Source organism: Ahaetulla prasina, chromosome 2, assembly GCF_028640845.1.
Source record: "Ahaetulla prasina isolate Xishuangbanna chromosome 2, ASM2864084v1, whole genome shotgun sequence".
Classification (NCBI taxonomy): domain Eukaryota; kingdom Metazoa; phylum Chordata; class Lepidosauria; order Squamata; family Colubridae; genus Ahaetulla; species Ahaetulla prasina.
Genome location: NC_080540.1, coordinates 231,163,976 through 231,452,333, shown reverse-complemented (window position 1 = coordinate 231,452,333; position 288,358 = coordinate 231,163,976). Strand labels below are relative to the sequence as shown.

At 40.7% G+C, this 288,358-nt stretch overlaps 5 protein-coding genes and 1 pseudogene across 7 annotated transcripts; 3 read left to right on the top strand and 3 right to left on the bottom strand.

The window, feature by feature from the left end:
- Window positions 1-19,149: 19,149 nt before the first annotated feature.
- LOC131193294 (neo-calmodulin-like) lies at window positions 19,150-33,373 on the bottom strand (annotated as a pseudogene).
- Window positions 33,374-78,777: 45,404 nt separating this feature from the next.
- Window positions 78,778-95,907, bottom strand: ANXA1 (annexin A1). The gene is made up of 13 exons (XM_058170498.1): window positions 95,724-95,907; window positions 91,826-91,905; window positions 89,346-89,439; window positions 88,241-88,335; window positions 87,255-87,368; window positions 85,466-85,556; window positions 84,368-84,447; window positions 84,212-84,268; window positions 82,475-82,568; window positions 81,579-81,674; window positions 80,452-80,510; window positions 79,506-79,628; window positions 78,778-79,056 (listed from the first exon to the last, which is right to left on the bottom strand). The coding sequence occupies exons 2-13, from the start codon at window positions 91,889-91,891 to the stop codon at window positions 78,997-78,999; spliced, it is 1,029 nt and encodes a 342-aa protein (XP_058026481.1). The 5' UTR covers window positions 91,892-91,905; window positions 95,724-95,907; the 3' UTR covers window positions 78,778-78,996.
- Window positions 95,908-98,075: 2,168 nt separating this feature from the next.
- On the top strand, window positions 98,076-149,984 carry LOC131191621 (uncharacterized). The gene is made up of 9 exons (XM_058169954.1): window positions 98,076-98,149; window positions 103,404-103,454; window positions 130,745-130,843; window positions 137,632-137,823; window positions 138,980-139,081; window positions 140,498-140,610; window positions 142,143-142,223; window positions 149,243-149,365; window positions 149,856-149,984. The coding sequence occupies exons 2-9, from the start codon at window positions 103,409-103,411 to the stop codon at window positions 149,961-149,963; spliced, it is 864 nt and encodes a 287-aa protein (XP_058025937.1). The 5' UTR covers window positions 98,076-98,149; window positions 103,404-103,408; the 3' UTR covers window positions 149,964-149,984.
- A 4,091-nt stretch (window positions 149,985-154,075) lies between these two features.
- LOC131190704 (uncharacterized protein K02A2.6-like) lies at window positions 154,076-160,503 on the top strand (the record flags this gene model as incomplete). The annotated part of the gene is made up of 5 exons (XM_058168061.1): window positions 154,076-155,482; window positions 155,588-156,155; window positions 159,246-159,298; window positions 159,828-159,911; window positions 160,327-160,503. Coding segments are annotated over 5 exons (2,289 nt in total), but the record flags the coding sequence as incomplete, so codon positions are not given.
- Window positions 160,504-175,761: 15,258 nt separating this feature from the next.
- On the bottom strand, window positions 175,762-254,886 carry LOC131191569 (cytochrome P450 1A1-like). Of its 2 annotated transcripts, XM_058169833.1 has the most exons (9): window positions 253,306-254,886; window positions 244,726-244,823; window positions 220,661-220,783; window positions 186,370-187,198; window positions 185,168-185,291; window positions 179,532-179,621; window positions 178,758-178,878; window positions 178,191-178,277; window positions 175,762-176,749 (listed from the first exon to the last, which is right to left on the bottom strand). In XM_058169833.1, exons 3-9 carry the CDS (start codon window positions 220,762-220,764, stop codon window positions 176,467-176,469), a joined length of 1,638 nt encoding a protein of 545 aa, XP_058025816.1. In that variant the 5' UTR covers window positions 220,765-220,783; window positions 244,726-244,823; window positions 253,306-254,886; the 3' UTR covers window positions 175,762-176,466. The 2 variants fall into 2 exon arrangements, with proteins under 2 accessions (XP_058025816.1, XP_058025817.1); XM_058169834.1 differs by lacking the exons at window positions 220,661-220,783; window positions 244,726-244,823; window positions 253,306-254,886 and adding an exon at window positions 188,947-189,043.
- On the top strand, window positions 223,949-287,277 carry ALDH1A1 (aldehyde dehydrogenase 1 family member A1). 2 transcript variants are annotated; one of them, XM_058169836.1, is made up of 14 exons: window positions 223,949-224,066; window positions 239,026-239,099; window positions 254,903-255,007; window positions 260,563-260,703; window positions 262,270-262,399; window positions 266,390-266,451; window positions 268,729-268,857; window positions 271,848-271,961; window positions 273,087-273,189; window positions 273,272-273,456; window positions 277,292-277,456; window positions 280,460-280,617; window positions 281,618-281,692; window positions 286,816-287,277. In XM_058169836.1, the coding sequence occupies exons 1-14, from the start codon at window positions 223,964-223,966 to the stop codon at window positions 286,886-286,888; spliced, it is 1,617 nt and encodes a 538-aa protein (XP_058025819.1). In that variant the 5' UTR covers window positions 223,949-223,963; the 3' UTR covers window positions 286,889-287,277. The 2 variants fall into 2 exon arrangements, with proteins under 2 accessions (XP_058025819.1, XP_058025820.1); XM_058169837.1 differs by lacking the exon at window positions 268,729-268,857.
- Window positions 287,278-288,358: the final 1,081 nt, after the last annotated feature.

Genomic DNA, 288,358 nt, shown 5'->3' with positions numbered 1-288,358 from the left:
TTCCTGTGGTCTTTCGGGTGCGCTTCAAGATTTTGGTTACCACCTTTAAAGCACTCCATGGCTTAGGACCCGGGTACTTACGAGACCGCCTGCTGTTACCCTATGCCTCCCACCGACCCGTACGCTCTCACAGAGAGGGTCTCCTCAGGGTGCCGTCCGCCAAACAGTGTCGGCTGGCGGCTTCCAGGAGTAGGACCTTCTCTGTGGGAGCATCGACGCTTTGGAATAAACTTCCCCCTGACCTACGTCAAGTGCCTGATCTTCGGACCTTCCGTCGTGAGCTAAAAACACACTTATTTATTCAAGCGGGACTGGCATAATAGTTTTGATTTTAATTTGGGGTTTTATTGATATTTTTAAAATTTTAAATTCAAAATTTTAAATTATCAGTCTTTTGCAATTTGTTACGTTTTAATTGTAGGTTTTAATTGTATATATTCTGTGTCTTATCTCTGGCTGTACACCGCCCTGAGTCCTTCGGGAGAAGGGCGGTATAAAAATTTAATAAATAAAATAAATAAATAAATAAATAAATACCGCCCTTCTCCCAAAGGACTTATGACCATTGCAGCATCCACATAGTCACGTTATCAAAATTTGGATGCTTGGCAACTGGCATGTATTTATGACGGTTGCAGTGTCCCAGGTTCATGTGATCAACGAACTAGTCAAGGGGGAAGCCAGATTCACTTTCCAACCGTGCTACTAACGTAACAATTGCAGTGATTCACTTAACAACTGTGGCAAGAAAGGGGCAAATCTCACTTAACAACTGTCTCACTTAGCACTGGAAATTTCGAACTCAATTGTGGTCATAAATTGAGGACTACCTACCGTGTTTCCCCAAAAATAAGACCCTGTCTTATATTTTTTTGAACCCTGAAATAACCGCTTGGCCTTATTGCCATGCGCTCAAAAGCCCAATTGGGCTTATTATCAGGGGATGTCTTATTTTGGGGGGGGAAAGGGTATACTGATTCTTTAGATCTAGATTAGAATCTAGATCTGAAGACTAGATTAGAACCAGTAGCAGAAATTTTGAGTAGTTTGGAGAACTGGCAAATACCATCTCTGGCTGGCCCCAGAATGGGGTGGGAATGGAGTTTTTGCAATTTCCTTCTCCCAGGAGTGGAGAGGGAATGGGGATTTTTCAGTATCTTTCCCCTGGAGTGGGGGGAGAATGGAGATTTTACAGTATCCTTCCCCTGGAGTGGGGAGAGAATGGAGATTTTACAGTATCCTTCCCCTGGAGTGGGGAGGGAATGGAGATTTTACAGTATCCTTCCCTGGAGTGGGAAGGGAATGGAGATTTTGTAGTATCCTTCCCCTGGAGTGGGGAGGGAATGGACATTTTACAGTATCCTTCCCCTAGATTGGGGTGGAAATGGAGTTTTTACAGTATCCTTCCTCTGTAGTGGGGAGTGAATGGAGATTTTACAATATCCTTCCCTGGAGGTGGGAGGGAATGGAAATTTTGTAGTATCCTTCCCCTGGAGTGGGGAGGGAATAGAGATTTTACAGCATTCTTCCCCTGGATTGGAGAGGTAATGGAGATTTTGCAGTATCCTTCCCATGGAGTGGGGTAGGAATGGAGATTTTACAGTATCCTTTCCCTACCACATCCATCAAGTCACACCCACCAAGCCACGCCCACCAAGTCACGCCCACAGAAGCAGTAGTAAAAAAAATTGAATTTCACCATGGTGTGAACCCTCAGAGAATTGCACATTAGCTAAACAGCATCCAAGATCAGTCTTTAAATACTAATGATTGAGACCTCGTGTTATTAAACCGAATGCCAGAAATCAAGAAATAGAGAAAGCAGTTTCCCCCCCAAAAAGGATAAATCCCTACTATCACAGGGTAAAGATGTGGACATGTGACTTTCATCACTCTCCAAAATTAAAGAGACCCGAGTAGTTTTGCTTGCATCAGTGATGGCAACACTGTGGGATCACTGGAGCTTCTGGCATCTTCATAAGAGCCTGCTGATCTAAGCACCCAGGCAAGTGCTCAGCAGGATAGACAGTCCCACAGATAATTAGAGCCCCTAAGATATTTTTTAAAGGACAACATCATTACAGTAAATTGTGCCCAGCAGGCATCTAGTAGCCAATGCAAATCTTTCTGTGTTATCATCTCAAGCTTATCGTGTTGTACAGTCTGCTGGTCAGCAGCCATCCGTTTGGTACCAGTTGCAATTTCTGGATACTTTTCAAGAGTTGTAACCAAGGTGTAGATGACAGTTATTAAGTGTGACTGATTTAGGAAATCAATTGACTTTGGCATCATGGCCATACTTCTGCAAATATATTTTTTGTCGCAGTCTGCAAAGCCAATGATAGTTGAGTTGTTAAGGAATATTCCTAGCATACAAACCTGCTCTCTGTGGCATTGTACAATTCCATTCACAAGCTTGACCTCAATCCCAAATTCCAGGGTTTTTTTTAATAGTCTTTTGTCTGGATTAAATTTCTTCTTGTTTTCCATCACATCCAGCCTATTTACTGAGCTTCCCTGTATCTACTACTGTGGAGCAGCTATAGTCCTGGAAAGAGGGTCCCATTTCACATTTGTCTGTTTTATCTTGAGAGTTCCCACTCTCTTTCTATCCACTTCATTGCTTCAATTCTCCAGGAAGTAAGGGGTTAACTGTACTCTGCTACTGAGAGAGACCATACATAGGAACAGTACAGGTTGTCCTCAACTTGCAATCACAAATTTTCTGTTGTTAATTGAGACACTTGTTAAGCAAGTTTTGCCCCATGTTACAATTTTTCTCGCCCTGGTTGTTAAGTGAACTACTGCAGTTGATAAACTACTAACCCAGTTGTTAAGGGAATCTGTCTTCCCCATTGAGTTTGCTTGTTAGAAGATCAGAAACGGGGATCATATTGTTGTAGTCCGTCAGAAGCCTACGGAGTTGGCAACGGAGTCAGACAGCGATGAGGCTAAGGTGAAGCCAGGACCATTGGGAAGTGAAGTGCAGACTCCAGAGCCTCCAAAGACTGATAGTAGTGAGGAAGAGGAACAGGAGGAGCCTATTCCTAATGCACACATGAGAAGAGCTGCCAGAAGGCAAAAACAGCTCAAGCAAAAAAGACAATTCAGGAGTAGGGCCAAGAGATGATTGGCCTCTCCCATAAGGCTTAAAACAGACCAGCACTGTTTGCCGGAAAACAACGTTGGTAGCTTCATCTTCTGCTTTGTCTTCTGCTTCGTCTACATCTTGCCTTTATTTTTGTGACTTGTGAATGTTTGCCAAGAAAGGCCTTTGGCAGTTTGCCTAATTGGACCAAGGTTTGCAAGAGAATTGAGGAATTTGTGTTGGGAGGCATTTGTTTTAATTTGAGTTGTTCAACTCTGGGAATGAAGTAATTCTCAGCTGTTTGAATAAAGTTTGTTTGTTTTTTCACGGATTAAATTTCTTACTACCTACTTGGGCCTGGGTCACAATACACATGACCTTGGGACAGAGCAATGGTCATAAATATGAACCAGTTGCCAAGCATCTGAATTTTTTTAAAGAACAACTTTTTAAAAGGATAACTGAAGAATGGTCATACATCACATTTTTCAGTGCTGTTGTAACTTTGAACGGATATTAAATGAACTGTTGTAAGTTGAGGACTACCTATATGGCAACCATCAAAGCTATCTCTATACTCCCCAGATCTACCAGAACTTGGATGAAGCTTCTGGTTAGTGAGAAGAAGTTCCTAGAGTGAAGCCATTTTTCCATCCTCATGCTATGCACCCTTGAATATTCCAGGGAACAGATCAGAAAAAGGTTGATTCTTCCTCCTCCTTCAGCCAGGTTTTTTGTAATACCTTGTTTCCCCAAAAATAAGACCCGACCATAAAATAAGTCCTAGCATGATTTTTCAGGATGGTTGTAATATAAGCCCTACCCCCAAAATAAGATTGTCAGCCAGATGGATGCATTTAGTACGGTATTTCCCCCAAAATAAGACCTAACCAGAAAATAACCCCTAATGCACCTTTTGGAGCAAACATTAATATAAGACCCGGTCTTATTTTTGGGGAAACATGGTAGGTGGCAGCTCAGAATTTTCATCCAGGATTCAATTCTTGTAATGGAGGTTTAAACAGCAACAGGTATATGAAAACAGAGCATCAAAGTTGAAATGTCCATTATTTTGGTCACTTAGAAATCTTTAGTTTAACGGCAACCTGAACGGAAAAGACCTGCCTTTTGATCAGTAGATAGTTGGAGTGCTCTGAATAAAATATATCTTGCTTCAGCAAAGCATTTAATGAAGGAGCCCACTTCTGATTAACAAGCAAATTAAATGTGGTCTGGATAATATGGCAATTAATTGGGCTCACAGGAAGCTACAGGACTGGAACTAAAGAGAACAGAAGCGGATTAATGGATTTAACTTATAGGAAGGCAGGTCCCAAATAAATACATAAATGTTAGAGGGGAAATACCTAACATGAGTGTAGAGCAGGACAGCCAATTACCAGCAAGTAACCAATAAGAAGTAATACAGGTAGTCTTTGACTTATGACCAGAAGTGGGCCCAAAATTTCTGTTGCTAAGCGAGATGGTTGTTAAGTGAATTTTGACCCATGGGATGATGTTTCTTGCCACAATTGTTAAGTGAATCACTGAAGTTGCTAAGGGAGTCACACGATTGTTAAGTGAAATTAATTTTGCTTGTTAGAAAGTCGCAAAAGATGACCACACTTGATCCCAGGACACTGCAACTGTCAGAAATATGAACCAGTTGCCGAGCACATGAGTATTGATCATGTGACTACTGGGATGTTGCAAACAGTTGTAAGTGTGAAAAACGGTCGTAAGTCTCTTTTACCAGTGCCATTGTAACTTGGAACGGTCACTAAATTAATTGTTGTAAGTCAAGGATTACCTGTCCTGTTCCAGTTTACTATTTTAAGATATAGCTTAACAATTCTGTTGAAAGCTGTCATGAAATGGCAAACAAAATGATTAAGAACAGAACTCTTCCAATTCATTTATATTTGCTAGCACAAACTCTGAATTGGCGATAGGTTGTGATATGCTGCTGTATCTACTCAGTAATCATGCCACAAACAACTTAAACTCTAAAATTTCTAAATCATTCTGAGACACATTTAAACTGTAAAACTACTTTACAATTAAGGGTATTGCTATTTTTAATTTCACAAACAACGGATATGCATCAGATGAAAAATTAAATCATTTGGCCAAAAAAAATTAGTTTTTAGTCTCTATTTTTCTTTCCAGAAATACTACAGGATAAAACCCAACTTATGTTTCTTCCCCCAACAAAATACACACGCACACACATGCACACTCCCCCCCCAAAAAATCCAACAACAAAAGTTTGCAAGCATGAGACATTTTTCCTTCTGCATATTTTTCTGTCTTTCTTTTTTACTGTGAATAGTTGCTTTTACAACCGCTAAAGGCTAGAATAAAAGATAAAGTGTCTCACATCAAACCCAAATCATCTGCAAGCCTTCATTAGACATTGAAGACTTATCGTATGATCCCAAGCTGCTCAGATAAAACCAGTCTGCTCAGAAATGGCATCTTGTCACCTTTTCTCCATATTGTGAAATTGAAATCGGTGAAATGAGTATTCCCCATTCACTGGCGAAGTGTAATTTAGTGATTCATTGTAAGGGGTAAAGTTCTTTGCCTGCGATCCAAAACTCCAATTAGAATCCACTGACACCAATCCCTTTTGTACTGTTCTGACCCTTTAGTTCATGGTCTTACCTCCCTTTATGCTACTACGATTCTGCAAATGCTACAGTTCCCAGAGACAGAAGGCCTTCATTATTGTCATGGTACCGGGACCAGCACAGTGTCCTAATTCAGTCTTCCCTACCTGATAAGTCTTCCCAACCTGAGAAATGAAGGTGGTCGTGTTGGCTAAATATTTGCAAAATCGTGCCTGATGCCATATGTCCAGCATCAAGGGTAGGACAAGTTGAAAGTTGGGTGAAAGGCTAATTATACAGGTAGACTTACAACAGTTCGTTTTGTGACCATTCGAGAGTACAACAGCACTGGAAAAGGGCCATAGGACTGTATTTCACACTTATGACCCTTGCAGCATCCCCTATAGTCACATGATTAAAATTCAGATGCTTGGCAACCGACTCATTTTTATCACCACTGTAGTGTCCCAGGGTCATGTGATCATCTCTTGCGACCTTCTGAGAAGCAAAGTGAATTTCTGAAGGCAGATTCACTTAACAGCCATGTTACTAACTTAACAATGGCAGTGATTCACCTAACAATGTGGCAAGAAAGGTCGTAAATTGGGGGCAGAACTCACATAACAACTCTTTCACGTAACAACTTAGCAACTTAAATTTTGGGCTCAGTTGTGGCCGTAAATTGAAAACTACCTGTACATGTTAAAATATTACCTTTTGTGTGTCTTTTTACATGCAGGTGTCCACACATCCAGAATCATCAACCTGTTCTCATGCCCTCTTTCTCTTTCTTCTAGTGTTCTTGAGCAAGGTTACCAGGAGGAAGCTGGTCAGCTGGTTTGCTGCCCGCTTTTTAAATGAGCATTTCCATATGAACACCTTTGCCCTCAACCTAAATCACCTGCCTTTCAACACTATGACTATGGGGGTAGTCCAAATCAGCCTGTCTTTCTTCTACCTACACTCTTCTTTCATGTCTTTGCCTTACTGTATTTGTTTCAAGCAAGGACAACAGTAGAACTACAAGAGGCCATGTTCTGTCCCCACCAACCACAACCGAGCAGACACGCGAGCTGACTATATCTGCCAGCAATTTACTCCGACGACAGATATCAGTTCTGGCAATGAACCTGCGGTGGCCTGCCAAGTTCTCTTATCTCCTCAGACCAGCGTAACTGCAGTTCAGAAATAAATAGAAGCCAAAGTCTTAGTCTCAAAATATTGCAGCCAAAGTTTCCAAGAGTCAATTTTTGTCCGTCACAAGAAGCTATAGAGCAGCTCCTCCTGCTTTTATACCCTGTGAGGTGTGGCTCCGTGACTCAGCACTCTCTAGGCCTGCCCCACCCCTTCTTTTGTTGTTCCCGCCTTTCCTTTCTGCGATGCCTGGGATTTAACCAGGACTGATTGTCAGCAGCTGCATCTTGAGGCATTTCCTGGGAGGGGGAAGGTGTGGGAGAAACCTCTGGGACCTGGTGCGGAGTCAGATAGGAAGGTCCTGCAGAGGGAAGCCCTGTTGGCTCTTCCCCCTCACTCCCTGAGTCATTCTCTGCCAGGAGGCCAGGCTCGGGGGCTGAAGACACAACAGGCCAGGAGTGTAAGGGTGCTATCATGGGAGGGAAAGAGCCATGGAGCTGAAGATGGGGATTACTGGGTGCTTCTGTCAATGGGAAAGATGCCTGCCACCCAGCCCCATAGAATTCAGGTGATTCAGAACAAATGTTTGGAGGATCTGAAATCTGGGACATCCAACATGAGAAATGTCTAGTCAAAATGATTAATGTGGAAATCTACCAGCATGGTGGCTATTAATACATGAAAACCTGAACGTATCCTGTTTCATGTCATGAATGTTGTTCTCCATGCCAATGCCTATTAGCTGATTGCTTCTCTATGGCCATAATTTTTTTGATTGCCCACCAATATTCCACAATCACTGATGATGTCATTCTAATTTTATGATGTTTACTGCTATATGCTATATTCTCTGCTGCTTCATAGGGTTATATTATTCATGAGTTCTCTCTGACCAATCTTTGGCAATTTTAATTCACCATACAACTAAAGTAGAATTATACAGTTCTAATTGGGATAAAGCTCAGTAGTATTCATGGTGATGAAACCAACGTATTTGTATTTCCCATAAAACAGATGTATCTGACATTTGTTTTGTGAATTTTGCCCCATTTTATGACCTTTCTTGCCACAGTTGTTAAGTGAACCACTGCGATTGTTAGTATTAGTAACATGGTTGTTAAGTGAATCTGACTTGCCCATTGTCTTTGCTTATCAGAAGGTAATCACATGACCCCAGGACACTGCAACGGTCATAAATATGAGTCAGAAGCCAAGCATCTGAATTTTGATCATGTGACCACGGGGCTGCCACAACGGTGATAAGTATGAAGAACAGTCATAAGTCATATTTTTCAGTGCTGTTGTAACTTTGAACAGTCAATAAATGAACTGCTGTAAGTCAAGGATTAGAAAACGTTTAGCATTGGTTTCCTTTGAGGTTGCCTGTTTGATATATGGTTTGAATGGGTTTTGTATCACTCTAAAACACATTTTCTGCCTGTTCTAAATAGATAACATAATTTCTTTCTGCATCTATGATAACTATGACAAATTATATAGACAACTTGTGTATCACTTTCACTGCCTTGTCTAAAGATATTACCTGTAGAGTATCTACAGTACTGTTCAGGGATGAAATGCTACTAGTTTGGACGGGTTCGGTTGAACTGGTAGTAAAAAATGCTACCAGTTTGGGCGAACCGGTATTCTGACAATCAGCTGGCCGACGATCAGCTGTGATGCGCAATTTATAGCCAGAATCATCAGATTTCCTGCTTTCTAACTAATCTAAATCATGTGGAACAGCGGATTCCCCCCCATCATTGTTCTACTTACCTTTGCAGACTCGGAAGCCTTCAGTATGTTCCTTTTTTAATGCTGCGCGGGCGCGCCTCAGGCACGCATGTGTGCACAAAGCGCTCACTCGGTAGCAGACTCACAGAACCAGTAGCAGGCTTCAGAGGATTTCACCCCTGGTATTGTCCTATAGTCCATGCAAAGAAATTCCAAGAACAGAAGTATATTTATCTTTTCTCCCTTTTCAACTCATGTTTGAGAGCTCAGGAAAAAGTCCGAGCAGGATGGTAGATAATTGATTCAAATGCTTTTTCTCCATAAAATTGATCTCACTCCCCTCATGCAATCCCTCTTGGTAATTCAGGCTATATATTTTTCAAATAAGCAAACAAACAAAAAGTCCTTGATTGTGTGTCTGTGAAACAGCTTATCTCTAAATTACTCGTTAATTAAGAAAAATGCTGTATTTTGATGAAGAGGGTTTGATTTATAAACTAGATAGATTAATCAGATTAACCAGAACTAGAGCAGATTTATATTTGTTTATTAAAAAGTTGAATATTTCTTTAAGCCTGACAGTAAGTCATCAATTCCTGTGGACGTGAATCATCTGAACATCAATATCTGTTTACCTGGAAGATCTGAAACACCTTGACTGTTTTCCCAATAGCGCCTTATAAATACTCAGCCTGTGCTCATTATTGGTATTTTGGCACAGTGATGGTTGGATGATCGTAGAAGTAGCAATTCATTGCTAGTTGGGAAAGGACCCAAAAACCACATACTCATCATTTAAAAAAAGTTTCTAAGTAATGGAGTGATTGTTTGGCATTAGATTTATACATTTGGACTACAAAACAGCCAAAATTTGACCTATCATCTATCTATCCATTTATCTTTCTATTCACATATTCGCCTAGCCAGCTATCCCTTCAGCTATCCATCCATCCATCCTCTTAGTAATCTATCATCTCTTTATTTTCTACCTCTTTGAACAGAGGAGGCCAAAATATTTTTTTTAAGTAATAATAGCAATAAACTCAATGGAGGCTCCAATTAGTGTAAAATAAATTAGCTGAATGGATGTTATGCTCATTTTGTAGAAGTATAAAGTTGGGGCTACTTAGACCCTTTGCTCATATAGAAATCTAATGTGAAGTATCCTCAACAGATGTTTGTCCAGCATCTGCTGGAATACATTGAACTGAAGGAGAATTCATCATCTGAGACCTTGTACTCATTTTACTATGCGTAATAATATAATATGCCTATTGATATAACTTATCCTTTTTGCTTTATCTTTTTCTATCATCTTTCTTTACTGAAAAGACACTTAGATGCCTTCTTGAATTATTTCTATTCCATGGCACTTTCTTCAGGCATTCACCCATAATTCAGTCCTATCTCCTTTCTATATTAATATGCACTTTAAACACACATTCACACACATGCACAAAGACTGATTTGAATTTAAATATGATTTTAAAGTATTTTTATTCAAAGACGGCATTTCTAAACACACTTGTGCTAAAAATACACATTTTTAAGAGAACTGCGATATGCATTTTCAAATAGGACACTTTGGAAAGGGAGAAAGCTACAGATATTGCAAAATTATAAGAAAAGTCCTATTGATCTGGGAAAACATGGTTCATTTTTGAGCCAAGCAGTTTAAATGGTCATGAGAATATGGCGCTTGCAAAAATACAAATAATTACCCATCTGAAATAAGGATAGAACCTGGGTTTGCCAGAAAGGATCTAGGAATTTGTAAGGGATAGAAGACTTGGGATCATCACAATTTAATCTGAAATGTTAATTTAGAGAAAAATTTAGCTAAGAGTCTGCTTTGATTCTCTACTGCTTCTGTGTTTTGATTTATCATCAGTAGAGAAGTTAAATGTGGAGTTGTGCTGCAGCGACATCAGCCATCAAATACTTGTTTCCATTCAGGAACCAGCACAAAGCCAGCCTTCTATTCGGCTCCCAGCTGTTGAGCATTATGTTCCAAATCAGACAACTTGTGAAAGACTGATCAGCTACCATTTCCCAAGTTTAAAGATAAATTACCTGCTTCTGACAGGTAACTTAATTAATTATGCACACTTTGGACTGTCCCAAAAGTGATTTTTCAAGAGGCCACTGGACTTTCTTATTTTTCTTTGAAGTCGTTTTGCTTCTCATCCAAGAAGCTTTTTCATCTCTGACTGGAGGGTGGAAAATGGAAGGATTTATATTCCTTGCAGACAGCTGGTCATTTCCATTATTTTAGAGAGTCTTTGAGGCCTCTTGGACATTTGTCTATGTCAATGATGATTAACCTTTTTGGTGCTGAGTGCCCAACCCCCAAAATGCAATGAAAGCACCCCCCATCCATGTGCCCCAGGCTCATTTATGTGCACGCATCCCTGCCCCTGTGCCCCAGGCCCGGCACATGCGCCCCGGGCCCATGCGCATAAGCGTGTGTGTCCATGTGCCCCGCCCCCTGCACATGCATGGCAGAGACCCAAAGACCAGCTGATGGGTGGGAGGTACATACACATGCATGGTGGACTTGGGCTGGGGCAATGGTTGGCATACCCGCGTGCCATAGATTCACCATCACGCGTTTATGTCCTCAGGGTCACCTGACTAGTGCAAATGGGTGTGGAGCCTTCTTGGAACTGCTGAAAGGACTGTGTTGTGGAGCTGTGCTTTCTGCTTTCAGCCCTATGTCCCTTCAATGTTGAACACAGGTCCTGTGTCCCTTCACTGTTTTCAGCCCTATGTCCCTTCACTGTTGAACACAGGTGCTGCTCAGTTATCTGTGTTAATTACTAAACAAAGAGCACTCCAGCTTAGTTTGTCAGCAAGAGGGAGAAAAAAAAATAATGCAAAGGCAGAAATCATAAAATAGAGCAGGCTGAAAGAGTTTCTCAGAGGATGGATCTAATTATCCACATGATCAGGTTGATCTGGGTTGGTGAGGAACCCACTTGAACTATTAAAAGTTGCTTTAGATCTTTCTATCTATCTATCTATCTATCTATCATCTATCTATCTATCATCTATCTATTTTTTGTATCTCTAGACCAACCATCTACCTCAAAGAGGGATTTTTCAAAATGGAAAGTAACAAGAATTGGTCGTTTCTGAGAACAGTATAAGAGACAGGTTTGTATAAATAGATAAACACTAAATTTAACCAGTTTCCCCTCCCAAACACACAAACAGAACACATTACAAAAACACACAAAAGTCCTTCATAATGCCCCCTTGTCTATCAGGAATGTTTCTTTCTCTCTTAAGCCAAGGTCAACCTCTGATGACTTCATAGACAAGTCCTTTACAGGCTACAATACAAAGGAAGAATCCCATTCCTTCCTTCCCCAATGATTTTTTTTTTTACTTCCTGGTCTAGCTTGGCATTTCCTATATTCTACCACCAAATCCAGTTAGACTGGGCTTAGCATTTTCAGCTTTCATTTAACTTTAATTTAGACACCAAAAATAGATTAGCAGGGGTGAGCCTCCTTACACAAAAGCACATCTCTGGATTCCTAGGGTTTATGACAATGCCCTTTTCCCTGCTCTTTTCAGGATTTTGGAGAAGGGAGAACCATCTCAGGATCATTGCCTCCACTGGGCATGATCACCACAAAAGGCAATTGCATAGGTTTATTGAATCCAATCATGACCCTTTAGTACATTTCTCTGTTCCAGCACAACTAATTAGAAGTGCACATAGCAGATCAACATAGGTTTTTCCAATTAATGCAAACAGAGAGATTATCTAAATTAGTAGTCAGTTACCAAAAGTTTTCTTGCCACTCTTTGATTCCTAAAAGATTCACAGTGTGAAAAAACATACGAGAAGAAGCTAGCAAAAAACAAAAACAAAACACAAGATTAAAATAGTGTGTTATATCCGAAGCAAAACAACTAGATTGTGTGTCTCTGTGTGTGTGTGTGTATAGCATATGTATATGTATGTACAAATAGGTGTATAGATATGCATTTTTTTTCTTTTGAGAGCAGGCATCAGAATTTCATTTTTTTAATGTGTGCCAGGGTGTTCACAGAAAAAAAGTGACAATAAAGGTACTAAAAGCATTGGATTCTAACTAGTTAGTTGTCATCTTGTCTATATATATGATTGTCCAACCATGGAATACTATTACAATTTTAGAAAATTAAGTTGGGTAGGAGGTCTAGCTGTTCTTGAGCAGTTCTTGATGTTGGAAGTTCGTGTCCTGACATTTCGTGCTTTTGACCGTCAGTCATACTTTAATCTTTTGCTTGCTGCTTTGGCAGATCATTTTTTCTGTCTGCCCTAAATGCTGAAATATTTCCATGGACTTGTGCACTCAATAGGTGCATTTCATTAGGTTACCTGTTCATCAGTTCATTAAGCCCATTATTCATATTGCTGACAAGAAATGGTCATTTGTTGGACAAGCATATAAAACAGTTCCGTTCCATTCCAACCTGAATTCTCTGTGGTCCAGATACACCTTGCTTCTATATATTCAAAGCAGAGGTGGGATTATACCGGTTTGCACCTATTCGCTAGAACCGGTAGTTAATTTTCTAAGCAGTTTGGAGAACCGGTTGTTAGAAGAAATCTCCTTTTGTTTTTTTCCACTTTACATGGTTAATCCTGTAAGGAATTGCAACATCCTGGTGTTGTTTCTAGCCCTGGTTACAGAAACTGCCTCTCCATTAACCCTTATTACATTCTTGGCAGTATACCTAGACTTACTGTCGCCTGAGCTTCTCCTGAGGTTTATTTTTCTTGCTGGTACTTTGCTTGACTTTCTTAAAGGGGAAGGGTTGTTTTAAGCTTTTTACACTACTGTTGGGAGGAAATACTCCCTTGTTGGAGTTCTTCCAGCTGGGATGCAAGGATCAGCACTTTGAAGAAATAATTGAATAACAAAGCAGAGCTGCTGGAAAGAAGCTTTTAATGACAAGGAACCAAGATGAGTGACATTCAGCAAGGCTTCTTGGCTAGCTAGAAAGATTGACATTCAAATGTGAGTTTACATACCCTTTCTGACTTTTGGTCTAAAACTGGTTTTCAGTGAAGTTTAATTCTGTGCTTGGTGATGTTTAATCCTCTATTTATTTATTATTTATTATTTATTTATGTATTTATTATTTACAGACCCCTCGCATCCTGGACATAAACTGTTTCAACTCCTACCCTCAAAACGACGCTATAGAGCACTGCACATCAGAACAACTAGACACAAGAACAGCTTTTTCCCGAAGGCCATCACTCTGCTAAACAAATAATTCCATCAACACTGTCAAACTATTTACTGCACTACTATTAATCGTTTCATAGTTCCCATCACCAATCTCTTTCCACTTATGACTGTATGACTATAACTTGTTGCTGGCAATCCTTATGATTTATATTGATATATTGACCATCAATTGTGTTGTAAATGTTGTACCTTGATGAACGTATATTTTCTTTTAAGTACACTGAGAGCATAGGCACCAAGACAAATTCCTTGTGTGTCCAATCACACTTGGCCAATAAAAATTCTATTCTATTCTATTCTATTCTATTTATTGATGGGATAATTTTCCCTATTCAGCTTTGTTTGGAAGGGGAAATGTTAATCTCTGTTCCTGAAAAGAAGCAGCTTCAGAAATCTAGCTAATTCCTGTGTCTATTTGTTCTGGCAACTGGTTTAACAAGCTACAGCTACTGTGTTTGCTCCTTTGCTTCATTCTAGTGTTAATTGCTTTCTTTATAGTTAGGCTTATCTCAAGTGCTTTTTCTATCTGGGGAGGGGCTCTTCCTTCACTACTTTAGTGGTTCTTGGCACTGTCCTTTTGAGATGTACTTCCAAGAGGCAGGATGCAAGCTTGGCACTGATATTTTTACTGCCTGGGGGCATGTGATCTTTCCCTAAAATCTGGATGATTTCCTTAGGATATTTTATGAGGTGAGTGAGACCAGCTGGTACCTTTAAGTGGTGCAAATGGATCTAAGGATTGATTCTCCTGGGTGTGCTCTTTCTGGAGAGCTTAAATGATCTCTCTGCTAAAGGGTTCCACTTTATGAGCAAGAGTTGGCTGTTGATAGTTATTGCATTTTAACTATTTTAATTCCTCAAGGTGCTCTGGCACCCTACCTGATTTGTAACTCCGGCTTGCAGTTTTTTCTAATCTAATGATTGGTATTTAGGGCAGCTTTTTGCAAGCAATGAAGCTTTTTGTATTTTTTACAGGTAATCCTTGACTTACAACAGTTCATTTAGTGACCATTCAAAGTTACAATGGCACTGGAAAAAGTGACTTATGACTGTTTTTCACATTTATGACCATTGCAGCATCCCCATGGTCACAAGAGGCGAGGTGAAGTGCCCCTCCACATGAGTGACATTTAGTTGGCCACACCCACCAAGCCACGCCCACAGAACCGATAGTAAAAAAAATTAAATCCCACCACTGATTCAAAGAAACCTTTCAACAAAGTTGGGACAAATTATTTTTCAGAGCCCGTTTTTGGAATGTAATATACACACTTTCTTCAGAATAGGAAGTTCTGCATCAACACCCAAGGATTTGGAGGGATGTATTTGGCCCTTGAGGTTCAGGTGGAACATTCCTTCAGCTGTGTCCTATTCCTGGTTTGGTCCTTACCAGCAGTGCAAGTCAGTTTTAGATCTTTCTAGATCTTCCTACCTCAAATTTTCCTCCAATCAAATAGTTTTCTTTTGAAGCAGTGGTGGGTTGCTACCGGTTCTCACCGGTTCAGGAGAACCGGTAGTAAAAATAGTTAGTAGTTCGCAGAACCGATAGTAAAAAATGGCTGGCCATGCCCCCGAACCGGTTGCCGGTCGCTCGCCCTGGCCGCCATGTTTGTTGCCACTCCGGCACCACCTCTGCCGCCACCACTGCTGCCCCCATCGCCCCAACCACTGCTGCTGCCCCGCCGCCTCCAGGCATCGTCAAACTTGCCTCTTTTAAGACTTGTGGACCAATCAACTCCCAGAGCTTTGCTGGCTGAGGAACTCTGGGAGTTGAAGTCCACAAGTCTTAAAGGAGCCACCCACCCCCCGCCGCCTCCCTTGCTCTTTCTCTGCCTCGCTCACTTGCTGCTCAGCCAGAAGTCGCTTGCTATGCCGGAGCCAACGTGAAGGGCAAACGCACCATCATGAGGTGTCGCTCGAGCGGGGGCTGCCCTTCTGAACGGTCAGGGGGTTTCCGGGGAGGGGGGCCCGTGGGGGCGGCACTGATCCGGGAGACGCACACAGCGCTGCTCCCCTTTGCTCAAACAGCCAGCCAGGGCGGGGCGGGCGTTGGGCTGCGGGGAGTGGCTGGCTCTGGAGGGCATCCCTGCCTCTTGCCCCACCGGGTGTGGGGGGGAGCGCCGAGCGAGTGAGAGGCTCCGGGAGCTCCTGGAGGCTGGGCAGAGCAGAGCCAAGCTGGGGGCCCATTGGGATGTGGCAGACTCTGGTCCTGGGTTTGGTCTTCTTCCCGGCTCTCTTCGCCACTTCCATCTGCAGCCTGCGGTGGCTGGCGCTGGAATGGAGCCTCAAAGACCGGATCCTTCACAGTGGCAGGTACCGGCTGGCACCGGCCCCCGAGGGGAGGGAGAAAGGAAGATGGGCAGCATCCCAGAGGAAGGCGGCAGGAGACACCCCCCCAGCCCACCTCTCCCTCCCCCGACCCAGATCTGCTCAGGAAACTGGAAAAGGAAGTCATGCAAAAGGAGCCAGTGGGGGCGGCAAGCGCAGCCAAGAGAAGGGTCAACTCCGAGAGCGCTTTCACGGGAATAGAACCTCTTGCTTGTGCAAGAAAGGCTGAGTTATGGAAGGGTTAAGGGGGTGAGGGGCGAGGGGCTGGGGGCCTGGGGGCTGGGAAAGACAGAGCCCCCCTCCTCTGACATCTCAAATCCATTGCTTCCTCTGACCTCCTCTGACGTCAGTGACATCAACCTTTGATGTGAGTGACATCAAGTTGGCCACACCCACCCAGTCACATGACCACCAAACCATGCCTACCCAGTCACATGACCAAGCCATGCCCACTGTCATATGACCAAGCCACGCCCACAAAATAAGCCACACCCACAGAACCGGTAGTAAAAAAAATTAGAACCCACCCCTGTTTTGAAGGTACCTGTTCTGATCCAGGCCTAAGTAGGTAGTAGCAAACTCAGTCAGTTTAAAAACAAACAAACTTTATTAAAACAGCTGAGAATTAACTCATTCTCCGCGTAGTCCAAAATAAATCAAAGCAAATTCTTCCTAACACAATTCCTTGTCTTATCATCAACCTTGGTCTTAATTAGGCAAACTGCCAAAGGCCTTTCTTGGCAAAAGTTCAAAAGCAGAAGATGCCGATAAGAAACAAATGCAGCAAGACAAAGATATCAACGTTGTTTTCCAGCAAAGAGCCCAAATGCCATTGCTGGTCTTTTAAACTTTATGGGAGGGGCCAATCATCTCTTGGCCCTACTCCTGAGTTGTCCTCTTTGCTTTAGCTGCTCTTGCTTTCTGGCAGCACTTCTCATGCATGCATTAGGAACAGGCTGTTCCAGTTCCTCTGCCTCACTACTGTTAGCCTCTGGAGGCTCTGGAGTCCACACATCACTCCCCAACGGCCCTGGCCCCACCTCTGCCTCCGATGCAGAGTCCTCATCCGGGCCTTCCCCAGCCTCTAGGACTGGCCCATGTTCTTCCTCAGCCTCATCGCTGTCTGACTCTGTTGCCAGCTCCGTAGGCTGCTGGAGGACCACAACAGTACCTAAGTGGCACAGTTGTTGTTATTGTCATACTCCCAAAATGTTCACATTCATAACTATGATCATTGCAGCCTGATTCAGTACAAAGGAAACATAAAACGGAGTTCCATCTAGTAGTGAATTTGCTATAATTGCACAGACTTCTACTTACAAAGGTCAGAGCATCCAATATTACCCAACCTTTTCTTTCTCATTACAGTTATAATGTAACCCCTTAAAGCCTCTTCCGAGAATTGGGAAAGTATTGGATGAAGATGAGACATATTACAGAAGGCTTCAATAGACAGATGGGATTAGAGGGCAAAACTGGATGATCAGCTCTATCTAACTATAGATATTTACCTGGTAATGCTATTTGATAGAGCGTATTGTTCATTAGGTCAAAATGAAAAAACAAAACAAAAAATTCCACACCCCTGCTTTAAATTAAAAACACTCATCTTGTTTAGTAGAGCACTCATGGCATATCTATCTGGTTTTAGCATAAGTGTCCTTCTTTGTTCTTGTTAATTGAAAACAATTCTCAATCACCCTCCTGTGTTTAAAACTCCAGGATTAAGATACTTTTTCCGCCACTCTATCAGGGGTTTAAAGACATATAAACAACATCATTGTTTGAAGAGTTGACAAATAAATTCAGGCTCCCCGGGATACTCTTGTTTAGGATTTTCTCAATTAGGCATTTTATTTGATCTTAGGGTCTGGGTGAGCCACAATTCTTTAGAATTGAAGACGAGATTAATGGACCGGATTCAAATGGCTAATTCATCTCCTGGGTTTTGTTCATTGCTTCTCTTTGCTAATTTAATAGCGCTACAGCCCAAGTCAAATAAATCAAAATGCGAATTAGGCTTAGAGCACTCCATCTTCAGGAAGAAAAAAAAATACTTATCCTTTTCAAATAACATTGCATAAAACAAAGTCTGGTCTAAGCACTAGACTTTATAGAAAAGATGTTTATCAGGATATCCACCTCAATTTGCTAGATTCTTCTTCTTTCTTCTTCGTCGTCTTTTTTTGGCACAAGAGAACGTTATGAAACGGACAGGATTTCAAAGAGCAAAAACAGATATTTTCAATAGGATTTGGGAGGATAGGTCCCAGGGACACATCCCAGAGAAGCTGATGCAAAGTAGGGCACACATAAAAGAGCAAGCAGGTTTTTCTTAATGGCTTCACTAGAATCTGAAATTAAGCACAGCAGGTAAGAAGACACTGCAGGGAGTTTAAAAGGTATCACACATCTGTATGCTAACAAAGTTTGTAAGAGACCTCACACTGTTTGTATTGACAAGGGGGAATTGTGTATATTGTGCTGTTTTTTATGTTGACCCACTCTCCAGAAAATGCAAAGGGTACTCCTTATCAACTTCACATGGCTCCCTAGCAGCAACTTTTCTCCTATTAATTTTGCTGAAAGAAGTGTGAACTATTTCTCTTTTACTTTTTCTCAGATATTCTGAATTCATATCATACTCAGATATGAATTTAGGCCCTTCCAGGGCCTTGCGCTATGACTAGCTTTGGGGAGCAAGTTTGGGGGAACAAGTCTGAGGAACAACTATTGGTAGGTTGACCTGAACATTTATTTCACATTGACATTTCATGGTGGTTCTCAGCAGTGGTGGGATTCAAAAAAATTTTTGAGTTAATTATTTTTTATTGGAAAACAAATATACAACTTGGAATGGATTTGAGGCAAGTTGTGCCATAAGTGGATTCTTTTTAAAATAAGTGGCTGAACAAAAGTTTTTAAAAGCATAGTAACTATGTCTTAAATGTCTGCTGGTACATGACCAGGAGTACAAAAAATAGTGTATGAGTACCTGGATAATACACCCGTTTTGCAATAGTACAAACTTTTTAAAGTTCCATGTTGTTGACTGTCCATAGTCCACAGAGTTAAGACTACATTTCAACAACATGCTAATTTTCCTAAAATAACTAATTTCAACAGGCATAACCTAGATGATCCCTCATTTAACCAATACCATCTAACTTTAGAAGTGTGGAAGAGCTTAAATATCCAGAGTAAGCCACATGCAAACATTTGTTACTTTGATCATTTTCCCAAAATATCAGGATGACAGATAAAGGGGAAAACATGGAGGAATGGGTTTGTTACTATACATGTATCTCTCTCAACAGAAAGGGAAAACCTTTTACAGATAAGTTACAAACAGAGAAAAAGGCAAATAAACAATTTGTACAAGAAATTTAACACGTTTTGGGCAGTGTCTTCACTTTGCTGTCATCATTTGTACAAACTCTTCATAGTTTATGTTATGTATTTTTGTCTGTACCTTTAAATATTTGAGCGGGAAATCAGCACGTTGCTGATTGGACGAAGTCACCAGTAGAACTGTATAAAAGGAGAGGTTTTTCCCCCAGCCAGTTGCTGGGTTCACCATATATTAAAGAGCTGTTGTCACTACCCTGGTCTCCAGCCTCGTTACTTCCAGAACTTAACACTGGCGACGAAGGTGGGATCTCGAGGCTAAGGAGAACCAGAACCGAGCTGAAGCACGATAGACCCGAACCCAGCAAACACAGGGCAGAAAAGCGGAGATGGCCAGTTACACTCCGCCCGCACCGTTTGACCCGGCTAAAGAGAAATGGGGAACGTATATGACCCGTTTCGAAAGCTTTCTAGAAGCCAACGAACTGCAAGGAGTTCCAGATAACCGCAAAAGGGCTTATTTCTTAAGCCACTGCGGTCCGGAGGTCATTGATATCGCGGAAGCCCTGGCAGAGCCAACGCCGTTACAATCGGTGTCGTGGCCAACTCTACAGACTTTACTAAAGAACCACTTCGCACCAACGCCGTCCAAATACGTGCGGCGGTTTGAATTTGGAGAGCGAAGGCAGATGGAGGGCGAATCCATCGGTGACTACATGGCCGCCCTCAGGAAAGCGTCCAAGGACTGCGGATACCGCGACCTAGACGAGGTGCTCCTCGAGCAACTCATCCGAGGGGTCCGAGACATCCGTTTGCGGCGGCGGCTGCTAGCAAAGAGCAACCTAACGCTGGCCAGCGCTCTGGACGAGGCCAGAGCACATGAGATGTCCACCCAGGCGGCGGAGACTCTGCAGAAGCCGGTCCCACCAAAGGCGAGCGCGAGGCCAACCCCAGTGCACCGGGAGGAGGTTCAGACCGAATCCGACGGTGAAGATGAGGAAGGGGTCTGCCGAACCGAGAAACGCGACAAGGGGGACCGAGACGAATGCGGAAGCTGCGGGGGTCAACACCAGCGCCAGCGCTGCAAGTTTAAGGACGCGACATGTCGGCGGTGTGGGAAGAAAGGGCACCTAGCTCAAGTTTGTCGAGCGGCCCAACCTTCCCGCCGAAAATTCAAATCGGCCAATCAGAGCGCGGAATCGGCAAGGCGACCCGCGATTGGCTCAAGCAAGAAAGGCGCGGATTCAAACCAAACAACCGTGGTCATAGGCCGCGCCTCGACCCGAGTGGAGAAGAAGATCTTCACCAAACCAAAAATAGAGGGAGTACGGTGCCGGCTCGAAGTAGACACGGGATCAGCGATCACCATCATGTCCTGGGACACTTTGGCGAAGTCACTGCCGTCAGTCGCGAAGCGCCATCTGCAAGCACAACGGCTACGAGTCCACGACTACCAAGGGAATCGCATCCCTGTTCGAGGGACCACCTCCGTCCGAGTCGAGTACGGACCACACAAGAAGACCCTGCCCATCACGATCGTCGAAGGGACCCTGCCCAGTCTGTTGGGGCTAGACTGGTTTCGTGCCCTGGGCATGGGAGTGACTGGCATCTACAGAAGTGACTGTAACCTGAAAGACATTCTCTTTAACGAGTTCGAAGATGTCTTCAAGGACTGCCTGGGCAAGTACAAGGGGACCCCTATTTCCTTCAACTTAGACCCCCAGGTAGCTCCCATTAGGCTTAAGGCGAGGAGAGTCCCTTTTGCCCTTAAACCAAAAATCGATAAGGAGCTAGATAAGCTCATAAATCAGGGGATTTTGGTGCCAGTCGATCACGCAAAGTGGGAGACGCCAATCGTCACCCCGATAAAACCAGACGGGTCAATTAGAATTTGCGCTGACTACAAGGCGACGCTTAACAAAGCCTTACAGAAAAGCGCTTACCCGGTTCCCGTGGTGCAACACTTGCTGCACTCTTTGGGGCGAGGGCAAGTCTTTGCGAAGCTAGACTTGGCCCAAGCCTACCAACAACTGCCCGTAGACGCCCGCACAGCCGAAGCCCAAACAATTGTAACGCACAGGGGGGCTTTCAAGTGCACCCGATTGCAATTTGGGGTGAGTGTGGCACCAGGGCTGTTCCAAAACCTAATGGAACGACTTCTGCAAGGGCTCCCCGGGGTAGTTCCCTACTTCGACGATGTCTTGATTTCAGGGGAGAACCTAGAGGAATTGGGGGAGCGTTTAAGAAAGGTTCTGGGCATTTTCCGGACAGCCGGATTAAAAGTCAAGGTAAACAAATGCCAGATAGGGGTCGAATCCGTTGAGTTCTTGGGCTACCGGATAGACAAGAAAGGGATTCACCCCACTGAGAGCAAAGTCAAGGCAATAAAAAAGGCTCCAGCGCCCAAAAATAAAGCAGAGCTACAGGCATTCCTGGGGCTAGTGAATTTTTACGCGGTCTTTTTAAAAAACAAAGCGACCGTTGCTGAACCGCTGCATAAGCTTTTAGGAAAAAATACTGTTTGGTCTTGGGGAAAGTCGGAAAATAGGGCTTTTGAAGCAGTCAAGAACCTGCTCTCAAGTGATAGCCTGCTCATCCAATATCACAACTCATTGCCCCTAGTGCTGGTTTGCGATGCTTCCCCTTATGGGGTGGGGGCTGTACTCAGTCATAGACTTCCAAACGGCACAGAAGCCCCTATAGCTTTTTACTCTAGAACGATGTCCTCCCCAGAGAGGAACTACAGCCAATTAGATAAAGAAGCACTAGCCATTGTGTCAGGGGTTAAAAAATTCCACGAATATGTCTTTGGGCGGGATTTTGAAATCGTGACTGACCACAGACCGCTACTAGGGATACTGGCTGGCGACCGCCCAACGCCTGTGGCACTTTCGCCACATTTGACCCGATGGACTATTTTCTTAGCCGCTTATTCGTACAAGCTGCATCATCGGCCAGGGAAAGAAGTGGGGCATGCAGACGCGTTAAGCAGATGCCCACTGCCAGGGGCCATCGAAGACCCCACGCCGGGGACGCCTATCCTGCTTATTGACTCCTTGGACTCTGGCCCAGTCACGTCTAAGGAAGTGGCTCGGGCATCATACCGGGACATTATGTTAAGGACTGTACTCGGTTGGGTACAAAGAGGGTGGCCCGCTGCGCCGGGCGAACGTTTTAAGGAGTTTGTTAAAAAAAGGGATGAGCTCTCGGCTCAAGGGGGGTGCCTGTTATGGGGTGATCGGGTGGTAATCCCCGATAAATTAAGGGGAAAGGTACTGGACCTCCTCCACGAGGGCCACCCAGGGATCGTCCGAATGAAGGGGCTAGCAAGAAGCTATGTGTGGTGGCCACTCATGGATTCAGAGATTGCTGAGAGGGTAGGGAAATGCCAGGCTTGCCAAGAGTCCAGACCCCTACCTCCAACGGCCCCAGTCAGGGAATGGGAAAAACCCCAAGGGCCCTGGTCAAGAATACACATTGATTTTGCTGGCCCTTTCCATGGCCAAACTTTCCTAGTGGTTGTCGATGCATTCTCTAAATGGTTGGAGATCATACTCATGAAATCCACCACGGCCGAGGCAGTAATCGCAGCCTTGCGCCACTTATTCGCAACCCACGGGTTGCCTGACACTCTGGTGTCCGACAACGGGCCGCAATTCACGGCAGCCCAATTCGAAGAATACTTGGCAGAGGAGGGCATCCGACATGCCCTCTCTGCGCCTTTCCACCCTGCGTCGAATGGCCTTGCAGAGCGTTCCGTCCGGAGCGCTAAGGAGGCATTGTCCAGGCTCAAGCCAGGCGACTGGCAAACAAAGATAGACTTCTTTCTGGCCGTTCAGCACAGAACCCCAAGCACTGCTACAGGCAGAAGCCCAGCCGAATTACTGATGGGACGGAAGCTCCGGTGCCCACTAGACCGCTTGAGTCCCCTTTACACACCAGAGGGTTACAAGGGGGAAATAGACAAAACAAGGGAATTTGACATAGGCGACCGAGTGTGGGCCCGCAACTACGGGGACGGCCCGAGTTGGCTTGCAGGGCAAATAATTAAAACAACCGGCCCAAAATCATACTTGATCGAATTACAAGACAACCGAGTATGGAGGCGCCACATAGATCAGATAAGGAGACGAATAACTGAACAAACTAAGCCACAGGAAACAATTTATGACCCCTCCTTATTTGAACCCACAGCTGACCATGACCCGGGGGAGGCGCAAGACTTAGCTGAGGTCCCGGAGGTCCAGCGACGCCATCAGGTTCCCGAGGGAAACGACAGGGAAAATTACAAAAGTAATCCAGGGCCGGATGGCCAAGAAAAAGAATCTGTAAATAATCCAGGGCCCGACGGCCTAGAGAAAGAGCTGGGAGGAGAAAACAGACCCTCCGAACAGCTCAAAACACCACCCAGAACTGAACCGCGCAGGTCTGAGAGAACTAGGAGACGCCCAGGTTATTTGCGTGACTACGTCGAAAAATAACATGTAAATAAAATGTAAATAGAGGCAAAGTGTTTTCTGGGAGGGGAGGAGTGTTATGTATTTTTGTCTGTACCTTTAAATATTTCAGCGGGAAATCAGCACGTTGCTGATTGGACGAAGTCACCAGTAGAACTGTATAAAAGGAGAGGTTTTTCCCCCAGCCAGTTGCTGGGTTCACCATATATTAAAGAGCTGTTGTCACTACCCTGGTCTCCAGCCTCGTTACTTCCAGAACTTAACACTTTACTTGACCATCACCATCAATATCTGCTTCTCTAATCATCTCATCAACTTCTTCATCTGTTAGCTTCTCTCCGAGATTTGTCATCACATGGCGAAGTTCTGCAGCACTAATATAACCATTACCATCCTTATCAAATACACGGAATGCTTCCTCACTGTCTGTGTCCTTCATTTTCCTTGCCACAATTGTCAAAAATTCTGGGAAGTCAATTGTGCCATTACCATCAGCATCTACTTCATTGATATGTCCCGTAATTCTGTTTCTGTGGGATTCTGACCAAGTGACCTCATCACTGTCCCCAATTCTTTTATTGTTATTGTGCCATCTCCATTTTTGTCGAATAGTGAAAAGGCTGCCTTGAATTCGATCTGTGATCGAATCTGCTCTTCTGTCAATTGATCAGCTCTTCTGTCAATTGATCAGCCTAAGCTGTGGCTGCACACAGTGTCGGAGGCAGCAACTGGAGGCGCAGACCTGCAAGGCCAGCGCATCTCTCTCCCCGCTAGCCTCATTCTCTCAGCGCCGCACCAGCTCCCTCCTGGGTCCCGGCATTACCTCGCGGCATCTCGGCTCAAGCTCCCTCCTCCTCCTCCTCCGTCCCTTGCCGCAAAGATAATCGGGATTCAAATTTTTTTATGGGTGTGTCATGGCTTGGTGGACATGGCTTGGTGGGCATGGCAGGGGAAGGTTACTGCAAAATCTCCATTTTCTCCCAATCAGCTGGGACTCAGGAGGCAGAGAATAGATGGGGGTGGGGCCCGTCAGAGATGATATTTACCGGTTCTCCAAACCAGGGGTCTCCAACCTTGGCAACTTTAAAACTGGTGGACTTCAACTCCCAGAATTCTTCAGCCAGCAAAGCTGGGTAAGGAATTCTGGGAGTTGAAGTCCACAGTTCTTAAAGTTGCCAAGGTTGAAGACCCCTCCTCCAAATTACTCAAAATTTCTGCTATCAGTTCTCCAGAACTGGTCAGAACCTGCTGAATACCACCTCTGGTTCTCAGGCATTCTGGGTCATGGTTGTCCCAAAGGTGCTTTTTGAAGAGGCAACTGGACTTTCTGGTTTTTGAAGACATTTCACTCTGTGCTGAAGAAACTTCTTGGATGAGAAACAAAATATCTTTCAAAAAAATAATAATAATCAGAAAGTCCAATTGCTTCTTTAAAAAGCACCTTTGGGACTTCCATGTCAACAGTTCATGTCAATATTTTATGTTAATATTGTATGGTAACATAAAATGCAAATTCAGAATTTTTTTTTACTTCCCACTCCATCTATAGAAGTAGGGTAGTAATGGTAGAAACTATGAAGTTTTCAAGTGGAAACTATGGAGTTCCCTGGTAGGATTTCCTTTCATTCAATACTACTCCATCTGATCTGCCAAGCTTTTTGAGATAAGCCAAGGTCATCTGGTTTTTTTTAGAATATTGCTATTCTATTTGTATTCTCTGTTTATGAAGAATCCATTGTCATGTTATCATAACCCAGCATTCTCTTCCTCCTGTTATTATTTCCAGAGTTTACTTGTTTTTTTTAAATATCCCAACTGGTGATATGACTGATCTTGTCATTCCATAGCTATATTACGCTGGTCCTAACCTCAGTAGGTCTACGTGTCAATGTTATCCACAATGGTGGAACTAGCAAAGATTAGATCAATAGATGCAATCTACATAGACTTCTGCAAACCTTTCGACTCAGTAGTACACGATAAACTTCTCCTAAAACTAATATCCTATGGCATCTCAGGACCCCTCCACAAATGGATATCTGCTTTTCTGTCTAACAGACAACAAGAGGTCAAAATTGGCAATGCTCTATCAAATCCTGTTCCTATCAAGAGTGGCGTTCCTCAAGGCAGCATTCTTGGACCAACACTCTTTATACTATACATTAATGATCTTTGTGACCATATCTCAAGTAATTGTGTTCTCTTTGCTGATGATGTCAAACTATTTAACATCACAGACAATACTTCTATCATTCAAAACAACCTTGATCATCTAATCATCTAGATGGTGGAATCTAGTCTTTGCTAGTTCCACATTAGATGGTGGAACTAGCAAAGACTCTACCATGCCCTAAGTAAGTTGGAATTCTCTTTTCAGGCACTAAGTAAATTATGTTGGATATTTTGAGCTCCTGTGTCTTTAACCGAACATTTCCGGGGGTATTATTGAGCACACTGCATTTTTCTCAGGAATTAATGATGAATTATTTGCCTTCTTCAGTTGTCTCTCTTAATTGCTCCAAAATCACTTTACTGTTTCCCTGGGGTGGGTTTATTACTTCTTTCTTTCCACCCTTTTTTAAAAAAAATAAGAAGAAGAAGAAACATGGAAGCCTCTTCCCATAAAAATGATGAGAAAGATGAGAAAGACAAATTATGAATAAATAAAATGTATTTGTGCAAACTTCATTAAAGTTGAGGGCTATATGTTTATTTTCCTTTGCTAAATGTGGGTTTAATTTGTGAGTGTAGGAGAGAATGGTCATTACGAAGCATGTTGGTTAAATTGTCTTATGTAAAGCCAATGCTTCATGAATTAAATTTAATTGCTCCTTTTCTCACCCACTTTTCTCATCCTTTAAATCTTTAAACCATATTCACCTTAAACCATATTCCCCTTAGCCCCTTTTTTGTGCGACCGCAGGATGCTGTTCCAAGACTGGTATTACCCTTAGATAATTAGCTGTACAAAACCAGGAAATAAGCTTGTTTTGATAAATAGTAATAAATAGAAAACTAGATGGATAAGTTTTAAAATATCCAGAAAAAAAAGGAGAATGCATGTCCTAACATCACCTAAATACAACATTTGTAAGGACAGGCTTCTATTTTTGCAAAGGGCATTTCCTTTCTTATCCACTGTAGATCCTTGAGCTGGCAGATAAGGGGGCAGAAGGAGCTTTGGGTCCAGTTCCGTGGATGAAAGATCATCTCTGGATTCAAAACTAATCCCAATAGCAGCAAGGGTAACCTTGGTAGGTGGCAACAAATATGACCTCCTGAATTAAGAATTCACCACTCATGCTAAGAAATGCCAGGCTCCACCAAAACAATTTGATGAATTCCACAGGAACCTTCTTAGATACTTGAGCAAACACAACTAGAGCCTGTCTCTTTATTTTTAATTCAGGGGGAATAGCTTCTGAACAAATGAGAACATTCATTCAGAATGTATATCGTGCCAGATTCCACATCTGTCATGCTTTCTTGCAATGCTGCCCACTGTAGAAGAACCATCTTAGAGGTCCTCTCGACTCATCAGAAGCCTCTACTGATGACGGGTGCTGATGTGATTCTCTGTATTCCTGCTGCAATTCTGAAACATCTTCCTGTTAGCTGGGACTATCCAGCTATTAACTGAACCTTTTTTTTTATTTAATTTGTCGCAACAGAATATACAATCCTCAACATAAACAATAACCATCATGAGAAAAAAAGTATATATAAGTAAAAGTATGCAACAACTATGTTAATTTGATATAATGAAGGGAACAATAGGACAGGAATGGTAGGCACTTTGTGTTCTTATGCACGCCCCTTATAGTCCTCTTAGGAATGGGGTGAGGTCAATAGTAGACAGTTTTTGGTTGAAGATTTTGGGGTTTTGAGTAGAGACTATAGAGTCAGGTAGTGAGTTCCAAGCGTTAACAACTCTGTTACAAAAGTCATATTTTCTGCAATCAAGTTTGAAGCGTTTGACATTAAGTTTGAATCTATTGTTTGCTCTTGTATTGTTGCGATTGAAGCTGAAGTAGTCTTTTACAGGAAGGATATTACAATAGATGATTTTGTGTGTTAAACACAGATTATGTCGGAGTCGGTGGAGTTCTAAGTTTTCTAATCCCAGGATTTCAAGCCTGGTGGTATAAGGTGTTTTGTTGTTTTTGGAGGAGCGAAGAACTCTTCTAGTAAAATATTTCTGGACGCGTTCGATAGTATTAATGTCAGAGATGTGGTATGGGTTCCAGATGGATGAGCTGTATTCAAGAATAGGTCTGGTAAATGATTTGTATGCTCTGGTTAGTAGTGTAGAGTTTTTGGAAAAGAAGCTACGTAAAATTAGGTTTACAACTCTTAGAGCTTTTTTTGCTATGTAGTTGCAGTGGGCTTTGGCATTTAGGTCATTTGATATGAAAACTCCAAGGTCTTTGACAGATAGGGGGTCATCAGTAAGGTAATGTCCATCAAGCTTGTACTTGATGTTAGGGTTCTTTTTACCAATATGTAAGACTGAGCATTTGCTGGTTGATATTTGAAGTTACCAAGTTTTAGACCAATCAGAAACAAAGTCAAGGTCATCTTGAAGGGTAGAAGTTTTGTTAGTGGTATTGAATAGTTTGACGTCGTCAGCGAAGAGAACACAATAACTTGAGATAAGGTCACAGAGATCATTTATGTATAGTATGAAGAGCGTTGGTCCAAGAACACTACCTTGGGGAACGCCACTTTTGACAGGAACAGGACTTGATAAGCGTTGCCAATTTTGACCACTTGTTGTCTGTTTGATAGGAAGGCATTTATCCAATTGTGAAGAGGTCCTGAAATGCCATAGGATTTTAGTTTTACGAGAAGTTTATCATGTACTACTGAGTCAAAAGCTTTGCAGAAGTCTATGTAGATTGTATCTATTGTTTTTCCTTGATCAAGATTGGTAGTCCATATGTTTTTGCAGTGGAGAAGTTGTAAGTTACAAGACAATTTTTTTCTGAAACCAAATTGTTTATTAGAGAGTAGGTTATTAGTTTCAAAGTAGAGTGTAATGGATTGGTTTATGATAGATTCCATTACTTTGCATGAGACACAACATAGAGAGATAGGTCTGTAATTTTCAACTAGGCTGGGATCTCCTTTTTTGAAGATAGGGATGACTGTGGCTAGAGACGAGAGTTTTGGAAGGGAACTAGTCATGAAAGCTTTATTAAAGATTATGCTTAGGGGTTCTGCTATATTTATTGAAAGTTTTTTTTAAGAAGGCGCATAGCCCATCAGGACCAATTGATAATGATGGTTTTGCGAAGAGCTTTTTCGACATTATCTTCTGTGAAGTCTATAAGAGTTAAGTCGTTGTTATCATTTTGATTGAGGAATGTCGGATATGAGCCATCGCTGTTTACAAAGACTGAGCCGAAGAATGTGTTAAAGAGGTTTGCTTTAATTGTTTCGTCAGTGCATTCTTTGCCATTAGGTTCTTTTAGTGGTGGGATGGATCTTGTTTCTTTAAGTTTATTGTTCACAAAATTATAGAAAGCACGATTGGAATTTGTGCGTAGAAGGTCTTCTTCTTGCTTGGTGTGGTAAATGTTACATTCAGTTTTAATTTGGTTGCAAATATTTCTGTAGTGGTTTTTGAAGTTTGCTACATAACCTTTTTCGTTTCTTCTCCAGAGGGATTTTTTTTGGGATTGAAGCCTTTTTATTGATATGGGTAATTTGTTTCTTTTTTTGATTTTAGTGGTGATTTGTGGTACGTATAGTTTGATGATTTTATTGATTTCAAGTAGGAATACTTGACTCTACTGCTTGACTCTTAATACTTGACTCTGCTGCTCCAAAACTTTCTTAAACCTGAATTTAAAACTATTTTAATTGTTGCAGCTGAGGACCTTTTCTTGGCATCTTAATTATTCTGGCCTTTTATCTGCTTTTTTATTGTTTCATTCTCTTGAATGTCTCAGATACAAAACTTCTTTAGGGCTATAGGCCATGTTACATGTTGCACATCTTCTGATTCCTATTACTATAAAATATAAATTGATGATATTGACATTAAACAGTAATATTTCATTATGATCTTGCTGTTATTTTGCTAATAATAGAAAAAAAGCCTAAAGTTTTAGTTATAACGATTTCTAGAAAAGTGACTTTGTATAGCCACAGAAGATTTAAAAAGATTTAAAAAGATTTAAAAAGGATGTAACTAATTAACTTACTGTATTATGACATTTAAGAACTGTTTTGGCTGGCAACTAAGAGGCTGTTTATATAGCTTCTGTAGATCCAGATGCTCTTCATACTGTCGTTCTCAGTTCCCTCAGAAATATTCTTATTAAAAATCTGAATTAAGTGCCAAGAGCAGTCAAAACAGGAAAACTACTGGTCCTTCTGGTATCTAAGCTGTGTGGATCAGTGGTGGGTTTCAAAAAAATTTACTACCAGTTCTGTGGGTGTGGCTTGGTGGGCGTGGCATGGCTTGATGGGTGTGGTTTGGTGAGTGTGGAAGGGGAAGGATACTGTAAAATCTGCATTCCCGCCCCAATTCAGGGGAAGGATACTGCAAAATCCCCATTTCCTCCCAATCAGCTGGGACTTGGGAGGCAGACAATAGATGAGAGTGGGGCCAGTCAGAATTTTTAGTACCGGTCCTCTGAACTACTCAAAATTTCCTCTACCGGTTCTCCAGAACTGGTCAGAACCTGCTGAAACCCACCTCTGGTGTGGATGTATGTCTGTGTGTTTTTTGATTACATCTGTGGCAGTTAAGCAAATCAGTAGATTTAATACAGGTCAGTGGGCTCCAAACAAGTTAAGCGCTACCCTGTTTCCCAAATGAAAATCAAGGGAATTCAAACTATTTCAACTGGTGGTAGGAAAAATGAACATCATGAAGAGCGTTCAAAAACAAGCCAGTTTGGTATCACTCTTGGCAGAATAAAACAATTTCTGGCTATCGGACACTTGCTCTCAGATCTGTGAGATTTGACACTTAATGCCAGAGGGGTCTCAAATAAAAATACGATAGCATTGCAGGTGATTGATAGCCTTAACATACCAAAGTAGGAAATAAGCAAGAGACTGGAGCTGCCAACAGAACAGCTGAATCACCACCTGGGCAAATGATCCACCCACCAATAGTACCTTCATCTGATCTGAATTCATCTTTATTTATTTAATATCTGACTTGGGCACCCATTTGATGTATCTATAGTTTCACATGGCTTATTTGACAAGGAGAAGTAAAGCTTATTGATGACATTTCAAACATTATCACAAGAAGGAATTGTTAGAGGAAATTCCTTTCCTACAGTTTGCTACTTGCTCCAATCAAAACATCAAATGCTATCATTCAGAATTCAGAATTTATCTTAGCCCATGAGATAAAAGCATTGAATGCAACCAGCCCCATGCAAGTTATACAAGACTTTTTTTATATACAGGTCTAAACAACTGGTTGTTGTTTAGTTGTTTAGTTGTTGTTTAGTTGTTGGTTGTTGGCAGGGACACGGTGGCTCAGGGGCTAGGATGTTGAGCTTGTCGATCGAAAGGTCGGAAGCTCAGCGGTTCAAATCCCTAGTGCTGCCGTGTAACGGGGTGAGCTCCTGTTACTAGTCCCAGCTTCTGCTAACCTAGCAGTTTCGAAAGCACGTAAAAATGCAAGTAGAAAAAATAGGGACCACCTTTGGTGGGAAGGTAACAATGTTCCATGTGCCTTTGGCGTTGAGTCATGCCGGCCACATGACCACGGAGACGTCTTCGGACAGCGCTGGCTCTTCGGCTTTGAAACGGAGATGAGCACCACCCCCTAGAGTCGGCAACGACTAGCATGTATGTGCGAGCGGAACCTTTACCTTTTAAACAACTGGTTTGGGCATGCCTAGCTCCAGAATATTCAAATTTAACTTTCCTAATAAGTCATAGTCTGGTCTCTCATTATTTTACATGGCACACCTACCAACACTGTTGCTGTTGCTAGGTGTGTAACATTGTCCACCCATTCCTTTTCTTATCTATGTACATGACTTTCTTACTTCTGTGTACTGACAAAACATGAACTTCCCTTCTAAAAAGGATGTTAATTTACAGAGGTGGGATTCACCTCTGTACATTTCCAGCACTGGAAATGTGTGTGCACACCATCCGCGTTTGCGTGCAGCATCACAAAACACGGCAATTTGCTCTCGTGCACCATTCGTACATGCATGTGACATCAAAAACACAGTGATATAGGATGGGATCGGGCCTGGGCAGACGGGCAGGCCCACCCTCAGGTCGGCACTACCAGTTCGCTCGAACCAGTCCAAACTGGTTGAATACCACCTCTGTTAATGTAGCTTTTCAATAGCCACTTTCTAACAATTTCATTCAGCATTTTAGCGTAAATGTTATCTAGCATGGATAATAAAATTTAAGGAAAGAATGATACAACAAAGCAATAATCTCCTAGAACTGTACTCTAGTAGTGGCCTATCAAGTAAGAGAGGAGCTACTTAATGCAACTCCCAACCTTTCCAATATGACGTATTTTTCGTAATATAAGACGCACTGGAGTATAAGATGCACCTTAGTTTTTGGGGAGGAAAATAAGAAAAAAGCTGATTGGCAGGTGGATTGGCCTTCCAGAATACCCCCAATCAGCTGCTCCCAAAGGTGAATTTTAGCAACAGGTTCCTTGGTTGTGAGCTCTGTGGTTTTTTGGTTTTTTGGTGGGGTTTTGTTTTTGTTTTTGTTTTTTGTTTTTGTTTTGTTGTTTTGTGCCTCTGAAACTCTATTTCAGAAAAAACTTTTTTCTGCCTCTGAAAGCCTCCAAAACAGAGCTTCAGGAAAAAAAAAAACCTTTGAAGCTCTGTTTGGGAGCTTCTTTTCTGAAGCTCCATTTGGGGCTTTTTTCCTGAAGCTCTGTTTGGGGCTTTTTTTCTAAACTCTGTTTGGGGCTTTTTTTCTGAAGCTCTGTTTCTGATGCTTTTTTCATCCTCTGAAACTTCCATTTGAGAAGCTGGGTGAGGCTACATTTGGAGTATAAGACGTACCCAGATTTTCACCCTCTTTTTTTGGGAAAAAGGTGCATCTTATACTCCAAAAAATACCGTAAATGTCATTCCAGAAGGACACCATGACCATTAGATTTAGGAGAATCAATACAGGTTAGGTATAGGGGAATCAATTTTCCTTTTCTTCCAGAGATCACTCCACCAAGTAACCAAGAATGAAAATATCTATAACTTATGGAAATTAGACCAGAAAATCAGTTTCATCCGAATATAATTTGGATTCATTTTACCCAAGAAGATGTCAGCAACTGGACCATAGATTCCCCTTTTTTTCTTTTTTTAATTGATATACTATGATTACCTTTTTGAAAGATATTGCTTCCATTTCTTCTCCTAAAGAAGAATTAATACACTTCTGGTGTAAATTGTCCATATGTCTTTATTATATTTTGCAAGCCAAAAAAGGCAAGAATTATTAATGTACTGTAAGTGAATTCATCCAAATATTGTATTTGCATCCTTTGGTTTCAACAACTGAAATTTATCTAATAGAACTTGATGAAGATGTTTTCCTATATGTAACTAGTACCTTTACAAATGCATGTGAATTTATTGAAGAATCAAAGTCATGCCAAATACCAGTGCTTATGTCTTCAAATGTCATGCAGATGTATCAAGAAGACAGTTTTCTTCCAGCATCAAATTCAATTAACATTTTAGTACCTTAAATAACAATTTGAAGCGACATGGTGAAAATGCAGTTGCTTTGCAAGGATTAGATTTATATCATCTTCTTCCACTTGCTCTCAAACTTCCTTCCTATTTGCAGCAATGCCTTCAAAGAGAAGGTATACTTCAACGGTGGGATGTTGAAAGTAATTGTGTCAGTGGTCAAAGTCACTGAAATAAGAGATCAGCAGAAATACCAGCCATACCAATAACAAAATTTCCCTCAGGAAACTATTAAGATCCATCAGTTCTGGGGTCACTGAAGAAAGAAAACTCCGCTGAGAATCCAATCTTCAAGCATGTAGGAGTCTGACTATTGCAGTGGGGAGGTGTTAGAGCTGCTACTTTCAAATCATCAACTTCCAATTAAATCAAAACAAGTAAGTCCATAATGCTGCCTGCTATCAGGACTGATGATATGTTAAAAAAGATTGTCATAAGATCCACAGAATTCTAAGTACTTGATTAAAACATTCAGCCCACACAACAGGGTTTCCTAAGATCAGCAATGCCAAGCCATTTTCTTCAGCAGACTAGACATTATCTGAGTAAAAGACCTAACCTGTCTCAAGATCCACCACCTAGAACAAGGTAGCATTTTGGTGCAAAGTCTGGAGTAGGAACTGAAAATCTTATAGACTTGCAGCAACCTTTCTCCTTGATGCTGGATCTGAAGCTTGTGGCATATCAAATACCTCAATGGACACAGATAGATAAGAGTGAATTCCCTCTGAAATCACCTAGCCAGATCTCAGCTGTACCTGTCAGGTTGTCTCCTTACCCACCGGTATATCACAGATAATTAAGGTCTTAATCTAGACCCATGATGGCGAACCCATGGCACGCGGTTGGAAGTGTCACCCAGAGCCATCTCTTCAGGAATGCAAGCTGTCACCCGTTGCTCTTCCGGGAGTGCTGGAAACCAGAAAGGCAGCCATCTGGTGCACATGCGCTTGCAGGGAGACTGCTCTTCTGTTTTCTGGCATACATGCACACCAGCTGGCTGGTGCACATACGAGCGCCAGAAACCAGAAGACCATCTTCTCAGGGCATGCATGCACGCCTAGCGGCTGCTCTTCCAGTTTTCAGTGTGTGCATGCACACCAGCAAGCAGGTCTTCACATGCGCATGCATGCCAGAAACCAGAAAACCAGGTGGCCGGTGTGCATGCGCATGCCAGAAACCGGAGGAGCAGCCACCTGGCACATGCATTCACACTGAACAACTGTTCTTCTGGTTTCCAGCCTGCACCCGCATACACGTGCATGCTCCCGTTTCAGCACTGGGTGCCAAAAAGGTTCACCAACACTGACCTAGATCAACCTAACATTTAGTACCATTATTGAGTATAGTGACCAGACGTCCCGCTTTTGGCGGGACAGTCCCGCTTTTGAATAATTTGTCCCGCGTCCCGCGTCCCGCTGCAATTCCAAAAAGTCCCGATTTTTGTTTTGTTTCACTCCCATTCTGAAAATGGGAGGCGGCAACACAAGAGGAGGAGGTGGAGAAGGGGGAGTGGCGGAGAAGGGGGGCACGAGAGGGAGGAGAGACACCGCTTGACTTCACCCGAGAGGAAGAGAAGAGCAGAGAGGAGAGCCGAGGAGAGCCGAGCCTGCCTGGAAGAGCGGAGAAGCAGCAGCCGCTCCTCCTCCTTCAGGCAGGTGGCAAGACTCAGCACGCATGCGCAGCCCCCTCCCCCCCCGGTCAATGGTGTCCCGCTTTGCCATGGCTGAAATCTGGTCACTTTATTATTGGGGCAAGTGCAGTCAGAAGGGGAGAGAACAAGTAGATGTCTGATTCCTCTGTCTACAAGAGACATATTGAACCAAATCATGGTTCCCTTTGTTCATAAGCATTTTCACGATTGTCCCAAAATATCTAAAGCAACTACAGGCACATATCCAAATTGCAATAGTTCCTCTTGCCAGAATCGTTCCCTCTTTTAATATATGAGGCTCAGTTGTGCAAGTTAGGCTCCCCAGGTATCCAGATTCCCTGTAGTACAGTCCAATTAATTACTGAATTGATTGAAATAGTTGGCCTGTTATATAACTTTGGCATGAAAATTAGAAATGATAAGGTAATATTTCAAAAGCTTACATGAAACTAGCACATGATAACTTGCCTATACATGCTTAATTCTTGCATAATTCTCACACTTACTTACTTCTGCTTCCACACAGAATTCTGGAAAAGGTCATTAATTCTAGCCTGGTATAAGGGGTAGGAATCCAAATAAAACTGAATTAAAGATTAAGACAGTTAGAAATTAAAGGAAGGAATATAAAGCTGGTTTATTTGATCAAGCTTAAAATAAGGCTTTTTTGTAATGTTCTAGAAACTCTTTATGAACCTTTTACTAACACAAGGATTTTAAAGTTGATGTTTTATTAATCTTTATTAGGTTCTCATTCCTTTTTCTTCTTTCTTTTCTCTTTTCTTGTCCTTTAAATTCTTTCTTTCCGACGTCTTCTCTTTCTCCTTTCTCCTAGTATACAATAGTTTTTACTATTGTAATCAGTGGTGGGTTGCTCATATTGGACGATCTGTGCATGCGCAGAAGCATCCGCGCGCACACAATCGAAGCTAGCACACGTGCCCGCTCCTGTTGCAAACCGATAGTAAAGGTAAGTAGAACCCACCCCTGATTGTAATTATATTCTTAATTTTAATAAAACGAATACAATTAAGACCATTCCCCTTCCCAGACATTTTAGTCAACCTTTGCTTGGATCTGTTCCACATGTGATATCCTGGTTGTTTCTCCACAGTGTCATTGAAAAGAGAATTAGAAAAGAAGACACACAGATGGTCAGTTCTGAAATCTCAGGATCTAGCATTCCAGGAATTCCTAATGTTGAAGGATAAAGAATCAAACAAAAATTGATTATAATTGATATTGTCGGATTCAGGGACCTATATGAGGTAAATAGTGCCACTTACCGTAAGTGTTTCTTTTAAATAATCCACTTTTTATCTTGTTTGTCAACACAGTGCTTGGGCCCAGGAAGATTTATGCAAAGTGCAAATATTATCAGATACCTACTGTTCTTCTGTAGTACCACAGGGGAATTCAAAATCAGCTAGCTTAGATCTCTGCACTTCAAAGGATTCTCCCTGAAACCTTGTTTACAGCATGAGCAGAAAAAAACAAGGATTCAGTCCCCCTTTGTACAACTAATAAAACCACATTAAAGCACAACACTGCTCAAAATTCCTTTTTCCCAGATGCAGCAATATCTCTGACAGCTAAAATTGGTTAACTGCTTCAATTTTCACATGCTAATTTAACATTACCAAACAGAAAACTGGTGAGGGGAGGGAGGGGGAGAGGGAGGGAGGGAGGGAGGGAGGGAGAGAGAGAGAGAGAGAGAGAGAGAGAGAGAGAGAGAGAGAGAGAGAGAGAGAGATATTCCTAAAAATCATTTTTGGCTCTCTAAGTGATCTTTGTTTTTTATTATTTTTCACCTTGCTGGAACTTCCATAGCAAAATTACTTTACATAAAGAGATTTTATTTTAATCCTGTGATGGATTGATGCCTACATCTTCAGAGAAGTATCTAGATTGGCGACGCTATGCAACACATCCGATTCTTCCAAAATGTAATCTGTGGGTTGATACAGTAATTGTTAAAAAAAAACCCAAAGAGGCAGGATAATACACAGTGGTTTTGTTCTAGCAGCTGGCATGACTTGTGCAACACTATGTATCTAATTTTCACCAATTTTCCTACGGCTACAGTTCATAGTGACAGCTCATAAGCTGTCCACAAGCATCCTGGAAGCCAATGGATATGATACTCAAGGTATCAGGCACATTCTGAGAATTTCAACTATGGGCTGCATTCTCCTTTGATGCTAAACCATAGTTTGTTGAAGAAACATTGTTCCCAAAGAACAATGATTAGTTTTACAAACCACATTAAGAAACCATTGTGTGGCTTACTGCAATATATGAATTCAACCATGGAATTACTAACCTACCAGTTTCCTCATTTACCCTTAGATGAAATAAGCCAACCACAATGAATACTAATTAACATGTTTCTAAAATTAAATTTTGTCTAGAAAATGAACTTTGTATACTTGTATTTACTAAAAACAACATAAATAATTCTGTCCATGCTGTATTTTATCACTTTTATTAAATGCAAATTCATTTAGCTAAGAGTGACATGCCACTGAAGTCAATGATGTCTACCTTTGAGGAATTATGCATTGCTTTCAAAAATATAGCTTTTTGCATGATCTTCTGCATGCATAAAACTGCATGCTAATCACACTTAGCATTTCATTTAAACTATACATGATAGAAATAAGAGATTTTTATTTTCTTTTTCCTTCTTTTTCACTGTTTTCTCTCCTTCCATCAGATGCACTTCAATTATTCCAAGTATTTAAGGCCAAGCAAGTATGGATAAATCTGCAAATATTCCATGTGCCAGTATAATGTTGTTCTATCAGGAGACACACCTTGTATGTAGGAGTTGAGAAGTCAGAAAAGGAAATTCTCACCTTTTAGAATACACTTTCCTTGTTCCCTTTAATCTGCACTCCTAATTAAAGAATCAGAAATTATTTTAGTGAGACCAGAAAACCTATTTATAATTCTACATTGACTTCCTTTTTTTTTTTAACCTAATTGATTTCATCACTATTAACACAACAGCTCGCCTACTTTTTTAAAAAATACAGTGCAAAGTATAACTTCCCCATCACATCTGGAGACCAAGGAAGATTCAAAAGGACAGATAAAACAATTAGATGCTGTGCAAAGTATGCACCTACAGAAAGAGAGCTGTTTCTATGCTGACTCCTGACAAAACCTGTAAGATTATATAATCTACAAGAGGTTATAGAGTACTATGAGAAACAAAAAGGGCACCACAAGACCCCAAGCTGAAATAATTCTTCCATATCACTACAGTAACTCTTAACATAAGAATTAACCTTCCTATCTTAATCATTTCTGTTTTCAGTGAGAAATGTCCATTTTTCTAATTCTGCTGTCCTTAAGATGCTGTTGAACTTTGACAAAATGAAGTGACATTTCACCAGTCTCAATAACATCTAGCAACGGCCTCCTGTTGACACAGTAGCACTGTGTTTTAATGAACAAATAAACGGCTTATCTACCATTCTTGGCAAGCACCCCCAGCTAGTGAGGCAAAACACCAGCTCTCCCAGTGTTCCTTGGGCTAATTGACTCCTTGGATAAAGTTAAATCACACTACCCCCAGTGGGATGCATGTTTGCCAGTAATCAATAGCTCAACAAGATGCACATGGCAGGTAATTAAGTGGAAAGTAATTAATACCCATCAAATGTTTTATTAACTGTTTGCCATTCCTTCACTCAGAAGTCCCTCTGAACTGTAAATAAAGTTGTGATGAAAGCAGGAAGAGAAGTCTGGGCTGTAACACATCACGGATTCTTTACAGGTTTGCCTTTAAGCCTTTGAGCATGACATTAGGTGGCTCAAAAACTAAACAGGGCAACCTAACAGGAATGAAGACATGGCTGGGTTGGGCTTTTGCAAGAAATCCCACGAATGTATGATACCAACTGTACATATAACAACCAGGAAAGTTGCTATTCTTTTGGTTCAGTCTACAAGCAGTCCTGACATTCATTGAGCATACGCACCCATTAATATGATGGTCAAATCATATCCTTATGATACAGGTATCTTAGCCACTCCCATTACAGATGCTGATTGGAATCACTTCTGGGATTTCAGAAGTCAAAGCAGATTTTCAGGTTGTTCCTTAGGAGTTTTTGGAATTTCTGGGGAAGCTAATACAATTCTGATAAATTCAGATAGGCATATTTCGCAAACATTTGTATATCCCTATTTGGCCTAAAGTACTATTGAAAACAAATGTAATTTTTTGTTTTATTAATTGTTATCTCATCTTTCCTCAAGGACTGAAGGTAACAAACATTGCATTTCTTATAATATTTTTCCATAACAACCTTGTGGAGTAGGTTAGGTAGAGAGTGAAATATTGATCCCAACTCCCATGGTGAGCTTTTGTGGCTGAGGATGAAGCCAAAATATGGAGATGATATTCATCTATCAAAAATAATATCCACAGATGTTAAATGCTTTATGAGTTAAATTCAGAGAGTTTAAACCACCCTAGATGGTGGTTATAAAGACATCCAGATTGAACATGTGACATTAGAAAAAGGAAACATATGGAAGACTAATTGTTCTTCCCAGGAGTTGGAAGCAAGATGTCCAAGTTTGATGTTTAACCATATTGGTGTTTGCTTGACAGTAATCAGTCTGCAGTCAAAGAGAAAAAGGTTGCTTGAACTGACGAGGAACTACCAAAGTTTGTTCATCCTTGGCCCATTCTGCAGAAGCCTAATTTCTTGAGTTGCAATTCCACTTCTCACTTTGATTTGTAGGTAAGCTTTGTAGTCATGTGCAAAAAAGTCAAGGGCCAGTGGTGATTTCTTTAACCTTTTTCTGAAATAGATGAGAGAAGTTCAGCTATTCTAGAGGACAAAAGCTCTAGAGGAGAAGCATGAGCCAAGTGTAATAAACACTGCATAGAGTGCGTTTCCCCCTCTCCCCATGGGCGAGACAAAAAGGTCAATCTTGCAACCATAACCACACAATCATAGCCTTGCCCTTTTATGCCCTTAGAAAGAGGGCAGAGCTTCAATTGTGCACTATGGTGCCTGATTTTTCTGACCTCCCTCGGAAGCTGCCTCTGATTATTACTGTCTTCAAGATACATAAAGGCCAAGGCAGAAAGACAGAGCTTTTTTAAAAAAACGTGTGAATTTTAATGTACATCGGTATGCTAGGAAATGTTTGTGCAAAGCATGCTCTCTTTAGCTGAATTCTGAGCCACATTTGCCTCACATTTCATGATTGTGTTACTAAATTCGATTCCAAAATTAATAGCTTATTTTCCAAGGCAAGAGGGACCTTTCTTTTCCATTTGTCCAAAACACCTAAAAGAAATCCCAAAATATTTATCCCAATTTCCTAAACCAGCCAACCCCAACCTGTTGGGTACTAAATAAATAATTCACCTAGGTTGGGAATTCTGAGAGTTGTGGTTTCCACATATCCCTGAGCCCCGTTGTCTAGGCCAGGGGTGTCAATCTCATGGCCCACGGGCTAGATGCATCGTGCACTGGTCACGACCACGCCCAGTTTAATGAAGGGGAAAAAAGTTGTGATACGTCACATAATGATGCCATGACGACGTGAGTTTGACACCCCTGGCCTAGGCAAACCAAGTTTTGCCTTTCAATTATCATTGGTCTCAGATTTGTCTGGTTTTTACCCAGAATTTTATTCTTTCCACTATTGCTTTAATCTGGCAATTTTTTTTAAAAAAAAAAGAAGCAAATGTTTTACAATACATATTTAAGCATATCTTTTTTCTTGAAATACACATTTATTTTAAGAGTGCATTTTGATACACATTTCAGCCCCCAAGAACTTACTTGCAACGTTCTGAAAAGTGTGAAATTCAGCAAATAGCTAAATTCCAAGTTGCATTTTATTCTAAGTACTGTGGGATCCTGCCCAAAGGAAGAGAACAAGAATATGAGCAGTGAGGAAGTAGAAAGCCTTTTCTAATGATGGCATCGCTTTAACAGCCACTTAAAACATGGAGCCGTTCCTGAAAAGGTAAGGCTGAAGAAGCACGAACATTTTGCCACCATGAGGGTGGTTTAAAATGGAGGCCTTAATATAATATAACAACAGAGTTGGAAGGGACCTTGGAGGCCTTCTAGTCCAACCCCCTGCCCAGGCCTACACCATCTCAGTCAGATGGTTAGCCAACATTTTCTTAAAAATTTCCAGTGTTGGAGCATTCACAACTTCTGCAGGCAAGTCGTTCCACTTATTAATTGTTCTAATTGTCAGGAAATTTTTCCTTAGTTCTAAGTTGCTTCTTTCCTTGATCAGTTTCCACCCATTGCTTCTTGTTCTACCCTCAGGTGCTTTGGAGAACAGCCCGACTCCCTCTTCTTTGTTCAGCTCATGATGACAAAGGCTGAACTACCTTATTTTGTGTGAGAAACTTCTTTTGACCATAGAGAAGGGAATGGAGAAGAGAGAAAGAGAAAAGTTTAGAACCAAAATAAACAATATTGCAGTCAATATTTTATTTATTTAGTTTTGTTTTAGTTTCATCTGGAAGTGACTCTGGGCTGCTTACAAAGATTAAAAACCAGTCAACATTAAATTGATAAAAGAATAACAATAATTCTTCTCAAATCAAATCTTCCAAGTTCCAGTTAAGGGAATAAAATGTAGGAAGGAATAACAGCTCAGAGAAGGCACCGATCTTTTAACCCAACCCAGAACATAAAAGTGGCTTGTGAAATCCAATCATCCAGAGGGGATGATCTATGCCATAAAGTTTATGGTATGGGTGTTCAAAACAACAGTTCTCCATCTTAGGAATTTTCAGACATATAGATTTTAGTTCCAAGCATGTGGTTGGGGAATTCTGGAAATTGAAGTCCTCGTGCCTAAAAGTTACCTAGGCTGAGAAATACTGGGAAGCAAATTTATCCGACTTCTGTATGCAGCAGGATTTGCCCAGCAAGCATTCATGGGCACGTTTACTCCTTTTATTGTACAGACCTGTCAAATAGATTTCCATAACCAACTTGCACTTTCAAAGGAAAAAAAAATCAAAAATGTTTTGAGGTTGGCAGCCCCTGGATTTCTTAATGGCAGTGCTGGAGCTACTGTGAGGTAACGGTGCTCTTGCCGGCAAGCGATTCAGCATTTAAATTATGTTCTTGTCAGAGGAGCTCTGTCAGATGAGGGACGAAAAGAAAGAACAGCTCAGTTGCTGACTGGTCGAGAGGATCTCAGGTTCACTTTTATCAGCGTGAAACTTTAGCCATAACAATCAAATAGGAAACTTGATCTTCAGATCAGGAGTGGCTAAGCTGAATGGAAGGAGTTTCAAGTACCAGGTATTGTTATCTGTAAGACCGGCCATCAAGAAGCTATCTGGGGTTTTGGAAGATTAGGTGGTCATTAGCATCTAGCATCTCCCGATTCTTTTTGGAAAGGCAAACAAGAAGTGGATGGATTTTGCATTGCTGAGATTAGGGGTTGGCAACATTAATTAATTAATTTATTTATTTATTTATTTTGTCACAACAATATATGTAACTATCATACCGAAAGGTTATATAGTATATAAAGGTATAAGCATATATATATAGGAAAAAGAAAAGAAAAACAATAGGACAGGAACGGTAGGCACGTTTGTGCGCTTATGCACGCCCCTTATGGTCCTCTTAGGAATGGGGTGAGGTCAATAGTAGAAAGTTTTTGGTTAAAGCTTTTAGGATTATGAGAAGAGACCACAGAGTCAGGTAAAGTATTCCAAGCACTGATGATTCTGTTACAGAAGTCATATTTTCTGCAACCTAGATTAAAGCGGTTGACATTAAGTTTAAATCTATTAATTGCTCTAGTATTATTGCAATTAAAGCTGAAGTAGTCTTTGACAGGAAGGACATTACAATAGATGATTCTGTGAGTTAAACTTAGGTCTTGTTGAAGGCGACGGAGTTCCAAGTTTTCTAAGCCGAGGATTTCAAGTCTGGTGGGATAAGGTATTTTATTGTTTTCAGAGGAATGGAGAACTCTTCTTGTAAAGTATTCTTTCTGGACACGTTCAATTGTATTGATGTCAGAGATGTGGTGAGGGTTCCAAACAGGTGAACTGTATTCTAGAATTGGTCTAGCAAATGTTTTATATGCTCTGGTTAGTAGTGTGGTGTTTTTGGAAAAGAAGCTACGCAAAATTAGGTTTACAACTCTTAGAGCTTTTTTTGCTATGTAGTTGCAGTGGGCTTTGGCACTTAGATCATTTGACATGAAAACTCCAAGGTCTTTAATGGGATGGGAGTCGTCTGTAAGGTAATGTCCATCTAGTATGTATTTAGTTTTTGGGTTCTTTTTTCCTATATCTAAGACTGAGCATTTGCTGGATGAAATTTGGAGCTGCCAAAGTTTAGACCAAGCGGATAGATGATCAAGGTCGTTTTGAATGATAGAAGTATTGTCTGTGGTGCTAAATAGCTTGACATCATCAGCAAAGAGAACACAATTACTTGAGATGTGGTCACAGAGATCATTAATGTATAGTATAAAGAGTGTTGGTCCAAGGACAGGATTTGATAAAGCATTGCCAATTTTGACCACTTGTTGTCTGTTAGACAGAAAAGCAGATATCCATTTGTGGAGGGGTCCTGAGATGCCATAGGATGTTAGTTTTAGGAGAAGTTTATCGTGTACTACTGAGTCAAAAGCTTTGCAGAAGTCTATGTAGATTGCATCTATTGATTTGTCTTGATCGAGATTTGAAGTCCATATGTTTTTGCAGTGGAGAAGTTGTAAGTTACATGATAATTTTTTCCTGAAACCAAATTGTTTATTGGAGAGTAGGTTGTTAGTTTCTAAGTGTGAGGTAATGGATTGGTTGATGATAGATTCCATGACTTTGCAGGTGACGCAGCAAAGGGAGATCGGTCTGTAGTTTTCGACTAAGCTGGGGTCTCCTTTTTTGAAGATAGGGATGACTGTGGCTAGTGACCAAAGTTTGGGAAGAGAACTGGTAGTGAAAGCTTTATCAAAGATGACACTTAGGGGTTCTGCTATATTAATGGAAAGTTTTTTAAGAAGTATGCACATAGTCCATCGGGTCCAATAGAAAGCGATGGTTTTAAGTTGTGAAGAGCTTTTCCAACGTTGTCTTCTGTGAAATCTATATGAGTTAAATCATCATAGTCATTGCTGTTTCGTTTGTGGAATGTCGGATATGTGTTATTGGAGTTAACAAAAACTGAGCCAAAGAAAATGTTGAAGAGGTTTGCTTTGACTGTTTCATCATTGCATTCTTTGTTGTTAGAATCTTTTAGTGGTGGGATGGATCTTGAGTCTTTAAGTTTATTGTTGACAAAATTATAAAAGGCACGATTGGAATTTGTGCGTAGAAGGTTCTCTTCTTGCTTGGTGTGGTAATTTGTGCATTCAGTTTTTATTTGGTTGCATATGTTTCTGTAGCGGTTTTTGAAATTTGTAACATAGCCTTTTTTGTTTCTTTTCCAGAGGGATTTTTTTTTGATTGAAGCTTTTTTATTGATATGGGTAGTTTGTTTGTATTTTTGGTCATGGTAGTCATTTGTGGTACATATAGTTTAATGACTCTATTGATTTCAAGTAGGAAAACTCTATAGTGGTCTTCAGCAGTTATGCAGTTTGCAAACAGATTTTGCCAGTCCAGAAATGAAAGATCATTGTTTATAAGGTCGTAGTTGGCTTTTTTGAAGTTGTAGATGGGGATACTATTGTTATGACGATTTGAGTATGGACGTATATTAAACACTCAAAGAGCCACTTGGACCAGTTTCCTACAGGAAAAAAACACACTGGGAGACACAAAACCTGGGTGGGCGTGGCCAACTCGATATCACTCACTCCCAGCCAGTCACATGACCATGAAGCCATGCCTACCCAGCCACAAAACCATTATCAATGTCTCTCTCCCCCTTTCCCTATCTCCCCCTCTCTCCCCTCTCTGTGTCTCTCTCCCTCTGTATCTCTTTATCTCTCCCTCTCCCCCTCTCTATTTATCACTCTATATGTTTCTCTCACCCTGTCTTATATTTTTTTGAACCCTGAAATAAGCTCTTGGCCTTATTGCCATGCACTCAAAAGCCCAATTGGGCTTATTATCAGGGGATGTCTTATTTGGGGGAAACAGGGTAGAGGGTTCTGGGAGAATGAGAACTTGCTCACCATGAGCAATAGAGAAGTGACACTTTGTCCAGGGGACCTAACAGCTTAACTATTGTAAATCTGGAAGCATTCTGGAAGGACTTAATGGTTCACTGTGAATTCTATGGGGTTTCAGCTTCATGTTATGTAAGTTTTCTTTATGGTTTCCAGGAGAGATTTCTGCCATATTTTATTTCCTAGAGTGACCTATTGGGAAGAGCCCATGAAAGAAAGAAAGAAAAAACCCATGGTTTTTTTGCCATGTGCCCATGTTTAGGAATTCTGTCCTTGTTATCAGGAGGCTTGTCCCAACACTGCTGGCCTTTTGCAACTTATTCAAACCTTGGCTTTTTTTTTTAATATATCCTGTGCCCTGCCGAAATGGTGGAGCTTGTTTCAAGGTTACTTAGATTGGAATATTGGAAATGGTCTCAGCAGCTGTTTAATACTGCTGATGATGTCATTTTAATTTGGATATTTATCTTAATTTTGTGAACAGTAGCTGTTCAGAAACATATGTATGTGATGTTTGGCCACATGCATTTATTAAGTAAAGAAATAAATAACATATAAGGTTAAAAAAAATCTGCAGTAAATTCCCTCATGCCTCTACTAAAACATTCAGTGACATACTTCTCCCTCAACTCCAGAAATCAATAAAAACCAGGTCCTTTTTCACAGAAGTTGGGTGACATTTTGGCCTTAGCTCCTCTCTCTCTCTCTCTCTCTCTTTTTGACTTAACTGTGATGGTGGCTTTTGAAGTCTCTTTAGATGTGTTACAAGTGTGCAGGCTGCAACTCTGAATTTCCAATCAACATTGTCACAATGTTGTCACATATACAGAAAGATTTCCTCAGCATCGACCACCAATACCACTCCTGGGGGAGGAGGATTAGATTGGTCTTTTCTAATGCAAGGGCGGGAGTAGCTGGACCAAAGCTGGAATGTTCAACTAGTCTTTGACAAATGTTTGGAAATGGGGAAATCCAAGCTATCAAAGCCAAGAAAAAAAATCAGTTTTATAAAAAAAAATGTTATTCTTGTAGAAATAGATTATTTCAGAACAAAGCAGTGTTGGCACATGTAATATCAGTATTACATGAGCTGCACTGGCTGTCCATCTGCTTTCAAGTACAATTCAAAGTGTTATCACCTCTAGGCCAGGGATCTCCAACCTTCGCAACTTTAAGACTTGTGGACTTCAACTCCCACAATTCCTCAGCTAGCATGGGAGTTGAAGTCTTAAAATTGCCAAGGTTGGAGATCCCTGCTCTATGGCATAGGTGCAGGAAAGCTGCAGAGCCATTTTTCCCCAATGGAATTGGCCTGCCCCACCCATGCTGGCAAAGGCACCTCGTGTAGATAGATCCCATCAGCCAAGGAATTTTGGGATCTAGGAGTAGAGCCTTTTTTGCCATAGTCCCACCCTTTGGAACCTCTTGCCACAAGAGGTGAGAACCACTCCCTCTCTTTTAGCATACAGGAAATGCCTTAAACTTGTCTATGATGGCTTGGAAAACTGAAGGACAAAACTGTTTGCTGGAGGTGGCTGGTGCACTAACAGAGAAGGTATCCCCACCTCTCCCCTCCAAACCCAGGTTCTTTGTTTGAATTTTATTTATTTATTTGGTAATTTTAACCTGTTTTATATTTATTATCGTTTTGATATTTGTATATTTTATCACCTTGTAAGCTACTCAGAGTCACCTTGAACCTTGAGAGGGGCAGGAAATAAATTTAATAATAAGTAAGTAAAAATAACACTCTAGCCAAGAATCTGTGGTAGGGTTAACTTCTCTTTTTTTACTGTGCTTGTGCTTCAGTCTCTTGTATTTTATTTCTCTGTACCACCTTGGAATTTTCTGTGAATTCTCAGCCTTTCTATTCTTTAGGTTGGGCAGGAAGGTACCACTTTTCATCCGAAGTCTTTTTCTGATCTGTAATAATAAATTGGAAACCTTCTCCAGTGTCTTTGTATAGTTTGAGGTAATAGCAAGTGATTTGTGGCCCATGGCATCTTACTGTCTATTGGGAGCATTACATTCTCTTTTGGACATTTTCTTTTTTGATCAGGCGGTTCCATGGAGAAGCAAGCGGCTTTTAAGAGCTGCTTACCCTTCTCAGCAATAGACACTCTAGCAAAGAAATCTTTATCAAACCTCACGCTGCGTTCACAGTTTCCTTCATGGAGAAAGCACACAAATTTTCTGGGCTTCATGCCTTTGATGGCTCCCCGAGCAAGGCACTCCCGAAATTAATGAATGGGTGGCTCAGTATTTTATTTACATTTACCTAAAAGTCAATAGTTTTTAATACGATGACTTTTCAACCAAGTCTATTACAATTTCTCTCCTCATTTTCCCACCACACTCTCTGCCCCTAATTTGGTGACAGCTTTTGAAAGTATTCGGAGGTTGAAGCCAAGATTTTAAGGAGGCACAAAACTGACATAATGTTGCTCTAAGAAAATCCATGGTCTTTGGGAAACCCTGTTAAAATGGGTTTGAGAATACAAATTGGGGGGGTGAGGGAAAATCATTAAAAGGTTTGTTTCAGTACAGTGTGCAAAAAAAAATAATGGACAACTTTGGATTATTTTTCTACACTTACCCTGAGGTTACATGCTATTAAATGTGGGTTTTGAAATGAATAAAGTTAGTGATGGGGAAACTATCCCAAATTACGGTGAATCTGTGTTCTGGAAAGCATAATTTGGTAAGAACATGGGTGTCAAACTCAAGGCCTGGAGGATGGATGCGGCCCCCGGGGTACTTAGATCTGGCCCACAGGGCTGCCCTGGAAACAGCGAAGGACCAGCCTGCATTGCCCCTGCCAGAGACAACCAAGCTTTGGAAGGCTGCAGATGGAGGGTTACAGGAAACCATTGCAATCTAAAACGGAGCTTGGGAAGGTTGCAAGTGCCCCCGACACGAGTGACGTCGAGCTGGCCATGCCAATCCTGGCCATGCCCACTCCGGCCCACCGAGGTCAAACACAGCCCTGATGCAGTCCTCAATGAAATCGAGTGTGACACCCCTTGATAAGAACATTAAATTTCTTTGGTTTTTTCATTGTGGAAAAATGTATTTTAAGGGGGTCTGTGGTGAAGAAAAAGTTGAGAGCCACTGAGATAGATCATAATTATCAAGGTTAATATCAGCAAAAAGAAGCATCTTTGAAATGAAATGTCTTGTTCTCCAATAGGCATCTCTAGCATGCCATCAACAATCCATTTCGATGCATTTGGTCGCTCTCATCACAATTTCAGTCTAGGGCAATGGTAGTCAACCGGATCCCTACTGCCCACTAGTGGGCGTTCCAGCTTTCATGGTGGGCGGTAGGGGTTTTGTCCGATACTGGAGCACTTTCCTTTTTTTAAAATTTAAGTGACTTTTTAAAAAAACTTCATAGCTTTTTTTAAAAACATTTTCATTATGTTTTCATAAAATTCCCTGTGACAATTTAAATTTGTGAAAATATACTATTTGTATGACCCGCGCATAAGTTTAGTTCGCATTACGTAAGTGAAACTAAATGGTGCTATAGTGCGACTGCAAACAAAAGAGCCTTGTCCCAGAATAGCTCACGCATCTCCCCCCACACTATCCAGCTGTAACAGACAAGCAGAGCTGGTAGCCGGTGCCCCCACCCCAAACCCAATCTGTGGAACCAGTGGGTGGTTAGAAAATTTTACTACTAACAGAGATACAAAAATGGGCGGTAGGTATAAAAAGGTTGACTACCCCTGATCTAGGGTTTCTCTGGGTATCATGTAACCCTGTTCCATCAGCACAGAAAAGATGAGTTTATACTAAACACTAATACAAGTTTTAAAAAACACAGCTGACTGGTTCATACCAATGCTAAACTATAATGGGGGCGAGTTCATGCATTAGGCCAAGCTAAATGCAAACAGGCGACAGTGTGACATCAGACTCAAAAAGAGGAAGAGGAGAAATCAGAACTCAATTCCTTTAAACCAAGACCTCTTTTTTCCCGATTTTCCAGCACACAGTGTAGAATCAAGGTGCTGATGGGATAGTGGGAAATAACAAAGAAGTGGGCAGTTCACAGTTTGTGTGCTACATTTGTCCACCTAAAAGTTAGACACAGGAAAAAAATTGATTTAGGGGGCAAAATGAGTGCTTCAAATGCCTTTGAGTCCCAAAATATAAGACTAGTTTTCCTTCTTTGAAATACACACCAAGACAAATTCCTTGTGTGTCCAATCACACTTGGCCAATAAAAATTTCTATTCTATTCTTGATCAAATAGCATAATTCTAGAAAAGTGCTGACAGCTATTGATACCTAACATATACTTGGGTACCAAAGTATTTGCAACAATACATACTGCCCCAAATAGTCAAAAAGAAATAAGGTATTTTTTCCCCTGAGTCCTGAGAGCTGAGCAACAATATGAATATGATTGCAAGGCAGCCAGCAGCATCAGAGATCCAGCTTCCTCTTTTTGCCAGAGTGTTTTGCACGTGCTTTTATGAGCACACAGCACATCAATAAAGTCTTTAGCCACAACATAACATGAGCAGGAAGCATCAATATTACATTTATGCTAAGTAATCCTTTATATTTGGGGTTTTTTTCTATCTGTTCTATAAAAACAAAAGAGTGCTGTAACAGGTGTTAGTGTGGTATCTGGTTTGTTTCAATTACCTCTTGAAATGGTCACAGAGGATATGTTTGCTCTCCCTGCTTTCTTTGGGGAATACAATCGGTTAAACATTATGCTGTATACCACAAAACTGGTGATTAATAACCCAAGAGAGCAGAGCTCAGAGAAGAACAGGTTTAGGGGACTAAGAGAAATCATTGCTTGGAATCCCTAGCATTTCCAGGGATGAAATGGCAAACAGCAAATGGCTCTGTTAAAGTGGAAAATAAGAGCAGACTGAAGAGCAAACAGACAGCACTTTGTAATTCCTCTCTGGACAAGGAGAGGACTTGAGATTGCCCACAAGTGCTCCCGATGGTTGTTCCTCACAAAGAGACCACAAGATAATGGTCAACAGCAGGGGTCTCCAACCTTGGCAACTTTAAGACTTGTAGACTTCAACTCCCAGAATTACTCAGCCAGCTTTGCTGGGAGTTGAAGTCCACAAGTCTTAAAGTTGCCAACGTTGGAGACCCCTGGTCTACAGAGCATTTAAATCTATGGTTGATAAAAGAACAGCCATCTTGCTGAAACCACAGTTGGCACTTTCAGAAAGGACTGGGGCTCAACTGGTTTTTCTAATCACTTTTGGATATTGCTTGTTAACTTTTTTTTTTCCAGCTCTAAAGAACTTTGGATTGACAAATTTTACATCACTGAGTGAGTTTCCTTCAATCCATAGCAAAAGACATTTTAAATAGAAGGTTAAGAACTTTTAAAAAAACTGTTTTGGAATAAATAGCAAATGAGTGGTTAGAACTTTGATTCTGGAGCTAAAGGTCTAGATGGATTTCAAATAAGTTTTTGGAATTAATTATAAAGAATCCTTCCCATAGAAAAATGCCTTAAAAATGTAATAATGAGACTTTGAAGGTTGGGTGCTAGAGGGAACCAGAAGCAACTAAAGATTACATTAAATGAGAATAATATTTAAATTTGACTTACAAATGCAGACTGGAACAAAATATTTTAACACTGGACATACTGAACAATATTTTTGAAAAATGGACCCAGAAAAGTGTCTGCCTCTATAGATGCACTGTATTTAAAATGTTATGGAAGAAGAACAAGTTTCACTAGACAAGACTCAGTCTGATGTGAAAGTAGATTAAAAATGACAGACTACAAAAATAATATGGCAAAGATTGCTACACTGGGCACACAAAACGAAATTGGCTGAAGTCTTAATAATTAAAGGGATATACACAAATAAACCAAGAGAGTGACCTGGATAACTCTCCTATGCTGGATTTATGAAAGAGTCTTATTAAAGCTTTGAAGAATTTTGTGAGAAGAGACAAAGAAAAGAAATGAAAAGAAATCAAGTTCTAGGACATTATTTGAATGGACAAAGGTTTACGATTGTTATAAGTAAAAGAATATAAGGTTGGTTTATTTGATAAAGTTAAAATACATATGTTATTTGCTGAGCAGAACTGAATGATGAGACTTTAAGGCTTTGTTTATAGATAAGAGATAGAATTTGGATAGAAGAGATCATATGTTGAATTTTAAGAGAAGGCGATCAGATACTAAAATTGTTTATACTTATTGTGATGAAAGGGGATGTCATTTCTTTATATATTTCTTTTTTTCTTTATTACATTCTTATTTTTTCTTCTGTATTTTTTTTTATATTTTGTGCACTTTGTACTTTTTCTTTTTATGCTTTAATTGTTTACATTTGCATTGGTTATTATCTTTTTAATTGCAATTTTTAACATACTTACTATAAAAAAAGAGAGAAATCACTGCTGGAAGAAGAACCAAGATTGGCAGCTGGAAAAAGAAGGAGGGAAATCATGCCATAAAGTCATGCTAAGCCCTACATAGGCAAGAGACTCCAACATCTGAGGTTACTTCAGAAAAAGTCTGTGAAAAACCCAAAGCAGCCGGAAGAGCTGAAGGCAGAGAAATATATTACATGGCGTATGTTCTTCTTTGGAAAGAGTCACGGTGCCTTCCCATCATCAGACAAATATTGGTTGAGAGAAAGGCAAAAGTAACTTGCAAGATTATTCTTTTATAAATGTTTATCTTAATAAATCTTTTAATTAAGTTCAACTGGGAAGGTTTCTCAGTTATAATGCCCCTTCCACTTGTCTGCAATAAAAGTCACAGTTTCAAGACCACAGGGATAGAAGTCTATTTAATTCAAGGTGTCTAACCTTGGCAACTTTAAGACTTGTAATATCAGGTTTCCAATGTTTCCAGGTCACATGTCCAATTGTGTGGGGAATGCTGGGAAAACTCACTGCTGGGAGGAAACAAGTTCCTACTCCTGTTGGAAAATATATTTTGGTGGCAGTATTTGAACACCATATAACACAGGAACAGCATTTCCTGTGGAGTATTTATTACAAATTGTGACTGGGAATTTGTATTTCCATATCTCAGAATTTCAAAACTAGGGTAACCTAGTCAGCAAACCAGTGTATTATATCACACAGAACACAATATAGCACAATAACCAGCATGGTTCTGCTTCATAATAGACTCTAGTTTTAAAATCGGTAGGCAGCATTCTTCCAACAGTAGCATTATCATCAGGAATACCAACAAGAGAGTTGGAAGTAGGATCATCTTTTTGCTTAGATTTGCACAAGAGTCTTTTAAAAAATGTAATGCTTATGCCAGTTATAGATGTCTCTTTCTCTGTCTCTGTTTTTCTCTCTGTCTCCCTCTGTCTGTGTGTGTGTGTGTGTGTGTGTGTGTGTGTGTGTGTGTGTGTGTACACTGACACAAAGAGAGAGATTAATACATCTTTCTTTTTATGTTAATAAAAAAAAGTAACTTCTTAAACATGCACTAAAAACAACTTTCCAATTTCTCAAGCATTTTCATCCTCAGTGAAAAGAGAATTCTGATTCCACTCCCTTCTCCGGGTGATGCTTTTGAGTTGCTTTTGAAAGTATTTTGAACTTCTTTATTGTTGTGAGATGACAGTGGCTACAATTCTTGTTGGCTTTCTCTGTTTCGCATGTCTCCCTCATTCGGGGCCTGCCATGGCTCCTGATCTGAAAAGCCCAACGGGAAGTGTTTCGCCATGATGGCTTCCTTTGGGATTTCACTGAAGCCTGTGAAGGAATGAAGGCTGCAGTCATGTGTACAATCAAAGGCAGAATGACGCTCCTATATTCTTTAGAACTGCTGCATGCACAAGAAACTCACACTGGGAATTTCTCCAAGATTCTGTGTGAGTGTTTGTGGATGTTTAGGTGTTTGCCAGGGAGGGGAATAAAACACATTACTTTTTCAGGATCAGAATCGGTAATATTCTTGATTAGAGCAAATCATCTTTTATCCTCAGGGATTACATCGGCCAGCAGTTTAGAAATCAGGATCTGTAAATTAGAGTTGTGCAAAACATTTGAATTTAAAACAGCTCAAGCTCAACATGCATACTCCTAAACCTTCTTGAAGCATTCCGTCATCTGAGTTAGGCTGGTTTTGAACATGAAACGTTTCTGGGTTTGTTGAAACAACCCTTTTTGAATTTGAATTGTTTTGCTTAGTGCTAACACATCCTCTTTCATATGGGGAACTGAGATGACAAGTCTTGTTCACAGTTCCATCATTAAGCCTAGAACAGGATTCTGGTCCAGTTTGATTCGATGTACATTATATTGTCATAGCAATCAATCCTGGTTGAGTCTATTTTAGTGTGGACATTTCTACCACTAAGATTGTTCTGAAATGGATCAAATTCTATGCCACACATTGTTTGCTTCCACTAACAACCTCTTTCCTAACACTCAACTGTTCCATTCACAAAGCTCTTTATCAACGTCCGATGAAATTGCAAGACTCATTTCTCCAAAGGTAGCAAAAATATTTGCTTGCATTTTGCCTAGGTTCTCAAATGTAGGTAGATAGTAGGAAAAGAGTGCATGAGAAGCTATCACAAGAAAGAGACGGTCATGAATTTTGAAAAGCATTGACAGCCTGAAGACATGAAACTATCATGTTTGCAACAACAACCAATCAAGTTTTCTTAATTCATGAAAAGGCTTGTAAAGAAGTCACTACTGGTCTACTTTAAAAATCATGACAACACTTAAGGGCTTGTTGAAAAAAGACTGAAGAAAACTCCCTTAAATGTAGACTCTAGACCTGAAAATATTGCCTCAGGCAATCAAGTATCCAACTATTCCACGAGTATTATAAACAATTCTTGCCTAATCATACCAGATTAATTTTGGAGGCAGTTGCAAAATTATTGTGCTATCTGCAGAAAAGAAGAACATGAATTCAGTATCATTAAATATCAGAAATTATTATATTGATATAATATTTAACTGATGTATCTGATCTTGAAAGGTTACAGGTCAGACCTGGGTGTTACTTCAGTGGGAAGACCTAGCAACTGTGAACTGTTCCTTAAAAAGATAAAAAAAGAAGAAAAAATAGCAAAAGAAGGCAACGTCAAGTCACATTTGTTTTGTTTCCAAGGAAAACACACATGAATCAAAGTTAACTTAGGAAAATTTACCGTATTTTTTGGAGTATAAGACACACCGGAGTATAAGACGCACCTTAGTTTTTGGGAAGGAAAATAAGAAAAAAACTGATTGGCAGGTGGATCTCCCAGAATACCCCCAATCAGCTGTTCCAGAGGTGAATTTTAGCAACAGGTTCCTTGGTTGTAAGCTCTGTGCCTCGCTTTTTTTTTGCTTTTTTTTTCTGCCTCTGACACTTCTGAAACAGCTTCAGAAAAAAAGCCTCTGAAGCTCTGTTTGGGGGCTTCTTTTCTGAAGCTCTGTTTGGAGGTTTCTTTTCTGAAGCTTTTTTTCTGATTCTTTTTTCAGCCTTCTCCGTTTGAGAAGCTGGGCGGGTCTATATTCGGAGTATAAGACACACCCAGTTTTTCACCCTCTTTTGGGGGGAAAAGGTGCGCTTTATACTCTGAAAAATACAATATCTAATTTATCTTAAAAACTATATATAAAGGGCAGGAAAAGGGGTAGTTGGACCAATGCATTAGCTTTGTCCTTTCTGACATGTCCTCACGGACCTCCACATAGAGAGGATGGTGTGTTTATTGGGAGCCTTCTCAGTGAATATTTTTTGTGTAAATACAGATATAAATAAGTTTATTGTTTTAACCACAGGTCATAATATATAGCTATCTTTGTGTATGAGCAATTTTGAAATTTGGAAGAATTCCTTTTTAATTAAAGATCTAATTTTGGATTAAAATTCAGCCTAGAAATGATGTCTTGAGTTCATAATGCGTATATAAGTATATACCCACCGTACTATTTTGTTTCAGGATAAACAATATTATTAAAGTACAGGAAAGAAAAGGAGTAAGAAATATAAATTAGGTAAATTAAAGGCATAAGAGAAGAAACCAGAGTAAATGAGTTTAAACCAACAGCATTCATTATACTATAGTTTTCCATACCTTTCCTTGCTTCTAACATATCCATTCACCACTTTTGCTCTTAACTTCTTTTCCCTAGAGAACCTCGTTAAAGCTATCCAGGGACAATTTTCTTGGTTTTTTTCTCTTGTCTTTTATGCCATTTGTGCTTTCTTTGTAATTGTGTTTTGCAACTCAGTCAAATTGCAAATTCATAATTTTTTCTCCTGATGTCAATCTCCCCAAGCCAAGAAATATATACAGTTTCTTCTTCCCAAAATGAAGAAATATGCACTTTCCTTTGTTGTGCCTCACCTATAGACAGAAATCTTGCCAAGCGGCTACTTAATTAAAAATATACCCTGAGAACTTCTAGGGATGAGCTGTTTTGACTCTTTTCCTCCTAACTAAACTATCTAAACTTCTCTATCTTTTGGTCTTCTGAGATGCAGCCCCACCCCTCCTTCTGGGAATCCAGACTACATTTCACTACATGATGTGACCAAATATCTTCCACATAGTACTGGTTTCACTTGTGCATTCAGGTATATTCATTCAGCATCCATTTCTTAATATGATCTCTTCTTGTTTTAGTGCCCACTCTTCTCCTGGTTCCCACTGCATTCTACTTACTTTGGATGCTTCTGATATTCTATTGCTTCCTTACAAAAAACTAACACGGATTACTCACGTCTCAACCAAGCCTTCATTATCCTGCTGTCCTTTGGGAATGTTGAAACCAACCAAATACCAAGCATAGCTGGCATGGAAAATTCTGCAAGTTACAAACTTAACAATTCGGCAGAGAACCAGGTTTGGAAAGGCTGTTTTAAGCAAAATGAACATAGACTGTTTTCATCACATAATATTTAAAAAGTTATAAAACGAACAAAGTTTTAGTCATGAATATGATGGGAAGATCTCAGATATTTTTGTGGTCAATCAATCCTCCACCAAAGTAGTGCGCATAACTTTCCTCCAAGTGCTGATTTGACATTTCCTATTAGTACCAGAAGTATAACTTAATCAAAGCAGGAGAACAGAATCCTGCTGGAGAACAACTTTTAGGATACTGTATAAAAGGTTGGAGGGTTGTAGCTCTCAAAAATTCTTTTCAGTGTTTCCTTTGGCTTGTCCTTTAGATCTGCAGCTAATGGCTTCCAGGCTGGGGGGGTGGGCTGGAATTGGGAGAGGGGGGTAACTTTTACAAAAAATACTCAATTCAGAAGCAAGATGTAGAAAGCTTTCAAGAAGTTTCCATCTTAGTAGTAACTTATTTTTCCCTGAATGAGCTACTTACATTTCATTCATTTATAAAATATATTTACTGTTCTGTAGTTTTACCTTCAGAGTGTTAATGTATTACTATCAGCCTTGAAAATTAAATATATTTCTATTAATCTACACACACACACACATAGACAAACCCAATTAAATATGGACATTGGTTTAATTTGAGCTGTTCTTTGGGGTGAGTTTTCCTGGAGAATTATAATAAAAATTTATTTTCATTTCTTTTCTGAGAAAGCTCACAGAAAAGAAAGTTAGTAAGAATAGGTGAACTCACCTTATCAGTGTGCTATCTTCCAAAGAAAATGTTTATCAATATTTCTCAATCTGAGCAGCTTTAAAATGAGTGGACTTCAACTCCCAGAATTCTCCCAGCCGTGGAGTTGATGTCCATCCAAATTAAAGTTGCTAAAGTTGGGAAACACTTTCCTAGAGTAACCAGGGAGTAACTAACTTCAAGATACAGTAGCTTACTTACAATTGGCCACTGCTAACTAGGATATCTCTAGCCCAGTGGTGGGTTTCTACTGGTTCATCCCGGTTTGGGCGAATCGGTAGTGGCGGCGGGAGGCTCTCCCCACCTACCCGCCCGGACATAATCATGGATGCTCTGCGCGTGTGCATGCTCACAGTTCTGAACTGGTAGCACAGATAAGTGGAACCCTCTACTGCTCTAGCCCTAAATACATTTGTCTTATTTGTTGCTGAAAAACTCCCAAACTCACTAAAAAGACAAAAATAAATCAAAAGGAAAGAATGCCATTTTTTCTTCTCCACACCCTTTTACCTAAAGCTGAGGAACACAATCTTGATTCCAGGATCTTCCTAACTGTAATTAGTGTTCCTCTTTCACACCAGTAATTTTGCCAAAATACTGGGACAGAAGCCTCTGTTATAATGCCTATTTGAAGAGACTGGGTTTAGTTCATAGTTAAATAGCAAAGCTTTTTTAAAACCAGGAGAAATCCCTTTGTTCCAAATTGGCTCATCATTTTTCTCAGATGCTGTAAACTCATCCAGAGTCCTTTTCAGACTGATGAAGATTCCATCCACCCACCCACCCACCCCCTTCAATTCAGCTGCACCAAGCAGAAGATGAACACTAAAATCTCAGGAGCCCCTATCGTTCCAAACTCTATAGTCCATAACCATATCAAGAAAAGCGCAGTGAGAAATCACTCCAAAATTAAAACAGAAAGGCTGGAATTTTAAATATTTCCTGCAAGGGGGGTTGGAGAGCTAGGAAACTATTATAGCAAAGATCAGGGGGTGGATGGAGAGAGGATTAAATCCTTGAAATCAGAATGCAGATCTCGCTCTAAAAATAAAGATCATATTTTGTATTTGTATTCAAATCTATTCCTCTTGAGTATTTTCCTGATTCGTCACCAACTACTCATCAAATTCATAATCCAGACAGATTACCCTTGGATGCTATTCTTAGAGCTCCATCTAGTATTGTAGCAATTGCTGTTGATCGGATTACCGCTAGATCCTCGCCATGCAAAATGCATTGATGCTGCAATAGAAACCTGCATTTCTGAAACCGTCCTGTAGTTACAGTAACAGTTTGATAGCTGAAACCTATAACCTAATTTATTTTGAAACACCCGGGTACTGGTGCTGGTTATTAATTCATGAAAGCTCTTCTTATCTATTCAGACTTGGCACTTTAGTCTTCAGCACAGGGGAGCCAGTACAAGAATTTTCAGTAGTTTATTTTGGAGGCAGCTAATATACTAAGTTTATGTGTCTTACACAAGCTACATTAGACCCTTCGCACGGGAGCTTTTCAGGAGTAAGTAATTACGATCAGGTTTCAAAAGGAGTTTGCTCAAAAATCTGGAGCGCCATCTAGTGATACTATGTCACAGTACAATTTCTTCTTAAAATTCGTGTTCTTCGTTCAGGTAGGAGCAAGAACTGACCTTTTTTAGGTGGTTAGTTAATGGCCATAAAGTTGAAGAAAAAAAAAACAGCCAGGAAGAAGGTAGGAGAAGACTATTTATATGTTAATGACGAGAAATCTAAAGTCAGTAGGAACTGAATTGAATTTGTGGGAGGCTTGTTTTAATTTTAATATATGCTTTTATTTGAAAAGAAAAAAAACTTATTAAAACTAAAACCTGGAGAATATAGAACTTTAAAATAAAAAAGAGAAAAAGTAAACAAAATACCAAAAAAATGGTCTTTTTTTCCCCTCCTTATGAAAACGAGCTTATGACCTAAGTCAAATTCTTCCAAATTCTGCAGTGTGAAAAAGTACACACCACACACATCCATTTCATCCTTTGGTTCCAGAATTTGACTGAAAATGACTTGGACAATTCCCTCCAGTTTTCTTTGCAAGGTATTTCAGAAGTGATTTGCCATTGCCTTCTTCCTAGGACTGAGAGAAAGTGACTGGCCCAAGGTTACCCAGCTGGCTTTCTGCCTAAGATGAGACTAGAACTCATAGTCTCCCAATTTCTAGCCTGATAACCACTACACCGGTTTGATAACCTGATAACCACTACTCTGGTTTGGCTCTATGTATAAGGCCTCCCAGTTCACCACAATCCAGAGCAGTAGGCAGATTAAAAACAAAGGATGACACGTTACATTAATTTAAAAAAATTCCATAGCAGAGGAAGAGAAATACCACAAATATATTAAACATAATAATAGTCCAAATGGCTAATATGGAGTACAGTGAAAGAGGCAGATCTTCAGACTGCTTCAAAAAGATCATAAAGATGGAGTTATAAGATTTTCAAGAAGGTGGTATTCCAGGGAAGGGCACCAGGGTAGAGAATGGTACCTACTTCCTAGGTATTTCATCATACATACTAGGTAGTTCATCAGAGAGCATCACTTAATAAATGTGAACAAAATCATGGATCTCGCAGAATTTGCAGAAACAATGAGGGAAGGTGGAACAGCAGATGGGCAGTGCTTAAGCCATAAAGGTAATGTACCTTGAATTGCACCTGGAAGGTCACCGGTATAGTTTGCATAGCAGAGATGTTATATAAATACACCAAGACATGCCCATAACTGCTCATGCCATTGCATTGTGGATCAGCTGTAGTTTCCTAGTGATCTTTAGTAGTAGCCCTAGATGCAGCACATTGCAAAAGACATGAGTTGCTGTGCCAAGACACTCTTAGTCCAAGAGGTATACAATTGATTCAATACTCCTCCCTTGGAATATTGCACGAAGTTCTGCACGCCCAGTTTAAAAAGCATGCATCAACTGGACCAAGTCCAGGAGGTGCTAGTAAGATGATAAAAGACTGGGAATCAAGTCCTACAAGGAAAAGTTAAAAGTTCTAGGCAGTGGTGAAATCTTCCTCGGTTTGCCACTGGTTTGCCACCGGTTCACTGCCCACGCATGGGTGGTGGGTGCCAAGCATGTGCATGAGCAGTGCACACAAAATTCACACTGTGCGCGTGCGTGTTCACAATGTGATCAAACACATGCTGTACATACATGCTCAGCGTGACCAAATGCACCTTGTGTGCATGCATGCGGAGTACATGCTAAATGTGCACTGCACACGGAAAAAGGAGGCTTGTGGAGGTAAGTAGACCAGCGAGGGGAGGAACAGCTGTGCTGTGCAATTTAGATTCACTAGAAAGCAGGATTTTCTGCTTTTTAGCAAATTTAAATCACACGGCACAGCTGATCGTCGGAAATACTGATTCAGACCAACCAGTAGCTTTTTTTTAACTACTGGTTCACCAAACTGATAGCTCTTATCACTATCGGTTCACCTGAACCGGTGTGAACCGGTAGGATTTCACCACTGGTTCTAGGCGTGTTATCTTGCAGAAGAGAAAGGAGATATGAGAGGAGATATGGAAGCTGACTTCAAATATCAGAATAATTGTCACATTGCAGAAGGTTTAGACTTATTTTCTCTTGCTCCAGAGAACAAAAGTAGAACTAATGGGATGAAACTTCAAGAATGTAAATACATATTCCACATTAGGAAGACCTTCCTTACAATATTACCCTTCAATCAATGCAATAAGTTACTACAGGGAGTGTTTCTTCATTGGAATTTTTTCAAAGAGATGTTGGATAGTCCTCTATTAAGAACGATATAATGGATTTTGCAGTATGCAGTAGAATGGACTTGATAGTTTCTTAGGTTCTTCCAACTCTATGATTCTATGACCCTTTGTTAACAGAGGACCTCACCCAATAGCTTCGTATAGATGTTGAACAGGGGGGATGAAGCAGGGGTGAAATCTAAAAATTTTCCCTACCGGTTCTGTGGGCGTGGCTTAATTGGTGGGAGTGGCTTGGTGGTCAGATGACTGGGTGGGCATGGCCAATAACAATAAATAATAAAAATAATAAACAAAGTATAAAAAACAATAAGAAGTATCAAAAACCAACTTTCACACTTTACACACACACAACACAACACAACTGACTCACACACAATGTAAAAGCAGCTGCACTTCACACTTCACGCAGCCACAAAAAGCTCAAAAACCAACTTTCACACTTTACACACACACACACACACACACAAAATGCCACATACAGCTTTCTGAGATTTTGTGTGTTTGTGTAGTTAGAGTGAAACACTACAGAAACACACCAAATCTCAGAAAGCTGCACAAATATTTTATTTTATTATTTTATTATTTTATTTTATTGTGGACTTTAAATCCCAGAGTTCCTCAGCCAGCAAAGCAGGAAGTCAAAGCAAGCTTTTTTTTTCCTTCAGTAGCTGAAGAAAAGCATGCAGTTGCAGCCGGAAAGTAGTAATTATAGGTAAGTGAGGAGGGGGAATTGGCTGGGCATGGGTGGGGGCTCTTGTAAGTGGGGGCTGTTAAAAAGTGAGTTTAAAAGCCTGTGAGGATCAGGAAACTCCTCTGGGATCGCCAGAGGAGGCTTTTAAATCCTGGGGTTTTTTTATTGTTTTTTTTTCCCTTCAGCTGAAGAGGGTTTTTTAAAAAAAATTTTTAAAGGGTTTTGATCTTTGCTCAGCCCCACGATCATCAAAGGGTTTTTTTTTTAACTTTTAAAGGCATGTTTCGGCTGAAGAAAAACTTTTAAAAGTAAAAAAAATACCTCTGCTGATGGTGCGGCTGAGCAGAGGCGGGGGGGCGGGGCCAGGGATTTTTGCTACCGGTCCTCCGAACCAGCAGCTGCCATCGCTACCTAATCGGGTGAGCCTGTGCGAACCAGGACCATTTCACCCCTGGGATGAAGCAATGAGACTTAGAAAACAAGTGCTTTGGGCTCAGCATCTGACCTCCTGTCAACACCAACTGGAACCAGACCCAGAAAAGGGACAACTACTTCAACAGTGGTGGGCTACCCCTGGTTCAGACCAGTTTGCAAGAACCATTAGTAAAACCAGTGGGAGGCTCTGCCCACTATGATGACATCATCATAGGTGATCTGCGCATGCGAGTGAAGGGAACATGCTTGCACAGGCGCGATGCAAACCGGTAGTAAAGGTAAATAGAACCCATCCCTGCACGCAATACTATTCCTCCCATTCCCATTCCCCATAATTAGTCAAGATGGACAGCACAATGAATTATATCAAAAGTCATTGAGATCAAGTAGATCCATCTCCATTCTGGGAATCCATTACAGGTTATCAGTAAATGTGAACATCTCTCCTCTGTCCCAGCCTAAAACCTGACTAGAAAAAGTACAGATAATCCTGAAGCTGCAAGCTGTATACTTCTCAACAATGTTCCCCCAAAAGATAAATTGGAAACTGGTCAAAATGATCCACAAATGTTGAGTCCCATGAAAGCTTCTTTAAGAGGATGTGCACCAATGTCACCTTGATCCTAGGCAGAACACTGCCTCACTTAAAGATAAATTTACCACCAGATTGATCCAACTACATATAACCTGCTAGGAGATTCTTGCCAGCTAGGTGGGTCATGGTTCTAAAGGAAAGGTGGCCAGATTAATTGTCCCAAGGATTTTAACCACTTCCTCAGGAGATACAGAATCAAATACTTTCCAGATAATAATACAACACTATACCACAGTCAGCTCAATGCAATCTGCCCAGTTGGAGTCTAACATTTAGCAAATCCAAGCAATTGTATACAATTAAATACCAAGTTCCTCACAGCAGCCCTGGCGATGTTCTTTTGAACCTTTCCTTCCTAGAAGGGACTAGATTTTCTTTAAGGACCTGTTCACCAACTACTGCAGTTAGAGCTGAAAACTAAGTATTTGTTGCTGCTGTTATCACCACAATCTAATCTCTAATATGGATTTAGTCAATGCTTTGTTAGACCAGTCAGGAAACAGACACCACAAGAGATTAGAGCTTTACTTGATTGATTCTTGCTCTAATAACAGAATATTGAAAGCATGATAGCATTTATTTTTCCCTCTCTCTTCCGGAAGGGGGGGAGGGGGAAGGGGAGGGGGAGGGGAAGGAGAGAGAGAGAGAAAGAAAGAGAGAGAGAGAGAGGAAGGAAGGAAGGAAGGAAGGAAGGAAGGAAGGAAGGAAGGAAGGAAGGAAGGAAGGAAGGAAGGAAGGAAGGAAGGAAGGAAGGAAAGAAGAGTGGTCTTGAGTTTGTTTCTCATTTCTTCTTCTCTTTCTGGACTAAGGTCATATTTGTCACATATTTTTGTGAAGGCTACCTATTTGATCTTTTTCCAGAAGCACTTTAGGTGTCTCTAGGTCTGTGATGGCAAACCTATGGTATGCGTGCCACAGGTGGCACGCGGAGCCATATCGGTGGACACGTGAGTTCAGCTCCGACACACATGCATGTGGTGGCCAGCTGATTTTTGGGCCTTCTGGGCCCACTGGAAGTCGGGAAACAGACTGTTTCTGGCCTCCAGAGGGTCTCTGGGGGGTGAGGGTGGAGGAGGCCCATTTTTTTGCTCTCCCCAGGTTCCAGAGCCTTTCTAGGAGCCTAGGGAGGGTGAAAACAGCCTTCCCCACCCCCTGGAGGCTGGAAATGGCCTGTTTGCTGACTTCTGGTGGGACTGAAAAACCCGTTTTTCACTCTCCCCCACACCCCAGACTCCCAGGGGTAAGATCATTTTCAACCTCCCCAGTCTCCTAGAAAGCCTCTGGAGCCTGGGGTTGATGAAAAACAGGCTGGCCCAATGTGCCATCGTGTGCCAAAAGGAGGCGGAGCACAGGGGGGTCATGCGTGAGGGGGCGGGCACATAGAATTATGGGTGTGGGCACATGCGCGTGTGACCTCCCCCACACTCCCCCCACTTTTGGCATGCAGTGGTAAAAAGGTTAGCCATTACTGCTCTAAGTGTTCCTTCTCTCCAAGATCATCTCTGAAAACTAGGCAGTCAACAAACGGGAAGGCCACATAAGAGCAACCTGATCCAAAGCTCTCAAGGGCCATCCATTCCATGTGGAGATTAAGGCCACAGTGAAACTGCTCACTGGTTCCCTAAAAAAACCAAGCTCTGTATGAAACTCATTAGTTGCTGGGGCTGGATCGATAACTCCAATCTCCATGCAGACTGAAAATCAACCCAAAAAATGATCTGATCTGACCATGGTGAAAGAATAAAAACACCTCCCACTTTCAGATCACGTTGCAAATGCCCCAAGACAAAAGAGAGATCTAGTTTGTGCCCCCTACTTTTGTTGGAGCCTTGATCTGGGATAGGTCATTGGCTCTATGGTGGCTATGGGCTCCTCAACCATACTAGCTTCTATGCTACATGACGGCACCTAGGAACTGGTAGTCTTAAGAGATTCTCCTGCCATATAGCTATGATGAGCAGCTCAGACTGTCACTATATTTAAATGTTACTGCCTACCCTCTCCACCATCAGTCCTACCACCACCATCCCACACATATGCGCGCGCACATGCACACCAGTAGTGGGTTTCAATTTCAGCCGCTACCAGTTCATTCATGGGGGTGCACTTGTGCATGACGCTTCTGCACATGCGCAGAAGCTTCTGCACATGCGCAGAAGCTTCTGCACATTTGCAAAGATGTCCAGACGGATGGCCGGAGCCTCCCACCCACCGCCGCTAGTGGTTCATCCAAACCAGGGTGAACCAGTAGCAACCCACTAGCAACCCATCACTGATGCACACACACACTACCAACCCTCTCCCACCTCCCAAGTATTGTCTAAGCCAGGGGTCTCCAACCTTGGTCCCTTAAGACTTGTGGACTTCAACTTAATCTCTCTCTTTGGCTGAGGGACTCTGGGAGCTGAAGTCCACAAGTCTTAAAGGGACCAAGGTTGGAGACCCCTGGTCTAAGCTATCTATCTTCCAACAGTTGCTGCAACCTAACCATTATTCAGTAGTATATCCCTCAGGATGCTTATGCTTACCACACCTACTGGTAGCAACTGCAGGGCATCTCTGCTACTGTTGGCTTTGCAATTCAACTCACCACCTCCTTTGCACAGAGAAGGACAGAGAAGGACAATATTCCTCATTCAAAGTTCATTGGGATTCTGGAATAAGGAAAAGGTTTAAGTTCTTTTTTCCCCCCATTGCAGTTGCTGTTTACCTGATTGTAATAAAAGTGTACAGCGTATAGTGATACTTTGAAGGTCGTATTGTTATAAGTCTTTAAGGGGGAAAAAGCCTGATTTCTTTTATGGCTGCAAACCACTAGGTGGCAATGAAACCAAGAAAATTGGAAAAAAGAAAACTAAAGGGCATTCCTACATCTAGAGATTGTTTTCCTCAAGCCACAGATTTCTAGGAAAACTCATAATAGTGTTTCTCAACTTTGGCAACTTTAAAATGCCAGGATTTCAACCCCTTGAATTTTAGCAGTTAAAGTCCAGAAACCTTAAAAGTGCCCAAAACGGTAGATTGTAGGGGTGATACTGAAATATAATTTTATTTTATTTACCTATATATTAAATTACTGTATTTTATTCCAAGTTCAATTTCATTTTAAACTGTATTTCTCGCATTTTAGTAATAATTTGTGTTTGGAACTCTGCACTTTGATATGGCCTATGAGCTAATCAGTAAATTAAACTCTGACCCAAAATGGAGAATTACCTTAAAGAATAGTTATTTGGAATGAGTGGCATGAGTATTATTTAAAAACTCCTTCAGTGAAGAAAATAAAATTGCAATGGTTAAGTATGGTGCATATGGTTTTACTTTAACCAATGAAACCATCTAATACTAATACCATTTTAAAAAGAATGAAATAAGATTGATTACTTCATTATAAAATGCATAAGGTCCTTTAGAGCACATTTGTAAGTATGTGCATGCATGTGTACACATGCATGCACACACACATACACACAAACCTGATTAAAGATTTGATAGCTGGCTTATTTAACATGGGACACGGTGGCTCAGAGGCTAGGACGTTGAGCTTGTCAATTGAAAGGTCGGCAGCTTGGTGGTTCGAATCCCTAGTGCTGCCCTGTAATGGGGTGAGCTCCTGTTATTTGTCCCAGCTTCTGCCAACCTAGCAGTTTCGAAAGCAAGTAGAAAAAATAGGGACCACCTTTGGTGGGAAGGTAACGGCGTTCCGTGCGCCTTTGGCGTTGAGTCATGCCGGCCACATGACCACAGAGACGTCTTCGGACAGCCCTGGCTCTTCGGCTTTGAAACGGAGATGAGCACCTCCCCCTAGCGTCGGCAACGACTAGCATGTATGTGCGAGGGGAACCTTTACCTTACCTTTTATTTAACATAAAATATGAAGGGGTTCAAAGGGATTTTGCAGAGAGAGCCCAAGAGAACTCAGTTCCTGAATCTCAGGTTCAGTTACTTTCTTAAAGGAAGAACTAATATTCTTCGTTTGGAAAGAACTATTTTGCAAAACATTTTTCTTTGATCCATTTCACCAGGGAAATGAAGTTGTTCAGAACTCAGCCAAGCGAGATCCTGTTTGCAAAAGGAACAAGTCCCAGGGGAGATTAGCTCCAACCCATTTTGGGGAACCCATGGAAGTGGGAAGGCCGTTAAATAGTTACATTGTGTAAAAATGTAGCTCCTTCCCCTTCTCCTCTTCCTCTTCCTCCTTCTTCTTCTGTTTTTAATTGGTTTTAAGGGTGAAATGTTGGGATTGTTAGTTGTATTTTAACTGTATACTGCAGAGTCGCATGCAGGGGAAATGGACAGCAAAAATCAATCAATCAATCAATCAATCTGCATTCCATTTCTTTGTTGCACGTTCAGTTGCAGTGCTGTATCCATGCTTGCTCAGCCCTTCATTAAAGTCAGGGGAAAAAGAGAGGCAGGATTACATTTCTCATTGACCAATCGGCTGTTAGCTAGGTCCTCTTTGCAAAAGGAGCAAATGTGAGGTAAAACTGGCCCCAATTCGGCGGACCTTCCAGAAGGCCCTCAAAACTAAAATGTGCCACCAAGCTTCAGGATCCCATGGAAGTGTGGAGCCCATTCAATTTATTTAATCAATATTCCGCTTTATTACTATTTTGAATAAACAAGGCAGCAGAAATATCTAATAATAATCCTCTTATTTTCATCACAACAATCCTGTGAGGTGAATTGGGCTGACAAGATAATGACTGGCCCAAGGTCATCCAGCCAGTTTTCATACCTAAAGCGGGACTAGAACTCACAGTCTTCCAGTTTCTAATCTGGTGCCCTAACTAAAATGGTTGCACTTCCTTTGCTAAGAGGGATGCCTCAATAAGGGCTCTTGTAGAACACTGAAATTGTAGCAGAGGTGAGTTTCAGCAGGGGGTCTGACCAGTTTTGAAGAACTGGAAGCAGAAATTTTGAGTAGTTTGGAGAACCAGTAAATACCATCTCTGACTGGCCCCCGCCCCCATCTATTCTCTGCCTCCCGAGTCCCAGCTGATTGGGAGGAAATAGGGATTTTGCAGTATCCTTCCCCTGGAGTGGGGAGGGAATGGAGATTTTACAGTATCCTTCACCTGCCATGCCCACCAAGCCACTCTCACAGAACTGGTAGTAAAAAAATGTGAATCCCACCATTGAACTGTAAATAAGTGTTTCTCAAATTTGGCAAATTTAAGAAGTGTGGACTTCAATTTCCAAATTTCTGGCTGAGAAATTCTGAGAGGTGAAGTTCATAAGTGAAATTCAACAGTGAAATTCAATGAAATAAAATTCAACAGTGAAAAAAGTAAGGTTCTACATTTAGGCAAAAAAACACAAAATGCACAGGTACCGTATATGTGGTACCTTGCTCAATAGTAGTACCTGTGAGAGGGATCTTGGAGTCCTAGTGGATAACCATTTAGATATGAGCCAGCAGTGTGCAGCAGCTGCTAAAAAAGCCAACACAGTTCTGGGCTGCATAAACAGAGGGATAGAATCAAGATCACGTGAAGTGTTAGTGCCACTTTATAATGCCTTGGTAAGGCCACACTTGGAATATTGCATCCAGTTTTGGTCGCCACGATGTAAAAAAGATGTTGAGACTCTAGAAAGAGTGCAGAGAAGAGCAACAAAGATGATTAGGGGACTGGAGGCTAAAACATATGAAGAACGGTTGCAGGAACTGGGTATGTCTAGTTTAATAAAAAGAAGGACTGGGGAGACATGATAGCAGTGTTCCAATATCTCAGGGGTTGCCACAAAGAAGAGGGAGTCGGGCTGTTCTCCAAAGCATCTGAGGGTAGAACAAGAAGCAATGGGTGGAAACTAATCAAGGAGAGAAGCAACTTAGAACTAAGGAGAAATTTCCTGACAGTTAGAACAATTAATAAGTGGAACGACTTGCCTGCAGAAGTTGTGAATGCTCCAACACTGGAAATTTTTAAGAAAATGTTGGATAACCATCTGACTGAGATGGTGTAGGGTTTCCTGCCTGGGCAGGGGGTTGGACTAGAAGGCCTACAAGGTCCCTTCCAACTCTGTTGTTATATTATATTATATTATAAGTTTGAAAAACATTGCCATAGATGGGAATGCATGATTGCAAGCTGCAGGTAGATGGGGCAGCAGGGTGCCCTAAATGCTGTCCTCTGTTAAAAACAAAACAAAGTTGGGAAACAAACTCTGCACCAAGTGGAAGATCCAACAGGTTCCTAACAAACCTAGCAGACAACTTTGTTTCCCAAAAAATAGAGAAGGCGACAAGGGGATCAGCCATACTGGACTTAATTCTCACTAACAGAGATGAAATGATAGGTGTTGAAGCTACAGGAACCTTGGGGGCAAGTGACCACGCAATATTGGAATTCGACATTAAGCAAATACAAGTAGTAGAACAAAGTCAAACTAGAGTCTTGGACTTTAAGAGAGCTAATTTCAATAAACTTAGAGAGAGCTTGAGAAGGATTCAATGGATGAGAATCCTCAGAGGGAAAACAACTCAAGAAGCTTGGGAAATTTTGAAAAGTGAGATTATAAAAGCGCAGTCTAGCACAATACCAATGAAGAAGAAAAATAATAGATCTCAAAAGAAACCAGCATGGATGCATAAAGAACTATCTGACAAATTGAAAGACAAAAAGGACAAATATAAAAAGTGGAAAGAGGGGCAAATAACTAAGGCAGAATATCAGCAAATAGCCCGAGCCTGTAAAGATGAAGTGAGGAAAGCTAAGGCTCACAATGAACAAAGGCTAGCGACAAAAGTAAAAATAACAAAAAGCTTCTTCCAACATGTTAAAAACAAGAAAAAGTCAAGGAAACAATTGGCCCATTGCTGGGAGAAAGTGGCAAGAAGATGACAAGCAACAGGGAGAAAGCAGATCTACTTAACTCATATTTTGCATCTGTCTTTACACAAAAGAAAAAACAATCCAACCTATCAAAAACAGCACTACAAAAAACAGATTAGAAACACAAGTTAAAATAGGGAAGAAAATGGTAAGTGAACACCTGTCTACCCTAGACGAGTTCAAATCACCAGGACCGGATGGATTACACCCCAAGGTTCTGAAGGAACTGGCAGACGTGATCTCAGAACCACTGAACTATATCTTTCAAAGATCCTGGAGCACAGGGGAGCTGCCAGAGGACTGGAAAAGAGCTGATGTAGTTCCCATCTTCAAAAAAGAAAAAAAAACAGATCCAGGAAACTACAGACCTATCAGTCTGACCTCAATACCGGGGAAGATTCTGGAAAAGATAATCAAGCAACGAATCATCGAACACCTAGAAGCAAACAAAGTAATAACCAAAAGCCAACATGGGTTTGTCAAAAACAGATCATGCCAGACTAATCTTATCGCATTCTTTGACAAAATGACAAAATTAGTAGACCAGAGGAATGCTGTCGATATAATTTACTTGGACTTCAGTAAAGCATTTGATAAAGTAGACCATAACCTACTACTAGATAAAGTAGAAAAATGTGGGTTAGACAGCACCACCACCAGATGGATTCGTAACTGGCTGACCAATCGCACTCAACGTGTAGTCCTCAGCGGAACTACATCCACATGGAGGGAAGTATGCAGTGGAGTACCCCAAGGCTCTGTTTTAGGCCCAGTACTCTTCAACATCTTCATCAATGACTTGGACGAGGGGATAGATGGGGAACTCATCAAATTTGCAGATGACACCAAGCTGGCAGGAATAGCCAACACTCCAGAAGATAGGCTCAAGTTACAGAAAGATCTTGACAGACTTGAACATTGGGCGCTATCTAACAAAATGAAATTCAACAGTGAAAAAAGTAAGGTTCTACATTTAGGCAAAAAAACCAAAATGCACCAGTACCGTATATGTGGTACCTTGCTCAATAGTAGTACCTGTGAGAGGGATCTTGGAGTCCTAGTGGATAACCATTTAGATATGAGCCAGCAGTGTGCAGCAGCTGCTAAAAAAGCCAACACAGTTCTGGGCTGCATAAATCAAGATCACGTGAAGTGTTAGTGCTACTTTATAATGCCTTGGTAAGGCCACACTTGGAATATTGCATCCAGTTTTGGTCGCCACGATGTAAAAAAGATGTTGAGACTCTAGAAAGAGTGCAGAGAAGAGCAACAAAGATGATTAGGGGACTGGAGGCTAAAACATATGAAGAACGGTTGCAGGAACTGGGTATGTCTAGTTTAATAAAAAGAAGGACTAGGGGAGACATGATAGCAGTGTTCCAATATCTCAGGGGTTGCCACAAAGAAGAGGGAGTCGGGCTGTTCTCCAAAGCACCTGAGGGTAGAACAAGAAGCAATGGGTGGAAACTGATCAAAGAAAGAAGTAACTTAGAACTAAGGAGAAATTTCCTGACAGTTAGAACAATTAATAAGTGGAACGACTTGCCTGCAGAAGTTGTGAATGCTCCAACACTGGAAATTTTTAAGAAAATGTTGGATAACCATCTGACTGAGATGGTGTAGGGTTCCTGCCTAGGCAGGGGGTTGGACTAGAAGGCCTCCAAGGTCCCTTCCAACTCTGTTGTTATGTTATGTAAAGTTCATATATATTACATTTATATGCTCCCAGCAACTCTTTTCTTTTGTGGTGGTTAAAGTTTCCACACAAAAAAGTTATGTTTAGCTAAATGGAACCAAATTGTCTTGCTTTGGTAGTGTTGGTAATATTGGACAATCAGACAGAATTAACTTTCAATATGCCTACCACATTCTGAGCCCCCAATAGGGGTGTTTTTTTTCCTCAAGTATGTAAATTTAAGTGTGGAGTTCATATGTGATTTATTTTAATGACACGATGTGGAAACTTCTGGCTTCTACATCACCCTTGACCATTCTCACTTTAAGGTTAGGTTCACACATCAACCTAATCCAAACTGATTTGTTTAGCTTTGGTTGAGAGCGTTGTATGAATCTAGCTACCGGTTTTCCTATCACCTAACAGTTTCCTCACCCTTTTTCTATGGGGGGAAAAAAAGTTTGGGTAGATATGTATGCATGCAAACATTCTGTTTTTCAAATATGTTAAGAGGATTTTGCAAAGTGTTGAAGTGCTTTAATTCAACAGAGCTGTTTCCATCAAATTGCCCTTTGCAGCAGATTCACCAGCTGAAGCCAAGACTCTTGAAGAAAATCAAATTAGACAGCTGTGAAGTATTTTCAATATTGCACATATCTGGTGTTTTTTTCTGCTGCTTCCATAGTGGCTGCAGACAATGTACATGGTGCAACTTCATTTCCACATATAGTAAATATAGAGCCCTAACAGGGTCAGGAACCTTGGACTGTTGCTCGTGAATGGTTGACAGAGTTTACCATTTCTTTAACCTCTCTAGCCATTGGAACATTTTCAGGAGGCAAAGCTAATGTTGCTTTGGGCTTCGTTCATGTTTGCCTCTCTCATTCTAATGGAATGTGCTATGATGATCCTAACAATCCAATTTGAATTTCAACTCAGTTCTCAACACTCAGAATGTGGATTCAACAAAGGGCAGCCAATCTTGTTCCTTTGATCAAACCCTTCTTCTAAATTCTACATGACGAGGGCAGCTTAAAATCTCCTGATTATCAGGAAACAGATGCCAGGCTAAACACAAAAATGTATTTTTTAAAAAAAAAAGCAAAAGAGGAGACTGCAAGATTATGAAACCCACTTGTATTACCTCTATGGCACTGCGTCTGACTATGCCTGCTTGTTCCTACTGAGTTTCCTGAATTAACCAGAAATATTGCTAACAAACCACACAACCTTAAGACAATGGAATGATGCTTGGAAATATATTGTGCCTTACCTTCTCTGGCACACTATCACAGCCAATGGTGTGGGGGGTTTGCCCATCATCCAAACCAGCAGACACCCAATAAAACCCATTGATCAGAAGCAACAAATTTACACTACTTCACAAGAGCACTTTGGTGGTCATTTTTCAGCGTATTTATTTTATTTTTATTTTATTTTATTAAATTTTTATACCGGCCTTCTCCTGAAGGACTCAGGGCGGTGTACAGCCAGAAATAAAATACAAGATATATACAGTTAAAACGAATTAAAATGTAGCAAAATTACAAAAACGGCTGATAGTTAAAATTAAATTTAAAAAATTTAAAATATTAATAAAACCCCAATTTAAAATCAAACTATTATGCCAGTCCCGCTTGAATAAATAAGTATGTTTTTAGCTCACGACGGAAGGTCCGAAGATCAGGCACTTGACGTAGGCCAGGGAGGAGTTCATTCCAGAGCGTCAATGCTCCCATAGAGAAGGCCCTACTCCTGTAAATACTAAGCCTGCTCTCACAAAACAGTAAGAGCAAAACTGAGGGCTTACTTTTTCTCAACTGTTTTGGATAAATTCTGTTGACTCTAGGGCATGGCAGTTTCTGCATTTTCAGCACAATTTCTTTGTAGTTTGCTGGGCAATTTGGAAGCTGTGATGTTCTCTTTGCTTTGTTCCTACTACCTTTATCTTCAAAGAGGTGCAGAGAGGATTTTATTTTTTTAAGTAAAGTGAAAATTTTGAAGTCTTCAACTCGAATTTTGTTGGGTTAAATGCCTCTAAAGGTCTTCTATTCCTACTATTTTCATGTCCCCCATCCCACCCCAATATAACATATTCTCAGTTATACCTACAAATTAATTTATTTTTGTATATGTATATGCATATGCACATGTATGTATATTTTGTAAGCTGCCCAGAGTGGCTTGTGGTGAGATGGGCAACAAATTAATAAATAAATAAATAATTAATATGTATATGCATTATATTTTTCAGAGTAAACCAAGTTCTGCAAAATGTAGAAAAAGAGGTGTAAAATCAATAACCCAAAGAAATTAAATTCAGCAGCTAAGGATACATAAGAAAGACTAATTTCCATCAACCCCATTCAATATACCTCTGCATCCCTTTCGACTACTGCAAATATCCTTGCTTCCAACACATCCATTGAACACTTCATAAGTTGCCTTCTATTTTTGGAACTTCTCCAACTTTTTCTTCCTGAAGCTATTCGACTTTCATTCTTGCTTCTTTCCTTTTCTTTTACTCCCACTTTAACCCAGGATCCAGCCTTCTCATTCACCCGTCTCTCAAAAAAAGTCTCTCATTTTAAGTCTCTTAGCACCCACCTATCCTTCGCTAATTCTCTCTCTTTCATCTTTCAACTTAAACACTCAAATCAGTCATGCTTGTTATGGATTCATTCATTTACTATGCATGAATAAACCACATTTTCAAAACAAACACAATCTTTTCTAAGCAGATATTCAATCGCTCATTTTCTCATACATTCTAGGGTCATCAAACAGCCTATTTATTTATTTATTTATTTATTTATTTATTTATTTATTTATTTATTTATTTATTTATTTATTTATTTATTTATTTGATAATCTCTTGCCTTGCTCAAGCTAATCATTCACAGTACCTAACAGATTTTTATTTTCCCTGGATAGCGTTCATTCAGAATTGTACATTTTTTTTTCCTATCCTGGACTTCCAGAGGAGGCATGGTGAACTAAACACATCTCCCAAGAAATGGAGATTATGATAGTAGTAAAGACCAATAAACCAATGAGTAGACTGATTCTTTGAAACTTCTCTGGAGTTTATATCTGCAGTATTACTGTACATCTGTAGAATAACTGTTTTCTGCAGGTCTAAGAGGAAGGAATCAACTATCATGATCACAACCGCAGTAGAGCCTTTTAAAAGACACTGAATTTGTTAACCTCACTTTCTAATCACTTTTGGAAATTGCTTATTTAACTACCCTGAGGCTATTAGAGATCTTCAGAACAAAAAGTTTGAAAAGCTACCTGGCAATTATACCTTTTTTCCTGAACAAAAGAAAAATTAACCACAAATTTAAGAATTTAATGAATTCAAACTAATTAGTGGTTAAAGTACCAGGCCAGAAATTGGATGACTAAGAGTTCTAATCTCACCTTGGGTACAAAACTAGATGGGTGACTTGGGCCAGTTACTGTCTGTAGCCCTAAGGTAGGGGAAATGACATACCACTTCCAAAAAACTTTGCCAAGAAAACTGCAGAGACTTGTGCAGGCAGTTTCCAGGAGTCAACACTCACTCAAGGCCACACATATACACACAATCATTATCATATTATAATAACCATTTGTATATTACATGAGCACTAACATAAGCCAGTATTGTTAATTTGTGTTGAAACAGAAGTCCGAGGCTTACATATAATAGTTTTCCTAAAATCAAATAATGAAATGTGATTAACATTTGAACCAGTTACTCCCATATTCTCCTAATTTCCTACCCAAAATTCTGAAAACAAAAGCTGCTAAATGTCATACATATTAGTTTCTGGATGTGAAGTCCCTATATTGTAAGGAATTGTCATCTGAGACACTTTATTCATAGTAGATTATGCATATAGTTTATAAATCATAGGGAGAAGCATCTATTGTAATTCATGAATATTTGCCATCAATTTCACAATAGCAAGAAAGTTTATATTCCTCATCCTGAATAAACAAAGGACAACTTGGCAAGTAATGTTAATAAATCAAAAGTCCCTCAGTTCTTTGTTCATGGGCAAGCATAGGCATGAAACAAAAATAAATGTTTTGAGTTTGCTCACTGGAGAAGAAATAACTTGAATTTAGGTGTGTGCGGAGAAAAAAGAAGACATTCCAGAAAGGCAAATACCAATGAATGAGATGTACTAGAATTTGGGGTTATTTGCTAGAAGTGACCTCTTCTGAACCCTAAAGTCTTGAAATAGGGCTGTATGCATGTTGCAATCAAGGTTGTAAGAAAACATGCAGAATATTGCATTAGAAATTGAATTCAGCTTTTTGATAATTTTTTTTTTTCTTAAAGCAGATTCCTAGGCGATGTGGCTAGGGCTAGCTAGCAGGTCTACGCTGCAAAAACCCAGAGGCATTTCACGGCCATTAACCAGGTTTTTGCAGTCCTAGTTGTGCTCAGTAGCAACTTTACTACCACACAATTAGTTAACCATAGTTTTATATGGTTAGTTAGTTAACCAAACTAACATAGTTGTTTTTTTCTAACTGAGGTCTCCCTCCAATGAAAAGGAAAGAATGCTACTCTTAAAGTTTAATATATTTAGCTTCAGAGGGCATGCTGTAATTAATTCAGGAATGTCATAATTTAGAACTGTTACCATGACCCAAGAGCTTTAAAAAAAAAGGAAGTAAAAAAAGGAAGTAAAAAGGAGAAAAATTACTTTGGGGCCTCTGGGAGAAGCTTTTATGGATGGTATAATTGTTTCATTTTAGTCACAAAAGTGGAGGAGGGCTCCATTGCAAAACCACACAGGCCTTTCCTGCAGGCCTTGATAAAAGAGGACAGCCTACCTACGTACATGCATACAGTATGTACTTCTTCCCTTCAGTAATGTCCTATTCTCAGGAGGTTGCCTGGAGAAGTCACTGCAGGTTTTTTGGCAAGATTTTTCAGAAATGGTTGGTCATTACCCTCTTCCTAGAGCTGAGGGAAAGTAACTGGCCCAAGCTGGTTTCATGCCCAAAGTGGCATGAGAACTCACAGTCTCCCAGTTTCTAGCCTAATGGCCTTAACCACTACAGGAAACTGTTTTTATATTCATTCATTCATTCATTCAATTTGAATGAATAATGAATAAATTGTGCCCATAACAAACAAGTGACTCTGGGCAGTGTACCTAATGAAAAAGTCCAGATGCATAAAAAGTATTAAATACAATACAATTAAATTAAAAAGGTTTTTTTTAAAAAAGCAAAATGGCGAAAAAGAACATATAGGAGAGTTCCAAAGCACTCTTCAAAGAATTATCTCCAAAGATAATTCCAAAGAATTATCATATAACCACCTAGTAGGCTTCACTCTGTCATGGGATTCCCAATCAGAAGGCTAACAGGGTTGGCATCAGCCTTACCTTGGCAGGAATGATATTCCACAGGGCAGGGGCCATGACAAAATGGTTGTCCCTCTAAGTCCTAGTTGACAAAATACCCTGGCTGGTAGGAACCGCAACATACCTGTCCAGCTGGATCTTGTGGGATGGATAGATATAACTAGGGAGAGACAGTCCCTCAAATTACCTGCTGTGCTGTCATGCCATCTGGGACTTTAAATGTTGGGATTACACACTGCATTTGATTACATAAATACATACAATTGGAATGAAAACATTTATTCCAGGTTCTTTAATCTTTGTTAATCCAAAGTAAAACATTGATGAATCCACTAGAATTGGGCAGCCAATAAATTTAAATAAAAAATAAACAATAAAGTTTTAATTTCAGCCCAGAATATTTTAGAGGAAGAAACTAAGTGTGATGCTGAGACAGCAAGGTAAACTATAGCCAAATATACCTTAATTTCTTGTGTGAACTATCATTGTAGTTTGTAAACTGTAGTTTACAGCTTGATGTGTGATCCCAACCAGTGTAATGTATTCAACCAGACATAGCTAAAAGAACACATGATGCTTAAGCATGATGTGTGAATCAGGCTGTGGTTCAACCCTCTTGTTCAAATTCTATTTTGGAGGGTTTGTAACTAATGTTTAGTATTCCTGATTTACATCAGTATTTTAATATGGAGACAAGGCAACAAACAAGGCAAGAGAAAAAAAAGTTACAAAGTTTTAACTGCAATACAACAGCCAATTTAATGGCAAGACCACAGATCAGGGCTGTCAAACTTGCGGCCCATGGGCCAGATGCATCACACACTGGCCACGCCGACACCCAGTTTAGCGAAGGGGAAAAAAGATATGTCACGTGACACCACGAGTTTGACACCCCCACCATAGATGTTTAGTTACCCACAATATTAAGAACACATCTTATTATTTAGCAAAAACTGAATGAAGCTGTTCTTCATTCCAGATCTCATGAAACTTCAAGTGACTTAGTCTTTTATGTTTGTTATTTTTAAAAGTATACCCTGATTTTTCAATCAAGTGAGTTGGGTTGGGCAGGGTGGAACTGTTTGGGAATTTGATACTTGGTAGATCATTCTCATCCTTTTTTATAAGAAAACTTTTTTTTTTAGGAACCCCAGCTGATATCCTTTGGTATTCCTTGTTCAAAAAAGCATAGAAGTTGATTTTCTGTCTGAAACTTCTTGGGTCTCAAATCCACAATCATTTATCTTTTAAATGATCTTTTTACAGAAGAGAGAGAGAGGCTTACCCCAATTTTTTGCTGTAGCACTGGATTTCTTGTTGCCTTACCAAAAAGCCAGTGATCTCCTTCTCAATATGGACAATGAATCCTACTTCTGGAAATACCCCTTTGCATTGTGAAATTTGTAAAAAAAAAAATATCTGTCTTTGATGAGCAGACATCCTAATCATTAGTTGGTTTGCCTGAAATCCTAAACCCTAGAATTTTACCTGGGATAAAAGTTAATGCAATAGAGCACTTCATCAGAAAGATTTAAGAACTTATTCCATCAAGGTCTAAACATCCTGTTTCATAATTGCATACCATAATGTTCAAGAGAGACTTACATCTGTACAATGCCTATAATTGTAGCAAATCAGGTGGCCTCTGCTTCTAGATTTTACCTGAGCCAATTATTAATTTAAGCAAACCTAACATGTTTCTTCTTGGTGCAAAGTTATCTGTAAATATTAGAGGTTTCTTAAGCATAGTCTATGAGAAAGTTTTGTTTATAGCCAGAAATACATCCATTGCAATTGAATGAAAAGGGGAATATTGGCTTTACTTATGCTACAGTAAGAAATGTCTAGAAATACAGCAGAGAGACTCAGGAATTGGTGGAGTCTTTGGTGAAAGAGTTTAAATAAATGCTAGATGATAATCTGTCAAGAATATTGTAGTAGCAGATTCCTGCAATGGTCAAGGAAAGCTAGCTCATCTTTAAGATCCCTTCCAAACCTTGTATACTGACAAGTAAGTGCTCCTCGAATAGGTGACCACTAATATTTCTAAATGGCTTGACTATAGTGGAATCCAACAGGATCTCTTTCAGGGTAAGTTATCCTATCTCCAGCATGCCACTAGTACTCTTCCCTTGAACTTTTGAAAGTTCCCATTGTAGGACAACCAGAATGCATGTCTAAGGATGGGGGGGGGCACACTCACTGTGTTGAGATTGTTGTCACTCTACTGAGCTCCTTCCTGGAATTAATATTTAAAGGATTTGCATCTTCCTTTCTTAAAGGCACAAAATCAACATCGACAAGAGAAAATAAATCATCACACTGGATAACAGATTTTATTTTATTTGGAATGTTAACTAGGCCTGAGTAGACAAACACTATGCTTTATATATCTTCATCTTGCAAAAGCAAACACAGTGGTTCTTTCTATGCTCTTGGCTTTGGATATATAAAAAAAAGACTTTCTTCAAAGATTCCTTTAGTTAAGGAAGATCGTATTCTCAACTATTCTCAAGGAAGTAATTGGAATGTACAGGATGTAGAACTTAGTCATCCCCGCCGCACAAAGCCACCAAAATCTTTTCATAATCTCCCTTTGTTTCATCCTGCATGTGGAAAAAAAATGAAAAGAGTTCATATCCAACAAAACCAGAGTAGTGCAATCATGTCCCTCCCGTTCATCTCACCCCTACTTATATTCTAAAGCTAGGTTCATGCACTATACACAATCCTGTCTCCACTTGTTTGGCTGCAACCACACAAAACAAAAACTCATGTTATACGTGCTGAATAATTACTTTAAAAACTGAGTGAAGGTTAATAAAGATAATTTTAAAAAATCAATCTTAATTATAATTAATTATATTACTCTGAGCCCCCCCCCCATCCAAATACAATCACAATATGTGTGATTCTGTCAATGGAAATAAAAATCGTGGAGTCTTAAGTCTCATTGCAAACTGCACAGCTACTTAGTTCTGGTTCTATTTCCTTAACCACAAGGTCTAATTCCTTAAACCCCTGTTAACCGCAAATAAAAGCAGAAATAACCTACCAAAATTGCCTGGCAGAGAGACACCCCATATTTTGCCTTGTAAAAACCTTTGATCTCATTCATGTCAATTTCAGCCCGTGACACCATAATTCTGTTCAGAGTTCTGTGGCGTGTTCCGGAACCCTGTGGGAGACGGGGGAAAAGAATAGAAATAAACTCTTTTCCTAATTCTTGAGTTTAAGTGGCTTCCCTCTGCTTGGTGTATGAGATAATTTAAACTCCTTTTGCCTTTATGAAAGGTCTCCAGACTTTCAAGTGACGACCCAGAAGAGGACAAAAGAGCTATCTGTAACTCGGAAAACACCAAGGATCCCACACCAAAGCGCCACCTCAGAGAAACAAAAGTCCTTCGCATATTCATTCAGAAATAGACATCATAATCTTTCTGTCTACACCCATATTAATGAAACTCAAGCCACACCTGTCTATACTAGAAATCTGAGTTCACACTCCACTGTTTATGCCACCTGAGTTTCTGTTAGAGGGGAATCTGTCTCCATAGAGTCAGAGAGTCCTTGCTGTAAGCTTTTCTGATTTCAGAAAGGCCTCTGCTATTGTAAGCAACATAATGAACCACTCCCAGATACCGTTTGCCAGGCAGGTTATGAAATCTTGCAATATTCCCAACAGCAAACATTTGTGTGTGATGCCAAAGGTGCTTTTTCAAAACAAACTTTTGTTTGTTTTTCCTTGAAGACATTTTGCTTCTCATCCAGGAAGCTTCTTCAGTTCTGACTGAATGGTGGATGGGAAGGGAACGATTTATGTTCCTTGAAAAACGTTATTTCTAACTTTTGCACAAAATTGTCCGCCTTAACTGGAAATGTGGTACAAACTGACTATTCTCTTTTACAAGAGAAAGGATCGGAAGATTGAAAATGTGATGTTTGTGTTGGCATGCACTTTTAAAACAAAGCCCCCTTCCTCCTTGTGCTATTCCTTTTACCTTCATTGCTAGATAGAGCTTCTCAGCAAAGAAAGCAGGCTTGCTTACAGCACATTTCACTGAAAATGAGAAAGAACCGAGATTATTTATGATCATAAATTAACAAAAGCAAAATGCAAAGAAAGAAACACAATGTTTTTTTCCAAAGATTGGGATCTCATGAATTATGGTTATATACAGCTAACAGAAGAATCGGGATCTCATGAATTATGGTTATATACAGCTAACAGAAGAATCGGGATCTCATGAATTATGGTTATATACAGCTAACAGAAGAATCGTAGCAGAACTTGGCCGAGAAGCAGGAAGAAACCTTTTTATGACTTTAAGAAATAACATTGAACTGCCTAGAAAAGTTTTATCCAAAAAGTTAAAACACAGCTGGCAAAGAAAAGATAAAACAGATACATGCTCCTCTGTTTTGTTGATACTTCTCAATGTTAATTAACATTTATTTATTTATTTATTTATTTATTTATTTATTTATTTATTTATTTATTTATTATTCATGCATGCATTCATTCATTCATAAAAAATAGGATATTCATTGCTTTCTCGGGTTTACCAGTTTTCTTCTAAAAGTGATTATATAATAAGATAGGACTCTTTCTGTCCCTGCAGGCACCAAAACTCACTTATGGAATGACAAAAAATTAACAAAACCTAATATAAAATACTTTGTTATTATTAACGTCACTGATTGACAATGCAGAGCAAGATCTAAGGCTACTATGCCCTCCCCAGCTTCAAGGGCAGTGTGTGGGACTGGAGCCTTATTAACCTAAGAGGCAAATTAATTTGTTTCTATTTTTATAGCTGCTCCTCTCAAGCAATGAGAAAAAACTGGGTGGAAAAAAACCCCAGCAAAAACACACATACAAAAACGCAAAATAAATATATAGTCAGCAGCTGAGATCAAAGCAATAACAACTGGCGATATCGTGGCCCAAGTGACATTCTGACCTCATCCCTAAGAACACAAGGGCACTCACAAGTCTTCAGGGCCTTGTGAAAAGTCAAAAGGCTCAGGGCCAATCCAATCTCTGGGAGAATGACATTCCAGAAGGCATAATCTTGGGACCAAATTTAGGAAGGAACCACCTTTTGTACAGAAGAGGGTTACATACCAATTGCCGTCAAGCAATTCTCAATGTCTCCTTTCAGCTCGAGGTCCAGAACTTTCTCCATGTCATGTTTGCTGTAGTTCTGGTATCTGTTAAAAACTGAAACCAAAGAGAACAATTTGGAACACATTGTTCCCCTAACAAGTACACAGTATATGATTTAATACTTTTCCTATCTATCAGATCAAGATTATAATCTGCTGTCAGCTTTTAGAAGGGACAGAGATGACATGCAAGGCTTCTGGGAGCTATACACACCCCTGGAATCTCAAATTATGCAAGTTCGATTTTAAATGAGAAGGGCTGCGCACTCCCATTTCTGGATTGAAATACAGGTGGTCCTCGACTTGCAACCATAACTGAGCCCAAAATTTCAACTGCTGAGCTAGACAGTTGCTAAGGGAGTTGGTGCCCCACTTTATGACCTTTTTAAGTGAATCACTCCAGTTTTTAAGTTAGTAACACAAACTTAAGTTAGTAAGTGAATTTGCTTCCCCATTGACTTTGTTTGCCAGAAGATTGCAAAAGGTGATCACATGACCCCATGTGGCAGAACTGAGCCAGTTGCCAAGCATCTGAACTTTGATCACATGACCATGGGATGCTGCAATGTCATTTGTGTGAAAAATGGTCATAAATCACATTTTTCAGTGTAACTTTAAAACAGTCCGTAAGTGAATGATTATAAGTTGAGGACTACCTGTATACTAATTTTTGGCAGATTGTCCATTATGCAGCAGAACAGCTTTGTTTTCAAATCTTTTTCAAATCTCACTAATAAAATTATTACACAGGAATTTATTTATTTTTTTGCATTTTTGTTTCAAAAATTCTATTAAGACATTTCTCTTTAAAATAAAAGCATTTCAACAACGTGCCATTTATTGCTTTCTGCTTACCTCTTCGAAGGTGCGGGTAACTTCTGGTAGTGAGAATGTTAATGAAAACGTTAACATCCGTTCCTTTTTTTCTCTCTCCAGCCTCATATAATTTCTGTTACGATGAAAGAAATCATTTCGAGAGAGAAATTCCAAAACATTAGAGATATAATAATTGGATTCAAGCAAGAGACTTTGTAACAGCATTCTTTTCAGAAGGTGTCAACTTGACCTCCAACTGCAGATGAAACGCCTGAGAAGCAAACCATTTACTGTGATTATAACCACAGCAAAATCAGAACTCCAAGATTTTCAACCCCATATCTCACACTCTTCATCGCTCTATTAGCTCTCATATGGGGGTGACTCTGAAAACTCAGTGATGTGTGTTAAATCTACTCCAGAGAAACTCTTTCTTGTTTCAGGTACAGCAGCTATCATTTTGCCAGTATGAAAAATAAAGAGTTTCCTTTGATCAGCTGATGGCTAAAAGACATCATTTACCGACAATAGGTACCTCCCAAAAATTCAGTAGTTTTTGATACTAATCAGTGGTGGGATTCAACATTTTTTATTACTGGTTCTGTGGGCGTGGCTTGGTGGGCATGGCAGGGGAAGGATACTGTAAAATCTCCATTTCCACCCCGCTCCAGGGGAAAGATATTGTAAAATCTCCATTCCCTCCCCACCCCACTAACCTGCTTTTCAGCTCTGTTCTGTGCAGGGCAACAAAAGAAGATCCAGCCGGTCAGCTGGGACTCGTGAATAGATGGGGGCAGGGCCAGTCAGAGGTGGTATTTGCCGTTCTCCAAATTACTCAAAATTTCCGCTACCGGTTCTCCAGAACCGGTCAGAATCGGCTGAATGACACCTCTGATACTAATGTCCTGATTAAAAATGGTTCCCTGAGGGTTCCCCACAACTAATGGACACATGAGGAAGTTAATCACATTCAGGGACTAGATTCACCTCCTCATTTACCGACACCAGCCAGGCACAGCTTGGTAACAGCAAATGTTAAAGGGTTAAAGGCTTCAGCATAACTCCTACCCTCTGAAATTTTGATGTGCATTATTCCCGATTTCTTTTGTCCACATAGACATATGTTTCCTGCAGGATCTATCATTTCCTCTTTTGGCTTGCAATTCGAATACACTTCTTTAACACATGAGTTTGTATGAGCCACCCCATCTGGGAAACATAAGATGGTTCCTAGAATGGAACAGCCACTGACCAACTGGGAAAAGCAATGGCAGGAAGTAAATCCCCCAGCAAAGACTGGTTATAGGTCCCACGTCCTTTTGCTCATGCCTTTTGGTGGTTGTAAAATTTAAAATGGGTCTTGCATCCAATTGTTCCCCTTCGGCTGGGAAATATCTGTGGAAATTCTCAATCATACAGAACATGGTTGTCCTTAAAATGCTTTTTCTAAAAGGCAACTGGACTTCCCTATTTTTTTTTGCTTTGAAAACATTCCGCTTCTCATCCAAGAAGTTTATTCAGCTCTGTAATAAAGAAGCTTCCTGGATGAAAAGCAAAATGTTTTTAAAAGGAAATAATCAAGGAAGTCCAGTTGTCCTTTTGAAAAAAAAACATCTTTGGGACTTTCTACTGGGAAATGCAGCTGCAGGTCCCATCATCTTTCTTTCTTGAGAACGTGGGAAGAATGCATGGAATGGATTCACTTGCCTGAAGGAAGTCTCATTTTTGATAGACAAGACAAAAGAGACATCAAAGGTAGCAATAAGTATTCCTTACCCTTGCATCGTTGTCTACCAACTCTTCATTCACATGTGGGTTTTCATTCCGGTCACCCTGAAACAAATCAGTCTCACTTAGTTCAATATTGTGTACTGCAATCACAGATCATTCCTGAACCAACAGGACTTCTGAGCATCGTGGAGTAATACAAACCTTTGCTAAGGCAAGCAAAGCCTTCTGAAAATCCCCAGAAGTGTCTGAGGCAATGTCTTTGGCGAGGTCTCTCTTAAAAGCTGCAGAAGAGCAAACATATTGAGAAAAGAGCTTCAGATGCAAAGCATTAGCCATAAATTATTTTCTTCCTTACATACAGCTTCTACATTTTTACTCAACTCATTTTGTAATCTCCTTGCATTTTTAAATCATTGCTTAGATTTCACAATGCAAGATGTAAATGATACCTTGAAAGCTATCCATAAAGACATTCCAATTTTATCTTCATTGGAAAACTTGCAGTTATCATAAATAAAAAAATATTGTTATGTCAAGTTATTTTCTATTAGATGTTCAAAAACAGAATATGACTTTACAGATGCTCTATTCCTTTTTGTACATTAGATTGACCGCCTGTTCATTTTTATCTTCAATTGGTGAAAAACTAGTTTAGAAAATTTAGAACTACGCCGCCTTCGACATGACCTGAATTTAACTCATAGAATCATCTATTACAAGGTCCTTCCTGTCAAAGCCTACTTCAGCTTCAATTGCAACAATACACGAACACACAAAAGATTTAAGCTTAATGTTAACCGCTCCAATCTTGATTGCAGAAAATATGACTTCAGTAACAGAGTTGTTAATGCCTGACTCTGTGGTCTCTTCCCAAAATCCCAAAAGCTTCAACCAAAAACTGTCTACTATTGACCTCACCCCATTCCTAAGATGTCTGTAAGGGGCGTGCATAAGAGCACAAGCATGCCTACCGTTCCTCCTATTGTTTCCTTTCATTATATCCAATTAATATAGTTATTACATACTTACGCTCATATATATGCTTAAATACTGTATAATTATCTCATACTTATGCTTATATATACTGTGTGACAAAAATAAATAAATAAAATAAAAAATAAAATTTAGCATTCTAAAATTCCTTAGAAATTATCAGCTGTTGTTTTTTTTTGTTCAGGTGTGCCAAAAACCAGATATTTAACTGTATCAACAAACAACTACCAAAATGCATCACATTGTTGGCTGAAGAGGTATTAACAAAATAGATTTAAGGTGTTGATTTTTTAAGGAGTAATTTACCTTCTTGATACTGTTTGCTGAGGTTTCTAATTTGTATATTGTTCCTTGATGCCAGAATCTCAATTAAGATATCTTCATCTGTTCCAAGCCCCTGTTTGGCAATAAATCAATATACATAAGCAAAGCTTTGCTTTGTTTTTATAAAAGAACTTATTCGATCAAGTGCAATGTTCAGGCAGACGCAAGAAACATTTGGCTATAAAATGTTACTGAGCTACAATTCCAGCTTTTATGCCCTTGCTGGAAATATTAATTCACCTATATCTACCTGCATGACAAATCACAATAATAGAATCTTGAACTACAAAGGTTAACATGGGCTGACTTACATTTTATTTTGTCATGTCCTTATGACCATCCACTTAGGCTACTGCAATGCGCTCTACCTGGGATTGCCTTTAAAGTCCCCTTGCAAAGGTCAAAATGTAGGGGCTTGGCAGTTGCTGATGGGTTCCTCTTGCACTATTCTGCAGACCCTGCACAGAGTCTCTATTAGTTTCTGAATGCAATTTTAACTCCAGTTTTAATCCATAAAGCCTATTCTGGCTTGACTCCTTACTTGCAGGACTGCATTTCTCCACTGAAGTTGTACCAAATGAGCCAATGATGTTTGGAGAAGCAATGGATACTTTTATTATTTTTAGGAGGTTAGGGATCTAAAGCCGAGAAGTGCAATTTTTCCATCCCTCTGGGATGGCAGCTGAATTGACTTTGGCATTATCCATTTTCCAGAGGAGCTGAAGATGGAACTTTCCCAGAAAGCAATGGAATTGTAACATTGCTTGACTTCTGTCAATGGTTTTAGTATTCAGATTTTTGTAGGTATTTTGATTTCTTACTATGTATTAGTTTTTATTTTTGTTGTAAACCACAGAGAGTTTAATTGCCACATGGTATAAATCTGATACATAAATGTCAATCTCTCTTGAGGGCACTGTGGAAAAGACACTAATGCTTATCTTCTTTTTTTGGCTCTCATCATTTGTCAAAACTATCCCATAGTTTCAAAGGAAGAATAATTCTATATTGCCCTCCAAGGCAGGTACAGTAACTCTAATTTTTTCTAACTGTGAAACTGAGTCCTGTCTGATAAATTGCCTTGTAATTTCCAAGAAGTTTATTCTAATATGCCAGGATTGTATTAATTATACTGAAATATTTTGAGAAAAAAAGAAAGGAAAAGAGAAACAAAGAACAGAATGAATTGGATGGATACAACCTAAACTGTTTTGAAGAAAGTTCAGTTGGGAATGACAAAGAAGGAATGTTGTTGAATGGAGTGACTCCATGCACCGGAAAACAATTATAGTAACTGCATTTATTCTAGATTCTTTCTGTCCTTGATCACTTCACAATAGACTTTTAGAATTTAACACCTAGCATTTAATAGAACTTGGAGGACCAAGTGGGAATTCAACCCAAAATAGTTTGCATTGTACTGAACCATGTGGTTACCCCCCATATTGGCTATATAATTATAGTGCAATCATCCTGGAACTCCTGTAACTTCTTGATTGAACACCTGATAACTTCCAGCAAACATACCATTGATTCCAATGTCTCTGTAAGCCAAGAGTGTCCAATCTTGGTAACTTTAAGAACTGTTGATTTCAACTCCTGAAATTTCCCAGCCGCTGGCTGGGGAATTCCAGAAGTTGAAGTCCACAAATCTTGAAGTTGCCAAGGTTGGACACCCCTGCTTTAAGCTGAGGAGAAGATTCCTCTCTCTCTCTCTCTCTCTTCTCCCTCTAGTAAAAATGTCCACCCAAACCTTGAAAGACAAACATACCTTCATAGAATATCTAAGCTCATCAGCATCAAATTCAGCAGGAGTTTTCAGCATAGCCACGACGACATCTTCTAAATTGCTTTTGAGAGCTTTTTTCAAAGCTTCTTCCAGAGGCTATGGGAAAAAAACAAATGTATAACAACTCTTTATAGAACTTATTCAGATGATAAAACATTACTTTCCAAACACACAAGAAAATGTTTGATACCAAACCATGTATAAGAACTTCATTTTTCCTTCCTCAAGGAAAAAACAGTTGGTTTACTTTTTTAAAAAAATATGTACATAACTCCCTTGTCTTTTGTCCTCTGGATATGTGACAATCTTCTAAATGAAGCTCTTGCACTTACAGAACAAACAGTTCTGGTAGATTTGTTGAAGTTTTTGTTAGTTTATCCTTGTAAAGTGGCTTTTCTTTGCTCATTCTGTTCACACCCATTCATAGGTGGAGCTTACCTGCCTATAGCTTAATGATCTAGGTTCTATTTTTTTTTAAAGGAGACAAAACTCCTATTTTCAAGAAGAGACTGGATAGCCATTTGTCCAAAATGGTATAGCATGTCTTGCTTGAGGAGAAGGCTGGACTAGAAGACCTCCAAGGTCCTTTCCTCTCTATGTAATATGTTCTACACTGAAGCTCTTCAAACTCAAATCAGAACCATGATGGTCAACTGGAAGCTATACCTCTCCTCCCACCAATATTAAAAAGCTGGTGTGCTCTATGTAGCCTATTTTTAGAAGTCATGTTCCAACCATCAACATGGTAATGAATTTAATATTTTGTTTATTCATCTCAGCCGTTCTTTCTCAAACTTTAAGATGGGTGGACTTCAGCTCCTAGAATTCCCCAGCCAGCATACTTCTGAATTCTGGGAGTTGAATTCCACACCTCTTAAAATTGCCAAGTTTGAGAAAAACTGATTTAATCATACATATTATGCTAAAAGTGAAAAGTATCTATGCAAGATATGTACTAAGGAAGTTACCTTGCCATGCGTCTGTTGATAAGCCCTTTTGATCTGCTGCCGTTGGTCATTGGTTCTTTTGGTCAAAATATTGATTATGCCTGCTTCATCAACTCCTAAATCATGAATGAGGGGAGGGAAATTTTATTAACACAAATATAATCAATTCAATCCATACTACAACCAATAAATCAAAAGGTAACACTATTGCTCAACTGAGTTATCAATAAAGTTGTTTTCATCAACGTATTTAGCCTGGCACAAAACCATTTTTTTTAATTCCTTCCAACAGTACATTGGAAAGAGAAATATGTCAAGGGATATTGGATTATGTAAAGCTGAAGGACAACTTTCTAAAACTAGAATGAAACTAGATTTGGTATGAGGTGAAGAAGCCTCCAAAGATAAATGTAAGTTTAAACATGGGCCAGGTTCTTCCAGAGGCTCCAAAGAAAAGTGTGCCACCAAGTCATATTCTTGAGACCATCACAGATGCATCCATTCTAAACCCTCCTCTGTCTTCCTTAATGGTCACATGACTAAGAATTTTTTTAAGAGGTTGGGAAGAATTCCAGAAGTCACACTCTGCATGCTTGCTACCTGCTCTCATATGCCTCTATTCTCTCTAAATGCTCAAAACCACTTTTGCCTGTCTTCATCTCATCATCATTTAGTTTACAGGTGTCCAACCTTGGCAATTTTAAAACTTGTGGATTTCAACTTCCAGTATTCTCCAGTCAACCATATTTGGCTGGGGAATTCTGGCAGTTAAAGTCCACAAGCCTCAAAATTGCCAAAGTTGTACACCCCTGAAATGTAAGGCATTGCAAAATATAGCCTCTTGCTGGATGGGATGGCCTGCATGACAATTCAAAGAAAAGGAAACAGAAGTCGGCAAGAAAAAAATGACAGCATAATTTGAACCTATGTTGCTGCAATTTTGACTTTGCTGAAACTGCCTTGCTCTGTTCCACAAGATAGTTAGGAAAAAGCACACAAAAATGTGGGTGCATTTTTGCACAGACCTTTCCTTTAAAAATGGGCTAAATTGGCATTAGCACTGGAGAAATAAGAATCTGAGCAAAAACCAGCATCTACATTCATAGATTTTATCTTTCCTTCCTACCTTTAGCAGTTATGGCTTTGTTTAGTTCAACCGCATCAGCTGAAGGATCAAAACTGGGATAAGCATGGACTGCTGAACCAGTTTTAGAATTTTTCTGTTAAGAATAAATAGAAAAATTAAAACTTAAATTTAATTTGCTTTAAAATTAAAAATCTTTTCTTGCCCAAATCTTCACGGTACATTCAAAAATAATTATTAGATGAAAACTAAAGAATAACCCGGATGATGCAATTATGGAAACCCATTTTCACCATTTGTAAGGGAATATGCTAAGAGGCATTCATTATAATAAGTAATTATAAAATGATAATGTGTTACTATTATATCTGACTCAATATGAAGAGCAAAATGATCTTGGCACTGGTGCCTGCTTCTGCATGAGCTTACAAATTCTATGAATGCAAAATCTTCTCTTTTTTAATATTTGTGTTTTTCAGCAAAGTCCCAGTAGTATAGCTATTCCATAGTATCAGTATTGATTTCAGGCTGTTTTTAAATATAAATAATCAGAAACTATATGCAGGTGGTCTTTGACTTACAATCATTTGTTTAGTGACTGTTCAAAGGTACAATGGCACTGAAAAAAGTGACCTATGACCGTTTTTCACACCTATAACCATGACAGCATCCCTATAGTCACATGATCAAAATTTGGATGTTTGGCAAAGAGCCATGCAGTGGTGAGAATGCAGTATTGCAGATTAACTCTACCGATTGCCAGCAGTTCAATGCTGACTGATTCAAGATTAACTCAGCCTTCCATCCTTCCGAAGTGGGTAAAATGAGGACCCAGATCGTTAGGGGCAATATGCTCACTCTGTAAACCACTTAGAGAGGGCTGTAAAGCACTGTGAAGCCGTATATAAATCTAAGTACTATTGCTCTTGGCAATTAGCATGTATTTATGATGGTTGCAGTGTCCTGGGGTCATGTGATCACCTTCTGTGATCTTCTGACAAGCAAACTCAATGGGAAAAAACAATTCACTTAACAACCGTGTCACTAATTTAACCATGGCTGAGATTTATTTAACAACTGTGGCAAGAAAGGTTATAAAATAGCAGTAGCACTTAGACTTATATACCGCTTCATAGTGCTTTTACAGCCCTCTTTAAGTGGTTTACAGAGTCAGCATACCGCTCCCAGCAATCTGGGTCCTTGTTTTACTCACCTTGGAAGGATGGAAGGCTGAGTCAATCTCAAATGAGACAAAACTCAATAACTATCTTGCTTAGCAATGGAAACTCTGGGCTCAATTGTAGTCGTAAGGTGAGGACTACTTGTCGAAATTTTTATTTTAGGAAGTCAGCTAAATACTGCCTCAGTATTTTGAAACTCTTTTCTCTATCCTAGAAAGGAAAAGGTCACTCCTAAATCTCTTTGGGCGGCTCATGTTTGCCTCATCATTGCTAAAAACCAGCAGAGTTCATTTCCTGCTGTTCTAACGTGAAAAGCGTATCAGACCTGTAAGGCAAGTCCTTAAAAATAAACTTAGCACCATTTAAAAAGAACATCACCATGGTATTCAAATACCATAGGGGGGAAAATAAGACAGTCTGCCTTTCCCCAGTTGTGTGTGCCACAAGCCTCGACTTTTGACATTGTTGTTCCATTTAACAGCCCAAAAAATATGAAATGCATGTATTTACAAATGTTATGCTAATTTCAAATTTAAATTAATGTGTGCAAAATTTAAAGGCATGCATAAAATGATTGGACAAAGGCTGCCCATACCGGTACTTATCAGTAAAGTATCAGTTGTAGAATAGGAGGGAAAAACTAAAAAAAAACAAAAACCCTTCCTATCATTCAACACATTGATTATTCAAAGAAAGAGGAAAAGAAACTGCTGGAAAGAAAAAAAGAAGGGCTACAGGCTGCTGGTCTGAGCTCTGAGCTTGGCAATTTAGTTGCAAATGTTTCATCATCATTCGAGGAGACATTGTCAGTGGTCTATGAATTGTGCTTGTCTGCAACAGACAAGTACAATTCAAAGCACACTGACGATATCTCCTCAAACAGATGTCTCTTCAGGCCAGAGGTGGTATTCAGCAGGTTCTGACCAATTCTGGAGAACAGGTAGTGGGAAATTTGAGTAGTTCAGAGAACCAGTAAATGCCACCTCTGACTGGCCCCGCCCGCATTTATTCTCTGCCTCCCGAATCCCAGCTGATTGGGAGGAAATGGGGACTTTGCAGTAACCTTCCCCTGCAGTGGGGAGGGAATGGAGATTTTACAGTATCCTTCCCCTGCCACGCCCATCAAGCCACACCCACAGAACCGGTAGTAAAAAAATTTGAGTCCCACCACTGCCTCAGACCAACAGCACAACTACCAACATGAGCTACTTATATTTAAATACATTTCAGGAAAAACTATTTCTGGTTGATACGCTACCCTATAGCAGCTCCCATTCATTTAACTGTACTTCCAACATTGACTTTGTAAAGTCAAATTGATTAGCTGTTAGAGAAACTTACAACGTATCGTGGTTCTTCATCCTCCATAAACCTGGCTTGCTTCAGGAATTCTGATACAAAGGACATCTTGATTCAACTTTCTGCAAAGGGAAAAGATGAATCAGAATGAAGTGACAAACTGTTTTCCCCTTTTTTTCTTTCTTTTGCTTTTTTAGTGAAAAAGCTTTTTACCTGTTTTAGGCATTCTAAGAATTAGAAAAGTCGAAGAGGATTCCTTTCCCCCTTTCCAAAAGAGAAAGCCAAATTGCAATACATCCAGAGGGCACCAGGTTGGGAAAGAGCATTACTGATTTATGCTGCCCTGATACTGGAATTAGGAGAGGAATGACCAGGGGTTAAAAAAAAAACAACCCACAAAGTGAACTGAGGCTACCACTTGTACTAGATCTTAAGATCTTCTTGATTTCAGCCATGACTAATTTTATTAAGGCATTATTAGGAACATACCATTTCGTATTATTTTTCAGAAAAAATGTTTTGCATTAGCAAATTTTGCTGTTGTTTACAAATTTCCCCCAACACTCGACCTATCAATGCCTCTTTTAGAATGTGCAGAATTACACTGCATTTCTGAAGGCATTTTACCATCTATTTACAAGACTAGACTTAAATGTTCACCTATCTCATACAATGACTCTAGGTGGCTCACAACAATCCATAGCCATAATTAAAAACATACCCTTCCCCTCAGGCGATGACCAAACATCATCACAGGTCAACCCCCAATCCTAGCCCGATGCTTGGGAAAAGAGCCAGGTATTCACAGTCCTTCAGAAGGCTAAAAGGGTTGAGGACCTCTGATTTCTGGTCGTAGATTATTCCAAAGACCTGGAGTGACCAACAAGATGGCATGCCTCCAAGGCAGGGGTGAAATCTATTTACCTTCCTTGCCGGTTCAGAAGTATATGTGGCCCCCATGCGCGTCATATGCACACCCTCTGCGCAAGCGCAAAACCTTTCTCCGCATGCAAAGAGGGTACAAAATACTTAAAACCAGGAAGTGACGACTGCCAAGCAAGTGGGCAGAGCCTCACACCACGATTGCGATCAGTTCTCCGAACTACCAGCCAAGAACGCTACTAGATCATGCGATCAGGTCCGAACTGGGAGCATTTCACCCCTGCTCCAAGGTCCCATTAAGAGGACCTTAAGGGAGGTGACCTGGAGTTCAGCCACCTATCTAACCTAGTAATGTCAGATACCCTCTGAGAGAGGCAGTCCTGCAAGTAATTTAGGCCTGTGCCATACAGCACTTTAAAGGTAATAATCTGGACCTTAAATTTCCCCTGGAAAGCAACTGGAAGTCAATATAGCTCATGCAATGGTGGTATGATTTGGGTGAATCACAGGACACCTAAAATTTTATGTGCTGCTACATTCTGGACTGGTTGAAAATTTTTGATGTCTTCCAGGGGAGCTTGATTAGAGGGCATTGCGATAATACAAATAGGAGGTAATTAAGACAGAGGTGACAGTGAAAAGCCCCTCAGTTCAGGAATGGGTGTAATTGGTGCAGAAGACAAATTTGAGCAAATGCCTCTCTAGCATTGATAATGCTACTTATTTTTGGGTAATGAAACATCACAACCAAGCTCAAACTATACATTCATTCATTCTCTGGCCATGGCTACTACCTCTCCTTCCAGCAGGAGTTGTGAGTCCAAAAGGAGTACCAAATTGCTCACCAGATCTGTATAGGGGACTAACCCAGAGTCAGAAATGTCGATCACCTGACTCCAAGGGTCAAAAACCAAAACCAGTCCATCTTGCCAGCATTCCAGCCAGCTTCTCCTCATTCAGGACTTTACAGCTCCTGGCTCTAAACTAGCATCTGAATAAAATCACTTGCTGGGCATGGGGTAGAGACATATCATTGGTTAACATCAACATACTGATGATACCAAATGCCATGCCAATGGATTAACTCTCCCAGCAGCTTCATATGGATGTTAAGTAGGAGAGAGCCTTGAGCACACCAAATGGGGCCTGTGACTGAACCTCTCCTCCCCACAATAGCACTTACAGGTACTAGCCACAGAAAAAGGAGATGAATCAGTACAGAACAGTGACACTCTCCCCACCCTCGCCCTGACATTCCCTGGAGAAGGTCCAGCAAAATACCAGCTCAACTAATTCCTGCAACTCAACTTCACAAAGAGAGCTTGCATCCAGCTATGCATCCAGGGCAGCTCCCCTAAAGACTTCTAGGGATTCCACAATAACAACAGCTAGCCCAGCAGCCCCGCCCCAGAGTCACAGCTGGTGTCACACTTGAAACCTGTGAGAGTATGTTTCTCAGAGAAGAAAACCCACATCTACGACCAACCAGATTTTAGTAATGCAGGCCAGATCAGTTCTCTCATCCATAATCAGCTGAGATAAGCTTAACTGCAGGCTGACATAGCATTAAACAGGGACAACTGAAGGGCAGGGCTCCAAGGCTGTGAAGACTAAGTTTTGAGGCTGAGCACAGGGGCCTGGAAAGCAACACAAGTGTTAGCTGCCAGGTTTGTCTTCCCTGAGAATGGCCTGCCCTCTGCATCCCACATCTCCCTATGCCGTTACTATCCCATTGTCAATCCCTGCCAACTGCCTTCCTACTGCCTCTACTTCTGAAACAATCTCAGCTGGTAGATCTTTCCCTGCACATAGCCAAAAGACCAAGGTGGATGTGTTCCTAAGCCTGCCCTAGGATCCCAGCTGTTGGGGAGTCCATTCCGGTCCTAATCCCAGGAGGAAAACAATGGAGACTTCCCAGTATGGCAGCTGATCCACATAGTTGGTCTGGTGACCGCCACAAGCGTTAGTTTCATTCCTGCTGATGATATGAGTGTATGTATGTATGTATTATAACTACACATACTGTAAGATCCAGCCAACTTGTATATTTCATGGACTGCTTTCTGGACCATTACAAACCTTTGATACTGGCTGGAGAAACACTTTTGGAATTACAGTTGAATTGCACAATTGCATAAAATAGGAGGCTCAATCTTAAACTGACTAAAATGAGCATAATTCAACAAACTGAAAAGTAAGAAAATATTTCTAAGATTTCAACCTATTTACTCAGAAGTATGGAGTTCCATCTCGTTAATAAGTGCATTTCAGATTCAGCTGGGTATGCAAGTTCCTTCCAAATGAAGGGACAACTATCTTTTCCCTGTCATTATGCAGGACTCCTTAATTCTCAGGTCACTCTTCTTTGATGGCCAGAGGCAGCAGAAACTTGAAAAACCTGTCTCTCCCCTCCCCCCATTCCTGAAAAACCTCTTAACAAGGAAGAAGCATCTCCTTCCCAATATAATTGTGAAAAATAAAAAGACTGCGAATAACATTCTGCAGTTCTTACATTCCTATATTAAAAATAACTACCAACAAAAACTTAATTAAACTTAGTTGCCTTTTTGAAAAAAAAAAGTCATGTTTTATTTTTGGTGCAGTTTGCAAAGGAATAAATATTTAACAATTGACAAACAGTTAAGTAAGCTTTCCTTAACCACAGGGTGTATGTTTTTCCTAAAAAAAAAAAAAAAAGTTTCCACATAAGGCACTGGGTGCATTTTTTCCCTCTTAACTCATACTCTGGCAGATAAAAATAATTCTGCTTTCCATGGTAACAGAAAAGAACAGGAAGAGAAAAAAATGCAGTTATTTAGCATTAAGCTACCAACTGCTACAAACAATTTTAACTCCGTGAGTAGTTTATGCAGTTTTAAACGCCTTTTACTCCCTTTCTGTAAAATACAGACAAGAGAATCAGATACAAACTTACATAAATAATCTTATAGCTCTACATTGACTTAGAAATAAGTCCAAGTAAATTATATCCAGAGTAAATAAGAAGCTACATACTTCTAAAATTATCAGTAAAGGACAAATATCAAAAGAGCCATACCTTTCCCTTTTCCAAGACGCAGAAACAATATTTTTCAAGCTGGGAAATGAGTCTGTGGAAAACTTTTAAGTTGTGGTTCCTACTTTTATAGACCCATCAGGAAGCCACACCTAGCAACCAGTGCTTACTTCTAAGAGCCCCGTGATTGGTTGCTCAGAAGGCTAAATACAGGACTTAGTCAAAAGACAAGCCTTTCAAACAAACGGTCCCCTAGCTTGAACAAACTGATTTCTGAACTAATGCAGAAACTGCCGAAAGTCAGGGAATAAATGTTGTGTAATGTTCTTGGGGATGCCTTGAAGGCAATGGCATTAACTGTTGAAATGCCTCAATAAGCTATTGCAATATACTGCATGATTTATAGTTCAATATATAGACAAATGTCTGCATAAGCTTACTGTAAGATAGGCTATTCTATAATAATAATAATATATCAGAGTTGGAAGGGACCTTGGAGGTCTTCTAGTCCAACCCCCTGCCCAGGCAGGAAACCCTACACCATTTCAGACAAATGGCTATCCAACATTTTCTTAAAAATTTCCAGTGTTGGAGCATTTACAACTTCTGCAGGCAAGTTGTTCTAACTGTCAAGAAATTTCTCCTTAGTGCTAGGTTGCTTCTCTCCTTGATCACTTTCCACTGATTACAGATGATATTCAGGATTACTTCAGGATGATCTCCCAGGCTTCGCACTACATAATACAAACTTTCCCTTTTTTGTATTTACCAGCTGTATACAAATTGCAGTTTGATTCAGTATAGAATTTATATTTTGGTTCTCCTAGGAAGCTTTGGGCCATTTAAATCATACCAACATATGATAAGAGTATGTACCAGCATCATTTCTACAGGTAGTCCCTGATTTATGACCGAAATTGGGACCAGAAATTCTGATGCTAAACTACATGGTTGTTAAGTGAATTGTGTCCTATTTTATGATCTTTTTGCCATGGTTGCAGAGTGAATAACACAGACATTATGCGAATCTGATTTCCTTCACCAATTTTGTTTCTTAAAAGCCAGCTGGGGAGGTCACAAATGAAGATTACATGACTTCAGAATGCTGCAACCGTCATAAATATGTAACGGTTGCCAAGTGCCGGAATTTTGATCATATGACTGTGGGGATGCTCTGATGGTTGTGTGAGAACACATAATGAAAAAAGTATTAAATCACTTTTTTCAATCCGTGATAACTTTGAGCAGTTGCTGAACGAATGGTTATAAGTCGAAGACCACATGTATTGAAAAGGTTGGTTTCAGACAACATTATATTAACACTGGGAAACTCTGAGGCTACAACACAGGTATAAAAATGCTGCAGATTTTGTCCAGATCAGTTTTTTCCTCAGGATATCCATCAGTTACATAGGATTTCAATTCCCACATGCCATAATCTTTAACCTAAAAAATATGAGGTTGATGGCTAATACATCTGAGATATAACAAGTTGGGGATGTTTATCCAAGCTCAAACACCCATTCACCAAGACATCTTGGTATCTCACAAAACTGTATAGAACTCAAACCCCTTTTCTTTTACCACTTTTAAGAAACAAGATGGATTTGCTGTTTCGTTTTACTGGTTTCTGTAAAATATGAAGTTAAAAATGTTTGAGCTACAAAACTATAAAATAGAGAATGGTTGCTTATGAGCTCCTAAATTAGTCAGTGAAATATTAGCCTACCCAATGTAGCTGAAATAGAAAAGACAAATCTATAGCTAAAGCTGATAACTTTATTTAGTTATAACTAAAGATCTAGGACAAGTCCTCATAACCAATGTGCCACTGCCAACTTGGCCAATTTGCCGTGAGACAACAGTTACACTAATATCTAAGAAATGGTAGAATAGAATCATTAAAGGAGGAGCAACATAAAATGTGAATGACAACAATTAAAACATTTTTTTAAATTATTTTAAATAATTAAACTGAATTGTTTGATTGTCCATGGCAAGTGGGCTCCATGCCAAGTTGGCTGTGCTGAATTGTCTCGCGGCAAGTTGCCCTATTTTGCTGTTACCATTCTTTCATCATTACAGGGAATATGGAGCACGGTAAGATTTTTCATGGATAGGTAAAGAAAAGGCACCCAATTAGCTATGTTTTTGTGTGTTTCTCTCTCTCTGTCTCTATCTCCCTCTCTCTCCCATCTCTGTCTCTGTAAAATGGGCAACTATCACTTGTCAAGTGGATAAATATTATCTGTTGAAAGGCAGTATGTAAAAAGATAAGCTCAGGGAGATAATATGAGTTCACTCGCACACCATCATTTCTAAACTTCATCTTTCACCCCAGAGAATTTCCGAAGCAGCAGGATCTAGAATCAGAACTTGGATGAAAAAAAGTAGCCAAGAAAGAAAAGATCAACAAAACCCTAGAAGTGTCTCCTTTCTAATTCTAATTTTCTGGAAACAGCACTAAGGTGGGTGTATAGCTTTAAGGAAGACATGGTCGCTTCACCCTAGGCCTCTTCAAGTGTTACTGAATGATGACTCATGCAATTATAACAGTGCAATCTCTGTTAGAAAATCAGTAGGCCTTGGATTGCAAGACCTTTGTCTTATTCTTTTTCTTATGTTCCCAACATCCTAACTTCCATGTAAGCAAGTTGGAATATTTAAAGGATGAAGAATAAAGGCTGTTTAATGAAAATTCACAATTGTAGTGCAAAATTGTGGCTGAAAAAAAACCCTTCTCAATTGTCACTAGCTTTTAATGTGAAAGAAGCTGAAACTACATTTATAGAGAGTATTAGAGTTGAATTAATGTATAGTAGAACGTTTCAAAATTGGTTTTGCTGGTTGCAACAGAAGAGTGGAGTTTAATCCTTTTTCATCACCATGATTCCATTCCAAGTTATTTGCTGGATGAGGCACAGTTGGACTGATGCACATTTTCCAAGTATGAGCAGGAACTGAGACAGCAGCAAAGATTAAAAGCAATCTCTTCTCTTCCCACATGAGTTATCATCCATATCTCCTCCCCTTTAGCCAACTTTTTCTAAGGATGTGACTAATGCAAAGTAAAATCTAATGAAAGAAAAATAAAAGGCCAGATTCAATCTGCATAGTATTAAGTGGACGTGATTAATTTATAGCACAGTCTTAAAGGTATATAAACATGCAAAGCTGGAAGTTGTATGTAGAATTGCAGATGTGTAAAAGGTTTTCCCAAACTCCTATCTAAGTTACCTGCAGATGTATTTAAGTTGAATACATGCATTTTGGATGCTGAATCATTATGTTTGTTAAGAATCTAACAAACAAAGCTTAAAGCCTCCTGAATCTGAAAGAACAAAAAAAAACAATCCTAGAAGAAGGCAAGAGTCAAACTCATCTATTCTATCTATCTTTTATTATTACCTAAATATACAGGGTGGGGAACAATGGCCCTTTTATGACCTGTTGTGGACTTCAACTTCCAGAATTTAGGAATTCTGGGAATTGAAGTCTACAAGTTATAAAGGGGGCCATAGTTCCCCATTCTACCCTAGAGGAATCTCTCCATGATGTTGCCATTCTTTTAATTAGCCTCATTTAATTCTTCTAATTAGCTCAAAGTATAAGGGACTGATTTACCAGTTACAGTCAAACTGAGTAAGCTTGGTCATTGGTTTTTATATAAGGTGCAAAGTACCTACATTCCTTTTAGCAATTTTAGCTCTTTCTATTCAACATCTTTCCCTTTGACACTAACAATCCTGATAGGTCAGATTATTGGGCTGTGGAAGTTTTTTTCAACTACAAGGAAATGAATGAATTTCCGGCTACTTCTCAAAGCCCTAAATCTGACGAAGAAGACTGGGTAAGGCTGCCTTCTTCATTCAGCTCCCTAAATGAATCGATCAGAGTTCTCCAATAGCTTTCTCTACCCTGCTCTCTAAGGAGAGAAGAAGCAAACTGGATTCCACTGAAGAGAAGACAGGCTGCCTTGCTGCAATGAGGAGCGGTTTCCGTGACTCAGAGGCACTCCTATCCCCTCCTTCTCACAAATACCAGCACTCCCTTTCTCAGCTCTGCCTTTTGTGAAATTCCTCGGCTGTGTTGACATTTAATGAATGCATTTAGTGTGGCTTGCAGGGGCAATGAACATTAGGAAATTTCAAAATGTTAGTCTGGTTTTCCCCCCATGCTCTGAGTATGTTGCACTTCGATTCAACTCTGCTATAGAAATGGCTAGTCGTATCTACTGCTGGGTAAAAATAAAAACTTGAGGTTGTAATGTTATCTGCTACTGTGCTAAAGAGAGTTGGAAGCCAGTCCTTTTCCTTTCTTTGTTCCTCTTAACTCCATATTTTCTCTTTTCAAGTTTTCTATTGCTTTTTTAAAATTTCTCTTTGTATTTTATATGTTGATAAACTAATAAAAATGTATTTTAAAACTTCAACTCAGTAGGGCTACAGACTAGGGTGGGTGTCGGCAACTTGCGGCTCTGGAGCCACATGTGGCTCTTTGGGCCCTCTACTGTGGCTCCCTGTTGGGTGATCCCACCACTGGCTGGCCCTACCCCTTGCCCTCCCCTCCTAGTCACTCGTCGCCTGGCCTGAGAAGGTAAGGGCAATGGCAGGGGATGGAGAAGTGGACGGGGCAGAGACAGAGAGATACAGAGAGAGGGGGGAGAGAGAGACATAGCGATATACAGAGAGAGGGAGAGAGGAAGGGAGGGAGGGAGGGAGAAAGAGATGTCAAAAGGGTTTTGTAGTTCCCGTTGTTTTTTAATAACCTATTGACCATCTGAGTAAGCATGGCTGGGATGTCATGTGACTGATGGAAGTGAGTGACGTCGAGTTGGCCACGCCCATCCAGGTTTTGTGGCTCCCAGTGTTTTCTTTTCTGTGGGAAACAGGTCAAAATGGCTCTTTTAGTGTTTAAAGTTGCAGACCCCTAGACTAGGGTCTCTTAGCCACAGTGGCACAATGGTTAGAGTGCAGTATTGCAGAACCTTCTGCTGACTGCAATTTGGCAGTTCAAATCTCATCAGGCTCAAGATTGATTCAACCTTCCATCCTTCTGAGGTGGATAAAATGAGGACCCAAATTGTTGGAGATAATATGCTGACTGTGTAAACTGCTTAGAGAGGGCTGTAAAGCACTATAAAGCTGTATATAAGTCTAGATGCTATTGCTATTGCTATTGCTTAGCTCATCCAACCATGTCTAAGTGTTTTAGACTCTACTAATGCATTGGGAGGATCACTTGGTGTTGGTGCGGCTGTGTAAGAATTTATACAGGACTTTCCTATTGTTGCCTTCTGGATACCTTAAGTATTAACTCTTAAGGTAACTCTTAAGTAGTGCGTAACTATCAAATTAAGGAAAAGGCTACTAGGAAGGGCAGATTGGGAATTGCTGAGTCATCCGTTTGTAGTGCCACTGTGTAACGCAAATCTGAAGCATTAGTATTTTACAGAAAGGAATAATTGAAAAAACACTCAGGAAAATCAGTCCTTGGAATATGAAATAGCAATGAAAATTTAACATTGTTGCTTGTGCTTCCCCCATTTTTTTTAAACATGGCAATATATTGCTTGTGCTAGCCTACCATTTCCAGTTGATAGGATAGTAAATTCTCAAAATTGTAGCTCCAATACATCCAGGAGATGTCAGGTTGGGAAAAGTATATGAAAGTACATGAAATGCTGCATTTTCAAAAACTTAAGTTTTCACAGGATTTCAAACCACTTTTGTGCTAATATTCATCCCCTTCTAGTGGTCTACCCCAATATTTAGCATTTAATATTTAGCAATAATTAGAATTGACTTATTTTTCTTATTAGTCGCCTTCTACTCGGTGGCTCAGGGGCTAGGACGTTGAGCTTGTCGATCGAAAGGTTGGCAACTCAGCGGTTCGAATCCCTTGTGCTGCCGTGTAACGGGATGAGCTCCCGTTACTTGTCCCAGCTTCTGCCAACCTAGCAGTTTCGAAAGCACGTAAAAACAAAAGTAGAAAAAATAGGGACCACCTTTGGTGGGAAGGTAACAGCGTTCCGTGCACCTTTGGCGTTGAGTCATGCCGGCCACATGACCACGGAGACGTCTTCGGACAGCGCTGGCTCTTTGGCTTTGAAATGGAGATGAGCACCGCCCCCTAGAGTCAGCAACGACTAGCATGTATGTGTGAGGGGAACCTTTACCTTTACCTTACTCCATACTAGATATGCCCAAAAATAGTGAGTCCTCCTACATTGCTATCCATTCCATCCACATATCATTCTTGAGGGACTTTAAAAGTGATTTGTATTTTGTTGCTTTCATCCACAGATCCCAAATGCATTTAGTTAAGTCACATAGGAAACACCTTCAGCCAATAAGTGTTCAGCCTGAGCTTGCCAATAACTGAGATCTGAAATCAGCCAATCAGCACAAAAAAGAGAAAAGAGACACATTTCATTCTCCATTATTCTCCACTAACTTCTGTGCAGTCTAGTATTCTCACAAATTCTGCAGATAACCAGCTAACAAACTGAATGCTAGGGGTTTGGCCTAAGCAAGAATAAAATGGAACTGTACCCAAGGAGAAATAAAATGTTCATAAACATAGGATGACCTTATTTGAACATGAATTTCTTCTAGAAACAAAAGAGCAGATGGGGGGCGGAAATGAATGGTAGTTGATATTCGCTGTCATGTGATCATAGGGCAAAGAGTTAGGGTTAGGGTTAGGGTTAGGGTTAGGGTTAGGGTTAGGGTTAGGGTTAGGGTTAGGGTTAGGGTTAGGGAAGCAAAGTAATCTGTTTTGTAATAGTTCTCAACTTATCAAAAGTCATCTCTAAGTAAACATGGTGATTGTAGTGATATTCTCTCTCATAAACCCAATAGCCAATGCAGAAACCAATATACTAACGTGAACATTACAATGATTCAAAGCTTCAGCAGAAGTTTGTAGTACAGGTAGTCCTCAACTTATGATGATAAGTGAGCCTGCATGATGGTCATTAAATGAGAAATCATGTGACCACATCCAATTTTACAAATGCTGCAGTCACAGAGCAAACCCATGGCTCGCTGTTGACTTTTTTTTTTTGGCAAAAACCAGAAGTAAATGTTGTATCACCTAATCCCGGGATGCTACAAACAGCCATAAATGGGCCGGTTGTTGAGTATCCAAAAGATTATCACATGATCACAGGGCTAGGGAACCATCAGAACTTCAAATCAGGCTGTAAGTAGTTTTTTTCAGGATGTGTTATGACTTCAAATGATCTCTAAGTCAGGGGTCTTCAACCTTGGCAATTTTAAGACTTGTGGACTTCAACTCCCAGAATTCCCTCTGGGAGTTGAAGTCCACAAGTCTTAAAGTTGCCAAGGTTGGAGACCTCTGCTCTAAGTGACTGGTTGTAAGTTGAGAACCACCTGTACACATGGATCTTCATTCCTTCAGGCTTTACCATTTTCAGTTTAATCTTTACAAATTCCTTTTTAAAAATCTTATTCTAATGTAGACATTCTTGTTTTCAAAAACACTATTGTTTTAAAAGAAATATCTTCAGATTGCAAATAAACCCTTTAAAGTAATGGCACGATTGCTGGCCGGATAAGTAACCCAATTCCCCATAAGAACAGTGGCTTCATTTCTGTAAGAAACAAAATCCTATTCCTTTTCAGGACTCTTGAATTTTTAAACATGCCCTGTGTCAAATTCTCCTCCATGATGTGCTTTCCTTTTTTCTATTTCTAGCCTGAATGGACCCATTATTCTCAACTTGCAGTTTATTCACCATGGCAGAAGGTAAATTTGCACTAGCTATTTTCATTGTTGCAGTATCTTAAGGAAACTATTTGCTCAACAGAGATATTATCTTAGTATAGTTGGGAGTGGCAAGGTTGATGTGTGTATCTAATCTTTGTTTAATTCCAGCTGGTAGTTTGTAAAAACTGGGTGTCCCCGCTGCCTGAAATAGCATAAAAATAACAGGTCTTTTTTCTCATAGCTTGAGATTATAATAGGTATCTATCTGGCTAGATAGATCTCTGTTTCCCATAATACCTGTCCAACCAATTTGATCTGGCAGGGTGGCCACACACTGGGTTCTTTTGATTAAATAATGCCATCTATCAGGATCTTGCAAGCAAGCCTCCTCTATTGTTAAGATCAGCAGGTTTGACAAGTTCTGGAGAACCGGTAGAAATTTTGAGTAGTTCAGAGAACCGGCAAATACCACCTCTGGCTGGCCCCAGAGTGGGGTGAGAATGGAGATTTTGCAATATCCTTTCCCCAGGAGTGGGGAGGGAATGGAGATTTTGCAGTATCCTCCCCCTGGAGTGGGGTGGGAATGGAAATTTTGCAATATCCTTCCCCTGCCACGCCTACCAAGCCACACCATGCCCACCAAGCCACGCCCGTAGAACTGGTAGTAAAAAAAAATGGATTTCACCACTGGTTAAGATCCACTTGGCTCCCACCTTACTGGTGTTTCTGATGTCTTGAAGAGCTGGATGTTCACTCTGATTTTCAATTTGGCTGTTTACCAAACTTATGGGACGATATGCGTATTTTTCTTGATGTTGCCAGATTTTTGCCATCTTTTATTTCTGTGTTGATGAGGATGTTATCCATACCTTCAGTTAACTGTATCAAACTAAGTTGAGTCTCTGTGTTACTGTTGTATTTTTTTCCCCCTGTGCTTTTACTTTGTGAGCCACCATGAGTCAGTGGGAGTCCAGCTGTGCAGAAATTTAATATTTAAATAATAATGACTTAATTTCTGATTTTCATTGCGAATGTACAGTCTCGGCTCCTGATGTTTATATATTTCAAATGGGAGTTAATTCATGAGTCGGTCATTCCTGACCATGTTCTCAACCACACAAATATGTGAAACAAGAAAAACCAGTACCTTTAAAACAAATACTTAAAACTCCTTTTTATTAAACTGAAACTCCTGCATACTTAAACTGTAAACAGGAAAAATGTGTAAAGCTGTATTACGGTTCTTTAAGTTACACCTAGGATTCAATATAGAAAAGGGGAGAGTTGGGTGCTAATTTCAAGGAGACTAACTCAAGGACCCAACCCTTATTGTCCTACAGGAATGCTTTCTATGTATGAAATAGTTTTTAAAAATATTTCTAAAGGTCAGGGTTTGCAGTGAAATGCAATATGCTTCCCCCACCGATGTTGCAATCCACTCCTCAGTTTGCTAGGCGGTCAGAACCAGAAATTGCATTAAAACATAACCTTGGCAATGATGAAATATTATTAAGGGACATAATGCTTTGCTTGTTTGGCAAGAAAGTGAGCAAAATTTGCTTGTCATTTCTGAAAAATTTAGCAAGTTCCTCTACTTACTTTAAAGTGAGGAAATTTATTTTAATGAAATCTTATTTGGTTTCAACTGATTTTGAAAACACATCAGTTCTACCACTGATTGTTTTTTAAAATGACTAGGAATTATTAGTTTACCTACTTAGCATCAGGCTCGTAACACAAAAATTATCCATAGTATTTACTATTCAAAACGAACAACGAAGGTTAAATTAGTGTGAAGAGAACAGATATATCAATGGTAATTTTGATATTAAAAACACTAATGTAAATTCAAGGAGTCTCTTCCCCATGGGGCTACTTTAGCCTTACTATCATAGACAGTAGCGGCTCAGTCATTTATGGTCTGATTGAAATTGGGAAATATGTCTACAATTGCCTCTTACAAATACATTGAGACATTCTGACGGCTTCTTGATGAGGGGGAAGTATAGGAAAGAAGGGACACAGTGGCTCAGTGACTAAGACGCTGAACTTGTCGATCAGAAGGTCAGCAGTTCAGCGGTTTGAATCTCTAGCACCGCGTAATGGAGTGAGCTCCCGTTACTTGTCCCAGCTTCTGCCAATCTAGCAGTTCGAAAGCATGTAAAAAATGCAGGTAGAAAAATAGGGACCACTTTGGTGAGAAGGTAACAGCTCTCCGTGCACCTTTGCCGTTTAGTCATGCCAGCCACATAACCACGGAGATGTCTTTGGACAGTGCTGGCTCTTCAGCTTAGAAATGGAGATGAGCACTGCCCCTAGAGCCGGAAACAACTAGCACGCATGTGCGGGGGAACCTTTACCTAAGAGGAAAGGAGTAGTGGGCTCTGTAGTAATAAGACACAGAAGTGGGAAGCTCACTAATAATGTCTTTCAGTTGACAGTTTATTCTGCAAACAACTCTTTTACCCTCTGTGCAATTTAGTTCACATAGCATTTGTAAAGGTAAAGCTCTGGAACAGATCAGTTGCTTATACATTCTTCTTGATCTTTTTTTCTTCTGATCCTGAATCCTAAAATCAACCAGTGAGGGCATGAAGAAAAACAGAACCTTTGTAAAAGAGAATAAGGATTAGGAAACCTAGCCTTGAACAACTGCATTTTTGCAATCTAATGGAGTGGAAATAGTGCTTCCACCCAGCACTTAATATCGTGCTGCATTATTAAGCAATTCCAACATAGTCGTTGATGTTTCTAAAATGTTCACTCAAGCATGGATCAGCAAAACTCCATCGGATTATTAATTTCCATTTTCTCCCTGGTAATAACTATTTGTGTAATTGCTCCCTGGTCAGAATTACGCTATGCTTTCGAAGATTCTTGAGAGTCCTTTGGATTGCAAAGAGATCAAATCAGTCAATCCTAAAGAAAAGAATAGATCCTGAAGCTGAAACTCAAATATTTGTTGTGTCTTGTCCGCTCTCACTGCAGCCGGGGTCTGCTTATCTGCTCCCGAACACGGAGGAATGTATGCCTCCCGGCCCCAGTTCTGGCTCCATGCCCAGACAAGCTGCAGAGGAGGGGGCACCTCCCGGTCCCAGCCCTGGCTCCATGCCCAAGCAGGCTGCAGAGGAGGGAGCATCCCCCGGCCCCAGCCCTGGCTCCATGCCCAGGCAAACGGAGCAGCTAGACCCCTCCCCCTCCTCCACAGCATGTGAGCCTGAGGAAAGTTTACTTCCAACAACAGCTGATTGGAGTGACTCTCGCATCAGAAGATTGGATAGGTGGAGGCAACAGAAGGAAGGGAGGGGCAGGCCTTAATGAGTGCTGAGTCATGGAGCCACACCCCATGGCCTATATAAAGGATCTGCTTTCTGGCAGTCTCTGAGTCAGGCAAAGTCGAACTTATCTTGCTGAAGTCACTTACTGGTCTCCTGCCTGCTCTGAGGACTTTGCTAGGACTTTGGGCAGAGCTGCAGAGGCAAGCCTGATTCGGATTTCCCTGACCCAGCCGTCAGCGGAGGAGTGGGACACGACAATACTTTAGTCAGTTTAGAGTGAAGGCAAAAGGAGAAGGGAGTGGCAGAGGATGAGATGGTTAGATAGTGTGATAGACATAATAAACATGAACAAACTCCAGAAAACAGTGGAGGACAGGAGGGCCTGGCATGCTGTAGCTAAAGGGGTTGCAAAGAGTTGAACAACAAAGCAACTGAATAGCAACAACAGAATTATGATAGAACAATTCATATTGTTGCATTTCAATTAACCACAGTGTGTAAAAGTTCTTGATTATATAAATCAGATTTTCAAGAAACTCAGATCCATCAGTTATGCTCTATAGTACCAGAAAGAGACAGATTCCACATGAAGACATCTAATTTAAATTTCAAAGGAGTTCAGATGCTACAAAAGCAACAACTGAGCCAAACTGAAAGGCCTTTGTGTCGAAATAATCTAATGCTAGAATAAATTTATCACAGGTTACACCTGAATTATATGTAAATAATATAGCATCGACATCATTCCTGAAGCAAATGTTATCATAGTTTTTACCAATTTCAAGTCAGGGCATGCTTACATGAGTTCACAGTGTAAGGGAGATATCTTTTAATGCAAGGGTTTAGATGTGTATTTCCATGGGGAAAATTAATCATAATTCTGTTTGAAAGCTACATTTGTGATCTGGATGAGTAAATTAATATGTCGTATCAATGCATCTATTATCATGTTGAACCTTATTAAATAATGCTCAATGAACAGAAATAATCATTAATCTGCATTTTATTGCAAGAGGGAAAAAATCCTTGATTTGTAGTGTACAATTCAAATAGCAGCTGCAACTCTGTTTAAATTCATGAAGAAGTTGTTTATATTCATTTGAATGTGTCTCTGTAAGCATTAAATATGTTAACAAAATAAGTCCAAATAGCAATCAGATAATCACTTTGGTCCTATATTATGCTAAACTATGATTTTATATCATTTTTCCACACTAGCCAGGTTCACACATCACAGTAAGCTATATATATGAATCCGAAGAGGTTGTAAAAAAAATGCTTTTAAAAACCTCTGACAATCCCAGCTGAGCCGCGTGATCATCAAAGGCTTTTTTTACTTTTAAAAGCATTTTTTCAGCCAAAGAAAAAATGCTTTTAAAAGTAAACAAAAAACAAAAAAACCTCAGCTGGGCATGGGGTGAGGGAGGGATTTTTGCTACTAGTTCTCCAAACCACCCGCCGCCATCGCTACCGGATCAGATGATCTGGTCTGAACCGGGAGCATTTCACCCCTGCTTTTGGGGTAATCTATGTTTGGGCCTCATGTATCTTCTTGCAATTCAGATATTGCTTGATCTTTAATCACTAAACAAGTCACATCTATACTCGACAGAGTTGTTTCTTTAAAAGCTCCATTTTCACTGGCAGAGGCACCACTAGCCGGTCCTTCGGTGTTTCCAGGGTGACCCCACGGGCCAGATCTAAGCACCCCACATGCCGGATTCAGCCTGCGGGCCTTGAGTTTGACACCCCTGTCTTAGAGTATCTTTAATGGCATTTCTTTAGAGAACAACTCATTAATGATAGGGATACATAATAGTCAGATTTCTAAAAGTTAATAAGCATCAGGATACAGAACAGGGGAAATTCCTATTGAACAAATATTGTAAGCTAATTGTTTGTAGGAGTAACTGCCACTTGTCTGTCCTCTGTTGTAACTTGTTTCTCCCTCCTCCTCCATCAACATTCTCTTTTTCAAACAAAAGGAAATGAAGCAAGCCAGTTCTTTTTTTACACTATACCTTCTGGACTTAGTAATTATCCTTTTCTGTCCCGGAAGACACAATCACCTTGTTCAGCTCATAAAGTTCTGACACACATTTGACCTTCTGCAATACAGCAGCTAACCAGCAGCACAACAAAAAGTGGAAGTCGCCTGCATCACCACAATATGAGGACTCAATCTGCATCCCAAAGGAACATTCATTATGTGAGCAGGAGGACACACACTATGTGTCCATTGTGTGTGCTCACAACAACCATAGCCAGGCACCTGATTTCTCACTTGATAGGTCTTTTACAGTAATTGTTTTGATGTATTTTCAGGACTAGTGTACACATCTTGGATTTACCGCAGCTTATATATTAATTTTTATGCACGGTTTTATGCACATTTCACCAGGCATTCCCCTACATAGGTAGTCCTTGTTTAGCAACTGCCTTGTGCAACGGCTGTTCACAGTTATGATGGTAATGAGAAAGTAACTTTACAACCAATCCTCACTTTTACAACCTCTGCAAAGCAAAGGAAACCTGAACTGAACCCAGTTATGATTTCACTTAAACAATAGTTCACTTTAATGACCAGTTTGTGGTGCCAATTGTGGTCACTAAATGAGGACTACCTGTAAAGTCTGTCATGACTTCAACAGCCTTTTCTTCTCACTGCCACTTATTTTTAAAGATAGCTTGGACTACCAAATACGGATTAGAGGAAATTAGGACATCATCGGTATAAATGAATCTTTGTAATGGAGCTTTCTACTCCTTGTCCCCTCTATCTGTGACATGCAGGAAGCTTCACCCCCTCATTTACTTAGTAAAAAAAGAGGTGCAAAAATGCCTGGTAAGAAAAAAATATTCTCTAAGAAGCCATCCGGATCCAATGAGACTGGCTAGCCCACACGTTTCAGCAGAGAGGGCTACTTAGGGTCCCAACCAGGGGTGAAATGCTCCCGGTTTGGACCGGATCGCCCGATCTGGTAGCGATGGCGGTGGGTGGTTCGGAGAACCGGTAGCAAAAATCCCTGGCCCCGCCCCCTGCCCCAGCTGAGCCGTGCAATCATCAGAGGTTGTTTTTTTTTTACTTTTAAAAGCATTTTTTCTTCAGCCGAAAAAATGCTTTTAAAAGTAAAAAAAAGCCTTTGATGATCGAGCGGCTCAGCTGGGATCGTCAGAACCCTTTAAAAGCTTTTCTTCTGCAGCCCCCCTATCCCTGTGCAAATATTGATGACAAAATACGGTAGACAAAAACAGCCTTCCTTTGAGAGTTGAATAGAGCTTCTGTTCACATGTTGACAAACCCTTCCTTGTTTAAAAGCACTGGATCTGCTAAATAGACATCAAAAGAAAATGTTTTTCAGAAATCACAAGGTTTATTTGGATGGTAATTTGAATGTTACCCTAAAAGCACACTATCTACTTCTTGGCTGAAGGATTCCATAATTTCTTAATCATTTTTATCTTCAAGTCAGGAATTGGGAAGTTACTTCTGTGCATGTATTGCTAAGAAAAATCAAGACAACTGATACTTTTCATTTTTCTAGGCCTGTTTCTAAATGGACTCCAGCTTACTGAACTATTTTGTTATGCAGGATTTTCTTGACCAGGATGAATGAAGAATATTTGACTGATTGGCCTGATTGTATCTAATAAGTGCTGCTTTACTAATATTCTATTAGGCCTATAAAGTTGCTTATTCATAAACTCTGTCTGAAGGAGAGGTTTCTTTGTTCTTTCTGTAATATTGCTTTTGGTTCCATAGTTATTGTATCTGAATAAAACTGTGATGACCCGGGGCGTGACACAAAGGCAACACAGCCAGAGAACTGATATGAGTCCCTTTATTATCACCAACTGTGCCCCCAATGTCCCTTTCAACTCTCCGGCCTGGAGAGAGCTCTTCCACCAACCTATAGTAGTCTTTGCCTGGCAATACTTCAGTCCCAAATGTTGTAAGCAGAAAACTTCTAACAAAAAATCCAAAGGCAAGACAATTGTTAAGTCCTCGCGGCTACGTCCTGTCTGCCTCAGCAAAGCTGGTTAGCCGCGTGCTGATTGGTTAAAGCGCAGGCAACAAGAAGAAGCGGGAACCGGGAAGAGCTGTCATTGGTTCCCTTCTTGACAGCTACTTCTTGTGTAGCTGTCAACGCAAGCGCTCCCCTCAGAAGATTATTGTCTAGAGTTTGAACGGTTAGTTTGGTGTTCCAGTTAAGTTGCATGCCAATAAAGAAGAGTTGTGGTAACCTCGCCTCTGTCCTTATTCGGCTAGTCTCGGATTTAACACTGGCGACGAGGATGGGATCCTACAGATGTTAAAAGATCCGAGCTACGGACAGAGAGGGAAGTGCCTGGCGGAGCAATTACCACGCGGCAAGAGAGACGCCGATAATTATGGCCAGTGCATTACCAATCTTTCCACCGTTCGTCCCTTCGTCCGAGAAGTGGGACGAATACATTGAGAGATTCGAGTGTTTCCTGCACGCCAATAATCTCACGGACTTGTCCGGCGCGAGGAAACGGGGCTATTTCCTAAGCTCATGCGGCAGCGAAGTGTTCAGTACCGCTCGAGCTCTCGCTGCCCCACAATTAGTTTTTGACTTAACCTGGGAAGCACTGGTAGAAAAACTAAAGAATCACTACGCTCCCGCCCCCTCCCGAATTGCCTGCCGACATGCTTTCCGGCATTGTGTACAGAAGGAAGGACAAACAATTAATGCTTATATGGCGTCCTTGAGATTGGCTGCTCTCCAATGTGAGTTTAGAGATTTTCTGGATGACATGTTGTTAGACCAGTTAGTCTGTGGCGTTCGGGACGCAAGGCTCCAACGGCGCCTCCTGGCACGAAACGATTTAGACCTTCCCACGGCTTTATCTGAGGCCAGAGCTGCCGAAATGGCCGATGACTCGGCCGCAGAGCTCCAGCGACATCAGAAGGGACACCTAGCAAGCGATCGCCCCCTGGCCGTCCACCATGAAGATGCTACTCAGGGGGGCTCGTCAGACGAAGACGCAGACGTGTGCCGCCTGAAGCTCCGCCAGAGGCGACGAGAGGGTTTCCCCGACAAGCGCCTGCCTAATCCTTGTATGGGTTGTGGAGGAGATCACGCAAGAGGCGACTGCAAATTTAAAACAGCTGTTTGTTGCCGCTGCGGGAAACGGGGACACCTGGCACGGGTGTGCAGAGCAACCCTGCCGTCCAGCGACGATGCCCCGGAGCGAGCCAAGTCGCAGAACCCAATCCGGAGACCGGTGCTGCGTCAACGTGCCTATTTCACCACCTCCGATTCAACCGAAGATGTCGTTAGCTTCGCCACCTCCACAGCATCAACCAGCAAAATACACCTGGCGGTACAGCTCGAAGGGGCACAGTGCAATATGGAAGTGGACACCGGCTCGTCGCGCTCTCTCATTGCCTGGTCTACCCTGAAACAGCTAGTTCCAAAGTTGGAAAAGGGATCTCTCAAGCCCTGCTCAGTGACATTACGAGACTATCAAGGGAATGCGATCCCAACCCTGGGCATGGGCAGGTTTCGGGTGGCATACCAGAAATTCGAGGGCAGGTTACCGCTGATCGTTGTTAGAAGTGACCTGCCAACCCTCCTAGGGCTGGATTGGTTCGCTGCCCTTGGCCTAAACATGGCAGGTGTCCATGCCACTTCCCTTGACATGCCGTCAGCCTTGGCCAGCCCGGAGCGTTCTCGGCGGATGACGTACCTGGTTATCCATTGGGTCCGACCTCCGAAGGTCCGGCTCCTCCTCCGACTACGCCATCGCCGACAGTCCGTCAGAGCCGGCCTCCAGCTCCTCCCTCGACCACACCACTTCCAGAACTGAGGCGCTCGGGGCGGAGTCGACGCCGGCCGGCGTATTTGGCCGACTACGCATGCGCGGTCCGGGGGTTGAGGGGTGTTAAGTCCTCGCGGCTATGTCCTGTCTGCCTCAGCAAAGCTGGTTAGCCGCGCGCTGATTGGTTAAAGCGCAGGCAACAAGAAGAAGCGGGAACCGGGAAGAGCTGTCATTGGTTCCCTTCTTGACAGCTACTTCTTGTGTAGCTGTCAACGCAAGCGCTCCCCTCAGAAGATTATTGTCTAGAGCAGGGGTGTCCAAAGTTTTTTGAGTGAGGGCCAATACAGAAAAATAAGCAAAGGCCCGGGCCACGGGGGGGGGGGGGGGCTAAAAATTTTTGTACCAGTTCTGTGGGCGTGGCTTATTTTGGGGTGTGGCTTGGTGGTCATGTGACTGGTGGGCGTGGCTAACTCCTCATGTGACTGAGTGGATGTGGCTATGGGCATAGAAACCTAAATACTGACAGCGGCTACCAGTAATCCTCGGCTTGCAACCACTCATTTAGCGACCAATACAACAGCACTGAAAAAAGTGACTTACCACCAGTCTTTGCATTTATGACCTTCGCAGCATCCCCAGTTACATCAAAAATCAAGCTTTTGGCAACCAGCATGTATTTACTGGGGATTTTCCGCCGTCCGTCGCGAACTCTCTTCCCACTGAGGGAGACACAGCAGCCAATGGAGGGACTCCGGGGAGGCCCAGGCAAGGCCCGCACCGCCTCGCAGCCACTCAGGTGTGCCACGCTCCACCCAGGCCAGAAAGGGACGGGGCTAACTAGGGGGCGAGAGTGGGTGGGCACCGGCCCCTCCTCCGAACGCCGAGTGGTGGCGCGGAGCGGCAGGCGCGGCGGGCAATGGGAGCGGGCGAGCTTGGCCGCGACACGGGCCGGCACACGGGCCCGTGGCTGAGGTAAAGCGGAGCGTGTGGCGGGGCGCCGCGGCGGCTGCTTCGGCAGCGCATGGAGGCGGTGCCTTGCCGCGGACGGCGCGTGGTGGGGCCCGGGGGGGCAGAGGCCGGGATGCCGGCGGCGGCGGCGGGCCTCGGCAGCTGCGCCGCCGACCCGGCCGGGCAGCGGTGACAGCCTGAGCCCGGACAGCAGCAGCAGCAGCACCGACGGCAGCTGATGCTGCTGCGCTGGCGGGAACGGCTGCTGTGCGGGCGACGGGGGCGCCGAGGAGGCCACGGCCACGTCGGCGACGGCGACGCGTCACGACTGGCCGGGATCGGCGGCGGCCCAGCTCAAACTCCTGCCCATGAACGACCAGATCCGGGAGCTGCAGACCATCATCCGCGGCAAGTAAGCGCCCCCTGAGCGCGTGCAGAGCGCCACGCCCGGAGAGGATCCTGCGCGGGGCTGGGAAGCAAAGCGCCTCGCCCGCCTGGCTTCCGGGGCTGCAGCCCCGCGTGGGGACGATGGGCGTCGCCGCCCGCCCGCCTCTTCCTCTGTCTGGTGGGCCGGGCTGGAGCCATGGGCGTCCTGGGCGCCCCCTACAGCCCAGTGGCGGAATGGCCGGCCCGCAGCCCCGGGTGGGCGGGGATCGCCTCAGCGGAGCCACTCCGCATCTGCAACCGGGCGAGCGGCGGCTTCCTTGGGGGCCAGGACGGGGGCCGCACCCCACTGTCCACCGAGAATTTGCTGCGGGCCAATAAAAACTGACCCGCGGGCCGCAGTTGGCCCGCGGGCCGTAGTTTGGACACCCCTGGTCTAGAGTTTGAACGGTTAGTTTGGTGTTCCAGTTAAGTTGCATGCCAATAAAGAAGAGTTGTGGTAACCTCGCCTCTGTCCTTATTCGGCTAGTCTCGGATTTAACAACAATCAATCCAGCAGGGCAAGCAAAATAAGGAATTCCACAAGTAAAGCAGCACGGCAATAAATCAAACCAGTTGGGAGGATGCCAGGATTCAAATAAACGCCAGATAAACTCAGTATTTGCTTCCAAGAACCGACCCTCTCCTTTCCTTTTAAACTCTATCAGCAGCTGTGCCTTGTAAAGAGGATCAGGTCCCTTTCCTCCCTTGTAAGCCACACAACCCACGTTGCTCTCTTCTCCATTCCTCTCTGCGCTGCCTAGGATGAGGAGAGGGTGGGCCTTGGTCTTCATCTGAACCCCCTCTCCCTTGTTCTACCTCTCCCCTGCTCTGCCCAGCCTGACTTTGCACTTCCCCACAGCCAACAAATCCACTCTCTCAGTCTCTGTCAGCTTTTCCTCTTCCCCTTTGGATTCAGACTCTGACAGGGGCATGACAGATACTTGAGGATATTGCTATGTTCCTTCCTATCCCTGCTTATGACTGGAAGTGGCTTAGCTTGATTAGTTGTGTTATCTCTGCTGAAACATGAAATTATGACATGCAAAATTGACTGACTGGCATCACTGCAGTATTATAGTGAGAAACAAACTCTGAATACAACTAATATATTCTCTCTGTACTCATATTTCTTTCTCCTGAACATAATATGTTGGGAATAAGGAACAACAAGAATTAAGAACTTAATGGGTAATGCCAGTAATGGGGCTAGTGTTACCCCTTCAAGGTAACCGAGTAAGAACCCTGAATGCTAACCATATCTTTACAAGTAGTATGACCAAATTGAGCCCAACATTTCTGTTAAGTGAGATGTTTGTTAAGTGAATTTTGCCCCAATTTATGACTTTTCTTGCCACAGTTGTTAAATGAATCACTGCAGTTGATAAGTTAATAACCCGGTTGTTAAGTGAACCTGGCTTCCCCATTGACTTTGCTTCTCAGAAGGTCGTAAAAGCTGATCACATGACCTTGGGACACCGCAACAGTCATAAGTATGAACCAGTTGCCAAGCATCTGAATTTCGGTCACGTGACCATGAGGATGCTACAAAGGTTATATCTGTGAAAATGGTCATAAGTCACTTTTTTCAATGCTGTTGTAACTTTGAAAGATCACTAAATGAATTGTTGTAAGTCAAGGACTACCTGTATTTACAGTTACAAGAATGGTCCCCAACCTTTCTGGTAGCACAAATTGGCAGCAGCAGTGGTGGCAGCGGGGGAGGGGGTGATTTCGGATGTGCAATATAGATCTCCTGCAATCGCATGCTCGCATGCCGCTTGTACCAATAACTGTCTATTGACCTGGGTTTGGTGATCCCTGACTTACACAATCTTGTGCGACTGAAAGTATATCTCCTTTGTCTCTTTTTACTCTTTGGGAAATTAGAAAAAGTTCCATCCCTACTTTCCTTCTGTGGGCTGAAATGTCTTTTATATGTTGGTTGTTCCATTTTCAGGTTATCCTCCTGTCATTCACATTACAACTAGTCAATTGAGATGAGAGGGCATTGGCCCTTAAAGACCCCAAAATTAGACTATTGTCTTGATTCATTCCAGGTTGGTCTAATGGTTAAGGCACTAGGCTAGAAAGCAAAAGACCGTGAGTTCAAGTCCTGCCTTAACCATGAAACCCAGCTGGGTGACTTTGGGCCAGTCATTCTCTTTCAACCCAACTCATCTCACAGATGTGGGAAAAACTGGAGGAGGAAGGTGTGTTGGGTATGTCATCCTCTTGAGTTATTTGTAAAAATAATAAAGGTGGGAAATAAACAAACAAACAAACAAATACTGGATTAAACCGTGGAAGTCCTATACAAAAGAGTCAAAGCCAGTGTGGGCCACAGCTCCAAAGCATTAAAAAGCTTTGAAGGCATGAGAGACTTTTGAAGAATTAAAAATGTCATTATTTTCATCTGCTGGGTGCTCTGACACAAATCTTACCCTCTCAATTCGAAGCTTAAGCTTTTCTAGACTTTTTTTCCTGGTTCCTCCCATCAAAGTTTATTTTTCACAGCCAGGATGGCGACACCAGATACAAAAGAGTCAAAGCCAGTGTAGGCCACAGCTCAAAGCATTAAAAAGCTTTGAAGGCATGAGAGACTTTTGAAGAATTAAAATGTGATTATTTTCATCTGCTGGGTGCTCTGACACAAATCTTACCTCTCAATTCAAGCTTAAGCTTTTCTAGACTTTTTTCCTGGTTCCTCCCATCAAAGTTTATTTTTCACAGCCAGGATGGCGACACCAGATACAAAAGAGTCAAAGCCAGTGTGGGCCACAGCTCCAAAGCATTAAAAAGCTTTGAAGGCATGAGAGACTTTTGAAGAATTAAAAATGTCATTATTTTCATCTGCTGGGTGCTCTGACACAAATCTTACCCTCTCAATTCGAAGCTTAAGCTTTTCTAGACTTTTTTTCCTGGTTCCTCCCATCAAAGTTTATTTTTCACAGCCAGGATGGCGACACCAGATACAAAGAGCAATTCATTGAAACCTGATCTATTATACTTGTAGTTTTTTTCTTGCTATTGTTTGTTTGCTTCTACGTTTGTATCATGTCAATCCTGCAAAATTATTTCAATAACTAAGAAAAGAATATTTAAATGCACTCTTGACCTATGATTCGCCATCTAAAACTTGTACCAAGGTATTTATAAAAGAGATATTTTATTCGCTGTTCTTCTAATGTACTGAGTGCTTGAATGAGAGAATTTACTTACAAAGATTTGATGAGCTGGAGATGCTTAGATATAAATTTGGAACCTTGGGAATATTTGTGTTAAAATTAAATCAATACAAAAAGGGTTGTATTGAGAGGTGGGCATCACATACTGTAACAACCAGTTTGCTCAGAACCAAAAATGTGAGCGTGCGTGCCTTACACGCAAGTGTGCACCATAAAAACAACAACAATTATATAGGACATGATAGCGCTAGAATGGGTGGGTGGGAACAGCCATTGGTCGGACCTACCAGTTTGCCCGAACCAGTCCAAACCAGCGGCAGTCCACCACTGGTTGTATTGGCAATTTCAGTTTTCAAGTAAATGGCAATTCTGTTTCTCTACCTCTGCATTCCATATAAATGGTGTTCACAGAGAGCCGATTGTCTGAAATTGACTTAATGGAACTCTCCCAAAAGAGGATTTTTATCTGTGTGACTTATTGGCAGCACTCTATAAATAACTGTTTTGATAACAGATGCACCATTTAAACAGTGGCAGAAACATACATCTAAATTTATATGGCAAGAATAAAAAACATGACTTATATATAAAGTGCTATAAGATGCAAAAGAAAGAGGATTTTTATCTGTGTGACTTATTGGCAGCACTCTATAAATAACTGTTTTGATAACAGATGCACCATTTAAACAGTGGCAGAAACATACATCTAAATTTATATGGCAAGAATAAAAAACATGACTTATATATAAAGTGCTATAAGATGCAAAGAAAGAGGATTCTTATCTGTGTGACTTATTGGCAGCACTCTATAAAGGTTATATCTGTGAAAATGGTCATAAGTCACTTTTTTCAATGCTGTTGTAATTTGAAAGATCACTAAATGAATTGTTGTAAGTCAAGGACTACCTGTATTTACAGTTACAAGAATGGTCCCCAACCTTTCTGATAGCACAAACTGGCAGCAGCACAGCAGTGGTGGCAGCGGGGGAGGGGGTGGTTTTGGATGTGCAATATAGATCTCCTGCAATCGCATGCTCGCCTGCCACTTGTACCGGTAACTGTCTATTGACCGGGGTTTGGTGATCCCTGACTTACAGAATCTTGTGGGACTGAAAGTATATCTCCTTTGTCTCTTTTTACTCTTTGGGAAATTAGGAAGAGTTCCATCCCTACTTTCCTTCTGTGGGCTGAAATGTCTTTTATATGTTGGTTGTTCCATTTTCAGGTTATCCTCCTGTCATTCACATTACAACTAGTCAATTGAGATGAGATGGCATTGGCCCTTAAAGACCCCAAAATTAGACTATTGTCTTGATTCATTCCAGGTTGGTCTAATGGTTAAGGCACCAGGCTAGAAAGCAAAAGACCATGAGTTCAAGTCCTGCCTTAACCATGAAACCCAGCTAGGTGACCTTGGGCCAGTCATTCTCTTTCAACCCAACTCATCTCACAGATGTGGGAAAAACTGGAGGAGGAAGGTGTGTTGGGTATGTCACCCTCTTGAGTTATTTGTAAAAATAATAAAGGTGGGAAATAAACAAACAAACAAATAAATACTGGATTAAACGCTGGAAGTCCTATACAAAAGAGTCAAAGCCAGTGTAGGCCACAGCTCCAAAGCATTAAAAAGCTTTGAAGGCATGAGAGACTTTTGAAGAATTAAAAATGTGATTATTTTCATCTGCCGGGTGCTCTGACACAAATCTTACCCTCTCAATTCGAAGCTTAAGCTTTTCTAGACTTTTTTTCCTGGTTCCTCCCATCAAAGTTTATTTTTCACAGCCAGGATGGCGACACCAGATACAAAGAGCAATTCATTGAAACCTGATCTATTATACTTGTAGTTTTTTTCTTGCTATTGTTTGTTTGCTTCTACGTTTGTATCATGTCAATCCTGCAAAATTATTTCAATAACTAAGAAAAGAATATTTAAATGCACTCTTGACCTATGATTCGCCATCTAAAACTTGTACCAAGGTATTTATAAAAGAGATATTTTATTCGCTGTTCTTCTAATGTACTGAGTGCTTGAATGAGAGAATTTACAACTTACAAAGATTTGATGAGCTGGAGATGCTTAAATATAAATTTGGAACCTTGGGAATATTTGTGTTAAGGGTTGTATTGAGAGGTGGGCATCACATACTGTAACAACCAGTTTGCTCAGAACCAAAAATGTGAGCGTGCGTGCCTTACATGCAGGTGTGCACCATAAAAAACCAGCAATTATATAGGACATGATAGCGCTAGGGTGGGTGGGTGGGAACAGCCATTGGTCGGACCTACCAGTTTGCCTGAACCAGTCCAAACCAGCGGCAGTCCACCACTGGTTGTATTGGCAATTTCAGTTTTCAAGTAAATGGCAATTCTGTTTCTCTACCTCTGCATTCCATATATATGGTGTTCACAGAGAGCCGATTGTCTGAAATTGACTTTATGGAACTCTCCCAAAAGAGGATTCTTATCTGTGTGACTTATTGGCAGCACTCTATAAATAACTGTTTTGATAACAGATGCACCATTTAAACAGTGGCAGAAACATACATCTAAATTTATATGGCAAGAAAAAAAAACATGACTTATATATAAAGTGCTATAAGATGCAAAAGAAAGAGGATTCTGTTTACCAGAATTAAGAATATATTTAAACGGTGGTTGTTTGCTCTGGATGAAAGAATGGATGTTGCTAAAACTAAGAGATTTTTTGAAATTAGCTGACAACCCAAGATTTGAACGACATGGGTATTTTTGGTATGATAAAGTTAAAATTAATATGGACTTTAAAAATCATTTTATTAGACAATACTGAGATCATGGAATAGATATGAACCCAGGTTGTGCCTGAAAAGACTTTGTTAGATCTTAAGTCAAGAAGCATGTCTTAGCAGAAAATTGGTAGACTGATAAAAGATTGATATAGCAAGATTTATGTACATTGAGAGCATATGCACCAAGACAAATTCCTTGTGTGTCCAATCACACTTGGCCATAAAGAATTCTATTCTGTTCTGTTCTGTTCTGTTCTGTTCTGTTCTGTTCTATTATTGGAAAACTATCAAGGAGTATTTAAAAACAAATCAAAATAAATCAGTGGATTGCAGAAGGATATTGTTGTCAACAATTTTCTCATTTATGGTTATATGAAAGATTTAAAATAGATAAAAAGAGTAAGAGCGTGGAGCAAAGCAAGACAGAATTTGAAATAAAATTTTGTACTGATGATAACATGTAATTGCTAAAGTGTTGAAATTTGAAACAGAGAAAAAGCAGGTTAAAGATTAAATTGAATTTATAATTTTGGTTATAACATACAGGTGGATCAATGGGGAAATGTGTGATTAAAGATGCTGAGATTTACATTGGGGTATGATCCAGGGGTGAAATCTAAAAATTTTCCCTACCGGTTCTGTGGGCGTGGCTTAATTGGTGGCCGTGGCTTGGTGGTCAGATGACTGGGTGGGCGTGGCCAATAACAATAAATAATAAAAATAATAAACAAAGTATACAAAACAACAAGAGGTACCAAAAACCAACTTTCACACTTTATACATACACAACACAACTGACTCACACACAATGTAAAAGCAGCTGCACTTCACCCAAAATGGCCCCTGCAACAAGCAGGAACCTCATACAGCCACAAAAAGCTCAAAAACCAACTTTCACACTTTATACACACACAACACAACACAACACAACTGACTCACTCACACACACACAAAATGCCACATACAGCTTTGTGAGATTTTGTGTGTTTGTGTAGTTAGAGTGAAACACTACAGAAACACACCAAATCTCAGAAAGCTACACAAATATTTTATTTTATTATTTTATTTTATTTATATTTTTTAGATCAGAGGTCTAAAACTGGCTGAGGAACTCTGGGAGTTGAAGTCCACAAGCCCTAAAGTTACAAAGGTTGGAGACCCCTGTTTTTTTATTTATTTTTTTATTTTGTCACAGCAGTATACACAAACATCAACATAAAACAACAACAGATCATATAAACATAAATATAAGCAAAAGTATGCAACAACTATATTAATTTGATATAATGAAAGGGAACAATAGGATAGGAACAGTAGGCACTTTTGTGCTCTTAGGCACGCCCCTTATAGTCCTCTTAGGAATGGGGTGAGGTCAATAGTAGACAGTTTTTGGTTGAATGGATAAAAGCAGCTAAATTTAAAACTTCCTTAACTTTAAATTGCTGTCTAAAAAAAAAACTCCTTAAAAAAATCCAATTAACTATTTTTAAAGCCCCCCCACCCAGTTACTTACCCAATTGGAGGCAGGCAGATTGAGTTGCTCACCGAGGAGATGGATTGCAGGCAGGCAAATTCAGTTGCTAGCTGATGCAACTGATTGCGGCAGCAGACGCAAAGCTTCGGGCTTAGCGAGCCTGAAAGAAGCAGCAATTAGGCAAGTGGGGATGGGCAATTGGGTGGGCAGGGGCAGGGGCTGTTGTAAGAGGTTGTAAAAAAATGATTTTAAAAGTGTGTGATGATCAGGCAACTCAGCTGGGATTGCCAGAGGGAAAAAAGCTTTTAAAAGGCTCCTCTGATGATCCCAGCTAAGTTACCTGATCGCCAGAACCTCTTAAAAGGATTTTTTTAACAACCTCTTCGGCCAAAGAGCTTGTAGAAAACATGTTTTTTAAAGGTTCTGTTCTGTTTCCCTCCCCCCAATACTCCCAGCAAAGAGTCAGTCAGAGGCCTTCTTTTCTCCTTTTATTTACATAGATACATGTCCTGGCCACGTCTACCCACGGGCCTGCCAAGTTTCTGGAGATAATGAGGAAATCATAGATAAGGCCAGAATTACTCACGAATATATTCTTCCCTCCATTGAGACAGTTAGCTCGCACCAATTCATTGCTTTGTCCAAGACAAAAAACCAGGAAGTCCCGCCTCCTATTTATAGTCTCTGCAGATGTCACTGCATGACAATTATGACTTGGCTTTGTCCCAATTCTTCCGCTGCTGCGCACGCCGGTCACGCCTGCGCAGTCTTGCATCACTCCAAAACTGTTCTTGGGGCATTGCCAAATCAGAAGAAGGCTCCAGGGAATCAGGCTTTGCCGGCCTCTCCTCCTCCCTTTGAGTGGGTGCCAGGGAGGGAAAGGGCTCAAGAGAAGCAGGGCTGGCCAGGTCTTCTCCCTCACTTTCTGAATCATCCGAGTCTAGGAGTCCGGGTCCAGGAACCTGGGTCACAACACTATCCCTCACCGCAGGGCCCTTCCCCCGGGGCTGACGATCGGGATGCGGTCGGGCTGGGTTCTGCTCATGGAAGGCCTGCACCAGGTCAGGGGCATGAACGTCGGAGGCATCTACCCAGGAGAAATCAGTCCCGTATCCCTTCCACGCGATCAAATATTGGAAACGACCCTTCAGCCAGCGGGAGTCTCGTACGCTGTGGACTTCGTATTCCTCCGATCCGTCCTCGGCGACAGTGACGGGTGCTGTTGGGCACCGAAGGGGACTTGGTGTGGCCTCAGGAACCAGAAGGGACCGGTAAAAAACGGGGTGGATCCGCATGGATCGTGGCAGGGTCAGTTGGTAGGCTACTGGGTTGATGACTGCCTCGACAGGGAACGGGCCGATGAATCGGTGGTCCAACTTCTTTACTGGGCGGTCGACGGGAGGTGTTTGGTGGAGAGCCACACCCGGTCTCCAACTGCCAGCGGGGGCGTTGCCCGTCGGGAGCGGTCGGCGGACCGTTTGTAGTCCTCCTTTGCCCGATTCAGCTGCTGATGTACCAACTGTTGGACCGCATGCAATTCCATCAGGAAGGTCTGCGTTTCGGGAACAGGAGAGTCCGGTGGTGCCAGAGGGAAGAGCCGCGGATGGTACCCCACATTGGCAAAGAACGGGGTCATCTGAGTAAAGGTGTGCTGAGAGTTGTTAAAAGCAAACTCCGCCAGGGACAGGTAATCGGCCCAGTTGTCCTGTTGCTGGTTGATGAAGCAACGGAGATACTGTTCCAGGATACCGATGACCTTCTCTGTACCCCCGTCGGTCTCCGGATGGTGCGATGACGACAGACACACCTGCACCTCCAACGCGGCCATCAGGCTCTTCCATTCGTCTCCTTCTCGCATCCGCACCAGGTTGTAGGCCCCCCGGAGATCGAGCTTGGTGAAGATCGTGGCCTCCCGCAACCTCTCCAGTAGCTCCGGGATGAGCGGCAGGGGGTAGCGATTCCGCACCGTAATGGCGTTTAGCCGGCGGTAATCACAGCATAGGCGCAAGTCCCCTGTCTTCTTCTTCACGAAGAGGACCGGGGCCGAGAGAGGGGACTTTGAAGGCCGGATGAACCCTCGGGCCAGGTTTTTGTCCAGAAAGTCCCTGAGGGTGGCCAACTCGGGCTCCGACATGGAGGCATCCCACAGGCAGTGGTGCGTTGGGCAGAAGGTCCACGGGGCAATCGTAGGGCCGATGCGGGGGTAGTCGGTCCGCCTCCTTCTCGCTGAACACGTCGGCGAAGTCCGTCAGCTCAGGAGGTAAGGTGATGGCAGCGGTGGGGACGTTCTGGCCGGCACAGGTGTGGCGGATGTGATCGACGCACTGCAGACTCGGGAAAGAGATGGCGTTCCGCGACCAGGCCACCTGAGGATCGTGGGTCCGAAGCCAGGCCAACCCAAGGACCAAGGGAAAATGAAGGTCCGCCGTGACATAAAACTGGATCGCCTCCTCATGGTCCCCAATAGCCAGGCGCAAAGGCTGGGTGGCAATTTAATGGGGCGGACACCAGTTCTCGTCCCTCAATTGTCTCTCCCGGCATGGGAGGGTCCACCGGAACCACGGGGACCGCAAACTGGGCCACAAAGGCCTGGTCCATAAAGTTTGTTGTGGCCCCTGAGTCCACCAGCGCATGCGCCTGGAGCCCGTCCGACTGGTTCCCCAACCATATCCGTGTGTCCAGAATCAGATGCCGAGGGGGCCCAGAGTCTACTTCCACAACGTCAGTGGGGCTTAATGCGTGCCCGACCTAGGGTTTCCCCGAGGTCGGGCCTGCTCCGTTTCCCGATTGGTCACGCTGTGATTTGGGGACCGGCGTGCGTGCCGCTTTCTGGGGCAAGAAGCGGCGAAGTGGCCGGGCTCCCCACAGTACAGGCACAATCCCCCTTGGCGCCTCCGGTTCCGCTCCTGGGCTGTCAGGCGAGGTCTGGCCACTCTCAACTCCATGGGCTCTTCCGCAGCGGTTACAAAACGTGGGACGACCCGGGTGCTGGTGGTGCAGGAAGTGGGGTGCAGATGTCGGCGGGTCCCGGGGGTGCGACGGGACGGTCGCCGTTGCAGACGGGCATCGAGGCGGAGACAAAGGGCACCAAGTTGTCGAGGGTCCGCGGCGCCTCCACGGGCCAGCTCGCCTTGCAATTCCTCTGAGAGCCCCTCCTGGACCCCGCCCACCAGCGCTGCATCATTCCAGTCAGAGTCCTGGCACAAAAGACAAAATTCGGCGATGTACTCCTGCAGGGGGCGTTTCCCTTGACGGAGTCCCTTAAGGCGCCTGGTTGCCGCCAGCATTCGAACGGGGTCCTCATACATGGTGCGTAGGTGCTGCCAAAATGCTGTTGGTCCGCCAGCAGGGGCTGTCCTGGAGCAAGAGGGCGTGGCCCATCGAGCAGCCGAGCCGGAAAGAAGGTTAATCACGAAGGCCACCTTAGCCCGGTCGCCTGGGAAATCCTCTGGCCTCATAGCCATGTAGAGCTGGCACTGTCCCAAGAAGGTCGGGAACATCTCAGGCTGCCCAGAAAACTTATCCGCACGGTTATGGGCACTTGCGGCGAGGAGGAGGTGGGAGGATGGGGGGCTGCAGGCACATTCCTGGCAGCAAGTTGGCCTGTCAAGTGAGCCACTTGCTGCTGGAGCTGTTGATTAGCCACTTGTAGCTGCTCTAACTGCTGCTGTACCTGCTGCTGGTCCATCTTTGGTGGAAGATGTTTTAGTCAGGTCTTGGACAAAATGTTCTGTTTCCCTCCCCCCAATACTCCCAGCAAAGAGTCAGTCAGAGGCCTTCTTTTCTCCTTTTATTTACATAGATACATGTCCTGGCCACGTCTACCCACGGGCCTGCCAAGTTTCTGGAGATAACGAGGAAATCATAGATAAGGCCAGAATTACTCACGAATATATTCTTCCCTCCATTGAGACAGTTAGCTCACGCCAATTCATTGCTTTGTCCAAGACAAAAAACCAGGAAGTCCCGCCTCCTATTTATAGTCTCTGCAGATGTCACTGCATGACAATTATGACTTGGCTTTGTCCCAATTCTTCCGCTGCTGCGCGTCACGCCTCATGCAGTCTTGCATCACTCCAAAACTGTTCTTGGGGCGTTGCCAAATCAGAAGAAGGCTCCAGGGAATCAGGCTTTGCCGGCCCCTTCTCCTCCCTTTGAGTGGGTGCCAGGGAGGGAAAGGGCTCAAGAGAAGCAGGGCTGGCCAGGTCTTCTCCCTCACTTTCTGAATCATCCGAGTCCAGGAGTCCGGGTCCAGGAACCTGGGTCACAACAGGTTCTGGTGATCAGGCAACTCAGCTGGGATTGCCAGAGGAGCCTTTTAAAAGCTTAAAAGCTAAGAAGAGGTTGTTACAAAAAAGCTTTTAAAGGTTTCTGACGATCCCAGCTGAGCCGCGCGATCATCAAAGGCTTTTTTTTTTACTTTTAAAAGCATTTTTTTGGCTGAAGAAAAAATGCTTTTAAAAGTAAAAAAAAAAACTTCTGATGATGGTGCGGCTCAGCAGGGGCAGGGGGCGGGGCGAGGAATTTTTGCTACCAGTTCTCCAAACCACCCGCCACCATTGCTACTGGATTGGGCAATCCGGTCTGAACTGGGAGTATTTCACCCATGGTATGATCTCAATGAGAATTTTTATAAAATGATGTATTGTTGGTACTGTGGGAAGAAATATCCATGGTTCAGTTCCAAGCTGGGAGAAAGACACTGGAAACATGGAGGCTGATTGGAAAGATGGTTTAATGATGAAACAGAACCACATGGGTTCTAGGCAAGCTGACCAAATGGAGTTGTGAGTGGGGAGTTTATACTGTGCAAGAACGTGTATTCTATTGGCTGTTGTCAGAGTTCGGTGGGGTCATGTAGGGGTTATGCAGGGCTCATAGCTGGCTCCTTAGGCCAAGTACAAATCCTAGGTGTTTGAGGTATGTTTGGTTGAAGTTTCTGAGGATGATGCAATTCCCATTATGGCTTAATAGCTTTCGTCCTGTTTTGGCTCTTGGGTGAGGGTATTTGCTTATGAATACCTATGAATTATGAATGTGCTTATGAATCTAGTGGCAATGAGGGAGGCGAAGCGTTCCTACGTTTCCACCCTCATTGCATCGGCAGATAACCGCCCGGCCGCCCTGTTTCGGGTGACCCGTTCCCTCCTCTGTCAAGAGGGACGGGATGACCCCTTACAGGGACGAGCTGAGGAGTTTAACGATTATCTATACGATAAAATCGTTCAGCTTCGGGATAGTTTGGACCAAGATTGCGATGATCCAGCTGAGATGACAGAGACACGTCTTGTTGAGGTTATTTGGGATGAGTTTGAGTCTGTGGCTCCCGAGGACATGGACAGGTTGCTGGGGAGGTTACATGCAACTACATGTTTACTGGACCCGTGCCCTTCCTGGTTAGTGCTGGCTGCTCAGGAAGTGACACGAGGCTGGCTCCAGGGGATTATAAATGCTTCTTTGATGGAAGGGGTTTTCCCCGCCACCTTGACAGAGGCGGTGGTGAGACCTCTCCTCAAGAAGCCTTCCCTGGACCCAGCTATTTTGGGTAATTACCGTCCAGTCTCCAACCTTCGCTTTGTGGCGAAGGTTGTAGAGAGTGTGGTTGCATGGCAGCTCCCCCGGCACCTGGAGGAAACTGTCTATCTAGACCCGTTCCAGTCCGGCTTCCGACCCGGTTATAGCACAGAGACGGCTTTGGTCGCATTGGTGGATGACCTCTGGAGGGACAGGGACAGGGGTTGTTCCTCTGCCTTGGTCCTATTAGATCTCTCAGCGGCCTTCGATACCATCGACCATGGTATCCTGCTGCGCGGTTGGAGGGATTGGGAGTGGGGGCACCGTTTATCGGTGGTTCTCCTCCTATCTCTCTGACCGGTCACAGACGGTGTTGACGGGGGCAGAGGTCGCCCCGAGGCGCCTCACTTGTGGGGTGCCTCAGGGTCGATCTCTCGCCTACCCTGTTCAACATCTATATGAAGCCGCTGGGTGAGGTCATCAGTGGTTTCGGGTGAGTTATCATCTGTCGCTGATGATACTCAGCTGTATTTTCCACCCGGACCACCCCAACGAAGCGGTCAAGTGCTGTCCCGGTGTCTGGAAGATGTACGGGTCTGGATGGGGAGAAACAGACTCAGCTCAATCCCTCCAAGACGGAGTGGCTGTGGATGCCGGCATCCCGGTACAGTCAGCTGCATCCGCAGCTGACTGTTGAAGCAGTTAGTGGCCCCAAAGGAGGTGGTTCGCAACTTGGGCGTCCTCCTGGATGGACAGCTGTCTTTTGATGAACACCTGGCGGCCGTCGCCAGGAGGGCCTTTTACCAAGTTCGCTTGGTTCGCCAGTTGCGTCCCTTCCTTGACCGGGATGCCTTATGCACGGTCACTCACGCTCTGGTTACGTCTAGGCTGGATTATTGCAATGCTCTCTACATGGGGCTGCCCTTGAGGTGCACCCGGAGGCTGCAGTTAGTCCAGAATGCGGCTGCGCGAGTAGTAACGGGAGCCGCTCGTGGCTCCCACGTGACATCGCTGCTCCGTAGCTTGCACTGGCTTCCTGTGGTCTTTCAGGTGCGCTTCAAGATTTTGGTAACTATCTTTAAAGCGCTCCATGGCTTAGGACCCGGGTATTTACGAGACCGCCTGCTGTTACCCTTTGCCTCCCACCGACCAGACGCCTCACAGAGAAGGTCTCCTCAGGGTGCCGTCCGCCAAACAGTGTCGGCTGGCGGCCCTCAGGAGTAGGGCCTTCTCTGTGGGGGCAGTGACGCTCTGGAACGAACTTCCCCCTGGCCTGCGTCAAGTGCCTGATCTTCGGACCTTCCGTCGTGAGCTCAAAACATATTTATTCATTAAAGCGGGACTGGCATAATTAGTGATGAATTTTAATTGGGTATTCTTAATATTTTAAAATTTTTAAATCTAAATTTTAATAATCAGCCTTTAAAATTTGCTCTTTTTAAATGTTGTTTTAAATTGTATATATTTTGTTTTTATTTTGGCTGTACACCGCCCTGAGTCCTTCGGGAGAAGGGCGGTATAAAAATTTAATAAATAAATAAATAAATAAATAAAAATCTAGATACTTGGCTTCTTTCAATGAGCTCTTTAACTTTTAAGTACTGACATCTGCTGAGGGCTATTTAAAAACGTGGAGGCTGCTTTCTGTCTCCAAGAGCATGTTTCTTCATTTCTTCCTTTAGGGAAATATAATATTCTGCCTTTTTAATATTTCCTAAAATATTTGTTTCATCATACGTTTGTTTAATCGTAAGAAAGACACTCAATAAGCCATCATTACAGGTATATAACTACATATGACAGGAACCGGAAATACCTCACAAGAGCAGCTGCAGGCAGCTCCTGGAGAGTCAGGGAATGCATCTCAAACTAATCCTGCCAAGACTGCAGACATAACCACTGTAACGATTTCATTCTTCTAGAAGGGTGGAGTGGCTTCCTGCAATACATAACAACAGACAAATTATTAAGAATGTATATTGAAAATGTGAACAACAGGTTTTTAAGCATCAATATTTATTTGAAACCGGAACTTTTCCATTTCGGGCCTAATGAATATAAAGTTAGAAAAAAACCCATGGCAGAATAGTTCAGTATATGATTAGTGCAGCAATATTACTATATGCACAGAGATGGCAAGATTCAATACTACCCACTATGGAGAAATGGTTGCTTAAACTGACAGATTTTGCTGAAATTGCTAAGGTGATTTATTTGATTAGAGTAAAGCTATTATCTATATTGGTGACTGGAAACTTCTTAAGAATGTTTTTCGTAAAAATGAAAAAAAATGGAATATTATTTATGGTTTTGATGATTAGACAGGATAGATTATCTAAGAAGAGTAGCATGAAATAACTTTATATAGAGAGGTTAAAATATATTTGTACTTTAACTGCTGTGAATATCGGAAATCATGTCTTTTTTTTTCCTTCTAATTTTTTTCAACTTTTTCTTTTTTTGTATGATTTCTTTCTTTTTCTTTTTTTTTCCTGTATTCTATATTAGACTGCTATTAGACTTAGTTTTTTAACTTCTTGTTTAAAAGTTTCAATAAAAACCATATATTAAAACAAAACAAAACATTGATTGCCTTTACATGTGCTAAGGATTTTTAACATAATTTGAATGATAATTCCAATTAGTGAAATGAGTAGTTTTTACCTCTGCTCAATATACCATACATAATTGTTAGGGTGATTTGGACAGCTAGAATAGTTCTGCAATTTATTCCCTCAACATGTGTTATTTTAATTTAATCAGCTGGAACAAAGTACAGGGCTGCTAAAGGGCCCAGAAATAACATAAGCATAATAAATTATACAGAGTAATAATGGGAGGTATTAATTGCTATGCTCTTGTTCTCTTGTTTTATCCGCTAATTATATTCATATATCATTCCTTGTATATAAATTTGACTTCAATTATTTTTGCTGTCAAAGAAGTAAGAAGGCAGTGGGCCCTAAAGGCATATGGTGTTTCGTGTGTGCATCTTTTTTTTAATTTAAGTTTATTTTTAAACAGCTAATGAAGAGTTTACAATTTTTCAAAAGGAAGAGAAAAAAGGATATGATGTTAAGCAACTTTATTACACAAGGTGAAAGAATCTACTCGATGGAGCAAGGCACAGCCTCAGAAAAGTATGCAAAAAAATAAAAAACAAAACAAGCAAAATAATGGGGTAACCACTCAGGGAGTGGTAAGAAAAAGAGAAACTTGGGGAATATATTTATAGGATAATGTATGTTTTTGTTAGTTGCAAAGTCGTGTCCGACCCATTGTGACCCCATGAACAATGTTCCTCCAAGCCTTCCTATCCTCTACTATCCTCTGGAGTCTATTTAAGTTTCAGTGACTCCATCCAGCGATTTTGTTCTCTGCCGTTCCTTTCTTCTTTCGCCCTCAATCTTTCCCAGCATTAGGTTCTTCTCCAGTGAGTCCTTCCTTTTCACTAGGTGGCCAAAGTATTTCAGTTTCATCTTCAGGATCTGGCCTTCTAAAGAGCAGTCAGGGTTGATCTCTAAGACTGACCAGTTTGATCGCCTTGCAGTCCAAGGGATTCGCAGGAGTCTTCTCCAACACCAGAGTTCAAAGGCTTCAATTCTTTGGCGCTCAGCCTTTCTTATGATCCAACTTTCACAACCATACATTGCAACTGGGAAAATGCTGGACACCCCTGGCTTAAAGTCAAAAGTCCTGCATTGAAATTAGTACAGACTAAACAAAACATTTAGGTTAAAATTTCAGAATTTATATTGATTGGGTTATGCTGAACAACTTGTGAATATATGAAGTTTTTATATATCAATTGATTTAACAAGTGAGGTCTGCAGCATTATTTCTTACTAGCAGATTCCTCGTAATAAGAAGAGATTCTTTATAAGTTTATACGATCAGATTTTAAAATAATAAAGGTATGTTTGTTTCTTTGTTCCTACTTACCTACCAGATGATGAAAATATCCCTATGTCATCACACTCTTGGCTGTGGAAGAAAAAAAGGAATTCCATCTTTCCAACAGTTGAAAGCAAAAGTGAAAGCAAAACAGGTATAATTGATCCATATATTTTTTGTATCTCTAATAATTGCAAGAAAATTGAGCAATTTCAAGATAGCAGAATGTAATTGCCAATTTGCCCCACAATCCTTAATGTGTGTATTTCAAAAACACATTTTACCTCTAGGTAGAAATGTTTAGGCATAGAGTTGTGTACTTTCAAAACAATTTAGAAGAACTAGTTTGAAAAATGAAGGAGCAGAATAGAGCTTGTCTTTTGTTAGGTTTCTGCATGAGTCTGATATAAGAAGCTGCAGTCATGATTTGTATTCAAGATATAGTTGTATTAATGATCTGACTCATTAAAGAACTAGAAAAATGGGGTAATTCTTCATTAAAGCAGATACACTCAGGTGTATAAAAAGACAGCACAGAAGAAGGCATGGAGCACATAAAAGATGTACTTCCTTTTGGGGTACAAGACCCAGAGGAAAGACAAAGGCCATGTTCATGTTGCATGGCTGAAGAAGCAAAGGTGAAATCCAGCAGGTTCTGACAGGTTCTGGAGAACCAGTAGCGGAAATTTTGAGCAGTTCGAAGAACCCGGCAAATAACAACTCTGGCTGGCCCCAGAGTGGGGTGGGAATGGAGATTTTGCAATATCCTTCCCCCAGGAGTAGAAAGGGAATGGTGATTTTGCAGTATCTTTCCCCTGCCACGCCCACCAAGCCATACCACACCCACCAAGCCATACCCGCAGAACCAGTAGTAAAAAAACTACTGAAGTCATGCCCTCCTTGAGCCAAATGACCAGTTTCCATGCACCGGCTGGCATGTCTTAAATTGAATTTTCAAATCCTCCAAATTTACCCTGCTTCCCCCATCTACTTCTCCTCTTCTCCTCTCCTTCTATTCTCCTTCTTCCTGGCATTCCTCTTTGCCATCTCTATGGTGAAATGGGAATAGGTGCCGCCACAGTCAGGGTTATGGTGCAAAGCCATGGGTTGATAGCGTGCCATTAAGTCATTTTCAACTCCTATCAATCACGCAGATAGATTTTCTCCATGAGGATTATACCACATATACTCATTTTTATTTTTACTTTAAAGGGCCTTATTTTGACTTCCCACCGACATGTAGCTTTGGGAGGACAAAACCTGGCATGGTTCTGCAAAACTTTTCAAGAATTTTATCTCTGTCCAAAAAGACAAGGGAGTCATTAAACATCTCTGTCAGTTACGTCAATAACATAGTTAATTGGAGGGAATTACTCTTTTTTAGAGCTAAAAGTAACCCTCAGAGCATAAATTGACCCAGGTCAGTTTTCTTTTTTTCAAGGATACACAAACATCCCCAACCCTTTTTAGGATGCAAATGTGGCTAGTGGGTAAAGAGAAAGAAGAATTTCTAATACAGGTAGTCCTCAATGTTAAGTGAGACATTTGTTAAATGAGTTTTGCCTTATTTTATGACTTTTCTTGCCACAATTGTTAAGTGAATCATTGCAATTGTTAAGTTAGTAACATGGTTGTTAAGTGAATCTGGCTTAAAAGAGTATTACATGACTCTGGGATATCACAACCATCGAAAATATGAACCAGTTGCCAAATATTTGAATTTGATCACCAAAACTAGGAAATTATGGTCAGAATATGAATGTCAGGGTTCCAAGTAATACCCCCAATGAAAGAAAACTCGGAGGCTTGAGTTTCCTCCATTTTATTAGAGATGTCGTGTTGGCACATCTGGGAAAACCCGAATCTGAAAGCTTCCAGGTTTTTCCCACCCAAAGGAATGTTCAAGTCCCTGCCAAACACCCACATGTCCATCACATGGTCCAATCATCCACCATCCCAACTGGAGAAACCTCCCAGTTCCAGCCATCCAGGTGCAGGGCAAGATGTCCTTGACTTTCTGAGAAAGGAATGTTATTATGACTATATATCACCCATGCTCCATACAATTCCCCCCTCCCAGTTTCCCACAGCAGTAAATGTGGCAGGCCTGAAGATCCAACGAAAAAGATGGCTTCCAGGCCTGACAATGAAGCTACCTGATGACATTAGTGTAATCATAATTCAAATTTAATTCATGATTCATAAATTGGAGGCTAGACATTATGTGACGAATGTACTTCATTTTCAGATTTCAGACATATAGTCAAGAGAAGCTATAAATCTCTTACATTCACAAAGTTACAATGAAAGTCATTACGGTATTTCATATTAGGTGAATGCAAAGTTATAATGTTGCTTCTATGAGTCTGGCAGTTTTAAGAATAATTATATGTTCCAACAGTTGACATCATGGCTGTAATTTTCCTCTTTGTCTGCGGTTTTCCCAAATGAATCTCAGAAGACACTGAGAGCTTCATAAAAAAGTGAATATTGTAAGGATGTTTAACTGTTTGCCTGAGTCTGCCCAGAGGCATATGCATAATCTTATGAATATTCCCTCTTGGCCAAAACCCCTTCTCTAGGAATTTAGCTGAAAAACTCTGGAGCTTTGTAACTTTCTAACCAACTTTTTATTTTCTCTGGAATCAGTGAACAACAGGAAAGTATCTTCTCATCACGTTTCTTTATTCCTGTCAGTTTATGCCTCACATTCTTGCAGCCATTTTGATGACTGGATTCAAGATTTGTTCAGCGCCAGAATGAGGCTTTTCTCAAGTGTGCTAGTGTGTTACCCAGACACTGTACAAATCATATGGAAAGGTTTAGCATGCTATATGGTACAAGCTAATTCAAAATGCGCTCTAACATTTCCTTGTGTATTATTCTATGAAAAAATACCTCAGCATTGCTCCTCTGGATGAGCTTGAACACCTTTCAGCAAGGAGGCAATGAGTGGAGAGCTACTAGCATTTATTCCTCAAACCATGGTTACCCTATTCCTAGATATATGTACCCAGGCCTGTCAACTGTTACAATCAAACTTAGTCTGGATAAGAGTGCACAGGTATTCATTTCAGAATTAACATTTAATTTATTTACCTACTAAAATAAACAATAAAGGGTTTTCTCATGTTCCATATGTTTACCTTGCATATATACTTAGGTGTGTGTTTAGATATATGATGATAGATATAGAAATAGAAATAGATATATAGATTATCTAGATAGAATAGAATAGAATAGAATAGAATAGAATAGAATAGAATAGAATAGAATAGAATTCTTTATTGGCCAAGTGTGATTGGACAAGACAAATTCCTTGTGTGTCCAATCAGAGGTGGGTTTCAGCAGATTCTGACCAATTCTGGAAAACTGGTAGCTGAAATTTTGAGTAGTTCGGAGAACCAGTAGTAAAAATTCTGACTGGCTCCCCCCTCATCTAGTCTCTGCCTCCTAAGTCCCAGTTTATTGGGAGGAAATGGGTAATCACCTGGAGTGGGAAGGGAATGGAGATTTCACAGTATCCTTCCCCTGGAGTGGGGTGGGAATGGAGATTTTACAGTATCCTTCCCTCTGCCATGCCCACCAAGCCATGCCATACCCACCAAGTCACACCTACATAACTGGTAGTAAAAAAATTTGAAACCCACCACTGTGTCCAATCACACTTGGCCAATAAAGAATCCTATTCTATTCTAGTCTAGTCTAGATACAGATACAGATACAGATACAGATACAGATACAGATACAGATACAGATACAGATACAGATACAGATACAGATACAGATACAGATACAGATAGTGGTGTGGTGGTCTAGAGGTGGAGCTCACAATCAGGAGGCTGTGAGTTTGATCCTAGGTAGTGGCAGGTATTTCTCTCTCTGGATGCATTGAGTAATTGTCTGCTGCAAACTCCACATAGGCATCAGGAAGGGCATCCAGCCAGTAAAAGCTGGAGCTCTATTCAGTCACCCCGACTCCACCCCAATGCAAGAGATTACAGGGTCATTAAAAGAAAAATGTGTCTGTCTGTGTATATATATATGCTTATGTGTTGTATAGTCGTTTCATGCTTATGCTTATATATACTGTGTGACAAAAATAAATAAATAAAATAAATAAATAAATATGTAGATAGACATACACACAATCACACACACATGCAGACACAGGACAAAGCTATAGATATGTATGTATTTAAGTTTTTTTAAAAAAAGGTGTTCTAAAAATTCTCTTTGTAGCTCCTTAAAAAAGGAGAAAAACTGGTACTTTTACCTATACTGTAGAATCTGCAAAATAGATCCTGCATATATTCCAAAGCTTCTCTGCACACCTCCCTCTCACACACTCACAAATTTACATATTCTCTCCTGTGTTAGTTTCTCTGCCTACTTCCCACTGATCTGGAAAAATCTTACACAATTGTATATATAAATGTAATGTAACATGCAATTGTTATTTCAAATCCTTCATGCTTGAGTTTTTTTTTTAAAAAAAAAAATTATTAAACATTTTTCAAAAAACAAAAAAAAGAATCTTTAAACAATAGTTTATTTCCAACAATTTTGCAACAGTTAAACATTTCTTACTTGTCCATTTTTTTCTCCCTTATTTCAATGTATCTTTTATACATACAATTCTAATATTAATTTATTTACATATATACATATAAATAACAGTGTTCTCAATTTCATTTCTACAAACTACATTTTTTCTGTTTCCTTTTATATGTTGTTACATTTCTACTTCTATATCTTCCTTATTTGATCTTTCCTTGCCTTTTATATCTTTCCTCTAGCCGTTTGTACCATTTCTCCCATACTATATAATATTCTGTTTCCTTTTTTTCTTGTAACTTTGTAAGGAAGTTTGTAAACTTCCTTTGTAAGTTTATCCATTTCTGCACATTCCATGCTCGATTTTTTAACTACTCTGTTTGGATATAAGCATCTTTCCCAAATTATTGAATAAAGAATTTTCAAAGTAGATATTATACTGTAGAACAAGGGTGTCAAACTCAAGGCCCATGGGCTGGATTCGGCCCGCAGGGTGCTTAGATTTGGCCCATGGGGCCGCCCTAGAAACAGCAAAGGATTGGCCCGCAGTGCCTCTGCCAGCAAAAATGGAGCTTGGGAGGGCCACATGCGTGCAGCCCCCCTGGCCTCCATTTTCACTGGCAGAGGGCAGCAGGAGGCCATCATGGCTGAAAATGGAGCTCGGGAGCCCGTTTTTACTGCCAGGGTGCTCGGGCCACCACAGACACTCCTGACACGACTGATGTCTAGCTGGCCACACCCACCCTGGCCACGCCCAGCCCCATACCCCGAGGTCAAACACAACCCTAATGTTGCCATCAAGAAAATGGTGTTTGACACCCCTGCTGTAGAACATCTGTATACATTCTTCCATCTCAGTTGTAATAGAGAAGAAAGAGGATGTGGCCCCTTTCACTGGAATAAAATAAGGCAAAATTTGAAATCTGTGACATTGCCTCTTTTCAACAACCATTGAAACACTATTGTTACATTAAAAATCTGATTATAATAGTTTCTTGTGTGTACAGATGGTATATCCTGTGAGACTATGGTGAATTATTTGTTTTTTAAACAAATAGCCCCAAACTGTTTTTCCCAGAGGATTGTGAACAATTCAGGGAGATTTGCATTAGGAACTGCTTATGGCAAGAGCCACACTTTTTCTGGGCCAATTTTATTTACAAAAGCTTGTAAACAAGCTTTTACAGTTCACTATCCCTCATGTAATTTGCTCCAGCCTCGCCTAGCAAGACATAATGTTACAATTAGGAGACCGAATAGATAAAATCTGAAGAAGCATGAATGTTTTGTCCTCTGCATTATAAAAGTAGTCCTCGACCTATGACCGCAATTGGGCCCAAAATTTCTGCTGCCGAGCAAGACAATTTTTAAGTCAATTTGGCCCGCTTTTACGATCTTTCTTGCCGCAATTGTTAAGAGAATCAATGCAGTTTTAAATTAGTAATGTGATTGTTAATGGGGGGTCTTCCCCATTGACTTCACTGGTCAGAAGGTCGCAAAAGGGATTGCATGACCCCAAGACACTGCCACCGTCATAAATACATGCCAGTTGCCGAGCATCCGAATTTTGATCACATGACCATGGGGAATGTTGCAGCTGTCGTAAGTATGAAAAATACTAAGTCACTTTTTTCAGTGCTGCTATAACTTCGAATGCTCTCTAAATGAATGGTAGTAAGTCAAATGTACCAAAGGTGGTATTCAGCAGGTTCTGACCAGTTCTGGAGAACTGGTAGTAAAAATTCTGACTGGACCCGGCCTCATCTATTCTCTGCGTCTCAAGTCGCAGCTGATTGGGAGGAAATGGGGATTTTGCAATAACCTTCACCTGGATTGGGGAGGAAATAGAATTTTTACAGTATCCTTCCCCTGCCATGCCCACCAAACCATGCCCGCCAAACCATGCCACGCCCACCAAGCCACACCCACAGAACTGGTAGTAAAAAAATTTGAAATCCACTACTGAAATGTACCCAGCACAATATTGTAAGCAGAGAAGAAAAGGGAAAGGAGAGAGTCATTTCTAGTTGATTTTGCCTCTGTGTGGAGCTCATGACACAAACGGAAATGAAGTGCAACAGAAGAAGGTAGATTTTTAGAATATGTAGCCTGGAAAACTGCTTGTTTATCGATGCAGCGATGCAAGAATAGAAAACTGAATAGAAAACTGAAACACTCTGATGTTATGGGGTGAAAAATAGGATTAAGGGAAGAAAATAAAAATAAGTCTGGATTTCTTCTCAAATTATTTCCTCATTGCCTAAACTCAAAGAGGAAGTAGAGACAGATTGGAAAGTGTTTATTACTGTTTTAAGCCTACTCATATAGGTTTGATTTTCTAGATTTAACTATATGAATGAAAGACATTTTTTTTCTCTCTTGCAGGGGCCTGGATACAAACAGATTTCCCATCAAGTTCCCAAGTATCTGAAGAGGGCTTGAGAAATAACGTGGAGTCCAAATCACAATCAAATATCATCTCATGGATTTCCTTGCCTGGAAGTGTTACTGATGTTATAGAGGAGGTACAAGCTCATCCAACAAAAAATATAGCCGTGGAGGAAGAAACTGGATGTGGTAAGAAAGGCCAATCATTACACAATTACTAGGACTACAATTACTAGAATTATGCTTGCAGGGAATTAATAATTTTAATTCATCTGACAAGGATAACTTTGAAGAGGTCATAGATCTCTATCTGGATTTCAGTGCTGCTGCCCTGGCAAGGCACCAATGCTGAGTGCTCAAGATAAGAAATATCCATTACACTAATGATTGCATGTATACATACAAGTAGTCCTCGATTTGTGACTGCAATGGAGACTGCCCATCACTGTTATAAGCCATAAGGTGGTAATTTACCACAGTTTTCTTGTGGCGATCATTAAGCGAACGCCATGGGCGTCAAAAGTGAATGTGGTAGTCATTAAGCAAACCCATTGTTTACCGTGGCACAGTTTTGCCAAAAACCAGAAGTGCCGGTTTTCAGCAAAACCATCATAAAGCATAGTCATGAGACACTACAAAGGGCTATACAGGTGGCTGGATTGCCAAAGTGTGGATCTGTGACCTCAGGGAGGGATTTGATTGTCCGAACTTTGGATCTGGACTGTAAGTCCCCTTTTTCAAGAAGGTCATAACTTTGAGTGGCTGTTACATGTGAAGATCATAACTTTGAGTGGTTGTTACATAAGCAAAGAACTATGTCTGTATGCATACAGTAGATATGCACCCATCATGATGAGTGAAGGGGGTAAGAAACATTAAAGGGAAAGGGAAAGGTTCAACAACTATGTGCTAGTTGTTCCCGACTCTAGGGGGCGGTGCTCATCTCCGTTTCAAAACCAAAGAGCCAGCACTGTCTAAAGACGTCTCCGTGGTCATGTGGCCAGCATGACTTAAACGCCAAAGGCGCACGGAACGCTGTTACCTTCCCACCAAAGATGGTCCCTATTTTTTTACTTGCCTTTTTACATGGTTTCGAACTGCTAGGTTGGCAGAAGCTGGGACAAGTAACGGGAGCTCACCCAGTTACGCGGCACTAGGGATTCGAACCGCTGAACTGCCGACCTTTCGATCGACAAGCTCAGCGTCCTAGCCACTGAGTCACCGCATCCCTATAAGAAACATTATGGAAGTGCATAATAGGAGTAATCTTCAGCACACATGGGGAAAGACAAGAGAAGAAGTACATATAAAGCCAGCCTGGTTTTCCACTTGAATTGTTTTGCAGGTGAAGCTTTCTCAAATGAGAACAAGAGTTTTGACAATAGTAAGACTTCCTTTGCAAAACGTCTCAGTGAAAATGAAGAAAACCAAAAGGAAGCAGAGAAAGGTACTTTGCACAACATACGCAGAAACTAATACCATTGTAGCCCGCCTACCATTTCATAATATAATTCTCACAGCAAAATTTGAGTCTTTCCTTTGCCATGTCTTATTTTTATAATAAATATAATTTCTCTTTCATGGCTGCATTGAACGTACAAGCCCTGGGAAACTTGGTTAGACGAGAATGTCCCCAAATTGTAAGGCAACCTGGTGTTTTCCAACTTTTCCAGGAGGCTAATGAGTTGTTGGGAAAGACCAAAACCGCACAAAGTACTTTAGAAAAGCATCATCTCACCTCCTCCCTCAGTGAGGTGAATTATGCAACCTCAATGGCATGAAACACCTTATTGAAACCATCACATATAGGCTTTCTGCTTTGTATCACTTGAGTGCATCTTATTTTAAACTCCTTTTACTATTGTGTTAACAATAAATGTATGAGAGTATCAGTGTCCTCTTTTTGGCCTGTCCTTCAGAGTGTGAATGATTGTATTGACTTGCTTCTTTACATCACCTGTTCAAATCTCTATTTAAAAAAAATACAAGGCTGGGATAAGCAAATGGCAGTCCAGAGGTTGCCGGACTACACTTAAAGGTAAAGATCAAGGCTCCCCTTGCAAAAATGTGATAGTCGTTTCTGACTCTAGGGAGCGGTGCTTATCTCCATTTCAAAGCTGAAGAGCCAGCACTGTCCGAAGAATCTCCGTGGTCATGTGGCCGGCATGACTAAACATCAAAGGTGCACGGAACGCTGTTACCTTCCCACCAAAACGGTGCCTATTTTTCTACCTGCATTTTTTACATGCTTTCAAACTGCTAGGTTGGCAGAAGCTGGGACAAGTAATGGGAGCTCATCCCATTACACAGCACTAGGGATTCGAACCGTTAAACTGCCGACCTTTCAATCGACAAGCTCCACGTCTTAGCCACTGAGCCACTGCATCCCTTGGATTACACTTACCAGCATTCTTAGCCAGGAATAGGAGATCTTGGGAAGCTATAGTTCAGCAACACCCATACATGGCCTGGGATGAGATAACAAACTATTTGATTATCTGGAAATTCTGAAAGTCAGATGGAGAGGACCAGGTTGGAAAAGGCTGTCTTAAAGGCCCAAGTGTTTTTCTTTGGTTGTGCAATATTTCACATGTGATAGCAAAATGGTGCTTCAGAATGTGTTTATAGTAAAAACACAGCATCTGTTAATAATTCATTAAAGCAGCCATGACTTTTGTCCAGGAACTCTATTTATGGGGAAAGTTATTCAGTCTCAGGGGGAAAAATGCAGCAGCTTTAATGTGTTGCTGACAATGCTCCATTCAGACGCCAAGGATTTTTCAAAGCAATGTTGCAGAATCAAATCTGTAGCATTGTACTGCCCTATTCTTTTTCTTTTTCTTTGTATTTTTATATGTTGCAGGTTATCCAAGTTCTCCTGGATGGTTGTTTCCTGAGGTTCAGCTGGATGGGTGCCAATCCAAAGAAGAGCTATCTTACATTCCCTATAGATCAGCTAAATTATACATTACCAAGGTAAACTGTGATGATCATTTCCAACATACATTGACACTATCTGGTAATAATAATAATAATAATAATAATAATAATAATAATAATAATAATAACAACAACAACAACAACAACAACAACAATAACAACAACAACAACAACAATAATAATAATAATAATAACAGTAACAATAACAATAACAATAATAATAATAATATTTTAATTTGTATACCGCCCTTCTCCCGATGGACTCAGGGCGGTTTACAGCCAAGATAAAATACAATAGAAATAAGATGGATAAAATAAGATGGGGAAAAATACCACCACTTTATAGCCCACGCAAAACATGGCTAAAAGTACCAAGAAAACGATATAAAGAGATGTGTCTCCTAAGAAAGTGGGACATTATTTGTTGAAAATGAACATTAATATATCAGTGGTTCATTTTCATGTTCATTCTCATTTAAATGTTATTAAACACAAACCAGTTCTTTCCTCCTTTTCCTACTGCAATATTTGTCTCTTAAGAAAAAAAAATTTCATGGTCATCTATTTAATGAATAATAAATATCAAATCAGGCTTTTACAAACATTCTGCCCTGAGAGAGAACCATGTTTACACATGGTTCAAGAATCAGACATTTTTAGTCAAGTGCTCAACAAGGTAAGATTGGAATGAGATTTTCCTTTGTAGTGCCTGATTTGAAGAGCTGCCTTTCCCTTGGCTCACAGAAAGATCCTACTGATAAGAAGAACGTTAAAAACATTTCACAAATCTACAAATGTTCATCCAATGAACAGGAGAGTACCATGAATACAAAATATGTGCCCTAAATGTTAGTTGTATGTCCGCCGAGCCATACGCCATACTGTGTATGTACAATTTGTTCCTTAGACATTTTTATCACTTTACTTCTAAACCTGTCTCAGATTTTAAAAATTACAGTTGCTAAGTATTACAAATAGTCCTCAACTTAGGACCACGATTGGGACTTTTGAATTTCTATCGTTAAGGTGGTTGCTAAGTAAGTCATGTCTGATTTTACAACCTTTCTGCAATGATTGTTAAGTGAATCACTGAAGTTGTTAAGTGAATGACAAGGTCATTAAGCAAATCCAGTTTCCCTCACTGACTTTGCTTGTTGGAAGCTGTCTGTGAGGATCACAAGTGGTGATCACGTGACCCCAGGACACGTTGTAAATATATGCCAGTTACCATGTGCCTAAATTTTGATCATATGACCTTGGGGATCCTGCAACACTTGTAAATGCAAGGACTGGTTGAAAGTCACTTTTTTCTAACTTTGATCATTAAAAGGATGGTTATAAATCAAGGATTTCCCATGTAACAGTTGTGAATTGATTGAGCCTCCTAAAATGAAATACGGTTAAGATGCATTTTGGCCCTGCTGTCTGCTTGTGCTAGTTCAACCATCTATGTTGTTTCTCTTATAGTACAGTACAGCCAGATGTTGACTGAATGTTCATCCGTGACACATTGTTTTGTATTCAATAATGACATGGATTTGTTTTTTTCTGTTTGCATTTCTGTACAGATTGCAAAAGACATGCACCAGATGAAAATCAAATACGTGAAAGTTATCAAAGAGCTGGAGCATTTTGGAAAAGAAAGTCAGGTGATTTTTTTTTTTTCCTGTTATGACAGAAACAATCCAAGTGCTCAGTTGCTTTTCATTTCACCGTGAGAACAAACATGAGTCAACCGAACCCTTTCTACTTGAGTTATATCTGATAAAGGATGTCAGATGGTTGGCATGGAATATGATGTCTTTCGACTGCAATTGTCTACATAGATAGATAGAATTAAGCCTTGTGCATTTGTAAGATGGCATTGTTAGGGAAATTTTTTTCCAAATGTTGTGCAGAAAAATCAGTCTCTTCCATCCCTCGTTTATCGGATGTATTGGAATTCCCCAGATTTTTAGCACTTTCGGAAAGCACCAGATGAAAAGAGCCTACCGCAACTTGTTGAAACTAATGAGATTCAAATGCAACAAACCTTGTTTAGGATTAGGCCACGTTAAAGAAATGCTGAGGAGAGAAAATTATGAAAATGTAAAGAGGCTTCTCTCGTATGGTCTAATTCATTTACGTCCGTGTTTTGTCAAACTTGGCAACTTTAAGATGCTGCTTGGAAGTTGAAGTCCACACACTTTAAAACTGCAGGCTTCAGAAAGCTAAGTTGTGTGTTCTGTTCTGTCTTTTGCCCCATTCTGAATATGATGGTGACTTTTGAAAACATAAGCTCCAGTTTTCATATTAGAAGAGAGCTCCCTCTAGTGGTTTTTGTGGGTGAAAGCATTTACAGTAAAGCTCCAATTATCTGACAATAAAAAGGTATTGTCTCCTTGATCTGAGCCTGTAGTGACTTTAATCTGCAGACGCACCATCTGGTTTTCTTGTCAATAGGGAAGAAATAATTTGATACTCTTTGGGATATATTTCAGCATCCTTAGATCCTATCATCCAAATACTAAACAGATACTTGACTCTAGCAATTTTGGGGGTTTCTTTGGTTGTTTAGAATAGAATAGAATAGAATAGAATTTTATTGGCCAAGTGTGATTGGACACACAAGGAATTTGTCTTGGTGCATATGCTCTCAGTGTACATAAAAGAAAAGATACGTTCATCAAGGTACAACATTTACAACACAATTGATGATCAATATATCAATATAAATCATAAGGATTGCCAGCAACAAGCTATAGTCATACAGTCATAAGTGGAAAGAGATTGGTGATGGGAACTATGAAACGATTAATAGTAGTGCAGATTCAGTAAATAGTTTGACAGTGTTGAGGGAATTATTTGTTTAGCAGAGTGATGGCCTTCGGGGAAAAACTGTTCTTGTGTCTAGTTGTTCTGGTGTGCAGTGCTCTATAGCGTCGTTTTGAGGGTAGGAGTTGAAACAGTTTATGTCCAGGATGCGAGGGATCTGAAAATATTTTCACGGCCCTCTTCTTGATTTGTGCAGTATACAGGTCCTCAATGGAAGGCAAGTTGGTAGCAATTATTTTTTCTGCAGTTCTAATTATCCTCTGAAGTCTGTGTTTTTCTTGTTGGGTTGCAGATTAACCCAGGTCTGAGAATGACCTTCTGGAAAGAGTGTGTGAGTGTGTGAATATATATGTAACATACACACATATACTGATACCTATACCTATATCTATACCTATAAATATACATATACACAGTGGTGGGTTGCTACCGTTTCACCCCGGATTGGCCGAACTAGTAGCGGCGGCGGGAGGCTCTACCAACCCGCCCGGACGAGCGCGCACGCCCAGGAGGGAACCAATAGCGATGGATTTGAATCCCACTACTGCATATATATCAGGGGTGAAATCCAGCAGGTTCTGACAGGTTCTGGAGAACCGGTAGCAGAAATTTTGAGTAGTTCAGGGAACCGGTAGCGAATTTTTTTTTTGAATTTTTCTTTATTTTTTAAAAATAAGCCACATATAAATTATTTTTGAACAAGGTATCAGTCAGGCACATAATTAAATCCAATTCAATTTTCACCCCCTCATTGTATAGTTTATCCAAAGTATTTCCCTTTCCCACTTACAATTTTATTTATTTGCAAATTTCTATCATAAAATCTGTTCTATCCCGCCATCCTGAAATTAACACTTAAATCAAGTCTAGTCCCCACATTTTTGCCCCCTTTATTGATTCTCCCTTCTACCTTAAAAACATATATTCCCCCCCATAAGTTTCTTTCTTTTCATTCTTTATAATCAATATCTATAATCCTTACATTTCACAAAACAAAACAGTAATTATCCCTAGCTTTATCAAAAACAGACCAATAACAAAAAAAGAAAAAAGAAATGGAACAGCGTAGTATCTAAAAATCTCTCATACATTTAGTTCTTACCTTTTAATTTCAAAAAGGTCTCCCATCACTTATTATTTCATAAACCAATACCAAAAAAGAGAAAATAAAATAAAAAACCAGGTAAAGTGTACAAAAATCTCTCATACATTTAGTTCTTACCTTTTAATTTCAAAAAGGTCTCCCATCACTTATTATTTCATAAACCAATACCAAAAAAGAGAAAATAAAATAAAAAACCAGGTAAAGTGTACAAAAATCTCTCATACATTTAATTCTCATCTTTCAATTTCATAAAGATCTCCTATCACCTTTTTTCCATCCTTAATTTTTAAAGTTCCTTGCTATAAATCAATGTACTTTCATATTTCAATAAGTTCTATTTATATCTATAACTTCATTACCATTCTTTTCTTATTCAGTAACAATTTCAACATTATCTATTCTCAATAGACATTGTCTATTCTTAATAGAACAGGATAAAAAGGAGCAAACATTTCTCATCTCTCAAAAAGTTTCATGCTTATATTTGTATATTCTATTGGAAGTTTTATCTCAAATTGTTCAGTTTAACTACATGTGCTTAAAAATATCATATTTTCTTGGCTTATTTGATTTCATAACTCTCCATTCCCTCTTTTCTCCCCTTTTTTATAATTCTCCAGTAATCTTTTTTTTTTTTTTTTGCATTTATATCCCGCCCTTCTCCGAAGACTCAGAGCGGCTTACACTATGTTAGCAATAGTCTTCATTCTATTTGTATATTTATATACAAAGTCAACTTATTGCCCCCAACAATCTGGGTCCTCATTTTACCTACCTTATAAAGGATGGAAGGCTGAGTCAACCTTGGGCCTGGTGGGACTAGAACCTGCAGTAATTGCAGGCAGCTGCTGTTAATAACAGACTGCATTAGCAGTCTGAGCCACAGACTGCCCCCTTTAAACAAACTTTTAACTTTGTATTATAACATCATAATTTTTATATCATCCACTATCATTGCTGCAAGCAGCTCTTTCTTTTCTTAAGTCATTATTAATATTCCAGTTCTGTAGTTGCTTCTTATGTTCCTTGCTTGGGTGTCATTTTCTCTTGTTGCCAGTTGTTCTCACCTTTATTCTTTGATATTGTAAATCTTAAAGGTCAGACATCTGGTTGATAAAATCCTCCCTTGAAGCTCTCCTGTAATCGCAGAAATTTTTCAGTCTTGTATTTCCTCTTCTGCCTTTCACTCTTTAGTCTACAGTTGCAATTCACAATTAGCAAAGTATTCATTTTGTTTCTGTAACATAGAGCTGCACCCTTTTTGTTTCAATTTGTTTCCCTTTTTATCCAATTTGTCCCATTTAAATAGTTTCATTTTAATCCTTTGCTTGATCCAGATTTGTAGAGAATAAAGGAAATTGAAGATGTTCAATTAAAATCCAGTTTTAAATCTTTCTTTAATTCCTTTCTTTTTTTCCCCCTTGTATGTAATTTTTAATGAGTCAATAAAAACTTCCAAAATTCTCCAATATCGATTTTAAAAGTCTTATTTTTCTCTAATTATTTAGGGCTCTAGACTTCCATTCCAAGCCAAATTTTATCAGGTTTTAGGTATCATTTCAATTATTTCCTTCCAGTTTCACTTCCTATCTGGTTTAGCCGCTATTTCACAATTTTTTCTTAAAGCTTGTTGCCAATCACTCAAAGTGCCTCTTCGTGAGCTGGTGTTAACTAACCCATCTTCAATATCCAGTTCAATTTCTCCGCTTTAACCTCCTGTCCATTCTTGTGGCCTTCCCGACTTTAGGCAGCTGATGATGGCTGCGGTCCTCATCGCAGAGTCGAAGGACAATGGCCAGCGCTGCAGGGAATTTGCAACTTCCCTGTTCACGCCAGTGGCTCCTTTTTTCTTCGCTGTCCCTGCAAGACAACTATGGTCCGGAACGGACCCCCATACGATGGAATCTTCGGCACTCATCCCAGAGCTCTCAGGGTTCGCATCCGTCTTGTCACGATGCTGGCCACGCCTCCTCTGGTAGCGAAAATTTTAAGTAGTTTGGAGAACTGGAAAGTACCACCTCTGGCTGGTCCCAGAGTGGGGTGAGAATGGAGATTGTGCAATATCCTTCCCCCAGGAGTGAGGAGGGAATGGGGATTTTGCAGTATCCTTCCCCTGCCACGCCCATCAAGCCATGCCCACCAAGGCACACCACGCCCATCAAGACACACCATGCCCACCAAGGCACACCATGCCCACCAAGGCATGCCCACAGAACAGGTAGTAAAAAAAATAGAATTACACCACTGATATACATATACGGATTTTGTCTCTCTGTCCATTAGTTTTATGGAGAGAGAAAAAGAACAAAAAATTGGAAAAAGATGGAAGAGAAAGAAAGACAGAATGTGTGCTTTAAAAAGGAGAAAAAATTGTCCCTTCAAATACATGGAAATATTTCTATATATTCTTCTGTGTCTTAAGTTCCTAGTACAGAGATGGACAATATTTCAAGGGACTACAGCTGCAGTCACCAATCAGGCACAGAGACAGACACACAAACATGGATGGGTATGCATCCAAAGCTCCCTCCTGCAAAATGAACCCCCCATTAATTATGTCCTCTTTTTGGAGAAGGAAAGGAAAGGCAATGAGGGACCTCAATACTCCTTTGTTCTTCTTCTCATCAACCGCCAAAACATTCTCTGTTTTGCTGGGAAGAAATCAGGAAACTACCTTTCCTTCCGGTAAAATAGTTGAATGTTGTATTAGTTTTGTTGTAACTGGGCTTATTATCTTAGTGTCTTCCCTAAGGAAAAAAAAAAGCTTCCTCATCAGTCGAGGTGATGGTGGTTAATTTAGATCTCACTTGAAGGCACAAGCATGAGCAGTTTTACTGCAGGTTTATGCAGATGTCCATTTCCATTTGAAGCTGGAAACTGTGATCTTCTAATTCATGTTGAATTAGGCACCCTCGTGTTTGACATAGTTGCCCTGTGGGTCTGTTGTCTTAGAACATAATTATTTCACTAGCTGCTCTCTGCATCACAGCCAATACATTTTTAATGCTGTTATTAAAACTGCATAATTAAGAATAACTAATTCTCCAAATGATTTAATTTCATTAGGAATGTCGGAGGTCTGTGAACTGTCTAGTCATTTCTGATGAAAATATAATTCTTTGATAAAGCGTATCAGCAGGACTTTGGAAAACATAATATTGTAGAACTTGGTCTAATACACTGTGCTTGAGGGGAGAAAAATCTTGTAAAATTTTAAAAGTTCTATTTGTATCTGGATATTTGGATACAACAGCAGGCTTTGTTTAACAGCAAAGACAGACAACATTTTCCTTTCCTCTTTATTCATGCTATTCCTTTATTTATTTACTTACTTGCACATGAGACATCACTGGATGCTTTCAAAGAGAGACTGGATAGCCATTTGGTTGGACTAGAAGACCTCCAAAGTATCTTCCAACTCTATTCTATGTTCTGTGTTTCGTTTTCTATGTGCCTGTCCCTGATTATAATCTGGAAGGATTGTCTAACAAGAAATATTAGCCTTGTTGGGCCCAAATATGTCTATGTTAGTCCAATTGTTGCAGCCTATTATAATTCTGTCCTTACTTCCCTGGCCTTTGATTATTTGTTAGGAAGATGTGAATAATCAGGATTACAAAACCCATTACCCCTCTCAGCTATGGGATAAATGAAATAAAAGAAATCCCAGTTCTCTGGATGGATTGTTTCACCTGACTGCAAAGAAAACTTTTTGCTACCCAAGAAAAAGGCTGAGGCAACTCGTTCTAGAATGTGTAATCCTGAAGAGTGTTTGAGATGAGATACTATATTTAAAGTATTTGGGACTTATAGACAGTACTGATTTGGACCAAAAATATTCTTCGAGTATAGTAACTCAATGTTGACCAGAGTTAAATTCGATTTCCCCCCCCCCAAAAAAAGAATTTTCTGATATTTTCCATTTTCTCACAAGTAAACAAATAATAATATATAATTCCCACAACACAACTTTCTACAAATGCCTCTACTATTCTTTCTACTATTGTTTCTGCTGGTTATTCTTTCTTCCTTTCCAAAATGGAAAGGAATAACATAGGGGTCCCCAACCTCGGTTCACAAACCAGTATCGATCTGCAGACTAGTGGGAACCGGGCCATGCAAGCGTTAAGCAAGCTCGCAAAGCTCCATTTGTGCATGTGCAAGATTAGGTTGCGTACACAAATCTATCCCCTTCCCTCATCCCTGCCACCACCCACAGCTACCAGTCCACAGAGTCTGAAAGTTTGGTGACTGCTAGAATAACAGCAGACAAAAGAACCGTGTGGAGAAAAAAATATTCAAACTTTGTTTGAAAACTCCATACATTTTTAAGCTAGGGTTAATTCCTCAGGGGTACGATCTCTACTAACCCAAGTAAAATATTTTGTAATTTTGTAATTTCAAAATCTTTGCATGTGGAAGCACCAAACACTCCAGGAGATTAGCAATGTCATGTGACTTGGACCATTTTTATTGATTTATTTAAATGGTTTACCCATTCTTGGTCCTGTGATACTTGTCAAAAACTTTTGATAATGTAGGCAGCTACATAAAGGCCAAGGTTATGAATCCCTAATTTCCTGGTGTGTCCCCAACCAAGTAATCAAACTATAGAAAGTCAATTTGTTATTAAGTGTATGTTACAAAAAGAAGAAGAAGCATAATCCAAATGTTTAGGCTCAGAGGATTACTTTCTCCCCCTGAGTGCTGTCATTAAAGATTATTTTCCTCACCATAATCTGTCGATAGAAGCAAGCCGTAATGGCGGTGAAAAACCAATACGGTGACAAAATAAAGCACCTGAGATCTTCTCTGGAAGCTTATCAAGAAATGGTAGGAAAAGAAAAGCAAAGCTGGCAAGACACAAAAAAGGTAAGAAGCAAAATGCAGTCATCTTGAATGAAAGGTAGGCAACTACATACGTATCACATGCATGATTTATGAATTGCTTCTTGTTTTCTTCTGCATTCTTAATGATTGGCAGTGCCGTACCGCTGTACTTTTGCTCTTTATTTCTTCAAAGTCTCCTTGTTAAGGAAATAAAACAACTAGTTTTCCACTGTATATGTTCAAGTTTTGATGGGGTAGAGGAGCCACACAAGAACTGACCTCATTTCAAATCCACAATCATAGATCCAGAAATACGAATCTCTTCCAATTTAACCATCGGTCAGTGTTACTTTGATAACTGCTAGGGGAGATGACTGGATCCATTTTCCTAATATAGGAAATGAAGCAATAGCGAATCATCTTTCATGTTTGAAAACATGCTCCCTTCTTAGCTTTTTATGACAGCAGAGATACCATTATTGACACAACCAGCAGACCCTCATTTCCATTGCATCATTTATTACACATTCAGATATTGGAAGAAGAAAACAGGAAGTTGAGACAAGAAAAGGAGGAGCTCATGAACCAAATCCCAGTGCAAGACGTGAATGCAGACAAAGAAAAGGTACTCCAGAATTAGGATTGTTAAACATTCTTCGAAGCACACCAGGTTTTTTTTTAAACTAAAATTATATTTTCTTCTTCCTTGTATATTCATGTAGATTATTTTAATAGGTTTCTCATTAGCATCACTTTTGTTTTCTGTGTTGTTTTATATTTATGGTCATAATTATTTTAGGATTTATATTGCACTTACTGCATCCTAGAGGATGAGAATGCATCTAAGCAGTTAAGCTACTGCATGTATGATCCTTCCCTTCTATTATTGGTTTATGAAATAACAGAAGACAATTATTTCTGGTTTCACTGTTGTTTTTTGCAGTCTTGGCTCCTAAAAAGCATTATGCAGAAGCTACATTGTCTGTATACCCAGCATATTTTAAGTAAGTGTTTTGTCTCAAAAACCTTGGATTTTGTTTTGTTTCGTTTTGTTTTTTGTTATAGACATTGCAGTCATTATGGTTTTATTTATTCCTCCTTTATGTAACATTTTTACTCTAATATTAAAGCATTTTATACTTTTTTTATTTTTATTTTATTTATTTTATTTTATCACAACAATATATGTAAGTATCATACAAAAAGATTATATAGTATATAAACATATATATGAGTAAGTATTAGGAGGTATAAGCATATATATATATATATGAAGAAGAAAAGAAAAACAATAGGACAGGAACGGTAGGCACGTTTGTGCACTTATGCACGCCCCTTATGGTCCTCTAAGAAATGGGGTGAGGTCAATAGTAGAGAGTTTTTGGTTAAAGCTTTTAGGATTATGGGAAGAGACCACAGAGTCAGGTAAAGTATTCCAAGCACTGATGATTCTGTTACAGAAGTCATATTTTCTGCAATCTAAATTAAAGCAGTTGACATTAAGTTTAAATCTATTAGTTGCTCTAGTATTATTGCAATTAAAGCTGAAGTAGTCTTTAACAGGAAGGACATTACAATAGATGATTCTATGAGTTAAATTTAGGTCTTGTCGAAGGCGACGGAGTTCCAAGTTTTCTAAGCCTAGAATTTCAAGTCTGGTGGGATAAGGTATTTTGTTGTTTTCAGAGGAATGGAGAACTCTTCTTGTAAAATATTTCTGGACACGTTCAATTGTACTTTGATAACTGTAGGGAGATGACTGGATCCATTTTCCTAATATAGGAAATGAAGCAATAGCGAATCATCTTTCATGTTTGAAAACATGCTCCCTTCTTAGCTTTTTATGACAGCAGAGATACCATTATTGACACAACCAGCAGACCCTCATTTCCATTGTATCATTTATTACACATCCAGATATTGGAAGAAGAAAACAGGAAGTTGAAACAAGAAAAGGAGGAGCTCATGAACCAAATCCCAGTGCAAGACATGAATGCAGACAAAGAAAAGGTAGTCCAGAATTAGGATTGTTAAACATTCTTCGAAGCACACCAGTTTATTTTTAAACTAAAATTATATTTTCTTCTTCCTTGTGTGTTCATGTAGATTATTTTAATAGGTTTCTCATTAGCATCACTTTTGTTTTCTGTGCTGTTTTATATTTATGGTCATAATTATTTTAGGGTTTATATTGCACTTACTGCATCCTAGAGGATGAGAATGCATCTAAGCAGTTAAGCTACTGCATGTATGATCCTTCCCTTCTATTATTGGTTTATGAAATAACAGAAGACAATTATTTCTGGTTTCACTGTTGTTTTTTGCAGTCTTGGCTCCTAAAAAGCATTATGCAGAAGCTACATTGTCTGTATACCCAGCATATTTTAAGTAAGTGTTTTGTCTCAAAAACCTTGGATTTTGTTTTGTTTCGTTTTGTTTTTTGTTATAGACATTGCAGTCATTATGGTTTTATTTATTCCTCCTTTATGTAACATTTTTACTCTAATATTAAAGCATTTTATACTTTTTATTTTATTTATTTTATTTTATCACAACAATATATGTAAGTATCATACAAAAAGATTATATAGTATATAAACATATATATGAGTAAGTATTAGGAGGTATAAGCATATATATATATATATGAAGAAGAAAAGAAAAACAATAGGACAGGAACGGTAGGCACGTTTGTGCACTTATGCACGCCCCTTATGGTCCTCTAAGAAATGGGGTGAGGTCAATAGTAGAGAGTTTTTGGTTAAAGCTTTTAGGATTATGGGAAGAGACCACAGAGTCAGGTAAAGTATTCCAAGCACTGATGATTCTGTTACAGAAGTCATATTTTCTGCAATCTAAATTAAAGCAGTTGACATTAAGTTTAAATCTATTGGTTGCTCTTGTATTATTGCAATTAAAGCTGAAGTAGTCTTTAACAGGAAGGACATTACAATAGATGATTCTATGAATTAAATTTAGGTCTTGTCGAAGGCGACGGAGTTCCAAGTTTTCTAAGCCTAGAATTTCAAGTCGGGTGGGATAAGGTATTTTGTTGTTTTCAGAGGAATGGAGAACTCTTCTTCTAAAATATTTCTGGACACGTTCAATTGTATTGATGTCAGAGATGTGGTGAGGGTTCCAAACAGGTGAGCTGTAATGTATCTTTAAGAGTTTTGGAGGGAAATTTGGGCGGGAACTTGCACGTTCCTGATTGGTTATTGCACCGGAGAAAACTGTATATAAAGAGGGGTTTTGCCGGACGTTCTTTGCTGGGTTCACTATAAACTAAAGAGCTGTTGTCACTCATCTGGTCTCCTGCCTCGTTATTGCCCGAATCTAACACTGGCGACGAGGATGGGATTGAGGCAGTGAGATCGGGGAAAAAGGCGCGAACCCAGCCAGTTTCAAGTACGGAAAGTAGCGATGTCCAGCTACACGCCGCCACCGCCATTCGACCAAGCAAAGGAGAAATGGGGGTCATACATGGCTCGTTTCGAGTGTTTCCTCGAAGCAAACGAACTACAAGGAGTTTCGGACAACAGGAAGCGAGCATACTTCCTGAGCCATTGCGGTCCAGAGGTCTTCGATACCGCAGAGTCACTTTCAGAGCCAACGCCGGTACAGTCGGTACCGTGGCAAACGCTGCAAACGGCACTTCGAGCGCATTACGCCCCAGTACCCTCAAAGTTCGTTCAACGGTTCGAGTTGAGGCAGAGGGTACAGCGAGAAGGCGAATCGATAAGTGTGTACATGGCAGCATTGAGAAAAGCCGCAAACCACTGTGAGTACCGAGATTTGGAGGACTCCTTACTCGAACAACTCATTTGCGGGGTCAGAGACATTCGATTACAACGACGGCTGCTGTCTAAAAGCAACCTGACCCTGGCACGAGCCTTGGACAAGGCTAGGGCTCATGAAATGTCTAACAAGGCGGCAGAAACATTGCAAAAGCCGACTGCACCAGGAGCCGGAGCAAAAACAACTCCGGTCCACAACGAGGAAGTCCAGGCCGAGTCGGAAGGTGAGGAAGAGGAAGAGGCTTTCCACACCCAGAGGCCGGGGAAAGAGGACCGGAGTGAATGTATGAGTTGCGGGGGCCAACACCAACGACAACAATGCAAATTCAAGGACGCGACGTGTCGGCGGTGCGAAAAGAAAGGTCACATAGCGCAGGCCTGTCGAGCCCCCCAACCTTCCCGCCAAAAATTTAAACCGACCAACCAGAGCGCGGGAACCGCGAAGCGGCCCGGGATTGGTCCATTCAAAAAGGGCGCGAAGTTAAACCAGACTTCTGCAAGAATAGCCCTCACATCGACGCGGCTAGAGAAAAAGATTTTTACAAAGGTACACATCGAAGGGGTACCTTGCAAGATGGAGGTGGACACCGGCTCATCCATCACAATGATGTCATGGGACACCCTCAAGAGGGACTTGCCAGCCATCGCGAAGCGCAGGTTACAGTCCCAGCATATAAGAGTGCAAGACTACCAAGGAAACCGAATTCCTGTGCGAGGGGGAACGTCAGTCCAAGTCAAGTATGGACAGTTCAAGAAAACCCTGCCAATCACCATAGTCGACGGAACCTTACCGAGTTTGCTTGGACTTGACTGGTTCCGGGCTTTGGGCATGGGAGTGACCGGGGTGTTCCGAAACGAAATCGACCTCAAGAGTGAACTGCTGAAGGAGTTCGAGGACGTTTTCGAAGATGGCCTGGGCAAGTACGAGGGGACCCCTATTTCCTTCAATTTAGACCCCCAAGTTGCCCCTATCAGGTTGAAGGCTAGGAGGGTTCCATTCGCCCTAAAGCCCAAGATTGACCGGGAACTGGACAAACTAGTAAACCAGGGGATACTAGTACCCGTTGATCACACAAAATGGGAGACACCTATAGTCACCCCAGTCAAACCGGACGGGTCGGTCCGGATTTGTGCTGACTATAAGGCAACATTAAACAAAGCTTTGCAGAAGAGTGCATACCCCGTCCCAGTAGTGCAACACTTACTGCACTCGTTGGGACAAGGGCAAGTTTTCGCCAAACTAGATTTGGCTCAAGCCTATCAGCAATTACCAGTAGATAGCAGCACAGCCGAAGCGCAAACCATTGTCACGCACCGCGGCGCATTCAAATGCACCCGGCTCCAATTCGGGGTGAGTGTAGCCCCGGGGCTGTTTCAGAACCTAATGGAGCGACTATTGCAGGGTCTACCCGGGGTGGTACCGTATTTTGACGATGTATTGGTATCAGCCGAAAATTTAGTGGAACTAGGGGTACGACTGAGGAAAGTTTTGGGCATTTTCAGGTCTGCCGGGCTTAAAGTTAAGCTGAATAAATGCCAAATCGGGGTAGGATCCGTAGAATTCCTGGGCTACAGAATTGACAGGGAGGGGATTCACCCCACGGAGAGCAAGGTGCGGGCCATCAGGAAGGCCCCAGCCCCCAAAAATAAAACGGAGTTACAGGCATTTTTGGGTCTGGTCAACTTCTATGCGGTGTTCCTCAAGAACAAGGCAACAATAGCCGAACCGCTGCATAAGCTACTGGCAAAGAATGCTGCGTGGTCATGGGGGAAAGCGGAAACTAAGGCATTTGAAGGGGTAAAAAACCTGGTGTCTAGTGATAGCCTCCTTATTCAATACAACGGCACGTTGCCATTAGTACTGGTCTGCGATGCATCTCCCTACGGGGTGGGGGCTGTGCTCAGCCATAGGTTACCGAATGGAACAGAAGCCCCTATAGCATACTACTCCCGAACAATGTCCTCGGCCGAAAGGAACTACAGCCAGCTGGATAGGGAGGCATTGGCTATAGTCTCAGGGGTAAAGAAATTTCACGAATATGTATTCGGCCGAGATTTTGAAATAGTGACGGACCATAGACCCCTGTTGGGACTCTTAGCGGGCGACCGTCCTACGCCCGTTGCACTTTCACCCAGACTGACCCGATGGACTATCTTCCTGGCAGCATACTCTTATAGACTGATCCACCGCCCGGGAAAGGAGATGGGGCATGCGGACGCTCTGAGCAGATGCCCGTTACCAGAGACTATCGAAGATCCAGCCCCTGGGATACCCGTCCTACTGATTGACTCTTGGGACTCTGGCCCTGTCACTTCCAAGGAAGTGGCAAGGGCGTCTTACAAGGACATTACCATAAGGACTGTAATTGGATGGGTGTTGAGGGGATGGCCCACTGCGCCGGGCGAGCGTTTCAAAGACTTTGCGAAAAAACGAGAAGAATTATCTGTTCAAGGGGGGTGTCTGTTATGGGGGGATAGGGTGGTTATCCCGGAGAAATTACGGAAAAAGGTACTAGAACTGTTACATGTGGGCCACCCGGGTATAGTTCGGATGAAGAGTTTAGCAAGGAGCTATGTGTGGTGGCCCCAGATGGACAAAGAAATTAGTGACGAGATAGGGAGATGTCAACCCTGTCAAGAGTCGAGGCCACTACCCCCCACGGCCCCTATCCGAGAATGGGAGAAACCACAGGGGCCATGGTCTAGGATTCACATAGATTTTGCCGGGCCATTTCATGGGCAAACCTTTTTAATCGCAGTCGATGCCTACTCAAAATGGTTAGAAATCATTCTAATGAAATCCACAACGGCAGAAGCTGTCATCTCAGTCCTGAGACACCTATTCGTAACCCATGGGTTGCCCGACACCCTGGTATCCGACAACGGCCCGCAGTTCACGGCAACACAGTTTGAGGGGTACTTAGCGGAGGAGGGCATCAGACATGTCCTCTCGGCGCCTTTCCACCCGGCGACGAACGGACTTGCAGAACGTTTCGTTCGGAGCGCTAAAGAAGCACTCTCTAGAATAAGGCCAGGCGACTGGCAATTAAAGATAGACACTTTTCTTGCAGTCCAACATAGAACCCCCTGTGTAGCAACTGGCCGCAGCCCGGCGGAATTATTAATGGGACGGAAACTCAGGTGCCAATTAGACCGACTAAACCCTACCTACACCCCAGACGGGTACAAGGGAGCACACGGAAAAACGAGGGAAATGACAGTCGGTGACCAGGTGTGGGCACACAACTATAGCAAGGGCCCAACCTGGTTAAAAGGAACGATTATTGGGGTAACAGGGCCAAAATCATATCTTGTAGATATGGAGGATGGCCGGGTATGGAGACGCCACATAGATCAAATAAGAAAAAGAATAGCAAGTAACAGAGACACAAATCAGCCAGGCCCTGACTACCAAATGTTTGAATTCACAGCTGACTCAAACCCGGGGCGAACGGGGGACTTATCTGAGTCCGACGAAGTCCAGCGACGCCAACCGGTTCCTCCGGAAGACTGCAGGGACAACTCTGCAAATAATCCAGGGCTGGATAGCCCAGAGGAGGAGCTTGGAGGAACTCACAGTCCCTCCGGCCAGCTCGACTCACTCCCCGAAAATGAAGTGCGCAGGTCTGAGAGAGTTAGGAAACGCCCAGCCTACCTGCGTGACTACGTAGAGAAATAATATGTTAATTTTTATGTAAATATGGTTACAATGCGTTCTGGGAGGGGAGGAGTTTAATGTATCTTTAAGAGTTTTGGAGGGAAATTTGGGCGGGAACTTGCATGTTCCTGATTGGTTATTGCACCGGAGAAAACTGTATATAAAGAGGGGTTTTGCCGGACGTTCTTTGCTGGGTTCACTATAAACTAAAGAGCTGTTGTCACTCATCTGGTCTCCTGCCTCGTTATTGCCCGAATCTAACATGAGCTGTATTCTAGAATTGATCTAGGAAATGTTTTATATGCTCTGGTTAGTAGTGTAGTGTTTTTGGAAAAGAAGCTACGCAAGATTAGGTTTACAACTCTTAGAGCCTTTTTTTGCTATGTAGTTGCAGTGGGCTTTGGCACTTAGATCATTTGACATGAAAACTCCAAGGTTTCCATAGTGTATTACTCTATCAGCTTCTAAAACCTGATATTATAGAAAAATAGACTTGAAGAATTAAAACCCTATCCACCTAATCGAGTCCTTCCCAAGGACCTGGGTTGGGCAGATCTGGATGTTTGATGCTGTTAGATATATCGTCACAGGATGGAAGCTGTTCTGAGTAAAGCTGCCTTTACCAACTGATGGTGAATGTGTCAATGCCAATGATGCTCCAGTTATTTTGGAATTGCATCCAAGGCACCTATGACTATCGAGATCACCTTTGCTTGCTTTTGTCATTCTATTTCTGTTTGCAGATATTTGTATTTGATTATCTTCTCCATTTCTTACTCTTCTATTCTGTTGACTCATTGTTCTGTCCCCTCCCGGCCTCAGCCACGCGAGCTGGCTAAACAAGCCAGTAATTGAGTTCACGGCTGCTATCAGTCCTGGCCGGGAATCTGCAGCTGCCTGCCAAAGTCTCCCTTATCTTGGGGTTGCCGGGCAACCAGGAAGTCAGTAATCCAGGCCGAATGTTCAGCTCAATTCTCCACGAGTCAAAGAGTTCAGCTCACTTCTCCACGAGTCTAATAGTTCAGCTCAATTTTTGCTCGTCACGGAGCAGAAGAGCAGCCAGGGCTGCTTTTATACTCTGTGGGGTGTGGCTCCATGACTCAGCAGTCTTTAGGCCTGCCCCACCCCTTCCTTTGTTGTAGCCGCCTCTCGTATCTCCAAAACCTGGGATCACCGCCCTGAGTCCTTCGGGAGAAGGGCGGTCTAGAAATCTAATAAAATAAATAAATAAATAAATAAATAGCCAGGCCTGATTGCCATCAGCCGGATCTGGAGGCGTGGCCTGTGGGGGGAGAGTCAGGTGCTCCAAAGGTAAGTCCTGATGGCCCTTCCCCCTCACTTTCCGAGCACTTTCTGGCAGGGGGCCCAGCTCGGGAGGCGCAGACACAACACTCATAGTGCCATGTCCACTATGTAGACTTTTTTGTCTTTCTTATGAAAAATTATTAAATCTGGCATGTTATGCACTAGGTGCCTGTCTGTTTGAATTCAAAAGTCCTAGAGCACTTTAACGTCTTCATTTTCTATTACTTTCTCTATTTTATGGTCAAACCAGTTCTTGCTTGTTCGCTAATGATATTTCTTGCAGATCTTCTAATGCAATCTTCTAGCAACAACTAAACAGGAGTGTCTGTGTGTATATGTGGGTGTGTTTTCTATTTTTTATTTATTTTATTCATATATGTTTTGATATCTCAGCAATTATACATATAATTCTAATCAAACCTCTGTCTTCAAGTTTTCATTCTAATTTCCTTCTTTCTATAACCTATTCTTCCTAATCATCAAAACCATATACAGCAGTGAAATCTGAACTGGTTTACTAGCAGTTCACTGGCTGCACATGCGTGCTGCACATCATGCACCAAATGCAAGGTGTGTGTGTGTACATGCGCAGTGCATGCCAAAAGGAGGCATGGGATAAGTAGAACAGCATGTGTGGGGGAGGAACAGCTGTGGTGCATGATCTTTTTTTTTACTTTTAAAAGCATTTGAATAGGTTGATTAGGTTGCAAAAAAATGTTTTTAAAAGTAAAAAAAGGCTCTGATGATCACGCAGCTCAGCTGTGATCATCAGAGCCTTTTTTTACCTTTTAAAAGCATTTTTTACAATCTATTTGGCCGATAAAAAGTAAAAAAAAAAGGCTCTGACAATCACGTGGCTCAGCTTTGATCATCAGAGCCTCTTTTTTTACCTTTTAAAAGCATTTTTTAAAAGAAGCGGCAAGCGGGGAAGCGCGTGACCAGGCATTGGGTGGGCGGGCAGGGATTTTTGCTATCAGTTCTCCAAACCACCCACCATCATTGCTACTGAATCGGCTGATCCGGTCTGAACTGGGAGCATTTCACCCCTGACTATATGTCATAGAATCATTTTCTTCTTTACACAAAAAAAATCCATTGATGAATGCCAATAATAATATTTCCCTAGTGAACAGTTTTTAATACATTTTCTTGTGCTGTTCAGCTATCAAGGAACTTCACAGAAGTAGAATGGACCTTGAAAATGTGCAGAAAATGGTAAATATCCAGATAAAGTTACATTGTGGTCAGCAAAATGCATCAATGTTAGATGAAATAAATATTGGACTTCAAATGAAGCATAAGTAGTCATGTTAAGTTGCTTATAAGAATGAGAAAGAATAATTCAACTGGAAGGAAAAAAAATATAATATTTTCTAGTAGTTTTTTCTACCTTGATTGGAATAGTCTTAAACTTTTGGAGGTAGACTGAGTTTGTTCGAGTTTATTTTGGAATATTATGAAGTTTGTTTTTAACTTTATATTTTTAAGTGTTTTAATTAGTCTGTGGAAAATTGCACTGAAAATTTTGTCAGATTCATTTTCCTGCTTTGCTCAGCTTATGAAAACATAATTTTCATGACTATGCTGACTGAGAGATAAGCACTAGTAATCGTTTGATTTGTTGGTTTCAAAATCCCATAGTCCATGGCTAACAGCTGTTATTATAGAAATGAAAATACTTTTACTAGCCAAAAATAATAATAAATGAATTAAAGTGAATTGGATAAAATTTAATTTCTTTCAGGTAACTATAAATAGTGAAACAGAAATGAATGCAAGAGAAATTAAATCTGACACCATAACACAGAATGGACAAGGTTCCTTTGTGGTAAGACTCATGTTCATCTTTCAGTAGACATCCAGCCAACATCTGGACTTTTTCCCAATCTGTAACAAATCAGGGGTGCTTTGAGCTGGCCTCATATGAAATTTTGTTTCAGGAAAATATTTTAAATCCACAATTGCTGTTAATTTTTGTACTAGAGTTCATATAATTTTAGAAAAGCAAACAAATTCAAATTTAAGATAGCAAGACCTTAATTTCATGTAGGAGCACCCCTAGGGCATTACTAGCTTAACTTTTAAACCTTGCTTTTTTGTAAAGTTTTTAATCAAATACTTTAAATGTGCATGTTGTTCTTTAAATAGAACTACAGGCTAACACATTTTACATTTTGCTAATCAGGGCACAGTTGTCTTACCATTTTTGAGGCAATATATCAAAACTTCTTGATATCACTCAGGTGGATATAGAAGAAGCACAAGATTATTTACCAGAAAATAAATTTCTGTTGGAAGTGAAAACCAATCTGGAACAGATCAGATCATCCTTGCAGAAGCGAGAGACAGAGCTCAAGGATCTTCTCCAAACTGAACATTGGTGCAACCCTCAAATTACAGAAACAGAAATGATACAATGAGTGGAGAAAGGTCAGTATGGACTGGCATCTGAGGGGAGGCTGGTCCGAGAGCTGGAAATGACAAAACAGGCCTTGATTTCCATATTTTCTTCAGTTCTGAGGATGCAAGCCAGGGGTGGGTTCTACTTACCTTTACTACTGGTTCACAACGTGAGCACGCACATGTGCGCGCTTCTGCACATGCATAGATCGTCAATTATGACATCCGGGTGGGTGGGCAGACCCTTCCGCCGCTTTTACTACCGGTTCTAAAGAACCAGACAGAACCGGGAGCAACCCACTATTGATGCAAGTGCTTTACTGCACCATACATGATGACCTCAACACATCAGCTTCCTTTTTATGATGTCATGCCTCCATTAGTATGTATTTCAATATAGAAGACTGAAATATACAAAAGTACCATAACAATCTGGTCCTAGGATGTGAATACAGTAGGGTTCAGTTTTGCTATATATTTGTAAATGTCACTAGCTAGACTATAACTAAGTACCGTATATACTCGAGTATAAGCCGAGTTTTTCAGCACATTTTTTGTGCTGAAAAACGTCCCCTCGGCTTATACTCGGGTCTATACGGCTTATACTCGAGTTTTTTTTTTGAAATTATACCGAGTATATACGGCTTATACTGAGTTTTTTTTTTCTTTTTCACATTTTACGGACTGAAGCTCCTGCTGTGCAGTGAGAGGCGGGCGGGGAGCCGCCAGCCTTCTCAGCTGAGGGAGGAGGGTTTCAACCGTAGGTGCCTCATTTCACCCATATACTGAGTCCCCAGTTTACCCCAGTTTTTGGGGTAAAATTGGGGACCTCGGCTTATACTCGGATCGGCTTATATTCGAGTATATACGGTAATCTTAGGCCCACACCCCATGTGGGCATACATGCCAGGGCTTTTTAAGTGTTCTCCTTTCCCCACTGCTTTATATGTATGATGCAGAAATATATGTATGTAGCATGTGTATATGTGTGTTATGTATGTGTTTGGGTAGATACACACTTTCTCTTGCGAGCAGGCAACAGAATTTCATTTTTAATGTGGGCCAGTGTGCTTGCTGTAAAAAAATGATAATAAAGTTATCTTACCTTACCTTACCTTATTTTTTAAAGTCTCCTTCGGGAGCAAAAATGGGAGTCACATTTTATGAAAGGGTAGAGATTGTAGGAGGCATGCCAATGAGGTAAGCCTCCATCCTACCATGTAGGCCCAATTTTTCCAAACTTTTGATCAATGTGACAGGTTGCTGCAATTTATTACTTCTACTACTTCTATAGGCTTAGTGCAGGTTATTTGTTTTTCTGCTCATGTTGTCTCGGAAATCATATCATATATGTTGGAAAACATCGTGGAGACCATAAAATTGTCATATACTCCACACAGAGACACACACATGCCTAGATAAGACTGTTGTAAAAATTTCCATTGCAATGCAAATGGAGGGAAGAAACTGAAGAATACAGATGTTCATTAAAAGCAGCGATATACCAGATACTCTAAAATGCTATCTATTTCTCATGGTGACTAGAATTAGACTTGAATGAATCCAGCATTAGGGAAGTCTCTGTATGCATTCTGTTTTCAAGTTGTTCTTGTACAACTTTGTACCTATGTTTCTACTTCATAGTCCTGATTCACAGTCTTCACCATCAGTTTGTTTACACATTGATAGTTAAAATGTATTCTAGTTATTGCAAGTAGTCCTTGTTTAGTGACTGCCTCATTTAGTGACCATTCATAGATATGACAATGATGAAAAAGTAATTTTATGACTAATTCTCACCTTCACAGATCTGTAATGCAAAAAAGAAAGCTGAAATAAGATCATAAGCACAGTCATGGTTTCACTTAGCAGCCACTTCACTTAACAACTAAGTTTCTAGTATTAATCATGGTCACTAAACAAGGACTGCAGGTTTTTTTTGGAGCCCAAGCACAATATCTGTCTATGGCTCACTAAAGCAGCTTTCCAAGACTGTTCCAGTTGTGTACCAACGGTGACTTATGACCGTTACAGCATCCTCATGGTCATGTGATTTACATGCAAATGCTTGACAACTGATTCACATTTATGACAGTTGCCGTGTTCCTGGGTCATGTGATCCCTTTTTACGACCTTCTGACAAGCAAACTCAATGGGGAAGCCAGATTCACTTAACAACCGGGTTATTAATGTAACAGCTGCATTCAAAACTGATTGACTTTTAACAAATGTGGCAAGAAAACAATTGTAAAATGGAGCAAAACTCTCTTAACAAATTTCTCACTTAGCAACATAAATTTTGGGCTTGATTGTGGTCGTAAATTGAGGATTACCTGTAATTGGACTTATATATGCCGTGCAATGTTTTTGGGTTTGTTTGGAATAGGTTTTTAAAATATATATATATCCCTTTCTCAGCCCTGCATAATAAACTTAGAAGAAACAAAAGAAAATATTTGGAAGTTGATGATTACATCAACTTCAAAGAGAAGTTCCTTCTCCAAAATCAAGCCTCTTCTGTATAAAGTAAAAAAAAGAAAGAAACAAGGGAAATGGAAAAAAAGCATCCACAAGACTTTTTCAGGATGAGCTTACTCTATCAAGATAAACATGAGGAAGAATTGTGAAGATGGATTAGCCTTCTCCGTTACTCCTGAAAGATTCGTAACAATGAAGGTTAATCTTTTTGTATTCTGAATTGTATTTTGTACTATTTTGTGGCAAACATCAGATTATTTGTTTCTAAGTATATGATTTAATCATTTCTATTCTTTTATTTTTTTCATGGATGAAATCAGCTGTGGATTTCCAGCTATGGACAAATTAACCAAGATACATGCCTCTCCCTGATGAGATGGCCAGCTATATAAATTTGATTAATAGGTAAATAAATAATAAAATCTGTATGCAACCTATCGCAAAAAAAGTAAATTTAAAAAGATGGTTTCCATGACAGTTGCTTGTGAAAATTCTGCAAACTACATTTTAAATTATAAAACATTTTATACTGTGTTTAAGTCTGATTTGTTGGGGCAGGCTTCATAATCTATATGAATGTATTTATTTATCTATTTGCTTGCTTTAAATAAAATTTATAGGCCTCCCAACTCATAGCAACTCTAGATAGCATGTAATCAGTTGAATGATTGTCTTGCCTTGACATGAACAAATATAATAAACTTTAGAATGCCCAATGATCAATTAAAGTACCGGCTCTGCGCATGCGCAAGAATGGTAGCGACCTAGAGGAGCCCGAATCGGCGATGGCGGCTTTTCCTTGAAATGGAGGCTTTGGGCTGACTTACCAGGCTGCTCCGGTCCCTCGGCGTGTGGTTCGATCGGTCTGGCTGCCGCTGGAGAGGTTTGTGGCCTCTCGGTCATGCGACAGCCGAGAACGGGCCGAGGGACGGAGTGGCGGTCCGGAAGGGGGCGGCCATTTTGGAGGAAGCGGAGATGCGAGGGAGGCGAGGGAGGCCTGCTGTTTGTTGCAGGCGCCGGCCTCGGCCTCGGTTCTGGCCCTGCCTTGCCCAGCGGAGCCCTGCCCAGCGGAGCCCTGCCCAGCGGAGCCCTGCCCAGCGGAGCCCTGCCCAGCTGCACGGAGCTCTGCCCAACGGAGCTCTGCCCAGCGGCCCAGCGGCGAGCCCTGCCCAGCGGAGCCCTGCCCAGCGGAGCCCTGCCCAGCGGAGCCCTGCCCAGCGGAGCCCTGCCCAGCGGTCCAGCGGTCCAGCGGCGAGCCCTGCCCAGCGGAGCCCTGCCCAGCGGTCCAGCGGCGACCCGGCGATCTTGGCCGAATTTCAGCGGCGTGAGATCGCCGGTGATTCCGCCTGGCTCACGGCTTCGGTGGATTCGCCTGGTTTCGCTGGCGCGAATCCCGCCCGCTTTTGCCTGTCGGTGGGCTTGCCGGCTCCTTCGGGCGCCAGTTCCATCGGCGCCAGTTCCATCGGTGCTGGTTGGGCCCGCGGGCTGTGTGGACCGCGGGTGCCTGTCCAACGGCGCCTGTATTAGGCAGCCCCACCGAGGATGGGTGTGGTAATGCCTCGGTGGGAGGAGGCGGAACCATGGCTGAGGTTTGTCCCCTCTTGTGGCCTGTTTGGTCGCAGCTTTCCATCATGTGTCATCGAATGGCCCTTGGTGGCCTGGCTTGCTCCATCGTATTTTCCTTTGTGGCCTTATGGCCTGGCTTGCTCCATTTTATTTCCGCTCCCCTCTATCCCTATCCCGGACCATGGGTCATCTAAACTGGGCGGTCATGCATTTCCATCAGCGGGATGGAGTGGATTGGACTGGATTGGACTAGCTTGGACTGGTCTCGGGACTTGGGCTGACCGCTAGCCACGTCTACCTGATTAAGATCTGTAGAACTGCTTCCCATAGGCATGCTATGGAGACTGTCGGCCTGTCTGTTCCTGTTCTGTTATCGCTATCCGGTTCCTGCTCCATCTGTCCTTTGACCAACTGGACTCCCGCTAGAAGACTCACCATTTCTATTACTTTGGGATTTTACCACCTTAGCATCCCTCGCCGATTCGCACTTTCCTATGCGCTACACTGCACGTGAACTCTTGCGCCTGCGAGGTGCCCCCGCCTCGCAGGAATGGCCCGTATCGCTACCAAGGGCCGGCCTCAATGACGGGTCTTGGGACCCACAGAGGTGGCATGCGAGAAGAAAGAGCCTTTGGGGGTTTTTAGACAGGGCATTTTTAAGGGGTGGGAGGGGTAGGGCGGGTGATGGGGGTAGCCCGTCGGGAGGGAAACCAGTTCCAGCGCATGCTCGTGGCGATTATCAAATGGGTTCGGAGGTTATGGGGGGGGAGGGTGTTCCTTTGTGTGAGGGTGAGTCTATTGGCACGGTAAGTGGGAGGGGCAGATATGGCGGAAGGGGGATCGATCGATATAGGGGTCACGCTGCTCGATGTATGCAGGCGATCGCGTGCCCCGATCCCCCTAACTTTACCCGTTCCCCCGATGGTCAGGACCCTCAGGACCTGGGCCTCCGTCTGATGGTATGCAACGCACGGTCCGGGGCCAATAAGGCCCCCCTAATACATGATCTAAATCAAGGGGGTGCCGGATATTATAGGCGTTACGGAGACCTGGTTGGGCAATGAAGGGGTGTGCCCTGGTTGAGATGTGCCCACGGGTTCCCGTGCATTCCATCAGCCGAGGGCCCAGGGTAGGGGTGGAGGGGTGGCGGTTGTGATTAAAGAGAGTTTAGAGCCGAGGGAGACCACTGTACCTCAGATATCCGGGTGTGAATCCCTCTTTGTGAGGTGGGGTCATAGATGTCAGATGGGCTTGCTGGGCCCGCACCTGGCTCCTTGCTGCGTGACAGCCGCCCTTCCCGCGCTCCTAGAGGTGCTTGCCGGGTGGCGGTGGAGACCCCCAGACTTTTAGGCATGGAGGACTTTAACCTGCCATCAGGCGGCTCGTCATCGACGGTAGCTCGGGAGTTCTTGGCCTGCATGACGGCCTTGGACCTGACTCAAGTAGTGGATGGCCCCACTCACATCGGGGGTGGCACACTGGACCTGATTTTTGTCTCTGGTCAGTGGTCGAGAGATCTGGACTTAAAGGAAATAGTCATTGAACCTTTGTCATGGTCAGATCACTCTCCTTCGCCTGGACTTTCTGACCGCTACCCAACACCGCAGGGAGACGGAACCATTACGTTGGTACCGTCCCAGGCGCCTGATGGACCCAGAGAGGTTCGGACGGAGCTTGGGCCACTTCCTGAGGATCTGGCTCACGGCACGGCAGAGGAACTGGCTGCAGCCTGGGAGCGGGCTGCGGCGGGGCTTTAGACCGTGTCAGGCCTTTGCGGCCTCTGACCCGGCGCAGATCCCAACCGGCTCCTTGGTTCTCCGAGGAGCTGAGGGGGATGAAACGCCGGAGAAGACGCCTAGAGAGTTCCTGGAGGTCCAGCCGTTCAGAGGCTGATCGGACACTAGTTAGATCCTATACCAGGACCTACCTAGTGGCACTGAGGGGATGCGAGGCGTTGCTCGCCTCCTCCCTCATTGCGCCGGCAGATAACCGCCCAGCTGCCCTGTTCAGTGACCCGCTCCCTCCTTCACCAGGGGGCGGGATGACCCGCTACAGGGACGTGCGGAGGAGTTTAACGGTTATCAATACGATAAAATCGTTCAGCTGAAGGACGGTCTGGACCGAGATTGCAGCGATTCGGACGAGACGTCTGAGGGCGGTCTTGGTGATGTTGTATGGGATGAGTTTTACCCTGTGACTCCCGAGGACATGGACAGGTTGCTGGGTAGATTGAATGCCACCACATGTTTACTGGACCCGTGCCCCTCCTGGCTGGTGCTGGCCACTCAGGAGGTGACACGAGGCTGGCTCCAGGGATTACAGTGCTTCCTTGTTGGAGGAGTCTTTCCGGCCGCCTTGAAAGAGGCGGTGGTGAGGCCCTCCTCAAGAAGCCTTCCTGGACCCGGCTGTTTTAGGTAATTATCGCCCAGTCTCCAACCCGCCGCGCGGCGAAGGTTGTAGAAATATGGTGGCATATCAGTTCCCCTTCACCTGGAGGAAACTGTCTATCTGGACCCGTTCAGTCCGGCTTCCGGCCGGTTACAGCACTGAGGCGGCTTTGGTCGCGTTGGTGGATGATCTCTGGAGGGCCAGGATAGGGGTTACTCCTCTGCCCTGGTCCTATTAGACCTCTCAGCGGCTTTTGATACCATCGACCATGGTATCCTGCTGCGCCGGTTGGGGGATTGGGAGTGGGAGGCACCGTTTATCGGTGGTTCTCCTCCTATCTCTCCGACCGTCGCAGACGGTGTTGACGGGCAGAGGTCACCCCGCGCGCCTCACTTGTGGGGTGCCGCGGGGTCGATTCTCGCCCTTCTGTTCAACATCTATATGAAGCCGCTGGGTGAGATCATCAGTGGCTTCGGTGTGAGGTACCAGCTGTCGCTGATGACACCCAGCTGTACTTTTCCACACCGGGCCACCCCAATGAAGCCGTCAAGTGCTGTCCCGGTGTCTGGAGGCCGACGGGTCTGGATGGGGAGGAACAGGCTCAAGCTCAATCCTCCAAGACGGAGTGGCTGTGGATGCCGGCATCCCGGTACAGTCAGCTGAGTCCGCGGCTGACTGTCGGAGCGAGTCATTGGCCCGATGGAGAGGGTGCGCAATTTGGGCGTTCTCCTGGATGAGCGGCTGTCTTTTGAAGACCACTTGACGGCCGTCTCCAGGAGAGCTTTCCACCAGGTTCGCCTGCGCGCCAATTGCGCCCTTTCTAGACCGGGATGCCTTGTGCACAGTCACCACGCCTTGTGACGCCTCGCCTGACTACTGCAATGCTCTCACATGGAGGGAAGAAACTGAAGAATACAGATGTTCATTAAAAGCAGCGATATACCAGATACTCTAAAATGCTATCTATTTCTCATGGTGACTAGAATTAAACTTGAATGAATCCAGCATTAGGGAAGTCTCTGTATGCATTCTGTTTTCAAGTTGTTCTTGTACAACTTTGTACCTATGTTTCTACTTCACAGTCCTGATTCACAGTCTTCACCATCAGTTTGTTTACACATTGATAGTTAAAATGTATTCTAGTTATTGCAAGTAGTCCTTGTTTAGTGACTGCCTCATTTAGTGACCATTCATAGATATGACAACGATGAAAAAGTAATTTTATGACTAATTCTCACCTTCACAGATCTGTAATGCAAAAAAGAAAGCTGAAATAAGATCATAAGCACAGTCATGGTTTCACTTAGCAGCCACTTCACTTAACAACTAAGTTTCTAGTATTAATCATGGTCACTAAACAAGGACTGCAGGTTTTTTTTGGAGCCCAAGCACAATATCTGTCTATGGCTCACTAAAGCAGCTTTCCAAGACTGTTCCAGTTGTGTACCAACGGTGACTTATGACCGTTACAGCATCCTCATGGTCATGTGATTTACATGCAAATGCTTGACAATTGATTCACATTTATGACAGTTGCCGTGTTCCTGGGTCATGTGATCCCTTTTTACGACCTTCTGACAAGCAAACTCAATGGGGAAGCCAGATTCACTTAACAACCGGGTTATTAATGTAACAACTGCATTCAAAATTGATTGACTTTTAACAAATGTGGCAAGAAAACAATTGTAAAATGGAGCAAAACTCTCTTAACAAATTTCTCACTTAGCAACATAAATTTTGGGCTTGATTGTGGTCGTAAATTGAGGATTACCTGTAATTGGACTTATATATGCCGTGCAATGTTTTTGGGTTTGTTTGGAATAGGTTTTTAAAATATATATATATCCCTTTCTCAGCCCTGCATAATAAACTTAGAAGAAACAAAAGAAAAGATTTGGAAGTTGATGATTACATCAACTTCAAAGAAAAGCTCCTTCTCCAAAATCAAGCCTCTTCTGTATAAAGTAAAAAAAAGAAAGAAACAAGGGAAATGGAAAAAAAGCATCCACAAGACTTTTTCAGGATGAGCTTACTCTATCAAGATAAACATGAGGAAGAATTGTGAAGATGGATTAGCCTTCTTTGTTACTCCTGAAAGATTCATAACAATGAAAGTTAATCTTTTTGTATTCTGAATTGTATTTTGTACTATTTTGTGGCAAACATCAGATTATTTGTTTCTAAGTATATGATTTAATCATTTCTATTCTTTTATTTTTTTCATGGATGAAATCAGCTATGGATTTCCAGCTATGGACAAATTAACCAAGATACATGCCTCTCCCTGATGAGATGGCCAGCTATATAAATTTGATTAATAAGTAAATAAATAATAAAATCTGTATGCAACCTATCGCAAAAAAAGTAAATTTAAAAAGATGGTTTCCATGACAGTTGCTTGTGAAAATTCTGCAAACTACATTTTAAATTATAAAACATTTTATACTGTGTTTAAGTCTGATTTGTTGGGGCAGGCTTCATAATCTATATGAATGTATTTATTTATCTATTTGCTTGCTTTAAATAAAATTTATAGGCCTCCCAACTCATAGCAACTCTAGATAGCATGTAATCAGTTGAATGATTGTCTTGCCTTGACATGAACAAATATAATAAACTTTAGAATGCCCAATGATCAATTAAATGACAAGAAAAATTAATGAATGTCCTTGTTTTATTTTACATTTAATTTAACATGAATATATATCTCTACATCAATTACTTAAAACAGTTCATAGTCAGCCAAATAATAACACTTTACTTTTTACTTTCACTTTCACTTCACTTTTGACAATTTTGAAATTGAACCAGCAATAGTCCATTAAATCAATAGTCAATTCTCACGCTTAGAAACTCATAATTCACTCAAAACATCTCCTACTGGGCACCTTTCAGTTTTTGTCAATGTCCCCTTGCTTTCCCACCCCATGCGATAGTGTTCGCTCTCACACACACACTTTTTAAAGCTTTGAAAAATAAGAGCATTGCTGCTTTTTTTCTATGAAGCTAGTTGTTGTCGTGTCCCACTCCTCCGCTGACGGCCGGGTCAGGGAAATCCGAATCAGGTGTGCCTCTGCAGCTCTGCCAAAGTCCTAGCAAAGTCCTCAAGGCAGGCAGGAGACCAGCAAGTGACTTCAGCAAGATATGTTTAGACTTTGCCTGACTCAGAGAATGCGCAATTTGGGCGTTCTCCTGGATGAGCGGCTGTCTTTGAAGACCACTTGACGGCCGTCTCCAGGAGAGCTTTCCACCAGGTTCGCCTGGTGCGCCAGTGCGCCTTTCTAGACCGGGATGCCTTGTGCACAGTCACTCACGCCCTTGTGACGTCTCGTCTGGACTACTGCAATGCTCTCTACATGGGGCTCCCTTGAGGGGCATCCGGAGGCTACAGTTAGTCCAGAATGCAGCGCGGGTGATTGAGGAGCCTCGTGGCTCCCAGTGACACCTATCCTGCGCCGGCTGCACTGGCTACCTGTGGCCTTCCGGTGCGCTTCAAGGTGTTGGTGAATGTCTTTAAAGCGCTCCATGGCATAGGGCCGGGATACTTACGGGACCGCCTGCTGCTACCGAATACCTCTCACCGACCGTGCGCTCTCACAGAGGGGCTCCTCAGGGTGCCATCGGCGCGACAGTGTCGTCTGGCGACACCCAGGGAAGGGCCTTCTCTGTGGGGCTCCGCCTCTGGAACGAACTCCCCAGGACTTCGTCAACTTCCGGACCTCCGAACCTTTCGCCGCGAGCTTAAAACCTATTTATTCATCTGCGCTGGACTGGGGTAGTGTTTTAATGTGTTTTAATGGGTTTTAATGGGTTTTTAGTTCCAAATTTTAATTCTGGCCAATTTTAATAAGTTTTTTAATTGTATTTTTAATCTGTATTTATAGTATTGTATTTTTATTCGGCTGTGAACCGCCCTGAGTCCTTCGGGAGAAGGGCGGTATACAAATGTAAATAATAAATAAATAAATAAATAAATAAATAAATGACAAGAAAAATTAATGAATGTCCTTGTTTTATTTTACATTTAATTTAACATGAATATATATCTCTACATCAATTACTTAAAACAGTTCATAGTCAGCCAAATAATAACACACTTTACTTTTTACTTTCACTTTCACTTCACTTTTGACAATTTTGAAATTGAACCAGCAATAGTCCATTAAATCAATAGTCAATTCTCACGCTTAGAAACTCATAATTCACTCAAAACATCTCCTACTGGGCACCTTTCAGTTTTTGTCAATGTCCCCTTGCTTTCCCACCCCATGCGATAGTGTTCGCTCTCACACACACACTTTTTAAAGCTTTGAAAAATAAGAGCATTGCTGCTTTTTTTCTATGAAGCTAGTTGTTGTCGTGTCCCACTCCTCCGCTGACGGCCGGGTCAGGGAAATCCGAATCAGGTGTGCCTCTGCAGCTCTGCCAAAGTCCTAGCAAAGTCCTCAAGGCAGGCAGGAGACCAGCAAGTGACCTCAGCAAGATATGTTTAGACTTTGCCTGACTCAGAGAATGCCAGAAAGCAGATCCTTTATATAGGCCATGGGGTGTGGCTCCATGACTCAGCACTTATCCAGGCCTGCCCCTCCCTTCCTTCTGTTGCCTCCGCCTATCAAGTCTTCTGATGCGAGGGTCACTCCAGTCTGCAGCTGTTGGCAATTGACCTCCCTCAGGTTCACATGCTGTGGAGGAGGGGGAGGGGTCTAGTTGCTCCGTTTGCCTGGGCATGGAGCCAGGACTGGGGGCTGGGGGCGCTTCTTCTTCCTCGGCCTGTCTGGGCATGGAGCCAGGGCTGGGGCCTGGAGGTATTTCTTCTTCTTCAGCCTGTCTGGGCATGGAGCCAGGGCTGGGACCGGGAGGCATACTAGAACATTCCTCCGTGTTCGGAAGCAGATAAGAAGACCCCGGCTGAGGTGAGATTGGACGAGACACAACAGTTGTTCCTTGCTACAAAGTTTCCATGGGCCTAAAGAGGAATGTAGAGTGAAAGAACAAGCTGATGCCTCTGGCTTTACAATAATTATCAGAGCAATGATAGAAACATGAAAGGTCTTTGTAGTGCCAAGGAGAACATATGGGAAGGGGAAAGCTGAAGGTCTCCATGTGTGCAAACATCTGGGAAAGCAACAGAAAGTCATGAGAACTACTGAGAACGGAACAAGGCCTAAAAGGAAAAATCAGATATGGTACACTGAAGAAGTCAACCAGTGATGCTGACCTTCTCTGCATGGATTGGAAGGGTAAGAAACATGGGGGGAAACCCAACCAAATCTTGTGGAGGCCAAGGTCCAGATTGAGCATGAGCCCAACCCTTTATCAACCATTGGAATCCAGAATGGTGGCTTAAGAAACAGCTGGAAACAACATGGGAAAGAAGTAGCTTCAGTTACAACACAACTGTCCTAAAAGGCACTAAAATCCCTGCAGTGTTTCAAGTCAAAAGCTACCAGTATCTGGTTAAAAAGTCTAGAAAATGCCAGACATCAACCCAAGCAGCCAAGTCTGGACTCAAGCTAGAACTCAAGTTAAGGTAAAGAGGACCTTAGTTTCTCTGCACTCCTCAGCTGGGAGATGGTTAAGCCCTGATAATTCATGTTGTTGTGAATAATTCAAGGCTGCCTGTAAAAAAAGAAGACTGGGAGGGAGGAACAGGAGAAAATTAGTTTGTGAAAAATTGCAGGATTATGATACAGAGATCATAAGAAGCCCGTTGAATAAGATACATATTGAAGAGGAACTTGCTGTAGGTAAATCTGTAGTCACCTATAATAGGAGAACAGAAGGCTAAACCCATAGAAAATCCATAAGAGAAGATGCAAGTATTATAGGGAGAAAATACTGAAACGATAAATGGATAAATGAATACCCTCAAATAAAGTGATGTTTTTCTACAATAATTTTTCCCTTTAGTCTTCGTTTTTTGTTGGTGGTCCACACCATTTCCCTGTGCACAATCTTGGATGCTGGTGGTGGCAGTGAATATTGTTTGTATCCATACATTTTATTTTTCTTTTCTTTTGTAGCTGTATTCTACCAGTGGCATTTATGCATACAATGGATGGAAATAGATATCAATAATAACTTGAGGGCTATCTTCAAACTATCTCAAGATTTTTCCAAAGTCGCTGACTGCATACTTCCATTGGAATTTAGTCTTCCTGTGTCTCTGCAGTTCTGTATATCCTACATAAATCTCATATATCCCAGGAGCAATCATTATCCACCACTTTACGGTTAAATTGGTTTGACTCATTCGTCCCTTCTCCAAAATCTGGGATTTTTTATTTGATCTGGATTCAATCTGGGTTGCTAACAACCGTGAATCATTCCTCATCTTCAAATTGGCTTTCGCTCTGGAAAATGTTTGTATGCTTACCCACTTCAGTTTGTTTGCTTTATATTTTACTTATTTCGTACTGCTCAGAGCAATCGGTTAGCTGGAACAGAACTTTACTTTTATATACACAGTGCTCTAGATTTGGCAGTGCTGTTTTAAAAAGTGACCACTCCAAAATGTAAAGCTTTGAACAAATAATACACTAAATGCATAAATGAAGAAAAAAAGTAGCACATGTGTCTAAATATACTTAAAATTTGCATTAGGAAAGTATGCCAAAAATGTATTTTCATGCAAACCTACGATTTAAAAAAATCTGATTTGAAAATGGCATGAGGAATAATAAGAAACTTGAAAGCAAGATTGGCCAATTCATCAATCCATGACTATGGACACTTCAATTGTTTCAGTTTGGAAACTTTTGGACCTGTGATCCCAGCTCTGCAACATCACTGGAAACTGAGTTAATGAATATCCAAAGCAAAGTTCAAACTACTTTTAAGCCATTGCAGCTTTATTTTCCCATTGGGGAGATCCTTCATTTGTCAACTTTCCTACCAACTTTCAATTTTTTTTCTAGCAAATGTTACTTTATGCTGAAGCAAAGGAGAACCTGATAAAATGGCCAATTTAATTCCTGCTGATTCTTTAAGGTAATGTTTAACTAAAGGCTTTAGACCTGATTCTAAATGACCAGCAATGAAATTGGCCATTTTGTCAGGTTCTCTTTTTCGTCAGCATAAGACCAGCAAACTAAGAAAACATCTAGCTTTTAAGTTTACATTTTGTTTCTTGTTAAGACTTTGTAGGATTATGTCTTTTAGTGTTCATCTCCTTGACAGATCTCAGGCGCAAACGTATGACACAATGACTGGGAAATAAAGTTCATTAGATTTGATGAACTTTCAGGTTAATGTACATAGGGCTATTCTGCAGATCTGCTACATGGAAATCCCCTTCACTTAATTGTTTTAACATAACATAACAACAGAGTTGGAAGGGACCTTGGAGGCCTTCTAGTCCAACCCCCTGTCCAGGCAGGAAACCCTACACCATCTCAGTCAGATGGTTATCCAACATTTTCTTAAAAATTTCCAGTGTTGGAGCATTCACAACTTCTGCAGGCAAGTCGTTCCACTTATTAATTGTTCTAACTGTCAGGAAATTTCTCCTTAGTTCTAAGTTGCTTCTTTCTTTGATCAGTTTCCACCCATTGCTTCTTGTTCTACCCTCAGGTGCTTTGGAGAACAGCCCGACTCCCTCTTCTTTGTGGCAGCCCCTGAGATATTGGAACACAGCTATCATGTCTCCCCTAGTCCTTCTTTTTATTAAACTAGACATACCCAGTTCCTGCAACCGTTCTTCATATGTTTTAGCCTCCAGTCCCCTAATCATCTTTGTTGCTCTTCTCTGCACTCTTTCTAGAGTCTCAACATCTTTTTGAGTTGAATGCAGTATTCCAAGTGTGGCCTTACCAAGGCATTATAAAGTGGTACTAACACTTCACGTGATCTTGATTCTATCCCTCTTTTTATGCAGCCCAGAACTGCGTTGGCTTTTTTAGCAGCTGCTGCACACTGCTGGCTCAGATCTAAACGATTATCCACTAGGACTCCAAGATCCCTCTCACAGGGATCTTATTATTGAGCAAGGTACCACATATAAGGTACCGGTGCATTTTGTTTTTTTGGCCTAAATGTAGAACCTTACTTTTTTCACTGTTGAATTTCATTTTGTTAGATGGCACTCAATGTTCAAGTCTGTCAAGATCTTTCTGTAACTTGAGCCTATCTTCTGGAGTGTTGGCTATTCCTGCCAGCTTGGTGTCATCTGCAAATTTGACGAGTTCCCCATCTATCCCCTCGTCCAAGTCATTGATGAAGATGTTGAAGAGTACTGGGCCTAAAACAGAGCGTTGGGGTACTCCACTGCGTACTTCCCTCCATGTGGATGTAGTTCCATTGAGGACTACACATTGAGTGCGGTTGATCAGCCAGTTACGAATCCATCTGGTGGTGGTGCTGTCTAACCCACATTTTTCTACTTTATCTAGTAGTAGGTTATGGTCTACTAGACGTAGACCATAACCTACTTTAACCTACTATAGTTTTAAGAATACGTCTTTTAGACAGACGTATTCTTAAAACTATATTATGCCCTGCCTTGCAAGAGTTACACTGGAGTTCATTTTGATTTGCAAGGGAGATAGGCCATTATAAAACATGCAAAAGATCCACTTATTGCAGTTAGCCCACAAATTGCTTGATACAGGTAGTCCTCGACTTACAATAGTTCGTTTAGTGACCATTCAAAGTTACAATAGCCCTGAAAAAGTGACTTATGAACGTTTTTCACATGATCACTGCAATATCCCTAGGATCAGTGGTGGGATTCAGCCGGTTCGGCAGGTTCAGGCGAATCGGTAGTTAAATTGCTGGCTGGCCCCTCCCCTACCACCCCTTTCAGGAGTCCACACGCACTACATTTTGGTTCCCAGGTAAGTGCAAGGAAGCCTACTAAATGGGGCAGTGCACACACCCCTCACAGCCTGTTTTTGCTCCCAGTAGGCTTCAGGGAGGCCTACTAAGCCCAAACTGGGGGGTGAGGGGCAGTGCATCCTCCTCACAGCCTGTTTTGCTCCCAGGGGAGTGCAGGAGGCCAAGTGGTGCCTGTCACATCCCCTTGCCATGACCACCCTGGCCACAACCACCCAGCTGGTCTTTAGGGCAGAGAACTGGTTGTTAAATTATTTGAATCCCACCACTGCCTAGGACCACATGATCACAATTCAGATGCTTGGCAACCAACTCATATTTCTATCGGTTGCAGTGTCTTGGGGGGTCACGTGATCACCTTGTGCAACTTTCTGACAAGCAAAGTCAACAGGACCGCCAGACTGAACTTAACAACTGTAATGTTTCACTTAACAAATGCGTTGAGAAAGGTTGCAAAATGTGGGGGGGACTCACTTAACAAATGTCTCACTTAGCAAAAGACATTTTGGGCTCAATTGTGGTTGTTAAGCTGAGGAGTCTTTTTGAAGTTGATTTCCTTCAGACATACTGGACACTTATTTCTATTAGAGAGATGGAAGTTGGCATCCAACACATTTGAAAAAATATATAACTTGGAAACACCAGCTTTGCATTACATTATTTCAGACAATTATTTCGTGATGAAAGAAAGCTGCTGCTGCTTCATACTCTTCTTCAAGTCAAACCCGCTGTGACACACACATTCTATAGGGCTTAGGTGTCATAGAAAGTCCATATACTGGTGTTATATCTAGCTGTTCTTCAGGTAGTTTCTCCAATCTCAGCTGCTGTAAGATAGTAGTGAGGATAACAAAGATCTCATTACGGGCTACTTCTTCTCCCAAACATTTTCGGAGCCCCATTCCAAAGATCAGAACTTTTTCAACCAAGTTCTTGTTGAGTTCACCATTTTCAATCAAAAATCTCTGTGGTTTAAATACGTCAGGGTCTATCCACAGGTTTCTGGAAGAAATAAATGGGTGTAGAAATAAAAAGAGGAAAACTAAAATATGATAAAAATGGAAAGAGTTCATACAGTCCACCAGCATATTTCAATTCATTTCAAAAATTAAATCCACCAGCCATCTATATCACTTGACCATTATCTGAGAAAAAGAAATGCAACACCCTCGTGATTCTCTATCAGGAGAGAAATGATAAAATGTACAAGACTATGTCATAAACAATACTGTGATTTATGAATTTGTATTCTAGCTCAAGTACATAATTGTGGCTCTAGCTCAATTTACATAACGTCATCTTGTGTTCATCTTTAGTGAGTATGAAAGGTCTTGCTGGGAGGAGAACTAAACAGCATTACTACCAAAGGAGACAATACATAAATCCACACTTCCTAACTTAATGCCTAACATATGAAGCTAGGGGAAAGGGTGGTCTAAATCAGGGCTCTCCAACCTTGGCAACTTTAAGACTTGTGTACTTCAACTCCCAGAATTCCTCAGCCAGCTGGCTGAGGAACTCTGGGAGTTGAAGTACACAAGTCTTAAAGTTGCCAGGGTTGGAGAGCCCTGGTCTAAATGATCTCTAAAAATCAACCATCACAGAACTGAATGAGAGTGGTCTAGCCACAACTTCAAGGGTCATCTAAAAGCCTTTGAACATGGCTTTCTATTTGCAGAGCTTGAGTTTTTCCAGAGTTTTCCTCCCTACAATTTCTTCCTCATATAGAAAAGGGACATTGAATTCTTCAGGAAAATAAATGTTTTTAAAAGAATTGCGTAAAGGAGCTTCAAAAGATGAATGTATCTGTACTCCAATGGGTTAAAGAATAATCTGAGAAAATATATTTGGTATGCTTTAAGGTGGGGTGAATTTGATTTCGGTGAAAAAGCTATGAAGTTGTGGAGAAAAAAAATATGCATTGCAATTTACTGAGTAAATGTCATCATCTGCAATTTAATACAAATATCTATACAGCCATCCACCGGGGCGCCAGATGTACTACCCTTGGGACATCTTGTAATTACTAATATCAGACTGTCCACACATGAAGCTCAGGCAGTAGCTAAAAGTGGGTCATGAAGTCTTCAGAATTGTTTCAAGTTATAGTCATTTCCTGCAAGTATAGGATCCATTCTTTTGTCCAAATCAACAAGTGTTGATTCCTTTGGTTGCTACAGGAATTGGTTGTCTAAGTCTGATATTGTGGGCTGAGAGTGAGTGAGTGAGTGAGTGAGTGGGCCAAAGTCACCTAACCAGTTTTCATGACTAAGGCAGGATTAGAATTTATAGTCTCCTGATTTCTACCCTAATACCTTAATCACTAGACCAAACTGGCTCTCAATACATTTGTAGTATAATAGTAATATAAGGCGGTGAAAGCACAGTAACAAATCTAATGTCATTATTGCTATTGGTATTATTATCTTCTTCTAATACTTACTCATCATGATTAACTTGATACATATTAATGAAGATACAGGTATTTTGTGGAATATAATACCCATTGAGAACAGTGTCTTTGGTAGTACTAGAAAATATTAAAAACAAAACAGCATTTAGTCCAACATGGTGACCCTGGATTAGCACAATCATTTAACATTATTCCACAGTGTTTTCAAACATGTGAACAAAATAGCCTTGCATAAATGTAGGAAGACATGTATTTTCCCACTGGAGGTAACGTCCTAGTATTGTAATCCACCCAGTTTCTGTAGCAGTGACATGGATGGCATCTAAATGTAATTATTTAATTAATATCTCATTTTGTAAAGCATTTATTGAAATAAAAATGGTAGCATCTTTCTCTCCTTGCCATGGTTATTGCATTCTGTAAAAATTGAATAATAGCAAATATTTTTCATCTGGCATCTCCTTTCCTTTCTTTGGCAATATAAAATCTCACATTATAGGGGACTTTTGTGTCAATGCCATGTAGACGATCAAATTACAGTACTAGCAGAAGCTGCCTACAATATAAACAAACCCATTCCTCAATTCTCCTTCTCACCAATGAGGTATAGTGAATGGAATAAAAGAACTGTGTCTGAAGACTTCATTGATGAAAGCTTCTGTATAATGCAAGTCTTTTCGGTCTTCAAACTTCGGAGGCTTTACTCCAATCTTTCCATCTTTAAAGAATATATAAAACAGAACTTATTTAACACAAACTATTTCATAACTGCAATTTTCAAGCTTTATATTACAATGGAACTGGATTTGATATATCAGTTCGGCAAAGGGGGTGGCCATTATTCCCATTAAGTCAGAGCAGTGGTGGGTTTCAGCAGGTTCTGACCAATTCTGGAGAACTGGCAGCAGAAATTTTGAGTAGTTCGGAGAACTGGTAGTAAAAATTCTGACTGACCCCGCCCGCATCTATTCTTTGCCTCCTGAGTCCCAGCTGATCAGGAGGAAATGGGGATTTTGGAGTAACCTTCCCCTGGATTGGGGTGGGAATGGAGATTTTACAGTATCCTTCCCCTGTCACGCCCACCAAGCCATGCCATGCCCACCAAGCCACACCCACAGAACCAGTAGTAAAAAAAATGTAAAGCCACCATTGAGTCTGAGTATGTAATTGTAGTGATTGATACAAGTGGTATGTTGCAAATTATGTCATTTGCAAGTTGAGATCATTACCGAAATGGAACTATTATCTGCATCTTTTTGCAAGCTGAAATTGCTCCAAAAACTTGCTCTGTTGGTGTTGAAATTCATTTAATGGAAGCCTAGTAAACTATGGTTTCACAGCATGTTATTTTAAATAACACAAAAGCTTTACCAATTTCTTCTTGAATTTTCATCTGAATTTCTGGGTTGTTTATCAGGTACAGAAAAATCCATTGCAAACATGATGAGAGTGTACCGAAACCTGGAAAAGAAATGAAGCAACGTTAGAATTGCAGCAACATTAGAACTTAGTACCTGAAACCTGGGCACATGTACATTAATTGTGTTGGATATGTTCACTGTGTTGAGTTATTTGTAAAAATAATAATGCGGATACAAATAAATAAATAAAGTAATTAAAAGATATCTAAAAACCTGGAGGACAGATACCGTATGAAACTGATTTTTCCAAATCAGAAATCTATTATTATTTTTTCTAAGTCAAGTTTTTATTTATTTATTTATATATAAATATTTGGAATACAGTGTATTGTCTGGGCATTTCATTTTACAGAAGGAAAAAAGAAAAAGTAACAGATATACTGATAGTAGTAGTAGTAGTAGTAGTAGTAGTAGTAGTAGTAGTAGTAATAATAATATTAATAATAATAATAATATTAATAATAATAATAATACTGATAGTAATAATAATAATAATAATAATATTCTAACCATATTTATAATTATATTAGCTTATTTATGATCCTTTCGGCTCACTGGAGAAGAGCCTAATGCTGGGAAAGATTGAGGGCAAAAGAAGAAGGGGACGACAGAGAACGAGGTGGCCCGATGGAGTCACTGAAGCAGTAGGCATGAGTTTAAATGGACTCCAGAGGATGGTAGAAGACAGGAAGGCCTGGAGGAACGTTGTCCATGGGGACGCGATGGGTCGGACATGACTTCGCAACTAACAACAACAAAATTTATGATCCTATTAATTATATTAGCATACTTATAAACAACACTCATATTTTATTTACACATAACAATGCTCTTTCTTCATCTAATTTCTACCTCTTATCTCTAACCATTGATGAAATCTATTCCACGTTAAATAATACACTGTATCTCCTTTATCTTTTATTTTCAATGTCTATCTATCCATCTCTTCCCAGTCCAATATTTTCACAATTATATTTTCATCTGGTGGGATGTTCACATTTTTCCAGTATTGTGCAAATACAATTCTCACTGCTCTCAATACATGTAGCATTAAGTATATAGTTCCTTTGTCATAGCTTTCTGGTATTATACTAACAAAAATATTTTTGGCTTTAAATCTATATGCTGCTTAATCACCTTTTCCAACCATGTATGTATTTTCGTCCAATATTTTTTTGCTTTCATACATATCCACCACATATGATAATAACTACCTGGAGTCTGATTACATTTCCAACATTTGGCGGACATGTTGTTAAACATTTTTGCTAACCTTACCGGTGGCAAATGCCACCTATAAAAGATTTTATAAAGATTTTCCTTATATGCAATAGCCATTGTCAGTTTGTAATTTCTATCCCAAAGTTTTTGCCATTTATCTAGTTCTACAGTGTAGCCAAAGTTTTTTGCCATATTATCATTGTTTCTTTAACTTGTTCATATTCCATTTTAAAGCTTAGTAGGTAACTGTATAATTTTCTTATCAGTTTTTCATCTGTCCCTAATAATATCTTATCAAGTGTTGCTTGTTCTTTATAGAAACTCCATTGCAAACATGATGAGAGTGTACCGAAACCTGGAAAAGAAATGAAGCAACATTAGAATTGCAGCAACATTAGAACTTTGTACCTGAAACCTGGGCACAGAAGCTTATAACTGACATGTACATTAATTGTGTTGGATATGTTCACTGTGTTGAGTTATTTGTAAAAATAATAATGCGGATACAAATAAATAAATAAAGTAATTAAAAGATATCTAAAAACCTGGAGGACAGATATCAGTATGAAACTGATTTTCCAAATCAGAAATCTATTATTATTTTTCTAAGTCAAGTTTTATTTATTTATTTATATATAAATATTTGGAATACAGTGTATTGTCTGGGCATTTCATTTTACAGAAGGAAAAAAGAAAAAGTAACAGATATACTGATAGTAGTAGTAGTAGTAGTAGTAGTAGTAGTAGTAGTAGTAGTAATAATAATATTAATAATAATAATAATAATATTAATAATAATAATAATAATAATAATAATAATAATAATAATAATAATCATCTAACCATATTTATAATTATATTAGTTTATTTATGATCCTTTCGGCTCACTGGAGAAGAGCCTAATGCTGGGAAAGATTGAGGGCAAAAGAAGAATGGGACGACAGAGAACGAGGTGGCTCGATGGAGTCACTGAAGCAGTAGGCATGAGTTTAAATGGACTCCAGAGGATGGTAGAAGACAGGAAGGCCTTGAGGAATGTTGTCCATGGGGTCGCGATGGGTCGGACATGACTTCGCAACTAACAACAAAATTTATGATCCTATTAATTATATTAGCATACTTATAAACAACACTCATATTTTATTTACACATAACAATGCTCTTTCTTCATCTAATTTCTACCTCTTATCTCTAACCATTGATGAAATCTATTCCACGTTAAATAATACACTGTATCTCCTTTATCTTTTATTTTCAATGTCTATCTATCCATCTCTTCCCAGTCCAATATTTTCAGAATTATATTTTCATCTGGTGGGATGTTCACATTTTTCCAGTATTGTGCAAATACAATTCTCACTGCTCTCAATACATGTAGCATTAAGTATATAGTTCCTTTGTCATAGCTTTCTGGTATTATACTAACAAAAATATTTTTGGCTTTAAATCTATATGCTGCTTAATCACCTTTTCCAAGCATGTATGTATTTTCGTCCAATATTTTTTTGCTTTCATACATGTCCACCACATATGATAATAACTACCTGGAGTCTGATTATATTTCCAACATTTGGCGGACATGTTGTTAAACATTTTTGCTAATCTTACAGGTGGTAAATGCCACCTATAAAAGATTTTATAAAGATTTTCCTTATATGCAATAGCCATTGTCAGTTTGTAATTTCTATCCCAAAGTTTTTGCCATTTATCTAGTTCTACAGTGTAGCCAAAGTTTTTTGCCATATTATCATTGTTTCTTTAACTTGTTCATATTCCATTTTAAAGCTTAATAGGTAACTGTATAATTTTCTTATCAGTTTTTCATCTGTCCCTAATAATATCTTATCAAGTGTTGCTTGTTCTTTATAGAAATTCCATTTTTTCACATCTTTCTCGTATCTCGATTGTATTTGCAAGTGTGGCCACCATGCTGAATCCACCCCTTGGTTTTGTAGTTCCTGTCTGGTTTTAAGTTCTCCTTTCTCACTTAAAATGTCTTTATAGGATACATTTTTTTCCAAGTTAACAACATTTGGATGTATCAATAGAAATCTATTATTTTTGATAGATCACTTTTGCAGTTTAGCTAACAGTCAATATTTCAACATGGGACAGAGTCGTATGCATTAATAAAAATTGCCTAGAAATCATACAAATACCGTATTTTTTGGAGTATAAGACGCACCTTAGTTTTTGGGGAGGAAAATAAGAAAAAAGCTGATTGGCAGATGGATTGGCCTCCCAGAATACCCCCCGTCAGCTGTTTTCAGAGGTGAATTTTAGCAACAGGTTCCTTGGTTGTGAGCTGTGTGCCTTGCTTTTTTTTTTTTTTTGCTTTTTTTTCTGCCTCTGAAAGCCTCCAAAACAGAACTTCAGGAAAAAAGGCTCCGAAGCTCTGTTTGGGAGCTTCTTTTCTGAAGCTTCTTTCAGCCTCTGAAACCTCCGTTTGAGAAGCGGGGTGGGGCTACATTCGGAGTATAAACACACCCAGATTTTCACCCTCTTTTTTGGGGGAAAAAGGTGCGTCTTATACTCCAAAAATTGAATAGTATCATTCATTCACTCTTGAGTTCCCAGGTCTGTCCATGACCTTGGCTGGTACTGCAAAATTAAAACAAGATGGTAGAAAACAACCATAGAAATAAAAATATTGATCATTCAAGTAGCAAAACCTACATTACTCACAACTTCTAGCATCCCACCCATAACAAGGCCTGAAACAAAGGCCATTTTTAAAAGAGCATTTAAAGATGAACAAGGTGGGAGCCGTGGGGATCTTTGTGGGGAAAATTGTTTCAAAGGGAAGGTCCCCGTCTCTCCCAACAGACAAGATCTGTCATCTGCGATCCACTAGGTAACATGACTTAATTGAATGGACCTGCTTCTAGTCCACACAATTGGAATAAATAATTAAATAATGATAATTGGAGACAGAGTGGTCTTCAGAGACTTAGTTCATATGCTACGTAGACAGGACCCTGGGTTTTATAAGTAATGATCAGCACCAGTATATAACATCTCTTGCATTTCTCTGATAAGAATACCTCTGCATTCCTCTACAAGTCCCTAACCAGACTCTTACAACCTCCAGAGTTGGGGAAAGGCCTGGAAACCACTCCTTAATTGCCCCAGATTTGAGATATAACTAGGAGTCATTAGCATATTAATGATTCCTGACCCCGAACTGATGGTTGACCGTCCTAGTGCTCTCATACAGATGTTGAACAAAAGAGGAGGGTGTGTCAGACCTGCCAGACCTTAAGCCTCTGAACAGAAATGATCCTTGGATCCATTTGTTGACAAAGGTATAGTTTATTAGAGGCCAAGTGTATTGCAGTATTGCAAACCAAGAACTGAGAATTGTGCACCAAAATCCCTAAATCCTACTTTTTCCCTCCCTTAACTCTCTCATTGTCCACCCCATTGTAACCAATCAGGTTCAAGCAAGATGTTTTCAAAATGCTTAATCCAAACTTGGGTTTGGTATGTGGCTCCCTCCTTCTTCCAGCTGGCTGACCTTGAGGCCGTGTCTTGAGGAGACTTCCCCTCTTCATTCCCCCTCCCCATAGTTCATGGCAGCCTGTCACTACATAGCAGCAAAACACAAACAAGCATAAGGTGGCAGCTGACAGGGTGTCAAATTCTTAGATTTTCAAGATTCCTTGAAAATTAGAAGACTCCAGCCTCCCTCCAACAAATGCTAATTGGTCCAGTCAAGGTGTCTGACATACAGCCATGCTTGGTTATCTGGGAAGAACTTGACCCTGTAATTCCTGAGAAAGTAAACAGGACCCTGGGTACTGTGTATCTGGCCACCTTAGAAGAATCCGGTCCCTTCCAGTTTGTGAAGGCTGCTGGGAAGTGATATGTGTTTGGGACAGTAGCCTTTTAGGTAGTTTTTCCGTTGGCCTTTAAAGAGGTGGTGATATGTTCCCTCCTCAAAAGATCATTGATAAACCTTAACATATTGGACAAACAACCTTTTTGGAAGGTTGCTGAAAATGTGATTGGGTTGTGGTTTACAGATGTTCCTGGAGGAAGTGGATTATCTGGATTCTTTTCCATTAGGTGTCAATTGGGACCCAGAATATAGTCAATTGGGACCCAGAATGCAGACAGCATTAGTTACACTTGATGTGCTATCATCCTTGTTCTTGATGTCACAAAAACTCATAGTTCAGTCATTCTTCATTTGAATTTCATCACTCTGAAATTGTTGCTCTGTTGCTTGCTAAACCCAGCAACAAGAATTGGTGTGTGGGTGTGGGTGTCCCCTTATAATTCTTTTACATCTTCTCTGTCGAAAAGATTATCACACCAAAGGACACCTTAACTTAAAGTATTGGGTGAGGGAATAATACTTACCAGCTCCAAAGATGTCATTGACAGTAATTATTATTTTTTCATTTGATAAGGTTACAATTTTCTCATCTGCTTTTCTTTCATTGCTAACATTAATTAAGGCATCGGTGATGTCTCTGAGAACATTCTAAAGGAAGCAAACAAAAGATAAGATGCCATTTTCATCTAAAGTTCTCACACTATACACTCTATAAGCTGTAATTTGCTTAATTCTATATTGAGAGAATTTACGTTATTTTTCCTATAAGCCAAGTATAGGCCTTTAGAATATACTAAGAGAAGTTCTTTGGGGGGAAAAACCAATATAATACAAAACAAATTGATCAAGAGCCATGAAGAGTTAAGGGCTAAGAAAAGGTAAGCTAAGAACATAGAGGTAGTCCTTGTTTACTGATGACTCATTTGGTGATCATTCTAATTGACAACAGGGAGATTTATGATTGGTCCTTATAGTTGCAGCCATCACTGTGTCCCCGTAGACACATGATTGCTATTTGAGCACTGGGCAACTAGCCGGCAATTACAATGATCAGAGCATCCTGTGATCATATGATCATCACTTGCAACCCTCACTGCCAGTTTCTGACAAGCAAAGTCAATAGGGAAGCCAACCAGAGATCACAAATCAGATGACATGCTTAATAAAGGACTTGATTAATGATGGAAACCAGAACTGCCACAATTGCCACCGTAAGTTGCCGCAGTCACATGCCTTTGCATTTTATGACGGCATTGCTTAACAACAGAGTTGCTGGTCCCAATTATTGTTGCTATGCGAGGACTACCTGTAGAATCTCTAAGCATAGGGTGGAAGTATAAGTGTCAAGGAATCGCATAGCAGGTGTTCAAATGAAGCCAGAGACACTGAAACAAATTTGTAGTTTTGTATAAATAATTATATTTAACGTCTATGGTCAGAGCAGACAAGATAGTCAGAACATCATGAGGTAAATCATCAAGTAAATCTCAGAACAGCATACAGAGCCCACAGAAGAAAAAAGGCGGGAAAAAGGGAAACTCACCCTTCTCACCCAGCAACCAATCATAACGTTGATTGCCACATGCAGGAACCCGCACTCTCCAAACAAACAACTACAACTGTGTGTTCTGGCCCATTATACACTTTACTGTCCAAGCTATTAAATTAAATATCTTAACAGTAAGCAATACAGAAACATTTTCAATTCCCACTGTTAAATGCTTACCTTATCATATGTGGCATAATGGTCTTCCACATGTTGTGCCACAAAGTTGTTGAACTTTCCATAAAACGCGCGGGCAACCATCGCAGCAGGAAGTGGAAGATAACGAAGGCACGGGATAAAGTCAGCAGGATTGAAGACACCTGAGGCTTTTATAAGATCGTGACTCATTTGGATCACACTCAGAAATTCTTCATCACTGTGGCTATACCTCTTGCCAAAACAGAGGGCACAGACCACATTAGCCACAGTGCAGGTTGTCACTGCAACGGGATCAAAACTCCCTTTCTTGGAGAGTTCTAAAAAAGTTTTCACCAGTTCGGATGCCTCAGCGCAAACATGCTCTTCTAGAAGACAAGAGCAAGTGGAGGACTTGGCTTCAGATTTGGCCAGTGATCTCAATGCCTTGGCAGCAACCTTTTTCTGCAGCTTCCAACTCTCTCCAAACTTCACCGAAAATGATAAGCTCTCACCATTAGCTAAAAAAGAAAAAGTGTGCATATCAGGTCGGCCTGCAAAACTTTCTCCGTCCCTCAGCAGGACATGTCTGGCAACATCCAGGCCATTAACAACCACAACAGGAACCCTTCCAAGCTGTATCTGAAACACATCTCCATATTTCTTCCTCATCTGATCGAAAAAAACGTAAGGATGATCTCCAAGCTGGAGAAGATTCCCCAAAATAGGAAGTGACCAAGGTCCTGGTGGGGATGGTTGTTTGTTCTTTGTTAACATCCGTATATAAATGAATAGTGACACCACAGTACATAAAGCAATCATAATCCCTGAAAAGGAATTTTCCTCAATTGCAAAACTCATTTTCAGAAAGGATCTGCAAAGGAAAATGCCAGGAATTGAACAAGCCATTGCTTAATTCTACCATGGTTTTGCACAAGTTACGATGTTTTGATTGATGTATCATGTTAAGCCACAAGCAGACTTGAAAACCACAGTGGATGGCTTTATAGCTTGCATTAAATCCAAAATCAACAAAAGACGCTTAGTCCAATGTGGCAACTCAACATTTGACATTAGAGGGCAAGCAAGGTCAACTCCTTGCAAAAGAAAATTTCAACCAGGAATGGAAAACAGGATAGAAGGGCATTAACATCAAGAAGAATTAATCTAAGAAGGTGTCCAGCTAAAGCAAAAACAGAACATAAAGCAACTATTTGGAGGAAAACACAAAGTAATTTTTTTTGCAACTAAAACACAATTTGCAATTGGATTTCAATTTAATCTGCATTTTCAAGGTGTCTTGAAAACTATGAAGATATGCACATAAGGCATTACGAGAATTAACCGCTTGCACAAATGGCAATATTTGAGCTGATCCAAACTTCAACATGTTAGATGTTTGTGCCTCTAAAACTAGAACTGTTTATTGACATCATTCCTTTCTTCTGATAGAAAATTCGTGAAAGACATTTTTGGCTTTTTTTCCTGGGAAACTTGGGAAAGATTAGGAGTGATTTTAAGACAGAAGAATTTTGGACAACATCCTGTTTGCAAAAGGCTTCACAACATAAACAATCTTTTAGATTTCCATCTCATATACAAGCAGCAGAAAATCTCCCTTCTAAAAAGAGCTGAAGAATGGAACTTCCTAGAATTTACATCCATCAAAATGTTTTCCTCTTGTGCTAATATGAAAGAATGGAAATAAAGTTGGCCATTTTCATAAACTCTGCTTACATTAAATTTTGAGGGGGACATGTTTGAAAGTAAAACAAATATACTATTTTCAAATGACTTTGCATTAGCTTTGCACTACCAACATTCGCAAGATTAAATTCAAAAGAGAAAAAGGAGCATTTTTAAGCCTGACTCAGGCTATTGCCATTATAAATATCGCTGGTGCCAGCCTAGCTAACATTACACAAGAATAGGACAGGAGTTTTGCTTTCTTTTCTTTCATTGTATTTTATTATTGCAAACCAAACTTCATTACTTTTATTACTATTATATACAAGCACAACATATCTCTAAGAATTGAAGAAGCTATTTTGGTTTCAAACCAAAAAGAAAAGAAGTCCAGTTACCATGACTCAGCTTCCAACTCTAAGTTCAATATATTTTCTAAAATACGATTTTAAAAGTAAACAGCGCCAGGACCTAGAATGCGTGTAGCTAGCTTGTCCTCATTCAGAAGACTTCTTCCAGTTCCAGCCCTTCACAAGTTCTTCGCTCACTCTTTCTCGGGTAATAAAAAGAAAACTCTACCTAGTCCTTTTTCATCCTCCTGATGAAAGACGAATCAAACGAAGCCAAACTATCTCGTCTTCCAAAAATCGAATGTTTGAAGCTTGGAAGAAGAGAGAGACTGGCGCGCCTGCCATCATCTGGGCAACCTGCAAAGCTGGAGGCGTGGAAGAGAAATCTCCTTTTTTTGATCGGATTTATCGAAAGAAATCCTTCTCCGTCCCCCTTTTTGTTTTGCCTTTCCTACCGACATGCGGTTCACCCCGGAGTCAAAAGCCTGGCGAGACACCGAGCAGAAGAGCCCAACCAGGAAAACCCCACGCGGGCACCGAGGAGCCCCGAGCCCGTCCTGCCCGAGGACTCCATCCCCAAACTCACGCAGCATCAAGGTACGAAAGCTGCCTTTCTCGGGGTTGCGCGATCGCCCCGCTTCTTTTGCGCTCGGCGAGGACTCAACGTCGTTTGCGCAACGCTTCCCGCGTGGGACTTTGCCCGCGGCGCCGCAGAACTACCCACCGGTGTGGCTTTCGGCGCCTCGCCGACTGTCGCCTTGCCCCTCCAAATTCCCGTTAGTGTGATTGCTGGCTGGACCCAGCCCGACTCGGCAAAAGTCCATCCTTGTGTAACAGTCGAAGTGACGCTGAAATTGGTTGCCGGGGTGGGCGATCGTATTCTTGAGCATGTGAAGAGAGATTTATCTTATTTGTAACCTGACTATCATTAAGTGTTGTATCATTAAGTGTTAAATTTGTACCCTATGACCATCATTAAGTGTTGTAAGTGTTGTACCTTGATGAAGGTATATTTTCTTTTATTTACACTGAGAGCATATGCACCATGACAAATTCTTTGTTGTGTCCAATCACACTTTGCCAATAAAAATTCTATTCTATTCTGTTCTATTCTATTCTATTCTATTCTATCTCTTCGTGGATGATGGTTAGGTCTTCTGGTAAGCTTTATGTAGTATGTATGTAAGTTAGTCTGGGAAGTCAAGAAACATCCTGAAATGACATGCCTATGTAGAGGAAAGGATGCCAGGGCCCGGAACCCTTTTTGCTCCTGTTTACTGTTTCATGTGAACAGATGATAAAAAAAATATTATGCTATCCCAGGACTGATAAAAAAATATATTATGCTATCCCAGGATGTCCTTCTGCAAGAAAAAAAAAAAACTATGATAGCCCAGTTCATGTCCCTAACTAAATGAATTCCTGAATTAATTACGGAGTTTAAGTTTAAAACAAAGGAAGTCTAGTTTGTTTGTTTTTACATTTATATCCCGCCCTTCTCCGAAGACTCAGGGCGGCTTACAGTGTATAAGGCAATAGTCTCATTCTATTTGTATATTTTTTACAAAGTCAACTTATTGCCCCCCCAACAATCTGGGTCCTCATTTTACCTACCTTATAAAGGATGGAAGGCTGAGTCAACCTTGGGCCGGGCTTGAACCTGCAGTAATTGCAGGCTACTGTGTTCTAATAACAGGCTCCTTACAGCCTGAGCTATTCCGGCCCTTAGTTGCCTTTTGAAGTGCACCTTTGGGACAACCATGACCTGGATGACTGAGAATCTCTATAGACAGAGTTTTAAAATGTTTTCCCTTCACTGTGCAAACACTGTGTGTTGCATCACCACTCCCAGCATTCTTCCCAGCAAGAAATATAGATGGGCAATACAAAATTGAGTCTAGAATATTTTGTGACCAAGAAAGTGAAGACTAGTTTCCAAGAAAATTGCTTCCCCGTGCCCCTCTTTTGTCAATTCTGTGCAGGTTAAAGGTTTTTCTGCTCTCCCGTAATTTCCAGATCCTTCAAATGTTGTTTGAAGGCTTCTGCTCTTCTGCCACTGAGAACCAGGATCAAAAATCTCAGACTCCCTCTGACCAGCTATAACTCTTCAGTAACAAAAAAATCCCTTTCGTTCATTCCACATTAAAGGAAATTAAACTAAATTACTGGTGCGCAGACACATTATATTCACATCTTTTACTTCACACTACATTAATTTGTTGGGCTGGCTGTAAAAGGGAAAAAAATCTTTATGCAGGAGGAACTGAAAAAACCTTCAAAGCATCTTTCCCCTTAAAAGACTTGATAGCCCAACTGTGATCTGGGAAGCAGAGTAGCAAAGATTTAGCAAGACAAATGTTAAAGGGCACTACACCTGGTTATAACTATGCTATAACTAGGATGAGGAGGAGGAGGAAGAGGGAGGGGGAGGAGGAGGAGGAGGAAGAGGAAGAAGAAGAAGAAAAAGAAGAAGGAGAAGGAGAAGGAGAAGAAGAAACAACCAAATCTAGTCTTAACAGCTGGCTGATTGTGCAACAAACCATAATAATAATGATGATGTTTGAAAGACCTGGCTTTGGGGAGAATGCTGGGCAAGATGGGGGGGGGGGAAAGAAGATGACCAGCAGCAAGATGGATTGAATCACAGTGGTGATGAGAGCACCATTGGAAGTCCTCATAGGCCAGGTTAGGGCACATCATCATGGAGAAAATCTATCTCTGTGGTTGCTAAGAATTGATATCAGCTAAATGGCACATACCCAATGAAATGAATCAATATACAACCAGAAGTATTTGAGTGGAGTGTTGCATAACTTGTGAAGATTTTCACAGCCAAGATAGCAATAGCAATAGCACTTAGACGACTTATATATCTCAGAGCCCGGGCCTTCGGTTGATGTTGTGCAATGCTCGGTCCGTGGTGAACAAAGCCCCCTTTGTTTGTGATCTTATTCAGGGGGGTTCCGCGGACCTTATAGGCATTACGGAGACCTGGTTGGGCACGGAAGGGGGTGTGCCCCTCGTGGAGATGTGCCCGCCGGGTTTCCGTGCATTCCATCAACCGAGGGCCCAGGGTAGGGGTGGTGGGGTGGCGGTTGTGATTAGAGAGAGTCTAGAGCCGAGGGAGACCACTGTGCCTCAGATTGCCGGGTGCGAATCCCTCTTTGTGAGATGGAGTCATAGGTGTCAGATGGGTTTGCTGATCGCGTACCTGGCTCCTTGCTACGTGACAGCTGCCCTGCCCGAGCTCCTGGAGGTGCTGGCCGGGGTGGCAGTTGAGACCCCCAGACTTTTAGTCATGGGGGACTTTAACTTGCCATCTCCCGGCCCGTCATCGACAGTGGCTCGGGAGTTCACGGCTTCCATGACGGCCTTGGACCTGACCCAGGTAATTGATGGCCCTACTCACATTGGGGTGGCACTCTGGACCTGATTTTCTCTCTGGTCAGTGGTTGAGAGATCTGGACTTAAAGGAAATAGTCACTGAACCTTTGTCATGGTCAGATCACTCTCTTCTTCGCCTGGACTTTCTGACCGCCATTCACCACCGCAGGGAGGCGGAGCCGATCGTTGGTTCCGTCCCAGGCGCCTGATGGACCGGATGGGTTCGGACGGAGCTTGGGCCATTTCCTGAGGTCTGGCTCACGGCTCGGCCGAGGAACTTGTTGCGGCCTGGGAGCGGGCGCGGCGGGGCCTTAGACCGAGTCGTGCCTTTGCGGCCTCTGACCCGGCGCGGGGCCCAACCGGCTCCTTGGTTCTCCGAGGAGCTGAGGGGATGAAGCGCGGAGAAGGCGCCTAGAGAGTTCCTGGAGGTCTAGCCGTTCGAAGCTGATCGGACACTAGTGAAGTCCTATACTAGGACTTACCTAGTGGCATTGAGAAGCGGCGTAGCTACGCCTCCTCCCTCATTGCATCGGCAGATAACCGCCCGGCCGCCCTGTTTCGGGTGACTCGCTCCCTCCTTCATCAGGGGGAGCGGGATGACCCGTTGCAGGGGCGGGCTGGGGAGTTTAACGGTTATCTATACGATAAAATCGTTCAACCGGGATGGTCTGGACCAAGATTGCGGTGATGCGGGTGAGACGCTCGAGGGTGGTCTTGGCGACATTATTTGGGATGAGTTTGACCCTGTGGCTCCCGAGGACATGGACAGGTTGCTGGGTAGGTTGAATGCCACCACGTGTTTACTGGACCCGTGCCCCTCCTGGCTGGTGCTGGCCACTCGGGAGGTGACACGAGGCTGGCTCAGGCGATTCGATCGCTTCTTTGGTGGAGGTGTCTTCCGGCCGCCTTGAAAGAGGCGGTGGTGAGGCCCTCCTTAAAGCCTTCCTGGACCCGGCTGTTTTAGGTAATTATCGTCCGGTCTCCAACCTTCGCGGCGAAGGTTGTAGAAATATGGTGGCATATCAGCTTCCCTTGCACCTGGATGAAACTGTCTATCTAGACCCGTTCCAGTCCGGTTTCCGACCGGTTACAGCACGGAGACGGCTTTGGTCGCGTTGGTAGATGATCTCTGGAGGGCCAGGGATAGGGGTTGTTCCTCTGCCCTGGTCCTATTAGACCTCTCAGCGGCTTTCGATACCATCGACCATGGTATCCTGCTGCGCGGTTGGGGGATTGGGAGTGGGAGGCACCGTTTATCGGTGGTTCTCCTCCTATCTCTCCGACCGTCGCAGTCGGTGTTGACAGGGGCAGAGGTCGTCCCGGGCGCCTCACTTGTGGGGTGCCGCGGGGTCGATCTCTCGCCCTTCTGTTTAACATCTACATGAAACCGCTGGGTGAGATCATCAGTGGTTTCGGTGTGAAGTATCAGCTGTATGCGGATGATACTCAGCTGTACACTCCACGAACCACCCCAACGGTTATCAAGTGCTGTCCCGGTGTCTGGAGGCCGTCGGGTCTGGATGGGAGAAACAGGCTCAAGCTCAATCCCGCCAAGACAGAGTGGCTGTGGATGCGGCATCCCGGTACAGTCAGCTAAATCAGCGGCTGAACATCGGTGGCGAGTCATTGGCCCCGATGGAGAGGGTCCGCAACTTAGGCGTCCTCCTGGATGAGCGGCTGTCTCTAGAAGAGCATTTGACGGCCGTCTCCAGGAGAGCGTTCTACCAGGTTCGCCTGGTACGCCAGTTGCGCCTTTCTGGACCGGGATGCCCTATCACGGTTACTCACGCACTCGTGACGTCTCGCCTGGATTACTGCAATGCTCTCTACATGGGGCTCCCCTTGAGGGGCATCCGGAGGCTACAGTTAGTCAGAATGCAGCTGCGCGGGTGATAGATGGAGCCCTCGTGGCTCCCATCTGACACCTATCCTGCGCAGACTGCACTGGCTTCCTGTGGCCTTCGGGTGCGCTTCAAGGTTTTGGTGACCACCTTTAAAGCGCTCCATGGCATTGGGCGGGTTATTACGGGAAAAAATATTATGCTATCCCAGGACTGATAAAAAAATATATTATGCTATCCCAGGATGTCCTTCTGCAAGAAAAAAAAAAACTATGATAGCCCAGTTCATGTCCCTAACTAAGTGAATTCCTGAATTAATTACGGAGTTTAAGTTTAAAACAAAGGAAGTCTAGTTTGTTTTTTTTTACATTTATATCCCGCCCTTCTCCGAAGACTCAGGGCGGCTTACAGTGTGTAAGCAAGGCAATAGTCTCATTCTATTTGTATATTTTTTACAAAGTCAACTTATTGCCCCCCCAACAATCTGGGTCCTCATTTTACCTACCTTATAAAGGATGGAAGGCTGAGTCAACCTTGGGCCGGGCTTGAACCTGCAGTAATTGCAGGCTACTGTGTTCTAATAACAGGCTCCTTACAGCCTGAGCTATTCCGGCCCTTAGTTGCCTTTTGAAGTGCACCTTTGGGACAACCATGACCTGGATGACTGAGAATCTCTATAGACGGAGTTTTAAAATGTTTTCCCTTCACTGTGCAAACACTGTGTGTTGCATCACCACTCCCAGCATTCTTCCCAGCAAGAAATATAGATGGGCAATACAAAATTGAGTCTAGAATATTTTGTGACCAAGAAAGTGAAGACTAGTTTCCAAGAAAATTGCTTCCCCGTGCCCCTCTTTTGTCAATTCTGTGCAGGTTAAAGGTTTTTCTGCTCTCCCGTAATTTCCAGATCCTTCAAATGTTGTTTGAAGGCTTCTGCTCTTCTGCCACTGAGAACCAGGATCAAAAATCTCAGTCTCCCTCTGACTAGCTGTAACTCTTCAGTAACAAAAAAATCCCTTTTGTTCATTCCACATTAAAGGAAATTAAACTAAATTACTGGTGCGCAGACACATTATATTCACATCTTTTACTTCACACTACATTAATTTGTTGGGCTGGCTGTAAAAGGGAAAAAAATCTTTATGCAGGAGGAACTGAAAAAACCTTCAAAGCATCTTTCCCCTTAAAAGACTTGCTAGCCCAACTGTGATCTGGGAAGCAGAGTAGCAAAGATTTAGCAAGACAAATGTTAAAGGGCACTACACCTGGTTATAACTATGCTATAACTAGGATAAGGAGGAGGAGGAAGAAGGAGGGGGAGGGGGAGCAGGAGGAGGAAGAGGAAGAGGAAGAAGTAAAAGAAAAAGAAAGAAGGAGGAGGAGGAGGAGGAGGAGGAAAAGGAGGAGGAGGAGGAGGAGGAGGAGGAGGAAGAGGAAGAGGAAGAGGAGAAGGAGAAGGAGAAGAAACAACCAAATCCAGTCTTAACAGCTGGCTGATTGTGCAACAAACCATAATAATAATGATGATCGGGCTTCGTACCTATGTTTGAAAGACCTGGCTTTGGGGAGAATGCTGGGAAAGATGGGGGGGAAAAAGAAGATGACCAGCAGCAAGATGGATTGAATCACAGTGGTGATGAGAGCACCATTGGAAGACCTCATAGGCCAGGTTAGGGCACATCATCATGGAGAAAATCTATCTCTGTGGTTGCTAAGAATTGATATCAGCTAAATAGCACATACCCAATGAAATGAATCAATATACAACCAGAAGTATTTGAATGGAGTGTTGCATAACTTGTGAAGATTTTCACAGCCAAGATAGCAATAGCAATAGCACTTAGACGACTTATATATCTCTTCATAGTGCTTTACAGCCCTCCGTAAGCGATTTACATTGCCCCCAATCTGGGTCCTCATTTTACCAACTTTGGAAGGATGGAAGGCTGAGTCAACCTCAAGCTGATGAAAATCGAGTTGCTGGCAGTGAGCAGTGAGTTAGCCTGTAATGCGGCATTCTAACCACTGCACCACCATGACTCTATCATGTTTATAAGTCCACCATGCATAATAAAACAACCCTTTATGTTTTTCACATTTGCAGCAGTGATTAGAAATGCCTTTATACATCTTAGACAGTTTCTTGGTATCATATACCAATGGTGTATCATTTTTTAAAAAATAGAGTTTTCCCCCAACTGCATTACTTCTATGTTTTATGGCATATAACAAACACCCTTTTTCTGCAACTAGGATATATGTTCATTAAATGGCTGAATCTCTTGGAACAACCAAACTGGCAGGACAGATGGTCAATAGCAATCCTAGCCTAACGTCTAGAGATCAATGGGTACATTTGATCTCTGGATTACATTTAATATTTAACAATATATTATGGACTCTACTATGAATAATGTATGTTTACATTAAACATCAATATCTCTGGTCAATGAGCATACAAAAACATTAAAACTGAGCTACTGATATCTTGAAGTGTTTTCATATTATTTGCCAGACCAATTGCCCAAGATTGGTTCTTGTTTCAGGACAAGTTATTGTGGAACAAACAATACAGAAAGATTTTCAAGAACCAAGAAAGGAAAATGGTGTTTGGAGTCACATTTTAATAAAAAACAATTATTATATAATAATATATAATAATGTTATTACAAAAGGCAGCTTTACTCGGAACAGCTTACATCCTGCGATGATACATTTATCATCATCAAATATCCACATCTGCCTATCCCAGTCCTTGAGAAAGACTTGAGCCATCCCATCCGGTCAAGTAGGGAGGGCATGCAGTGCATCCAATAGGTCAGGAGCTTCGACTAGGCAGATATAGAAGGAGGGCAGGGGTGAAATGCTCCCAGTTCGGACCAGATCCCCTGATCCGTTAGCAATGGCAGCGGGTGGTTCAGAGAACCGGTAGCAAAAATCCCTGCCCCCTACCCCCACCCCAGCTGAGCCGCGCAATCATCAGAGAGGGTTTTTTTTACTTTTAAAAGCATTTTTTCTTTGGCCGAAAAAATGCTTTTAAAAGTTTTAAAAAAGCAACTGATGATCGCGCGGCTCAGCTGAGATCGTCTGAACCCTTTAAAAGCATTTTTTCTACAACCTCTTTTGCCGAAGTTGAGTTGCCTGCTCACCAGAACTTGATCAATCAGGCAACTCAGCTGGGATCGTCAGAACCCTTTAAAAGCTTTTTTTCCTCTGGCGATCCCAGTTGAATTGCCTGATCATCACAGGCTTTTAAAGGCATTTTTTTTACAACCTCTTCGGCCAAAGACGTAGAAAAAATGCTTTTAAAAGTAAAAAAAAAAAAAAAGTTGGCCATGCCCACCCAGTCACATTACCCCACCACCACCAAGCCACGCCCACAGAACCGGTAGTAACAAATTTTATATTTCACCCTAATAGACGGCCTTCTTAGCTGCTGCTTAGGGAATATCTTATGCCCCCCCCAGGGAATATTTTATTCCCCCATCCTTATGTGAGCCCTGGCTTTGCCAATTAGCATTACATTGTTGTAAACTGCCCAGACTCCATTAGGTTTAGGAAATTAATAAATAAAATAGAACGAATAAATAAAATAAAATACCAGTCAAGCGGCAGAGCCAATGCAGCTGGATTCTACCATACTTTCAATATGATGACCTACCTCAGCCTTTCCAAACCTGGTGCCTTATCAAGGTGTGGGGCCAGAGTTCTTATCTAAGCAATTAAGAGTTTGGGAGATTAATGATCGAAACACAGCTGGATGGCTTACAAAGGCACAGATGAATTGCTGGCATTACTTTGTTCTTCTCAGTCTAGATAAATCAGCAGCTGTCTTGTCCAAAACAAGTTCTAATGCGACTCCGGTATTTCATGTAAAGGTCGCTTGGTCTATGTGCCCAAAGGTGGCTCAGGGTCAGTATTTCCTCCTTTTCTGCCCAGACAAACTATCACCAAATACAGAATTTTCTAGAAGATGGCCTAGAAAGAGAAAATCTTGATCAAAAGTAAGTCCAGGTAAAAAAAAAAAATGAGTGGCTGTCTGAAAAATAAAAATTAGATTTCAGGAATGATGCACAAAACAAACACATCCTTCTCAATGGAAAAAAATGATTTTAAATCTAATTATTTCATTGTTTATTTTCAGTGAAATGGTGATATTTTATATTTCATAGAGGTTGCATCATTATTTTACTTGATAAACAAATGAACATTTAATTATCAAAAGTAAACAATCTATTTACTTGTTCAATCCTAATGATACATATTTTACTAGAGAATATTTAGAATAGTAATTTTTATCAAGTTTGCTCCATTGTGTTTACTTGCTTTACTACATAAAAACTCATCCCCAAATAGTTCTTTATTTGGCCCATTTTATTATTAGAGAATAAGCACTCATTTGAGGATGTTATGGGACCACAGATTTTGAAGCCCCTGACAAATTTGCCTCCAGGTTTTTGTGACTGGGACTAGTATAGTAATTTTATATTTTAAATCACTGATATGTGTTTCTAGTATGTCCATATTCACCTGTTGGTGAACTACAGGTCCCAGCAGTGTCAGATATTGGTAGGAACTGTAAGTGAACAACATCTGGAAACCTACAAGTCTCCTTGCTTACTACCCACAAAAAATTCTCACCCTGAAAGTTTCTAACACTTTTTAGCCACCAGGAGGAGCAATTGAGATGCACTTCACTGTAGTATAGTCTTTTTTTCTTTTTTCCAGAATAGCAATTTTATCAGATTTGCTTTGTTGCATTTTCATTGACTTTGCAGTTAAAAAACTAGTTGAAAAATAGTTTCTCTATTCCATTTTGAGTGTTGGTGAACAATCATTGTTCCTGCCTTTCTGCTTCTTTAGTTCATTTTTTTCTTTTGTCAGCCCATTTTTATTCTTCATTGCCCATATCTATACCTGTGGAGTACGGATTTCATTTATTACACACAACACTTGTCTTAAATAAAGAAATGACCACCCTGTAGGATGAAATACAATGCATGGATAGTCCTCATTTAGCAACCACAATTGGGACTGACAATTCAGTTGTTAGGCAACATAGTTTTTAAGTGAGAAATCACGTGACTGTGTTGTATGATTTTACTGCTGGCTTCTCCTTAGACTCTGTTTGTTGGGCGTCAACCATGAAACACACAAGTGATAATCATGTGACTGTGGGACAGTCATAAATACCTACTGGTTACATAGGGTATAAATCTCAATCACATGGAATGCTGCAATGCTGCAATGGTCATAAGTGTGAGACTGACCGTAAAGTTACTTTTTTTCAGAACTGTGGTAACTTTGAACAGTCTGTAAATGGGACAGTTGTTAAGCAAGGATTACCTGTATGGCTCCTGCAAATGATGAAATGTCTAATGTGCTCTTTGCCCTTTCTGCAGGTATACATATCTGATCCATTTTTAGTGTTTAGCTCAATTTCCATTCTGAATTTCTAGATCTTTTACAAGAAATTCCTAAACCAGTTACTTATTAGCTGAATATGTACAGTAGCTGTCTTTGCATCAAATAATGTTCAAATTAGCTTGCATCAAAAATGCCATAAATAAAGCATCAGTAAAGTACATATCAAAATTCATAACAATAAGACAGAATATATCAATAAAAATATAAAACAGCCAACCAACTAACCATGTGTTAGCAAACTTTCCCACTTACTACAGCCAATGACCACTGATCACTGTATATATTACAGGTGTTGCAAGACTAATATACTGAAATGTACAAGAAGATCACAAATGAAGCTAATGGGTTTGCTGTATAGGTTAGATATATCTGGGGCTCTGTTTTTCTATTTATTGTTATATTCCTCAACTGCTTTATCTCTAGTTCCTCTATCCATATTTGTTCAGAAATTTACGAGCCAGCCTGTTAGGATTGACTCACTCACTCATGTTTGGTCCTAGATGTGTATATCTCCTGTGAAATGCAGATGTTTAAATGTATTCTTTCTCCCAAGTATTATATAGTTTTTGCTGATGTTAATATTCCTTTGGTCTATAGTTATGTTTAATTAGTTATAGCTAATAAATAAAAGAAATAGTCCATTAGAACATAACCATATACCTCTAATGGTGAGCTTCTGAAAGTTTTCTTCATCTTTCTTGTGTATGCAAATAAAAAAAATTGGGTTGCAGAAGTTACTACTGATACTCCGAAATTAGAGTAAACTTAGAATTGGCTAGATAATAGAGAGAACAAAATCATGCTAAAACTCCTATTTGTACTGGTATTGGTATTACTATTGGTACTAATTTATGAAAGGTTACCTATTATCTCCAACTTCTACATCAATATAGTTAATGATTAAGATGCTGGGTTTGAAGTAGTGAGAGCCATAATCAAGTCCTACTCAATCACAGGCTTCAAAAGGCCAATCATTTTCTATCATCCAACCTATCTCACAATGTTGTTGCAAAGATAAAATAAGTGAACCTCCATCCCTATCCTAAGTTCTCAATTGGATACAAATATACTAAATGTGTCTCTACACCTAATCACTAATATTTTAATTGTACTGCTTTGTATACATTGATATAGTCCATTGATTTCAATGGAACTTTCTGGTACTTTCTTGTCCATTCTTCTACTATAATTGCTCCCAAAAAGGGGTTCATCTCTCCCAATAGATCACAATAAATCAAAGATTACTTTCATCTAACACTAAAGTGAAAAGTTTAACAGGACTATAGCTCAAAGTATAATATAATTCTTTGCTGCTCCTTCTCATTTTGTTGCTGCGTAAAAAAAAAATTGGAAGTATTTTTGACCTGTCACATACTACTTGTAAATCTTGCCTTCTCTTCAGGAAAAAGTGAATACTTAAGTCTTATGCCAAAATGAAAGAACCCAGTGCTGGGTTCTTTCATCAGAACATCAGTGTCCTTCCATGAGTTGGTAGAAATGGATTGCTGTAGATCAGGGGTGTCAAACTCACCGCATCGCATGACATTTCGGGACTTTTCCCCCCTTTGTTAAACTGAGCATGGGCATGGCCAGCGCATGACGCATCTAGCCCACGGGCCAGGAGTTTGACAGCCCTGATGTAGATGTATTGCTGAAAACCTCCCTGTATTATTGACCGGGAGGATAGCAACTTCCACGTCAACTACGCTCGATCTGAAATCCTTGGGGCTATCAGAATTCCTGTGGATTTTGTTAGCTCCCCACACTCACAAAAAAATTATGCAGGATGTCTTTGGGGATTTGGGGACCTTCACCTGATTGTGCATCTTAGGTTTCTCATTCCCCACTACAAAGTTCCTTGGTATGTCTGAGTTAAAGATTATCAAGGAAAGTGGAAAATATTTGACTCTTGATAGAGGAACAGTCATGCTTTGCCCTCTTTTTATAAGGCAGCTTTTGAAATGAGATGTATCTTACTTAATCAATATACTGGAATACAAATAATACCTGGATTTGTATAACTGCTGATTAGTGTCCAGAGGTACCTTTAAAAATAAGTTACTTTGAACCAGTATTAATCATTACTAAAAGAGGCATCTGTTTCAGGATCTTCAGTTTCTGTTATCTTTCATGGATGCTATGATATCTCCAATTCCTTATTTATTTTTCCTTTTTCAACACTACAGATCTTGATGACTTTTTCAAAACTAAAGGTCTTGAGTTAATAATAATTATTATTATTATTATTTGCAAAATACAGAAAAATTAGTTTTAATTGTTACAGACAAGATTGCCTAAACTGCTAAAGGCTTCTCAGGTTCATTTACAATGGTGAAATTGTAAATTTCTACAGAAATTTCTGTAGTGATCTCTACAACATTTTGTGATATGGCACAAAAAGATTTAGTAGAACTTTTAGCAAGCCTAATAAAGGGGAATGTGTCATGCATGAATAAGTAAAGTAGTAGATCTAATGCAAATATATACTTAGGGAAATATGCTTAGAACAATGACTGATTATGCCATATTAGAGATTTTGAGATGGTGTCCATCTGTCTAGACAGTGATGGCTAATCTTTTTTGCCGTTGCATGCCAAAAGTGGGGGGAGCGTGGGGAGGTCACCTGTGTGGCCACACCCATAATTCAATGCACCACACACCCCATGCATGCGTGTGCTACCCCCCCCACGGTCCCCCTGCTTTTGGCACATGATGGCCCGGTGAGCCTGGTAAGCCCATTTTTCACCCTCCTTAGGCTCCAGAGGCTTTTGGGAGCCTGGGGAGGGCAAAAACGGGCTCCCCCCCAGGAGGCCCTTTGGAGGCCAGAAACAGCCCATTTCCCAACTTCCAGTGGGCCCAGAAGACCCAAAAATCAACTGGCCAGCATGCGAATGCACACTGGAGCTGAGCTAGGGCAACGTTTGCATGCTCGCAGATATGGCTCCACGTGCCATCTGTGGCACATGTGCCATGGCTTCGCCATCACAGGCCTAGGATGTTGGTGAGATGACTTTTGTGTCTTCGGCTCCCGAGCCTGGCCTCTTGGCAGAGAGTGATTCAAGAGTGAGGGGGAAGAGCTGACAGGGCTTCCCTCTGCAGGACCTTCCTCTCTGGCTCTGCTCCAGCTTCCAGAAGCAAGTCAGGTGGAGGAGATGATGAGGCCTCTTTCTCCCGCACCTTCCCCCTCCAAGACAACATCTCAAGACTCAGCTGCTGACAATCAGTCCTGGTTAAATCCCAGGCATCGCAGAAAGGAGAGGCGGGAACAACAAAAGAAGGGGGGGGCAGGCCTAGAGAGTGCTGAGTCACAGAGCCACACCCCACAGGGTATAAAAGCAGGAGAAGCTGCTCTATAGCTTCTTGTGACAGACAAAAACTGACTCTTGGAAATTTTGGCTGCAATATTTCGAGACTAAGAATTTGGCTTCTGGATTTCTGTTTATTTCTGAACTCTTAGTTGCTCCAATGAACTGCAATTACGCTGACTTCTGAGGAGATAAGAGAACTTGGCAGGCAATTGCAGGTTCGTTGCCAGAACTGATATCTGTCGTAGGAATAAATTGCTGGCAAATATAGTCAGTTCACATGTCTTCTTGGTTGTGGTTGGAGGGGACAGAACAATGACTTTTAGGCTCCCACTAACTTATACTCACTTTCGGTGAGGCAATAACTGAGATGTCAAATGAATTAAACACTGTTTACTGCTTAATCATTTGTTTAATTTACTAATGTTAGTTTGCTAATTTATCAATAGAAGTGTATTCATGACCAATTCCACATGGAGAAACCACCAGTTCTTTAGCCTTGCTGGAAAATGGGTATATATTTTTTCTTTCTGGTTTCAATTCAGCCTTTTCAAAAAAAAAATTCTTATTTTAAGAGAAAATATGGCAGTTCTAAAAACAGCATGCCTTTTAGAGTTATCTGGCTGTTAGAGGAATGAGGAATTCTGAATGCAGTGGATCCAAAGTCTCATTTGCCAAGTCAAAAAGTTCCTTGTTTTTGTTGTGGCATGCTACCATGGACAGCATAGTGAAATCTTGGTGCTTTCCATGTACAATTGGATGCTTCCAGTAGTAGCTTCTTCACTGTTTTAAATTAATTGATTGATGATGTATGATCAAGTCAGTGTCAACTCTTAGTGACCACCTAAACCAGGGGTGTCAAACTGGCAGCATGTGGGCTGGATGCATCATGCACAGGCCATGCCCACCCCAGCTTCACGTATTGGAAAAACGTCACAAAACATCATGTGACGGCAACATGACGTGGTGAGTTTGACACTCGTGACCTAGATTGATTTTCACTTTGGGTTACTCCCTCCAAAATGAAAAAAAAAATGGATGGCAAAACTTTTAAGAATGCCTGCTAGTTTTAATAGAATATGCTTGCATTGTAAGATGACAGAACTATAAATAGTGCTTTGCAGCACATCAATTCCACTAGGGATTCTATAAAATATATACTCTACAGGCCTTTCATATCCGTTCTGGGCTAGAGTTGCTAGTTTAGAGACATATACAGGCATGGATCAACATTTACCCAGCATGTTTAGATAATACATTAAATAATGAATTGCTTGAGGCAGTCAAATTATAGATATGTATGCGAGGAATCAAAACCACTAGCACACAATTTACTGTATTCTTTAAGCAACTGTTTATCAAGAAAGAATAGAATTTAAATTTAAGAGTTTTTGAGATATACAAGGAAAAACAAAATAATAGTTGAAGTTGCTGATATGTTATAGTTCAGCAGCCTTTGCCAAATAACTAAATCAAATAGAGACAGCAATATTAACACTGATTAATATTAATGAATCATTCTGAAAAAGCTTTTCTAGATAAGACATCAGTCTCTATTTGCTAGGATATTCACTGAGTTTGAAAGAAATGCACTGCTTAATTAATAGTTAAGTAATTCTTAACTATTAGCACCCCTGTTTACATAGGGAAAATAGATCTTAATGTAGAATGGATCACAGACTTATGCTAAAAGTCATATTTCACTGCTCTCTTCTTTAGTAAAGATATCTTATGATGATATATCGACACCATTATTATCATGAATCAGTGTTATCTCTTCAACCAGCAAATGACATAGATTTTATAATTAGTATTTTTTAATGATAGATGATAATGACTGTAGACTTTTTGATTGACCAAAATATTTCCTCTCATTTTCACCTCAAATGTGGATACATTTTCTAGTCAGTTTGATTCTATTGAATCAAAACTTTTTAAGATTGGATTATTATTTTTAATTTATGTGTCTTCAACACTATTTCAGTATATTCAAACTCATAACATACATAAAATCATAGTCTAGTTAATTTATAAAAATAAGTCTAATAAAATAGTGTACCATCTGAATCTTGGTTACTTTCATTCTTCTTTATTGATGTTAGCTTTATAAAAAAATCTTTTTTATAAAGCTAACATCGATAAAGAAGAATGAAATAATTTTGAGATATCACAATATTTTGAATTATTATGGCTAGTTCCTTGACTTTTGATAGGAAAGCATAAAATGTTTACATTTGTTATCATACTGCTTTTACATGCATCAAATAGTTACCAAAAAAATAATGAGAGTTAATTGAAAAATTTATTTATTTATTTATTTGATTTGATTTTTATACCGCCCTTCTCCCAAAGGACTCAGGGCGGTGTACAGGCAAAAGTAAAAAACGAACAATACAATATACAATTTAAAATGCAAGTTAAAAAACTTATTATAATCAGCCTAAGAACTTTAAAATATACAAAAACTAAAACCCCAATTTAAAATTAATAATAAGAAATTTAAAATCGATAAAACTTAAGCCAGCCCTGCGTGAATAAAAAGATGTGTCTTCAGTTCACGGAGAAAGGTCCGAAGGTCCGGTATTTGGCGTAAACCCGGGGGAAGCTCGTTCCAGAGTGTGGGAGCCCCCACAGAGAAGGACCTTCCCCTGGGGGCCGCCAGCCGACATTGCTTGGCGGACGGCACCCTGAGAAGTCCCTCTCTGTGAGAGCGTACGGGTCAGTGGGAGGCATGCGGTAACAGCAGGTGGTCCCGTAAGTACCCAGGCCCTAAGCCATGGAGCGCTTTAAAGGTAGTAACCAAAACCTTAAAGTGCACTCGGAAGGCCACAGGTAGCCAGTGCAGTCTGCGCAGGAGCGGTGTTACGTGGGAGCTACGGCGAGCTCCTCTATCACCAGCGCAGCTGCATTCTGGACTAACTGAAGCCTCCGAGTGCACCTCAAGGAGCCCCATGTGAGAGCATTACAATAATCAGCGAGAGGTAGCAGCGCGCAGTGACTGTGCACAAGGCATCCCGATCAAGGAAGGGGCGCAACTGCCGAACCAGGCGAACCTGGTGGAAGGCCCTCCTGGAGACGGCCGTCAAATGATCTTCAAACGACAGCCGTTCATCCAGGAGGACACCTAAGTTGCGCACCCTATCCTTTGGGGCCAGTAACTCGCCTCCAACTGTCAGCCGCGGCTGCAGCTGACTGAATCAGGATGCCGGCATCCACAGCCACTCCGTCTTGGAGGGATTAAGCTTGAGCCTGTTTCTACCCATCCAGACCCGTACGGCCTCCAAACACCGGGACAACACTTCAACAACTTCATTGGGGTGGCCCGGGGTGGAAAAGTACAGCTGGGTGTCATCAGCGTACTGCTGGTATCTCACCCCGAAGCCACTGATGATCTCGCCCAACGGCTTCATATAGATGTTGAACAGAAGGGGCGAGAGGATCGACCCCTGCGGCACCCCACAAGTGAGGCACCTCGCGGTCGACCTCTGCCCCCCTGTCAACACCGTCTGCGACCGGTCGGAGAGATAGGAGGAGAACCACTGATACACGGTGCCCCCCACTCCCAATCCCCCCAACCGGCGCAGCAAGATACCATGGTCGATGGTATCAAAAGCCGCTGAGAGATCTAATAGGACCAGGGCAGAGGAATAACCCCTGCCCCTGGCCCTCCAGAGATCATCCACCAATGCGACCAAAGCTGTCTCCGTGCAAAACTAAAAACCTTTTGGCGTGGGGCATGACTGGCTCCAATCAATAGTTTATATAAAGCGGTTCCAACAGCGATTCGGCAATATCGAAGACTTCTGGCCCACAGTGGCTCAGGAAGTAAGCGAGCTTCCGATTATCCGATACTCCTTGCAGTTCGTTAGCTTCAAGGAAACACTCGAAACGAGCCATGTACGACCCCCATTTCTCCTTGGCTGGGTCGAATGGCGCTGGCGGCGTATAGCTAGACATCGCTATGTATCCGCTCTTGCTACTGGCTGGGGTTGAAACTAAGTTGCTCCTTCAGCTCTTTTCCTGATCTCACTGCCTTCAATATCCCACCTTCGTCGCCAATGTTAAGTTCGGGCAATGAAGAGGCAGGAGACGATACAAGTGACAACAGCTCTTTAGTTTATTGTGATCCCAGCAAAAACCAACAGGCAAAAACCCCTCTTTAAATAGTAATTTGGCTGAGGCATCAGCCAATCAGCAACATGCATTTTCCCACCCAAATTTCCCTCCTAAAATTCAAATACATTACAGTACTGGTATTGGTATTACTATTGGTACTAATTTATGAAAGGTTACCTATTATCTCCAACTTCTACACCAATATAGTTAATGATTAAGATGCTGGGTTTGAAGTAGTGAGAGCCATAATCAAGTCCTACTCAATCACAGGCTTCAAAAGGCCAATCATTTTCTATCAGTCCAACCTATCTCACAATGTTGTTGCAAAGATAAAATAAGTGAACCTCCATCCCTATCCTAAGTTCTCAATTGGATACAAATATATTAAATGTGTCTCTACACCTAATCATTAATATTTTAATTGTACTGCTTTGTATACATTGATATAGTCCATTGATTTCAATGGAACTTTCTGGTACTTTCTTGTCCATTCTTCTACTGTAATTGCTCCCAAAAAGGGCTTCATCTCTCCCAATAGATCACAATAAATCAACGATTACTTTCATCTCACACTAAAGTGAAAAGTTTAACAGGACTATAGCTCAAAGTATAATATAATTCTTTGCTGCTCTTTCTCATTTTGTTGCTGCGTAAAAAAAAAAATGGAAGTATTTTTGACCTGTCACATACTATTTGTAAATCCTGCATTCCGTATGCCTTCCATTCAGGAAAAAGTGAGTACTTAAGTCTTATGTCGAAATGAAAGAACCCAGTGCTGGGTTCTTTCATCAGAACATCAGTGTCCTTCCATGAGTTGATAGAAATGGATTGCTGTAGATCAGGGGTGTCAAACTCACGGCGTCACATGACATTTCGGGACTTTTCCCCCCTTTGCTAAACTGGGCATGGGCATGGCGAGCGCATGACGCATCCATCCCACGGGTCAGGAGTTTGACAGCCCTGATGTAGATGTATTGCTGAAGACCTCCCTGTATTATTGACCGGGAGGATAGCAACTTCCATGTCAACTACGCTCGATCTGAAATCCTTGGGGCTATCAGAATTCCTGTGGATTTTGTTAGCTCCCCACACTCACAAAAAAACTATGCAAGATGTCTTTGGGGATTTGGGGACCTTCACCTGATTGTGCATCTTAGGTTTCTCATTCCCCACTACAAAGTTCCTTGGTATGTCTGAGTTAAAGATTATCAAGGAAAGTGGAAAATATTTGACTCTTGATAGAGGAACAGTCATGCTTTGCCCTCTTTTTATAAGGCAGCTTTTGAAATGAGATGTATCTTACTTAATCAATATACTGGAATACAAATAATACCTGGATTTGTATAACTGCTGGTTAGTGTCCAGAGCTACCTTTAAAAATAAGTTACTTTGAACCAGTATTAATCATTACTAAAAGAGGCATCTGTTTCAGGATCTTCAGTTTCTGTTATCTTTCATGGATGCTATGTTATCTCCAATTCCTTATTTATTTTTCCTTTTTCAACACTACAGATCTTGATGACTTTTTCAAAACTAAAGGTCTTGAGTTAATAATAATAATTATTATTATTATTTGCAAAATACAGAAAAATTAGTTTTAATTGTTACAGACAAGATTGCCTAAACTGCTAAAGGCTTCTCAGGTTCATTTACAATGGTGAAATTGTAAAATTCTACAGAAATTTCTGTAGTGATCTCTACAACATTTTGTGATATGGCACAAAAAGATTTAGTAGAACTTTTAGCAAGCCTAATAAAGGAGAATGTGTCATGCATGAATAAGTAAAGTACTAGATCTAATGCAAATATATACTTAGGGAAATATGCTTAGAACAATGACTGATTATGCCATATTAGAGATTTTGAGATGGTGTCCATCTGTCTAGACAGTGATGGCTAACCTTTTTTGCCGTTGCGTGCCAAAAGTGGGGGGAGCGTGGGGAGGTCACCTGTGTGGCCACACCCATAATTCAATGCACCACACACCCCATGCATGTGTGCGCCCCCCCCCCACGGTCCCCCTGCTTTTGGCACGTGATGGCCCGGTGAGCCCATTTTTCACTCTCCTTAGGCTCCAGAGGCTTTTGGGAGCCTGGGGAGGGCAAAAACGGGCTCCCCCCAAGGAGGCCCTTTGGAGGCCAGAAACAGCCCATTTCCCGACTTCCAGTGGGCCCAGAAGACCCAAAAATCAACTGGCCAGAATGCACGCTGTTAGAGGAATGAGGAATTCTGAATGCAGTGGATCCAAAGTCTCATTTGCCAAGTCAAAAGGTTCCTTGTTTTTGTTGTGGCATGCTACCATGGACAGCATAGTGAAATCTTGGTGCTTTCCATGTACAATTGGATGCTTCCAGTAGTAGCTTCTTCACTGTTTTAAATTAATTGATTGATGATGTATGATCAAGTGCATGATGCATCCAGCCCGCATGCTGCCAGTTTGACACCCCTGGTCTAGGTGGTCACTAAGAGTTGACACTGACTTGATCATACATCATCACGAATTGGAAAAACGTCACAAAACATCATGTGACGGCAACATGACATGGTGAGTTTGACACTCGTGACCTAGATTGATTTTCACTTTGGGTTACTCCCTCCAAAATGAAAAAAAAAAATGGATGGCAAAACTTTTAAGAATGCCTGCTAGTTTTAATAGAATATGCTTGCATTGTAAGATGACAGAACTATAAATAGTGCTTTGCAGCACATCAATTCCACTAGGGATTCTATAAAATATATACTCTACAGGCCTTTCATATCCGTTCTGGGCTAGAGTTGCTAGTTTAGAGACATATACAGGCATGGATCAACATTTACCCAGCATGTTTAGATAATACATTAAATAATGAATTGCTTGAGGCAGTCAAATTATAGATATATATACGAGGAATCAAAACCACTAGCACACAATTTACTGTAATCTTTAAGCAACTGTTTATCAAGAAAGAATAGAATTTAAATTTAAGAGTTTTTGAGATATACAAGGAAAAACAAAATAATAGCTGAAGTTGCTGATACGTTATAGTTCAGCAGCCTTTGCCAAATAACTAAATCAAATAGAGACAGCAATATTAACACTGATTAATATTAATGAATCATTCTGAAAAAGCTTTTCTAGATAAGACATCAGTCTCTATTTGCTAGGATATTCACTGAGTTTGAAAGAAATGCACTGCTTAATTAATAGTTAAGTAATTCTTAACTATTAGCACCCCTGTTTACATAGGGAAAATAGATCTTAATGTAGAATGGATCACAGACTTATGCTAAAAGTCATATTTCACTGCTCTCTTCTTTAGTAAAGATATTTATGATGATATATCGACACCATTATTATCATGAATCAGTGTTATCTCTTCAACCAGCAAATTACATAGATTTTATAATTAGTATTTTTTAATGATAGATGATAATGACTGTAGACTTTTTGATTGACCAAAATACTTCCTCTCATTTTCACCTCAAATGTGGATACATTTTCTAGTCAGTTTGATTCTATTGAATCAAAACTTTTTAAGATTGGATTATTATTTTTAATTTATGTGTCTTCAACACTATTTCAGTATATTCAAACTCATAACATACATAAAATCATAGTCTAGTTAATTTATAAAAATAAGTCTAATAAAATAGTGTACCATCTGAATCTTGGTTACTTTTATTCTTCTTTATCGATTTTAGCTTTATAAAAAAATCTTTTTTATAAAGCTAACATCGATAAAGAATGAAATAATTTTGAGATATCACAATATTTTGAATTATTATGGCTAGTTCCTTGACTTTTGATAGGAAAGCATAAAATGCTTACATTTGTTATCATATTGCTTTTACATGCATCGAATAGTTACCAAAAAATAATGAGAGTTAATTGAAAAATAAACTAAAAACCTTTTGGCGTGGGGCATGGCTGGCTCCAATCAATAGTTTATATAAAGCGGTAAAATTAAATATAAGCAAATTAATTGACATTAATATGTTTATGTCAAATGTATTGGAAAAATGGAAAAGACCCAGTCAAATCTTACTAAACAATTGAAAGAAGAAAAAAAGATGATAATTGTTGTAATGGTTAAAGGTGAAGAAGATAACTTATGTAATTCCTGTGAACTGGAAACTTTCAATTTTAAAATTCTACTAATATCTGTATATCCAATCTGAAAAAGACTTTCATAAAGAGATAGAGGTTATTGTTACTAAGATATCTTTTGAAAAGTGCAGATGTCTATTAAAGAGAATTACCGTATATACTCGAGTATAAGCCGAGTTTTTCAGCACGTTTTTTGTGCTGAAAAACGTCCCCTCGGCTTATACTCGAGTATATACGGCTTATACTCGAGTTTTTTTTTTCTTCTTTTTTTCACATTATACCGGATGGCGCAAACTTGGCGGGCTTTTGCATTAGCGCGGGGAAGCCCTGCCGGTGCAGTGAGAGGGCGGGGCGGGGGAGCCGCCAGCCTTCTCGGCTGAGGGAGGAGGGTTTCCTGACCGTAGCTGCCTCATTTCCCACCCTCGGCTTATACTCGAGTCCCCAGTTTACCCCAGTTTTTTGGGGTAAAATTGGGGACCTCAGCTTATACTCGATCGGCTTATATTCGAGTATATACGGTACTTGTTTTTCAAATTGTATCTGTTGACTAGTGTCAAATTTTAGGTAAATCTTCTTAGTAAATATTTTTTCTTGTCCACACTGTGTACATTAATATAGGATACTATTAGTTGGATTAGGTCCTCTATTCATATATGACACGTTTAGTTAGTCACTGCTGAGATCAGTACAGGACCCAGATTGTTGGGGGGGCAATAAGTTGACTTTGTAAAAATATACAAATAGAATGAGACTATTGCCTTATACACTGTAAGCCGCCCTGAGTCTTCGGAGAAGGGCGGGGTATAAATGTAAACAAAACAAAAAAAATTTTTTTCACATAGTTGTTACTATTACAGCAACTTGAAAATTGTATTACATTTTTTCTTGGAAATGGCATTTTGATACTTTATCTAATGCTAAGTTGTTGATGCTATCTAGTGAAACAGTTGTCAGAATTACTTTATGGAAAATGTGGATGGAAACCAGGATTTATACTCTGAAAAAAAAATGAAATGATGATGATGATGATGAAAAAGTTATAGAAAATGCGAAGGCAAAGATCTTCTGGGACTTTCAAATACAGATGAATCATCATTTGGAACACAAGACTCCAGATATCACAGTTGTCGAAAACCAAAACGTACAATTTATTGACAGCGCGGTATCAGGAGATGCCAGAGTCAAAGAAAAAGAACTGGAAAAAATCATGAAACTACACAGCTATGGATGAAACATGTAATAATGATATCCATTGTCATCAGGGTACTTGGTACCAAGTCCAAGAATTTTATAAGATACATCAACAAATTGCAGTTTCCTGCAATAACACCAGCAGAACTGCAAAAAACTACACTACTTGGAACATTTTACATCTTAGGAAAGTACTTGGTTGATACCTAGGACACTGGCAGCAACCCGTATCAACCATTAGCACCAGTCAATGGTATTTGTGATGCATTTTTGAATGTTCAGTTGACTGAGTTTCATGTTTAATGAATAAAATAATAATAATAATAATAAAATTTATTATTATTATTCATTAAACATGAAACTTTTCTTCGCTGCATGCACATTTTTCATTTCCAAAGTTCATTCTGATGTCACTGCTGAACAGTTGGACTGTGTTGAGTATTGATTCAAGTTCTGTGGGACTTTTTGTATACAGTTTTAAGTCAACCATGTATAGTAGATGGTTTATCTTGCCATGTTGGCTTGAGATTTGGTATCCCAGTTTTGTGTTTCCTAGGATTATTGTCAGTGGAATTAATGCAATGTTGAACAGTAGTGACAAAAGTGAGTTCCCTTGGAAGATTCCTCTTCTAATGTTGACTACACCAATGTTCTCCCCATTTGCAGTTAGAATTGTTTTCTATTTTTGCATGTTTGCTTTCAAAAATGTACAAATATTTTTGCCGATTCCAAAATTTTTCAGACAGGTGTTAATCCAGCTGTGGGGTAGTGAGTCAAATGCCTTCTTGTAATTGATCCATGCCATATTAAAAAAAAAATTCTTTGTCTTGCATTTTTTAGTACCATTTTGACAATGAGCAGCTGATCTTTTGTTCTCTTGATTTTTTATAATTTCCTGAATATGTGAATTATATTCATATTGCATGGGAATCAACACGGACAAAAAAGACAGAATCTCGGGGCCTTTCTTTTAACTAAAAGAGCCCTACTTGTCAGCATTTTTTAAAAAACTGGGTCCAATTACTCAATACTAAAAACCTAAATATATCATTTATCAATCTATCGATGCAGAATAGTCGTAAATGATTATAATAAAATATGGCTACCATTCATTTCAATGCTTATTTAGAACATTTATGTAGGTGTTCTGTATGCATTTGTGAAATTATGTCTGTGTTTTGGTGTGTTTCCTTCTTTTCTTCCTTCTTCACAAATAATTTATCAAACTCAGTTGATGTTTCCTCTTTTATATTCCATGCTTTAAGCTGCTGAATAAAGACTATACAGTATTTAAGTAGAATATCTCCTGGCCTCAGCACCCAAAAATTTTGACTTGAAGAATTTTCCCCATTCCTTTTTAATCTTTCCGGTGGTGGTGGGGAGCCATAAAAAGGCAACGGCTTTACTCCATTTATCCCGATTATTTGAGATAAGATGCTTTCTCATAGTTTTACATTGGATGCTTTTAGCACAACCAAATTTATGGCCTTTTTTTTTCTTTTTATTTACTCTGATATTTGGAAATCACTTACTTGTGCTAAATTTCCCTAAATAGATTTCAGAAACATAGACATCTTCTCTGCTAGAGTTTCATTTTCCGACATCTGAAAATGACTCACTAGTTCTCTTTTGTTAAAGAAAAAAAAACATTTAAAGCTTTTTTCCTCTCTAATTATTACGGGCTTTAGAACTACAGATGGTTGCTTGGCAACATATTTAGTAGTTTTCTAACTAATTCTCTCCTAGAGAGCATCAGATTAATTTGTTCTTTTTTTTTAAGCCAGTGATGGAGTCCCAGTCTTTATTTCATCTATTTCTCAAACCGATACCTGGCGTCTTACCAAGATAGTTTTTGAGATACTTTCGGTTGCTTGTAGAGTTGAGAATTTTTTTTAAAAAAAATCTAACTTCCTTACCTCTTTCCTTATTTTGTTTCAACCTTCCTTTCAGTCTTTATAAATGTTGGCAAGACCAGCTCCCATATTTTTTAAATTAATTATAACAAAATATTTGGGACCCAGAAAAGGGCCACAACCAGGAATTCCCCCAGTTCTCCTGACTCTTAAATTCAGCATATTGTGCCTTTCTCCTACATACATGAGAGCTAAATCAGCGTCAAAGTATTCCTGGATAATACTTGGATAATTTCTACATCGTGCTTCAGGTTGTTTTGCTCTGTGCTGATATCCTATGTTGCTGATTCCATTCTAGTTCTGCTGCTAACCTGATTAATGGACACTATCCTGGGCACCTTCTTCAAAGAGTAGATCAAGGTTGGACTTTTTGAGGTCATTAAAGAACATCTTGTCTATGTTCCTGTCTAAGTGCCTTTTTGTGGAAACATGTTGGAAGAATAGTTTTACCTTGAAATATCTAACTACGTTACGTACCCATTAAGCACATTGGGAGCAGGCAATACCTTTAAAAATGAACAGAATGGCTGCTAATCCTTATTCTAAGCTTCAGTCTTACCTACCTTTCTTTCTATTTATCACAGCTTTCTGTTCCCCTGTCACATGAACCTCTATACTGGAACACTGATCAAAGGATTTGTCTGTGAAGTTTTTTCCTACCACATTCCCAATGACAAACAAGCTCCTGATATTAATATATTAGTAATGTTTTCCTTAGAGAATAGAATAGAATAGAATTTTTATTGGCCAAGTGTGATTGGACACACAAGGAATTTGTCTTGGTGCATATGCTCTCAGTGTACATAAAAGAAAAGATACATTCATCAAGGTACAACAGAGTCCAACTTGCCTGAAAACCCAAGAAGCCATCTTAAATATGGAACTTGAAAGGTAAGTTTTATTAAAATGAATGAAGTGAACCATGGCACAGAAAAAAGGAGGGAATGTCAAAATGTGGCATTTTCAGTGTATTGAATCAACTCAGCAATGCTGAAATTGCTGGGCCAGCAAAAACCTGGATTATTATAAAATTCTGAATACTCAGGTGGAGCCAAGCCATCCCAAAGGCAACAACTCAGCAGAGAGGAAGGGACTAAAGATCACCAGTTATGTCCTTCTTTAAAGGCATTCAGTCACTGTGGAGACATGATGTATTTATAATAAAATGAAGCCTGGAGGTTGTTGTGTTTTCTTATCTAGGCACATTGCAGTTAAAGTGAATTAAACACTATTTACGTGTTCTATTCAATCTATAGAAATAGATGCATTTCTTCCCATTGTTTAAAAATTACAACGAGGCTTAATTTTAAAAAATGTTTTCCAGAATTGAAAAATGCCAGTTCGGTCAAACATACATAATGCAACAAAGTTCCTCAATATTATCAAATGATAAATTCTACTACAAAATGCTGTTTTTCTTGATGATCTGAAAATTTTCTGAAATGCCTGAGAAAGCTTCAATGAATGAGGAATGTGGAAAAATAAGCAAATTTTGCTAATATAGAATTCACAATTATTGTTCAAAGTGGTACCAAAGGTGTTCGTTTCAAGAAGCAACTGGCCTTCCTTGTTTTTCTTTCTTTGAAGATGTTTCACTTCTTCTTCAGAGCTGAATAATCTTCTTCAGCTCTGACTGTGTCTAGTTGCGTCTTGAAAAAGCATTTTTGGGACAACCGTTACCTGGTAACTGAGAATCTCCATAGACATTGGTTCAAAGCTGTTTTCATAACCCATATTCAAGGTTATTGGAAGCCAGTTTGGTGTAGTGCTTAAGAAACTGAGAGACCATGACTTGTAGCCTGTCTTGGGCACAAAGCCAGAGGTGACTTTTTGCCAGTCACATTTTCCCTACCTTAGGAAAGAGGCAATGGCAAGCCACCTCTGAAAAACCTTGCCAAGAAAACTACAGGGACTTTGTTCAGGGGGTCTCTGAGAATGAGACATGATTGAACAGTAGGGGGAAAAATGTATCATGGTTATTTGCCAGACTTAGCAGGGTGTCTTTGTATCTTTAGATATTTCAGAAGCAAAATGCTTTGTTAATTATGTTTTGCAGTACAGAGTTGGAGTACGTGCATTCTTCTTAAACAGCAAGTGCTTCCCAAGATCATGTATTTTGCAGAATTTAGCTTTCTCAGCCTTCAACTGCTAACACAACTGCTAACACGTTCTTCAAAAGCAAAAGAGCTTTTACAGCATTTCCCTTCTAATCAGTAATGTATCCTTTGTTAAGGATACTGGAAATCTGTTTTGGCTTACTTTGACTCAGAAAAAGTTCCTAAACGAACTTTGCCCTTTTGTATTTTGGATTAACAATTCTGTGCCTATTTAAGGAAATGAAACTCTTTGTTCCCTTAATATCATAACTGAGATGCCTTCGGTGTACATTTCGCTTATCTGGTTTTTTTTCCCCCCTTGAACGGGATCAACTCATTTCACTTCCTAACGGTATCCAACCATTTAGCAGCAAATTAGTTACAAGCATTTGAATTATCTATTACATTTCTATTTCCCTAATAAAATTTAAGAGAAACTTGGCAGTGCATGAAAATGTATGCAGGCACATATTTATTGATGTCAAGAATGTGCAAAGCTCTATCTTTAGAGAGAAGAAAGAATTGCTAAAGAATTTCCCAAACTTTTTGTTTTCTCTCGCAGTACACAAGGATCTAATCTGGGGGTAGTTGATCGTTTTCCAGAATTACGTGTGCTTGGAATGAGCATGGTTTGTAGAGAACTCTCTGTCTCTCTCCTTCTTCGTCCTTCTACTTCTCTCTCTTTGCCGCACCATATGAACACATTTCCAGAAATACCTCTTATTATATTATCTATGTGATTGAAATCAGAGCAACATTTTCTTTTAAAAAATGGACAGAGTTACAATGCTTGTAGAAGACAATCCAGGCAAACAAATGGTCGATTGAAGTATAAAGGGGCAAAAATGTTCCTTATGTTACCTGCTCGGATGGTGAATAGCGATTTCTGAACTCACAGGCACGGCAATGCATAGGATGACTTTTGGGCTCAACCTACTTCACTAAATTGTGTTAGGAATAAGATTCAAATTCTCATTTAAACCACCTTAAGGTCTTGTGGAGGGGGGAAGGGGAGTACTAAATAAAACAAAGTGAATAAATGAAGTGAATAATGTGAAAATATTGTCCTACATTACCTACGCAATTAAATAAAGAAGCAGCGGGATTACATCTTTCCTGTGATCTCAGGATTCTTATATTCCAAGTAAGGATAATTTAAGTCCTTTAATTTGTGAGAATAGAATCTTCAACTTACTTATCTAGGATAAAATTAGCCAGGTTATTTTTGAAGGATGCCAATAGGTTCGCTATTTATTTAAATGTGAACTTTATCTAATAGCAATTACCTCTGGATAATTATGGTTAATTTGGGTTATACCAATGTCTTGGTTAGTTTGTTGTTTACAAAGTAAAAAAGGGTTGCCTAATCATGTTACATTTGTTTTTTTCCAAACCCCTGTTCAATCTTTGAAAGATGTACATGAGCCTCTTTCTCCAGGCTGGTACCCTTCATTAGCATTGGACTACAGTTCACATCAATTCCCATTATGAGTTACCCTGTCTGAGAATGATGGAATACATCTGGAAATAGTTTGTTTGTGAAAAATAATTGTTTTTCTTTTATTGTTTCCCAAAAACAATTGGAAGTAAAATATGAAATACCGGGATTTGCAGATCAAGCATTGAACGCTTATGGGGGGGGAGAGACTTTTTTTATACTAGTTGTGATTAGATACCTAAAGGATTTCTTCAATATCTGGAAATATTGAATTTATCAGACCTGAACACCCTAATTTTACAAAAAAGCAGCCAGCTTGGAACTGCCTATATTCTTATATGTTGTTTTAATAATTCTTAGCTCCTTGTTAAGGTCTTGAATTATTAAATTTTCACCAGTCTTAACCTGGAAATCTAACTGTGGATTACCTACACATAATAAATAATAATAAAAGTTACCTAATCTTGTTGCATCTGTTCCTTTCCAACCCCTATTCAGTCACTGAAGGATGTACACTACATGAGTGTCTTTCCCAAGGCTTGTGCCCTTTATTAACATTGGACTACAATTCACACCAATGCTCATCTTTAGCTGCCCTGGCTGAGGATGATGGAATGTATCTCAAGAGCGTGAGGCTGCTTTCTAATCTCATTCTTTCTTCTTCAATCTCCTTCTCCTGATATCTCAGTTCTGATCTGTTCCACCTTCTTCTTCCTTTTGGTTGGTCTTCTGACATCGTCTGAGGTGGTTAGGATACATCAGGTCACACCTCAGCCTGTCAGGACACAGTGCCTCCTTTGCTCCAACCCATCACTTCATTTCAACTTCAAAGAGGTTGCTGACTGGCTGGCCTTGTTAGGCATAAATAATGACAATGAACCACATTGCCTATTCTTCCCCTTTTAACTTTTGGAAAGCAGTAGAAAGTATTCTCTTAAACCCAGTCAAGCCATGACCAACAAAGGCACATATATATATATATAAAAGTCTTTACCAAACATGGCACTTGTGTTTTGTAATAGAATCAGCAAATATACCCTGTTCCTATTAACCTAGAATGCTGACATTCTGACAGCTTCTTTACTATAATTATCATGTCTTGGAATTTCTACTATAATTTCTATATCATCTATTTCAGTTTCATTATAGTGTAATTGTGTATGGGTACATGGTGCATGTCTGTGTGTCTGTGTATAGAAAGAGAGGAGCCAAAAATATTGAATTTATGAAATTCCTTGCATGGTTTAATACCACTGGGCCAATAATTAGCTATGACTTCTGATACTTGGGCTTTGGCTCTGACAAGATCCCATGGTCGCTCTGACAAGATCCCATGGTCACTAAACCTTGCAGAAATAAACAAAGCTTTCTAGAAGATCAGGAATATCTTTACCATCAGTAAATTGGGAGCAGGGAGGCAAAAGAAAAGAAGGAACGACATATTGGAGCAACATATATTACTCCTCTATTTTATAGCTTTTGATTCTGTTCTTTCTATATAGGGGAACTGCCCCATGCCATAATAATCACCACCCATAGTCTTTGGAAAAGAGCGGCAAAGTTGCCAAGGTGTACGTTTACACAAAGGAATGCCAAGGCTATCCACGCCAGCAATTTCTATTGCTGTAATAATATATCACTAAAGTGGATATACTTTAGATTGCAGAAGTAATGGTTGGATGATGCTGTAAAATTTTGGCTAGGTTTCCCAAAGTAAAAGTGCAGGCATACAATACTAGAAATCCAGAATTCAGCTGAATTCACAGGTAATGCACAAATTGGCTTCTGATTATTTTGCCTGGTGAAATCCCCTAGATATTAAATATAATTATGCACAAAGCAGAATTTACTGTGTTGGGAAGGCAGTCTTTGGGATTCGCACCCCTGAATTTAAGGTTGCTGTATAAACACATTTCTGTGTTTGGAAAAAAAAAATCTCTCTCATCTGGTGCATTTTGCTATTACATTCAAATCAGTTATGTTAAATCAGGCCAGCACAGCTGGTGATCCAACAAGCTGAAAATAAAGTTTCCAAAAGTATATTGTGGCAATATCAGGTTTTGGTGACTCTCAGAACTAAAGTTTGAGGCAAACAGCAGAATTCGAAGACTGTTAGGTTACATGTGATGCTTCAAAAGTTGTGCAGACCTACATTAATTTGACAAAGGGCTTGATTTGTTAAGAGTTGCTTATCTAAACTTCTAGTCCTACTGCAGGACCAAAATAATAATTTCCACATCCTCATCTGCCCTGCATATAGTAGCTGATAGGTTTCAGTCAGAGGTGGGTTTCATCAGGTTCTGACCAGTTCTGCAGAACTGGTAGAGGAAATTTTGAATAGTTCAGAAACCGGTAGTAAAAATTCTGACTGGCCCTGCCCCATCTATTCTCTGCCTCCCAAGTCCCAGCTGATCAGGAGGAAATGGAGATTTTGCAGTAACCTTCCCCGGGAGTGGGGTGGGAATGGAGATTTTACAGTATCCTTCCCTGGGAGTGGGGTAGGAATGGAGGTTTTACAGTATCCTTCCCCTGCCACGCCCACCAAGCCATGCCACACCCACCAAGCCACACCCACAGAACCGGTAGTAAATATTTTTGAAAACTTACCACTGGTTTCAGCCGAAGTGCTTTAGCTTTATTATTTCAAGAGCACATGTTAGCTCTTGAACTTAGCTGAGTTATGTTCCCAGAGAAAGCGGAGACTTTGGAAGGTGTGCCTGTGGTAGCAGGCCTAGTCTGTTGCCATTTCCTAACCTTCCCGTTGTGAAGAATTGCACTCTTACCTGGATTCTGAGGCCCTTTGCATGGTCACTCATGTAGTAGTCACCTCTCGGCTGGATTAGTGCAGCACACTCTACATGGAGCTACCCTGGAAGACTATTCGGAAGCTGCAACTGGTGCAGAATGCAACAGCATGCAGAGTCCAGGGAGTTCCTAGGTCTGCACATATAACACTGTCACTATGTGCATTGATTACCAGTTTGCTTCCAGATCCAATTCAAGCTGTTGGTTGTTATCTTTAATGCAGCATGGGTCCTGGGTATCTGAGGAGCCATCTCTACCCCATCCAAGTCTGCCCCACTTGCGTTAGTGGAAGAGGCCTGCTAGGGATCCCATCTGCTAAGGAATTGAAGAAGGGAACAAGGAAAAGAGTTTTTTCTGCTAGGGCCCCATTTTCCTGAAACATCCTACCACCACAGCTGAGCTCTTTTGACCTTCTGGAAGGGTATTGAACCCGGCCTGGGGCCTGAGAGGATCGCTCACCACTGGAGATGGCTAACTCATCTCCCATCCCGTTCATCTCTTCATTCTTTTGTTTCGTTAGGTTTTAGTAGTTTTTAATATTTTACTATGCATAGTTTTTAATGTTTAAATATTTTAAAAAAAATTGCTTGTTTTTTGCTTGTTAAGCCACCCAGAATCAACTTGTAGGAGAGACGGGTGGCATAAAATTTTAATTGATAAATAAACCAAGAAAACAGAATCACGTCTACAATCTTACCTTTGTGCGCGCACGCAGCCTCTCAGTGTCTTTCTGTCGTGGCCTGTTTCATCATTTGTACCAAAGAGAGAGAGAAAGAGCAGGGCTGCTGCTAAAGGAATCATCGGATCCTCTCTGCCTCCCCTTTAGAGAAACAACAGAGTGCAGAGTGCTGAACATATGTGATACATGAAACAAGTAGGAGGTAACTGGGGATTAATTTTATTTGCTATTTGGCTGTTGATTATTGAATGGCTCAGAAAAAAATTATGCTTGACTTTATAATAATGGGCAATTTACCCATGCTAAATTAGTGTTCCACATTGACGCTGTGATATAATAGTTAAAGCCCATCAGGACCAGGGGTGAAATCCAGCAGGTTCTGACAGGGTCTGGAGAATCGGTAGCGGAAATTTGGAGCAGTTCAGAGAACTGGTAGTGGAAATTTTGAGTAATTTGGAGAACCAGAAAATACCACCTCTGGCTGGCCCGACTGGGATGGGAATGAAAATTTTGCAAGAAGGAACGGGCCTTTTGCAGTATCCTTCCCCTGCCACACCCCCAAGCCACACCATGCCCACTAAGCCACGCCCACAGAACCGGTAGTAAAAGAATTTGGATTTCACCACTGATCAGGACCATTCGTGGAGGGAGCTCTAAAAAAATCAAGACGACATCCAGAACTGTGGAATTGAAGCCACACTCTAGTCCTGGGATGTCCAACCTTGGCAACTTTAGACCTTGTGGACTTCAACTCTCTGAATCCATGCTGACTGGTGAATTCTGGAAATGAAAGTCCACAAGTATTAAAGTTGTCAAGGTTGGACAACCCTGCCCTAGTCATAGATCCATTGTTGACTTCTTTTATCCACTCATGGAGGCCCCTGAGGCTCATTCTAATTGCTTTCTATTGGCTGATCTTGGCGTACAGTATGTGGTAAGAACAACAGAATGGATGGGCCCCAACCACAAGATGGACAACAATTTGTCAGCTGCCTGATACTAAAAGGAGACATTTTCTGAAAGAGACTCACAAGACTTTTCCTGTCTTCCTGGCTACAGGCCTTTCATAGCAGCAAAATGCGCTAAACCCACCAAAAACTGACTTACTAAAGTGCAGAGTGGCAGTTAAAAATTAAGCAAAATCAACTCTTCTTAGCCCACCATAAACTAAATTGGCCATCATTTGACTAATTTCAGGAAATAACGCCAAAGTACTGGAACCAAAACTATTATTTATTATTTATTTATCAAATTTATTGGCCGCCCATATTACCACAGGGTAATTCTGAGTGAATTTGTATTAGAAAGAGACATTGACCTTTAACTTCAGAGAAGCTGAGGGGCAGACTTCATTTCTGCTGTCCTTCTCTATTTTCTTCACATTGCACCCAAGGTCAATATGTACTATCTTTATTGCCTTTGTTCACAGGAGTTAAAGCCCAGCAAACAGAAGGCATATAAGGACTGTGGAAATATTTTAATAGATAAGTTGGATGAAAAGGCTCGATGCTGTCTAAATTTTTGGGATACAGCTTCTTCCACTATAGGACTGAAAAACTACCTTCCTTTCTCAATCTGTAAAATGCTACACCAGCTTGGGGTGACTCACAATTCAGAGAAACAGAAAGTACAATAAGTGCATGGTCATATGAAACAAAACAAAAACAGCATCAATAAGTGGACACAATTTTCTAAAAATGAACGAGGATATAAAGTAACCTCTCAAGACCCTTAATTTTTTGTTTATAATCTTTGTGGTTTTTCACTACAAATATGTTTTGACCATAAATGGGTTTTACCACCCATTTATGGTCAAAACATATTTGTAGTGAAAAACCACAAAGATTATACTGTCATGTCACTAGATGGTTTAGTCCTCATGGCAACTTAGACTGAAGATGTTCTGAACAGGGATCTCTAACCTTGGCAACTTTAAGACTTGTGGACTTCAACTCCCAGCAAAGCTGGCTGAGGAATTCTGGGAGTTAAAGTCTACAAGTCTTAAAGTTGTCAAGGTTGGAGACCCCTGTTCTGGAATATATTGAAGAGAATATACTGGCAGCAGCATTCAATTCTAATATGAATGATTCTTGGTGCTCTCTGAGCTTGCTTCTTTTCTTGAAGATTTTTCATTACCCAAACTAGGTAGAGACTAGCACTGTTAGATGTTACCTAGTTTGGATAATGAAAAATCTGCAAGAAAAGAAGCAAGCTCGGAGATTACCAAGGACCACTCATTTCAACCCTGAGATACAAATATTCTCCTTTACTGGAATTCAGAATATAGGTTTTGATGAATATGTTGATGAAGATTCTCAGTCATCCGGGTAGTCATCTGAAAATTGAGTCAGTTCTTTTGGACTTCTTACCTTGTTTGTTTCAAATGAAGAAGCTATTTTAACAAGCAATGAAACCTTTTGAACCAGCAAGAAAAGAAGTTCCGTTGCCATAACCCAACTCCCAGACACTTTGATGAATGGAAGCAGGACTTTTATTCTAGGCTACTCTTTGCCCTCATTACTTTTAGCAAAGAACACAGCTCTGTCAACTTTTCTATAGCAATAATTATAATTTTTATTACAGTCACGGGTTTTTCTACATCAAAAATGCATTGTATCAAATCCTTCCATTAAACCAAAGCTCAGTTGCTTTTTTAAAATCGTCCCCCTCCTCCTCCCCCATTTTCCATCCCTCTCCCTCCCTGCCAACCCACCCTCATTAGTTTAACTTGAGTTAATTAAGAATAGTAACTGAACTTCAGTCTCTTATGTGTTAAAGCAGAACAATCCCAAACAGAAAGACACAGACACAGCTATGTGGTTTTTATTGTCTCAAGGAGACAGAAAATCAGCAGGGCTTCCTTTATCAAGGCCACCATCTTTCCAATACTTAATCTGATGAGTTTAAAAATTCCCTGCAAATACATCATCTAGGAAAACAATCTTTCCCCATTTCCTTTCCCACCCCCAGCTCCCTTGCCCAGTTTCATCGCTGGTCAGAATGAGTGAATTGGACTGACATGGAGGTGATGGAAAGAGAGAAATGGTCTGAATGTCAAAATGACAATGTATATTACATGGTTAACAGAATAAATGGTATGTGGGTATTTTCATCCCTTATGTCATAAATAAGGTTTTTTGTTTTTTGCCATTTAAATGTATTTTAGTTTCTTTCCACTTAGTGCTTGCTTAAAGGATCACTTTCAAGGATCAGTCTTGATAAACAGGGCTCTTGATAATCACTTGTGTGTCTGTAGGCGTGAGTGTGGGTGTCTATCTATCTATCTATCTATAGCTATCTAGCTATATATATATGTCATGAATGATATTTTGTCGTGTTGACTGCAGATTCTGGGACACAGTGTGCTGGTCTGCTATTAATGAAGACGTGCAACAGATATACAAACTAACTTTGAAGTTGAAAGGTAAAACTTGTTTACCATGTTATATATATGTGTGTGTGTGTGTGTGTGTGTGTGTGCATATATATGTATATATTGTTTTGGGATATGAGAAAAATTGGCAGTCATATTCTTAAATTCAAATGTTTTTGAGCAATCGCAGAAAAGCTCTTTATTGTCTATGGCAAAGTTTTAAGAATGTCTTTCTGAAGCAAAGAGCAATGCTAAGAAATTTCAAGGTGTCATTTTGTTTTCAAAATCCATTTAAGTTATATTGAATATGTGATTGATACTGAAAAAAACCTGTTCAGCTTTGTTTCTATAACAGAAAGTACAAGGAGCCAAAAAGAGATATTGTATGTTTGAAGACAACAGTCCTTAGCTTATAAAACAGGCAACAAATTTGTATTGAGTTTTGCTCTTGAAATGTAATAAAACAGAATATTTTTGCTTTTCCAAATATGTAATGACTAAATTGGAAATAAGGAGATTTGTGTGTGTGTGATGTAATCCACACACATAGCAATCAGAAGAAATTGATGAACAATTTTTCTTAAAAGAAATATGTTTAGATGCAGTTAGAAAACTCTGATTATACTTTTTAAAAGTTATAGATAATTTATGTAAGAGGATACCCTAGTTAGCCTTTAAGTAGTTTATTTCTTTGTTTCATTTTTAAGTTTCAGTGACTGTGCTTTGATTTAAGGAAACATTAGATTTAGGCATGCACCTCAGTCTGAAGAATGCCAAATGCAGGACTTACTTTGCGCTAAACATGCAGTAATTGTTCTACCATTAGAAATAAATAGATTGAAATAGAACAATTTTCAATATGTGATCTATCGTACCAATATTAAAAAAATACAAAGGAGTCTGATACATTTCTAACTCTATGCTACTATACTGTTTAGAAATAAGTATTGATAAGTAAAACCAATAAAATTGTTCCTTCGTCAAAGTAATGGGAAGTTTGTTATATTAATTCTAACTACTGGAATGCTTATCCTTAAGATTCTGCTAATTCCACAACAATCTACAAGAGCAATTGCTTCTCATTAATCAAGATATAAATATTATTCAAAAGCTGTAAAACTGGCGATTTGTTAGTGTTAGGTGAAAAATAACATTTACATGCCTGTCCTAACAGATTAATGACATCTAATTAATGAATGAATCTCACAAGGCATAATACAGCTGTATTTATCTATTTTAAAGAGTTCAGTAAAACATTAAGTATATACCGGTACTTGAAATTTTGGAAATACTAAAATATATAATACTTTGCCGTTTTCAAAAGGAAAAAAAATACCATCCATTTTGATAGCCTTTTATTCCATATCAAAATATTTAACAATGCAATTTGCATATGCATTTTCAGAAATAAGTGTCACTGAATTATTCCCAAATAATTTTGTGTCCAACTGCAGCATGTATATGTATGTTTATTGTCATTTGCCTGTGATGATTAAGTATGAATTTGAATTTTAAGTAAGGCAAAAAACATTTATCTATTTTCCTATCATAATTTCAGTATTTTACATTTCCATTTTGGCCAAATATAGGACAGAATTCATGCTTAGATTATGTTCATGGACACTTGTATGCAATTTCAACTAAAATGAAAGATTCTTCATTTGCTTCTCTTATATCCTTAGAGGGCTATGCTGTGTTATATTACCCAAAATTAATCTTCCTGTCCACGTTCAATTAGTATGATCGCTATCAATATTTTCTTAACGTTGGTAGTACAGAAACTCCTGGTTTTAAACCATATACTATTTTTCACATCTCCTGCATGTTGTTTCACAACATATCCCATATTAAACTTACACAGCAATCTTCAATCTCAAATCAAGCGTTCAGTTGAATCTTATGTTGTAATGTTTCCACTTTTAAAGGTTTGCTGCCTTTTCATACTTTTTGAATAGTTTTGAATCTTAAATCAGTTCGAATTAGTTGTACACATTAGAGGTCACCAAACTTAACAAACATTTCGACAGTTCATTGATATTTGCTGTAGGTATTTGTTCAAGAGCTTTGCTGTGACGGAAAAAAAATTGTAAAAAATTGTACTACTTTAACCTTTTCACCAGCAATTATTCAAGTGATTGATCTTTTTAATGATTAAAGATAAATAGGCTCTAATGCAAGGATCGTGCAGGCAGATTTTGTGGATCTTCCTCTCATAAATCTATGTTTAGTATTGTTGATACCCATAGTTCATTCATGGCATAAACCTAGCATTTTACTCAGAAATAAATCCCCTTAGTGCATAGAGTTTGCATTTCCAGGTTCTTGCCTAAATTATGTAATTTCAGAGTTGCCTATCCATATGTGTCCTCATGTTTTATAGGCAGCTGTAGTAGGTCTTCTAGTGTTAGTAAACATTCAAGTACCTTTTCAATCAAAATCCATTTGCCCAGAAGTATTTGGGACAGTCTTGTTCCAAAGGTGATTACTGATCCAGGTCAGCAAGTGTCTCTGGAAATGTTATAGACTGAATCAGTATTTTCTGAATGCAAAGTCAATGGTTGTCTCCTCTCAAGGCTGTTGAATCCAAATGTGTACATTGATATAGGATTGTAATTCACATATACTGGCTCTCTCTGATCAAGAATCATTGTCAGCTTCTACTTGAATCCACCCAGTGAAAGATTGGTTCTTTTATCCAAATGTTCTTGATGTTAGAAGATTTGTCCTAACACTCTGCTAAAATCTGTCCTCATTGCCCACATCTTGGCCACCTTCTGTGTGATGTCCTTTCAGGTGCTTGAAAAAAGAACTACTGTAGCATATCCCCTCCCAATCTTCTCTTTTCAAGGTCAAATATTCCCAGTTCCATCAGTTTTTCTTCAACAATGTCTATTCCCAGATTACCCTCATTCCCTTTCTTTGAATCTGTTCCAGTTGGGATCATTCTTAAACTATGATGCTCCGCTGTGGACACAATATTCAAGATGAGATGACCAATGCAGAATAAAGTATAATTATTACATGTTTAAGTGTATCAGCCTTATCTGCAATTAGAAAATAAAGATTCTAGTTTTAGAAGACCTCTATTATTTATTGGCCAGGGTATCTATTGCTTCTACTTTAGTATTCTAGAAAGGCAACAATTTATAAATTAAGTGTATTATAGGTGATAAATCATACGGAAACATAAATGGCTAATTTATCACAAAATACTAGAATTTTGTCAAGGAAAACATAAAATAAAATCAAGAGAAGAGAGGTATGATTGTCAATCGTTCAACAATGGATAATTACTAGAAATATGTAAAGTAGACAAAAGAATTGTCGTTTTGAGCATTGTACATATGAGTTTGAAATAGAAATGATGTAATTGCTAAAATGTATACTAACTGAAATTTGAAACAAAAGAAGAACAAGTGAAAGAAAGATGATAAAGTAGGCTAAAATGTTGGTAACGATAAACCGATGGAACAATGCAAAAATTGCTGAAGGGATTGAAATTTACACCATATCACAGTCTTAAAGTTAAAATATAAAATGATGTATTGTTGGTATATCTCACCAGAGAAAATGTTTAGAATATATAAATTTATACTGGGAATGTGGGCAATAAGAAGACACATTTTTTATCATGTTTAGAGGTTGTATAAAAAAGCTAGAAAATTCTGAATTCAAATATTCAGGAAAAATCCCATTGATTCAGAAGATTTTGGAGATTAATATTACAGCTGAGACCAAAGATTATTTCAGCATTGATGGATAAATAGTTGGGGGAAAAGGTATGGAATTTTCTGTTTGTACATGATTATTGCAGCAAGATTATCATATGCACAAAGATGGAAAGAAGTATGGAAGAATGGTTGGTGAAAATGGTGGCACTTGCTCAGACAGCTAAATTGTTTTCCTTGAACTGAAACCATTCTGGGCATTCAGTTCTCATAGAAAAGACAATTGTCTATGTTTATTGCTGACTGGAAATCCCTTATAGACTTTTTGTAGGACACAAAAAAAAGGTGAACATATCCACATTTATGGTTTTGATGAGTAGAGTTGATACTGCCACCGTTTACCTCCCACCGACCCGTGCACTCTCACAGAGAGGGACTCCTTAGGGTGCCATCAGCCAAGCAATGTCGGCTGGCGGCCCCCAGGGGAAGGGCCTTCTCTGTGGGGGCTCCTACCCTATGGAACGAGCTTCCCCCTGGACTTCGCCAACTTCCGGACCTTCGGACCTTTCGCCGCGAGCTTAAGACCTATTTATTTATCCGTGCGGGACTGGCATAGAATTTTAGTTGTTTTTAGGGTTTTAAATGTTTAAATTAGGTTTTGGGATTTTAAAAGTATTTTTAGATTGGGCTAATTTAAATAAGTTTTTAAATTATATTTTATTCTGTATGTATTTGATTGTTGTTTTTATTTTTGCCTGTTCACCGCCCTGAGTCCTTCAGGAGAAGGGCGGTATACAAATTAAAATATTATTATTATTATTATTATTATTATTATTATTATTATTATTATTATTATTATTATTATTATTATTATTATTATTATTAGATGGAAAGAAGAGAGTTATGTTGTAACCATAAGGTAAGAGGTAAATTACTTATGACTGCAGTAAAAAGATTGGAAGCTACTTCTTATATCTCTTTTCTTTCTTTTCTATTTTTATTTTGTTCTTACACTTTGATTTATTTGTTTTTTGTTTTTCGTAGTTATTATCCTTGTGTATTTGTATGTGGCACACACATACAAACCCATCCCATCTTCTCCCTCCCTCACTTTTTTCAGTACCATTGTAACTTCAGATGGTCACTAAAGGAATGGTTATAAAGCAAGCATTACCTGTGTTATCATTCTTAGCTTGGTATCTCTTAGGCATGTTGACCAGCTGTTTGCATTATTCTTACTCAATACCCACCAGTCATAGTTACATAAGCATATCAAGATTTAACAAGCTACAGTGGAGTCAAAAATATAGCATGGACATCCTGACATCATTGCCCCAAAAATACAATTTAGTAGCTGCTAAATTGCAAGTACCTGAGATGCATTATGATGTCACAAGCAGGTGTTGTTATTCTCTCACTTAGATCACAGGAAGAATGAATATTTTTATTTATTTTTTTTATTTACATTTATATCCCGCCCTTTTCCAAAGACTCAGGGCGGCTTACAGTGTATAAGGCAATAGTCTCATTCTATTTGTATATTTACAAAGTCAACTTATTGCCCCCCCAACAATCTGGGTCCTCATTTTACCTACCTTATAAAGGATGGAAGGCTGAGTCAACCTTGGGCCGGGCTTGAACCTGCAGTAATTGCAGGCTACTGTGTTCTAATAACAGGCTCCTTACAGCCTGAGCTATCCACGGCCCTTTAACTTAATGACTTAATGACTCTCCCTGCCTTCCAACACTATGTCCTCATATGATCATGGAGGTGTATTGTGTGTTGGAAGGCAGGGAGAGTCATTTAAGTTAATTCATTCTTCCTGTGATCTAAATGAGAGAATAACATTCAGTGTTTAGGCTCGCACCTTAAGTGGAAGGGCCTGCCGTGCCTTTGACAGACACTTGTCAAATGTCCTGACAATCCTATTGTCAAAAAAAAAAATACAAAACATTAGAAGAGAATATTTGTAGCTCAGGGTTGACACAAGGGGTCCTTGGTGCTCTCTGAGCTTGGTGGTTTTCTTGCAGATGTTTCATTACCAAACTAAGTAATATAATCAGTGCAGAAATGTCTGCCAAAAAAAAAAAATCGCTGCATTCAGAGAGCACCAAGGATCCTACAACCGAAACTTTTATTAAACAACAACAATAAAAAGTACGGTAAATAACTTGCACTTTTGGGATTTATGTAGGGCTGAGGGGTCAAACTTGCAGTGTCATGTTTTCATCACATCACATATCATGACTTTTTTCCCTTTGCTAAACCAGGGATGGGAGCAGCCAGCCCATGACTCATCCAGCCCATGGGCCACAAGTTTGACATCCCTAATTTAGGGGTATTTTGAAGCTCACCTTTTACTCTAAAGCACTGTCTCAGTGACACTCTGCTTTCACACTGATTATCACTAAGTGGTCTACTCCAAGAAACCTGCAATTAACTACTATTCTAAATTAGAGAGTAATTTAGAGAGGTTACGGAAACACTGAAATGGAAGCCAAAGAACTGAAACTAAATCTGAAGAAAATGAAAGTTTTTCTGATGCAGAAGATTTAGACGTAAACAGTTGATGATCCACAGATTAATAACCTGGAAATTATCTTCAACTCTCCATTGTTGCTATGAGTCCAGGTGTTCTCAGTAGCCTGAAATAGCTTTTAATTTTGATTCCTGAACCATCTGCCATTGTTTCTAGGTAGATATATTCTGGGTCTGATAATTCATGCACTATTAATTACAAGCTAATGTTATCCTTAAAGTCAATTCAGAAGCTTCAGCCCATACAGAATTCAATAGCTATAATTTTATCTGTTTTACTGGATTAGAATAGAATAGAATTTTTATTTTTATTGGCCAAGTGTGATTGGACACACAAGGAATTTGTCTTGGTGCATATGCTCTCAGTGTACATAAAAGAAAAGATACGTTCATCAAGGTACAACATTTACTTATATATATAATATATATAATATAATATACATACACACACATATATATATATATATTTCATGTCATTTCAGTTTATAAGTAACCAACTAACCAACCAACCAGAACCACTGATTTAAACATCTAAATTTGGAGCACAAATACTTGAAAAAGCACCTCTTCCCATACCAGTTTGCCTGTATCTTAAAATCTTCTACTAGACACTTATTACTGTATAAGAACTTGGTATTGGAAATATGTTGTGTTTTTTTTCAGTACAGCACCAATAAGAAGACCCATCTGCATCATCTTTTAATTTAAGTAATTGACCTGATACCTAATTTAGACTGTTGTGGTGTTAAAACGTTTCTTTTGACTTGGCCATTTGAATTTGCATAACATCTTTAGTTTATTTGTATAATTTGGATTGTTTTCTGAGATCTATTTTACTATATCCATTGAAACAATAGTTTTTAATTGTTCTCATAAATGGAATCTCATGTGAGGATCCAGGGTGGAAGGCTGCATGCATAAATACATAATTAACCATGATTTGATTAGGTGGCATCAGGTTTGTATCCAGACTTAGTGACCACAAAATATAGATTGATTTTCTCCAGGATAATGTGTCCCTAACCTGGTGTTTCAGGACTTCCACAGAGTCCATCTTCCTTATGTTAGTCAGCTTCTTTTTCCTTCCTTCTTTCCCATCATTAGAGTTTTCTGGAGAGCTAAGTGTTAGCAAAATGTGTCAGAAGCAGATGTCTATGGAGATTCTCAGTCATCCAGGTCATAGTTGTCTTAAAGCTGCTTTGTTCTTTAGAAAGCAACTGGGTGTTTTTTTCCTTGAGGAGGAGGAAGAAAACGTTTCTATTTTCATCCAAGAAGCTTCATAAATTGTGATGGCGGGGGCATTACATGCTCCCACCATTACATTACAAGACAAGATAGAAAGATCTGCATGTGGATTGGAGAACAAACAAAAGTATACGATGTCATCAAGAGAAAGATAGGATATTAATATATAAATAAAATAAGTAAATATGTGCAGTAGCCACATCTATTTCCAAACCTGTACAATTTGTCACATCTGCATTATCATGTTGATCGCCTTGTTTTTAACCAACTTCCTGGGGCACTTGTTAGGATAACTTTATTGTCACTTTAAATGTACCTTAAAATGAAATTTCGTTACATATTGCTCTCAAAGGGTCACCACTCCAACATATACTACATAAATATAACATATATATATATGTTATATATATATATATATATATATATATATATATATATATATGTTTTCTGAGGTTTTCATGGTGTTTGTATGTAGGTCTTTGGTTATTCGGGTTTTCTGCCGCGTAAAATTGGAAGTGTCTTGGCGACGTTTCGACGAAGTCTCATTCGTCATCTTCAGGCTTCAGCTTCGTGCTTCTGGGAGCAATGTGTGATTGCAGCTGTTTCTTCCTTTTTAACTGCTAGTGGGGGTTTGAACTGATTGGGTGGGGGCTTGGCTGTGCTCTGATTGGATGGGGTTTTTTGTGCTCTGTTTGGCTGGGGTGTGTGCTGTGGGGGTGGGGGCTTGGTTGTGCTCAAATTAGTCTGAGTTGCAGGGGGATCTGAGCTGGTGAGCTGCACTGCTGCTGTTTGGCTTTGTGTTCGTGGTCGTGCTACATCTTCGTAGTGGGTGTCAGTCTGCTGCATGTATGGATTGGAGGGGTTTGAAATGGCTAATGTTGCAGCTGCGGTCTGGCTTCTGGTCCTTGGTCGTGCTTCCTGATCAGTGTGGGTTTGGGTGTGCTTTCTGGGTGGATGTGTGGTGGTGACATCCTGTGTGGACCTCGTGAGTGTGGGTCTGGTGTCATTCCTCGTGTTAGGGACACGTTTGTCAATAAGGGCAGGTTTCCAAATGGCTGGTAGGCGGGAGGTATCATCTCGTTTGTTCATGCTGTGTGGGCGTTTTTCTATCTCGATGGCTTCTCTGATTATTCTGTTGTTAAAGTGTTCAGTTTTGGCGATAGTTCTGGTCTTTATAAAGTCAATATCGTGTCCTGTGACTTTAAAGTGTTGGACCAGGGAAGAAGTTGGTTCCTCTTTTTGAATGAGTTCTTGTGTTCTTCAATCGTGCACTTATTCTTCTGTTGGTTTGTCCAATGTATGTGGTGGGGCAGGCGGTGCATGGGATTTCATATACTCCTTGATTTTCTAACTCAATTTTGTCTTTGGGGTTTCTTAGGATGGTGGATATTTTTGGTTTGTGCAGAATGCTGTCTTGATGTTATGTTTGTGGAGGATCTTGCTGATTCTGTCTGTGGTGCCTTTTATATATGGGAGGAGGGCTGTGCCATTTTCTTGCTCTCTGTCTTGGGTTTTAGTGGGGGTTCTTTTGGATTAGTTTGGTAATCTTATTTCTCTGGAATCCATTGGATGTTAGTACGTTTGTGAGAGTGTGTAGTTCGGTTTTAGGTGTTGTTCGTCAGCTAAGCATTTTGTTCTAGAGATGAGTGTCTTGGCTACGGAGTTGATCTGTGCTGGGTGGTGGTGTGAGTGCATGCAGATAGCGGTTTGTGTGTGTTTTCTTCTGGTAGATGGTGTGTCCTAGGGAGCCATTGGGTTTCTTGTAGACTAAGACATCTAGGAAGGAAGTTGGTTGTTAACTTCTGTTTCCATGGTGAACTGTATTTTGGGGTGTAGGCTATTGAGGTGTGTGAGGAAGTTTTCAAGTTTTTCTTTCCCGTGTGGCCAGATTATGAAGGTGTCGTCTACGTATCTGGGCCAGAGTTTGGGTTTGTGATCAGATTTTTCTAGTGCTTGGGTTTCAAAGTGTTCCATGTAGAGGTTGGCAATGACAGGTGAGAGGGTGATCCCATGGGTGCTCCTTCTATTTGTTTGTATTTTTGTCCATTATAGATGAAGTATGTATTGGATAGGCAGTGGTTGGTCAGATCTAGGATGTGCTTGGGGGGGTTATATTTGTTTTGGATAGCTGTCAAGGCTTCTTTGATTGGCACTTGGATGAAGAGGATATGACATCAAAGCTCACGAGTAGGTCGCTGGGCTGTAAGTTTTGTTTCTTTATGATCTCTATGAACTGGAATGAGTTTTTACGTGTGAGGCGATGGATTCTGCATAGGGCTGTAGTTGTTTGGCGAGAAATTTGGCTAGGTTTTGTAGAGGTGAGCCTATGGAGCTGACTATGGGTCTGAGTGGGGGTTCCTTCTTTGTGTATCTTGGGAGGCCGTGAGCTTAGGGCATCTGGATGATTTCTCTGGGAATGATTCTTTGTTGGATTTCTTCGCTGATGGGGAGGCTTTTATTTTGGATCTAGTGGTTTTCTAGGTAGGTGGTGGGGTCTGTTTTAGGGGCTTGTATGCAGGGTCTTGGAGTAGGTTGGTTAATTTGGTTTGGTAGTCAGATGTGTTCATAACCACCGTGGCGTTCCCCTTGTCTGCTGGTAGGATTATTATGCTGGTGTCTTTTTTCAGGTTAAGTAGTGCTGTCTGTTCCTCTTTGGGTAAGTTGCTTTTGGGTGGCTTGCTGCTGCAGAGGATGTTGGTGATTTCGAGTCTGATTTTGTTAGCGTCATCGGGGTTGATTTTGGTCAGGCTGGTTTCAACTCCGCATATAATGGTCTCAGTGGGGATGTATTTGGGAAAATACACTAGAAAAATCTGATCACAAACCCAAACTCTGGCTCAGATACGTAGACGACACCTTCATAATCTGGCCACACGGGAAAGAAAAACTTGAAAACTTCCTCACACACCTCAATAGCCTACACCCCAAAATACAGTTCACCATGGAAACAGAAGTTAACAACCAACTTCCCTTCCTAGATGTCTTAGTCTACAAGAAACCCAATGGCTCCCTAGGACACACCATCTACCAGAAGAAAACACACACAAACCGCTATCTGCATGCACTCTCACACCACCACCCAGCACAGATCAACTCCGTAGCCAAGACACTCATCTCTAGAACAAAATGCTTAGCTGACGAACAACACCAAAAACCGAACTACACACTCTCACAAACGTACTAACATCCAATGGATTCCAGAGAAATAAGATTACCAAACTAATCCAAAAAGAACCCCCCACTAAAACCCAAGACAGAGAGCAAGAAAATGGCACAGCCCTCCTCCCATATATAAAAGGCACCACAGACAGAATCAGCAAGATCCTCCACAAACATAACATCAAGACAGCATTCTGCACAAACCAAAAATATCCACCATCCTAAGAAACCCCAAAGACAAAATTGAGTTAGAAAATCAAGGAGTATATGAAATCCCATGCACCGCCTGCCCCACCACATACATTGGACAAACCAACAGAAGAATAAGTGCACGATTGAAGAACACAAGAACTCATTCAAAAGAGGAACTAACTTCTTCCTGGTCCAACACTTTAAAGTCACAGGACACGATATTGACTTTAAAAAGACCAGAACTATCGCCAAAACTGAACACTTTAACAACAGAATAATCAGAGAAGCCATCGAGATAGAAAAACGCCCACACAGCATGAACAAACGAGATGATACCTCCGCCTACCAGCCATTTGGAAACCTGCCCTTATTGACAAACGTGTCCTTAACACGAGGAATGACACCAGACCCACACTCACGAGGTCCACACAGGATGTCACCACCACACATCCACCCAGAAAGCACACCCAAACTCACACTGATCAGGAAGCACGACCAAGGACCAGAAGCCAGACCGCAGCTGCAACATTAGCCATTTCAAACCCTCCAATCCATACATGCAGCAGACTGACACCCACTACGAAGATGTAGCACGAACACGAACACAAAGCCAAACAGCAGCAGTGCAGCTCACCAGCTCAGATCCCCCTGCAACTCAGACTAATTTGAGCACAACCAAGCCCCCACCCAAACAGGACACACCCCAGCCAATCAGAGCACAAAAACCCACATCCAATCAGAGCACAGCCAAGCTCCCACCCAATCAGTTCAAACCCCACTAGCAGTTAAAAGGAAGAAACAGCTGCAATCACACATTGCTCCCAGAAGCACGGTTGAAGCCTGAAGATGACGAATGAGACTTCGTCGAAACGTCGCCAAGACACTTCCAATTTTACGCGGGAGAAAACCCGAATAACCAAAGACCTACATATATATATATATATATATATATATATATATATATATATATATATATATATATATATATATATATATACACATACATACACACACACACACACACACACATGCGCACACACACATACACAAAACACAGTCTAGTCCGGATGTATACATGTATATGATGAGACAAACAAATCTTGTGAGTTTACCAGATGGATGGCATAGGGAACAAAGCTGTTACAGAATCTAGTAGTCCTGCTAGAAATATTTCCAAACCTTCTCTCAGGGGGGACAAAAAGAAACAGACCATAAAGTGGGTGTGTGGGGTCGCTAACAATGCTTTGCGCTCTAAGCACTTAGTGCTTCTAAGCTAGCTTCCTATAATCTTCTCGGCTATCCTTACCACTCTCTGTATGGACTTTCTAACTGAGGCACTGCACTAATATGACTTTCACTCATACTGAAAATAATATTCTCAGATGAATTCTTTGTCTATGTCCAACACCACCAATAGGATTATAGGTAGTTTTTGACTAACAACCATTATTTAGAGGCCATTCGAAGTTACAACAGCACTGAAAAAAGTGCCTTACGATCGTTTTTCACACTTACAACTTGGAAACTGTAAGTGTATTTATGACGGTTGCAGTGTCCCGGTGTCATGTGATCTCCTTTTGCGATCTTCTGACAAGCAAAGAAAAGGGGTAGACAGATTCACTTAACAACCCGTGGTACTAAGTTAACAACTACAGTGATTAATTTAACAACCATGGCAGGAAAGATCATAAAATGGGGCAAAACGCACTTAAGAACTGTCTTGCTTAGCAACAGAAATTTTGGTTTGATAGTCATAAGTCGATGATTATCTGTAAAATATTGCAGAGACACAAAAAGTGTCTTATATTCCTTAAGGATTAAAAAAACAGTTGCCAGTCATTGGAATTACTATCTAGTTCTAGCACCCAACAATCTGAAATAACCATATTAACAGTGATTTGATTATTTCAGTAGAATTGCATCTGTCTGGTTTTACAGAGGCTTCCCTGTTCTTTTCTGCCAGCAAAAGAATGTATGTGAACACCATGTATGCAATTAGGCATAAAGCCTTTCCCATGACATGTTTTAACAACATTTTGTATGCTTTGGATTGTATCCATTGGGCACAAATCAAGGAAAGAGGCGTCTAAGTGACTTTAAAATCAATAGGATTTGAGTCCACAATAATTTTTCCACATTCCATTCATTTCAAGCACATGTAGACATATCCACCTTTCTAAAATTGTCTTTCCATTTGTTTGGGAAACAGTTACGACATTTCTTACACAATGAAGTTGCTGGCACAATAAAATCTAGTGGTTTTTATATTTTATAGTCAATTCATAAAGCAGACACCACTATTCTATATATTAACTTTGGTGCAAACATTAATTGGAAAAGTTCACAGCAAGGCCTATTACTAATTAAGCAGCCTTCACATAGATACTAATTCCCCATAAAGCTACCTAAAGCTGAAATTAACTTTTCTGTGTTAATATCTGCTCTGTATAATTCATCTATTCAGGTAAAATTAAGATTTCTTGCCCACACTAGGTGGATTGGATTCCAAAACACCTATGGATGTTTGCAGAAGGAAGGGAAGTTTCCCATTATTTCGATCTTTGCTTAACCTCTCAAAAGTGGTAACAACAAAAGCAACAACCCTATTAGAAGTTGGAATGATTCCTAATCAGTTAATATTGGAGCTGTCTGTTTTAACACTATGCATAGTGTAAAGACCAAATCTTTAAGAAAGAGGCTGTAGGCCAGATGTGTCATAAGGCAAACAACTTTGGGCCAGGCATCCTGTTGAAATGTGAAGGGCTAACGACAAGGCTAAATATATAAAGCCTTGATAATATTTCAAGCTGCCACACCCTGCATGAAGTGAGCTTTATAAGGGGAGGGGAGAGTGGGGGAGGGCAGGAGAGGAGGGAAGGGAAATTTTCCCCATACAACTTACTAATGGGGCTGTTACTTTTTTTCTCAGGAAGAAGTCTGTTCTCAGTACATCCCTTTCTACATTAAGCTTCTTTGTTGGGAGGGGGAATACTTAATTTGCTATATTTTTTATTTAACATATAAATATGAACACTCAGGAGATAGGATTTGCTGTTTTCTCGGAGCTTTAAAATGTGTAGATGTTAACTCCCAGAATTCTCCAGCCAGCTGGCCAACCCCAAATTGATTATGGCTGATTTAGAAAGCCAAACAGAAGTTGGCCCTACTTTGGATTTAAATGAGGACATCTGGAAGTCTAGGGCTGCAGAGCAACTATCTTACTAGGGAAAAGTGGCAAACCGCTTCTCTTTCATGCCAGAAAATTGTGTGAAAGCGTCACCCACAAACAAGTACAATTCAGCTAACCTTAATGGTTTTTACTCAGCAGAAATTAAATCCTCTGAATTTATCAGTCCTGCCTCCAAAATAACCCACAGAGCTGCAGTAAAAATAACACACAAAAATACAAACCAAATTTCGGGTACCTGAAATATAGGCTTTGATCCACAAAGTTTTATGCCATAGAAGAGTCTTTCTTAACCTCAACAACTTTCAAGAGGAGTGGGCTTCAACTCCCAGGATCCCCCAGTCAAGTATGCTGTCCGGGGAATTCTGAGAGGTGAAGTACACACAACTTAAAAGTTGTTGAAGTTGAGAAACATGGTCCTAAAAAAATCCAATTATTTTCAAGGTGCCCCCAAAATGTTAGTTTTTAGTTAGTTAGTTAGTTGCCCCAAAAATGTTAATTTTATTCCCCCAAGCTGAGAGAGAGTGAGTTAGCTCTTGGAGAGTTTTTGTTTTTCTCGTATGGGATACTCCTATTTTTAATGGGGCAGAGTTCTTTGCAGTTTCTGGGGGGGGAAAGAACTACATTCTTCTGTCATGCCGCGGTTAGGAGAAAACACGGAAGATTAAATAAAAACACGTGCATTTTGAAATAACTTCAGACCTCCGCAACTGAATGCTTTGGATTAGAATCTAAACTACTATTTTGAGGAAGGAGGGGGGGAAGGCTCAGATTATTCACCATAACTCACGTAGACTTTTGCCCCTGAGCTCGTAGCCCGCTTTCTTAAGTGTTACACTTTCTTTGTACTTCCCCCTCGCGCGCACACACTTTGCTGTGTGGTGGATCATCCAATCATAGTCTTCCATGCAAATATACTATAGCTGCTCAGATAAAAAAAAAGGCACAATTAAACCTAAGTACTCAGAGAGGGCAAATATAAGTGAACTTTTCTAAAGCCTGCTTTCACCTGTGTTGCAGGATCCGCTCAAATCATGTCAGCTGCAAAGACTTTGCCTGCACCCCTCAGTGATCTGAAGATTCAATATACTAAGGTTAGTTCTGTTTATTCTGGCTAACTTTATTCAAACCATGATCCCCAAACTGTGAATGTCCTCGTTCTTGCTGCTATTCTTGCTTCTGCTTCAGATCTGGAGTGACTTGTGGATTTATTCCAGTATTCTCCTCTGTCATCTATTGGCCTGATGATAGAGTTCTTGAATCGTTTTAGCCCCAGAAGGTATCGCAGTGAAGTGAAACAAGGTTCAAACAGCATTTATATTAAGAACAAAAAAGGTATTTTAGGTTTGATGCTAAATACATGTACAAACCTACATGTGAGTTCTTGGAACTGTGCCCTGCTGGACTGAACTTCTGCATGTTTACATTAATAAATCTCACTAGAGTTTTAAGTTCTCACTAGAATTTAAGTGGGAGTTGTCAGTGGCTGAGTGGAATAAGCATAGCTGTAACTACACCTGTAAAAATTCCGTAATGTTGTGATTGTTCGACAATAAACAGTGTAGAAATTATATCCATGATCCCACAGCTGTCCATTAAGCTGAGGGTTGTGAGAACATGCTAATACTGAAGGGAGAAGATTCAGTTTCTCAAATGGGGGGGGGGAGAGAGAGAATACATTAACAATCAGTGAAAATTAGTTAAACTGTGGTTTTTCAGTTTGAATCTAGAAATTTGAAAAAGTAATTTTCATCAAAATCAACTGTAAAGAATATAGATATATCTGGACAATAAGTGCATAGAAGCGGAAAGCTGCCTCTGCCCACAGAATTACAAAGTAATGACATTCAAATAAGTAATCAATTATCCTTCACCCAGTTAAACTGGAAAACCTAGAGGTAGGCAAATTTGTACTCTAGTGCTACATGAAGTGGAAAACAATTCACTCTTCTCAAATAAGCTCAGATTCAGAATGTTACTTCAAGTGGAGCTAATTGGGCCTGAAAACATGAAGTTTGGCTAAGTCCACTGCAAATCAAGCTGAAGAAGCTTATCTGTGACAGTTGGCAACATGATCTACAAACCGCTTGAGCTATGAAGTCTGAATTTAAACCCAGGGGAGAGTAATTCAATGGCATTCCTCTAGTTAGGAGATGGATTTATAATATTGCATAAGGATTTGACTTATGCTGCATGCGGCAGAACACATTACCTAGTTGCTTCATTCCAGCAGAAGTATTTTAATGCTCAGAAACTTCTTCCCCAATGAACATGGGACAACGATGGTGTATTCCAATTTGTAGTGCAGGTTTATGATAAGGTTTTGCCCTCGTCCTACCTGTATTGTCAGTTGCAATGTGATTTGCAATGTGCTACTTCATAACATTGAATACATAAAATATAGATGGACTTGGATGGAGGTGAATGGGTTCCTATTATAGTGCGGTGCAATCTTTTTCTATGTCCAGTCAGAAGAAAGGAGTTTCTTCATTCGTGGGACTTAAGAATGAAGTAGGTTTTGAAAAACAGTGAAATCTCAGTGCTCTAGGAAAAGGAAGACATTCTTGAAGAAATTAATACTGCTTTAAATTCTCGAAGACAAGCTTTCATATCCAGTCAAGCACCTTGCTATGAACAATTCTGCCCCACAAGCACAAGTATCTGGTAAATTCTTTCTCTGATCACGCAGAAATAGATAAGAGGAAACATGACATATTATTTTGGTTAACTTTTCAACCAGTTCTCTCTTTCCCCCCTGTTTTTCTTGCACAAGATATGATTGCTGCAAAATACCTCTGAACTTTAGCCGCTAGCTAGCAGAACCTCCTGAATTTTCAAAGACTGTTAGGTGAGTCTGGAGGCGTGGGAAGAAATCGTGAAGGAGGGCTCTGCAGAAATCCAGATTTGAAGGGCTAAAAGTGATTCAGAGAATTTCTGGCAGGTGCACTCTCTGACGTACATTTTGCTTTTCAAGTTTGGATTGTTGCATGGGCTCATCAAGAAGTTTATTGGTTATCTCTTTGTATTTTTATTGAGCACATATATAGAAGGATATTGGAAGGAAACCAATGCTCCCATCTAGATATATCAGGATTTCCAATATTGCATGCATGTGCACCTAGTATAAATAAGGCTTGATTATTTAACTTTATCTGGAGAAAAGGTTAAGAGATAATTTTTACTGCATGTTAAGCTGCTTTTAAAGCAAGAAAGCAGGGAGTGAACTACTATATATTTGATATATTCCTGACTATCTCAAGTCAGGAATGTACATTTAAGCCAAAGTTAAGCACTCTAAAGTCCAGTTGATTTTAGTGGTAGAAATTTAAATCCAGACTTAACACTCCCGCAAAAATAAAGATGCTTTTACTTTGGCTGGAATGTGTCTCCATTATATAATCATTCACAAGGCCAGTTTTAAGAATCAAATCAAGGCACATTGAAGCAATTGGGGAAAAAAGGGAACTGATCTATTTATTCATTAATATGAAATTATGGCAGCCTCCCCACCTTAAAGCCAGTCCTAGCCCCTCTTAGTTATTTTACTGGTTTGTGAAAAGTTTGTGACTACATTTGGTAATATTTCACAAGGTTTTTCCTTGATTAAATGGTGTGCATAAGTTGTGGGAAAATACAGTTGAATCCTACAATTGATCAAATAGAAGAGGATGCTTTTATTTTTTGAATGTAAGAAATTTTTGAAATCTCTCCTGATGATTGAAATCCATAGGATTTCCTAGAGTATGCTAATGTTATTTCGCTTTTTTCAGTGCAAGGAATTTTAAAGTAATTGTTTGCCCTGATATAATTTGACAGCTATAAAAAGATAATATATGATGACCAAGACTGTATTCTGATTTTATTTGCACTGGCACTGATAAGGCAAAATCATCTCCCAAAAGGACAGTCTGCATACTGTTATAGTTATGTAGCATATGTCATCAGTTACTGTCCAGATGTGTTGGATCATAACTCCCATCATCGCTCACCACAGCCATGAGCTGGTTGGAGATGATTGGAGTTGCCATCTATATACCTATACAGTCTGGAAGAATTTTCTCTGTGATACCAGAGTCTAAAAACAATCACTTTCCTTAATAATATTATTTTATAGCTGAAAAAACTAACGCATGCCCAGAAGCAATGTTACTGAGTCTATGTACAAGTTTACTCAAAAAGTAAATTTAAGAACAATGGTTCCAAGGATCACAGCCTAAAACGATTGATGCTCTTAAAAATGAGGTGTTCGGCCACTTTATTTAGCAAAACTGGATTTCCAGAAAGTCCAGTTGCCTCTTGAAAAAGCACTTTTGGGACATTTTATCTAATCCTTCTCTGCTAGATCAGTTTTAGGTTTATGAAGCCTGCGTGTAGCTGGAGAGAAGTTGAACAGATGTGTGCAATAGCAAATCATTTTTATTCTTCATCTCATTCCTTTTTCAGTTGAATTGAAGTACTGGTTGGGTAGATGCAGGAAGTGAATTTTCAATGCGCAAGTGATAGATAGCTGATGCTTTCATGAAAAGAAAATGACTCTTATAAAAGAAACCCACACTATACCTTCACATTTTAACAACTATCAGATGGACACTACTACCTCCTCAATCTAACCTAAATGGTATTAGATCTAGTCTTGATGAAATCAATAGAATTTAATTTAAAACCCAATCCATCATTTCCACTGAATTCACTGGCGCACGTAACTAATAAAAATGATTTTGACCTGCATTCCTTCCATGCCTCAATTTTATACCAAAGGTCAATCAGAAACCTCAAGAACTGTATAGCTTTTGATGCACAGATGTGCAAAGTACTCGAAAAAGCTGATAAGGTATCTCTCCCCTAGGAAATATTTTACTCGGTTGTGGCTTGAACTTTAGCAATGATTATTTAACTTCATCCATCCTATGAAAACTTTTTCAAATTTTCATTTTAAGAAATGCTTCCAATCTTATTATCATTACTTAGTATTCAGGTTTCAGAGCTTCTGCAAACACATTAATAGCTTCACATGGCACACTGCACGATTTTTAACTGCACAGAAAGAGGAAAATATGCACTTTTTTGTCACCCTTTGTGAAGCTAAATTGAAAGTACCAAAAACATATTAATTAGATAAGCATGAAAAGCAAAACACAAATAGAAGTGTTAGCTGTTTAATTAGCTGTTGAAAGCGTCAGACCCATGGGCTTTAGCTTAATATTGTCTAATCTTTCTTTCTTAAGCAATAAACAGCAAACCTGTCCCTTCTACTCTTCTACAGTTTTCATGTTTTCTCCTTTATATTCATTTATGCTGTAAATGTAAATAATAATTTAAATTTGCATGAATCTGGATCTCTTCAATAGTCTGTGCAATTTTGTACATAATATGGCTTTTTTTTGGGGGGGGGAAGATTCTTTTTGAGTGACACCAAATCATTGTGATTTTTCATGTGCACGCAAATTCTGAAGAGTGTGGCAATGCAAAGTTATACATGTGTACACTTATTGAGGCAAAATGCATCTGAGCATATAGTGGCTGTGCACTTTTGCTGTATCACCAATGACTTTGGAAGGGAGGGCAAAGAAACTAGTCAAGGGAATGGTCAGATAAAAGTTAGAGGAGCCCACAGCAGGAATTGGGGTAAAGGAAGAGGCTCAGAAAACACCCTCCCTAGTTTTGGGGCTATAAAGGGGACAGTGGTAGAACTGTTCTTTAAGACTTGCAAGATTCTCTTAATATAGCTTTACAATAAAGTAGAATTAGCTCATCTGATTGTACTTCCTGTCTGGTCTACCTAGTAAGACCAGGCAAGAAGCACTAACCATGAGTACTAATACTATCTTTATTTCAAGGTTACAATATAGAAACATTCACATCTGAAAATATCTTACCCCGCCTTACTTTCCCCAAAACTAGAGGAGGTTTCTTTTAAGGTGCATTCTCCACTCCAACACCTCATCAGATTCAGGGTTCACTTATGGGACTATTGTCTAAGCTGCGGCTCTTCCTTCTGTCTTCAACTTCATTCCCGTCCCATATATTATAGTGCAAGAGCAGAAGATATGGAGAGGCTTTGTCCATAGATTCACCAAGAGTCAGACACGACTGAATGGATAACATCATCATTATCATCATCACACTACTTGACCTCTTTTTAAGTAGTCAGGCTTTAGAATAAAAAGTGTCATTGAGAATGTGAGTTCACACATATGGACATCCCTATGCTTGAAATGATCAAGTCATCCCATAGCAGACAAACTGGGAAACAAAAGTAATGTTACATGATGATTTGCTTATTAATAAAATTATCAGCAAATTAATCACAGTTCAAATATGTTTGATCCATTTGAAGATATTTAATATTGATTATATTATTTAATCTCGTGGCCACTTTGGCTTTTTGAAGAGTGGCTCCAGCACTGCTTTGCAAAAACCAGCTGCCACCAACAGTCCAAAAAGGAATCTCTATCTCCCTGCAAATAAACAGACAAACAAACAAACAAACATACATGCATACATACATACAAGAAAGGATTAGGTAAAGAACCCATCGAGGATGGTAGAGGACAGGAAGGCCTGGAGGAATGTTGTCCATGGGGTCGCGATGGGTCGGACACGACTTCGCAACTAACAACAACAACAACAAAGAACCCATCAAAAAGAATGAAAGCCTTGGTGTAAGTCATATTGAATATTTTTAAAAACCACCCATCTGGGATTGAAACTTTTACATACCTAAATATTTTAGGCTATGAGTTCTTCTTCAACATTTTTCCCAAATCCAAAGTCAATGACTCACGGACTGCATAAGAGAATATCCACATTTCATGAGGCTGCAGAGAGAAACCAAAACCACAATTAGCAAAGTAAACACCATGGAGGACACCTCATCCTATACTTTCCAGACTTGTTCTTGCTTATTCAGAACAAAGACGGCCAGTTCAGACAAGTGTAGCACAGCTGTTGATGTTCTTGCTACCTTATTTGTTCTGTCTTACACCTTTCAAAAGAAGGGAGATGGACTTGTGCCTTGCTAGAAGTGAATACAGCTGCTTGAAGTAAGGATATTCAGACCAGTCAGGGTCTCTGACTGTGACTGAGAAGCTCCAAAAGTTAGGGAAGTTTCTTTCTGGAAATAGGAATTCAGCCAAAATCAGTAAAAAGTAAAAAGCATCTATGGAGATTCTCATTCTTTCAGATCATGGTTGTCCCAACCATTTTAAAGGCAATTGGACTTTCTGATTTTTCTTTAAGACATTTCACTTCTCATTCAAGAAGAAGCTACTTGGATGAGCCGCAAAATGTCTTAAAGAAAAATTAGAAAGTCCAATTGCCTTTGGAAAAAAAAATTTGAGGAACACAGGGAAAAACAGTTGTTTTTTTTAATTCACATTTCATTAAAGCAGAAAAACAGTCTGGGAAGTTGGTGGGCTGCTACATGACAAAGATATGAAGGGGATGTTCAAGGACAATACAGAGATTGCAAAAAAGCTGAGTAATTTCTTTGCTTCCATCTTTGCTACAGAAGATATAAAATGGACCAAATACATAATCTGAGCCTGAAATCAATGGGCAGAAAATTGGATTGACTAATACAAACTGAGGGAGCAAAAGAAGATATTCTAGAACATCTGCAGAGATTATACAGTAATAAGTCATTGAGCCATGATGGTATCTGTAAGCCATGATACCATCTGTATAAGATGGTATCTTACAGTATGTACCACTGTAAAGCGGTATATAAATCTAAGTGCTATTGCTATCTTCCAGTCTTAGGCAGCAACAAAAGAGGAATAGTTTCAAGATCAAGAGCAGTGCTTGTACTACTTTATACCATACCGATCAGACCACACTTGGAATATTGCATTCAATTCTGGTCACCTAGTAGAAAAATGATATTGATACCTGGAAAGGGTGCAGAGAAGAAGAAAAAAGATTATTAAAGAACTGGAGGCTAAATTGCATGATGAACAATTGAAGGAGTTAGCTATGTCTAGCTTATCGAAGATGATAAGGATTGAGGAGACAAGATAACAGTCTTCCGGCATTTGAGAGGCTGTCAGAGAGAAGAAAAGATTGTCTTAATCTCCAAAGCACTGGAGGACAGGGAAAAAAGTGAGAGATCCAACCTAGAAGTAAGGAGGAATTTTCTGACAGTAAGAACAATTAATCAGCAGAATAGCTTTTCTTCCAGAGTTGTATGTGCTCTTTCACTGGAGATTTTCAAAAATAGACTAGAGAACCATTTGACTGCGATGGTGTAAGGCTCCTGCCTTGAGCAAAGGGTTGGACTAGAAGATCCCTCAAAGTCTCTTCTATGATTTTATCTCTTATATTAGAGAGAGTTCTTCACTTGCTGATTGAGCAACATTTAGAACTTCTCCCTCAAATCATGTTAGTCCCAAGGACCTGGTGAAGAAGAGAGAAGTTGGACACCAGTTTTTTAATGTCAGTTCTGTGCAAATCACAGTATTAAGGTTCAGTGTTGCCTATAATTTAAGGGCAGATAGTGTGTCTCCTAATCTCTTAGGACTATATCTCTTATATCAGTTGTTTTACTCAATTGCTGGACACTGCCCCAGAGATGCGTTTGGCGATACGGGCAGCTGTAAAAATTTGATAAATAAATAAATAAATACCAGAGGCAGAGGGTTCCATCTTCTGCTCATGACTATTTGGTTGGCCACTATCAGAAGGAAAATGCTTGATTCTGACAATCCCTGGTCCATCTATCAGTGCTATTCCTACATTCATTGTATTAGTAGGAGCCACTGTTTGCATCTATGTAAGCTATAAATTATTGGCTGCGGCCAGTCACCCATGATAAATCATGACAGGAAAGGAGAACTTGTAGGAACATAAGAACTGTTTCCTTCCCAAGCGGTCCTGTCTTTTCAATAGTAAAGTATTATCCACTCTTACAGGAGCTTTTATCATTTTCCATTGCCTGATCCATTTAAAAAACTGGAACATCTAGGATCAAACCAGGGAACCTGTGCATTCTATAGCTTCTAGGGGAACAAGATTGGTCAACAAAACATTGATGAAGGAACAAACAAAAAGCACAGTTTTGTTGGGTTAGTACAGAGACAAGCAACCTGATACCTCCAGACTTTGTAGACACAGTTTCCAATAATCCAGGAGGCATTCACCAAAGATTATATAAATATTCGAAATACTCAAGGAGAGTGGATATCAGGTTGCCAACTTCAGTGCCATCTCAGAAAGATTGGGATTAAATGTAGGTAAACTGAGCAGAACCTTATCTATATAAAAAGGACCAGGGAATGAAAATTAAGAGGAATAGTAATTTTCTCACATGCTAAAGATGCACATGCATGGATGCTCCCTAGTAATTGCCTTATAAATTGATCTTTTATGAAGATTTGCAATTTACTCTCAAGCCAAAATATTCAAAGTATGGGGTTTACCTAATGCATTTTCCCACCAAGTAATTTAGATTAGAGTAACAGATAGTAACCTTGGGTGTTTCATGAGTTCCAGCTTGGAGATTCTAAAGCTAGCAGTGGTTAGTACAAGAAATTCCTGTTTAAGTGGTTGATGTATTTACCAAATCTCTATTTAGCATTTGAAGCAGAAAATTTCCCTGGAAGATTATGGTTCTTTCATGATTATCTTTCTCATTGATCAGTGCCTATTCTGTTCTTTGAACTTGGGGTAATAAAGCTATAGGTATGATGGAAATAAACTCCAGGCAAGTCCAATCAAACATGACTTACTATATGAAGTACTTCATAATGATGGAAAACAAAATTAGTTGGGCTTTATCTAATTGCTGAGGTCTCTGTGATTTGCTTACAAACCATTTCGCGCTTGATTTTATCTTTTACTTACTCTAATAAGCCTCACGTGGTTTGCACTTGTGTTTTGGTTATTGGAAAAGACAGTTGTAGGATCATCTCCTCTCTGCATAAAATTTCTCACTTTCCCATCATCTTTGTCTAGAGTTGGAAAGGCAATATATACAGTATAATTCTAAAGAGCCAAAGCAAGTCAGTGCAGATAATAATGAGCTAGATGGAGCAATGATCTGTATCAGTTAATATGTATGTTCCTATAAGCTTCATGACCGTAACACAAAAATGTGGACATTGTGTTTGGGTGTGCCTTGGAACAAACAATACTGAAGTATTGCTTATCAGAGGTAACAACATCTGAACTTGAGGAAGGGTCTCTTAGATCAGGGGTGTCCAACCTTGGCAACTTTAAGATTTGTGGACTCCCGGAGGAGTTGAACTCTAGGAGTTGAAGTCCACAAGCCTTAAAGATGCCAAGGTATGACACCCTTGATCTAAGATGGCTCTAGGAAATGTTTTGTGTGCTAACGTAGCTACATTCCAGGAGAATGTAGCTACATTAGCTCAGTGGAACTGGTGTGAAAGATTGAAAGGAAACTGGAATAAGGAATGTTAGACATAAACAACCAGCAGATGAGAGTAACATTTCTCAGGAATCAAATCAAATCTTTATTATATAGTCAAAGATTAGCATAAGGAAGGTGGGGAATAAAAATGTAAAGGCAGGAAAATACAACAAAATAAAATTGCATATAAAAAGCTTAAAAATATTTTTTTTAAAACCCAAAAATATCTTGGGGAAAAACTAGAAAGTTTTTAAAAGCTAGAAACTATAAAACAGTTCTTTTAAAATATCTTTTAAAAACAAAAAAGTCTAAAAGAAAAAGGGTTAGAGTAATAGATGGGCAAAAGGAAGCATGGCAAACTGAATTGATCATAATACAGACCACTCTGTAATAACAAACTGGGTGCTCATTAAAACTGTTTTGTGGCACAAGTCATCTTTTAATGGACTTTTAAGTGCAACTGCACAGAACCTAGCAACCCTGTGTGTTATGGCAGGGTTGGTATTTGAGAGCAGCAGGGAGGTATAAAACTGTCCTGTGTATTCTGGGTAGTTACACAATAATGTATTTTGAGGTGAGGCTAGTATGAATGTATCTGTAGTATCTGCACTGGAGAATACACATTCTGCTGTTTCGATGTGTCCAGAGTCACAGGGTCATTATCTCTTTGTGTAGCTCTTCCTTTATTGGCCTTCAATGACAACTGAGGGGAGAGTGTGTGTTGTGTCTGCGCCCCCCGAGCCGGGCCCCCTGCCAGAAAGTGACTTGGAAAGTGAGGGGGAAGGGCCATCAGGACTTACCTCGGGAGCACCGGCTCCCCTGGCTCAGCTCCAGGAGCCAGAAACAGGCCAGGTGGAGGAGATAACGAGGCCTCCGTCCCCTGAGTCTCCCCCCCAGGCCACGCCTCCAGACCCAGCTGATGGCAATCAGGCCTGGCTGGACCCTAGGTTTTGTAGGCAGGAGAGGTGGGAACAACAGAAGCAGGGGTGAGGCAGGCCTAGGAAGTGCTGAGTCATGGAGCCACACCCCACAGGATATAAAAGCAGCAAGGGCTGCTATACCACTTCGTGGCAAGCAAATCAACTGCTTAGAGGGAGAATTAGAGCTGAAGTCCTGTTCGTTCCTAGTTTCCTGGCTGACTCATCGGCATCAAATGAGATAACAGAGACACTTGGCAGACACTCGCTAGTTTGCTGCCAGAGCTGATAGTTGCCAGCTAATTAAGTCATTGCTCGTGTCTCCCGGACTGCGGAGGGGGACAGAACAGTGTGACATTGAGCCAGAGTGAAGTATTGTAACTTATCTGGTGGGTTTACTGTCAATAAAGGATGGGGACCTGGTTAGGTCTAGTTGGCTTTCTTTGCTTTGGCTTGATCATATCCCATGTTGAGTAGAAAACCTAGAGAGAAGCCCAAGTATGAGATTTTACTTGTCATTGTCTTTTTCCATTGGCCTGGAAATTATCCCACATAGTTAGTCAGGCCAGGCCAAGGGGGAAAATGATAGTCTGAGCCAGTATTTGAATATGGTCACCCATATTCTAGCCTCTACTTTCACAAGCCCTGTTTCAGGGTGGGATTAGAGATATATTTGGGGGCTTGAAATTCCAATGTTAGGAAATTAGACTGAACAAGTTGTAATGGTGTAAAGTTGGGGAAGGGGCTCAGCTGAGAACATAGAGAACTTGTGCTAATAGCTTGGCTTCAAATGGTTTGAGTGGTGCCAGAATATAGGAGCCACCTAAGGATGGCAGCTGAGCTCTTCTGTGCATTTTCAGTGACATACCGTATTTTTCGGAGTATAAGATGTACCTTAGTTTTTTGGGGAGAAATAAGAAAAAAGCTGATTGCCAGATGGATTGGCCTCCATCTCCTGAAGCTCTATTTCTGATGCTTTTTTCAGCCTCTGAAACCTCCTCTTGAGAAGCTGGGCAGGGCTACATTTGGAGTGTAAAAGACACCCAGATTTTCACCCTCTTTTTTGGGGGGAATACTCCGAAAAATTCGGTAGTCCCCAGGAATCCCCAGAGGGTGGGGGTTCCTACTATTGGCAGAGTGTAGGGTGATTCCCAGATATCTGAAACAGGTGACCTGATCAATCTTGTGGCCATCTATGCTTTAAATGTGGTGCCTTTTGGCAAATGCTATGGTTTTGGTCTTCTGATAGTTGAGTTCTAACTGTTCTTCCTTGCAATATCATGCTATTGCTTTTAAGGCCAATAGATGTTCTTGAAAGTATTGATGCACTGTCTGCATAAACAGAGATGTGTCTTCCAGATAATTTGGGAGAGTGAACGTGTGTATTAAGGAGATGGTCCACTATGGAATTGATAGAGATGTTGAATAAAAATGGGACCAATATGCAGCCTTACTTTACACCTTTCTCAATGGCATTGGGGAGATGGCTCTGTGGATGACATCTTGCTTTGAGTGACGTCCCTTCATGAAACATACATATTGGATGAAGTCAGACAAGGAGGCCTCTAGTTTTTCCCAGAGTTTGACTTGTGATATGGAATCAAAAGTTGCTTTGAAGTCTATGAAGGTGGCATAAAGGTAGATAGTGTTGCAGGAGGAGTATTTTTCAATGAGATGTTGGAGGACTAAGCACTGGTCTGTGGTAGCTCATCCTTCCCTACATTTGTCTGGATCTTCTGCAACTCTTTCTCCTTGTTCTAGTCAGTTCTGGAGTTTCCGTAGTGAGGGACCTGCACAAACTTTGCTGATTGTATTGAAGAGGCTGATCAGTCTATAATTAGCAGCAGCATCCTTTTTCCTTTTTTTATATGTAGGAACAATGATTGTGTGCCCCCAGTCCACTCCCATAGGTGTCAATATTAGTAAAAGGCAGGGCCAGAGCAGGGGCCCAGAAGCTAAAATTATTTTCAATCATTTCTGGAGGAATTAGGTCTTCTCCTGGGATCTTCGCTAATCTTAGCTGGCGACCAGATTCTTGATCTCTGTCATTGGTGAAATTTGTTAAAAGTTTATCTCATAAACAGAAATTCAATCCAAGCTGAAAAAACCCAAGAACCCTAACCCTAACCCTAGCCCTAACCCTAACCCCTACCCAGCTGGTCATTAAAGCAGAGAACCGGTTGTTAAATTATTTGAATCCCACCACTGCATGCCCCATCCCATATCTGCGCAGACCAGGTTGCCCTGATTAAAAACACTTTACCGTACCTCCTGTAAGACTTTGAGCCAATGGGCTAAAGTGCTTGTAAGTGCATGCTGTGAGACCTTCCAAAAAAGGCATGCCTCATTATTTTCACAAAGGTACCTGAATTTGACATACTGTCATTTCACAGACACTGCACTATTATATTAATATTTACCTTATTTTCTGTCTTTAGGAGCTGAATGAGCTCCCAAGTACCTCTTTTTTTTTTTTAACTTAACATTCTGCTTGTTACTTATTCATGCTTGATTTAGTTTTTATTGTGAGTCGATCACTCTTGGCTTTATTCATTCATTCAGTATCTGCCTCTGAGCCTAGTTACCAGGTTCCTCACTAGATTCTTTAATTGGTCAGCTTATACCAACTTTATGCACAAAAGAGATTTTGAAACCAAGTTTGTTTCCACTGCTTGTCCAAAGTTAAAATTGGATTTAAAACTCGATGCTCTTGTTATTATGTATCTAACTTTTAAGAAATGGGTATGATTTCCCAGTTGTTCAAATCATAGTTTGTACAAGATTAAAGTAACACCAGTATTACCATTATTGTTCTTAAGAAATGGTTACCTGGTGTGGAAAGACAAGAGACCAATTTCATGATTTATTTGCAGTCTAAAAATTAAGCTTAACCTTGGAAAGAGAGGACAAATTATAAATGCATTTATAATTACTATAAAGATCAGAAGTTACTTTTTATTTATTTCTTTATTTATTTCTGTTCTGTTTAATAATCACTTTTACTTTCTTTTTTCTTTAAATTGGTATTGTTTTTAGTTTGTAAAAAACCTTTGTAAAAAAAAAAGAGTTAAAAACTCAATTTAAAAAAAAAGCTAAGCCAATAGGATGAAAGGATGAATTGGGGCTGGATCAGATGATCTCATCCACTGTACATAAAATGGAGCACACACCAAATCATCACCTCTGATTTCCCATGTGGTGGTGTAATATTTCATTGCAGGAAAGAACAAAAGGAGTTGTGTAGCCTGTGGGTGTTGAGTTGTGTGAGTTCTAGTTCTGCCTTAGGCATGTAAGCCAGCTGGGGGACCTTAGACCACTCTTCCTCTCTCAACCCAACCCACCTGACCAGGTTGTTGTTGTGGGAAAATAGGAACAGGAAGGAATGTTGTGTATGTTTGCAACCTTGAATGATTTATAAAGGCAGGATTAAAATCTAATATGTAGATAAATGCATAGATGTGTGTGTAAGAGAGAGAGAAATGGAGGGAGAGAGATAGACAGACTGACTGACAGACAGACAGACAGACAGAAAGAGAATTATATGTTCTATAAGGATGCTAGAAATTAACTGAAGAAAATATGCCCCCCACCCACCCAATTCAGCGGTGAAATGCACTTACTGGCACCTTCGCTACCAGTTTGGGAATGTGAGCATGCGTGCCTCTTCTGCGCATCCACAGAGCCTTCTGCGCATGTGCAGAGGGTCAAAAATGGGACATAATGGCGTCCCGGTGGGCAGAGCCTCCCATCACTGGCACTACTGGTTCGCACGAGCCGGATAGATCCGGCCAGATTTCACCACTGCCCCCATTGTTATGCTAAAATTAGGAGAGATCCTTCCATTACTGGTCATAATAAAATTAGAATTACTAGAATTAAAATTAGAATTACTACACTTGATACAATTTCTTACATTTTGCTCTAAATAAATCTGAAGAAATGGTGAATGACTGCACAGTTGGTTAGTTCCAATAAATGACAATTTAGCTGAACTGTTTTTATTTTGCTGCTCACCTGATCTCCACCCTATCCAACGCCGCAAGGAATGGCTAGACCAACCCTAGAAAGGAATATTTTGGTGGTAGAAGGACATTAAAATTTTCAACAAAAACAACAACAAAAAAGGTTAAGAAAGCATCGGTTTATTTTTAATCCACCTAGGTTACCACCTGTAACTTACAAATACTACAGATAGGAGCCAAAAACAATATGGCATGCCATGTGCATACCGTAAGATTGCAATTTATTTTTATGATTGTAATGTTGTTTTTAACACTATTATTATGTAAGCCACCACAAATTACTTTTGTGATGGAGGCAGCATAGGGATTGATTAAAAACATACAAAGCTAGCTAGCTATCTACACACCCTGGAAGTAGATTGTGAATCTCTTGGCACATCCCATGCAGAGAAAACCGGGTTTATGGAATATCTGAGAGGCTTGAATAAAATAAGATTTATAGAGAGGAAATATTAGAAGGTGAACTCTGGTCATTTTAGTGATCTTTAGGGGTCAGTGAGCTGTTGTAAAATGAAGAGCAAGGAAAATACTTTTTTTAAACTCCATCTCTTGGCTGCAAACAAAAACTCTCTTCAGGCTCAGTCAGTCCTAAGGCCAGTTTAACCAAGCATTAAACTTTGACTAAAGGAATCTTCCCTCCCTCCTATGTCCTATCCCTGTGATGGTGAACCTATGGCACGCATGCCCAAAGTGGCACACAAAGCCATGTCGCCTGGCATGCACGGCCTTGCCTGTTTGTTTTCCAGGTTTCTTGTGCGCATGGCAATCAGCTGTACTTTGCATGAGCGGCAATGCCAAAAACTGGTACTGTGCACCGCCAGCTGATTGTCAGGCACACATGCACGCCAGAACCCTCAAGTTCAGCTTTTCCAGAGCACGATCCCTTCGCCCATGCAGCAGTGCTGAAAACCCTCATGCACGCCAGCCAGCTGATTGTCAGGCGCACATGCGCGCTTGAACCCAGAAGTTTGGTTTTTCTGGAGCATGATCCCGACGAGTGTGCAACGTTTCCACACAACCTTTTTGGCACTCGGTGCCGAAAAGGTTTGCCATCACTGTCCTCTCCACAGAGAATACATGAACACAGTTATGTTTGTAGATTGGCGTCCAATTACCATTTTGAGTGAAATGCTGTGTGAGCCAGAACAATTTTTAAAAGCTGAAATTAATCTCTCTCTCAAGCCTGCCATGAGGATTGCCTTGTCTCTTCTATTGACAGGCTTATCCTCCCTCACTCACTCACTCACTTATTTACCTACCTATCTACTTACTTACTATATTCACTATATTTATAGGCTGCCTATCTCCCCGTGGAAGCAATTATGACATTCCAGAACTTGGGTCTCCAACCTTGGCAACTTTAAGACTTGTGGACTTCAACTCCCAGAGTTCCTCAGCCAGCAATGCTGTTCTGGAACCCTGTTCCAGAAGAGTGTGATTGTTCAGCATCACCTTTTATTTCAAAAGGGCATAATTTTTGCAAATGGTTTGTGTGTGTGTGTGTGAAAGAGACAGACAGACATATCAGAGAAATGTGATATGGCATTTAATAACATCGGTGTCAACTTTTGTATTGTATTTTCTTACAGATATTTATAAACAATGAATGGCACAATTCAGCCAGTGGCAAAAAATTTCCTGTCTATAATCCTGCAACAGGAGAGAAAATTTGTGAGGTGGAAGAAGGAGATAAGGTACGCTTTTAATTTTTGCTGTGTCATGGATTTCCTTTCCAGCCAGCGTGATCAGCTAAAGACTAAAACTGGAACAGCTATTTCTGGGCATTTCCATATTTAAGTTAACCCATAATTCATTTCCTCAAGTTTCTGAACTAAATATAGCAAAGACACCTGCAGAGAGAGAGAGTGAATACTTGGAAGGGTTTCTCAGTCATAAATAAGCTTTCAACAGTTCCAAACACTTCCATAATTCTGTTTGATGCAAAATGATTTCCTAGGCAAACAAACAACTGACTTGGCTTTTCAAACAGGTTATGGACCAATCTGATTTTGTGATCCTGCTTGAGTGGCTGCTGGGATTTTCTTTTTCTGTGCATCTGTGCATCTCTACATGTGGCATTTTGTTTTTTGTGATTTCGTGAAATGTGGGGGCTTCAACTTCCAGAATTCCCCAAACAGCATAGGAGTTGAATTCCACATATCTTTAAAGTTCCCAGGTTTGAAAAACACAAATCTATTGTATCCTGCCCTAGAATCATTTCTGATTTAATGGCCTTATCAATTAAATTAATACTAACTATTGTTAATAGATTGCTAACAAGCAATCGCTCCCGTCATTTATTCAAGAAGTGAACTTCCCTCCCCATCTCATACTCCCACTGGACAGGACTGCTAAACTTGATAAGTAAAGAAAACCCAAGCAGAGCCAAGAAAGGCCAAGGCCATTATTATGACTATTGTTTTCTATACCTCCCACTATATCTGAAGACTAAGGACTGCCAGATCTGGGCTGCAGAAATCTGGAAGTCCATGAGAAGGCAGCATAAAGAGTTTGCTGAGAAGTTTTTTGCTGTCATTTAATGATGACAGCCAGAGGTGGGTTTCAGCAGGTTCTGACCAGTTCTGGAGAACCGGTAGCGGAAATTTTGAGTAGTTCGGAGAACTGGTAAATATCACCTCTGACTGGTCCCGCCCCCATCTATTCTCTGCCTCCCGAGTCCCAGCTGATCGGGAGGAAATGGAGATTTTGCAGTTACCTTCCCCTGGAGTGGGGTGGGAATGGAGATTTTACAGTACCCTTCTCCTGCCACACCCACCAAGCCATGCCATGCCCACCAAGCCACACCCACAGAACCAGTAGTAAAAAATTTTGAAACCCACCACTGATGACAGCCCATATATAGTAGCCTTTTTTTTTTTGCAGCCCATATATAGTAGCCTTTCTCAAGTGCTCACATGGTGTAATTGTATAGAGCAGCAAACACAAAAATTGTTTCCTTGCTATTCCTGGATGAATTGGGCAGATAGCTGGAAATGGACATTTTCTTCATTTGATAGGTGATGTTTAGTGCCCAGGACAATCCCAAAATAAGGATTGTCCTAACAAACAGAGAATGTATGTTTAACTTAACTTTGGTTTTAACCTCGCTTCTAATCCTTAAGGCTAGATGGAAGAAGGCATCCCTGATAATATAGGAAGGTACTCAGCCAAGTTGGAAAATCAGATTTATATGCATCTTAAGTGAGAAGTCCTGGTTTGATTGCAAAAATAATTGAAGTGTCAGCAAAGGGGCTCCTGTCCGTCCTGAACCGTACGGAGCAGGGGTCTTTAACCTTGGCAACTTTAAGACTTGTGGACTTCAACTCCCAGAGTTCCTCAGCCAGCAAAGCTGGAACTCTGGGAGTTGAAGTCCACAAGTCTTAAAGTTACCAAGGTTGGAGACCCCTGGTACAGAGGACAAAATTCTGTGACTGATGAAAGCCTTTTGTTAATTTTTTGAATAGTGAAAGTCATTTAGAAAGTTTGCTCTTTGCATTCAATCCAAAGATTTCTTTTAGAACTCTTTTTAAAACTGCACATTTGCTTAGTACTGGCTGATCTCTCCTTCTCATGTCAACTGAATCATGTGCCCATATTCAGGAGTATTTTTTTAAAGAGGGCAAAGAGATGGTTAATTATGCAGTTCATTTTATCATCTCCTCTCAAATAAATAAAAGAAAATAGTATTACAAATGAAATCAGTTGTTATTTCATTTGCCTCCAGTTCAATAATGTAATTTGTTACAATGATTTAGATACTTTTGTTATTTTATAAAATTTGAGAAAGTGACCATTCAGGTTAATTTCTATTAAATGTGTTTTTTCAAATATCTGCGTTAATTTATTCAAATTTGTTATAGCCACCCAACTCTGATGGACTCTGGTTAGTATAGAAAACAAAATAAAAATAAAAACAGACAAATATAAAAACACACAGAGAGCCCAAACTAAAATGATCTTAAAAGCAATAGAAAACAAACAAAATACCCCACCCCCAAATACAATAATACAGACTTGAGACCAGAACTTTTCAAAACCTAGGAGACAATGCCCTGCCCTTTTCTTGGGGAGAGGGAATGCTTTTTTGGGAAAGTGGGGAAAAGAGAAAGCACACTATGTTGGTCCTGCACGACAACAACATTTAACAGAGGGTACCTAAGGTACATCCACTGTGAGGTGCAAAGAATCAGGACCAGGGGTGAAATCCAGCAGGTTCTGACAGATTCTGGAGAACCAGTAGCGGAATTTTGAGTAGTTCGGAGAACCGGTACATACCACCTCCCATCTATTCTCTGCCTCCCGAGTCCCAGCTGATCAGCAGGAAATGGAGATTTTGCAGTATCCTTCCCCAGGAGTGGGGTGGGAATGGAGATTTTGCAGTATCCTTCCCCTGGAGTGGGGTGGGAATGGAGATTTTGCAGTATTCTTCCCCTGACACACCCACCAAACCACGCTCACCAAGCCACTCCACTCCACACCCACAGAACCGGTGGTAAAAAAAAATGGATTTCACCACTGATCAGGACTATTGGTTGGATTGCAGTATGGAATATTTATTCAAGCCTATACTGAAGAATCTGATCGATTAAAGTTCAACACTAATTTGGTGCCAGATAAGGGTCAACCGAATTCAGGAGGGGCTGGACTTAGAGCGCTTTTGGGAGTGCAGTGACTCAAAGCTGATGATGTGTTTAACTCCACCTCCCACAGCTTTGCTTGCTCGTCTCCTACATCCATTGCCAGAACAAAACCGAAAAGTATAAACCGTTGGAGGGAAGCAGCCTCAGATATCCATGTCCTAAGCCAGGGGTCTGCAACCTTAAAAACTCAAAGAGCCATTTGGACCCATTTCCCACAGAAAAGAAAACACCAGGAGCCACAAAACCTTTCCCATGCATGACTATTTCTTGAGTGGCCACAAAACTAGTATATGTAGTTGAATTAAATGTTCTGTTTTTTCTGAAACTTTTCTTTTCTTGGATTTATCCATGGTTGGCTTACCAGGAGTTGAAAAGCTCAGTAAATCGCATGCCGGTGGGTGTCACACACTGGCGGTTGTGACGCATATTTTGAGTGACAGAGAGCCGCAGCAGAGGGGTGAAAGAGCCACATGCTGCTCCAGAGCTGCAGGTTGCTGGCCACTGCCCTGAGCCATATAGTGTCAAAAATTGCTAATAAATGTAAACTCCAGATTCTAGCATTTAATAGATGAACCGATAAATTTTAGGACTTCGATTGGTGCTTACAAATGACACCACAAAGGATTATTCATTTCAGAAAATTCTCTTTCCTTCCTCCGAAAATCAAATTATAAGGGAAAGAAGTACATGGGATTGTAAAATAAACCATTTCACTCAGTTTGTTCATTCAAGCTATGATCACTAGGAAATATTTAAACATGATTATATTTTTAAATGGTCATTTAAAGAAACAATATGCAATCTTAACATGTCTTTTTCCAAAAGACAACTGAATTTTCTTGTTTTTTTTTTTTCCTTTGAAAAATGTTTTACATCTCCTCCAAGAAGCTTCTTTGGTTCAGTTCTTAGTTGAGAAGCAAAATGTTTTTTTCAAAGGAAAAAACCAAGAAAGTCCAGTTGCCTGTTTGAAAAAGCACCTTTGAGACAACTGTGACTTGGATGACTGAGAATCTTCATAGACGTTTAGATGTCAATCCCATACCTGTCCTGCTGATTTATGAGTACTGTAAACTATCATAATGTTATTGTTGATAAGTCTCATTAAAAACTGAATAAAAGTATAGGAATTTATTTCCAAATTATTATTTGTATGGACTTCTGTTATTTAGCACCATGAAGCTTAATAATCATTTCACCGACTAGATTTAATTTTAATTTTCTACCATGAAATTAATACATGAACAGCATGCTGTGGTTTTGCTAAGATGTTTGCTAAAAGGGAAAAGTATGTTTTGCTTTGTACAGTTTTCAGTCGAAACACGGTTTTCCAAGATTATTCAACTTGTGTGCTTTATCAAAATTGTTAGGAGGTCTGTTACACTTGAAACCCAGCCTGGTGTAGTGATTAAAGCAGGGGTGTCCAGACTTGGCAATTCTGCAAACACCCACATCTGCACAACTCCAGGCATTTTCCTTAACACATTAACATTTTCTTCGTTCTCCAGAAGATATAAATAAGTGTACCATTTTCTTCCATTCAATCATGTCCAATTCTCAGAGCTTGCGTGGACAAGTCCCTGCAGTTGTTTCTTGGCAAGGTTTTTCATTAGCAAAGCTGGCTGAGGAATTCTGAGAGTTGAAGTCTACAAGTCTTAAAGTTGCCAAGTTTGGACACCCCTGGATTAAAGCATCAGGCAAGAAACCAGGACATTGTGAATTCTAGTTTTACCTTGGCATGAATACCCCATACCTGGGTAGCCTTTGGCCAGTTATTTTCTCTGAATTTTAGGAAGGAGCCAGTGTCAAACCACTAATGAAAAATCTTGCCAAGAAACAACTGCTGGGACTTGTCCACGCAATCTCTGAGAACTGGAGATGATTGAATGGAAGAAAATGCTACACTCATTTATATCTTCTGGAGAACGAAGAAAATGTTAATGTGTTAAGGAAAATGCCTGGAGTTGTGCTGATGTGGGCGTTGGCATTTGCAGAATTGTTACTATTGAATAGAATAAAATAGAATTTTATTGGCCAAGTGTGATTGGACACACAAGGAATTTGTCTTGGTGCATACGCTCTCATTGTACATAAAAGAAAAGATACCTTCATCAAGGTACAACACTTTCAACACTTAATGATAGTCATAAGGTACAAATTTAACAGTTAATGATACAACAGTTAATGACAGGCTACAAATAAGCAATCAGGAAACAATCAATATCAGTATAAACCGTAAGGATACAAGCAACAAAGTTATACCAACTTACACCAACTGACTGTAAACCAATTTACAGTCATAAGTGGAAGGAGATGGGTGATGGAAATGATGAGAAGATTAATAGTAGTGCAGATTTAGTAAATAGTTTGACAGTGTTGAGGGAATTATTTGTTTAGCAGAGTGATGGCGTTCGGGGAAAAACTGTTCTTGTTTCTAGTTGTTCTGGTGTGCAGTGCTCTATAGCGTCATTTTGACGGTAGGAGTTGAAAAAGTTTATGTCCAGGATGTGAGGGATCTATAAATATTTTCACAGCCCTCTAGTGAACAATCACTAATAATCATGATCTGAAAAGTATTGATATGACATGTGTGAGTTTTTTTCCCCCCACAGGAAGACGTTGACAAAGCTGTTAAAGCAGCAAGGAAAGCATTTGAGTTTGGATCCTCCTGGAGGACAGCAGATGCTTCAGAAAGGGGCAGGCTGTTGAACAAACTGGCAGATTTAATTGAAAGAGACATTCTTCTCTTAGCTGTAAGTCTAATATGCTGACTCTTAAGCAAACCTATCTTTTTAAGATGAGATTCTTTTGATGCCTTTGAGTTCTCCAGTGAAATGATATATTCTTGTTTTAAGAGACTATAACCAACCCAAAGTCATAGTTTAGAAAAACCCACATTGTTTCCTTGTCAGAAAAGCTACCAGTTGTGTTCAGTAAGTTATACAAGATAGATTAAGATCTCCCTTGTCTTTCTTAAGCAAGACAGAAAAATGACCTAATGTGATAAGGTAACATTTCATCACTGCTACTGAAGAAAAATAATGAAGTGAAGAGGGCCCCAGGTAATGCTCCCAGTATTAATTTGAAAACCAAGTTGTACTGGAGGGAGTCTCCAAATTTCTCTAAGTAGCCTTTAGGTCAACCACAATTTTAGAAGAATGTTTAAAGTACAAGACTGTTGGATTTGTTTTACTGCTTTCCTCCACAAGCCCATCTAGTTTGACACTGTTCACCTCAGGACCTGAGAATGAAAAGTACAATCTTCAGTTACATGTTCAAAGCCTTAAATCTTTTTTTAAAAAAAAACAAAACATCAACTGTAGGTTTGATGCAGAGATTATCATCTCTCAAACAAGGAGGAGAAATTGAATGAATTCATTGACTAATTTCAAAGAATGTGGGTGCATTTCAGATGAAAGAATGAAAATGGTTGTGGAACCCATCCCAATGAGTTTAATCATTTCTTTTCCATTCTTTGCTCAGCCCACAAAACCAATTTTATGAATATAAAATAAATATCTTCATTCGGAAAGGGCTGTGAAGTAACATTTTCTGAACGATACAGCAATTTCAAGCAATATTTAATGGAGGGGCCTCTTTTGTGCTATTATTGAATATCTGTGTGTGTGTGTGTGTGTGTGTGTGTGTGTGTTTTAAATAAATTGGTAGTTTACCTAAACTTTGGAAGCAGTCATTTGAAAAATCTGTTACTCAGTCTTTGACAGCTAAACTGTTATATCTAACTAAAGTGAATGAATAACCTAATATATCGGTAGTAGTCTAAAAAAAGGATATGGATTATGTTCTGGGGCTTAGTTCAAAATGCAAAGTCTTTTCCTTTTTCCATGGAGTGAATTCCGTTCTAGAAATAGTACTGGCAACATCTTCCAGCAAAATGATACAGCAAAAGTCAAGCACAGAGTAAATTTACCGGCTGCAGTCTTCTCTGAGATTAAACAACTCCATTCTAGAGCTAATACATGCTGATGGCCACTATCCTTTGAGATCATGTATCAGTTAGATAACTATCCTCAAAACAGCCACTCTAGAATTACTCCTTAGGAAACCCCTCAAAGCTACAGATTCAGTTCATTACATACATTTCTGCAACTTGATTGTAATGCTCAGTTGCTTTAATAAAAATAAAAAGATTTGTAAGATTTTTAAAGCCTATTGTTCTGTCCCCTACTGAAGATAATCTTACTTTCCCAATGCCATTATTAAGTCATCATGACCTAGTTAGTGTAAAACTGTAAGACAGTTACATTTCTTTCATTTATCTACAATGACTGATTTTTTTAAGCCGTTCTTTGTTTTAGACAATGGAGAGTCTTGACGGGGGAAAGGTTTTTTCAAATGCCTACCTAATGGACTTGGGTGGTTGTATCAACACTTTGCGCTACTTTGCTGGCTGGGCTGATAAAATCCAAGGACGAACCATCCCCATGGGTAAGTCACTGGACAAGGTGTCCATGAGATAAAGTTGGTTTAATGTGAATTAAAAGAAGCCTTGAGTGAAAGAACTTTTTCATCTGAGAAAAATGCAACCTTTAGAAATCTGTTACATAAAAGTATATTGGTAAAAAGCTTTATCAGTAAGGATTCGTTTTGGGTTTTTTTTTCAATGATTGGTATATCTTGTATAATTCATTCCTGTAACTTTCCATCCTAACTGAAGTTCCTTCAGTTACAAGGATTAGCAGGTTTTATTATAAATGCTTTTGTATTCTCTCTCTGTAAGAATACAATTATATTTTCTTTACCAAATGATGTTGCACTCTGACTAATTGTATAACTCAATACAAATTGAGCAATCTTTGGATTTTTTTTTTCCTCAAGAGCCCAGCTTTTAAAAAGAACAATATCTAAGGCTGCGGGAAATATGTTGTTTTTTGACTTTAAACAACACACACACATACACACATACACACACACACACACACACACGGTATAGCAGACTCAGCCATATAAATGACATTCATATGGAATTCATTTTAGCAATCTGAGAAAAGGCCAAATCTTCACAGCCTTCCAGAAGACTACAAAAGGTCACAGCCTTCCTCTAAGTTGACTAGTATCTTAGCTTCTTGAAATCCAAGCTGATTTTTGATCACTTGTCCTAAATAAGAATTAGCTAAACTGCTTCCCCTATCATTTTACATAGATTATAATAGTTAACTTCCAATTATTACTTTAATTCTTGAAGTCATTTGCAATAGACAAGATAGGATGTTAATTTCTGGTCTTGAAATTTCTCAAATAACTAAATAAACTAAAGAACATTTTTACATGCTTGAACTTTCATTTTAACATATACACTGTAATTATACCAGATAATATTGCCAGCATTTATTTAGGTATTACAGATTGCCCTCACTTAGTGAATACTTGTTCAGCAATCTAAGTTACAGAAATGCTAAACAAGTAAATTTACGAAGGGTCTTCAAAGTTATGGCTATTGGCGCATGCCTGTAGTCACACGGTTGTGACTCAGCACTTGGCAACTAGCATTACAACAGTCACTACACCCTGCAGTCATGTGATCACCATTTACAACCTTCGCAGCCAGCTGCCAACAAGCAAAGTTAATGACGAAAGCAGCAGGAAGTCACAAGTTTGTGCTCACATGTCATTGGGTCATGTGACTTGTTTAATGGCTACAGCCAAAACTAATGAGCTGGCATTATAAAGTCAGGAGCAGTCATGTAATTTTGCGATTTCATGATTTTGTCACTTAGCAAGTCCTAATTGCAATCAGTAAGTGAGGATTACCTGCAGCGATGCAAAGTACAACAAATATACAGAGATTATTTTGAAGTGCCTCCATTTCTGCTGGTTAGCAAATTTATGCTGTTTAAGAACAAAGGAAGAAGATAGGTACCACAATTTTAAAAAAGGAAAGGAATATCAAAGTGCTTTTGAGTTCCTGATTAAAGAAGCTGGAAAAAGTCCAGGGAAGCAACCACATGATTTTGCTTCTGATTGTCTCAAATGAGTAGGTAAACAAGAGCAGATCTATAAACTAAATTTAGAATTTTAATCTTAATTTTCCTATATATGTTGCTATTTAAGCTTCCCTATTTATGTTCTCTGAACAAGCTCCGTAGTTGCTTATTTTATACAATGAGAATCTCTCTGCAGCAGACTTCCCATTATCAGTTTTTTATATTTTCTATTTTTTTTAAAGTGAGATCATTTTAAATTGCAATCTGTGAAAACTTGACAATATTTTTGCATTCTTTTTTCATTTTATTTTTTAAAAAGAGTTTGATTTCATTTATCCCTTGTGAATTTTGTTCAATTGGGAAAGAAAAACTGATAATCCTGGTCTCCCAACTTAATTCCACAGCGTCTGGAGTTGACATGACAGAATCAGGACCATTTTTTCTGATCTTTTAAGCAATTAAGGTTCTGAAAGCCCTATTTCTCTCACCTATCAGAATTAGAATGGAGGACAAAACCAGGCAAGGTGTCTCCTAGAATAGGGGTCTCCAACCTTGGCAACTTTAAGACCTGTGGACTTCAATTCCACAAAGCTGGCTGTGGAATTCTGGGAGTTGAAGTCCACAAGTGTTAAAGTTGCCAAGGTTGGAGACCCCTGCCCTAGAACAGGGGTGCCCAACATTTATGGCTCTGGGGGGGTGGCGATGGCAGCAGGGGTGGGAGAGGGGATACTTCTGTAGTCCGGGGATCAGTGACCCCTGTCCTAGAAGATAATTGATGGTAGCAAGAAAAGTCATGCTGCAACACCAAGAGACAAGGTAGAACTGATTTGTATAGATTTAAAATACTTCTGGGAGAGAAGTATTTCTTCTCCAAAAACACTACACTACTAACCAGAGCATATAAAACATTTGCTAGACCAATTCTTGAATACAGCTCGACTGTCTGGAACCTATACCACATTTCTGACATCAATACAATTGAACGTGTCCAGAAATATTTTACAAGAAGAGTTCTCCACTCCTCTGAAAACAACAAAATACCTTATGCCACCAGACTTGAAATCTTGGGTTTAGAAAACTTAGAACTACACCGCCTTCGACATGACCTGAGTTTAACTCATAGAATCATCTATTACAATGTCCTTCCTGTGGAAGACTACTTCAGCTTCAATTGCAACAATACTCGAGCACACAATAGATTTAAGCTTAATGTTAACCGCTCCAATCTTGATTGCAGAAAATATGACTTCAGTAACAGAGTTGTTAATATTTGGAACACACTACCTGACTCTGTGGTCTCTTCCCAAAATCCCCAAAGCTTCAACCAAAAACTGTCTACTATTGACCTCACCCCATTCCTAAGAGGACTGTAAGGGGCGTGCATAAGAGCACAAGCGTGCCTTCCGTTCCTGTCCTATTGTTTTCTTTCATTATATCCTGTTCTGTCCCCCCACCTCAGTCTGGGGGGCATGTGAAATGACTCAATTAGCCGGCAATTTAGTCCACGGCAGCTATCAGCTCTGGCAGCAAACCAACGGGCGTCTGCCAAGGTTTTCTTTTATCTTCCTGGATGCTGGTATGTCAGAAGCTCGTTACTGGAGTGAACCAGGAAGTCAGGAACAAAACAGCAATCCAAGCCAATAGTTCAGCTCAAGTTTTCTCCAGTCAGTTGATTTGTTCATCACGAAGTAGTATAGCAGCTCCTCCTGCTTTTATACCCTGTGGGGTGTGGCTCTGTGACTCAGCACTTTCTAGGCCTGCCACCCCTGCTTCTGTTGTTCCCGCCTTTCTTGTCTACGAAACCTGAGATCTAACCAGGTCTGATTGTCCACAGCTGGGTCTGGGAGCGTTGCTTGGGTGGGGGGAGATACAGGAGACAGAGGCCTCATTACTTCCTCCACCTGGCCTGCCTCTGGCTCCTGGAGCTGAGCCAGAGAAGCCGGCCCTGCAGAGGGGAGCCCTGAAGGCCCTTCCCCCTCACTCTCTGAGTCACTCTCTGGCAGGGGGCCAGGCCCCGGGCGGGGGGGGCTGGAGCCACAACACACCCAATTAATATAGTTATTACATACTTATATATATGCTTATATATTGTATTGTATAGTTATTTCATGCTTATGCTTATATATACTGTGTGACAAAATAAATCAATAAATAAATAAAAATAGATGGTTTTAAAGCTTCCAACCTTTTTACCTTACAGATTCAGTCTTGTTGCTACCCCAGTCATTCAGGCTTGTTTAATGAAAATGCAGAGTTGCTGAAATTCCGTTTTTTTGGGTAAAAGGGATGTTGAGTGGCTCACCAACTCCACTGTCTTAAGTTTTATATTTGGTTATTATTGAATCTAAACACATTTGCATTTTATTTGCTTGTGTTATACTGTAGCAACAGGCCACAATTACAACAGCCTAGCCCTATAGCAATTATAGATTAACAAGGCAGATTTTCTTTTACTCTTGCTATATCTTGTATGTTTTCTTATTATTTTACCTAGATGGAAACTATTTCACATTTACTAGACATGAACCTGTTGGAGTTTGCGGTCAAATCATTCCTGTAAGTACCATGTATATAATAAATAAAATGTCTTTCATTTCACATAAATTCCCATTCATGGATAGGTTTTCCATGGCTGTGACTAACAACAAATGGAACAATATGCATCAGTTTGATGGATTTAATTTAATTTTAATTTATCTTGTATTAAATTTTTGTCAATAAATCCATAAACTGAGCTCCTGAATATTTAATAGCTTTTCCCTTTTATCTCATTAAAAATTGTCATTTGCCTACAATTTCGGGGCTCTGAGGACTACACATCCAGGCCCACCCAGATGGGTACCCTTGAATTATATGTTTATGGATAAAAATGCATCTATGCATACCTAATTTAACTCCCAATAAGCTGTTTTTTCCAGTGAATTGAACTTAAATGATGCTGACAGTTTCTCTAGATTGAAGACTGAGTGTATATTCATACTTTTAGTTAAAAGTTTCTTCATTTAAACTAATTAGTTTAATAATTAGTGCATGTTTTCACATTCCTGAAGCCACCTGCTGAGGACAATTGGTTTGCTTGTTTATTTCCTGACTATATAGACTGCTCCAATCAGCTAATTTTAAGTGGCATAGAATTCCCCCCAAATCATCATTTGGGATTAGAAACAAACTGCTAAGAGCATTTATAAAACTGGAAATACAACAGAAATCAATTCATCATCTGGAGGGATATTGATAAGATTGCTGACGGCTACGAAAGCATTTCAAACTGATTGCACATTAGTAGAACTCAGCTTTCTGAGAGCTAAGAAAAGAATATACAACAAGAGTGTTATAGTATGTAAATAAAAATGCCTCAAACAGGAACTTTTGTGCTTCAGCCAACAAAAGAACTTAAAAGGAAGGCTGTAACAAACTTATAGTGTACAAGATGGCTGCTTGGCTAAAAGAGGTTTACAGAATATTCCCAGCTAATTTGATCAATAGAAGTTCAGGGATCTCCAGTCCCAAAAAATCCAGAAAGCACCAGGCTAAGTAAAATGGATACATCAGTCAATAACAAAACGACAAACCTATGAAGAAATTGAGGTACCTTCTCCCTGGTTCTCATGTCTACAGTATACAACTCATTAGTAGAACTGTACACAAATGTGTTGTGTTCTGGTTTTGTGGGATGGGGAACCTGGCTGATGATTTTATTTAATCAATCTTTCCCAGGGGAAAGGAAAAAGTATCCAGTTGTTTCTCAATGAATGAGACTTAACATTATGTTGCTCTGCTTTTTTCTCCACGCAATCATTGTTAAAGTTGATCTTCATAGATTTAGTTTTTCATTACCACAGATGGTTAATGAAACTGTGTTAGCAGTATTGGCCACGGTGTGGCTTGCTCTACAATTTCCCTGAAATAGCTATACTTGAGGTATTGTGTGTGCGTGTGTCTTTGTATGCATTTTTATGTTGACAAAATTGTACAAAATAGACTTGAGAAAATATGTTTAAAAATCAGAACATTTTCTTCATAAAACCTCTAGCTCAGGTTAGGTTCACAGATTAAATATGGTGGGAAATGCCAGGAGATACTAAGAAGGTCAAGAAGGATGATAGTATCCTATAGTCCTTCTACCTTTCATGTAGAGAACTTCTGCCAGTGTCTGAAACTTTTCACTGGAGCCTTCATATCTGCTGTGTCACCTCCAAACATAAATCTGAGGTACCATGGAATTGGTTTGGGAATTTAGGGTTGATCATCTAATTATCTCTTATCAACCATTTGCTAAAATTATATCTCCTGCTTTGAAACAGAATAGGAGGAGTACATACATTGAATAGACAGATGAGAATATAACTTGAATAGCCCATAGCTATGGTTATAGCTTTAAACTAGATAAGTGCCCTTTGAACCTCTGGAATATTGGAAGGTGCATCTGGTTGACCCCTGACAGGGTCACTCTGGTTGCTTACCAGGTTTTGCTGAGAAAGTAAACAAAAGCCATAAATCTTGGTTCTAATAGTTTAGCCTTTGATGTAATCTAGTCTAATAAAAGTTTACAACCTTCACTAATTACAGTGCTTATTGTTTCTGAATCTCTTCAGAAGATGCTCTGCCCTTTGGCAACACACCAGCAGTCTTGTTTCTAGTGCCGGCCCCTGAAAGGAGCCCCGAGTTGGTCGGCAGTCTCTTCTTAGGTTCAATGGAAGCATATTAATCAAAGCTCAGTCTTACACTTGGGGCTCTTTTCGGATGGGTGGTGGACGTTTACAAAGTACAAGTAGGAAATATAAACTTGTTATAATGATTTGTTGGTCATGGCTTCTTACGGTGCCTTTGTAGTGGAACTTCCCACTGGTTATGTTCATTTGGAAGATTGCCCCGGCCCTTTGTTGCGGAAACACAGTAGTCGTCAAGCCAGCCGAGCAAACTCCACTGACCGCTCTTCACATGGGCGCTTTAATTAAAGAGGTGAGTTGCCATAGCAAAACGACGGTGTGCAGGTCCCGAAGAAGAAGAAGAAGAAGGGAAATGGATGTAAATGTGATCTTTACATTATGGTGCATATAAATGGTCAGGGCTAGTCTGCTTTGTGTCAGAGGAGCTCACAGCATGCCTGGCCTTGTCTTGGGCTATTGTGTTGTATTGCAAACCACTGAAGCACATCCAGGGCGAGAAGCTCACATGCTTTTCCAGCCTAAATTTGTTCAGAAAACAAATCATTAGCAGCTTAGTAGGCTGAACATCTTGGCAAACCTCACTGGTTTGGGGAGGCAAACACAAACAAGAGCCGCCTCAGAAAAAACAAAGGGAGGGGCAAGGAGGGGGATGGGAAGGGTGGTTTTGATGTTTCACATGAGCCATTTCAGTGATGAAACCTGGTAATTGAACTTGATGTTTTAATTTAAGTTTCTCCCTGAAATGTTTGCCTTACCCAATAAGTGAACATGAGCTATATGAAACTGTCAAGTGTCAAGCTAGGTGTGCCCAGGGTAAAATTCACCTGCTATCAAGTTGCAATTCGAAACATCCTCACTTAGAAGCCACTTGGATCAAATGAATAGGACTGAGCCTACATTGGGGAGGTGGGGGGGGGCAACATTTCAAGCTTTGGCCTTCAGTTCAAAACCTTGCATAAGGACCTGGCATGCAAAGTAATGGCAAGCCATCCGCCAAGACTGTCCAATTCTACAAGCTTGCTGCTTCTTCTCAGGATCTCTTGAGATCTCATATCAAGAGGGGCACAGATCGAAAGAAATCTGATTAGATTCTTTTCTACAAATTGAGGTTACTTTTAAAGTAAGTTGAATATTGGGAGAAATGAGTCCTAACAGGTCTTTAAACAGGTGCTCAAATGCAGCCAACCACTAAGTAACATAGCAAAGGTCAGCTAAGATTCTGTAATGATCGATGGTCAAAAGTATTACTCAGAGAGCTTATTGCCCGTACGTTCCTATACAATCTTGAAAAAATACAGGAAGTCCATAACTTATAATAATTTGTTTAGTTATTCAAAGTTTCGACCAGTACTCATATTTGCAACTGTTGCAGCATACCCAACATCATATCACTGTGATTGGCAACCCACTCACAATGTGACTGTTTATTTATTTATTTATTTATTATTCAAATTTGTATACCGCCCTATCTCCCAAAGGACTCAGGGCGGTTCACAGGCACATAAAAACATTTATATACAAATTAAGATAATCATTAAAAAACTTATTCTAATGCCCAATTATTAAAAGATCTAAATATGAATATTAAAAAACCAATTTAAAAACCCCTATAAATTTAAAATCTAAGCCAGTCCTGCACAGATGAATAAATGTGTCTTGAGCTTGCGACGGAAGGTTCGGAGGTCCGGAAGTTGACGGAGTCCTGGGGGGAGTTCGTTCCAGAGGGTGGGAGCCCCCACAGAGAAGGCCCTTCCCCTGGGCGTCGCCAGACGACACTGCCTAGCTGACGGCACCCTGAGGAGTCCCTCTCTGTGAGAGCGCACGGGTCGGTGAGAGGTATTCGGTAGCAGTAGGCGGTCCCGTAAATAACCCGGCCCTATGCCATGGAGCGCTTTGAAGGTGGTTACCAAAACCTTGAAGCGCACCCGGAAGGCCACAGGTAGCCAGTGCAGTCTGCGTATTTGTGACTGTTGTCCTGAGGTCCCATGATCGCCATTTGTGATCACCATTTGCGATCTTCCCAGCCTGCTTCCAACAAGCCTGCTTCCCTGGAGGGAAGCTGGTTTCATTTCACGGTGGTGGAGATTTACTCAATCTTAGCAACAACAACAACAAAAGTAATAAAATCAGGTGCCCCTTCACTTAATGATCTCATTGCTTAGCAATTACAGTCCCAATTGTGATCATAAGTCAAAGAGTTTTTGTAAAGTGATTTTGAATAGTCTTTAATTTTTTTGGTCCATTAATATACTAATTTTCTTCTTTTTGGAAGCCTGCTAAGCTTTGGGTTTAGTTTTGTAGCGGAGAAATTAGGACCATCATTAGGACTTGGCATGGTCACCCTGTCTAACAGAATTTAAAGCTTACCTTGCAGAAAGGGTAAAAGATCTGCTAAGGAGTGAGTCCCTAAAGAGGGATTTAGTCAAGAGTTACACACCCCAGAGACAGAAGGAAGCATGAGAGAAAAAAACCCCTTTGGAGTAATTTTCTTTAGTACAGGATGAAGAAATTTGGGCAAGCTTTCAAGATTCCATTGGTATATCCCATAACAGTGTTTTTCAAACTTGGCAACTTTAAGAGGTGTGGACTTCAGTTTCCAGAATTTCCCAGCCAGCAACTCTTGAGAGTTGAAGTCCACACACCTAAATGTTGCCAAGTTTGAAGAACACGGCCTTACAACAATAAAGTAGCATTCCTGAATAACATCTGCTTCTTGACAAGGCGTACCTCAAATGGCTGACAGCCTGGTTCTCTCTGTATGAGTGCTTCTGCATGAGAAGTTAGTTTTCTCTTGGCTCCATGTTGGGCAGCCACCATCTTAGATTGTCCCACATGCCATTACTTTCTTGACATCGTTGCCATATATCATGAGTAATTTGAGAAAGCTATTGTTGGCAAGACTAGAGCAGAGTACCGATTTGGTTTCTGTTGAGAAGTGTCACCTTCTAATGCCATATCAGCAACTGGCTTGCTTATTGAATAGCCAATATGAAGCAGAGGTGAATTCAGGATTAAGGAGAAGGGTTGATAAAAGTTAAGTGATAGAAATAGGTGATAATAAATCATTAGTAACTACCATTCTTGAAAAAAATTCAACAGAAATTTTGGGCTCAATAGAAGCAAACTTTGCCAGCCACAATTTGTTGAGATCACACAATACTTTAGCCAAATACATACCATGGATTGAGATGATTTAGGAATCTGGTCTTGAGAAAGAATAAAAATATAAGAAATTGGGAAAGCTCTACTAAAAGGTGACAAAATTTTACTCTCTCCTTCCAGGCAGGATTTCCACCAGGAGTGGTAAATATTGTGCCAGGATATGGTCCTACTGCTGGAGCAGCCATTTCCAATCACATGGATATAGATAAAGTGTCATTCACAGGCTCAACTGAGGTAGTTCCTTAATATTACGAAGAATTGAAATAGAAAAATTTAAATTCCAATTCTGACAAATCCTAATTTGTTTCTCTGTAATTGGGTTGACTTTTTCATTTTTACATGAATTAAACAATATATCTGTAATTATTTCTTGATTGCAGCCATCTCAAATGCTTCTTTGCCATGCAGTTTTTAAATCTTATTTTGAATTTTCTGGAATTCTACATTGTAACTTTTTTTTACTACAGCTTGGGTCCCCAAATTACTTTGAATTGTGAAAAAACAATGACAAATTTTATAAATAAATGCAAATAAAATATATCCCCTCAAAAAAGTTTTGGAGGATAATAATCAATCTGAACAACAGCAGGACTATTTGCAAAGGATAATCAGTGTTGGGATCATGCAGAAAAAATCACATTCTGCATTTTTATTCCTTTTTACCTGAAAAATATATTCAAGCATTCAAAGAATATATGGTATATTATATTCTATCTTGTTGGACACATTCCACATTTTAAAAAAAGTATAGCTCTTAGGAAGATGCCTTATTATAAGTCAGAATATTTCCTTCTCAAGCCCCAAATTATCTATTCAAGGCAGTATTATGATTTGCAATTTCCTACTTCTTGCAAGTCAACTAAGATTGAATTTGGCACTTTCCCTTAAAAGGGTCCGGCTCTGTTTAGTGTCTTTCTTTTCCGGGGATGATTGACAGTGACCCAAAGGATGTCAATGAGGAATGAGAAACTCTTCTTTCCCCCAAGTGACTTTGTCATTTTAGGGGTGGGCAACTCTGAAAACTTTATGACCTGTGGACTTCCACTGGCTCAGGAATTCTTGGAGTTGAAGTCCATGAATCATAAAGTTGCCGCAGCTGTTCATCCGTGCTTTAGGGACATTATGTTAGGAGCCATATCCACTGCCAGAACCAAAAATGACCATGGTGCAGTACAAAAGTTCATGGCTAAATTATGGGACTAGGATCTGAAGTGAAGGGAAGTGGTCCAAACAGCTACAACCACTGCCAAAAAAGAGCTGTGGTCACCTCACAAATCTTTTTTTCAGAAGGCAATTACATTTAAATTTCCATCCCATTTCCTGTTTCCTGTCTCAATGTTTCATTTGTATTCCCTTCAGGTGGGTAAAATGATTAAAGAAGCTGCTGGAAAGAGTAATCTGAAAAGGGTCACTCTGGAACTTGGAGGGAAAAGCCCCAATATCATTTTTGCAGATGCTGACTGTGAGTGGATCATTTACTCGGGATTTACTTTCTTTAAAAGTAAACGTTAATCGAGAGATAACAGGAATACTTATCTTTGCAGTGGATAGCGCTGTGGAATTTGCACACATTGGTGTGTTCTACCATCAGGGGCAGTGCTGCATAGCTGGATCTAGGATTTTCGTGGAAGACAAAATCTACAATGAATTTGTGCGTAGGAGTGTGGAAAGAGCCAAGAAAAGCATTCTAGGAAATCCTCTGTCTCCTGGAGTAAATCAAGGTCCTCAGGTAAGTTTTAATTAATCACAATATCATTGGTTTGTTGTTGTTTTTTAAATCAGAGTTGCCAGAGTCAAGAATCAGCCGAAATGCAAGATTCCTGGAAGCTTGACTGAAGCCTTATTGCTTGCCAAAGTACTTTTAAAAAAGTTTAATATGGCTCTTAATATGGTGATTAGCTCCTTTCCTTTGAATAGTCTTTGTATATGAAAGCATTGCCAATGGAATTCAATTCCTCATTTGATTTTCACATAACACTTACCTGTCTCTTTGAGGCTGTCCCAATTTCCTGGTTCTCTGAGATTTCAGCTTCCTGTTTTCTTCTGCACACCTGCTGAACTTGCTCTAGCTGCCTTCAGGCAACTGAGCTTCATTAGATTTGAGAACCAATTGCTCAACCTAACCCTAACCGGGTGCAGAGTCCCACCCTATGTGTGATTCTTTGACAAGCAGGCACAGATTGTCTTCACAAAGAACATTTTCCTGACAGATGGTTTTTCTGAACCAGTCTGCTTATTAAAAGTAGGATGGTAGCAGTGCCATTATCTATTACTCTGTTTCTGACAGCATGACAGAAGCTTGGTTATTTCTGTCATTTAACCAAGATTTCTACTTAGAAACTTCGACAACTCTTTGAAAAGATGCAAGGACATAACTTCACAAATGCGCAGTCAGTCCACATCGAAAATGCTGGATATTTTGTGCAGAATGTATATTTTTCAGTGATTAGGGAGCTGAAAACATTTGGAATGTGGAAACAGTAATATTTGGCCTGTCCTCCCTGAAATAAATCAATGGGCCTTTCCCTGCTTTCATCCAGATTTTGTATAAACACGCCCTGGCAATAATATTTATATTCCATTATGTTGCCTTCATTTGACGTCCAGCCCACAAATGAAATACATACAAGTTGCCCTTTACTTATGAATAGTAAAGTAGCATTTCCCCCTTAATTTTGTCCAAGTACAAGTTGTTGTTGTTGTTGTTTTTATATTTTATTTGCTATTCATTCCATATAGAGATACTCTAAATGGCCTAAAATAATTTTAAAAAAATGAAGAAATAAAAAGTAAAACAATAAAATAAAATAATAGAAAAATAAAATAAACCACAAAAAGGAAAACAGAGAAAATACATCAACATTAGTTAAAAATAGATGGGTGAGTGGGGAGCAGAGAGTGGAGGAGAGAAGGGGAGGTGAAACCTGCTGTCAATCTAGTAGCCAGAGTAGCTGAAAGTATATACAATCTGTTGGGTGTTGTCACTCTCCCGTATAGGTTCTGCCAGTGGACCTGGGGAATGCAGAGCGGGATGGAACCCATTAAACAGCTGGTGTGATGTGTTGTCACCGGGGTGGGGGCTTATTGTATTATTGTATTAATTTATTATTTGAATATTCTCTTTTATTAGTTTTATTGTTTTATATATATGAGGTTTTTATATTCCTGTAAGCCGCCTTGAGTCACCAGGTTTGAATAGGCGGCAATATAAATTCAAATAAATAAATAAATAAATAAACAAATAAATAAATAAATAAATAAATAAATGAGTCAGGTGGCTAACAGTGCCTTGAAAAGGAAGCAATTGAGGCAGGATTGGGATCAGCATTGGGAACTGCAAATTTCATGCCACTGCCACAGCCTTCCTCAACCTGGCACCCTTGGAACTTGGAACATTGACTTCCAATTCAGTCTGAGAACTCTGGGAATTTAATTCATGATGAAACAAATGAATCTACACAGGTAGTTCTCAGTGGTGGTATTCAAATAATTTAACAACCAGTTCTCTTCCCTAATGATTTCTTCCAGCAACTAGTTCACTAAACTGCTCAGAAAGTTAACAACCGGTTCTCCCGAAGTGGTGCGAACTGGCTGAATCCCACCACTGTTTATAACCATTCATTTAATGACCGTTTGAAGTTAAGATAGTACTAAAAGTGACTTACAACCTCACTCTTATGACCATTTCAGCGTCCCCATGGTCACATGATCAAAATTCAAGTACTTGGCAACCAGGATGTATTAATGTCAGTTGCAGTATCTCAGGGCACGTGATCCCTATTGGCACCTTCCCAGGTGGCTTCCAATGAACAAAGCCAATGGGAGAAGCTGGATTTGTCCAAGGAGCCTGTGATTTGATTAACATCCATGTTGATTTGCTTTAGAACTCTGGCAAAAAGGTTGTGTGTGACTCATTTAAGCACTGCATCCCTTAGCAAGACAGGTTCCAGTCCCAACTGTGCTCATAAGGACTACCTATAGTTAAGTGTGGTCTACAATCCTGGTGGCTTTATGGAGAGTTATTTATAAATAACTCCTCAGATCGATACTCGGGCAAGGAGTGGATTATAAAAATATGTGACATTAGTTTGAGCCTTCTTTCCATATACTTAATTATTCATGTGTCAAACAGTTTCCAGATGTTTTGTTCAGCAGTTTCTATCTGGCATTCTTGATAAGTTGAAGTAGGCCTTCATACAACGCTCAGTCATTCAGTCCCTAGTCATCTCACGGCTGGATTACTATAATGCGTTCTACATGAGGCTACCCTTGAAGAGCATTCAGAAGCTATAGCTGGTGCAGAGTGCAGCAGTGCGAGTAGTTGTGGGGGCTCCAAGAACGGCCCTGGTAACACCACTGGTCCGTGAGCTGCATTGATTACCAGTCTGCTTCTGGGTGCAATTCAAGGTGTTGGTGATCACCTTTAAAGCCCTTCATGGCATGGGTCCAGGTTACTTGAGGGGCCGTCTAACCCCACTGGGATGGGCCTGTACCAGTTGTGTTGGCAGAGAAGGCATGCTGCGGGTCCCGTCAGCACTTTTTCCAGTTGGCAGGGTCCAGGAGGAGGGCCTTCTCTGCTGTGGCCCTGCCCTTTGGAACATCTCCCCCCCCCCAATGTGACGTTGACCCCCGTCACCCTCCTATCTTTTCGTAAGGGCCTAAAGACATGGCTCTGCCAATCAGCTTGAAGCCCCAGCAGAGGAATCAATGCAATGGATGTGGTTAATAACAGATCCCACCTCCCTCCCACCACACTCCGCCTCTACCCTCCCTGTGTGTCCTTGGTTTTAATGTATGTTTTTAACTTTTTATGTTTTAGCTTAGGTGTGACTGTCAGGTACCCAGGGTTAATCTGTGGTAAGATGGATAGCCAATAAATTTTATAAATAAATAAATAAAGCTTAAAATCACATCACCTGTTCTAAATCAATTCCCCTAGCAAACAAATCTCTAACAACGATTCCAACAAGCCTCCCGTAAGGAAGGAACAAATACTATCCTCTCTGATATAGCTTTGCAAAGCACCTTGATTAATGAGCTAAGCATTTTTTTAATGTGGGTAATACCTAATGCTTCCAGTTAAGGTATGTGCAAAATGACTGCAATTGTTTTCTTGGAACCTTGTTAAATTCTTAGGGAGATACCTTGTTAAACCTTTCATATAGCTACAGTTGTGAATTGGGTTTTAAATTACTATGACTTCTACAAAATAGAAATCTGGAGAATGACACTCGTGCAAGCACAGGCATTGTGCTTCAGAAAATAGCCTACCAAATTAAAACAATACGAGAGGAATTAATATGAAAAGAGTCTAAGAAAGATCCAGTCCATGAGAACACTTGTAGCGTAATAGGGTTTTTCTTTTTTTTAAAAAAACAACAACCACCCTTCTGTTCTTTAAATCCTAATTACTGAACTTCATGAAAAGTGCTGGCCTTAAGCCAACATCTCGATAGCAAATTATTGCTTCATTTCCCCCATATATGCATTTGTTCCTGCTTTGTAATCCTAAAGCCCCAGAAGTGGCTGGGAAGTGACTTATCAGTGCAATATTTTCCATCCAGATTGATAAGGAGCAGTATGATAAAATACTTGCACTAATTGAGAGTGGGGAAAAAGAAGGCGCCAAGCTGGAATGTGGAGGAGGCCCCGGAGGAGACAAAGGCTTCTTCATTCAGCCGACGGTTTTCTCTGATGTTACCGATGACATGCGCATCGCCAAAGAGGAGGTGAGTTGATGCAGCATGCTGGGCATTCGGGCCCAGTAGCTGAAACACAACATGCTTTTTTAATAAGCAAACAGGCAGGATTAGAGGGTATGCAAACAGATTTTTTTTTCCAGCCAGAGTTGAATTCTGTGTATCGTAATTAATTAGTTATTCAGAGTTATCTAGTGTCAAGAGATGCTTTCAGCAATCAAGAAGTGTTTTCCTGGACCAGATGTGGACATCTATGATGCCTTATACCAGGGGTCTCCAACCTTAGCAACTTTAAGACTTGTGGACTTCAACTCCCAGAGTTCCTCAGCCAGCAAAGCTGGCTGAGGAATTCTGGGAGTTGAAGTCCACAAGTCTTAAAGTTGCTAAAGTTGGAGACCCCTGCCTTATAAGATCTGGGAACTTCAACTTCCAGAATTCCCAAGTCAGCCATGCTGGCTCAGGAATTCTAGGAGTTGAAGTTCACGGGATGTAAAGGGGCCAACATTGTCCACCCGTGTCCTAGGCCAGTGATTCCAAAAAAGAAAAGGGGGACACCTTGGAATTCTTTTCCCCTGAATTTCTTTTGAGAAACTGAGAATCCCAGCTGATTTTGCCCAGAAGTAGCTTCAAAAGGGCACAAGCTATTTTTATCTCACTGTTAAATCCAAGGAAGCCAGTGGCATGATTCTCCTCATCCCCGTGTTAACCGCATCACATCCCATGGTGGTGTGATAGATGGAGATACAACTATGAAGATCATGTGAGATGTGTAGCTGAGTTAAATCATGACCTTCCCATTGCACTTCAACGCTGTAACCATTAATTCATTTCAAAGAATAATGTGATCCAGCCAGGATAAACCGAAGATTCTTATCTGAAGCTGGAGTAACAGAAGTTATTTCACAGAGTCAACTGTGCAGAATGTTTCTATGGGAAATACTAACATCTAGTAGCAGAAAGCAAATTGCCCTGCTGAGTTCCTGCAAGATGATCACAGGTTCTCCCATTTTCACTGTGGAATTAGATGGTCAATTGTGGATCAGTTTAGAAATGTTTCACGGTGCAGGTAGTCCTCAGGGTACAGTCATTCATTTAGCAACCATTCCCAAAAAGTGGAAAAAAGCGACTTATGACCATTCTTCATACATACGACCCTTGCAGCATCCCCACGGTCATGTGATCCCAACATTTCAAATGCTTGGCAACTGGTTCATATTTATGGCGGCGGCAGTGTCCCTGGGTCACGTGATCCCCTTTCGCGACCTTCTGACAAGCAAAGTCAATGGGGAAGCCAGATTCACTTAACAACTGTGTTACTAACTGAACAACTGCAGGGATTCACTTAACTACTGTGGCAAGAAAGGTCATAAAATAGGGCAAAACTCACTTAACAAGTATCTCGCTTAGTAAAGGAAATTTTATGGTTGTAATTCAAGGACTATCTATATCAGGGGTCTCCAACCTTGGTCCCTTTAAGACTTGTGGACTTCAACTCCCAGAGTTCCTCAGCCAGTTTTGCTGGCTGAGGGACTCTGGGAGTTGAAGTCCACAAGTCTTAAAGGGACCAAGGTTGGAGACACCTGATCTATATTGCACCAGATTTCCCTACCCCACACTCCTTATTAAAGGAAAGAGAATAGGTATCTAGCTCAATAGAGACTTAGATCTATTCAGTTACAATAGCCTCATTTAGTGAGAAATGTTGCCCAAAGGAAGATAGGGTTAGATGACCACCTGAAGTGTCTTTAAAGCATAAGCTCTGAGTTATGAAACTGCCACTTTAGAACTTGAGGGGAAAAGAAATCACTTTTAACTTAACTTGTGTCACTTGCTAGTAGCTCCGAAGCCAGTAGTGGGATTCAACCAGTTTGCACCACTTCGGGAGAACCGGTTGTTACCTTTCTGAGCAGTTTGGCAAACTGGTTGTTGGAAGAAATCATTAGGGCAGAGAACCGGTTGTTAAATTGCTTGAATCCCACCACTGTCCGAAGCCCTATGGATGGTTCCTCTTAAAGAGGTACTGTTTAGAGGAACCAGTGATACCATTGGTTCTTTTTTCGGGGAGGGGGCTCAGAGATGTTTCTGCAGGTTGGGGAGTTAAAAAAAAACCAAAGGTCAAGATGGCAACTGCATCACTCAATCCCCACCTCTTTTCACCCTTGTTAAAATAAGGGTAGAGCTTCATTTAGATACCTTGTCTTTTTTTTTTTTAACTATCTCTGAGGCTCATCCACAGAATCAACATATCCATATATATCTCTGGCTTTAATTTCCAATTTCTGGTCAAAGTTTTTGACTGGGGGACAATATTCTTAACTAATGCCTTCATAAGAACCCAAAATCTGAGTCTGATGGAAGTCTTTTCTTCTAGCAACAGCCCAAACAAGCAGAATGATTGAAAAACATATTGCAGTAAGCGCTGAAGATTTTAAAATCCCCAAATCCCTATAAACATGTGTGAGAAATGATCAGGATTATAATTTATTTTTCTTAATGAAAAAACATTGTTTAGAAAGGATCTGTTTTATTTTTCTATTATAGCCATATTCATCATTAGGTCAGAGGGAGGGGATTCAAGTATATGGAGTTGGAAAGAGCCATATAAGTTATTTAAATTAACTATATACTGGAAGCAGGAAATTAAAACCTGTAGAAACTATGTACTTTGGCTGCAATTGGATGGTAACAGCAATCGAAACTTCTCTATCATTTTTTTAACCAAAGTTTTTTTTTAATTATCATTTTATCACCATTATGCGTGCTTCCTATTTATTTATTTTTTTATTAGACTTAGGCACTGTACAAGTGCAACACAATCCTGGGTGGTTCAAAATGTCAAAGCCAAAAGATAAAATCCAGTAACAATGAACAAGACATCATCAGACAAACCAATATACAAAGTGAATACTAAGTATAGACTAGGAAAAAATACGTTCGGAGCAAATCTAAAATCTTAAATAACGTACTGAACTTCTCATTTTTTTCCTCCTGATTTTCACCTCCATAATTATCGTTACCTTTACATTGACACAGATATTTGGGCCTGTCCAGCAAATCATGAAATTCAAAACTATTGAAGAAGTTATCAAGAGAGCAAACAATACTCGCTATGGTCTAGCAGCTGCAGTATTTACCAAAGACATTGATAAAGCACTGACATTTGCAGCTGCACTTCAGGCTGGAACTGTCTGGTATGTATTCTTCTTTGAGCCAAATTGTACTTGGAAGGGAATTCAGCAGTTTTAGTGCCTCTGCAAAGTTGGTCCTTTCTCACATCACCAATATAATCCTGCAAACATAGTTTTGGTAAAATAAAAGTTCATGTTTTAGAGGCCTGTGGAAGCTGAAATGAGCCTGGAGACTCATATCTGGCAAATAAGCACATAGGTGCACTAGGACAGTCTTCACCCCCAAAAACACAAGTGTTGTGGTCCGCCAGCAGCCTGCGGAGCTGGCAACAGAGTCGGACAGCGATGAGGCTGAGGTGAGGCCAGGGCCATCGGGGAGTGAGGTGCGGATTCCAGAGCCTCCAGAGACTGATAGTAGTGAGGCAGAGGAACAGGAGGAGCCTATTCCTAATGCATGCATGAGAAGAGCTGCCAGAAGGCAAGAGTTCCTTTTTCCTAAGCAACAACTCTGCACGATTTCCCCAAGTCCACCTTCCTTACTCTCTACAGATATTTTGTAACATAAATATTAGAACAAACATTTATTTATTTATTTATTTATTTATTTATTTATTTACATTTATACCCCGCCCTTCTCCGAAGACCCAGGGCGGCTTACAGTGTATAAGGCAATAGTCTCGTTCTATTTGTATATTTACAAAGTCAACTTATTGCCCCCCCAACAATCTGGGTCCTCATTTTACCTACCTTATAAAGGATGGAAGTCTGAGTCAACCTCGGGCCGGGCTTGAACCTGCAGTAATTGCAGGCTGCTGTGTTCTAATAACAGTCTTCTAACAGCCTGAGCTATTACGGCCCCTTAAACATGCTGAGTCACTGCTATGTTGAGTAAGGATTTTAAAAGTTACAAATGGTAGCTTGGGACAAGTGGGACCAGAGTTTCTTTACAAATGTAAAAATTCTATATGTAGGACAATCTCTTATGACTGAATTAAGCTGGCCATTCTACTTAGAATTCTACCCCTTGTATAAGTTGCCTTTATCTTTTCTTCTTTTTCTTCAGGGTTAACTGCTATAGTGCAATGTCTGCTCAAACTCCTTTTGGGGGATTCAAAATGTCAGGAAATGGACGTGAGCTGTAAGTATAGCCACCAGGCTATGACACACAGAGAAATGTTAGCATTCATAAATCATTTGTGTGATTCTTTGTATTAAAATAATGGGATTGTTACTGTACATTTTTGTTTGCAGATTTATCTTCACACTATGTAGTTTTAAACTCTTCTATTGTGTTTATGAAGAAGAAATAGGAAGGAAGCCAGGGGTGAAATTAAAAGATTTCTCCTACTGGTTCTATGGATGTGGCTTGTTGGGGGGAGGTCATGTGACTGGGTGGGCGTGGCCAGCTCGACATCACTCACATCAAGGGGCTCCTCACCGGCCCCTCCCCTCCCAGCCATTCCTTGTCACAAATGGGCTGGCTGCAAGGGGACCTTTGGAAGATCTTTGGCCCCAGTTGGGTGAACTGAGGATGGTCCTGGACAATCCTAGCTTGACTATTGTAGGACTTCATCCTTTTCCCCCTCCCCTCGTCCATAGACCACCCCTCGGGATATGAGGGGTTGGTGCTCTGACTTAATCATGGCGGTTTTTCATCCACCGCCTAAGAACTATATCTCGTCTGTCTTTCACCCGGAATTACTGGTGTGTCAATTTTCATCTTGACAGGTCCAGGATGGGTCTGCTCGCCGGACTCTTATCATGCGGACATTTACAGCGGCTGACCTTCTTGCCCTGCGAGATTCCCCTCTCTCGGGTTTGGCCTCCACACTATCGAGGCCCATCTTGAGGACGGGTTTTGGAACCCCGAGATGGCATGCCAAAATAGGAGACTCAGGGTTTTTAATTAATTGTTTTAATAGATTTTTAAGGGAGTTTTAATGGGAATTTTAAGGGAGGGTGGGGGAGGGATTTGACGGGCTGGGGAGAGAACCCGTCGGGGAGGGATCCAGCCCCTGTGCTTGTTCGCGGCACTACTTCATCTGGTCTGAAGGCAGGGGGGGAGGGCTCTGTTCCAGGATTAGAGAGTTGTTCGATCTGTACGGTAAGTGGGAGAGGCAGATATGGCGGAGGGGGGGGCGTATCGAGAGTTGGGAGCACGTGTTCGATGTCTGAAAGCAATCACGTGCTCCGGCCCCCCAGTCCCTACCCGTTCCTAAGGCGGCCATGATCCTCAGAGCTTGGATCTTCGGCTGATGTTGTGTAATGCCCGGTCCATGGTTAATAAAGCTCCCCTGATTTGCGATCTTATTCAGGGGGAGTCCGCGGACCTGATGGGCATTACGGAGACCTGGTTGGGTCCAGAGGGGGGGGTTCCCCTTGTTGAGCTGTGCCCTCCAGGTTTCCGAGCATTTCATCAGCCGAGGGCCCAAGGTAGGGGTGGGGGGGTGGCGGTTGTTATTAAGGAAGATCTAGAGCCGAGGGAGGCCACTGTTCCTCAGATTGCCGGCTGTGAATCCCTCTATGTGCGGTGGGGCCATAGGAATCAGTTGGGCTTGTTGATCGCGTACCTGGCTCCTTGCTGCGTGACCACAGCCCTGCCTGAGCTGTTGGAGGTACTTGCCGCTGTGGCGGTTGAGACCCCCAGACTTATAGTCATGGGGGATTTCAACCTTCCATCAGCTGGCTTGTTATCGACGGCAGCTCGGGAGTTCCAGGCTTCCATGACGGCCTTGGACTTGATTCGAGTAAATGATGGCCCTACGCACATGGGGGGAGGCACGCTGGATCTGATTTATATCTCTGGACAGTGGTTAAATGATCTGGAATTAGATGATTTAGTAACAGAACCAATGTCATGGTCCGATCATTTTCTCCTTCGCCTAGACTTCCGAACCGCCACTCACCATCGCAGGGAGACGGAACCTATATGTTGGTTCCGTCCCAGGTGCCTGATGGACCCCGAGAGGTTCCTGATGGAGCTTGGGCCATTTCCTGAGGATCTGGCCCACGGCATGACTGAGGAACTAGTCGTGGCCTGGGAACAGGCCGCGGCTGGGGCCTTGGACCGTGTCGTGCCTTTGCGGCCTCTGACCCAGCGTAGATCTCGTCCGGCACCTTGGTTCTCCGAGGGGCTGAGGGAGATGAAACGCCGGAGAAGATGCCTAGAGAGCACCTGGAGGTCCAGTTGTTCTGAAGCTGATCGGACACTAGTTAGGTCCCATTCTAGGACCTATCTAGTGGCAATGAGGGAGGCGAGGCGTTCTTACGCCTCCACCCTCATTGCGTCGGCAGATAACCGCCCGGCCGCCCTGTTTCGGGTGACCCGCTCCCTCCTTCACCAGGAGGTGCGGGATGACCCTTTGCAGGGACGAGCTGAGGAGTTTAGTGGTTATCTATACGATAAAATCGCTCAGCTCCGGGACAGTCTGGACCAAAATTGGGATGATCCAAGCGAGGGAGAGGAGACACGTCTTGTTGAGCCGGTTTGGGATGAGTTTGACCCTGTGGCTCCCGAGGACGTGGACAGGTTGTTGGGGAGGCTTCACGCCATGACATGTTTACTGGACCCGTGTCCTTCCTGGCTGGTACTGGCCACTCAGGAGGTGACACGAGGCTGGCTCCAGAGGATTATCAACGCTTCTCTGTTGGAAGGGGTTTTCCCTGCCGCCTTGAAAGAGGCGGTGGTGAGACCCCTCCTCAAGAAGCCCTCCCTGGACCCAGCTATTTTGGGTAATTATTGTCCAGTCTCCAACCTTCGCTTCATTGCGAAGGTTGTAGAGAGTGCTGTGGCGCGACAGCTACCCCAATACCTGGATGAAGCCGTCTATCTAGACCCGTTCCAGTCCGGCTTTCGACCCGGATACAGCACGGAGACAGCTTTGGTCGCATTGGTGGATGATCTCTGGCGGGCTAGGGACAGGGGTTATTCCTCTGCCCTGGTCCTATTAGACCTCTCAGCGGCTTTTGATACCATCGACCATGGTATCTTGCTGCGCCAGTTGGGGGGATTGGGAGTGGGAGGCACCGTGTATCGGTGGTTCTCCTCCTATCTCTCCGACCGGTCGCAGACGGTGTTGACAGGGGGGCAGAGGTCGACCGCGAGGTGCCTCACTTGTGGGGTCCCGCAGGGGTCAATTCTCTCGTCCCTGCTGTTCAACATCTACATGAAGCCGTTGGGTGAGATCATCAGTGGCTTCGGGGTGAGATACCAACAGTACGCTGATGACACCCAGCTGTACTTTTCCACCCCGGGCCACCCCAATGAAGTTGTTGAAGTGCTGTCCCGGTGTTTGGAAGCCGTACGGGTCTGGATGGGGAGAAACAGGCTCAAGCTTAATCCCTCCAAGACGGAGTGGCTGTGGATGCCGGCATCCCGATTCAGTCAGCTGCAGCCGCGGCTGGCTGTTGGAGGCGAGTTACTGGCCCCAAAGGACAGGGTGCGCAACTTAGGTGTCCTCCTGGATGATCGGCTGTCATTTGAAGATCATTTGACGGCCGTCTCCAGGAGGGCCTTCCACCAGGTCCGCCTGGTTCGGCAGTTGCGCCCCTTCCTTGATCGGGATGCCTTATGCACAGTCACTCATGCGCTCGTTACCTCTCGCTTGGATTATTGTAATGCTCTCTACATGGGGCTCCCCTTGAAGTGCACTCGGAGGCTTCAGTTAGTCCAGAATGCAGCTGCGCGGGTGATAGAGGGAGCTACGCGCAGCTCCCATGTAACACCGCTCCTGCGCAGACTGCACTGGCTACCTGTGGCCTTTCGAGTGCACTTTAAGGTGTTGGTTACGACCTTTAAAGCGCTCCATGGCTTAGGGCCTGGGTACTTACGGGACCGCCTGCTGTTACCACATGCCTCCCACCGACCCGTACGCTCTCACAGAGAGGGACTTCTCAGGGTGCCGTCCGCCAAACAATGTCGGCTGGCGGCCCCCAGGGGAAGGGCCTTCTCTGTGGGGGCTCCCACACTCTGGAACGAGCTTCCCCCGGGTTTACGCCAAATACCTGACCTTCGGACTTTCCGCCGCGAACTGAAGACACACCTTTTCATCCGCGCGGGGCTGGCTTGAATTGAATTTTAATGTCAAATTTTTATCAATTTTAAATGGGGTTTTAATGTATGGTAAATTTTAAATTTCCAGGCTAATTTAAATAAGTTTTTTAAATCGCATTTTAAATTGTACTTTGTATTGTTTGTTTTATTTTGCCTGTACACCACCCTGAGTCCTTCGGGAGAAGGGCGGTATAAAAATCAAATAAATAAAAATTAAAAAAAATTAAAAATAAATGGCAGGAAAATGGGGAGGGGAATATTCCTGCCTAGGATCCTTCTCTCAGTCTGTGCTGAGATTGAGGAATGGATGACAGGCAGGAAAATCCCCTTCCCCATTTTCCCGCCTTTCACAAAAAAGTCTCCATTCCAGCTGCTTCCCGTCCCCTTCCCTCCTGGGGACTACCTTAAAAGAGACAGGCTGCAGCAGTTCCGTTGTGACTGGAGGGAGAAAAGTTAGCATTCTCTCTGCTGCATTTAACATTGAATTCTGTGGAATATTGAGTGGCTGGAAGAGGTGAGCGGCGGCTGGCCGGGCGTGGGTGGGGCCAAGGAGGGGTAATTACTACCGGTTCAGTGAACTGATGCCCATAATCCCTAGTGGTTCACCCGAACCGGTCCGAACGGGTCGGATTTCACCCCTGAAGGAAGCGTTACCTTGTGTGATGCTCCAGCACATCCTTTCATTCTATGATATCCATGAGCCATTTTTAGTAGAAATGATTTCATTTTTTATTCAGAAGTTGCTGGGGGGAAAATAAACGGCATTTTTACTCTTCTTCCTCTGGTGTTCAGGTTCATTGTCTGCTTTGGTAAACTAGTAACATGTTAGTTGTTCTGATGGTCTACTCCAGGGCTGTCAAACTCGGGGCCCAGTGCATGACGCATCTGGCCACCCCCATGCCGGTTTAGCGAAGGGAAGAAAAGTTATGATACGTCACATGATGCCACCGTGATGTTGCGAGTTTGATACCCCCTGATCTATTCAATATCCAAGAATCAAGCAACTTGTCCACATGCTCCCAGGAGAGCTTGGTTTCATTTTTACGTATTAGCAGTCCCCCTCCTAAAATAGTATCAGACAATTTTACTATCTTGCAGTATTTATAGCCCATGGGGGAAAAAATACAGGACAGTCTGGATACAAACATTATTTCAAGAACTTATTCTTATGTCATTTCTCTTTTTTTTTTTTTTTTTTTTTTTTGAAGGGGTGAATACGGCCTTCACGAATATACAGAAGTCAAGACAGTCACAATCAAAATTCCACAGAAGAATTCATAATGGCGCTACAGAGCCATGTCGGTTATTAGGCCAAACTAAGCCAGTTGTGTTGTGAAACGCTTTGTAACAGACTATATTCTCTGTTTAATTTTGATTTCATTTTTAGCTACCTTTAACAGTTATGAACAGTAATTTAGAAAATTTAAAATGGTTTCGGTTAGAAAAAGAGGGGGGGAATCATAATGCCTGAATTAAATTAACAATTTATGAACCTTATTCAAATTTTATTTGCCCATTTAAATAGATTTGTAGTGCTGTGCAAAATAAATGATAAAATACACAGTTACAAAAAATGCTCACTTGTATTCTAGAGGTGTTAATTTCCTGTTCTTTTGTATGAGCTTGGCAAAAGCACTCATATATGATTATCAAATAAACAGTTCGCTTTTGCTAATGGTTACCTCTTGAAATCAATCTTCTGGTTCCTGCTGTATTTGAATCTGCTCATATTACATAACTATTTTGGATGTACGTTTTATAAACCTTCGTCTCTTTTTTCCAACTGCAATTGGCACATATCAGCAAATGCAAACAGCACAGTGGTTTAATTTTTAAAAGAATTCCAAGTCCATATAATACTGCTGAAGGGTTTTGGGGCTATCTCAGGCTACATTTGTCCTTTATTGAATCCTAAAGCAAATCAAATGCCAGTTTTGCTGAATTTGGGTGGACTTGCCATTTTGAGCTGCATGAGAGAAAGGCTGGGTATATAATTACAGTTGGGAGTCCCTTACTACTGATCCTAACCATCACCACAACCCTTCAATTTAGATAACCATCTGATACAGAGAATAAGAATCAGTTGGAAGTGAAGGAAAACATGTGGCATTCATGTTGTTTAACTCTGATTTTAATAACAAACCACTGATTTGCTCTACTGGTTAAGCCACCGGGCTAGAAAGTGGGAGAATATGAATTCAAGTACCGCCTTAGCAGTGGTGGGTTTAAAATTTTTTACTACTGGTTCTGTGGGTGTGGCTTGGTGGGCGTGGCAGGGGAAGAATACTGTAAAATCTCCTTTCCCACCACTCCAGGGGAAGGTTACTGCAAAATCCCCATTTCCTCCAATCAGCTGGGACTCGGGAGGCAGAGAATAGATGGGGGCAGGGCCAGTCGAAGGTGGTATTTACCAGTACTCAAAATTTCCGCTACCGGTTCTCCAGAACTGGTCAGAATCTGCTGAAACCCGCCTCTGCGCCTTAGCCACGAAAGCTAGCTGGGTGACCCTGGGCCAGTTACTCTCTCTCAGCCCAACTCGCCTCACAGGGTGGTGGTTGTGAAGAAAATAAGAGAAGGAAGGTGTTTTGGATATGAATGTTGCTTTCGAGTTATTCATAAAAATAAAATAATAAATAAAAAATAAATAATTGGATAATAATTTTATAATAAAAATAATAATTCTGCTGTGATAATCCAACAAAAACACGATGGTTACAGATTTCCCCGAGTTAACAATGTCTTGAAATCAGA

Coding starts and splice junctions, on each gene's coding strand:
- LOC131191621 (XM_058169954.1), top strand. CDS start 103,409: ATGGACCCATTATTCTCAACTTGCAGTTTATTCACCATGGCAGAAG. Junction 103,455..130,744: donor TTTATTCACCATGGCAGAAG/GTAAATTTGCAC, acceptor CTTACCTACCAG/ATGATGAAAATATCCCTATG. Junction 137,824..138,979: donor GGAGGAAGAAACTGGATGTG/GTAAGAAAGGCC, acceptor ATTGTTTTGCAG/GTGAAGCTTTCTCAAATGAG.
- ANXA1 (XM_058170498.1), bottom strand. CDS start 91,891: ATGTCCTTTGTATCAGAATTCCTGAAGCAAGCCAGGTTTATGGAGGAT. Junction 88,336..89,345: donor CAAAGCCATAACTGCTAAAG/GTAGGAAGGAAA, acceptor TTCATGATTTAG/GAGTTGATGAAGCAGGCATA. Junction 81,675..82,474: donor TTACCCGCACCTTCGAAGAG/GTAAGCAGAAAG, acceptor CTTTGGTTTCAG/TTTTTAACAGATACCAGAAC.
- LOC131191569 (XM_058169833.1), bottom strand. CDS start 220,764: ATGATTCCTTTAGCAGCAGCCCTGCTCTTTCTCTCTCTCTTTGGTACA. Junction 187,199..220,660: donor GGCTGCGTGCGCGCACAAAG/GTAAGATTGTAG, acceptor TTTCCTTTGCAG/ATCCTTTCTGAAAATGAGTT. Junction 178,278..178,757: donor CCATTCACTATACCTCATTG/GTGAGAAGGAGA, acceptor AATATTTTCTAG/TACTACCAAAGACACTGTTC.
- ALDH1A1 (XM_058169836.1), top strand. CDS start 223,964: ATGATATTTTGTCGTGTTGACTGCAGATTCTGGGACACAGTGTGCTGG. Junction 273,190..273,271: donor CATTTTTGCAGATGCTGACT/GTGAGTGGATCA, acceptor TTATCTTTGCAG/TGGATAGCGCTGTGGAATTT. Junction 273,457..277,291: donor GAGTAAATCAAGGTCCTCAG/GTAAGTTTTAAT, acceptor TTTTCCATCCAG/ATTGATAAGGAGCAGTATGA.